Here is a 250,331-nt window from a genome sequence, read left to right on the forward strand (position 1 = left end):
CTGCTATGCCGGTTTAAAAAAAAAAAAAAAATGTAATTAGCTAGGGGTCAAAGGTCAAAGTTTACGGTTCAAAGTTCACCCAGGGGTCAAAGGTCGGTTCAAAGTTCACGGGGTCATGTGCACATTTTCGATTTTTAACTAGAGTTGAAAGTTCAGTTTTCAAAGGTCACCCAGGGGTCACCACGGGGTCACCACGGGGTCACCACGGGGTCACCGCGGGTCACCGCGGGTCACCACGGGTTCAAAGTTCAGGGTTCACTTTTTTTTTTTTTTTTTTTTTTTTTTTAGGTTAACCTTTATTTAACCCAGTGCTTCTCAATTATTTTCTGTTACGCCCCCCCCTAGCAAGAAGAAAACTATTCGCGCCCCCCCTCCCCACCGTGACTATCCTAACTTGTCTTGTAAGTCGTAAAATGTTGCACTGTCGCAAACGTGACAGAAGTAACAATGAGAGCGCCACTGCCCCCTGCTGTAGTAAACGCGAAATTACACTTTATTCTAGTACTGCCAAAAAAAAAGCCTGTTCCGCAGGGTCACACGCGCCCCCCCAGGAATAGGGGCGCGCCCCACTATTTGAGAAGCACTGACCTAATTACAGGCCAGTTCATTAGGGAAAAATCATGGCCAAAGCTTAACTGAAAGTGAAAAGTGCCACACCCGCCCTCACCCCCACTTTCTGATTGGGTGTTTGATCTGTGACGTCACACGGACACTCCTTTAGGTACACCGCCATTTTCAGGTGTACCTAATAACAGGCCACTTCATTAGGGAAAAATCATGGCCAAATCTGAACTGAAAGTAAAAAGTGCCCCACCCCCACCTCCTGATTGAAGGATCTGTGACGTCACACGGACACTCTATTAGGTACACCACCATTTTCATAACTTTATGCATTTTTTGTACGTGTCAAGAATGTGGATTTGACTACTTGCTCTTTATTTTGGGGGACACCAACACATATTGTACAACGTAAAACACATTTCCTTATTGTCATATAAAGCAGTTAGCCAAATGTCAGATTTTTATTCATGCCAAAAAAATAAACACAAGGAATAAAACACCAGACGAGTTTGAACAGGTTATTAACGTTTATTAAAATAATAATAATAAAAGTACATTTCAAACCAGCAATCTAATGTGAAATTGCAGTAGATACATTGGATAACAATATTTAGGCGAATATATGCATACACGTTATTTAGAAACTACTATAAGTGTTATAAAATCAAGATTACCCAAAGAGAAGCATAATCTCCCCGTTGTTGCATAACGGCGCATCCCTTCATGCAATAAAGTTAGCCGTTAGCTTGGAGAAAACGCGCATAAAAGAAGTGGTTTTCTTTCCTTGGCAAATCGTAAATTGACATTCTGGTTTACATAGTTCACGCCAGGAGGGAGACGCAACACGTCCGATGACTGATCCGTTGATGCACGGGGGGAAGGAAGGCAGTTTACTCGTTGACTCGTTCGCGAACGGGAAAGTCAGGATTCGTTCCCTCACTGGTCTGTTCTCGCGATGAACTGGAAATGCAAATCACTAACTCGGTCACTCACACATACGTTCAGTTGGGGAACAGGAAATGCAATTCATGACTAGTTCGTGTACCGGAAGGTACGTCATTTTCTTCCTCGTTTTGCTTTACGGCGAGGTGGCACCAGCTTCAATGGGCATTACCGACACCTACTGGTTGAAGTCATATGAACTGAAAAAAGAACGAAGCACTTTAGGGAGTGATTCGTTCACTCTCGTTCACTGAAAGGATTCGTTCTTTTGAACCCATCGTTCACTCACGAGCCAACACTAGTGAACTGCCTTCCTTTTTTGGGAGATTTTTTTTTTTTTTTTTAAGAAAAAACGCAGTTGTTGCATGCAACAAAAAGAAAAAAAAGAATGCCCAAAATGGTCAGTGGGATTTGCACGCCGAACCTCAAAACTGTATTTTGTCTTATAATACACGTATTTCATGTTATGGTTAAATAAAAATAAAAATAAAAACTCCATACGTGGCACTGAAAGCTTTTTCCACTTCCGCTGTTTGGTTGCCATGACAACAATCTTGCGAGTGAATTTAAATGGCTATGACGCTCTCCTCCTCCAAACTGCACAAAAAATCTTGGAAATGTACAGTGTCGTTGGACATTCACAAGGTACGTGTGCCGTTCCCAAATCTCAACAAAAATAAATCTATTTGCTATCAATAAGCTTTACTCTCAAATTAATTTGGCCTCTTTTTCCTTTACGCCAATGACGTATGTCCAGAACGTGACTATTTTCAGAAATGCTGCACGATCTACAGGCTGTGTTTCCACGATGAACAAACAAAATCGATATTTGTTTTAAATTTGAAGATTCATTGAGTTATCTGTTTCATTTTTTGCACTAGTTCCATTAAAAAAAATTACTTACTCTACTATCTAGATTTGTTAAACATCACATCATGTCCTATCTATATATATTTTTTTTAAATCACTTATTCTCATTTGAAAGTGGTGTTTCTGTTAGTCATAATAAAAAGAAAATATTTCAAATAATTTCACTGTCTAATAAATGTAAATAGGAAACAACTTGTATGCATACCTGCACCATTTTCTTCATTGGTAACAACATTACATGTTAAAACCACATTTGTACCAAAAGGTCACATGTCGCGGCATGCGCCTGCCCAAGACCGGAGACATCCACTTAAGTGTTTGCATCATGGGCCAGTGCAGGAAAACTAGCTGCTTGCCGCCACGCTTCCCATTACACTTTAACCAGCTGCTGGTTTTTGAAAAGGTAAGAATGATGACGGTGAATAAATAAAATTGCTGATCTAATAATGTAGTGTATCCGATGGGAGAGGCTGTCACATTAACCTCGTTAACCGTATTGATTGGCATTGTCTCCACGTCACGCGCTACACCAGACGTACACCGATGCCGTTGACCCCTCTGCAGTCGCTGACCTCCTAAAAGGTAAAAAGCCCTCTTGAGGTTTCTCCGCTCATCTCTTGAGTTCTACATCCTGTGCTGTGCAAGCATGCGAGCTATTAGCTTCTATCTCCACTGACTGCGCTTTTCTTCCTCTTAGCTGACACAACATCTTTTCAGCTGATTCAGGGTAAGCTTTTTGAGAGGGTAACATTCCCCTGTGCAAAAAAAAAAAAAAGCTTTGTGTTTACGTGTTGGCTTATTTTATTTGCCGGTGTCAGAGAGAAAGACCCTTGCCACAATGATGCAAAACAGCAAAGACTTCCTGAACCCTGGGCCCAATCTGAGCGGTGTTAAAGACCCCATGCAGAGAGACACACTGATGATGGAGACGTTGTCTGGCTTCCATGTAGGCTTAATTCCTTTATTGTTAAAAATATTTTGAGTTTAGTTTTTAGATGAGTGATAGCTAGTTTTAGCTTCTTCTTTTTTTTTTATATATGGAATATTTGTTCACTAAGCATTAAAGTAAACTAAACTACTATTCAATGGACTTTCCATTTTCTGTAGGCCAGACCAAAGTCAATTTAAAATGAAGCCTGAAATGCTGTTTATGAGGTGATAAAAATAAGACATTTTTGCTGTATTTATAGTTAGTTTTATAAACATAAGAGGAAGTTTCCGTTATTTTTTCTTGTATTTGTTTTATGAAAATGTTTTTAAAATTGTTGTTTTAATTCTAAGTTCCTACAATCACATACCAACAACTCGTCTTCCCAGAAGAGTACAAAGAGGAAGCTTATAATTTTCTTCCCTGTTGTTGTCCCAATACATTTGACCCAATATATCTGAACAGATCATTGTCAAAGATGACAAGAAATGTTCCACTCTTTTCATAGAAAACTGCTTAACTTTGACAAAAAGTCTTCCAACCTACTTTCATTTCATGCACATTTGTCTGGTGCGACTTCCTTGAGCGTTAGACCGTCTCCCTCCACAAAGCCATATTTTTCTTTTTTTCTTTGAAACATCACCGCGGTCTATTCTGCAATTTGTTTCACTCAAGACCGAGTCCAGACGGAACAACTACGATCGTAAATTGGCCTCCTGGGCTTTGCGCGCGTCTATTTTGTCTATTAGTCTTCCTATTGTCTCCCTCTCTCAAGATGTCACTCGTCTTGTGTCTCCAGGGTGCCTTTCCCACTGTAGACTTTTCAAAGACGTCGTTCATCCAGGAGAACGATTGGCCTGTAAGTCTCCTCGCGAGACACAAATGCAATGCAAGTTTTGATAAAATATTATTTGAGTGATTTTCATCCCGATGAAGTAATTAATATGTGTTGATCCCACACGATAGGTTGAAGACTCGACTGCCCCGCAGCAGAAAGAGGTGAGTACGTGTTTGTAGATGAAATAGGATAAGGCTATTTGCTTTGATTCAGTTCAATCAAGCTTTAATGAATTGGCAGCATCAGCGTCCAATCGTTCTCTTAGAAATAGTTTTAGTGTGATACAATTTCCCTGAATAGCAATTTGCCTGCCTAAATGCTTTTGTTTTATTGTATTAGACTAGAATGAATATTTAATCAAATCTTATTTATCCCAGATGCCATTACAGACAGGAAGTTGAAGTTAGAGGCCATTAGAGTTGTGATAATTCAGCGGTTGTTAGAAAGCTGAATGAATTGTATTTTTGTCCTCACAGATGGCCAGCCTCGTTCAATTGAGGCCATTTTCATCTATGGCAAGGAGGTCTCCAAATTATCTAGGATGGTCCACATGCAGACGCTCCCCCTCCCCACCCCCGTGCCGCCATATTTCCTGTGAAGAAAAACCACGAAAACACAGAGGTTGTCAAGAGCCAGGCTACCAGAGGCCCACTGTTGCCTCCACGACTCGGGCGCTGTCGCCTTACACCCATCGAAAAATGTGCCAGCTCTCCCTGGATGCTGAGCAAAGGCTGAGACACTTCCAGCTCGGACCGTTCTACTTCAAGAAGGAGACAGAGAGCCTCCCTCTATTCCTGGTCGGTAATAGCACAAATCCATTTATGCAATAATATACAAAGTATGTTATTTATCTTAAAAAAAAAAAAAAAATCTAGCCATGGTCATTTGTCATAAGGCTTCTCTTTGAAAACTGATATTGACTGCATCAGTCCCTAGGCATATTTGTTCTAAAAGCAGTACCGTAATTTGTTGCTTTATTCCCACACATCCAGGAGAAATGTCAACGTGATGATCTGTGATCCGTTCTCCTGCGTTGTGTCTCGACAGGTTCCGACGTGCAGTAGTCTGCCAAAAACCTACTCTCCTTTGAGTCACGTGCACTGCTGCCGCACAGTCAGCCTCTCCAATGATGATGATTCTGGTAGGCCACACTGAGCAGACCTGATTTCAAAGAAAATAAATTTACACTGAAAAAGTCCTCTTTTATTTCAATACTTACATACATATTGAATAAGGTCCAGTGTTCTTGTCGTTGCAGATTCTGAGCTGAGCCAAAGTCCTCTTCCAACCTCCTCTGCCTCTCCTGGTCCAAAAAGGAGAGACCATGGGACTACCAAACGCTCCCTAGGAGAAAGGTCAAACACTTGGCACACTCACAAAACTACAATTTCTCATCAAGACAATTGGACTTTGTTTGTCTGGAAGGCTGATAAAAAAAAATCCCGTCTAATTTTACAATCCTTGTCAAGTTTGCCATGATGAATTCCTCCCAATGCGTCTGTGTAAATAAATGCACGCTTTCTGTTTGCTCGTAAGATCTCCACAGAAAAGGAGGCACCTGCCTGTTGTCCCAATGATGGGATATAGAACAGCGACATGGCAATTCCACCAGCTGGAGGTCGCATGTGCGTGTGTGTGTGCGCTAAATTAGAGGCGCTGATGTCCCGTCATGTTTGTTCATTATCGGGCGTAGAGGAGGGAAAACAAAAAGGAAAGTGTATTGATTTGTTTCGCTGCCTCACTCTTGATAACTTTGACCTGACACTCACTTGTCATCCATCACGCCGGCTTGCCAGTCGATCCCACGGCCGACGTGGGCCCACGGTCGTCTTCTCCTCCGCCTCCGGAACAGCCCTGCAAACTCAGCTCATAAGCAAACATTAAAATCAATAGACAATCTCAGCACAGTCAATTGTGGGAAATGAACGATAGTTTTGCCGCAATTGAAAACGCCACAAGAGTTGCGATGCGTCAGATTAGAGCGGCGATGGAGAAGGGCACGCTTCGCTACTTGACTCGGGTTTCATCTTTGCACAGAAACTAAGCTACAACTTTGCAGTTTGTTCATGCTTCTCCTTTCTGACTTTGGGACTTGATTTTGACCACGTCAAATATTTGGCTGCACAGTGAGTTGTGCATAGTAGGCTCAAGAGCTCATCAAAAAGGATTGTTGTGTAGCTAATCGGGTAGTGAAGTTGTTGCGTTGCGACATAGTACACGCACTGTTTGTGTTCAAGGTGGAATGAAGAATTTAGGAGTAAATCAGTTTTCAAGTTAGTCATAGTTGTTTCACGTGGGGCTGTGGCGCTCTCTAGTGGACAATGGGAATATCGTCTGCACGTTGGACTTGGAAATACAAAAACATTTTTTTTTTTTTAAACAATAGAATGTGTTTCTTTGTCTGGCCTTCCCAGGTTGTACACCAGAGAACTCAGTCCATCCTACTGGGAGCAGATCCACAGCCGAGTCCAGAAGATTCTTCTGACGCACAGAGTACCCTGGGACATCGAGTAACTTTCTGATCTCAATGTTAGAGAACTGACCTGTTGTGAGTCTCGCACAAGCTATGCACATTTCAAATACCGGCTGAAACAAACAGACAAAGCCGCACAAAAATGCACCAGGAAGATGGTTGTGATATTCTTTTGCTTTAATGCAATATTAGTTGATAGCAATCATGCAAAGGAATATTTTTTATGGATTTCACAGAGCAAATCAAACAAATGAAAGGGTAAAATAATTCCAAAGATATAAATGGAAGCAATAGTTTAAAATGAGATGGTATTGATTATAGAAATAAGTAATCACACTTCTTGTACGTTTTTAAGTGAAAAATGCCACAGCATGTACACACGGATAATGATCTTGATCAGTCTTAAATATTTCAGTTTCAAAACAATTTGAGAAACTACAAAATTGTTAAACTTTTGCATGGGTTCAGTTTAAAGAGAAAGTCAACTCCCAAATTCTCTTTCCAATAATATGTTGCATGTCTAGTCCACTAGTCAAAAGACAACATCTTGGTTAATGTTGCGTTTGTGCAATACGAGAAAATGACATCTCAGGTCACAACCAATCACAGGCCAGCTGAAGAAAACTGGTGAGCCGTGATTGGTTGTGACCTACACATGGCAACCGCAAGTGGCAAAATGGCTGCCTTTTGGTTGATTAAAAACAGTTGGATTTTGCCTATTTAATAAACATTCCACAAATTAAACAATAATCAGAACACCGCGTTTCAACTCATTGTTAGGCAATTTGGGGGTTGACTTTAAACATCACGTCGCATTTCTACACGGGAAAAATACTGTTTACAAGTTTATCTTGATTTATAAGTTATTTTGTGTATAAACCCTTCAGACTCTTGTCTCACACACACGCTTACTTTGTGACTTTCTGTGATTTCTTGTGGAATGTATTCTTCTTGAATTTCTTGTTTTTGCCTGATGCCTGAGCTGCTTTCTCAGCCACAATACTCTGGTACCTTTTCTTGTTGTTGCTGAAAAAAAAATAATAATAACAGTACATAAATTAAGTCATATTTTCAATTTTAACTACTACTGTCAAAGTGACGCATAGAAATGCATATATCTTGTCTTTTCACATTCAACAACATTCTTGCATATACCACTCAATGGAGTATCAATTGTATTATATTTTTATTCCAGGGTTAAATTACACTGTTTACTATTTTCATGGTTAAAATAAAAATATTTTCTCAAACAAAAGCCTAGTTTCGGTTTTTAATTACTGATTTGAATTTTCCCATTGACTTACTAAAATCAATTAAACAAAACATTAGCCATTGAGCCGCAAGTCTGGTCATGTTACTAACCTCCGGAACTCGGCATCAGCCAGCAACTCCTCCACCATTGTCCTCTTCCGTTGCTTCTTGGGAATGCGGGAGTGATAGAAGTCGATGGCGCTGTCCTCCACAGTGGCCACCTGCACCCCAGCACAAAAAAGCACATAAAACATCACGCAAACCTCAAAATATACCCCGCCCCCCTCCTTTTTTTTTTTTTTTTGCCCTGACCTGGAAGTACTTGGGGAAGCCGTCTCTGTCGTTCTTCTTGTAGAACCTCTTGGGATCCATGGAGCCTCTCATCTTCAGCAGTTTCAAGTCTCCCTTCAGCTCTTGGGTCAGCTCAGGAGCTTTCATGTTGAACCAAGCATCGCCTGTGGTCTTCTCACGCTCCACCTGCACGAGTCATACGACTTGAAGTTATCAACTGATTTAAATGAATCAGTGTACCATTGCAACCAAAGTGAATAACCTTTCTTATATAATAATAACATAATATATTTTATGCATTAAGGAAATGACAAATTTATTGAAACGTCTCAGCATATACGTATATTGTGCTAATACTCGAGTAAAATATCTCCAAAAGAAAGTTCAACTTACCCTGCGCTTTAGTTTCAAGGCTTTTTTGGACTCTGTGTACGGTGGCACCGCCTCTTTCTTCTCAAAGTCTGATCCTATCACGCTCTTCTTTATCAGCTGTGGACAGAACCATCATTGTTTACTTGTTTATCTTTTTGGTCCATTCATTTATAATGCAGTCATATCACTTTACACGGGAAAAAGATGAAATTAGAATGAATACCACAGGGTGGGGCCAGAGCACTTCAACTTAGTATCTCGTTTCAATTGAATATAACTCCTTGGCACCACAATCTTGCATTACTTTTCTATCAGACGAAGCTTTGGCGCCATCTTGTGGCCAGTAAGTAAAAGCTCAGTAAAACATTTTTTTTTTTTTAATCTGTGATAGGCGACTTTGTAGGGCTGATTAATTATGGAATGATAGAAATCACACATCACAAAAGATTAGTTTTGGTATCAAACAAAATAAATCTTTGAAGCGCTAATTAAGTTGCTTCTGGACCAAACAAAATTCTTGATTTTAAAATGAAATAAAAAGGTACAACTTTATAAATTAAAGTATGTTTTTCCTGCATAAAGACCGGCTACCAATCCAGATTGATAATCATTATTTTTGACGATTATGCCAATTTTGCAATTGTGAAGTGTAATAATCATCACAATAATCAATCACAGCAATAAAACCAACTTTCACAAAGCCAGAAGAAGCAACGTGACAAAAACTATCAGGCTGTCATGGATTTCCTCAGCAGTGCAGAACCTTGATAATGCTTATTATTAATCACTGCCTGGAAAACACGTCCGCGTTTACCTCATCCTGGTCCTTCTTGTGTTGGCTCAGCAAAGTGGAGCTAGGTTTTGATTTGCTGCCGTCGAAAGTGATGTACAAACCCCCCAGCTGTTTCATGTTGACGCCCGGGTCGATGCGACTGGACATCTTTTTCCTGCAACAAAAAGGCGAGGCGACGTCACGGCTCATTTCCTTTGCGCGCTCCGAATCAAACTCAACGAAAAATAATGATGTGACAAATTTATACTGGATGGACACTTTGGAGACCTCTTGTTGACTTTGCCTCTAAAAATTGCTCAAGAAAGAGCGAGTGTGCTACAACTGTGGTGTGGGCTACGAGCCGTGGCCAACTGGACTTTGTTGGTGTTCGTGTGAGCGTCGGAGTGTGAACTGTGGTCTAAAGCAGCTCAATGCCAGTGTTCATTTTGTGGTTGTCTGTACCTCTTCTGCATTACGGCACCTTCAGAGCCACGGCAAGACGTAGCTATATGAATTACAAGGCATGCACTAACCTTTCTAGGTCAAACTACAACAGACGAGAAAAAAAAACGGTGACCTTTGGTGATCTTAGTTAAGTGTCTGCTCGTGTTGTACTCACAGTGAAGGATTCCTGCTGGACAAGAGAAGCGCTTCTTCCCCATAGTCGTCGTCATCCTCATCTGCCTCCTCATCTACAAATTCCTCGTCGTCCTCTTCCTCCCCTTTCTTGGTGCCCACCACCTCCTCTCTCGTAAGCCGCTCCGTGTAGTAATCTTCATCCACTTCCTGCCCAGGTCGCGTGTCCACCATAAACAGACCGTCGACCGACACGCCCGCCGTCTTCTTCTTCTTCTTTTTGGGTCTCCTGGAAGGGCCTTGTTGCTCTTCTGTGTCCTCGACTTGGTGGTCGAAGATGTCCTCGTCCTCACTGCTCTCCAAGAGACTGATTTTCTTTGTTTTCTGGGAAGCTTTCATGTCCTTGAGCGGTGATTTTTTACACGTCGTCTCCTTTTTGGGCCTCCTGGAAGGGCCTTGTGGCTCTTCTGTGTCCTCGACTTGGTGGGCGAAGATGTCCTCGTCCTCACTGCTCTCCAAGAGACTGATTTTCTTCGTTTTCATGTCCTTGAGCGGTGATTTCTTACACGTCATCTCCTTTTTGGGCTTCCTGGAAGGGCCTTGTTGCTTTTCTGCGTCCTCGACTTGGTGGTCGAAGATGTCCTCGTCCTCACTGCTCTCCAAGAGACTGATTTTCTTCGTTTTCTGGGAAGCTTTCATGTCCTTGAGCGGTGATTTCTTACACGTTGTCCCCTTTTGGGACCTCCTGGAAGGGCCTTGTTGCTTTTCTGCGTCCTCGACTTGGTGGTCGAAGATGTCCTCGTCCTCACGGCTCTCCAAGAGACTGATTTTCTTCGTTTTCTGGGAAGCTTTCATGTTTTTGAGCGGTGATTTCTTAAACTTCGTCTCCTCTTTGGGCCTCCTGGAGGGGCCTTGTTGCTTTTTTGTGTCCTCGACTTTGTGGTCGAAGATGTCCTCGTCCTTCTCGGTCTCCACGAGACTGATTTTCTTCTTTTTCTGGGAAGCTTTCATGTCCTTGAGCGGTGATTTCTTAAAAGTCGTCTCCTTTTTGGGCCTCCTGGAAGGGGCTTGTTGCTCTTCTGTGTCCTCGACTTGGTGGTCGAAGATGTCCTCGTCCTCACTGCTCTCCAAGAGACTGATTTTCTTCGTTTTCTGGGAAGCTTTCCTGTCCTTGAGCGGTGATTTCGGAAACGTCGTCTTCTTTTTGGGCTTCCTGGAAGGGGCTTGTTGCTCTTCTGTGTCCTCGACTTGATGGTCGAAGATGTCCTCGTCCTCCTCGTCCTCACTGCTCTCCAAGAGACTGATTTTCTTTGTTTTCTGGGAAGCTTTCATGTCCTTGAGTGGTGATTTCTTAAACGTCGTCTCGTCAACGACGGTCGCCGTTGTCTCCTTTTCGGGCTTCCTGGAAGGCCCTTGTTGCTCTTCTGTGTCCTCTACTTGGTGGTCGGAGATGTCTTCGTCCTCCTTGTCCTCACTGCTCTCCAATAGACTGATTGTCTTGGTTTTCTTGGAGGCTTTCCTGTCCTTGAGCGGTGATTTCTTAAACGTCGTCTCCTCAACAACGGTCGCCGTCATCTCCTTTTCTGGCTTCCTGGAAGGGCCTTGTTGCTCTTCTGTGTCCTCGACTTTGTGGTCGGAGATGTCCTCGGTCTCCAAGAGACTGATTTTCTTCGTTTTCTGAGAAGCTTTCATGTCCTTGAGTGGTGATTTCTTAGCCGTCGTCTCCTTTTCAAGCTTCCTAGAAGGGCCTTGTTGCTCTTCTGTGTCCTCTACTTGGTGGTCGGAGATGTCTTCGTCCTCCTTGTCTTCACTGCTCTCCAAGAGACTGATTGTCTTGGTTTTCTTGGAAGGCTTCAGGTCCTTGAGCGGTGATTTCTTAAACGTCGTTTCCTCAACGACGGTCGTCGTCGTCTCCTTTTCGGACTTCCTGGAAGGGCCTTGTTGCTCTTTTGTGTCCTCGACTTTCTGGTCGGAGATGTCCTCGGTCTCAAAGAGACTGATTTTCTTCATTTTCTGAGAAGCTTTCATGTCCTTGAGTGGTGATTTCTTAGCCGTCGTCTCCTTTTCGGACTTCCTGGAAGGGCCTTGTTGCTCTTCTGTGTCCTCGAATTGCTGGTCGAAGATGTCCTCGTCGTCCTTGTTCTCACCGCTCTCCAAGAGACTGATTTTCTTTGTTTTCTGGGAAGCTTTCATGTCCTTGAGCGGTGATTTTGTAAACGCCGTCTCCTTTTTGGGCCTCCTGGAAGGGCCCTGTTGCTCTTCTGTGTCCTCGACTTGGTGGTCGAAGATGTCCTCGTCCTCCTTGTTCTCACCGCTCTCCAAGAGACTGATTGTCTTGGTTTTCTTGGAAGCTTTCATGTCTTTGAGCGGTGATTTCTTAAACGTCGTCTCCTCAACGACGGTTGCCGCAATCTCCTCTGGCTTCCCGGAGTGGCCTTGTGTCTCCCCCATGTCCTCTTCTTCTAATTCCATCTCTTCATCATCTCTGCTCGCAACAGGATGGCTTGTTGATGTTTTCTCAGTGGCTTTTGCGTCCTCAAGTTGAGGTTCGTCAGGTGTCACTCGCTCATCGACCGACACCACAGCCTCTTCCGGCTTCCCCTCACAAACATCTTTATCTTCCGTGCTGATCTCCATGACTACCTCCTGACACGTCACCTGCTCTACCTCCATGTCGTCCTCTTGTTCCTGAGTTGTCGACACACTCCCGCACAAAACCCGGTCATCACCAGACATCTCTGTGCGCACGTCATCGTCCTTTTCATCGTCTCCTCCGACATCCTCGCATCTTGCTCCCGAGGGTGAAGACCCCGTTTCCTCTTCCATCTTATCCACCGCCGAGTCGTCTTCATCCTGCTTTTCAGCGGACCGCTCGTGCTGCTGATCTGGAGCCACCACTGCGGCCTCCACAAGAACCTCCTGTTCATTCGGATCTGCCAGTTTGACTTGGTTCACTGCTGCTTCGGTCGACGGCACGCTGACTTGCTTCTCTTCTTCCAGCAACGTACAGTCCGCGTCTTCGGCGACCACTGTGGTCTCCAGCATAGAGTCATGCAGTACGTTTCCCTCTGGGGAGGTCTCCAAGACAACCCACAGACCCTTCATCGGCACATGCTGCTGAGAGCTCACCGAGCCGGCCCTAACCAGAGTAGAATGACCGTCTGTCTGCTCGGAATCCGACTCTGCGTTCTTGGAACTAGAGGAGGGGGTCTTCGCCTGACGCTTAGCATTGATGGTGTAATCAGAGCCAGATTCAAAGCCCTCCGAGTCGCAAGACTTCTCGGCGGCAGTCCGTCTAGTTGTTCTCCGGCTCGGAGTCGACGAGCTTGTGGAGGTTTCGTCTAAGTTCAGGGGAATGGGACCCACCTTTCTTGTTCTTGCACTCCTGCGAATCGTGGATTGAGAAGCTGGAGAGGCTTCGGAAGTGAAGCTGCTCGCATCAGAGAGGTCGAACTCTTTCGCTTTGGCAGAAGATCTGGTGCTTCTCTTTTGACTTCGGGTGACTCTTTGCGACTCGGTCAGCAGTGAAGAGGAGGATTCCGCTTCTTTATCTCCGGTCTTGACTGGATCCACGTTGTGTGCTGCCCTACTTCTCTTGCTTCTGACCGTTTTCTCCACAGTCGGTAAAGAACAGCAAGAGTCCGCATCGGACAATTCATCTTCTGCAAAATTCAAGGTGATGGAAAGCCTTTTGCTCCTTCTGCTGCCCCTAGCCGGAGTTTCACTGTGGGACACAACAGAGCTAAGGGATTCCATCCTCTTGCTTGGACCGCTCCTTCTCGTACTTCGGACATTCTTTGGTGCGCAGGACCCCAGCTCGGATTCTTCTTGACTGGTTTCGCAGGCCGCCCTGTTGTGCGTCACTGGCTGGTCCGCATTGAATGTGACAGAGGAGCACGAGTCCAGGTCGGACACATCTGCTTCGTGGACTGAGCTCACGGGGGTGCAAGGCTGCTCGGGGCTGTGGAGTCTGAAGGCTCGGGAGCATCTTTTCAATGAGGACGTCGGAGAGTCGCTGCTGTCTTCTCTAAGGCGGCTGCTGGTTTTCACTGAGTTTGCCGCTTGTGACGCCCCACTCCTGGTTCTTCTCCCTGTTGATGGAGTCGCCTGTGAGGAAAGGAAGAAAACATCACAGACGGCTCAACCCAATGTGTTTGTATCAGTGTGTTTTAGTGCAGTTCTCGCTAGGCATTGGACAACATTGCAAATGCGTATATCAGCAAATCTCAACCAGTTGGTGAATTTTGTTTTTAAATTTAAATGATACTTTTGGTTGTTTCCTCGGTTATTTACCATTATTATTTCAGTCTTGATAGATCGATAGATCGATAGATCGAAAGATAGATCGATAGATAGTGCGTCAGATCGGTAGAAACTTTGGTTTATTTACTACTTAAAACACACACATGATTAATTTTTACGTTTGGACTGAACATCTGGAACTTTTTGTGCCCATTAGACGATTTGAAATTGTTGACGAGTGCCAGCGTGGGCCACGTGAGTTGGACACGCAGATGGTAGATGACCACAACGGAAATTTACAATTTCTCGCTTATGAATAAAATGTGTTGCGCTTTTGGGAGAAAGTTGCAAGTGTATTTACCTGGATGTGGGAGGCTTGCTCAAGATTTGTTTGATTTGGAGAAGACACGCGTACTCCTCTTCTGGTAACCACCATCTTGGACCGGCTTGTCACTTCCGCTTTGGAAATCAGACCAAAGCAATCGATAGACAGAAACGCCACTTGGAGCGCAGATGACCTCGATTTATTTATTTTTTTAATTTATTTTCAACCTCGACCAAGAAACTTGTTGGATAAATGGGTATATACGACCAAGAAGTATTCAAATGCTTAGAAGTTTAAATGATCAAAACCTGATACAATATATAAATTCAACTTCCAATTATCCTCACAATAGTAACATCTATATTTTTTTCAAATAAATTACTTAAATTAAAAATTGTAGAGAAGCATCCAATATCTAAAACAATTGAGATCAACGGCAACAATGTTTTATACAGTTTAATAAAGACCATTTTTGACAAACAAATGACAGTATATGGATGTTTCCAGTACAGCAGTGATATTTTCAAGTGATTTACTGGATCAAGCAAGTTTTAACTCATAAATAAAAATGCCTTAGAAAATATATTTCCCTACCTTTAAAGATATTAAAGGGGAAAAACAGATGACATCAATTGCAACCTAATCTCAAAATACAAATTTAATCTCTTAACAAATGAGGTGAATGTTATCCCTGGCAACAAATCAATAAATGTTGGAGTAAAAAATATCTAGCTGAGCTTCCAATGGTAAAATTGTATCAGAGTTAGTGCATTTTTCTTAAATGAGGAATGCAAATTAGTCTTTACAGAAAATCTTACAATTAAATCTAACCTTCATAATCCATTCCTCTAATAATACAAATTATCAGAAGAACAAAAATCAACAGGTTTTTTGTACAGACATTTGGTGACATTACGAAACGTTGATAAAAACATGTATGAACATGAGATCAGATGCAATGAGGCACTTCACATTTGAAGACGGTTGAGGAAATCACTACATAACCCAACAGTAAAGCCACAAGTTACAAGGTGACAATTAGTCACTCAAACTACCTTTTACGTCACAGAAATATTCACTGTACAGGATGAATTTTGATATCTGCCCACCTCATCTATTATCAAATCCGATGATGCGTTAAAAGTCTGAGAGGTATGCTTTGTTTTTTGGGGGTTTTTGTGTTGTTTACTTGCATGTAGTATATTGTGTACTATGTCTTGTCACCGTGGGATAGTGGGAACGTTATTTCGATCACTTTGTGTGTCTTGGCATGTGAAGAAATTGACTTTGTGTCCAGCCACATTGTTATGTGCACAATGCATATTGCTGGGAAAAGGCCCACTTTTGTACACTCCTCACAACAAGTTAGAGATATTGGGTCTTTTTTGGTAAACTTGTGTTTTGGTAAACTTATTGTGCAAAACTGAGCTTCTCTGGCAAGTAGCTGAACAGTAAAACTCACAAAGCCCAAAATCACTAAATCTTCGTAACGAGTGCTTCTTTTTTTAGACCCAAATGATTCAGCTAAAAAATGCAGACCTCATCCAAATCTCAAGAGAGTATGAGACAGTAAATGTATGATGGGCAGCGTTCCATGTTTGCAGAACTGTTACTTTGCATCTGGTCGTGAATGGAAAAGATGACAAATGGCTTCATCCCTCGCTTGCCTCCGCTAGAGTTCCGCCTTCCTGGCGCTGAACAGGTAGCCCATGGCCTTGATGATGCCGCGACTCTTGACGATGACGGAGTAGCGAAGGAGCCACTCTAGCCTCCAGTCGGCCGCGCTCGCGTGCTGCGTTCCCTCCTGCATCGCCTCCCGGAAGTTGGCCGCTGATATCAACTCTGCGTGGAAATGACAGCGTTAACTTCTCCAATCAAGTTCGGGGTTTCCTAATTTAACTCTGGTCACAATTCCTCAAGTGAGCCGTTTTGCCCCAAGGTAGATGACCATTGAGCAATGGAGAAATATATACATATACATACACACATACACACACACACACACACTATAAGAAACAAAACTAGAAAAGAGATGCTCACCCGCAGGATCGTTGTGTGTGAGAAGCTGGATGTCAAACTCTTTGGCGAAGGCCGTTAGCTCGGGGGGCATCACGCAGCAGGAGGCCAGGTTCACTTGGTTGCTGCTGGGCTTGACCTGGACAACAACGAGGCACACACACACACCAACAGTAAATTGCCTTCACATTTTTTTTTTGCACATGACATTTGCAACAGACCTGAGCCCAGATGTAAAGCTGCTCCAGGAGGTCCTTGTCCAGGTCGGAAGTTCCGATAGCGGCGATCCTCTGGCTACGTACGAGCGCCTCCAGCTCCTCCCACGCCGGCTGAAGGGGAGCCAGCGTTTGGACGTCGCCGCTAAGGAGCCTTCGCGGCGCGATGATAACAGAGTCCAGCTGGGACACAGCCAACGTCTGACAGGCTGGAAAGAAAAGATACAGTCGATGACTGTGTCATTTTATTTCTAAATATTACTCCTTCTTACCCATCTCCACTGCATCTCTGATGGACGACTGATCCGACTCGAAGAGGAACAGCTTGGCTGCCGAAACAAAGCCACACGTGGAAGCAATTAAGTGAACAGCCGCTTAAGCTCATATTTAAAAAAAAAAAAAAATTTACGTTAAATTGAACATATGCCATGCTAAATTTGCTTAAGGTACAGACCTGACACCTTAAGCTCCTCCCTCTCCTCAGGTATGATCGCATCTGTGGCCTGGGGGATGTTACAGTCCAATGTGTCGGGTAAATCCTACAAAAACAAAACAAAGTTGGTTTCACTCGCTGAGCAGCGCTTGGCCTTCGCAAGCTTTCTGACCAATGGGAAGCAGATTATTTGGGTTTCAGGTTGCATTGCTTTGTTGTTTTAGAAGCTGTGCAGAGTTACTCTGGCACAGCGTGTTGTAAAGAAGTCCAACTCTGAACGAGAGCCCTTATTTTTGTGGATATCAAAAGTCGAAACACCCCTGTTGAAATGCATCAAACTGAATGCATTCAATGGTACAGAATATTTGATGGCTTGGAAAATTATTTTGTACCCCTTTCCCGACTGATACTTTTAGACAACAAAACCCGCTCTGACGGTGCGGAAACTCACTTTTGACCACGGCTTGTGTTCTTATAAGTGACTACAAAGATCTTGGAAAAAGCAGACGAGGACATCTGAGTTTTAGTCAGGGTAAAAAAAGGCAATTTAAATGGTGGGAGGTTTGCTGACTCCCATTTAACTGTAATACATGTCTGAAAAATGTGCATGGTAGAATCTGACCGCAGCCACTTGGCCCAGTTATGAGGATTCTTTTTTTTTTTTCAGTCAAGTGGTGCAAGTCATACGAGTGTCGATTTAGAACTGATTTTTTTTTTCTTTTATCCTATTACAAAAACGTGGGGTATGTAGGCTTTTTGTATCTACTCTATTTTTCAAACCCCACTGGAGGGACAGCTGACTATATACCGTGACTACATACATCCGACTCTTATAACTTAACTCCACGTTGCCATTTGACTCCAGTGGATGATTAGCATAGCTGCAGTATGTGCCCACCCGACCAATCACGCACACAGACACACTAAATGAAGTATCACTCGCTTCTTTGTTGCTTATCTTGGGTTCCGTTATAATAAGACGGCAATGAACTGTTTCACCTCCCCCAATTCATTGTAACAAACAGATGAGACTTTTTGGAATGGCGCCTCAGACGACTGTCTAGTATTGCATGAACATTGGCCGTGACAGCTTCTTTTCAGGCATCCTTTGAAGTCCGTCACACCAGTTGTTATGTCGAAATCCTGCTGTCCGGCCGTGTGGAGCCTCGCCCGATAAGGCAAATACAACTAATCAGTTTGGTCTTCAAACATTATGCTTCGTTCCTAACAAGATACTTATGTTTCCATGGTTCTCGAGGACTAAAAAAAGCAACCCCAAACACCAATGTGAGTAATAATGGTCACCTCACCTCAGTAGGTCCTTCTATTGTGGAGAACCAGCTGCTCAGTGTAGCCTGAATGCATTCTTGAAGCTGAGAAAGACAAACAGAGCTTGCTCATTTCATACGTAGCCAAATTTCGACAAACCTGATGATTCCAATAATATTTCCTGACAAGTGATGAGGAGACATTTACAGTAGACTGCAAAATCAAGACCATGTTTCTCCACTTGACTTGTGCGGGCATGTATTATAAAGCATAGCAAGTGGATGACTTCCATCAATGTTACACCATCCAATTTACTATTTCGCTGAGGCTCAAAGGGCCAAAGGGCGTGGAGGCCAGACTATACGTATGAGTGCTTGGGTTTCGTACAGTTTACAGAGTTTGGCGGTGAGGTGAGAGTTTTGAGCCTGGGGCAGGGTTTCTAGTTAGTGTTTAAAGCAGGGGTGGGCAAACTACGGCCCGCGGGCCACATCCGGCCCACGGGACCGTTTAATCCGGCCCGCCGACCCTGAACAAATTGTATTATTAAACTTTTTTTTTTTTTGGTCATTTTGCCTGCAATGACTGCGTTTCCCCAGTAGATGGCGAAGCGCTCGCCTGCGCATTCACTACCGGAAGCCGTGTCAGAAAGCTTGGCGCACACTCACAAGTGCGTGTACGTACTCAGTAGTACGGACATGGCGCACTCTCGCTCTATTCGTATCAGTCCCGAATTTAGATCGTGGGCTGTGACATCTGCATTCTTGTAATTCGCGCGCTGAGCTTTCAGATGCAGTTTTGCGCTAAAGCCGCCCACAAACCTTCCCCTGGAATCCTTCCATTAAAATGAGTCGCCCAAGGAAAAGCAGTGCCGAGCGTTTAAAAGAGAGTGGCCAATTTGGCTCGACGTACGCGACGTGACGTTCAGCCACATCAACATCAACCCATCACAGATCGAGGTAAACGGACCAACACCTCGGATCTCTCCTAAGAATTGCCACAACAAATTTTACTCCAGACTATGACGCACTAGCAAAAAAGGGAGACCAACAACACTGTTCCCACTGAAAATGAACGGGAGGCTCTCAAGTTTATTGTAAAAAAATGCATTTTGAATATGATTTGTACACATAGCAGGGATTGAAACTAGCGACCATTCTCATTTTCAAACAATGCAGGATGCTCAAGGACATTGATGCACCACCTATTTGCGACTAATCTTAACCTGTAAAGTTCTTAAGGCTTACTTTAAGGAAGTGTTTCCCGTTTCCTCACCTCTGTTACCAAGTGTTTGTGAGTTAAAACTCTGCTCTGATTTTCAGATACCCCTCACCGTGTTGCTGTTTTGATGACTTTATTTGGATGTATGCTTTCACCGATTCTTCAAGATGATATATTTGGTCAGAATGTTTGCCGTTTGATGTGATCTCATAAGATAAACATCTTTCATTAATCTGACCTGCAGGCACTGAAGTGATGGAGACTGTTATTCATAATAACAGTGTCGTATTTTATGAGAATCAGCAGTTTTTTAGTGAATTATTATTAAAAAAAATTTAATGCTGTTAATAAATGCATTTGTTTTCAAAAAACTTGTTTGGAATATCCATGCTTTACTACCTACTAAAGGCCAAAATCTTTTATGCAATGACCTTTACAGGTCGCTTATATGACTTCACACAAAGCCTACGTCCATCTGCTCCTGGTTCGGCCCTCCGGTCCAAATTTAGAACCCAGTCCGGCCCGCGAGTCAAAAAGTTTGCCCACCCCTGGTTTAAAGATAGGCTTAGGTTTGCAACTGAAGGTGTAATGATATAGATTATGATGCATTCTAAAATGATATAATGGCAGACAGAGAGCTGGCTTGTGCTGTGAAGTTTTTCCACTCAACCAAACTAAGGAGCGGCTAGCGTTGACGCAAATGATAAAATAACATCCAGGACGGGATGTTAATTAAGTTACGTAACCTAACCTCATTCATAATCTATCAGTGGTTAGAAATCTGGTGCCCACGTGAGTAGTAAAGGTCAAAATAGCGAAATGATTAGGCCTTTTGATGTGGAAGGGAGCATTTGAAAAGGTACATACTTGCAGGGTTAGGGTTAGTATAGTTAAGTCAAACAGAGTCCTTCGCGTTCGACTTACAACCAGTGAATGGAGGAGGCGTCATGTTGAGAAGGACAATTTTCTTCCTCTTTAGGAAATGTTGACATAATAAGTCTCAACGTCAGGCATGTTTCCCCCTCTAAGGCTATTAGCACCTGCTCCGCTAGCTACTCGGACGCTCGGTCGCTCGAAGGATTTAAAGAGAAGTTTACCTCCTCGCTGGGGGAACATGGACATTTCTTCGTCAAGCGGGCTCTGTTGACTAAATTTCCCGTGTGGAGCCTGAGCGTCTTCGCGTGGCTCAGTAGACTCCCCTTCGCCTCCGCGTTAGTGTTGTGAGGATCCATGTGTGCCGTCTTTTGTCGGGAGGAAAAAGCGTCCGACGTGACGAAACGTGGCAACCAAGAGCAGGCGGGGGGGCTTGCCTTATACTATTTATATGACTGCACCTTCTTGAGAAGTGACCAATAGAATAGTGGCGCGAGAGATGCAATGGAAATAAAACGTAGTCACGATGACTTGCTGCTTCGGTTACTTGTTTACACAGCTAAGGGGGGCGGAGGTAAAAGCCGGCCGGGCTCCGCCCACCGGAGGTGTGGCCACCTAACGTCAGACAATTTGCATAGCTTTTGTTTTATTTGCGTTTTTATTTGACTTGATTTCCAGCCAACAAATTTGAAACGTTATTAAAGTTTTTTGGGTGTAACATTTTGGAAAAAATCTGTCAAATTCTTTAATACCCCGGACACACCGGAAAAGAAATGATTTGAAAAAAATATATAGCTTTATTGAACAAATGACATTTACAATGAGTATCCAAAAAGTACAAAAACTGCAACTGCCAGAGCTCGCTTTTTTACGCAAACAGTGAGGTCATGCGAGTAGACGTCCAGGCAGAATGATTCAAGACTACGTACCTGGCTGGAGGCCTCCACTGTGATGTCACTTGCGGTAGAGTCTGTGAGGCGATGGATGGAGTAACGCTGGGCACAGACATCAGCCAAGTCCCCAAATCTGCAAAGCCCCATCCCCAAAGACTACTACAGTTGTACCCTGAACGCAAGCCAGGGTCTCGTACCTCGTTGGTCCAAGGCGTAGGGAGATCTCTCCATCCACTCTGGAGCCCCTTGACCTTGAGAGGGAGGTGTCGAACGAACCGCTCTGGAAGTTGGAGAAGACTGAGACGGATGGCTTTGGACACGGGCGTCGACAAGGGACTCGAGTCGAGGCATTTGTGCACAAGTGCTGGGATCCGTGAGAACACTACGGCTTCATATTCGCGTTTAACACAACGCTGCACTTTGCATCCGGCCCGCGCGCTCACGAGTGGAGTGGGATAAGTAGAAGTACGGCTTTTAGTCTTTTGTTTTGTTGAAGACTGCAGTTTGCGCGGGTGGTGGTGGTGGGGGCTCATCTCAAAGGGTCTCAAAGTCTGCCTACAGCAGTGCTTCTCAAATAGTGGGGCTATTCCTGGGGGGGCGCGTGTGACCCTGGGGAACAGGCTTTTTTTTTGGCAGTACTAGAATAAAGTGTAATTGCGCGTTTACTACAGCAGGGGGCAGTGGGGCTCTCATTGTTACTTCTGTCACGTTTGCGACAGTGCAACATTTTACGACTTACAAGACAAGTTAGGATAGTCACGGTGGGGAGGGGGGGCGCGAATAGTTTTCTTCTTGCTAGGGGGGGGGCGTAACAGAAAATAATTGAGAAGCACTGCTCTAGCGGGTATGCAAAGAATCTAATTACGTGTCGTCTCTTCGACTGTATAGTCCAGCAGACTTTTAAAATAATTAAACGGTGCTGGCACAAAGTAGCCAGCAGGCGGTGCCAGAGTTCTTTGCAAAACTTTGACTTCATTTTCTAAGAAAGCTTTTTTATACATGCTTTTTTAAAAAAAAAAGGCCTTACTAGTGTATACATGGTCTGTCTTATTAATACAAAAAAAAAGCCTCACTTTACGTGATTAGAATTTTTTTTTTACTGAACTTAGAAGTCTTATTATACATGGTCCTCTTTTTAGTAAAGAAAAAACCTTACTTTACGCGGTAATTTCTTTTTTTAATAAAAAAAATTCCTTACTATACATGGTCATTTTTTTAGTAAGGAGAAAGCCTTACTTTACGTAGTCATTTTTTACCCCCCAAAAAAGTCCTTATTATACATGGTCATTTTTATAGGCAATCAGGAGTGCTCAATCTGACAAAGCGTGTTTGGGAATGTGGAAGGAAATCAGAGTACTCGGGGAACCCCCACTTAGGCACAGGGAGAACATGCAAACTCCAGGGCTGGAGGTAGAATCAAACTCATATCCCTTGAACCATGAGGCGGACGTGCTAACCCAGGTTTATTTCAATTTCCGTGTGTTCATTTTAAAACGAAAATCAACTATCTGTTTCCTAACAAAGTATTCAAAAGAGACACGGGCATCACAACGGTGATGGTAGGATTCTTTTTTTTTAAAATAACATTTATTCTTCCCAGCATATTCATACAACGTGACAGCACGTTTCAAGAGCAACAGACTTGATTTTGCACTTTAATGTCACCAAAAGATTAAATGAAAGAAGTCAAAGTAGCGCCGCGTGCCCTCACACTAGATGCAATACAAGCAGTTGAAAAGAAAGTAGATACAAAAACAAAAGTGAAACAGTAATTACATAGAAGACAAAATGTCCTTTCATGTAGTTTTTCTTTACATTACATCAATTTGTTTAACTTTTACAACATCTTAAAAAGGGTTAATATGCGCCAGTTAGAATAACTTAATGAGTCTCTGAAAACTGCAGTTTAATTTGGAAAACGTTTAATTGATTTCTCAATTCCTGTTTAAAACATTATTTAAACATGATTTACGGTTTTTCTTTTTTAATATCCTGCAGAATTGTCATGAAATTTAGAGAATTTAAGATCAAGTCAAATGAGTCTCTCGACTACAAGCCAGATTTATTTACAGTCGCCCGCAGCCAAAAACACAACACATTTTTTTTTTGCCAACATTCAAACACTTGTGGCCACAAATACAATGGAACATGTGTGTTTACTGTGTTTACTGTGCGTGTGTGTGTATGTGTGCGGTCACTGTTTGTCCGGCGTGTTGTTGACCAGAGGCCCGTACAGGCCTCCGGCGTAGCCCTGCTCCTTGTGCAACATCGTCCTGTCCCGGATGAGGTCGCTGAAGGCATAGTCCATCGGGGGTCTGAAGCCCAGGGTGGGCATGAGGCCCGTGGTAGAGTAGGGGGTCATGAAGGCCAGGCCCCGGCTATGCGCTGAGTAGGCCAGCCGCAACGGGTTGAGTCCCAGGTGGGTTCCTAGCGGGTAAGCGCTCGTCTCAGCGCCGAAGTGGGGGGCATTGGGCTGCAGGGGCGAGAAGGCCGAGCGGTTGCTGAGCGTCATGGCACCGGGGAGCATGGGTCGAATCGGGGCTGGGGCCGAGGAAGACGAGGACGAGGAGGTGGAAGGAGGTGGCTGCGAGCTTTGCAGCAGCCTCTCCGCGCTCCAAGTCTCCTCGGAGCCGGACTTGTGCTGGCTGCCCTGAGTCGGGTTGTTGAGGATCTGCTCGATGGCCTGCACCACGTCCTTGCCACAGCCCTGCAGGACAAGCTCTAGCACGCTGCGCTTGTGGCTGGGGAACACCCGGGTAAGGATGTCCAGGGCGTGCATTTGCCTGGAGCCCGCGGAGGACGGCGACGGGGACGGCGAAGGCTCCCGCTCGTCCTTGTCAGTCTCGGAACCGGAGTCCGAGCACAGGGAGCTGACGGACCTGCAGGGAGTCTCGCCGCCGTCTTTCGAAGGCTTGGTCACCGGCGAGTGGATGAACGACTCGCTGTCTCCGTTCTCGGAGCCGTAAGCTCCGCCTCCTCCGTGGCGAGCGTCTGGAGACGAGAGGCCCGGGGCGTCGCTCTCTGCGGGCGTCTGCGTGCCGCCAGCCTGCTGTGGCGTGGAAGGGCCAGATGCTTGGCCCTTTGGGAACAAGTCGAATTTCTGCACGCTCGAGTCAGCTGAAAAAAATCGGGGAAAATGTCGGTGCTGGCCATTTTTCATATTTCTAATGAAACTAAATTTTAAAGGGCTCCATAAAGTGTTTCCAGTGATAATAATGTTATTGTATTCGTTCACTCTGTCTGAGAGGTAGGTTATTAACTCAAGAGTTATTGTGCTTTAATTGGAGGTGTACTGCATGTGAGACAGATGTGCTTATGGGGAGAAAATATTAAAACGATTGTTTATTCACTGTGCTTGTGGCTTGCTTGCATCACAATGAGATGTTTCCTCATAAGGTCACCAAAATATTAGAACCAGCTCTCAGTGTGACCACAACATACTGTTAAATTAACACTTTTCAATATTGATAATTCAGATATGTGACGATTGTAATTTCTGTAAAGGCAGATTTTTTTTTTGTTAACGAGAGACTCAATATAAGATTAAAAATTAATCTTAAAAATAAAATTTAAAAAATATTTTGGGAAGACGCAAAATATTTACGTATTTTACATTGCAAAAATATACTTTCTCACCGACTTAATCTTCTAAGATTTTTTCTTTACAGCAAATTTTGTTTAATGAACTTGAAAGAATCCATCTTATCTCATTTTTCATTTTCGTTGCAAAAAAAAGAACGCTATAAAATTTCCTTTACTTCGCTTCAGGAAAGGAAAACGAAAATGCACATCCACGCAGTAATTTGGTTGAAATACAAGAAAATCTGTCAGAGGCTCATGATAAACACACAGAATGTAATTAAATGATATATTATATTACAGTTAACCCTAAAAACGAATTATGTTGGGTTCCTTTTAACTCGTCAGTTTTAAGAGAATATATTATTGATACATTACGGATTGCACTCTTGGATTTCCTGTAACGAAAGTTTTGTCATCCTCCTTTTTGGACTGGAAGCACATGTATTTTTCACTAGAGGATATTCATAATATCGATAACGGGGGTTGGGGGGCGCACATACACACACAATGCAAAAGTGCACGAAGCAATGAGGCATTATGGCAGGAAGCCTCACCGGAGTTGCTGTTGTCGCTGCCCACCGTGGCAAAGACCTCGTAGCCCGGCCTGGGTGGGATGATGCCGTTGGCAGCTGCAAGGGCGAGTCCCTCGGCGGTGCCGTAGAGCAGCTGCAGCTCCCGGGCTTCGTTCTCTTCCTGCGCTTGCTGCCTGCGCAGCGCCACCTGGGCCGCCATGACTCGCTGTCTCTCGGCGATCAACGTGCACTTGGCGCACATGCAGTCCTTCCAGCGGCAGTAGCGCTTGTGACCTTTCAGGGCCGACACCACGCCGTGGTTGCGGCACCGCGCGCACTTGGGCGTGCGCGGGTACTTGTCGGCGGCGCGCAACAGGAGCGGCGGCCCGCGCAGGAGGCTGCTCGCCATGGACACCGGGATGGAAGCCACCGCGGCCACTTGAGCGGCGGAGACCGAGGCCGATGAGGAGACGGCGGGCTGCATCTCCGCTCTGAGATCCATTGCTGGCTGAACGAATGAGCGCGAGCGATTCCGCGGAGCGCTTCTACCGCACCGACCGAGTGATAATCGTTGAAATCGCCCCCCGAAAAAGAGGAGCTCCGGGACCAGCGCGTGCGTGTACGTGCGTGTGAGACACTAACTTCCTCCAGAGAGCGTCAGTGGCTACAGAGCGCTCTCTCCCTTCACTATTGTTGCGCTCACGTTTTCATTAGAGCAATTTGACAACAATGTGGCGCCTGTCATTGGCCAAAAAGGGAGGCGGCGTTCTGATTGGCTGCCTTCCTTTTTCAACTGTGTCCACCTGAGTTCTTCTTCTTCCTCTTTTTATTTTTTTTATCCGCCCCCCCCCCCTCCCAAACTCCAAGATATCAAGTGTTAAGAATGTGAAGGGAGTTCCCACAAAGCTCAAGTTGGATGCAGACTGTTTTCCAAAAAAGACATCAAATCTTATATCACTCGAGTCACTTTTAGTGATAGTACTTATCACAAGTGTGGGTTGCTATTTATAGTTCTCCTAATTAATGATGACGCTTCCGTCATCCGTCAGGTGGTAAGTAGCATCTTTTTTTTTTTGATTAGTTAATCAACTAATACGTTATTAAATTGTGTCATTAATTCAAAATTATTTAGTGCGATAGAAGATTGAACATTCGTATGGATTTTTGGGACCGTACAGGCGTTACATAATTAATTTCGAATAAAGGCAAAATATTCGGAAAGTTATTGCAATTTGTTAAGGTTAGGGTTGTTTTTTTTCGAATCAATTCTGCATGTCTTTTTTGTATTGGGTGTTTTTACATGATCCTATATTATTTGTGTTATTATTATTTGGTGCATTCTTATTTATAGTCATTTAAAAAGTACTGACTATATTCCGCTTTTGTTCCGGCGAAATGTCACTCAATTTTATACTATTATCGTAATGTAAGTAGATGAATAAAAATGCGTCTATATATATATATATATGAGACTAGAAATAAGTTAATATTCATAATAATTTTTACAAGAATCCATATATATATATGTGTGTGTGTGTGTTTCATTCATGCAGTTAACATGCTTAATTTTTCAGAGGGGAAAAATAGCATGACTGATTGTTATAATAATGATTCTGATTTTTCTCAGTATTATTATTGGTATCGCTGTTGTATAAATACCCTCATGAATAACCATACATTTTAAGTGTTTCTTGGAGTCAGACAGGTATACAGTAAAATAGAATTAAAAAAAATATTAACACAAACACCTGCTCACTCCCTCACGCATTGACGCACCAAAATGAAGAAGCGTGTGTTGATGACTACAAGTGAACAACACCGAGGAGGTGCAGATGAAGAAGAAAACGGCCTCCCTCCCTCGATCCTCCCTCCCTCCCTCCTTCCATCCATCCATCCTCCTCTTTGTTTACTCCGTGAATCACTGTAAGCAAATGCCATCTGTTTCCTCATCTGCACCTTAATTACCCAGCCAACAGGCTAATGGAGACGATATTAAAACGACATCTTTTTGACATTCAAAGTAATTATGTGCCCGGACCGCTGCTGCATGACGGGAATGAGACGACTTGATGCCTTTGAAAATAAAAACAACCTGCATGTACTATTTTTTCCCCGTATAGACTTCATGGTGCTGTTACAATTTTTACGAGTGGAACGCAGGTCACATTATTAGGAACACCTGCGCACTTCATTAATAGGGGCCAATATTTGACAGAATTTTAGCGGTATAGGCAAATATTTTGTTCCTGTTATAAAAAAAGTCTAAAAAAAAAAAGTCAAATAACTTGTGCTTGCATTCACTCTACACACACTGGTCATATCATTAGGTACAGCAGCAGAAATTAGAGCCACGCTGCAAAAAATATAAATGCTAATGCGGGTTTGTCATTTTTATAAGCCACAACCACTGTCCAATCAATGTATGATTTTTTTTTGTTCAAAATGGCTACTTTAGAGTTTTTCTCACTTCAAATAGTAACATCTTGAGTTTAGAACAAGTGAACATGGTCGCGTTGTCCATGCATGCTACACCTGCTCTGACACTTTAAGACTTCAACCACTTTCCAATTACGCAACCCATAATTTATGTATCGTTTTGATTCATTTTTGCACATACACCTTCATAGAAAAAATAAACTTTAAAGTTCAAACATATGCATCAAGAAGAGGAAAAATTGTTCATTAATTAGCATGCGTTTAAATGCGCCTCCTGAAGAGGAAATTAACGACGATCAACTTGTGCAGCTTCCAAATTTTTTTTTATATCACAACGATACTTAGACCGGTAAGGAATATAATTCTAACACTGTAAAGGCATGCGTATGCAGCGGACCCCCGTACATTCACGGATACGCATTCGCGGACTACAAAAAAAAAAAAAAAAAAAAATGTGCGATCATAATTTCTGCAAATTGAAAATATGAGAAACAACACTTTTGGTGGAATTTTTTTCCTTAATGTTAAATAAATAAACAAATAAATACATAAAAGGAAAAAAGTGTTGGTAAACACCGCAATAGATGGTGCAGGTGTAGCACACGTTCGGCGGAACTCATCAGGGAGCGGTTCAAGACGTACAAGCTTTTGATGAGTATCTTTAAAAAAATGCATTATGATAGGGATTACGCCGTTCATTCTTCCAGCAGGCCAATTAAAAATGCCCCCCGCGCATTAAAAGTGACCGAGCACCACCAATGGTCTTTGAAGCGCTTCATTAGACCCATGCAGCCACCAAAGCGCGCCCGGGCTTTCATTTCATTGAGTGAGGCTCCAGATGAGTAGTTTTTAACACCTTTTTAAGGGGACAACAAAAGGCCCATGCTTGACCCGACATATGTAGCAGCATGTTTCCGCTGCCCCGCACCCCCGATGAGCGGCCGCGGTCTGTCCCGCTGACGCCAGCCCAGCTTGCCTGCACCCCGACCGGGCTGGCTTCCCCCTGTCACGCCGTGGCTGCCGGCCGCCCGACCGACCGACCGTCAGCCGCACGTTAAAGTAGCACTTGCAGAGAAAAGAAGCTTACTTTTGTGTTGTTACTTGAGGTGGTTAAAGTATTAGGTGCGCTTTGTACTTAACGTCTTTGTTTAAATCACCCGCAAAGGTCGAACAAAGTAACGAGCCTATATTCGACGAGGAATAAAAGAAAAAGGTTTCAGGGAAAAAAAAAAAAACAATGACGAAGTAGCCGTACTTTGTTAGCCATTAAAAAAAAAACAGCTTAATGAGAAAACTGTGGTTAATTTTCAAACTCTGAAATTCAATTCAATCTTCAATTAAATGTTGGGATATTTAAACATATAATCAAAATATTGAAGAAAGTAATAATGGAAAAAAGATACAGTGTGCGGATAAATTGATAGCAAGGGAAATTGTTTCACGCGGGGGAAAAATAGGGTAACAAATACAAGAAAATGCATAATTGGAAGAATTTATGGTAGAGTTAATTCGTGCCCATGCATGGCATATGAATATTTTAAATATTTTGAAAGCTCTACGAATTGCTGGTCGCGCACGCACGCACGCACACAAACACACAATGGCGTTTTTGTGCCTTGGAGCTATGGTTGGCAGGGATTATCTTTGTTTAATGAATGGGCTACAAGTATTCATCAACACGGCCAGATTATTGGACTCTGCAGCTCTGCCTTCAGTGAGGGTGCATAACTGCAGTGTGTGTGTAACCAATTAAAAGGCGCGGGCACAAAGACACGCGCGCGCACGCTCTCTCTGCAGCTTCTGTGTCCCTCCACATCTGCTTCCCTTTCTGCGGCAGAGCTGTGAATAGACGCTCATTGAGATCACAGATGGAGGATGGCTTTCTTTTTGCGGGAAATTTGAGAAACACTATTGTCCCCAATCCAAACTCTATGTGTTGTCGCACAATGGCGCCGCCTTTGAGTGGGCCCGCTTCAATTGGCCTTGTTTTTGAAACTTCAAGTGTTCTGCACAAAGATTTGGCCCTCCTAAATGTCCACTGCTGCCTCCCACTGCGTGCACGGTGTGTGTGTGTGTGTGCTAAATTAATATGAAGCTATAAATTACTCCCCTCCACGCCACTGCACACATTCACAACCCCAAGCGGCCCGTTTATTGCTTTATCAGACTTCTCCGTAAGAGGAACAGTGCAAATTGATGGGCGTATTTTTATTAGGAGAGGAATTTATTACACAAATTGTGCTTTAATAAGCACTTGAGGTGAAAGTTGTAAGGGGAGATTGTCGGAATTAGCTTTTAAATGTAGAAGTAAAACAATACTTCTTTTGGTATATGGAGGGATTACAATTAAAAAAAGATACAAGTGTTTTTTGTTTAAAGATGTAATAAAATTAGCACTCAATGGTAATTACATTATACAGTTAACTGGCATGGTCTAAATGAGGCAAAAATATATTTAATTCTTGTTTTGGTTGTTCTTTTTTTTGTTCTTTTAGATACTTTCAAACTATACAAACAAGGTGGGCGTTTGTAAGAATTAAATGGGTCTTCTCTGTATATATTTAGGAATCATATATTGTGGAAAGCCACAAGCATAAACAGAAAGATTAAAAGTCAAATAGCTCTACTACAGGTTCTATAAAATGAACATTATTGTTTTATAGTCTCTTGTAATTTATTATTATTATTTATTTATTGTTAAAAACATATTTATTTATTTCAAATATATTATAACAGAAAATATTTGCAATTTGGAGTGGGGATTAATGACATGGTAAAGCAGGAATCCAAAGATTGAGTTGTTCTAACAATGCCTCATCAAAACGGGACATTACTATGAATGTTGGAAATGATCATTTAAAAAGTAAATACTTGTAAGATTTATTGTAATGCTTTGTAATAATTGACCATGGCAATTATTTAACAAGGTTAAAAACAGACATTTGTATGATTTTAACTTTGTTGAATGATGACACTGATGACTGTGAGAACTAACTAAATCAGTGTCTTTACATAAGCATAATCAAAAATGAAATATTCCGAGTAAACTTCTTTTAAGTTCTGAACAAACTAATTTAATTTCACTCTAAAAAATAAAAATCAACAACTACTTTTATCAATTATGCAACTATAGACTAAGACAAGTGGGCTTGACTGTAAAACCAAAAAATTTGTTTGATTCCGCAATCTAGAAAAATTAATGTTAAGGCTCAAGTTAAATACTAAACTTGGAAAAGTTGAGTTATTGTAATCAGATTGGTTACAGGTCAACTATAGTAGTGTGTGTGTGTGTGTGTGTGTGTGTGTGTGTGTGTGTGTGCGCATTGTGTCATTAACAAACAGACACAGACAAGAGAGGGCTGACCCTCCTTTTGTGCCACCTCCCCAACAGTTTAAGCCTCACAGATTCAGTTGCTTTGGCCTGGGCCCGCCATCTCTGAGAAAGTAAACTGAGGGGCTGACCCTCCAGGTTTAGGCCAGTCTGGGACCCAAAGCGGCGATGCTGTGATTCTGACATCCCCACGCTTCCCACTTCAAAAGGAGGGAGGGGACGTCGCCTGTGTCAGGAATGTTGTTCCCTCGCCAGCCAGCTACATTCTTGACCCCGGCGGGGGCTGCTTAAACATGAGCGCCGCTTTTCCTCCTTTGTGAAGCCCGCGCAGCATCCCGATGTGGCCTTAAGCTCATTAGAGGCCGCGAATCCTCTCGCTGTAAATGTGCAAAGAGGAACCAACCCGCTGATGAAGACATCCAACTCAGATTTGACGCTTGTGTCAAAGAGCGGCTCTTGCCACTCGACCACTGGCACGGACTGACCTGTAACTTACAACGCTCAATTTGATTAGCAGCAAAACTCCGGCTGAAAAACATTGGACTCGAGATTGAAAGGGAAAAAAAACTTATTTTGTTTTATCAGTTGGCACCTGAAGTGACAATTGAACAGGGTGTGTAGACTTTTTATAACCATTGTATTTCTTATTTAGGGATCACCTGTAAAGATTACAATACAAAATACAGATTTCTCCGAAAAAACTCGATGACCTTGTGAACCACAAAGGGCTAACGGCAACGATTGACGGGAAATATCATTATGTTTCCAAGGCATTTCCGAGTTTGTCAACAGAGGAACATGCCCGAGCACATTGAACGCATCACGCTGCGTGTTAGCAACTGTAATCTTACACTTGACAGGAGATGCACTATGCACGCGCCATCCCCCGCAAGGAAGACTGACAGACAGACAGACAGACAGACAGCACATGCACCTGTCTGATGGTTGCGTAAACAAACTGCACCTTCGCCCTGAGCACGGCATGTCCAAGACGCACACATTCGACAAGCGTTTTCAGTAATGAAATATCCATTTGCCCCAAAATTGGAATTGCTCTGGAGCCTGGGAAAATAAAAGACAACTCTCACTGGACTTTCAATGTCAAAATTGAAAGGCAATTTTGAAAAATTGTATATAAAAAATAAAAAAAATAAAAAGCTGAGACCAATTACCAAAATATGGGATATACGGGTCTTTCTTTAAAGTTATTGGTCATGGGGGAAATTTTATGTATCAAAAGTACTAGTGTTACCCGTACTTGGTATTGTTGACTACTCGAGATTTAAGAACTAGTATCAGTCTGCTACAAATAATACCTTTGGGGAAAAATTCAAAATTCAAAAAGCACACCGAGCACTACAAAGAAAATAAGTAAAAATACGCAACACAAAATGCAATTATCTTCTCACGCGAACATGCTGCAAAGTGTTATTCATATTTATCGAATGCATCATTCACCAGTATCCTATCGCCCCTTCGTCACGCATGCTTACTCAGAGGTTATGAATCAATCAAGCGTCACACGCGTGCTGATAACCAGCCAGAAAGTCAGGATTTGCCCCGCGGCTCTTCCTCCAGCCTCGCCCTGCCTTCAGCCGAACATCTTGTTTGGCCCGAGCAAAGGATGTGAGCACGTTAACGCCACTCATTCCTCGCGTGAGAAAGCAGACAAGCGCAGATACGAAGCTGACAAAATGCGCACGTGGCAGCGAGGGAAAAAAACAGCCGTGACTGGAAGGATTGACCTTCTAAACATTCGAAGACACAACAGGATATGGATGACAGCGCTCAGTGAGATTTATCCGATAATTGTCTATTTCACCCGCTAGGATTAAGTGGAAGCCGCTAGAAATCATGTTTGAGACGCAACTAATTCTAAACAGCTTCCAGAATAATAACTGGTAGCTAAAATCATCGGGATTAATCGACAGTATTTTTGTATTTTATTAGAATATCTCCCTGTTTTTGAAAGATTATGGCTACTTTGGATTACATTGAAAGGTCGTTAGAAGTAAAAGAAATGATTCAGAAACTTGTCCATGAAGTAATATCAGCATTTTCTTGCCAGAATGATATTTTATAAAATGTATAAACTAGCATGTGTGTTGATCCGATACCTGCCTTATTTCAAAGTAGGTCAAAATATAAAATAAGATTAATCCTGATTGTGACAAATTTGTAAATTTCCAGAATCCTGCAGGAGACAAAATGCTCAAATTCATATTTTATATCATGTATAGCAAATTAAAACTAATACAGCAAATATGCAAGAGGGAAGCAATTGTGTTGGTTTATAGAGGAGTGGGTGTTAAAAGCAAATTGGGGGGGGGGGTGATGGGTGGATTCTGGGAAATATAGGCGAACATCTCTTCTCGCTGGCTTTTATTGAATCTTTCAAACGCAAAACCACGTGGTAACAAATGAAAAGCAGCCTTGGTTGTATTGAATGTGGGGAATGAGGCGCTCGGGGGGGGGGGGGGGTAAACAGTGTGTTTCCTGTGACAAAGGTCAAAGGTCTAGTCGGGATCGCCATGCCGTCACTGTGTTGTGTGTGTGTTTGAGTCAAGTGATGACACACACACACATTATGTGATGTGTGTGTGTGCGACTTGCGGAGGAAGAGCAAAAGACAGATTTTGTTTTTTCTTTTTAGGGGGGGGGGGGGGTTGTTTTTGGAGACGTTGTGTGCTTGTTATATTGTCTTTGCTCCTCTGTGCAACACTTGTACACCAGGCATTGATGTACTACGACCAGGCTGAGGGCAGAGAAGTTTACTTGCACTTGAGTGTCACTGCATGTGCATGCCAGTGTGTGTGCGTGTGTATGTGTGTGAGTGAGTACTGTGGAGACCCAGATGGTTTTGGGTCCATGCTCTTGGCCAGTTCAGTCAGTCACTTTCTACTCTTTGGCCTCCAGGAAGAGAGTCTCCTGTGGAAACAACTTGGCCTCCAGTAGAGTTGATCTCGGATCCAATTGGGTGATCTGTGGCGAGACGGAAAGATTGACACCGTTACCATATGTACAAAGTCCGAAAGCGCTTTTTCACGCGATTGGCTCGGCTCGACCAGCGGACAATTTGCAGTAAAGTCATCAGGATGCTTGCTGAAGAGAAACATGTTTTCTGTTCCGTGTTTCTGGGCTGAGTAATAATACAGCGCCACCCACCACGGAGCTGATTGAGTTAGCCGACATGAAGGGCGTCTGACCTAAAACAGTCCGACTCTCCCTGACACCCCGTGGGCCTCTTCGCTTATGTGAGCTAATCACTGGAGGGCTTGTGTTACATCGGGCCAATCTAACACCTGGGCTGAATGGCAGGGAGGTGCTGTGACAATGAGATGTGTCCAGGGCTTATCTGATGACTGCTGCGCCGGCCCCTCCGATTAGGAACCTTATTCTAACCGCATAGTGGGATAATTAGGCGATTCCATGTACCTGCTCTGGTGGGTCGGAGGGTAAGCCTAGCGCAGAAAAGGCTGAACTTACAACAAAAAGAGTGACAGGTCAGACACAGACTATTGTAGGCAATGAAACGTGAAATTTGACCATGAACGGGTCACACCTTTGTCCGTCATCGCCCTCCGTATAGAATATAAGACGATCAGTGTAGTAGTAACCTTGAGGTTAGGTGTTTTAAATCTGTCGGAACATAATGCCTTACACAAAAAAAATTAACTTTGAAAAGCTATCACTTGAAATTTAATTATAATTTCGATTTTGGCTTCTCATGATTATAAAAACATTCTAATCCAAGAAAAGCAAATTACACACATTGTATATTTAAATACGTTCGTACTAAATATTTACTGCTGAGGAGCTGAAATTCAGAGAATTTGGACAATTTATTAGTTGTTTCACCGATATAAGAAGAACATGTCCGTCTTATACACACACACACATGAGCAAGTGGCAGAGGGTAAGAAAAATGAAGTCATGTAAATGAGGTGAAAGTGATGAGGCCATATCGACATCAGGCAAACCTTGGCGTTCCCAAGGGTGTTTGGAAATGTCACACCAACGTGCACAGCGGGGCCTTTAACACATCATCTTTTGATCTCTCTGCCTTCATTTCAACGTGCCATTTAGACACTTGACTTCTCAGCGGGGGTGACAGGAATGTTGGTGCGAGCAGAGATGGGTTGCCATATCACCTCCAGCCCCTCACCTTGTGAGGGAGGGGGGAATCTTACAGCCTCCCCGACGGCAGGCTGAAGCACCAACTGGGCTGTTACGTTCCTTTTTCCCCTCTCGCCTCGGGAGCGGGGCGTCACAAATGGCTGGCATGCTAATAAGAGCGGCAGGCTGTTGTGACAACACAGCATCAGGTAGGAGTAAATGAGGCTTTGGGGTGGGGCAAGGTGCGTGTGCGTGTACATCTGTCCTTGAACTTCAGATAACTATGTGTGTGTGTGTGTGTGTGTGTTTGCAGGAAAATCTGGATGAGAGTTTTGCGCCAGGGAGCGATGACGAGGAGAAGCGCAGCATCTGACTCTGAAAAGGAAAAGTAGGGAAACAAGATGCCACACTGACACAGGAGACGGGCGCCATCGGTGATTGTTTACATTGTTATCCAATTAACAGACCATAAGCATGGAGGCATCTGTCAACAAACAAAGCTGTTGTTTTGCCGCCGCTCCGCCTAAGCCGTATTCTCTCCTCCTGTGCCGTCGCAGCCTCGCATGAATACGACAGACAAGCTCGGGCTTGCCGTTTGTTTCTCAACCTCGCGTCAATAAAGTTTTCAATATCCTCGACTGAATCCAGGACTGTCTGAATCAAGTGAAATATGAGACACTTCTAATCAGACAAACTATTTTTGCAGGGGCTGAAATATCTGAAAATATTTCAAAACAGCACAGCAAATAATTACAACAGTAGCTAAAATTTTGCAGCATTACTATTTTTTACACAAGTCTTGTATTGAATGTCATTTTTTGCAAGCAATGAAAACACTAATTATAAAATTGCGCCCCCCCAATTTGTCATTACACAGATTTCTATCACTGTTAAGTCAAATTTAATGTGAATCCTAAATACTTAATAATTGCTTTGATTGTAATGTAAAACATTGAGGTGGCATTCAGCAATGCTCAGCATGACAGGGGAAAAAAAAAAAGGCAAAATAAACACGGGCCCACAAAATGTCCGATCCCACCATAATTAAACGTGCAGCTGAAATAACGCATTTCTAAGAGGCCATTACAGGCCCACAGACGTTAATTAAAACCAAATAGCTTGTCCGTTTTTGAAACCAGTGTTGTGTAGTGTTTATTTGGCCAATTACAAAAGCAGTGGGAGATCATTATCGGCTGCCAGGAGCATTGACGGCACGCCGCGCCGGGGTGGGAACACAAAACAACAGGCGAGGATAGAGAACTTCAAAAGGAAGAGGCGCGCATCGCACTGACTGAACTGCGAAAAAAGCGGAAAAAATGCAATGTTTCGGTTATTAAATATCCAGTAAGCAAAATATAATAAAAAGAAGGGAAGTGTGGGACCGTGTGTCACGGATGGGGAAGATGAGAGCAAAGGAAGCTGAGACAAAGGGGGGGGGGGGGGACGCTGCAGGGATTGAGAGGTGAGGAAGCGGTCGAGGGTAAAACGCAAAGACTGCAGCTTTGAACAAGAAATGATCAGCGCAGACATTTCCAGTTTTCAGCTGTCATAAAACTCCTATTTTATTATTTAGATAAAACGCAGCAGAGGAAGCCACTTTGAGTGAATTCAACTACTGTGAAAATAAATTGCTGTCAATGTTTAACTGAAATGTCCAGATAGAAAAAAAAAAAACCATCCGTACAACAGATGTAAAATCTATTCCAGTATAGTACGCGGCTTCTTTTGTGCCGGCTGTTTATTGTTTTAGACTCTCAGGTTTTGTCTAGGAATCCTTCTGGAAGTCTGGGGAAGAGAGTACAGTATCAAGAGTGAGGAAAATAATACGTGTTTAGCTGTCTGATGGCTAGAGTAATGAAGGAAGACAACCTCAGGCCTCTTCGCGGAGGCTCGCCGGGCGTACCAAAAAAGCGGCAAAATTGTTGAATGGCGAGAAGTGAAACATTAAGTCCACCCCCGCTAACCACCACCCCCCCGCCTTCTTCAAACTTGCAGACAGTCGTAGAAAGGGTTAGTTTCCTGAGCACGGCTAAGCCGCGTACAAATGATGCCAGTGTAAGGCCTGCCGTAGTGCTGAGGAGATAAGCCACTGGGACCCGATCCTAACGAGGAGTCCAAAAAGTGGAGACGGATGGGCACTGATTGGCGCGGCTTTGGAGAGGCAGCTTAAGCAAAAATTCTACACATTGAATTTGCCTGATGGACATTATATAATGCATTTTACAGACCTCATGTAAAAAAAGAACAAAAAAAACAAATCCTATCTGACTAATTAATTTTCATTTATTTTTTATATATTACCAAAATACACAGATTGAGAACATACTTCTGTCTACTCTCGTTGTTTATTTGGAGTGTGTTTCATCTGTAAAGAAAGGGTAAGCAGGGGGGCAAGAGGAGCAGACCCAAACAAAATCATGCCACTCCACGAAGAGGAGGGAGAAGATGTCAACATTTGTGTGGCATTACAAAAGCAATAGTGCTCTATCCTCTGATCCTGCCAGAGCAACAGTGAGAGCGTCTGGACGGGATGGAGGCTTGCGAAGCGCTCGCTCATTTAATTACAACTCAGAGCTGCGGGATTAGAACAGGGCCTGTCTTCACAGCCTCATACTGGCGCTTCCATTCATCTGCCTATCACTATTCGCAATCATCATCTTTTCAATATCGACTCCATGTGTCTTCTTCAACCAGTTCCCCATCAGGCAGCTGAATGATTTTCTTTTCTAAAAAAAAAACACGGTTTTGCTGGAATCGGCGATCTCGGTCTATATAACGCGTTTTACTTCGACGGAGAGAAAATTGTAAGTGGCAAAGTTTGCGTTTGCTTGAAAACGCCCATGCATGTGAAGTGTGTGATTGTGGCAAAAAAACAAGTGCAAGCTGTGCGTTGTTAATGTGGCCGCTGACTTGTGATGTTTGTGCCGTACTTGTCTCTAAAGACTGCTGGTGCACGCTGCCTGGGCAAGCCTACACACACACAGACACAAAAACCTCAATCCCGCCACCCCATCCACTCTTGATTAATGGAAATCTCTGGCTAATTAAAGCAGCAGTTAAAACAGTGCTCATTAGCTCGTCACCATAGAGCGTGGCGACCAAGCTCTTGTTAATGATTCGGTTGATGCTTGCCGTCAGCAAAAGAACCACAACTACAACTATTGGTGCTGACAACTGTATCTTCACAGTCATCGTGAACTGTAGTCACAATCGGCACACTAATTGATATGCACGAAAGTGGCGGGATGGACAAATTAGCAGCTAAAAAGACAGTAACAAGAGTATTAACAGACGAGACCAAATTTGGAATTTTTACAGAATTTTACATACGCAAAACTAAGTAAGTATGCAAACTCCGCAACTCACATTTCTCCGCGGGAAGGTGGTGAGGAGCTTGAACTCGTCGAAGGGGTATCCCTTGGAGGCCACAAAGTCGAAGAGGACCTGGAGCTTACAGCTGCCCAGGAAGCGCCTTTCCAAAAACTCGCCACTGGGCGTGCGGATTCGCAGCTTGCTGACCTGCTCCGACGACTCCTCGCCAGGCTCCGGCGGTAAAGTCTGCTCAAGTGACAAACGTATGGCCTGGCAGAAAGAAAAATGAATGGTCAGCACGGCGCAGTTGTTAGCCGGGAGACGGCGGTACATTCGAAAGTTTGAGTTCCTTTCTTATAATAAAACATTGGACCAAAACAGTACAAATATGCTTTTGTGCCTCAACACACAGCAGATGTTAACTCTGTCAACTGTAACAGCTGCATGTAAACCTAAAATGTCATTTTGAAAATTCTGGGCGAGAGTATATGGTAGCGTACAGGTGCATGTTGACTTAAGACAGGGGGGTCTTTACATACAGGTGTTGATGAAATGAGGCTGCTGCTGCGCATGTGGTTTGTTTGATGTTTGTTTGCAGTAAAGCAAATAGTCTTCCGATTCAAAAGTAATTCACGATATCAAGGCCGTGTCGACATACGTCATTTTAAACATGTACTTCAAATCAGATTTTATGATGTGATATTATGCTCCATTACATTGACACAGTAAAACCGATGAGTACTTCCATTCAACTAAACCAAAAATTTCAACAGGTATAATAATTATATTATAATAATTGCTTGGTGTCTGATGAACCCAAAGTTGTTTCTCATCAGTGAAAGGTGTCACAGCCAGATTCTACAGATTCTACTTTTACTATGTACACTCAACAAAATGTGACTTTATTGGAACAAAAGGGAACTATCACGTCAGATTTTGCAGCAGCGGTGTGTTTTGGAGAAAGCGTTTCAGCTGCTCCCAAGAGCCTCCTCACTTCGTTGTGCCCCCCGCCCCCCCTCATTTGTTGTTCCTGTTTGGCCAGCCGGGGAGCATATGCTGTGACAACACGCCCCGGCTTTATTTACACACCATAATGCAATTATATTTCATAAGAGTGTACAACAGTAGCTCATTAGCAGCTTCTGGTGTTGGGTGGGCAGGGTAGCGCTCGGGCCGTCAGGAGCTCCCTCAGGTACACGAGATGATGCTGACTGAGTTAAAGGGGCCCCGGGGACAAGCTAACACACACACAAATAACAGACTGGGGGTGCGTATGAAGGTGGAGGTACAAAAGGAGACCGACCATCAAGCATAAACACCCACACATGCGAGTGGAAGCGTCCCTGAAGAAACCACAGAACACGCGTCTGGTCTGGTGCCGAACTCGGGCTGCTATGTACAAATAACCTGAGGCGTCTATCTATTTATTCACCAGGCGAACCACAAAAAGCAAATATGTGACAAGTGGCGGCGGTGCAACTGACAGCCACACATATTAAGACCTCTTCAAAATTTATAAAATAATTTCTTGTTAAGACGATAGAAAGTACACTATCAAAAGAATTAATTCCAGGGTCCAATTTAATCAAAACTCACTTAATTAAAAAAAAATAATAATAATCAAGTACATCAGGATTCACTTAATTAAAAAAAAGTAAACACTGATGGCAACACCACAGACAATGGACGCGGTGAAGCCGAGACACGGAAATGTGATCTACTCCCGTAAGTTAGGCCGTGTCGTAAAAAACACACCAGTTCGCACACACACACAGGTCTACAGTGATATAATCAAGGTGGCCAGCCGGAGACTCTTTTGTTCTTTTCTGTTTAACTTAAGTGACAAATCACCTGAGTGAGTCGGGTCACCCAATACAGCTCGATGCCCTGAGGCGCTATGTCGCTGAGCAAACAGCAATCAGCCGCCACGCCACTATATTACGACGCCGTGCATAACGGCATTGGTGGCGTCCTGGCAGAACTGTTTTTTCCCCCCCATATGCGTGACAGTGTCTGCCTGTGTATGTGTGTCTAAGCCCCCACTTGGCATACAATAATTGTTTTCAAGTGAATATATGTGTTTGCGCACACGCCTGCGAGTCTTTTGTTCACTTTGACTTCAATACGGGCTTGTGTGCTGTACCGATGCAAAGCGGCTAAACAGAACAACAACTGTGTGTAAAGTTGGGTGATATCTGCAGGGGAGAGGCCTCATGGTAATTAAACCACAATGTTCTTCTCAAAAGGTGGCATGCCTGACCACCTCTACTCATGGCCAGGCAACAAAACCGCAATTTAATCGAGTTATTGTTGAGAGCTGAGGGGGGAAAAAAAGCAGCACGGCAAAACATCCTGCATCTGCGAGGAGAACATGTGACCAAAACTGATAATTGTGTTTAGAGTGTGATGAAAATAACCTCCTTCTCTTCCTCCTGCTCCTTTCTCATCTGTTCCAAGCGAACTTGCTCAGCTTCTTCTCGCTCTTGAGCTTCCCTCTGTAAAGGAAACAAATCATTGCATGGAAATCAAAAATGGAGCCAAAATTGTAACCAAATCATTTACAGCAATTTAATCATTAAAATCCCAGTTTTCCGAGCTTTGGGGTTGCTAAAGAGACTTTTTAAATATAAATTTTGGATTTGACTTAAAAGCAGATTTGCCATACCAACATAATGAGTACATCCCCACAGAGTTATTTGATTGCAAATGAGATTTGTGAATAATGTTATTTTAGTCCCCTGATCATGTTGATTTTTTTTTCAAAGTGATTTTAGACGTATAATTTTAATACCTTCTTTCGGTCAGCCTCCAGAGACAGACGGTAGGCCTCGTCCTGTTCCCTCTTCACCATCTCTCTTGCTTCGCGCTCGTCCTACGTGAATGACACACACAAAAACAATTTGTGGGTGTGGAGCCCGAAAGAAGCAAGGCAAAAGAAAGCGCAGCATGTCAAGTGCGGTTAGCTACAAACACAAGGTATGAAAGAGTAGCAACAGAGGGCAATTCATTGTGACCAGAATGTCATTTATCAGACTCTGAAGCGCTTTTATGCGTCCTCATTGCCCTTTCTCTTCGGCTTCTCCCTCTTCCTGTTTGTACAGAGGGAAGGGGACAGGCGGCCTTTTCTCTGTGTACCTGCAGAGCGCTTTAAATATGAGAGGCTATTGTGTTAACGGCACACAGCCATTACTTTTCTCTTTTCGGAGGGGCCCCCGCTGTGTACCCGCCCGGATATGGCAAAGGAAGCTTATTGTGATGATGGAAGGGGGCCGCTGTGAAGCTAAACAGCGGGCAAGCAAAAGGACAGTGTGTATTGTTGCTTTGCAAAAGATACATTTGTGCTCTGGGCTCACAAAATGGACAAACAGTGAAAGGAAACTGTAAAAGAGTGAGCATCAAAAGACGACAACACTGGATATGACTCATACTAGCTTGCACATTCAAAAATCTATCTGCTCAATCAGCGCCGACTGTCGTAGCGCTTTGAAAGTGAAATAATTGATGAAATTATTATTTAATATGATTATTTTGAAGACATTATGACAGTTATGTTTTACATAAGTCACCTTCAAAATAAAATGGCAACATACTGTTGGTTATATTTTTTGCTCTTTCGCAGTATGTCAGCATAACTAATCCATCCTGACCTGACCCCAGCACCATCAAAACCCCTTTTTGGCATTGAACTAGAACAGAGACTGAGGATCCGAGAGCCCTCTCAGGTTCAACAATGGTGACCTCTTAGCTCAAAAATTGCTCTTCTGGATGAATGGACAAAAATTCAACACATATCTTATAGATGGTTTTCCCACAAGAGTGGAGGGGTGGACAATGAAAGACCCGTGACGCTGAAAAATGGAGACCGCAAAACCTACAGTGAGTCGGCGGTCAATGAGTAGATAGATACGAAGATAAAAACGCAGACAACCACTGGAATGACTTTGGAGACAGTCAGACCTACTTAAGACACAAAGTGGCTATTCCAGCTGCTCGATCGCTAGACACCGTCAACCTGGAATGTCTGACCAGAGTGGACGTCTGTGTTTGTGGTGTGTGTCGGGGGTCTAAAGCGTAGTGGAGAAGAAGGGAAAAAAAAAAAAAAGCTGACACTGACCAATACTTGGAACAAGATAAAATGAGGATTAGAATTAGAACAATGTCATGGCTGACTTCACCCATTCAGCCCTGGAGATGGGAATCGGTCCTGTCAGGAGGAGGATTGACACAATTCCTGTGGTTATTGGGCCTAATTGATAACCGCAAAGCCGCATTAGGCTTTCAAAACCATTCAAAATCCACGCTGTCTTCATGTGGCATTTTACAAGCTATTTCCTTCAGGCAACCTGCACCTGGCCTTCTTGCCTGCCTAAATACGTCCTCAGCACAACTTAACTGTACATATATGCCTGTTTCCTAATTGTCCGAAGGCGCTAGCGCCAGCATTCTTTCGAAAACAGAACTCCTTAGTGCAGTGCAATAAAAAAATTAGAGACATGTAACTATTAATAAAAATAATTTGGCTGTATTTAAGTATTGAAGAAGTGTTGGATAATATTGGAATATTAATGTAATATTATTAGTCCCAATAAAGGGGTTAAGAAAATATTAATTGAGCTATTTGATCATATCTGGGAATTAAAGTGGGAATTATGTTTTTTTTTTCCCTTGTATGTGGAAATCGGCTGAATAAAATATTATTCACACACATACAGTTGTCGGTCTCAAGTTACATTATCGACAGTTTTGAACTTTTCAAATACCAAAGAGAAGGCTTAAAAAAGAATACATGAATACAAGACTATCCAAAAACATTTACATTAATTACTTGTCACTTTGTATTGATCAAATGAGGTGTGGGAACCCCAAAAGAATGACGACAATGTTGCAATTAGGACTGCACAAAAAGTAGCTGTCAATCACTCCTGTGTGATTTGCATAACAAATGAGCATTGCTGCTCACTGACTAATTGTTAAAACTCCTAATGTAGAGTGACATCTGTCATTTAAAGATACAGTAGTCAAAATAGAGGCAAACTGGCAAGTGTGGGAAACCTGTCCCTAAATGTGAACAGGAATGAGGTGAAACAATGTCGTTGTGTCATTTCAGGTAGGAATGCATTGCGCTCTGCTCAAGCGTGTTGCTTTTTAAATTGCAGGCGTGACACAGGTACGTCTGTTGTTCGATGAATGCGTGCAAAGTCTTTACCTCGTCTTTTATGTCCTCTTGTTGCTGTGCTGTGAAGATTTCCATTGCTTCCATTAACCTCGTCATTAGCTCATCCACTGTCGTATTACCTGCGAGAGAGATAACATGCAGCCACAAATTGGACGTGTGATGAATCAAAAAAATACATTGTTGATGAATAGCTCAAATATTTACCGTGAATAACATTTAAAACTTCATTGGAGGTGCGTTTTCCCATAACTATAAGGAGTAAAGGGAACTGGTCTGTCTTGTATGTGCGTATAGTCTGTGTCACCACACTACCAAAATGTCTCGTGCACATGGTGAGTAGCCTGAAAGAGAAAAGAAAAATGATCAACAATCATTTGTTCTGATAATCAATATGTCAGGTAAATACATAAATAAAAGTGAATTGTATAAACAAGGACAGTCACCGAAAAAAAAAAAAAAGCTCAGTTCAACATTCTGACCCTCACATAATAAGAGAAATGCACACAAGTGGTGGCATTAAGGACTTTAAAACCAATTCTGCTTTTTCTTATTCCATCTGAGTGACACGCTACCTCAATTGGGTGAATTAGTATGCCTCGCCAGACGCCCGGAATTGATAGGGTAAGAGAGGATTTCTTATTCCATTACAAAGAGGGAAGTTTTTAAATTAACATTTCAAGCAGGGAAAAGGGTAGCGGGCTGCCTGAAGCCGGCCGGGCTCCCTCTAAATGTCATAATATTAATGAATTGCTATAGAGTGAATGCAAATATAGATTACTTTTTTCCTCCTGCCTTTTAATAAGATCTGCTTTAATAACGGGCTGGTAAAATAGAGGGAAGGAATGGAATGGAAGGAGAGACAATGGGTCAGATGAGGGTGATGAAGTTGAGGGATGCCCTGTGGGAGGGGCTGCAGCTCTTACTTGCACGATTGTCAAATAATGCCACAATGCAAGCTTATTAGTAAATATGGATTGGTGAAGAAAAAAAAAACAGGAAAGAGTACAAAAGATTGACTCAATGAAGCTTTTTTTTGTTTTAAAGAGAAATAAGGGCTGGGGTATAATTGCTGAACTCTAAGTGACCTACATTTAGCGATGAAGTTGGGTCCTCTAAATCCCACTGATCATTTTGCCCTGACACTTATCCCCCGTATTGACCACGGCCCGGGTAGATCAAAACAATAGCGTGTGAAGAAACTCTAACCTGTAATGAAAGACCAATGAACAATGGCCACTAACTTGAAGGGTAACTCGAGCTAAAATCTCCCAAACACAAACAAGGCTGCTTTAAGTCAGCCAAGTCAAGAAAGGGAAAAAATTCATGATGGAATTAACATCACTAAACTAATTGCTCTGTTGAGAAATATGATTGGCAGCTTCTCGCAGATGATCACGACAACTAAAATAGTTAATGTTTCCCTGCAATGTCTCATTGCATTTCTTGCCATCAACTTGATGACGGATCATTTGAGGAGACGGGTCATGTGCTTCGCTGAGCACTTGATGGCTCATACCAAGCAGGAAATATTTCTGACATGGAATTGGTATGAGAACTGGACGCTCTGACAGAGAGTTTATTCCTCGTCTAGACAAGTTATGCTTTCGGGTAGAGGGATGTCAAGAGGGGAAGTGGAGCAAGAGGAAGATGGATTGTCTTTATGAAGTTCTCGCAACAATTATCCTGCCATCCGATGGGCGAAACTACACTTGTACAATTTTTCCGGAAATGGCGCAAGTGGCATTCCAGTATCGGCAGGTTTGTCACACGCGTAAAAAACGAACGCCAGTCACTCCGGATCAAGCCGGGAGCGTGAGAATGGCGAGAAGGCGTGTTTGTGAGCGTGCATTTGTGCAAGCATGCGTTAGCGGCGAAGCTGTGACTAGCTGTGTGCCATGAAAAGCTCCAGATGTTGCCTGCCTTTAATGTGTAATAAAAAGACTCAGCTGGGGCAAAAAGCAAAAGAGGCCAATGGAAGAGAAAAGAGAGTGGAATGAAGGAAGGAGGGCATTTCCTTAAAAGAAATAATGGAGGGATGAGGTCAGGGTGCGAGTCTTTCTTAAACGGTTCCTACCAGAGGGCAGGCTTAACTCGAGGGGGTTCTCGGGAGTGGGGAAAACACTTGGCTAGTGGGACATTCAAAATGAAAATTAGGAAAGAGGGAAACATGAGGAATAGTGGGGGGGAATAATGCAGGTCCACCTGCCGCCGTGTTCTAATTGGAAATAAGTGGAATTACTTATTCTAGGTTTAAACTGTCAGCGTAATAAAATATTTGTTTAGCTATTTTTAAGTGGCATCTAGCCATTTTTAGCAGCAGAAACTCAGTATTTTTTTTTTCTATAATCAATTTGAAAAATATGTTTTTGTTTTTTACATTTAATACACTTAAGATTTGCTGTCTTCTGAAAATGACATCATCGCAGTTGTGCTGAGGATCTGCTAACAACCTATCACGGTTCAGCTTGTGAATGTCACATGACCCAAAATATAAACAATTATATATATATATATATATATATATATATATATATATATATATATATACATACATATACATATACATAAATAAAAGGCGTATATATAAATATAAAAATACAAGAACTATGATCTTCATGATACAAAGAAGGCAAACAATTCCATATTCATTATCTAGCCACTCCTGATCATCACCCAGCGGCAGTGCCTGACCAAGATGCGAAAAAAATCCCGCCGCCACCGAGGTGACGTTGCTACCTGGCTTTGTTGGCTTCTTTAGTGACGTCCCAGGCCCATGTGATGAAGTTCTGGCTCAGGTAGGAGACGATGGAGTCGGCACACATCATTTGGGAACAGAAGACATTGCTGAGGACACTGTCGTCGTTGTGGAGGTAGATGGCCAGCATCTTTCTCTGCAAAGGAGACCATTTGTTAAAGATCCTTTCCCCGTTTGAGTATTATCAATTGATCAGTGGTAAAATCTAACCAAAGATTGGCCAGCGGGTGAAGAAACTGCCTGACTTGGAAAAGGCCACCACTGGCAAATAGTACACGCAATCAAGTGGAGAGTGGTGTAAATAAAAGCTCTCTCAGAGGCATCAAAGATATGGAGAAAACAAAACAGACAGATCGCTTTATTTTACACCAAATGCCAACAGACTGCGCTCAGGTTAGTCGCGGCAGGGGCAGACAATATTGACGAAGCTCCAAATCCAAAGATATTGACACCACGCTATAAGCCCGCCATTCTCCCCGCTGACTATCTAATTAAAAAACAAACACAGCCACAAGTACAATAAGGTTCTAAAGGACAATGTTGGAAATAATGCGCTCAAAATTACATGTCAGTTCTCTTGCAATGAAAAGAACAAATAAAAAAAAAATAAAAGTCTCGCTTCAGTTTTGGTGACAGGGAGAGTCAGAAGGTCCTTTTCTCAGGAGTAGTCATCTAGGCTGCGCAAAAAAAAAAAAAAGAAATCTACACAGGGTGTTAAATGTGAGGGAGAGTGAAAGCCCAAGTTGTGCTATATTGTGGCCTCTGTCGAATAGGAATGGGCGAGCACTGCTGTGTTTGCTCAACGATTAGAGCTTTAGAATAATCTCCAGGGCTCCTAGAGAGAAGGGGCCGGGGACTCATTCATCGGGCCGATTCAACGGTCTGAAAAGATTAAACACTCATGCTGAGAAGACAAGCAAACTCAGTCTTGAGTGAGGAATGAGTGAGAGAGGAGGGTGGACTTTTACAACTTGAAGGGGGAAAAGAAAAAACAAAACCAAACAAAAAAAAAACAACAACCCGATACATGCTCAAACGCTGTCATCCCAACACATGCTCGAAACCAAAGCGTGTTGGTTGCGCCCATCGGCGAGGTACTTGTACATGCGTGCTCAATTAGCGCAAGTGCAAAGACTAATCAAAGTGGTTATTTGGGCCAACTGAACTCCTTCATCTTGGTTAAACTGTCCGTAGGTCCTCTGTTCTCCTGCCGCTTTCAAGTTGGCTCTTTTGTATTGCCTGTCTTAGCGGGGAGGAGCAAATCCCCGTTCAGCTAAATTACTAGGTCCAACCTGAGTTAGACAGTGACCCCATCGCCTTTCTTCACACCTGCTCACCTAAATCTGAGCCTGCTTTGTGTGTGCATGAGTGTGTGCGCATGTTGTCAGCAGTGTCCGTCTGTCCGTCCATGCATCCATCAAAATTTCATTTTTAACAACCCACCACTAAATTGACATATTCCAACTACGAATGGGAAACGACTGAACCAAATAGATTAAAAAATAAATAAATAAATAACTAAATGTTATATAAGAGAAAAAGGTGAACAATTGAGACTTTTCCCCACACTTGAATAGCAATCTTCGAAATTAAACTATAAATATCATTAAATAAACGTGAAGCCTTGTGACCTTCTGACCTGGAAAGTGGAAATTAAATCAATATTACAACTGTTGGACAAGCTATGACATGGCCACCAATTACTGACAAATAATGTGGGGACGGACGGTGATAACAGGTGGCCGTTCCATATCTAACAGCACAGGCTGCCTTGGATTATCTTGCTAATACCACTGACACTTGCCAGACACTAAAATACATATATGTAGAAATAAATCAGAATCTCCCATGTGGCAAGATCAGCAGCTTTTTTTAATTATTATTTTAAAAGTGGATGGTGTATAAATGGCAACAGATAAGAATCAGGTGTTGGGAATATATTTAGGGGTATTTAATCACTTTTTTTGAAGCAACCACCCAGCACTTGATGAGGGGAGTAAAATGGAGAAGCAGAGGAAAGAGCAGGTAGTGATTGCAATACAGATGGCAGGCAGCTCAGTGTGGAAAAGCAAACACTTGAAAATGAAGAGCTCAAATGACTGATCTAATGACCTTGCGGACACTGTGGGAAAACACTTTTGAGATCAATGAGCAGCCACACAGGCGGTTTGCTCATAACAGCTTAACGTCGTACAAACGGAAACATGGTCCACTTTTAATCTCCAAATCTCTGCGACTTTACTCATCTTACTGGTTTTGGATTTCATGCTTGTATAATTGACGTGGCTTCTTTAAAACCTCTTTGCGCCTAATCAAAATGCAGCTAGTGTGATCGTTATTTATTATCCGCTGTCCCGTGACTCCTTCGAGTTCACCTATCGCGTCAAGACAGAGTAGCTTGTAATTCCGAGCTCTTCATTTTATCCGAGCTTCAAAATGCCAGATGCCATCTTGGTTGTGCTCTTTCCTCTTGACTCTGAAGGGGCTATTGGCGGTTTCTAAAGCGGATACTTGGCAGGGGTAAATCCCCGAACTCCCCACTCTAGCGAGCTATGAATTTTGATGTGTCTTTGTGTGTGGCAGACAGCAGAGGAGTGGCCGGCAGAGGAGAGAGGGGTTAGAGTGATTAACCGCTGCGTTGATGTGGATTTAGCCGGGATCGTGGTTAGTGATGGGTGGCCTATCTCTCTGTTCGTTCCGACTAACCGCTGATCCCCAAGAGGGCTCGGCTCAGCTCAACTCGCCTCGGCGGCCCAAAGCATTTTCATTAAGGGCGGATTGAGTGCATCTCAACAGCCATTCGCCTCTGTCTTCAGAAACACTTCATCAAATGTAGTGTTTTGCTTAGTGATTAGCTTACACAGGCTTTGACAGAGAGCCACTGATTCATCTGTTTATAGATTCATTATGCCGTTCCACTTCAGTTCAATATGGCCTTAATGGAGGAGGTGGAGGCAAAGACTTTGGGTTGGTCAGACGGATGGCTAAAGTTTCGATGCAATCATCCGCATATGGAAGCAAAGTGCCAAACAAAGAGTTTTGTGGCCTGGCGTCTCGGATGGTTGCGACAAAACAGGACAAACAAAGAGCAGCTCAAAAAGCTTCTGTTTTCTTCCACAATTCTTTGTGCATATCCATTTTCGCTAAAGCCCGCAGCACAGTTGGCAGGCTAAATCAAGATTTCCCCGGACTAAAACAAAACAAAAAAACAACAGTGAAAATGGCCTCCCCCCCGTGTGGTGCTGAGTGGAGCACAGAAAGGGTGAACACCAGGGAGAAGGCGGCCATATTGCACCGGCTTAGGAGGTGGGATCAGCTAAGATTTTTTTCCCCCCACCATCTCAATCCTCCACTGTCACCATATTTACTTGTGTCCTCTGACTGATTCCTGCATGTCTAATTTTCTCGATCTGCCCATCTCAGATTTGTGTTCGCTCGCTGTGTGCCGGGTGATCTGAACTCCCCTAACATCTTGCTGTGTCCTCACCGTCTAATGAGAGTGTAATCCACACAAGCTGTCAGTTGATACGTGCTTCCTTAAAAGGACAAAAGGCGAAAAACACCAGGGTGGGGGGGGGGGGGGGGGCTTGTATCTATAAATAAACCTCTGCAGCCAGGGTGAACATTTGATGGCTTTGGGGAATAATTGTAATCAACTATTCCTATCAATTTTGCAAGTTGGCCAGATTGTGTGACTTTGCTCTACTATCATGTTGTTAATATAATTACTGTGCTGTATTGCAAATGTCCAAATATTGACTGACTTACTTCTCTGGCTTTTCCATAGAAGGACTCTTGAGACGCTGCCTCCAAAGACCCAATGAAGAACACTGGGTGGTTTTCTCCATACCTGCAGGATATAAAAGAGTACATATTGTTACATGCTAACAGACTGCAGCTTTTGGGTTCATAAGGCAAATTCCTGAGCTCACCTTGAAGAAAATTCAGCAGTAAAGTGCAGTAAGGCATCAGCTTCATTCTCACTATTCTCGGGCACTGCACAGGCAAAGTATGCATGGTCAGCGTTTCGATGTGCTAGCGAGGCTTCGGCATGAGAGAATGTGTGACGACGGCCCACTGTACATACTCATAGGCGTTTTCCGACAGGTGGAGGTGCCCGCTCCAAACATCTCCGAATCATCCACACCAAACTCTGTCGCGTACTCAAAATCATCCCCCTCGCTGTCGCTGATCATGTGGACATCTGCGCACTGTGAAATGGAAATGACTCTTTTTTTTTTTTACAAATGTCAGTAACAGACGCATCTCTTTCCCATGTTTTTTTTTTTAGTTTGTCTATAAACACACAATACAAAGGAGGAGAGTCATGCAAAGCAATTGTGTGTGTAAATCTAAATACCTCTTCTGTTGGTTCCTGGGCGTTGGCTGGTGAGGACCTTCGGCAAACAGTGAGATGATGGCAGGGATAGTTGATCCCAGAGGCAGCTAGCGTTATCTAAGACAGGGAATAAAAAAAGGACATTCAGAAAATTCAGACTAGAACTGGCACAGGCAACATCTGGCTGAAGTAAAAAAAAAAAAAAAAACTTTTACTGCAAAGTGGAGGGAAGAGGTGGATTTGGACAGACAATTATTTCCCAAACTTATAGTTAGTGCTCATAATGTCATCCAAACTTCAGTTATAGTATATATATTTTTAGTTGATTAAATAGTAATAATGAATGCTGGTAATTTTGTTTGGCCCAATTTAATATACCAAATAGCAGCTTTTGAAACAGGCCAATTTAGTATTTTATATGAATACATTAAAATTTATATAGAACACAAGTTGAAGTTTGCATGTTGGTGTGGCCTTTAAAAACTATTCTAATTCCTCAAATGGGACCTTTGGAAAATGAACTGCCCGCTTTTTTCTTCGACCATATGTATTTATTAATATGCTAAGTAATAATAAAAAAGAAAAAAAAAATTAAATGACTTTCACACTGAAAACGACAGACTAATGAGCTGTCAAATCCAAAGTCAGTCCTGAAAATGTCAGAATGCAGTAGGGACTCATTACAAACGCTATCTGCAGGCTTAGGCCCGCGGGGACATTGACAATATAAGCTGAACAAAGCAGAGTGAAACCAAAGACACCTGCCTTTTAAAAAGCGATACGATCGGAGATTAATTGCCATCATATAACAATGTGAGGACATAACAGAAAGAAAAAAAAATCGGAGTCAATATTTCCTCAACAAGATAACATCTTAATTGCCGTCCACAAAAGCCATCAAAGGCATGACTGGCAGTAGTATCTTGCCATCTCCGGCGACGTGAATGATAGCATTGTCCGAACGATACAACACTATATTCACTGACGTAGTAATTGTGAAAGAGAAAGTGAATGCAGAAGACTCCTTTTCTGGGAGAGTGAACTTCTAAAAAAAAAAAACAGGACTGAGTCAGGGCACGCAGGCTGGGATGGGAGGGGCGGCGTTGTTCGTCCCCTGCAGAGGTGCTCTGATCTGTTCGGACACACAAAGAGCAGCTGGACGTGGTTGAATCAGGACACGATTACATGCAACGCCAATTGAGTCTGAAAAGGCCTGCGCAGACCGCAGGGAGTTGTGTGTCCTTAAAAAAAAAAAGAGTGATTCTTCATGCAGGTCTACACTTCTATGGCGGAAAAGAACACAGTGACCGCTCGACCGTGTCAGCTACATTAAAACGTTTGGTGGTTAAGAAACGTATGTTGATACAATTCGAATGTCCACGACACCATCTGCAGACAATTCTCACACAAAAAGTTTGTAGTCCCCCAAAATTAGTCAAAAGAGAGCTGAGGGCTGTTTAAAAACAAAATGAGGCATGTTAGAAATAAATTGGGAATTTCCGCTTCCACGTCAAAAAAAGTATTCAATTAAATAGGGCTGCAACTAACGATTATTTAAATTAATTGACAATTATTTGGTCAATTAAATCGATAAATTAGATACAAAAAAGTTGTAATTTTTAAAAACATAACATTATTTCAATTGTTCCAAAAAATGCACAAACGAGAATTAATAATGATTCGGTTACTGATTTGGTTCGTAACATGCCAGAAAATTGGCAAAATTAATGACACAAAAATAATCGGTCCCGTTTCATGGAGCACTACATTAATTGGATCGTATTCACTATGGAGAATCTGAAATTCCAAGCATATGGACAAAGTTCAATTAAAAAAGGTATGTTGACTGTTCAACAATTATCAAAAAAAAAACTCCCATCGACTTGACTGTTGTGTAGTAGTAGATTGCGTTTCTTGCGTATTACCAATTTGTATCGGGTGTACTTGAGTGTAAGTGTCACACCCCAGGAACACCAACGAAGAACACTTAACTGGATTGGCTCATATTTACTCTTGTAACTCAACTCCACTTCAGTTAGCACTCTGGGCCAGGCATTGAATAAACGTACAATTCATATTTCTCAAAGCCAAGCGTGATGGAAAAGGGGACACAACGAATGGGGCCACGAGTCGGATTTGAGAGGTGAACTACAAGTGGGTGGAAAGAGATGTCGTAGGTGTTGAGATAGACAAACACATCAAGGGTGTGGGTCTTAAGGACTATGGCGACTATTCTGCCAAGTTTCCCCCATCGAGTGGCAATCAAACGTGAGAATCTTAACAGCGGCCGTCGAGAGGGGATCTCCATAAACCCTTTGCCCATACTGCTCACAATGAGGGGCTTTGGTCTGAGGGCCTCATAAGTGTATAAATAAAGTTGATCACTTCCCCTGTCAAAAACAGCCTGCGGGCTTTTGGGACTGAGAAGGATGCGAGGAGGAGAAAAAAAAAATTGGGAGTGGAGACTGGAGAGCCTCTCAATCCTCTTCCTGGCTTTGACCCCATGGCTTCTCCCCGATGTTGAGGTACACAAGTGCAGCTTGAAGGCTCAGTGGTGAAATGTGGAAACAAGGCTGAAGCACCGCAGGGCATGAGAGGATGGGGTGACGAGGTTAACTCCTCCCCATAGCCACCCCGCAAATTGGCCTCTCCCACATCTTCTCACAAAAGGACCTGGCTCCTCTTTTTTGGATTCTTTTAATTAACACTTGCATTGAGGGTCCGAGCATTCAGTGGCCGATACAGGAAAAGAATGTCGCCCCCAACTCCCTCCCCTCCCGCCACTACTCTGTTACCTCGCACTCTTTTCCCCTTCTCTACCTTCATTCTTTCCGTGTTTAATTTTTTTTTTCTTGTGTACACAATGTTTGGATTAGAGAGCATGGAAGTTGTGAGATAATGAAGGCTGACAACTGTGCGGATGGCAAACCTTATTCTGCTATTTCTTTGACGGGATGAATAAAGGACAGAGGCAAGCGTGACAAAATGTCTCAAGTGGATGAAACTGATGAGATTCGCTTCCCAAGATGCATCCTAAACTGTGACCTTACATCCACTACTAACATTATTTACGACTACAAAAAAATATACACGAGCAGGCCTGTTATGATGAAGAAAAATGGAAACTGCAACAGACGGAACACGAAGCTGAATGTCACCTGAAAGCAGACAATCGAACGAGAGCGGGGTCTCCTGAGCTTACGGCGCAGCTGTGTTGTTATGGAAACCAAAGCCCCCCCCCCACCCCTTCATCACCTCCAAACAATAAAACTATGATTTCATAGGCCACTGTCAGGTAGAGAAGGATTCCATTAATGCCGGCTGGGAAATGGAGAGGCGGCTGGCCTACAAGGCGAGGCATCTCCCGGGCTCTGCAGCATTAATACATTAGCAAACACCATGAAACACTACATAAATGTCAGCAATTACAGGCCTGCAGGATGGAGAGGGGGGTTGAGGGCTTGAGAGGATGAGGGGATGTAATAAAAGAATCCTGCCAATCACTCCTACAGGTAGAGAGAAAGCACTGCCAATCATATTGACTCATGAGGCCCGCATAAAAAGGTAAGTGAAGCCGAAAAGCGCATACAATAACACTGAATAAACTCTTGTGATACATGAGTATTATCCATCCTGATCTAATTTCAAGGACCTTGAATAACTTGGAGAACAATAAACAATGAAACACACTGAGTAGTACCAAGGTGACGCAACACTTATCAAAGTGAGTTTCTCCGAAATGTGAGAATTTCTTTCGGACAAACAAGTTTCGACACTTAACAATACATGACACAATTACGGGCACAATAGCGTGACTCCAAGGCCTCTTTCGTTCGCAAGAAGCACAAAACTCAGTTAATCTTCCAATGAACCAAGCAGTATTGAAATGACTGATTTGACAAAGGCAACTGCACTGCTGCTGGATGCGCTTAAAAAAAAATGGTACACTACAATTTAGGTTTCAACATTGCAAAGCGAAAATGTGCCCAAAAGAAAGGAAGAAAGAAAGAAAGAAGGGGGGAAAGAAAAAGAAAAATGAAGGAAAAAATAAAATGGGGAAAAAAGAAGGAAATAAAGGGAGTGAAAGAATGAAAAAAAAAAAGAAAAACGAAAGAAAGTTAATATATATAAACCGTCAGGAAGACTTGTGGAACTTTCACGCACACCGTTTGGCTTTTAATTAATCAACAAATAATTACCTAATTAATTAATTAAAACAAAGCACGCCTCATCTGTTAGTCAAAAATGGAGGATTTGTAAATAAACGCATGATAGTTGGGACTGTTAAAACACTGTTTGTACAATTACAGGTTTTATAAGTGCGTACAAATTTGAGTGCGGAGTAAATGAAGTGACTTTATTTCCTAAGCATATATTCTAAATTTCGAAGAAGACAACCAGACTCTCGAAAGTCTATTATATAAAACTTTCGACTTTCCCCCTGTTCTTGTCCGTTGATGTTACAGACACGTATCTGCTGTACAGATGGACCGGAGTTTGATTTTCAAGCCTAGACACAGTGAGTAATACGAATAATTGCAAAAACAAATACAGACCGATGTCGATTCAAGCAGACAAACACAGTAATATAACACAATTAAAGAGAAGGAAATCAACTTAAGCGGTAATCGATTCCAACGACGGCCAAGTGGTGTGTGGAACGAAACGTAATCTCGGGCCTCTGGGCTGCCATGTTTATTGGTCCAAACCCCGGGAGATGAGACTGGGCTAATGAGCTAGACACTAACACTGGCTTGCCTACCCACCTGCTTGGCCAGCCAAGTCCCAGGCTTTCTCTGTTAATACCGTCAGACGTTTCAATAAGGGGGCTGAGGCTGAGGCAGAGGCCATTATTACACTTCTGTCTCTCTGGCTTTTTAATATCGCCTCATCCAGGTGGTGAACAGGCCCGAAACGTCTCGATAGGTCATATCAAAATAACCACCAATGGGGAACTACTGTTGAGGACTATATAAAATTTAAACAAAAAAAAAATTGTGATTGTCTCAAAGGGTTATGCAACAACATCTTAAGTTAAGGCTATCATATTTTTCTCCGGGACTGTTTCTTTTTTAAATAAAATTCTGATAAGCCACAATTCAAAAGGAATGTCTGACTTTTGTTGGTTAATTTTATTATTTTTTGCAAAAATACGGGGCTCATCAAAATAGTAATATTTTTTAAGAAACACATCTAAACTGAAACTGTAATTAAGTTGCCTTCGTGAACGCAGCTTAAAAAAAAAAAAAAATAGAAGCCAATACGATTTCTTCAGACAAAACCACAATTGCATAGATCTAAAAGGAAAACGTTAGCTTAGGGGTGAACCTAAGAATATGTGCGCAGCGGCTTCACAGTGTAGCACGATAAAGCGTCCCTTACAATTAGCATGGGAACACATACGCTGTCAAAGCCAAGCTGAGACAAAAGGGGTCAGAGGTTCCTCCAGGTTCTACTTGTGATCGGCTTGACTGTGCCGAGGATGAATGGCCGGGACGAGCGACCTCGGGATGAGTGAGGTCAGTGGGACTCAATGATGTGAGCTATAATGTCCACAGAAAGAGGGCGCGGGATGGGAGTGGACTTTGACATCTTAATTTGCTTCTGACAGATGGCTTTGGCACGGCGCGGTTCCGATGCATTTCCAAATGCCCTTGGACTGCAATCTTAACGGTACTTAAGTGTTGGAATCAAGCACGAGAGATCGTCAATCTCTGACCGCATGAAGCCATTGGCAGGTAAACACAACACAAAGCGACAAGTGGCTCAACCCAACGCTATAAATAGCGCAAGGTCAAACTATTACACCAATCAATGTGATGTCCAAAAAGTCAATTTCAGGGGGTTCTTACAGAGTCGTCAGATGCTGATGCTGGCCATCCTTCCCACTGTTGATGCCGTACTGGGATGTTGGTTAGGTCTGACACGTTCCTCTTCACCTGTAATCATAAGGAACATTAGAAATCGACGTGGTTTTAGCAATGGCGAAATCTGCAATATGTTTTTTTTTTTTTTAAATAAACAAAGTGAATCAGATTACAAAAGAAGACAGAGGCTGAAGAAGAGCCACACCAAGACAAAAAAACATGGGGGCAGTGTTTTTAACATTCCTCAGATGCCATAGCTTATGCCCAGGATCAACAGCCCCCCGTTCTGAAATGAACAGTATTTCTCTTCCTCCATTCACGCGCGGCTGATGCTGTATCTGCGTCGATTAATAACATTCCTTGCTTTTAAACAGTTTGCAGCCGGCAGCGCCTGGCCCAAAGGGTGCCGCCGCTGTACCGTCCAGCGGCACTGTTGCTTTAAAGGCCTAACGCCAGCCTGATGTGCGCCGGCCGAAAGGTGATCAAAGCCCACCGGTGTCTGAGCGCTGGCGGACGTGGATTCGACTGCATTTGTTTAGCGAGATCCACAGTTTTCGGGGCCCGCGGGGCTGGACACCGATGCTGAGAAAACGGCCCATTGTAAGGCAAAGCCCACGGGTCAAATCCCGTCTTTGTAAAAAGTACTGAGGAGTGATGGATCCCCCGAGCGTACGAAAGGGGCTGCTTGCTCAGGCAGGTGGAAACTGCTACAAATACTGAAATACTGGACTGAAGACTACAAAAGACATATTTGTCCGAAGACAGGCGCTCACGCTAATATTGCGGCTAATTGAGTTTGCATCAGGCTAGGAACCACAGTGAATTACAGCGGGCCCCGAAAAAAAAAAAATGAGTGGCACAAGGCACCCTTTGTCCATCAGTTGTGAAGCCGTCACCATACCGAGCGAGCCGAGCTCCGAGCCGACCCTTCATGATGAGAAGTCATAGCCAGGATGGAGGGCTCGGGGTCAGAGCGGGTGGCCAGTGTTATTACAGAGTGTAATATCTATGTTTGACCAGCCGCACTACAGGGATTTGCCTGACCGCCTAGCCACTCGATGAGAAGAGGGCTAAAGGGAGGAAAGGAGAGGCATAAACACTAGTAATGAAGAGACTGCTGTCAGAGGTTAAAGCAGCTGGAGAGAAACAACAAACTAATGCCCACCGCGAAGAGAGTGAAGATGAGAGGTGGGGACTGAGGAAGAGTGGAGACAGAAATTGAACGTGGAGGACAAGCTGCTCCCTTTGTGGAAGGAAAACACGGCGTCACATGATTCGCACCTAAGAGCGGAATTACACGTGGCAACCTTATAAAACATAAATATGTTGTACTTGTAACATCTCCAAGTATTTAAATGTACGTTGCGGTACTTTACTGAGATTTAAGGACAGCATTGAGCCTGACCAATACAATATAGCGGCAATACTGTCTAATGCTGCCCCCTGTCTTCCATAAAAATAATCTAAATAGTGATGACTGATATTTTTTTTTCTTGGTGACAAATAAGGTTAAATATTGTGACAAAAGTTACCAAGAAAGAAATTCCTCGTTATTTTTGGGAGCTAGACAAGATGCATTTATTGAAGGATAGCTCATGACTCTAAAAAAGTGCTAAAGGTAGTGGTGTTAGGAAAAAGCCACCGGGAACACTGGCCTGCCCTGGTGCTGAGCGACAAGGCAACGCTTCTCACAGCAAAATTAATGATCCGATGATTGTAAATGCCAATTGCCTGTAATCCCCGCCTGGAAGCCAATCAAAGAGTTTCCATTAAACAGTCACAAGCTTTTTCCCTCGTGCCTCCCTTTCTTCATCTCCCCAAGGCACCAGATGTCTTTCATTCCTTTATTTTAGCCACCCTTCCTTTTCTCAACACGGCGGCCTTGTCATCTTTTGGTCCCTATATGACGCCCAGCTGCGAAACACGGATGGGCCCCGGGCCCAACCCCCGGGGGGGCAGCGTCGGCGGGAAATCCCCAGGACAACGGGTCTGGTCACGGACAACTCGGAGCTCGGCAGCCATCTCTATTCTCCCCGCAACTTCCCTGGCAAACATTTGCTCTACAGCTTAGCTCACATGCTAGCCAGCTACTTACCCCCACACTCTTGTCTAGTAATGCCAATCAGAGTGTACCCAGTCCTGTGCTCTGGACCCGGAGAAGAAAGAAGTTAGAGACGGGACACTGGGATACACATGGAGAATGAAGGCGCAGAAAAGGAGGGGCAAGGGTAGATCCCAAAGAGCCACAAGGCAAAGCCAGAGCCTTTTGCAAAGACAAATAAGAAGACAGGACTGCGCCTATTGATATGCACAAGCAAGACCATCAGCTAGTTTTCAGCGGGACAAAAGAGTGTGCAGCCAGAGAAGGGCGCTCTGTAGTGGAGTCCATATGTCTGTGACTAGACACAGTATGAACAGAAAAGGGGAGCCAGGCGGCTTGAATATGGTGTTACTTCTTTGTTGCATTCTCAAGTTCTAGTAGTAGCACAAATACACTTGGCTATCCTGCATGGCGGAGTCACTGATGGATGGTGCAGCAGGTTTACTCGGCTGACTTATGTGCAGGCAGAGCAGCGAATGTGTTTGTGTTCATCTCCGTCAGCGCACGGTGATTGACTGGTGACCCAGTAGTGGTTGAAATGTAAACTGACTTCTGCGCAAAGTCAGCAGGGACAAACTCCGGTGCCTGGCAACCCGGACATAGAAAATGGATTGATGGATGCTGCATTTGATCACATTCAGTTAATTAATCAATCAATCAAAAATGGCAATAATTGAAGAGACTCTTCTTTTTTTTTTATTTGTTGAAAAATTATTTTTGAGGATAGATTATGCACGACCTCAGAGCTACATTCAGAGCAAACGAAATTAATTTTGCCCTACTTGAGTTATGAAGAAATGAATCAACAACTATTTGCTTTTTTTTAAACCAAGCTTACCTAAGCATTTCAATTTCATTAACCACCCGTCTTCTATAGGAATTTCCAATTTAATTCACACCATGACGCAATTTCATTTGTGTATTGATAACTTGCAGAAGGACCTTGTCAATAACTACCTACGTAGTGTGACAACATTATTAATCATCACAGTTAAAAAAAAAAAAAAAGACCTCATGCTAAAGAGTAAATATGTAGAAGGGCATGGTCAACACGGGGTGAGCAGAATCCAAATCTATTCAGGTTAAAGTTCTGGGCCTCATTTTCTCTCCAGGGGTCCCCCGAGATGCCTAAAGACAAGCATGCGTAAGGAAAAGACCACAACATGGAGGCCCGTTAAAGCCCACATTGTCCTTTGGCGGCTCCCTACGGCCTCTTACGGCACCCCCGCTATGCCGACAGTCCTTAGCCTACTTTCTGGAACCGTGCTTTTCCTCCTCCCACACCTCGGGGAACCCTCCCCAGTGTTTGTAATCCCAGTAGAAACACTTAAGGTTCACAGTGGGTGCTCATCAAAAACCATCTGGCTGAGAAGAAGAGAAGAAGATGAGAAAGGAATGGGACAGCGCAAATAGGGAGAGAGGCAGGAAATCAGGGGAAGTTCGGATGCTGGTTTTCCTAATCTGGTCAATTACCACCATTAGAAAAACCCTGCTCGCCGCTTGATTATTATCAGTATGATCTTCACACTCATGGAGGCAGCAGTGAGCAAGTGCTAACGTCCCATTGCGGCTAGGGAAGGAATAATTAGTTTTAAAATTTAAAAAAAAAAAAAAAAGGGGGGGGGGGTAGAAATAGCATCCTCGTACCAAGTTTAATAACATTTACTTGCAGGCTTAAAAAAAAAACACTTAACGTTCTATCCAAATCAAACAATTCTTCTCAAGTGCTAAGACGAAAAGTCACTTGACTTGGATGGGGGGAGCGGGCCACAGCTGCGAGAGTAATTACCTACTTGGAAACGTGATCATTTCGGATGAATAATGAATGGACGGTTGAGATAGACTAGCAATGTTCAGCAAATGGAACGAAAGCTGCGTGATGGGAAACCAGAGCACGGGAATATTACGTATGCAAGCGTGCATATTTAAAAGGATCTGCGTGTAGCCTTCGTTTGCACTTGCCTCTTGTATGGTTCGAGAGCCCGGAAAGTTGAGGCTGTAGTCCCTCTGGGCCTCACGGTGACTGATGACCAGCAGGAAGTTCTGGTTAAGCGAGTCTGGGAGAGAACTTGACAAAAGAGGGAGACAGAGAGAGAAAGAAATGGTAACAGGAACATGGTGAAGGAAATTCTATGCACATCAAGAGAATGATGCCGAAAAAGTACTGGTATCGGTTTTGAAAAAATTGGTATCGAGCGTCTCTAATACTGATGACAAATCATTTTAAAGAAATACCTTACATACATTTAGATCTGACAAAAAGGTCAACTCGCTGAGTTTTAGTCGATTGTGTGACGTAGGTAAAACGAGGTGGTCAAAGATTAACAAACGTTAAAAGCAACGAGTAAAAGGCAAGCTAAAACACGTTCCTAAGTGATATAGCGCTGCTCTAGGGGGAGCAGGACGCCTCCTCCGGGGGCTTGTCACCTACTTCACAGGTTATGTCTAAACAAGCCTGGCCAGAGCTTCACTCAAACTGCACTGACTCAAAAACAGCTTGAGGTCCTTCCATCAGCTCATTTGATAATAACCCAGCGATAATGAAATGGATGAACCAAGGTCAGCAGCGCCCTCAAAAGATGACTTGAAATCATTTACAAAAAAAAAAAACACAGATGACTGCATGGAGATATTTGGTTCAATTTTCTCAGGAAATGTTTTTTGATGGATTTTAGGACCATATTCCGGTTTATGTAAGAAAGGTTGTCAATGAATTAGCAGCCAAAATGCTAAAGCAGTGCCTGGCGTGAAGGAGGAGGCAATAAGGAATCAACTTTTGGAAGCTTCATTTACAATAAGCTGCGAGGTTAAGTAGCGTTTTGAGCAAACGCCGGGGTCTACGCGGCGGAATATCAATGGGAGGCTTAAGAGCCGAAGCAGACACTTAATCGGGGCTCAAAAACCAAGGAGAGAGGAAGACTTGGGAGAAAGAGAAGGCTGGGGGAATTCATATGTAGCATACACATTAATTATGCAATCACACTCTTAATCTGAGCAGATCTGGACGAGCTTATGCTAACAGAAGCTCAAATTTACAGTAATGACAGCATATTTACACTGACTAAAACTACGGAATCAATATGTAAATGTAATGTTTGTTGTAGCTAACCGGGGAAGATTGGAAATCTGCGGAGTGGGAAGGATGGATGCATATGTAATTGGCTTGCGCAGAAGGACGAGCGAGAGAGAGGGAGAGCAGGGGTAGGGACACATAAATAAGCATCTCGCTAATATCGTGATTATGTTTGGACACAATCCTGAGATACGGCTGGCAGGCAAGAGACAGAGACAAGACAAGAGAGCGAGGGTAAACTGACTGCAAGTGTTACTCTGTCCTTCCAGCAAAAAAGGGAACATCTTATGGAGCCGCCGTGGCAGACTGACGAGCCATTTGGTGTTTGCCGATCAAGATTTAGCTCGCTCGTTGTGTCGACGGTACAAATATAGTGGCTTAAAATATCAAACGTGTAAATGTAAATGTTCACGGTCGTCTCTCGGCTGTTTCTCGCATCGGGTGTGAAACTATATTTTTATTTATTTATATTTTAACTTATTTTATCTTTTAATTTTATTAATATTTTTTATATATATATTGATGATTATGTTGAATTTGATTGAGACCGCTTTTGTTGTCATTACTTTTGAACAATTTAGAGTTCTCAAAAAAAAAAAATCAAAACGTTAAGTTATTTAGCTTTGTTAAAGCTGGCTTGGAGATTTCAGTGCCAGGAAGTTTAGCAGCCTCAGGCCCTTGTTGGAATATACTACATTCTTATGAATAAATCATTTAATTGCAGTGGAAAACCCTGCAAATATATAAGCTTTGACATCAAATTTACACAATAAGCCATTTATTTCAATCGCCCATTCCGAATCCCTGCTGCCTTCATCACAAGGGTTGTAACACGGACGCCTAAGTGTTTGCTTCTGTTTTTTTAAGAGGTCTCCTTTTTTACTGAACACATACACTCCGTGACATTCTCGGTTGACTGACGGCGTCTGGAGGTACCTGACATGGGCCTAAGGGTACCGAGGAGGAAAATGTCATTTAAATTTATAGACAGAGAAGGGAGAAGAGCGGGCTAAACAAATTGCTTTCATTCTGAAGTAAGCTGCCAGTCCCCGTGGCACAGAGCAGACTCGAGACCTTAATAAACTTGCACTGCCAAACACATGCAAGCACACAATGTGGCAAATGCATCCTTCCACGTGCAAACAAAGCATTGGGAGTTTTCAATTAAAAGCTCACCAAACTCAAATACGATTGGTTGGAGGTCAGGTAGACTACGCAAGGTCATCTTACCGCCTCCAATTTTTGCATCCGCAACAAAGCAGGAGTTTGCGAACCCATTCGGGTTCTGTTGCGTTTCGTTCGGCCATCGTATCCCAAAACAGCATGCTCACTCGCGTTCCGACAAACGAGCTGTCCCTCGAAAGCATCAAAACCGGGGATGAGGTGCAATAAAAGCCCACCGACTCCTAATGAAGCATTTTTGCAATTTCAAATTTCTTTGCCGGGTCAAATGAAAATAAACCATTTTTGGCCAAACAGCCTCCAGGTGAGTATGAGCTGAGAATAAACAGAGAGGAAAGCAAAGAGGCGCATTTGAAATATTCATCAGGCCTTCATCATTTATGCAAGAGATGAGCTCCTCCTCGACACCCGCTCTTATTCACCGACATAGCCGCCGCAGAGAGCGCGCCTCAACCGTGCCATGCCAACAGCTTATCATACCGCTAACTAAATAACTAGCGGAGATGAATATGTGCCCACAGAATCTCCCAAAAAGCCTGCAAATATATTTCTAATCAAACAAAAGAAAACTAAGAGGAGTTTACACAGCAGAGTCGTAATGACACCGCGGCGCTGTTTAATCAGCTCGTTTGGTTTTTGGACGTGTGCAAGCGCATGAGCCAAAGTCATTGCGTTGGGAGACGGTTGAATTTTAGTCAACGGAAAAAAGAAAAAGAAATAAATCACGCTACAATTTGGTGGGTACATTGTGGACCTGATTCAGTACAGTCACTGAGTACAGGACAAATATTTGAGCAGATAAAATTGGTTACGATTTTAGAAAACAGCAATCTTTCAGCGAGTGTGCCTTAAATACATACTCGGGCGCTGAATCCTATTGCGTCCACAATGTGCTTATTTACGTTGGCTAGTGAAAAAGTTGAATTGCATATTGTGGCTTATGTATTTGTGCAAAGTCTGCAATCGAAGTATATTACGCTGCCGAGTTGTTCAAGTGATGATGTAAACTTTCGGGTGAGGCGCTCTCCAGTACCAAACACAGATTGGGTGTACTGGATATATCAAATGTGTGAGTCGTTTATTTTTACGGCGAGCCGACAGCTTGTCTAGTCCCGCTGCAGGATACTCCCGCGCCTCTTCGCTTGTGATCAGTCACTTATCCCTCGCGCTGCGTGACAGAAGGCTCATTATAGGAGCACAAATTTATACACAAACACACATGTGGGCGCTCAGAGGGAGGGGTCGGCACCCTCTCCGATTCGACCCCGACTGTCCTGCACCAAAATAGCTTGACGGGATAATGAGCTTGCGACACCTAAAATGATATTGATGACACTTGGAGGAAAAGGCAAAAAGACAGCGGTTAGCAAAGGAGTGAGACGATGACAACCCGGGAGGGGTGCGGGACCACTGTGGCGATGCCGGCCGTCGGCTGCCACTTTACACTTAGCTTTAACGAGCAGTCAAAGCGCTAACTGCGAAATGACGCGGTGGTAGCTGTCAACGCAATGTTGAGCTTTAAGAGAACTTTCTTTTGCTTCTATAGTCAGAATTAGTGGTCAGTTTAGATGTGTGTATCTTCTTTATACAAAAAAGAAAATATTTTTGGATGAAGATAAATATACAAACCAAAACATTTCTACCATAATAAAGCTAATCTAATTAGTATGAGGTAGATATTTTGCATCGGGTGATGTTTACGTGACACTGATGAAAGGACGATTGTGCATTCAGCTGATTGTATTACTTGCTGTGGATTTACAGCAAGGTGCGTGACATTTTCCAGGGAAAGGTTGTTAATGCTGCCGGGGTGTTCAGTGAGATGAATGGGACGGGTGCTGGATTAATGGAACAATCCCGCAAAATCTCAAGTGCCAAAAGCGCTGCTAAAAAATGGGCCGAACTAGTTTACAAAAAAAAAAATGGTGAGATGACAATATAGCGTCAACAGCAAATACATATACATTTATAGACATAGGCTGGAAAAAGAGCAAGCAACAATGTCAGCTGGGAATATACAAAATCTATTATTTACACAAGATATTACAGCAGAAGGCATTCCTTTCAAAATGTCACAAGGAATGAGAGGAAATGGAAATAGACAAGCCATGTTTCGATCTGCAGGCTGGAAGTCGGCACTGGCAGTTACAGACTGCCGCCTGGTGGACTGTCTTTGCTATTACACTGCTGTGTGCTGCAAGGAAGGAGGATTTTAGGAATTGAAGCCACAAACCTGTTTTTGCTGGTGCTGGCGGTAGGGGTAATGTCGGGGGTCAGGACGTAGAGGCTGACGTTCCTTGGCAGGTGTAAACTTCGCAGCACCGTCTGAAGCAAAGAGACAATCTTTTGTGTAGAACAGGTTTGAGCTTGCTACAATACAAAATGGTCTGATTTGTCATAATGGAATTTGAGCCAGCTTGTTAGATGAACACTGGGAGGCAAGGAGTACAGTATACTCAGAAATGGTTATTTATTTATTAAACTAATCATTAAGAAAACAATGAACTGATTGGCAATATTTGTCTTTTTTTTTTTTAAGAGATATTTAATTTGTTTTTCGCCCTTTAATTGTAGTAAGAATGTAAAAAGATTCACTGAAAATGATAGTCTGTCAAAATACTGAGTCATCCTGAGTACAACACCGCAAGAATTTTGAACACTGAACAAATGGGTTCTGGTGAGATTGAGTTTTTGCAAAATGTTTTTGTATGATTTTGCCCACATAAAAACTAATCAAATAAAATTAGAATATAACAATGGAACTTAAATGTAATTATTCTACAAATCATTGCCAAGCCCTAGAAATAATTCTTCATCAAGAGTCTAAACTTACACTATCAGACACGTCGCCACTCTTCCATCCTTTCAGCTGCATTTTGGATACAGGAATTCCGAGCTCTGCCTCAAGAATTCGTTTGATTTCACCTACGGGTCGAACCAAAACAAAAAAATTGCACCAAAGTGATTGACAGACATCGACGTGCAGTCCAAGTGCTGCCGCTCACCGACTGTGCTGCCTTCCTCCAGTACCAGCTCCACGGTGCGTTGCCGGTACTCCACCCGAAAGTTGAGCATCCGAGGCAGACGCTCGATGATGTGCCGGGAGGCAGGTGCGCTGGGGCAAAACGTGGAAGCCAAGGAAGACAACGGCAAAGGGGACGAAGACAAAGAGGACTGCGAAGGAACGGCGCTTTCGCCGACGACGTCGGCTGCTTCGGGTTGGGTGTGAGGTCCGTACATGCTGGCCTGGCTGGCATCACTGGAAAAGTTGCTGTCAAACAGTTTGCAACAAGATGAGATATATAATACCTGACTCCATCGGGTTAACTTCTCTTTATATGTGAATGACAGTATGATTAAAATATCGCCTGATAAAATACATGTTTTCTATGATACTTGTACCAAAATCTGTGTTTTGAATTTAGAGCTGTGCTCTAGTCAAAAAAAATGATTGCCTCAACTCAGACCACCTTTCAAAATGCTTGAGCTACATTTTCTGATGCAAACTGTCAGCTCCTCCCCAACTATCCAACAGAAGAGGATACACGGGAAAGGAAGTGTATTGTGAAACAGGAGTGCTTGTGTAGCCACCAAGTGAACTGGCTCCACTTCAAGTTACTTGAGAATTTGTGAACCGGCTGACGGTTGCCAGCCACTTAAGTAAATGTGTTGCTTGCTGGTCACACTGCCAGTCAGCATCCTTTCACGCCAGTTGAGTCCCTTTTGAAAGCGCAGCAATAATCTCATGGCCCGAGGGCCCGAACCACGCTGCGGCACATGCATACACACACGGGCTGTGAATACGACACAATGCGATACGACAAGAGCGGGTTCAGAGAGGCTTTGTGCGTTGGTGAGTGGCAGCTACCCGTAGATGGTGTGGTGTGAAGGGTACAAAGGAATCTTTTCTGTTCACAAACTATGTGTAATGCCAAGCTCAGATGAATGTCCCCTTGAAAAGTGTATCTTGTAATTAGTGTTTTGTGTCATGTATTGCATTCATTTGTGTTGATAAATATCTTATAGATTTTGAATTTTGAATAAAGAGGTTAAGTTGTTGTCGTGGACACAAAAGAATGATACAAATCCATGTTCCTGATTTTGATCGTTAAAACATGTCACTAAATTGTACGAGAGAAGTTCTAATTCCATCCAGATTTTTTATTTGATGATCACAGTTACAGTTAGAGGCCGTGAAAAGGGGAGAAGCACAACAACAAACCTGCTTAACCCTTTTTCTGAAAGATGCTTTTGTTACCATTGTGTGATAGCCCCATGACCCGTATTCACTTCATGCCACTGATTATTCTTCGGTCCTCACGCGCCCACGCAGTGAGCGACTGTGCAAATATGTCCGGCGGATCTCTCCATGACGTCACAGGTTTCATGCTCAACTTAACAGCCTTTGAGACGACAACAACCGAACGTGCTCAAGTATGTCGTGCACGCCAGATGTTGTTGTGTTCGTGTCGCTTACCCTTGCAAGATGCCATTCTCTTGTGGTATCACCCCATTGATGGCAGCCTGTCATGATGGACGGAAAAAAAATTAGTTTGGGTTAATTCGATCATGTCAGAGGATAGTGTGACATTTTGTGCAATGTAATGTAATAGGGATCATCTGAGTAAACATGACGGATTTAGTCTGCTTCGATGAGCCTTTGTTTGAGGAACAATTGAATCGACGCGTCCCGAACGCACGCTGTAGTCCACCAGGCAACAACAGACAAACTAAAAGCCAGTCAGTGCTGATATCGAGCATCGTCTGCTCCGCTAAGAAACTTTCTTGTGAGTACAATAGCAAAAATACATTCAGCCCCACGCCCACCAAAACATGTTTTTCAAGTGTTCACAAAAAAGTGCAAGTCATCACATTCGCAGGTGCAGCGCGCATGCAAGTTGGACTCTGTGCCGTCACAATGTTGCCCATTTTCAATTCTTGCCAGCATTGGGCGGAGAGCTTCCAAAATGTTTTTTTCCACTACAGCTGCTTTTTATTACCGCCACCGATGAGGTCATGCTATAGGTCGTGAGTATTCATGGAGACTCTACATACTCTTGGAAGAAATGCCATCGTTATTCCCCTCTAGGCCACAAACTAGTCATGACCGAACCAAACGGTGCATCCAAAATCATAATAACCATCTTGTGTGACATCAGCATAATTAGAAGTCGAAAAGATTCATGCTAGTATGTTTGTTTTTCTTTGCCTGTTTTGCAGTCTGAAAGATTTACAACCAGGATTTGCCAATACTAATAATTTGGCGGGTAGCATATCTCCTCACATCAAGTGCCTTTGTCTGAAAACTAAACATGCAGATGATTTCAAAACACCTCAAACGCCTATACGTTTTACCGACTAAAATGATCATTGTACATCATGAACAAAAAGGCTGTGAGTGAAGTAGCGATTGAGTCAAACAGTCAAGCGTACGGATAATGAACTTACCACTAAGTCCCAGTTATTAAGCTCTAACAGGGTGATTGCCTCTGCAATGTTGTCGATTCCAGTGCATGCCTATGAGTAGGGGGGGGCAAAGAAATGAGGGTGATTGTGCATGAGTTAATAGTTCTATTATTCAAAGAATTAAAACAGTGTCACCTTACAGTGAAAAGGCAAAGGCTATCCCATGAGCATTCAACGACAGGCAGGTGGTTTGAATAAATATGACGCTTGGGACATCAATCAAAGTGCAGTTTAACGCGTTGAGACACTTGTGTCAACCCTTGTCTCCCTTCAAAGTGCACTACGAGCTATATTTTGTAAGAACATCTTCATCGTGATGTACGATGAGTGACGGGGGGTAAACAGTTAACAGCTATGAGAGGCAACGTATCTCCACTTTCAGGCCAAATGTTTTTTTTTGCCCAGGTTAGCAAGCAAAAAGAAACATTAAAGTAATTTGGTCCGAGTGCTTAGGCGAGCATAATTGGCTCGAGTGTTGACGAGGGACAGCGAAGGTTCAATGCTAATAACAGCCTTGGGTTAGCAAGCTGTCAGTTGGTTAGCTCAATGTATTAGCCGCAGAAAACAACCATCGCCGGCCCGGGTGAGCCGTCGAAGAAGTCGTTCGGGTCGACGGCACCGCGCACTGACATAAACACACTCCGACATGCGTCGTCCGGGTCAACAAACCTGAAAGTCAGCCAGAATCATCTCCCTGTCCAGGTTGCTATCGCCGCTGACGGAGGCCATGGCGATGACTGGCTAAAAGCAAGGCTTCTTCCACGGGCTCTCGTCACTTTCCCGCAGGGCAGGAGGATACTGATTGTGAATAAAATATTCGACTTAGACGTGATGACCCTTTTGGAGGCGTGCGAAAAGAAATGTTGTGCTTAACTGGGATGGAACTGCTTCAGGCAGTCATTCTACAAAGTAGCGTTAGAGTTCGACACTTTACGGCAGCTGACGTAAAGGACTGACAAATGCTGCAACGTAGTCGAGGACGTGGTAAGAGTTAAGAAATATATTGATGTAAGTTGTTGTTTTTGTGATCAGTGTTCTGAAATTGTTGTTCATTTTTGCCATTTCATTTGGCAAAAAAATGTGTGGTTTAATTCACAATAATATTAAAGAGATAATAACCAAGCCACTGTAACTTCATGCACGTATCACTAGAGGGAGCCCGCGTACATTTGTCTGAGGGCTGTATGATGGTTAGCATATCCACCTCACATTATTTTGGGAATCACTAGCATGTATTATGTAAAAATAATTTAGTTGAGTATGTTTGTGATTTTCCCCCATGATTCGAGTGTGCAATTTTGCCATTTTTCATATTCAAATTGGCAGAGAGTTGTTTCAGAACGACTGAAAGTCAGTACAGGTCAAAGCCAGAAGAGGGAGACAAACTGCAAGGAAAAATCAAGCAACGGCACCACACTTGTGACTTGCAGGGGGAAGTGACGCTCAAACACGGAGGAAAAAAGGAGCTTGTCCTCGGTTATGTTTGTTTGGCTTTTCAATAACTGAACCGGGAAGTGTCCTCTCTTTTTGCCTGCGCGCTAGTGTCGCGCTTTGTTTCTTTTACAGGAAGCTACCCGCCTGCTTTGTCAAATCTCATCCAATCTTGAGTTGTATATTTTGAGAGGTAAAAGTGCGTGCGTGTGCTCGCGCGCTTGTATTCGTGTCTGCGTGGAAATGTGTCATCCTATCGTAAAATGATTCTTTTTCTTATCCACAAGTGTTTGTGCGAGTCTTTATTCGGGCGTTCGCCATCGAATCAAACGGGCTTGATGTGGTCTGACTCCTTGTTCAACGCAGCAAATTTGAAAACGAGCGGGAAATGACCGTGAGTGGCGTCACTTTCTGTCTTGCTTCAAACTGTTCGCTGTTGTCGTCCGTTATTGGGCCTTCTTTTTCATATTTGCTTGTATGTATAGTCTTTGATTTTTCTCTGCCGTTGTTATACTGTCGCATGCCTCACAGAGGTTTGGACTTAGGTTACTATTAGTTGTTTTTTTTACTATTATTATTGATATTATTATTATTATCCATCCATTCATTTTCTATACCACTTGTCCCACAGGGATCGCGGGCGTGCTGGAGCCTATCCCAGCAGTCATTATTATTATCATTATTATTATTATTATAAATTACGTATATTATTATTAAAATTAAAAACAACAAAGTACATTTCGATTGTTTATTTATATATTGCAATAGACGCATTTTTGTCACCAAATGGAATTATTAATATATCATTATTCATTATTTTCTATCTATTCACTAGCTGAACCACTTATCACGTTCATTCTAGTTATTTTATTATTAGAAATAGTAGTTTCGTCATCATCACAGTTGAATGCATACTATTGCCGTAATAATTAAAACAACACAATGATGTGGTGCTGTTCCACTGAATATACAGTAGAATATACATATAGACTTATCCCTATGTAAAATGTTTAACCCATTACAGTGACTAACTTAATAAATTCAACCAAAATACACAAATATTAAAATAGTGTTATTTAATATGATTTAATATTCTTGTTAATTGCTGTTTAAATGTATTAATTTATTGTCCAGATTGTTGATTCTCACTAGTTCTGTCTGTGCTGCAGCCTATACGGAGCTGTTTTTGAATGAGAGGCAGGGTAGAGCTGGTCACCAGACAGTTGCAGAGTTACCATATAAGGATTCACGTCAGGTTAGACAATGATTTTCTAGGAATTTGTAAAATCTCAACCTTGACATGGAGGCCGATTGAAGTATTTCTTCTTTAATGTGATAGGACTTATGGGGAGGAGTCTCTCGCTCTCTCTTCCGCTTTCCCCCTCCCTCTTTTTTGCTTCTGCACATGCTTCAGATCAGACCATTTTCCATTTTGGCCTCCTGTAACCTGCTCCCCCAAGAATGGCAGACATTTTGCCACTAGCCGATCGGCTGTGTAGTGCTTCTGCTAATGGGAATTTACCAGAGGTTTTATTGTTGCTGCAAAATGGGGCTGCTGTCAATGGAAAGAATACTTTTCAAAGGACTGCATTACAGGTTGGTTCATCCTCTTCCATCACCTCAAAATTAATTTGGATATTTTACTTATAAATCTGTGATTTTAGACATTGCTGTGAAGGTTTATACACGTTTTGATAATTTTCCATTCTGGAAAGTAAAATCCAAAAAGGAGAAGTACTCGGTAACAATAACAGCACAGTGGAGGTCAAAAACTACACAATGGCTAATATTGCAGAATTAGATTAATATGGATCATAAGTGTATTGTTTTGTAGTAATTTCATTTAAGCAATTTAACATCAAAAAGTGTGTTTTTGTAGGCCACTCCCTATTGAATATTCACTGTTTAACTTGACCTACAAAGCTGCTTGAACAACTACAATCATTTTAGCATTGTTTTCCATACGTTTTGTGCATATATCAGAGTGAGAAATATAATAAAAGATTGTTGGTGAGAAATGTTTATATATATATATATATATATATATATATGATAGAAAAAAGACAAGGGACCAAAATGAAGAGCTTGCTAACAGAATTGTCTCAGTCTTCCTCTTAACCTGCCTGGGCTTTTTTTTTTTTTTTTAAATCACATTTATAAAGATTATTATTTTAAGACTTTATTTATAAAGTCACATTGTTTATAAATGTATATATATTATAAAGTTAATTTAGGACACTAAAAAGATTTATGGAATTTACTGACTGCTTGTGTACACGAAAAGTAGGCTACTTAACATTTGGTTGCACACGATTAGCTAAAATGTGGCCAATTAAAATATAAAACCAAATGATTTTTTTCTACAGTGTAGAAAATAATGTCATAATATTGTAAATATAAAATATTTTTATATAAATATATATATATATATATATTATTTTCTACACTGAAAAAAATCATATATATATTATAATATATATATATATATTATAATATATATATATGATTTTTTCAGTGTAGAAAATAATGTCTTAATATTGTAAATATAAAATATTTTTTATATAAATATATATCTATATATCTGTATAAAAACATCTATCTATATATATAAATTATATATATATAAAAACATCTATGTATATATATAAATTATATAGATAGATGTTTTTATATAGATATAGAAGAACACATACATATATATAATTTATATAAATATTTAATTTTCCTCATATGTTTATTTAATGATAAATGACTATTAAAATGCTTTTGTTCTTACCTCGCCACAGGTCGTCAAATTGAGCAGCACCGCAGTCGTCGAGGCCCTCCTGGAGGCCGGGGCTGACCCCAATCTCCGCGACCCGGTGCTCGGCCTCACGGTTACGCACGACGCCGCCCGCGAAGGCTTCGCGGACACCGTGCAGACGCTGCTGGCTCAAAAGGCAGACGCGAACCTCGCGGACGAACGTGGGAACTTCCCGCTGCATTTGGCCGCCAAGCGAGGTAGCGTCGAGGCAGTCCGGGTCCTCCTGGAAGCCACTGCGGCGCCCATCAAGGTGAACAATGACGGGCACACCGCGGAGCAGTTAGCGCTTCTCCACGGGTGGAATGACACGGCCGCCTGCATTTCCAGCTACCTGAAATCAGGTGAGTATATTGATTATTAATTTCATCATGACGCATGTTTGACTAGAATAAAAGTCCTTCTAGTTAATTGTATCAGTTGAGCAGAATTATTTCTTCTTTTTAGCGCTATTTAAAGTTGTGTTCATTTTTTTGTTCCATTCAATTTTCTTTTTGTGCCAAAACATCATCAAAGTTCATTCATGTTTTTTGGTACGCTTATTTGGACACATCAGAGCCATTACAGCTGATTCAGTTGAGATGAAGACCGGAGATAAAACCAACGACAGAAAGGGACAGGAAACTAAGAAAGGTTTCATTTTCAATGAGTCCAAAATCTATAAACCCAAGCCATACTTACAGGCGAAGGACATAAAAGGATGAGAGCTTCAAAAGAAAACCAAAGTGCCAAGTTGACTGGTGAAATCACACTGGTGGAATGTCTGGGACAGCAGACACAGGGACACGCCTAGATTCCTCCGAGACATCCAGGAGGTCAGACACAAGGAGATTATCTGGGCATAGTGCCATGGGAGAGAGGCTCACCTGGGACATGGGCAGAGCGTGGGATTCCAGCACATGATGAAGTTTTGCAAGCTCAGACAGGAAGAGCAAAAAAGGTTTAGTCAGAAAAGAGGGGAAAACCCGGTGGAGTCAATAAGCAGAGTATTCAGAGAGAGTTATGAAGACGTGGGCATCGTGGTTGGACGGGTTGTAAACACAAGAGGACTCATCAAATACGAACACAAAAAGAAGCAGTTGATTTACGCTACACTCTACCCGAAAGTCCCTGTAAAGTGAAACATGATGGCGTCTAGTTTGACAAACCACAGTTAACGCCAAACAAATTCAAAATCGTGAACAAACAAGCCATTGTTTTCGCTCTCAAATACCTGAAACCACATCCTGCTGAACTGTCAATCAAATACCACGCCATTTGGTGTAGTGCCCTTAAGGCCTCCTGTGACTGGAATATGGTGAAGAGAGGTGATAGTTAGCAGCTAGCCTGTGAGCTAACAGGATTGGGCCTCATATTATAGGCCTTATTTAAATCCTACCTTTTGGACATCTGCGGACAGAGTTGAAAGATATAATCTGGACGAAGCACCATACAAACCTGAGAAGACTGGAGCACTTTGCACTTCATGAGCGGATCCAAAATCCTGCTGAGAGGTGAAGTTGAGTGTACCATCTTGTTTCAAGAATTGTAAATAGTTTTGTTGAACCACAATCCAGAAGCTATGTCTGGCATTCAATTATTCATTTTCATTCAAAGTTCATCATTAAGAGAGGTACCGCCAATTTTGTTTATCTTTTGCTTTCTTGCTTTTTTTCCCCCTAAATACATTTTAAAACAATATCTTACAGTCATCATTTAACATAAAATATAAAATTCGCTTAAAGGAAAAATTTGGCATTGTAATAATAATAAAAAAAAGTCTGTTTCTAAGGCCTTCTTATAGCATGGACGGACACTTTTAAGAAAACACGCAGCAGTGTTGATAAAACAGAAATTGAGCGTATTTTCTTCAGAGAAATACTACAATAAGCGCTCGACCAACGAACCGAGTCCTCGTCCACCTGATGGCGCCCCACATAAGCGCGTCGTCAGCCTTCGTTCATACCGGAGTGTGTACAGTTTGGCTGATGAGTTTAAAAGAAAAGAGAAAAAAAAGGCCGTGAACTCACTCTTTATCACTCTATGTCACGTTAACGTGATTCTCCAAAAATAATTTCTAAAAGAGTTGGTAAGCGCTAACCGCTCAGATGTTACGATGAGGACGTGCATGTGCAGGCCGCTCAGTGCACCTCTGTCGAATTTTACATATACGCACATTATGCATTAACAATTTTTTTATGGTGAGCTCACATTTGAAAAGGTCGTTTGTATAGAAAGAAACTAATGTATAAATGTATTCTTTATGCAACTGCACCGGGGATAGAGAATAGAACAGAATAAAATACACTAGTGGGTGTAATTTGTTTTTTAAATTACATCCAAAAAGTGTATTTGCATAAAGTGCCGCGGGATATTTGAATAATTCATAAGTACACAACGTTGCAAACTAGTGTCTCAACCGTTGAGGCCTACTGCGCGAGTTATCTGCGCTCAATTATCATGAATATTTATGTCGATTATTTTGGGTCAATGAATCCTTAAAAATGATTCCACAACACGCACTCACTCGTTCAATGTTCACATCCAATCCTGAAATACAGTTTTGTTGCTTTTATGGAATTATATCGAGTACGTTACAGCATTTTCGTGGAAACATTCGTCCATGCGCGCGTCCTTGTCTCAATCTTATTGCCACCGCATCGCATCTTTTCGTTTAACGCCAGTCTAGCAACACAACGTTGACTTTAGATGTTAAATTTAGGCCTAAAAGGGGGCGTGGTTGTGACGTATAACTATCGCGTTTGGATTGGTTGAGAGTATCACGCTGAAACGAGGCCAGCGTGACGTGGTCAGATCACGATGCCCGCATTCTTTAGTCCAGTTTTCAAACGCGCACGGCAATGATGGTCACTTTTAAAGCACTATAATTTACAGAAGTAGGTTTTATTGCAAAGAACTCACCCTGTTTTTCTTCTTTCACACAGCTCAGAAGAATTGACGAAGATGCGCAGCTCTCTTCGTCTGCTTGTTTTTGCTCAACTGATGAGAACATTTAGAAATGTTAAAAATTCCATCAAGCTGATGAAATTAAGGAAAAACACAATGTAAACCTTTTCATTGTTCTAATCGATTTATTTGGATTGTGCCGCTACAAATAGACTTCCAAGTTGTTCGAATTCCATATCAGATAAGATATTATGTCAACAAGATCTGGGCTACAATTGCTGACTGCGGAAAGACAAAGCCCACGTGACGGAGATATTGAATGACTATAGGAATATAGGAAAGTTATACACCTTGATAGAAACGTGCATGATCAGAGTGTTAAGCTTACCTTGAAGTTACTGTAAAAAATCAGGGGTAAAGCAATCCAACACTGTGCATCGTTAGTGATAAATAAAACTAAAAATAATTGTCCCCCACCCCTTCTCAATATTGAAATTCGGATTTAATATGTAATCATTTTTCCAAGGTCATCTTCCCATGTATTCCACAACAAACAAATTGACATTACAATAAACAATACGGAGTTTACAATAAATTTGGTCTTCTATGTTAGCGCAGCCACATGTGAATACTACTTCTTACAAAATGTGCCCGGCCCTGGAAACTTGTCTGTACTGTCACAAGTGGTGATGGTAATATGACCCCCTCGGTTTGCCGAGCAGTTTATAAAGTCCTGCAATGAGAAACAATATTGAGTCACAATGCCTCCTAATCCAGATTCAAAAGGACTAACACTATTTTATAAAATATTACTGATCTCTTCTACAGCACAGACTGACGGGAAAACGGTTCAGCTTCAGGCAGTGATAAAGTGGAAACAAGTCTCACTACTCACACAAGGAAATGTTCAACAGGGATCCTTACACAAACATAAAACACACACACACACCCATGTAAATGAGCAAACACAACCCATTTAAATGAGCAGAGATGGACCGTTTGGTTCTTACAAAAATCCACCCACAATCAAACACGTGCCAGTGAGCTCGGCTTTTAAAAATAAATAAAACAGACAACGCCTGGCCGCTCCCAAGTGAGGCAACTTTACGTACAGCTGTTTCATTGTCAACGAACATCCGGCCAGCAGTGAGCGCCCGCCCGTGAGTCATCTTGGTGGAAATAAATAAGAGCAGCTCATTTGAATGAAGTTCCTATTTAAATGAGCTCCGAGTATTCAAATTGTTTGCAAGTATGGGCTTGTCGTTTGAGTTCCGCTGTTACATAGCTGATTCATAAAGCACTGTGCAAAAGGCGGTGTGTGGTTTTCACCACCCCATACAGTTTAACTTTGAGACTCATTGTGAATTGCTGGTCTCCTTTTTCTACTGCGCGGCATCGACGTACGACTCGGCTCGCTATTTCCATCGGCAAAAGCCGATAACGGCCCAACTGCTGTTCCCGAACTGCGAATATGCACGCGTTTACGGAACCTGCTTAGGACATGTGTCATTTTTGTGTTGATGGGAAAAGCTTTCACCCTGTGAATTTGTCGGCAGAGGCACAGCCGGTGTGAAGTTTAACACGTTTCCCGCTGCACTTTGTGTTGGAAGCCCTGTCATGAACATCTAATTATCCAAATACGTGAACCTTTCTACAGACAGCGCAAAATCCCGTTTTAGCCAGTTCTGTCTGAAAGGTACAGACCAGCTCTATTACCTTTTCCCCTTCGATGCGGCGATCCGCCATAAAGGCGACGTGAATGTTATGTAGGCCATGGCTTGACTTGTCAGCTCACATTTCCTTGTGCCATGTGGGGGGGAAATTAAACAAAGCCCTTTACAAAAAAAAAAAAAAACACACACATTCAAATTGACATTACTCACGGGGGATCAAGACTGAGAGCGTCTGTTGTAATCTAATCACGCATCGGTGCGGCTGGCAGCTTGGAGCCGGCGGCCATTTTGGAAGCTGCAAATCTCCTGGACTGCTACTTCTTCTATCTCCTCTTGACAAGGATCCAAGGCAAAGGGAAAAACAGCACGGCGGGCAGATGGGGCCATCTTGAGTGGCGTCACAGTCTACATCAAAGATACACAACTCCCAAAAAAGGTTTGGGATACTGGGCTTTGAATCAACCTAAAATACACTACAACCTTTGCAGGTGAACCTTCTTTGACCTTTGTGAGTAGTACAAGTATGTGACACTGTCTCAGTGACCTTTTCTTCTTTTTTTAAAATGTCCGCTGCTTCCTGGTATGCAGCTCCAATTCTTTCTCTTTCACAGACACAATCCTGACCAGCAGGCCCACTCGTGAACACTTGCCCCCATCTTTACTAATGCTGGATAGGTCTACAAGTGTGCAGTCCATGTGCCAGTTTGTGTCAAGCGTGGTCCATAGGAGTGTGTGTGCGTGTGAGTTTGCGTATGGGTGCGTGCACATGCGGATGTGTGTCAGTTGGTCTCGTAGGAGGAAAGCAAGGCGGCGTCCACCGGCTCCATGCAGGACGGGCAGGTGAAGGACCTCATGAGCCAGTCGTCGATACAGTCCATGTGGTAGATGTGCATGCAGGGCAGGAATCTGATGGGGTCCCCGTACACAAAGTCCATCATGCAGATGACGCACCTGCGGAACCAAACGCAGACATTTGACTAAATGTAGCGGCCTGTTTTCCCGGGAAGCGCCATCAGGAGTGAAGCAAAAACATACGTTTGGTCAGTTTCACCACTTACTCTCTGATCTTTTTCTCTGATTCATCCCGCCCGGGGTCAAAGACACCCCTCGGAAGGTGCTGGATCAGTCCGATGCGCTGGGCGATGCGCACTTGCTCCTCTTCTGTCAGTTGGGTGGCGAGTCGGGGCTGGCTAGGTGTCGGGTGGTAGGTTGGAACGTGAATCTGTTCCTGCGAAAAGAGAAAGAGACATTTTTTTTTTTTTATATATATCCACAAATGCCAAATCTAATATTTATTTCAACACAAATAAGTCAACTTTTGTTACGTGAACACAATAGAAGCAACGTCATTGTTGGTCATGTTCAAATCTAACAAAGGAACATTTGTGAGCAGTGACTGGACTTGGGAATGCAGCATGTTCCCTGGCAAGTAGATGGGGATGTTTCCCAACAAGAGCCAAAGGCAGCAGGACCCCCCACACACACGCAAGCGAAATTGGTTGGCCTCCCTTTATGAATGGAAACCCACATTGGTCACAGAATTAACTTCAATCGGACGAAAGTAATAATAAATTAAACAGAAAAAGAAATAGGATCGTGGCATTTTAGTGGCTTTCAAAGCTAGGAATAAGTGGCATTTTCTAAAGGATAACATTTATAAAATGACACAGGAAATCATTGCAGGAAATTACTCCCTTTGTGGTGGCACGGGTTGCCTTTCTGAAAACATTTGCAAGCAGCAAAAAGGCAAAACCCAAAAGATCAATGACTCATGAATGTGGCCTCTGTAAAAAAAAAAAAAAAAAAGGCTTGAAGTCACTCGGAGATTCCTTTTCTTTGCTATCTGAATAATACATTTGTGTGGGGCAGTAACACGAGCGAGCACCATGAGTCAGCAGAACTGGGCCAAACGGTTCCTCCTTTCACCCGTGCCAAACGGGGATAAAAGCGACATGCACGAATCCTGGGAGGGAGTAGCTGCTATTACCGTGCGTGCATGCGTGTTAGCTGTGCCAATGGTCAGCAGTCTAATTGTGATCCGAGGCCTCTCCTTTCTCTCAAATCCGGTGCGTCACCTGACTTGCAACAACTGTCCGTTACATAACCTCGGCTCGACCGGGAGGACACGGTCAGCGAGCGGGACGGGTGAGCGGGTTTAGCAAAAGGGGCATAGAAGGCGAGTTGAGCCAACACACAGACCTTGGCTCTTCTGATAAGTGTCAGCCTGCCAAGCCTCGGCTTTGAAAAGAAAATAGACAACATTAAGCGAGTCGAAGTGAAAAGAACTTATTCGGATGCAGTGAGCATGACGTCATCTTAAAGGCAGCCGTGGCAAGTAATGCCAGAAACCTGAACCGTTGAGAGGTTCTTCAATTTTGGTCTGCTGTCTCCGGGCTGCCGAGTAACCAAATCTCTGGACGGCACCTGAACATACGAAAGACGTCTGACAGCGTCACACTGCCAAACAACAATGGGGAGGGAGATAAGGGCCCTTCCAATCCGGGATGTTGTTTGGGGATAACAGCAGAGGCTGATGACTCATGCTTTGAGTGTATACGAATGACGCGATCGACCCTGGTCAAGCAGGAAAAAGGATGACCTAATGACTAAATAAACCCAGCCGCACACTGAGCAACACGGCGGCAAAATTGTAAATCAAATTACAAATGGCGACTGACCCTCGATTGTTGCATCATTAATATGATGCAACTTTCGAGGAAGAAGCTCGAAAATAATCGGGTAGTGGCAAAGTCTGTAAATAACCTTTGTACACAGACGTTTGCTTGTGCAAACAGTGCCCGGCAGTAGGTACACACATAGAATCATGGAAGGCATAAAAAAACAACAAATACAAACTGTTTCTATTTATCAATTTGTAGCTATAAACCATCCTGACTCGAGTATATTGATTCATTGCCCTTCCTTATTTACCGCAGACCATTTCAGCATCTATCGAAAGCATGAGGTAAAACTCATCCGTGAAAGTCACTTCAAGTATGCCTTTAATTCTGAAGCTATTGAGCTGAGTCATTGTATTTTCAGGCTGAATAAATTCTCATACGTAATCTTTGGCTGCCACCTTGGAAATGCCCTTTGCGATTTTTTATGACGATATAGGGAAGGGACGTTGTTGCTTTCAAAAGCATCTGTGGCCCAGAAACGAGGGAATTGCTTGGTTTTGTTACATATCGGGCTGTTGGGTCGGTGTTAACTTGTCATGAGCTAGCACGAGAAGCTAATGTAGCAGTCTAGCAGGCCTCCATCCACTCTGGCTTCGTACAAGGGGCATTGCAGGTCACACTCATGCAAACAGCTTTAAATCCCGCCGACTGCTCTCACACAAATGCGTCAGCGTTCTTCTCACGGGCTATCTTCCACACCACCAGAACTGTGAGTCAGTCAGTCAATGAACACTCGGGCAGATATTCTCTGACATGAACAGCACTGCACACTTGACATTATAGAGCGGGCACAACATATTTTTGCTTAGTTGCCTAAGTGGTCTGGTGTGCTCAGAAGGCCCATTCAATCCACTTAGCCCGGCTGGTTCCCACAAGAGGAAACAGCTCCTTGTACTGAAGCATTGGCAAATTCCAAAGAGCCTCCCTTTGTTCATTCAGGAAACCAGCACCATGTGCCTTTCGCTCAAACGCCTGCCTTGTGATTCATTGCTGACTGAGTGCATTCTTGTGAGACAAGTGTCATCATCATAGAGAACCACAACAGATGTTAAAAAGTGTACATTTACAAAGCCTCCTACGGACATTCCCTTTATTTTTAAAATTGCCAATATGAACCGTTTAAATCTGAAATGCACCATAAACTATGAACCCCAAACTCTTAATTTGACACAGGAAGGCAGACATCCTAACCACAAAATTCAGCTTCCTGCTTTCATCCATTTTCAGGTTATATATATTTTTTTCTATGTATTCTGACACACTCTTTCCATTTCCCGAGATCACAATGCTTTGAATGTCTGACATTCAGCTGACTAATGCCGATTGAGGGAATAAGCTAGCAAGAATTCAACAGTTTCAGCTTGAAGATGAGTCAATTTCAGATAACGTGGGGAAGAATCATCTGACTCACATCTCTCGGGTCCCCTTCATATGAGGAATCTGTGCAGACCGTTGTGGTTTTTGGCCTGGTTATAGATGGAATTACAAAAATTGACTCGGCGAAAAAGCGCATCATCCTGAACTGTGCGAACACGCCAAAAATGCGTGCCGTGTTCTCAGCTTGGAGAAAGTTGTGCTTACTGTGGTCTACTGAGGGGCACTATGGGGGAGTTGGATCAGGCTGCTATGAAAGAGCCCTTTATAAAGGTAGCTTTTAACTAGTTTGTTAAGCCTCTTGTGAAATTCTATCAGCGTAAACAAAAAGTGCACCACTGGCTTGAATATCTGGCCATATTTATATGCATTAATTAGCCATTTCATGAAGTCTTTATAAAACATTAGAAGGATGATTGACAGTGTTTTGCATTATTTTGTATCGTGATGGCGCCGAGCACAAGCTCACCTGTGACCCGAATGAAGAGAAGCTCAACAGAAAATGGACTGTTCTAAGTCCACCAGCTTTGCTGATGTCACGCAGGATGAAAGTTTAAATTCCAAGTTTGGTTTAACTTATCAACTTATCACTTTCTTTGGTGATGATACAAATTGTGGACATTTTGTTTAGCACTAAAAAATGAAAATATATTTTTTAAAATGCATAAATTAGGAGTTTCATATTGATTCATAGTTTGGCTATTATTATAGTCTGAGCCTAACCAAGAAGACCAAATCCGTAATGTTTATTTATAGCCTGTGTACGTTAATACATCATGGGAGAATGACCTAATAAAAAAAGCAGACATGTATAGTTTCACAATAGTCATTAGATTTTTGCAAATTTGCATTCATACATAAAATAGCAGAGACAGGACGCTGGCGTATTACAAAGCGGATTAGCAACAAAGGGACAGTGTCGAACCAGTCAACAGCTGATCTCGACGCCCCTTCTGTTTTTTTACTGGTGTCGTTTACCTCGCACAGAAAGTTACCTGGTAAGGGGGCGGTGGCTCTAGGTCAGGGTCGACGCCGTCTCCATAGCTGGCCCGGTCCGACTGGGATTCGTGGAGCAACGACATGTCGTCCGAAGTTGGGGACTTAAGGCAGTTGCCCATCTTCGGCCGAACTCCTTCCTTTCCTCTCTGTTTCTCTCGACGTCGATTCCCTTATGTAACAAAGCGAATGTTTCGCAGGCCACCTTTTCTAATTATTTTGTTATGAGTGACGACGACGTGGTTCCAACACGAACCGATGACGTCTGTCTGCCCACCTCTCCCAGACGACGGGAGGGCTACCTTGGGCTCAACAAGACAACATCCCTCAAGCTAGCCGCTAGCCACACAAAGAGCTACTCTAGCTCGCACAGATTAGCTAGCTGGAACACTCGCTTTTAGATTAAAAATACACGCCAAATTGGCTCTTAAAATCCATAAAGGGGAGTCAGGCGAAGGAAGGCCCGACAGTTCTCTTTTAATTCATATTAGTTCCTCCCGGAAACCCTCGCTTGACTGTCAGGGACTTTCCAGTTTTCAGTCGCTATCGACGTCGACGAAAGATGGGGTACTGTAGCAACACCAAGCCCCGCCCATAAGATTATCTGCCAATCGCTATTCGAGTATGTCCACGCAGCTTTTGTTGGCAGCCAATCGAATCGATCACATTGTAATTCTCAGTAAACATAAACAATAGCTAAGAATCGTTGTATGAGATGCAATGTGGGAGATTTTGGTGCTTTCCTGAGTGTTTTAGTCCTAAGTAAGATTTCTTTTAATGAGTATTCAGCACTTAAAAAAAAAAAACAGCTTGCACAAATACCACACAAGTGATAGCATGAAACATATTTAGGAGTCCGCAAACCTCCGGGTCAATAATTTATATCACATCCTTTTAAAAACTACATATATACAGACTGGCGCCAACAAAATAAAGCAATTATCAAGGGATGGCGCCACGCCGGGGCTAGGGGGTGCCATAGGCCGAATGTTATTTAATATTTGAAAGCATATGCAAAAGTATGTTATCAGCCTCCCTGGCTGATTTTTTTTGGGGGGGAAAAAGACTGCAAAACAAGATTGTTCTCATGATTCCATTTTAAATTACAATAACAAAAAAAAATCACTATATACAGCTAGGAATGCTCAGTGGTAGCCTTGCCATTCTCATTTGCTAAATGCAAACATCACAATGCCACAAAGTTTCATGTTAAAAATGTCCAGGTGGAAATTGAAAGGGATATGCAACATATTACAATAAAAAAAATTGTTTAAATGAAACCAAAATGGTGATTAGAATATTAAGACGTGTGAGAAAGAAGTTCCTCATCACCATCACCAAACCTCCCTCTAAAAATGAATAAAATGAGCAGTTCTTACATGAAACTCCATCTTGAGCTTCACAGTGTTCAACAGGTACTGGGGCCCTGCCCATTAGATCATTCAATATTTACACAATTTCTCCTCTTTCACTATCTGTATTTGTTCAGATCCATGAGTACAGTTGGACACCAGTGCTAAATACAACTCAAGCCCCTCAAGAGGAGGTTGTCATCAAGCATGGATGAAGGGCAGGAGCAGGTTGAGGTTCACACTGTCGCGCTTGTCCTTTCTTCGCTAAAGATGCAAGAGGCGGACAAACACGTGGTCCCCTCACTGCTCCGAGTGAATGGCCTGTTTGTTCAAGCTCGAGTGCTGCTGGAGTCTATCCCACTGATGTGGGGGACAGAAGAAGAGGAGAGTGCCTTTTCTAAAAGACACATGGTCAACTGTCTTTTTACAACAGGACAAGTTCAGTAAAGAGATGCCATTGACAGTATAAAAAAAGTCTACTATGGATTGTGGAGACAGAACTGATTATCTTACACATATTTTAAGGAAAAGTTGGCTAAATGCTAACTCTACTGTTAGCACATAAGGCATGAATTATTTTAATAAGGCCGAGTGTTTTTTGGATGACCCCTTAAATTTATTAAACTGATGTCTAAATGGTAGCTTTAGTCCTAAACTACAGGTGCATCTACATAAATTTAAACATTGTCAAGTTCAATTCAGCAGCTCAATTAAAAAAATGAAACCGATTATATAGATTCATAAAACATATACTTTCCTTAATTCGCTGCAGTGATCGCCCCTAATAATTTAAAAATCATGAAATATATTATTGTATGTAATGAATCTATATAATAAACAAGTTGCAGTTTTTTTTTAGTATTTTTTACCAAAATTACAGATAATATGCACCTCATGTTTTATTAAGACCACCACCTCAACCCTGCATAGACCAACTTTTTTGTAGTAGTAGTCGTAGTAGTAGTAGCAGCGGCCATTTTAACACAATCAAAAATAAATAAATAAAAGCTTTTCTAATTTAGTTCATTGTTATTTGAGGCACATGCCAAGACTTGCCTTGGCTTTCAGATGATTGAGGAAGTGAAGGTCAGGCAGTGCATGTGTCACACGCTTGATAATGGCCATCAGTGCCACATGGGCACGTCATCAGTAAGAAGACAAAAAAAAAAAATCACCCATTGCTTTTCCCCCAAACCCTCCTGAAGAAGAGACAGTTCCAACCGGGGCCAGCGAATGCCAAGTGGGAGAATTAAGGAAGAATACAGATGCAGAATCTCAGCTCATTCTCACTCCTATGGGCTTGAGGGCACGTAGACTCCATTTTGTCTCGCGCCCTTGGCTTTGTGCAGGGCGGCTTGAATACGGAATTGAGTCCGAGATTCCATGGAGTAGTTTTTGTAATTTTGCCTGGACAAAAACAATGTTGATCACATTATGGATTTTTTTTCTTTTAAATTACCTGTAGACGCCACAAGCGTGCAGCAAAACATTTTTTTCTATTTTTCTCTACCCTATGGGCATACTAAATATATATGAAAATGCAAATATACGATAGCGTAGCAACTATGACTAAATCAATAATAACTATTTAAGCAGTGACTTACTGAAACATATAAAAGTTTACTGTCACTTACTTTGCTGCTTCTAGTAGTTTTACAGCTTCATCATTCCGCCCTTGTTCCAGACATAACAAGCTGTGCTCTAGCAAGGCATTGGGAACTAGGTAGTGGTCGTACTTGATCTGGGTCTCACTGCAGAAGAGATGGGTGTGATTCATAGAGCATCTCTGTATATCAACGAGACATATGTATAATGCTTACTTGCAGAGGACAAGAGTAAAGTAGTGTTCGGCTTCATCGTGATGCCCCAGGTGCTTGAGACACAGGCCCTTCAGCAAGCTCAGCAGACACAGGTCGTCAAATGAAAACTCCGACCCTGATGGACCAAAATGATGACAACACTGAGAAGGAACGTCCGATTTTTTTCTAATGGAATCCCAAACACATCAAACAGTGGATTCGTCCTTTTATTATCTGGTTGACGATCCTTCATACTTTGCATGCTTTCGAGTTGTTCCTGCGCCTCGTCCAACGTCTTCAGCATGTTTTCAGTCAGCTCTTTGTGCTTGCCGATGATTGTATAGCCGTTCCAAATGTACATCATCTCCTGGATGAGAAATGAAACAAGTCACAAACAGGCAGTTCCACCTGACATGCATACTTGTGTGATCAGGAGGAAAAGAAAAATCACTTCATTATATTTAGAGGGAATATAAAAAGTTTACACACCCCAATGGCTGTCTTCAAAATTAATAAATCAAATTCGAATTTATGTTCCAGTGGGAGTCAATACATAACTGCGCTAATTTAAAGTGCATTTGATTAACCCCAAATCAAGTTCAGATGTTCTAATAAGCATGCATTGGATGTGTTACTATTTTATTTGAACTATGTTGCGTGCATGGAAGCAGCACTGACCAGAGGGGGGACAGGAAGAGGAACGGGGTTTTCTGTGAGGTAGCGACGAGCTTTCCTGATGGCAAACTTCTCCGTGGGTAAAGACTTGCCGGCAATTTTCTGTCTTAGCCCTTGAACCTGCCTGCAATATACATCATATTTAATTGAATATAATTCATTAAATATCAAACATAGTAGAACAGAACTTTTTCCCTTATGATTTAATATGCAAATAATTTTTCGAGGTCGTCTTCAAACATTTCAACATTTAAAACAATCGAATTTTTATATACTATCAAGTTGAGATCCTAAATTCTAGTAGCGGTGCCCCTCTACAAAGCACCTTGCTAAAGACATTATGATGGCAGCATTTTATAGCGATCACAGTTGAGTGCAGTTTTTACTTTGTTTGAGAGGAATGTAATAAAAAAAACGCTTTGACGACCTGAATAGAGTGACGGCAGTCTCCCCGAAGGTTAGACAATCTTCCTCCGTCAGCATGCTGAGGTAGGCCGCTTTCATATACACATAGGTTGCCTGAGGAATGAAAAGAATGATTACTACTGCAACCTCCCTTTTAGACAATAAAAAAGGAAGCAAAAGAGAAAGTTCAGGTGCTTCCTCAGCAATGCTGGCATTTCTACTTTTTATGTTTCATGCAGACAGCCTACCTTGGACCAGGAATTCTCCTTACTGAGCAGGTCGGCGTAGAAGTAGGCCATCTTCCAATGCCGCTGATAGGTGAAGCACCACATCAGCTCCCAGTAGCACATGTGATGGAACTGCTTCCACTGCTGCTGAGCCTCGCAGCACTCCTCAAACCGCTTGATAGCCTGAGAGAGACACGTACGTTCATGTCCATGTGCTTTGTGTTTAAAGTTCCAGTTTTTACTAGTTTCTGATTTGAAAAATAGTGATTCATCAATCGCTAACTATTTCACTTACAGCATCCAGATTGCCTTTGATCTCCTCGATTCGACCAGCGAAGAACAAGAAGATGGATCCCTGCGACATAAACAACTCAATATGACACACAAAAGAACGCAAGACTGAAAAAACACACACAGCTTGCACACCTTAGGGTATTTCTTGAGATACGGCTGCAGCAGTTTTTCCGCGTCTTCTACATCTCCTTCTCCAGTGCCTGCAGGTCACATAATGGTGCAACGCCCAAAAATGAATAAAAAAATAAATAATTGGGTTCCACATGTTTGTGTGTGTTTACTCGCCTAGTATAAAGCTCATGAAGGTGTGATAGCAGAGCAGCAGCATGTTACATAAGAATGACCTGAATGTGCTTCCCGTACAGCCCTCCTGAAGCTGCTGGAGACCAAACTCCTGCATGCAATTGAAAAGCACAAATACATTTGACTTGGTTGATTTAGAGTTATTAATAATGATTAGACATTTTATTTCAAAGTGCCAAAGTACACCTTGTACATCTTGAAATCTTTTGACGCATATCACAGGAACTCACCTTATTACCCGAGAAGCCTACAAACTCCAGCAGCTTGAGCATCCGTGTGGGCAACATGGAGATCATCTGCACGAAGGAGAGAAGCAAAGTTCATATTGTTGCTGTGTTTGAAATCGCTAGTATTTATCCAGTTTGGCTACATTGGAAACATTTTTAAACCTCTTACCATATTAAAGGCTCCAACTCCCAATTTGACTCCGCCCTCAAAATGAGCGTGATTGTTGCCGTGACAGTGGGCGGCGGATTCGAGCACTTTGTGGAGCTCTCTGAGGTTAAGATGAGACAGGGCAGGAAATTTGTGAAGAAAATGACTTTTTCACCGAGTGACAAAAAAGATCTAGACACTCACTTGTATGTCTGGTAGCTATTCCTCACTTTGATTCCTCCTTTGATGAAACTGATCATATTTTCATCCTGAGGATGACGCAACATTATGGGCCATCAGTGATGGTACAGCTGAAGGAAGCCTCTTTACTGACCTGAAGGAAGGTGAGTGCTGCCCTCTGCAGGAGGCATTCAGCATAGCAGACTTCAGCGTGAATCTCGTCTGTGGTGACAACGTGTTTTAGTCGCTCTTTCACTCGCGTGCGCGCTCTCGTTCTTGCGCTCTCTCACGCACGCGCGCGCACACATACGGACACACCTTCAGTATAGCCCTTGGAGAAGCTTGACTTCTTGCGATGTCTGAAGAGGAAAGCAAATATACAGTCATTAGTTTTCTGTCATGCACCTTTGTCCTAATCTGGTCCAAAAAAATTATTATTTGCAGCATGGATCAAAGGCTCATTAAATCATCCTATGATTAATGACCATAGAGGTCACAGAGGTCATATGTCTAGTGCCACAAAAAGTCACTTATTTTTTTTTGCCACTGCACTCTATATAAATACTCAAATACGGGCTATTATCAAAAGTCAAGGTCTCACCGCTGGCAAACAGCCTGGGCCTCTTTCATGGTATTTCCTGCCTCCATGATGTGTTGGGGTTCAAAGGTCATCATGGCCTGCATTTCGAGGAAGGTGGCGTAGGTCAGGGCATGATACATGCTGTCTTTGATTCTGTGGAAGTAAAATGAAAGGGAATGACCAGTGTCGTGTTTGCTGACATGGAATCAAAAGATAAAGGGAATTTTCAAGCCTTTAATTTGATGTGTGGGCATGTGTGAGATTGTTTAGCACCACACCCCCAACACAAACACACAAAAACTTGGACATCTATTTATACATGCGGCTGCTAGCCTGTCACGTCACACCTAGGAAACAAAAACCGAGGAGTGCTCGACGTCATCGCAGTTCTACTCGCTGTTCCAGTTGTAAACCATTAACAAATGCTGATCACGGTGAAAATAACTTAGCATAAAAGCAACCTAAGGACAATGTCATGTCAACACCAAATGATTTAAAGACATTGAGCTACAGAAATCTGTGCAGTTGTTTCTCACCGCCCCAAAAACAACTCGACTTGCATAGACATGTTTTGGATAAGCTACATCTGATATCATAAATTCCAAAGAGTGTGCTGAAGAAATTATTGTCACGCCTTTTGACTATAATTCAGTCCCATATTTATTGTCTTCTGCAACAGACTGTCAAAATATACAAATACTGGTATTAACCTGTCATACCTCTCAATAACAAGGTCAAACGTATCAAAGGAAACAAGAATCATCTCAGGACAAAGGGAAACATAACAACATGACAGGACTAACATGACTTGAATTGCTTCAATTCAGATTTGGAGGAACTCTGAGAAGAAGATTAGTGAGCTGGCACCTTCTCATTGTGACACCCACGGAAGACAGAAAGGAATTACAAATAGGGCCAGCAAGAAAGTTTTTAAGAAAGAGCTGTGAGACGAGTTGCTCTGCTGGTAAGAAAAGGGAATTCCAAACATTTCACAGCAACGCTTCCAAGTTCTTCAAGGCTGATTGACGCTTTACACGAGATGTAGCTACATCAAACAAGTTCTCAGCATGTCTTAAAGCTAAAAATATAAGCGTGCGGTCACTTGCGGCTGAACTTCAATTAAATGCTAAATGAAACGAGTGATGATGTCATCAGCTTATATAATGTACATAATAAGGCTTCGATACTTTTCACAACGTATCAGAATAATTCCTTCCTTCCTGACCTAGCCTTGAAAGAGATCAAAGATGAGACCGTGTAATTAAATCTGGTTTGAGGATTTAAGTTCATTGCATCACTCAAAACCTTTCACCGCAGTAAACTCAGTCAAACCAGCGCTGTGTAAAAGAAAATGAGCAGATTAGAGTATCTGGGTTGGCTAAAGATAAGACTGTCACAAAGGCTCTGATGACCGAGGAGAGAAGTAGTCAACAAAGAAGTAACTTAATAACACGGTGTTGGTTACCAGATCTGGACGCAACAGGTGTTAGTGACGACAGCTCCGAAAAACAAAGACCGATCTAAATGAACATAATATGTCTCCGGAAGGTCAAACAAATAATGACAATAATTGGAATTGCAGTACGGATTGTCTAAAATGTCTGGAATGGTGGCCCTGAGGAAAGAATAGAACGCCAACCTCCACAGTTAATGTGTCGGAATTGTGACATCTGTTTGTGCATTAGTGTGTGTACGGCATGGACGATTAATTGAATTTCCCCAGGGGGACGAATAAAGAATGTGTTCTTCCTCGGCGAAGAACACGTGCTGTGGAGCATGTGGCTTGTTACGTGTGCCGAAAAAAGCTGCTGTTGTGCTGCAGTGTGAGCTCATACCTGGGTCTCAAGCGAGCCTGTGCCTCCTCAAAGTCATTTTGGAGGAACAGATCCAGGGCGGCCATGCAGTCTGCCAGAAGCAGCGACAGGTCCGACGTTGGACACCTGGACAAACAAAAGAAAACATGGAGAAGTGGTGATTCACCAAGCTCTAGCCTCACATTACTCAAGTGATGCGGCTAATATAAATAATTACTTTTGAAAGCAAGAAAAAAAAAATCCAAAATGTTCTTCCGATACATGTGTTTGCATGTTCGGACTTTTTACCCTGGAGCCACAAACCACAGCTTTGTGTGTTTTTTTTTTTTCGTCCTCCAGACAACCGTACTGATCACATGAGCTTGGAAAATTGTCCAGAATTTAAGGAAAGTAGAAAACACTCCAGTCAGGGTTAACTATCTCACTCAAGAATTGTCATATCGGACCACGAGGAGAAGAATAGAAATAGCACAAACAACTAATCTGTGTAATAGCGGTGACTAATAAACAGCATTCACTTTACGTTCCTGTCTATTAAGAGACACAGGGTAATTCACACACATACACACATGCGCACACACACACACACACACACACACACACACACACACACACACACACACAAACACAAGAGGGACCACTTAATGATTAGATAAGTATGGTAATTACAGGAGTCATGTGCTGGCTAAATGCATTTTGGACAAAAAGGTTGGACAATGACTGTAGATGAAGGAAGGCATTGTCACTTTTCGATTGCGAAGAGTTAGAATATTTTAAGTAGTGCTATTTGTACATTATTTTTTAATCTATGACTATATTCTTCTAGTTTTTATATTATTTTTAGTGTCTTACCCCCAACAAATCCTTTGTACTTGTCACTGCTTGGGGAAAGATGGGTTGGGACCAACCATCTTTTTTCCCTCTGATTTGTCACACAGGCTGTGCTGACGCATCATCCATAATAAATATTTGCTCCGAGCCTAAGAGGCAAACACTCCACGGAGCAATTTAAACAAGGAGTTTCCGAGATGTTAAGCGAATGCACAAGATGATAACAAAGATGTGATTTCTGAAGTTGATGTTTGATAAGCTGGGCAGAAAAACACTACAGAGAAGGCTTAAATAATTACAAATATAAAAATGGCCAACATCTGGAAGAACACGTCTTCCTCTTACTGCATTGCGAGAAAGTACAAGGACAATGCTGACCTAAAGCCGAGTTGATCATTTCAAGCCATCACGTTTAATATTAATATTTATTTCCTAATTATCAATGCGCTTCAACACCACTCACACCTCTGCGCAACGTCTCCACACAATAGCATCCCGTTATCGACCCTGCCTTGCCGCTGTCGCTACGACTCTATTAAGTGTTCCGCGCTGCGACAAGGCAGCTGACAAAAAAAAACAATCCCAGCAAGTTTGTCCACATGCCTGAGCTGCGGCACACGCATTAGCCGTGTGATAGTAGAAAAGGAACAAAGCAAACTAACAGGCCATCTTAAGCCTCTTACCCGTTCGACAGTGGCTGTTCTCCTGACATTTTCATGTGTGTGAGGAAACTAAGGCGGATGAGCTCCAAACGGATGGTGTGTCTTTCGCTAAGACTAGCAAGAGAGCTGGCGAGTGAGCTGGAGGTGGATGAGGAGGGGGGGATGAGCGATGGGAGGAGGAAGCACTCAGCAAGCTTATAATAAGATTGGGATGACTATCACACATCACACAAGGGGACACGAATGCTATCTGTGCTAGCTTCAGTCAAACACACCCACACACTCTTCAACTTCCTGTTTGGGAAAAAAAAGTCAAATTAACACATCCAGTCATTATGAATGGCGCAAGTCCTCATTAGGGTTGCATGTGACTTGAAACTTAGCAGACTGGTTGCCGGCCAATTGCAATAAAAACTATTCACACTCCCATTGACGCTGAGAGAGTTGAAACGGCACAACGCTGAGGCAGACGTGCTAAAGAAAAGCAAGTTCCCACTGCTGCTTAGTTACAATACAGTGGAGACATAGAAGGTCAAACACAATCTGTTCCGGTTCGCCGGTCAACCAGCGATTCGTTCAAAATTTTGCCACCTACACGCATATATAGAATTTAGTCTATTTTCTTAACATGGTTGAATGAGTCAAGGTTATGTCTTTAACTTGGAAACACATGGTAATGTGTGTTAGTTAAAATACTTTTTGTGAAGGATGTTCAACATCTTTTTTCTTCAGACCGATACCAATTCATGTAGTCACAGGAAGTGATACTACCAGTACATTTGATACATGAAATTTCCCCCAAAAAACATTTGAAGATAATTTTAAAAACATGTCTATCTCAATATAACAAATTGACTCAAAAAATGGCTATTTTCCTTTATCCTAATTTCAAGAATCATGGCCACAAGAAGGCAGCCAATACTGAAGTTGCGATATCCTGTGATACTAAGGCCGGATACCGATACCCGATATCTTTCATTTACTGTATTTTACACATTGATTCTGGTAACGATTTCCTTATTAAACACTCTTATTTGAATTCGGAGAATACGCTGTACATAGTATAACCGTAAGAAAGCAAAAGGTAGTCTTTCTAAAGGTCAAGCTATACAGCTTAGCAAAAAACACGATCAAACAAAACCATTACTGCATCATGCCTTTCATTATTGACACAGCAGGGAGGAGCTACGGGAATACTGACTGACGACCTTCTGCTGACATCGACGTGTCACAAGTCACTTTGTTGTGAATGTGTCGCCATAGCGACGCAGTTAAGTCTACTGTCTGGTCTTACCCGTTGGAAGGACTTGCTTGTCCTGGGACATCTTTGTTGTTGTGTAACTCCAACCTAAAAAATGAACAACAGCAGAGGAAGAAGATCATCTCAAGGGATGAAATCCATCTGAGCAGTCAACAATTGTTCGAGGAATATGATCGTGGGACACCTTTCGAAGGTGGAACCTTACGTTTCTGCTGAAATGAATGCCTGTGTGTTTTGGGAAACTGTTGATGAATAAAATCTGCTCTAGATTGTAATGTTAGCGATAAACGCCCACCAACCTGAAGTCCCTGATGATAGGATCCAAAGCTGGAGAGTTTATGACTGACAGCCTATTGCAAAATAGAGAAGAATAACTTTGTTATGTGAGAACACATCCTTAAGTCCAATGGGTTTGCCCTCTAGGTCAAATGTCAAGCCCAAAAGACATTGAAGGTACCTGTTAGGGGAGTCCGGGCCATCAGGGACGTTTTGTGCCTTTGTGACATTCCTGTGAAGAGTTAAAAACTTTTATCTGATAGATCTCGTGACTGCGAGGGGACGAATGTGACGACGGGCCAGAAGCCATTTCAAGCATGGGAATAAACCAATGCTTTTGTCATATTAATGTCAAGACGAGTTAACAAAAAGCCATTGTTTTGTTGTGGTTTTTACCGGCTGTCTATTTTAAGAAAGAATTTGAACACTTACCACATTCAGGTGTTATTCAAATAAATGGTGTTGACTTTCCCCACTTTATCTCATGTCAAATCTGAGTGTTATTGATCTTTTTAGGAGAGGAAGTAAAAAACCCTGAGCTCATTTAATTGCGCGAACACCTTCTTATAAATGACACACTCAACCTCATTCATGTTAAATGGAGGTCTACTTATTGATCTTTGTAACATCATATAGTCCAAGCCATGTTTCGTAGTGAGGTCATAAAAGGATCGCCAAGGTAATGGACAGAACTCACAGCCATTGTCAAATGGAGATAAAATGGCAGTGGCATTACCAAGGAGCTGCAGAAACTTTCTGGCAAATAATGGCTGTTTTGCACAACAAATAATCTCCCATCGACTATGATGTAGGGTGGCAAAAGAGAAACCTTATCGTCAAACCAGAAGTGTATAGAGGAGGTGCTGATGTATTTACTTTTCACTTTAAGTACAATCAGTACTTCTCCTTTCACCATTTTTTTTTAATACTGGTGTCTGTCGTGTGAGAACTTTTGCCACTTTTAGGAGGATCTCTTTAGACTGGTGTGCCTAATATTTTGACTGCTGAGTAGTGAGATGAATTCCTTCTTGAGTGACACGTTTACTTCCTGAACGCAGGCTTGTATAAAGTACCACTAAAAATCATAAATAATAATTTTAAAAAAAAGACATTGTGATACTGTTGTGTTTATTAATATTGTGTAGATAACCAACAAGAATGGTTGACCACGTCAGACGATGCAATGTCGTCCAACAGGCTGGCAGGCGACACCCGCAACACGCACGACGAGTTTACGAGTCCATAAACACAACGTCATAACATAATTTATCATAATAAATCAATTCTAAGTGCAGGAAATACACACAAAAAAAACATGGAACCCATTATAAAGTGAGACCACCCCACCACCACCGCCCCGTCGACTCACTTGCTGCTGTCGTTTCCCTTTACACTCCGTCTCCACTTGAGAAAACTCATTCCACGGCGGGCAAGGGCAGCTTCTTGACGGGAGGCGACACTCGGGAAGCTCCCACGGACGTGCGGCAGAAAAGGACGAGAGGGTACCGGGAAGGAGGAGAGCCTGGCTGGTTCCCTACCCACGCCTCCTCCCGCGTGACGTGGGGAAAAAGGTGCGTCTGTGCAAATGCGGGAGTTATGGCCCGGCCTATGCGCTGCTCTATTTACAAAAATGACAAGTGAGCCGCGGCGTGGAATCACCGCATGTAAAGAGGAAATTATAGGCGTCATATCAGGCTACAAACAGCGAGAGGAGAAAGGCAAAAGAGGAAGTCACTGTATAAGAGGCTTCGTTTTGCTCCTGGACTGAAAATCATCCTCTTATCATACATTATTCAATTAATATCAATGAGTGGAGAGCATATTACGAGAGGGCTGTTCATTTCACATTTTTCAGACATAAAGAAGAGAACGGATTGTGTACATTTAATGATCTATGCATTTATTTGTTCCGTTTTGCTGTACAAAGTTAGGAAAGCAGTGTTCAAGTGGAGTCTGCAAATGCAGGCATGTAGAGGGGCTTGAGCACGACCCAACTGTGGCAACACCAACCTTGGGCCCTTAAAGGGGAAGTCAACCCCAAAATTTTCTTTCCATTAATATGTTGTATTTGCCTTCATTTATCTAAACAAAATATTCTGATCAATATTGCGTTTGTGGAATATGAGTAAAGCGTCCATTTTGCCATTTACTGTCAACTGATGACATCACAGTGAGGTCTCAAGTCACAACCAATCATGGCTCAGCTTCAGAAAAATGGTGAGCCATGATTGGTTATGACCTGACACCTGAAAACTGTGATGTCATTTTCAAACCACAGCAAGTGGCAAAATGGCCGCCCCTTGATGGATAAAACCAGTTGGATTTTGCCCGTTCACTTCATATTCCACCAACAAAACATTAATCACTGTGATTTGACTAGTTGAGCTGGACAGAACATATTACAAAGAAAATTCTGGGAATGACTTCCCGTTTAACTGACATCTTTGAAAACTAAATCAAAATTCAAGTTATTACAGTATTCAAAAAGCCCAAAAAAAATGATATAGTTTGTCAAATGTTACATTTAGTTTACATCTGGAAATATAAAGAGATTCATGTTGAATCTTAATGCTTATTAGGTACACAATCATTATCTGGATGCAGTTTGTTTCATGCTTTTCTCTGACAGACCATGCTGGGCTAACAGGCCGAACGTGGCTTGATAATTCTCTTTTTTAACAAGAGCCTGGCATGCACTTCACATCTGCTTGTCGTCGTCTAGTGTAGGTGCGGGGAAAAAAAAATAAAATCACATTCAGTCATAATGGCTGCTACGTTCCAATTGGATGACATTTGGACTGCGAATCTTCACATAACGAGCTGGTCAGAAATGGATTGTAGTGGGTTAGATTAGTGGATAAAGCTCTATAAGTGTAAGTGCAGGTTTAGAATAAGTTACATTCTGGAGTAGGTCATAAAAGGACATGACTCTCAAAATCACTGTTTTCCCTGTTCATCCTCACAACAGGATGGAAAAGAGTCTGGAGGACAACATTTGCTTTAGTCCAAGAACACGCTGAATTAGTCCTACAGGGTCCCCACGACGCTTTGGTGCTTCAAACAGGCCACGTGTGGCTGTGCCGGGCTAAGGAAAAAAAAATAGAGGCGGGGTTTTAGAGTGGAGTGCGATGGACGAGGGAGAAGAAGTCCCTCAGGAGAGTTCAGACTTGCTGAGAGCGATGGCCAACTCCAGGTCTTCTTGTTCCTGCTGGGTGAGCCTGGCCAGACGCTCTTTCTCCTCGCGCTCGCTCTCGCGCTTTGCCCACTCGATCATGTCCTCTTCCGTTGGGTACTGTCACAAAAAGACGAATAGTGCAGTTAGTAGGATTGTGCTGTGACTGAAATGATTTTTTTTCGTGTCAAGACATCACGGCTGCTTCAGATGAATTTTAAACTGTTAAATTAAAGGACACTGTTTGTATTGCTTGTTATTAGCGCACACATTCTGGAAAAAAATCTATTTCTTGTAATATTTGCAGGTGCATTATTCTTTGCGATCAAATTGGATTATATAGTTGTAACTAATTAAGTGTCCAGTGGGTGTATACTTAGCATGCGAGAACCCTTTCGATGGATAATGCATTAAAAAGTTCAAAAATGGAAACATGCATTGTCACGGTTGGCACGTGATGCAGATGGAGAATAAAAACAGTCATGCAAATCACCTTAAGTGAATTTAAGATGAAGAAGAGGACCCTACCGTTTTGTGACACTAGCGCAAAATAGATTTTTATAAAAGATTACAATACAAAAAAATAAACAAAGGATTTGTGTTTCTTTAAAAATAATTTCTAAAGACAGTCCTGTTGCTATATTATATTATTTGTATTCATGGTTGTCTGACTAGGGAAGTACAGATACCTAGAGGTGTCACAGTGTATTTGGAGTGAGGCGTTTATTTTAAACAGACATTAACTGAGGCACGGTGTTTATTACAATGTCTGTGTCATTTAGCGGTATAAAAAAATAAAAATATCAAATAATTTGGCCCACAATCAAATGATAAAAAGCTCATGCAGTTGCATGCATATGGAAGCACAAAAATCCAAAAGGGCGCCCTTGATTTAACTCTTTATTCAACGTCTTCGACAACATAGATTTAAGGACAGAGACAACGCACGCACACACACACGCGGGGGGAAAGCACTAGCTACACAATAAAGGGCGTGCAGGGGTCATGCGGGTATGATCATGTGATTTGAGAAGGGGTGGCAGAAACGTTATGAAAAAGTCATGCATCCCACATTGCACTGTTCCAATTTATAAAAAAAAAAATAAAGTTTTTAAAGCAGCGTCACCAAAAGTGTAAAATAATGTACAACTGACTGGGCGATTAGAAATATATGTACAGTATCTTTCACACAGGAGGAATTGAAAGTTGCATGAAATGACTCAGTTAGAGGAAAGCGATTAATGAAATTTGATTCTAACTGTCATGTGTAACAAAGCATGCAGTGTTGGGCCGTAATGTCATTATTATTGTGTCCAATCGTAGCTTGGTCGGAGAAAAAGTTGGTAGGACTAACTTTGATTAGCGAAACAGCAATTAGCACCTATTTATACATTTAATAAGTACGAGGCATTCATTTAAAAGTTTTATGCTTTTGTCAAGCTGTTAGATAAATGTGGATGGAGGGATTGAGAGTGGCGCTGCTCGCCTGAGTGAAAAGCAAGTAAAATAGTAAAATCTAGTGAGAGTCAGGTTGGGGGTGAGGAAGAGGGTGGCGGAGTTGTGCTCACTTTGTCAAAGCTGGCAAATCGGTCAGCTTCCGGTAAGTGTTGCCGAGGAGGGGAAGAAGGGGCGAAGGGATCGGCTATGGGATCCTTGGCAGGCAGGGAAGAGGAGGAGGAAGAGGAGGAGAATTCGCCCGAGGTCTGCGTAGGGAAGTGGCCGCGCCGGTGGAAGGAGTCAGACGACTCGGTTCTGGAGAGGGAGGCTCTCTTACCTGCCATGACAAAGAAAGTATGCGTTTCAATGGTGCAATCACATTATAGTTGCTTTTCCACAAGGAATGAAATATTTTGGCTAATAATGCAATTTAACAGGCATCTTTTTTTTTAATTTAAATAACAGCTTATGGAGTAATGTTGCTTTAAATTTCCCACGACAAATTGCCTCGTGAAGGTGTCTGTACTGACCTGGAGGTGGAGGTGGCGGTCTCGTCGGCGTACCCGTTTTGGGAGGCAGCGCCGGGGGAACGTCCGCGTTGGCAGGCTGGCTGTCGTCCTGGAACAGGTTCTTGTTGTTGATGCCAAATTGATCGACACCGTTTGACTGGAACATTAAAAATAACAAAAAAATAAAACACAGCAAGCGTAGGCGTTTTTAAATGGTTCATTTTCCGATTCACATTCTCAGTTTCACTCTGTTCAGACTTCCGCCGGCTCATTTCCCAAAACCGAGAGCGCAAGGTACTTTCATATCGTGTGTAATATGTTCACTATGAGTTGTCTCCAGACGCATCAAAGTACACACCGACAATACGGTTAAAAATATTTGAGCTATTTCTTTTCGCAACAGTACATGACATTTTAAACTTCATCCCCTTACCTTTGTTAGGGCACTGAAGTCAGCAAAGCCTCCTCCGAACGATTCATTGCCAAATACAGCAGCAAATGGATCTATAGTGACAAAGAGCACACTTCAATTAGCAACAATTTCGGTGTACCGTACCCGCCCATGCAGCATATGAAATGTCCTACCTGGGTCTGAGGTGGCGCTCACTGTGGTACCACCTGGAGCGAAAGGATCATTGGCTGCAGCCGTATCCTTCTAAAAACAGTAAATGTTAAATCAAGCTAACGTGAGCTAGCATCTGTAGGGGTCTCAGAGTGGACTCACCAATGCCAGACCGGCGTTGGGTGGAGAGGTACTAAACGGATCTGTCCCTGTGTACTGAGAACCAAACGGATCAGCTTCGCCGGTGGCGTTGATGGCCTGAGGGAACGCGTTGGATTCAGCTGCGTCTTTGCCTGCGGAGCTGAAGGGATCTGCGGCCGGTGCGGTTGGATTCGTTGGCTGTGAGGTGAAAGGGCCCGCTTCCGTCGCTGCTGCCGTCGGGGCGGGATCGTTGTGCTTGGCGGCAAACAAGTCGGGCTCTGGAGCAACCGTAGTGTGACCGAATGGGTCGGAAGAGCTTGAGAAAGGGTCGTCTGCGGAAAAATGGCTGCTGGCCGTCTGTGTGAAGAAATTATCTGCAGCGAAAGGGTCTGAGCCTTTGAAAGGATCGCCTCCAAATGGATCTGGGAGAAATAACAAAATATATTATTTCTGTGGAGTGTGATGCAAATTAGAACTGGGGGGAATAAAAGGTTTAAAAGACATTTTTTTTGGGGTGATTTTCTTTTTATTTTCAGACAATTATCACCCAGTCCTTATAAATGCTAATTACCATGTGGGGTTACTTCTCTGGTTCTTCTATATCAAACAAATTTGTTTTAGGTTCATTTACCTGACATGTTTCGGCGGAATCTTCCGCCTTCATCAGGACACTCTGATGAAGGCGGAAGATTCCGCCGAAACATGTCAGGTAAATGAACCTAAAACAAATTTGTTTGATATAGAAGAACCAGAGAAGTAATTGAAAAAGAAAAAACAAGATGAACCTAGTACAACTACCATGTGGGGTGTTTGCTTTCTCAAACCTACCAGCAGCAACCACTTTTCCAAACGGGTCATCTTTAAAAGGATCATCTACAACACAAAAGTCACATTTTCAAACCTGTGGCATCAAATGATACCTTGCCGTAGATCTGATTGGACTCACGCTCTGTAAACGGGTCCGAGTGGAAGAAGTCCATCTCGGGTAACGGTGGCTGGCCGGGAGCAGCCCGAGGAGGAAGCGCTTGGGCTGGTAGCAGAGACGGGATGACTTCTGATGAGGCGGCAGCTTCCTGTTTGACTTCCGGCTCTGGTGATGACGCCTGTTGAAAAGTGCTGGCTTTGGTTCACTCCGATTAAAAGAAAAATTCAGCATCAAACTTTGCTCTCTTCCTGTAACGTTCTCTCTCCAGGTCTATAGAACGTGAATGAATCAAGAGCGCCCTCTGTTGGTTAATGCAAAGACTGACGCCTTGCAGTATCTTTAAAATATTGAAAATGAAGCCTTTAAGACTCAATAAATGATTCAAAGTCTTTACCTTGGGTGAGCTTGTTTTAGGCGACTCTGCGGCATCGTCTCGGACCTCTGAGGAGACATCAGGTGAAGGGTTATGGTGTTCCTGGAGATGCCGCAAAAGAAGGTATGTTACGTAAACATTCAGAATGATTGACTGTCTCTTATTTCATACGTACATTTAGAGTTTTCTCCTGCGGCTTGGCAAGTGTGGGCAGATTTGTGTACTTCTCAGAAGCGGCTAAGCTCGTATAGAGATGATCCAAAGGATCAGGCTTCGCTTTTTCCTCTTCGGGAGTCTCGGGGCTCTCTTGCTCCTTCTCGTCCTCTTTTTCTTCCTTCACTCCTTTCTCTGTTTGTTCTGAGAGTTCTTTTGGCGAGTATGAGGCAGCGGATGGTTCTTCTTCCATTTGCTCTTTAGGTTGGTCCTCCTGGGAGAGGTCCTGCTGGAAGAGGTCCCTGCGAGGGAGCTCTGGCGTGGGCCCCGCCGATCCGTTGACCATGACGGGAGAGTCGTCTTCCAAAGCTCTCTTCCAGGTCAGCTGGGCTGCCATCGACCTCTCCTCCACCTGAAGGTCATTTAATCTGTGTTGGACCTGAACAGCGATAGAACATTAAGAGGGAAGCGCAATATCGGTTGTGTTGTTTCAATCTCACCTGTGCAACTTGTGTGAAGGAGTCCCGGACAGATTCCTGCAGAGGTGTGAGCTGTTCCTGTGCAGCTTGGACCTTCTCCTGCAGTTTCCTGCTCTCCTCCTGCAGAGCCAGAAGCTCCTCTCGAGCCTGGACCAGCTCCTCCTCGTACTGACATATCTTCTGCTCCTGATCCTCGTGCTCCGACTGCAGCGATGTAATCTGACGGACAGGAAAACACTAATCGGTAAACATTGTTGTTTTCAGGGAGGTGACTTCTGCCAAACCCACCAGATGGCTCTCTTGGCTGGTCTGCTGGCGAATGTGGGTCAGCTGCTCCTCCAGTGAGGCCTTCTGTTGGTCCAGCTCGTCCAAAACCTCCTGGATCTTCTGACGCTGAGTTTGAAGCTGCTGCAGTGCCTCGCTTTCTCTTGCCACCTCACCCTGCAAGTCCTGTAGAAAACATGTCATTATAGAACTAAATAGGCAACTCGAATATAACCACTCAAAAAGTTAAAAAATATATAAAAGTGAACGTGACAATGTAAGATATGGGGTACTTGTTACATTTGACCAGATAGAAAATGCTTTAGGAGGAGAAAAAAAAAAATGGTTTTACTGTTTGTGACCTCAATGCCACAGATTCTGGAAACATCTGCTGCCGTAGATTCTGCAAACCTCTGCCATACTACCAGCACAATAACAAAAACGCAAAACCGCTCATATTTTCAGTAAGAATTCAGTTGACACTTGATGTGACTCATCTGTAGAACGGAAATGGCAAAAGGGACTTTCACACAAACTGTCGTGGTTTTTTTTGTTGATTTTTTTTTTTAAACAGAAAAATATACAAGTCTAAAATAGACAGTTTTAGCTATATACAATTTTTAAAAAGCCAATTTAAACCTGCACTGCCTTGCCTAGAATGTTAAGCTAAACTAGCATGCAGCAGTACTGCATGTTCCAACAATTAGGATGTCAAAACAAACTTTCAACTAAACAGGTCAATAAATTGGTCTTACCTGGACCTCGTTGCTGCGCTCGCTGATGGCCGCCTCCTTCTCCTTAATCTCTTCTTCTACCGTCGTTTTCTCCCTGGGATTCCGGCACAACACATACGAACATTTAGCCGCCGAGGACAAAGAAGATATCATTCCTAGGCCGCAAGGCCACAGCCAGCCCTTGGCTGAGCCCGCTTCAGCTCGGTCCTCCGCCGCAACCTCTTGCTCTCCCTGGACCACCATGATCTTCGATTTAAAGGAAAATGCGGATGAAATAAGGCTGACACTCAGACGCCGCTGCGATAAAGCGATCTTGCGCTTGATCTGTCAAGTATGTGGGAGATGAGAGGTGAGAAGCAGATGGCTGCTGTGAGGGAGGAAGCGGGAAAGCAACAGCCTACATCCTTCTTCTTCTGCCTCAGCGCCTCCAACAGTGCTTCATTTATGCTACTTGTTTTTTTTTTCCTGCTTCTTCTTGCTATTCATGATTACAATATAGTTGGCCTTGTATGTATGACAACTAGTTTATACACGGCGGGATGTGGCGAGAGTGTATGTGACTGACTTTTAAGCTTTAAAGTAGCAAGGTCTAAAATTAAATTATCTTTCCCACGACGACAATCCCTGCGACTACTTATTACTAAGTCATTATTGTCAGTGAAGTTGTGCAGGGTAGTTTCACGGAAAACACTGCACTCTAGTGGTCAGAGGAGATCATGCAGTAGGTGAAACGCTACGTACTGTAACTCAGGAGGTGCCGAATTTGAATCTTTAAAAATCAAACAGTTTGACATGATGATTACTGAGCAACTTCGCACTCTCCAAAACGTAACCTGCATGCCTTTTACTTTACCTTTGTAGTTCGACAATTTCGTTACTAAGAGAGTCCAGCTCCTTGATGGCAGAGAAGTCAGCTGCCAGGTTGGCCATATTGTTCTGAAGCAAATGAAGCACAGAGATGAGTGAAATGGAGGCAAGGAGTCAACGGATGACAACACGGATACTGAGATTACATAGCGACGGACAAGTAAAGGAACGCTGATGAGCTCACTGATGAAAAGTTACACAAGACAAAAATGTAACCGGCATCTCAACAGATTAAAAAAAACAACAACAACAAAAAAACATCAATCTCCACATTTGCACTAAATTGATATCGATTTTCCGGAAACTATTATGTAGAGGATGGGAAAATGGAAGTGAGTTGGCACAGAGGAATGAAATGGACAGCGCAAACTCACTCAAGGGGGCGTTTCCGTCCGCATGAGAAGGGAAAATGTGCAGAAAGAGAAGGAGAAAGAAAACGCTTGCAATGACAGCAAAGGGGAAAAATAAGCATAAGCAAAATAAATGTGGAAAGCGAATACTCTAATGTTTATTGGCTTTTTTTTTTTTTTTTAATTTTTGGCAAATCCAACAAGCCGTGGGTGCAGTGTGCAATTCTCACCTGTTTGATGTTTAGTCTGTCAGTGGGAGGAATCATCTCTGGGGAAAGGCTTTGCGGAGGGTCCAGACCTCTCGTCAACTTCTGATTGATCAGATGAAGCGCCAGGGCGAACTGCTCTCGGGTCAGTTTTCCAATGTCGCCAATGTCACAAAGCTCCCTGAGGGAAGGAAGGGCAGGTTACGCAACAGACTTAACGATCGACGCCTCGGGCAATTGCGATGGTGTTCGCCGATTATGACGGGAGCCAACGGAGCAGACAGACGCTAATTAGGGAAAATCGATTAGCCCCGAATGTTTCCGGATCTCGACACACAACAGTGTCGCTAGCCCACCGAGCTTTAACATTTATTTTCACAAGTTAGTTAATTCAACTCTGAGACCCAAATTCAAAACCATTTTGTCTCTTACCAGATCCGTGCGAGCGTGGCAGAAGGCAGCCCCGTTTTGAGAAAGATATCTCTGACTTCAGGTCCGGACACCAAGCCGTCCATGTCTCCGTCTGTCTTGCTGAAGAGGTCGTCATATTTGGCTTTATCCGCCGGCGACACCACCCACTGCGCACAGGCCAAAAAAGTGAGGAGAAAACAACCACTCAACTGACAAAAGTCAAACTCAAACGACCGAATTGCAGACTCCAACTCTATCATTCATTTACCTTCACATTCCCTTTGATCTTGTTCTTTTGAAAAACGCACTGCACTATCCAGTTTGAAATCATTCTTAAAGCGCTTGATCGAAAACGAAGCTGTAACGGCCGGGATGGACCGGGAGCGTACTCACAGGGGCGGCTGCTGGCGTCGGGGCGAGAGCTGGGGCGGGTTTAGGGGGGAGGGGCATGGTCTTGGTGCCAGCGTGGGAGGCGCGACTGTCTTTGGCGGAGGGGGGCGAGGGTAACAAGGGCATCGCGGGAGGCACAGAGGGCTTTTTTCTCTTGGAGGGTGGAACCAGGGGAGCCGGGAGAGACATGGGAACAGTTTCTCCTTCCAGGGCTCGGTACACCAGATACATGGCCTGGCAATAAAATACATCAAAGATCGGGGGAAGAGGGGAAAAAAAAACATCGGACTAGGGCTCATTTCTTACCACAGAGAATTCATCTTTGTCCAACATGCCGTCTCTGTCGATATCACTGAGTTCCCACACCTTTAACACAAAGGGATGATTTCTTTAAAATGATACGTATGATTACAAATGTGCGGAGGATGCAACGTCTGACTCACATCCACTTCCTCAAAAACCTCATGTGTCACCAAACATTAACATCCTTTTTTTTTTTAACTCGCTGCAGCACTTGCTGATGTTTTGACTCGTCAAATGACTAAATTGGAAAGATTGCTCTATTTCAAAAAGCATATTTCCTAAGGGCCGTGAGTTGATTTACAATACATGGCAGGCAGCTCATACCCGGCCCAAAATGTCGACTGGCAGTTTGGAGTTGAGCAGGACGGGCTTGACTTTGTCTCCTGTTAGCAGCCCCCCGACTGGACTGAGGCTCTCAAAGATGGAGTCAAACTTCAACTTCTCTTCAGGCTGAAAGAACAATAAAACAGAAATTAATTTTTTAAAAAAAGATGACATACAAATTGTACGTTGTGTGTTTGCTATAAGCCCAAATCGTTATTGTTCATAAAACAATGTCTAAAGGCATCACCTTGACAACCCAGGGAAGATCAGTGGTTAAGCCCCCGACTGACAGTGGGCTGCTTGTGTCCTGCTGGGAACAAACACAACTTCCTTTTATCAAATAATAACGACTTCAATTTGAACATAGCGCTATCATATGGACATTCATCTGTGGGGGAAGCAAAGCAACTGACTTACAAATTTGGGGGGCGGAACAGCCACATTAAGGCTCTTGAGTGCCACCTCCAGGCCATTCTGAGCACAAGCCACCAAGCGCAGAGCGATGTAAAATTGCTGTGGAGGTTTTAACGGCAACATAAAGTCAATTATTTCGTAATGAACACATATTTTAATAACCCTCCGTTGGGCTACCTGTTTGTTGAGAGAGCCCTTCCGTTCAGAGTCCGACAGATCCCAAATCTGTCAAGGACAATTATCATCCACCGACATCACGCAGTGAAGCCAGATAGCATCGTCGCTTTCAGGCTTGCCTTACCTTGCCCAAAACCAGGTCAGCCAGGCCCGACCGCTTCAGGAACAGAGCTGCATCCGCTGCCGCCACTCTCCCGCTGCCTCGGGGATCCACCTGCAGCCAGTTATCATCCATTATGCATAAATCATCCTGGTCCACCACAGTCGTAAAAAAACCCCAATATTTAAAATTAAATGCAGTTGTGAAAAAAATATATACTTTGAGAAACCTGAAGCATTTCAATCAATAGTGACAATAAAACCAAATCCACATTCTCAGTAGCATCAGTTCATGATGACCGTGACTGGCCCATCATGACACGTCAGGCAGAGCGATGCATTATTAATTCATAGTCTGACTTCCTGTGCGGGAAAAGCTGGAGGTCATTGCAACATGATCAGAGTATAAATGAAGCTAGTGTACCTCTAGAACGTGCGCCCACCAGTCACAACAATAATTCTTTGTAACGATAGAATTTTGTACAGCTTCATAACAGATCAATAGATTTTTTTTTATTTTAATTACTTTTGCGGTCGTTATAAAACAGGACCTTAACACTGCCACATACCTGCCGATAGTATTTGTCGTAAATGGGATTTCCACTGGAGAGCTGTTGAAGAAAGAGAAGACAACCTTTATTCAGGACCACATCAATTCATATCCATTTCAAAAGCATTTAGAAAAGTACAAATTGACGTCATATCCTCCCTAAACGAGCCAATTTGCATTTTTAGTATAGCTGACCGTCCGCAACTGGGCCAAAGAGGAAGACAGTCAGCACTTCCTTCTTCATATAGCCCATGTGTTGATGTTCTCGAAAAAAGGAGCAGGTGCAGCGAGGAACAACATAACAGCTTGCGTAATGAGCGCCTTGCACAATTGGACCAAAATCGCTCGAGTCCGGCAAAAATCTGCTGGATCTCAAACTGCTGTTTGCTTGACCACTTTTAACGTTAGCAACTGTCAATTGACAGTTAGATAACTTGCCACACACACTTATCTCTTCAAGCCAAGCCTGTTTTTTTTTTTTCTTCACACAATTGTGTGCCTGGAACTAATTGTGGCTGCAAACAGTGTAGTCATTGTACCAGTGTGTCCACTTGATCTTGACTGAGTTATCAATGATGTCCACACCTCCAGTTTACTTCACTACATGATTTTCAGAAAATGGACATTTAGTCATTACAAACCACAATCCGATCTAAAGGAAATATGAGTGGCTGCACATTGTCAGATTGTTTTCTGGCTACAACATTGCTATGATTGTTGCAAAGAACCCACTCAAGTGGTCACGCACTCGGTTCGTGTGTTTTGTTAGAGGCAACAGAGGCTCGGGTAACACCTCGTCGTGACACCTGCAACAAGACTTTTTGACAGCTTTGAAGTAAGAACCTACTGAAGGTCTGGATGATGTTCACTCCAAATCGTATTAATAAACGATGTTGGGTTCAGAGAGGTTAAAAAGTAGATCTTTTAGTTCGTTATTGGCTGATATTGTCGTCTTTGGACTTCAATAACAGAAGATCGTCCAGAAAATGACAGTCCATAGCAGCCCCAGCACAGCCACACATGTCACGTTCTCGCCACTTGGAGGAAAATTAGTATGCAGGGAAAACAAGTGCTCTGTCACAACGGGTATTTTCGAACAAAACTAATGAGGAAGCAGAAAAAGATTACGTCGTTTTTGTCTTAAAGCGGATCCAAAACACTGAAAACTAGCTGTTAGCTAGCAGACTAGCTAGCTAGCCTCGCCCTTACGCAGTCCCCAAAGAGATTAGGCACAAACTTTTCCCACTCACGAGCAAAGCACCGTAAACTTCCCCCCGGAAAAAAAGAGCAATGGAATGGGAACGAGATTGCGATTTAGTCCGCGGGGGTATTGCATATCTAGCGGAAGCTTTCCGGGCGGAGAAGACGGCGGACACGAAGCGCTGGCTATCGTCACAGAAGAGTTCAGACGAGAGTGTTACCTGAGTCAGACTCAGAGTGGCGGCCATAGTCTTTTCCCACTGCTGCCTTCACGCCGCGCTGTTGCCCTTACGCACACACGAGTGGGCCGTCTGAAAACCTGGAAGTGGATTTTCATTACGACTAGGCAACCCGAATATCCGGAAAGATACTGAACAGCACACAGGCAAACAAACAAACAAATAAATAAATACGTTTAATACATAAAATATTGATGTGGCAAAAACTTCAACCGGATGAACGATGCAGTAAACGAAATTAATAAAAAACCAACGTGTTGTCTGAAAAAAATGTTTTTAAGAAAGGAAATATAGAAAAATGAGCCCAGCAATTATGCTACTGTGATCGACATTTAAACACTACTTTTCCTGTTATCGCTCTTATTTTGAAAATTACTGCTGTGCACGACTTCCTTGATTGCCGCAATTTTTACAATTGCCGCACAGCATCAAGCAGGCTTTGTGCTTGCAATTAACAAACGTGACCTTTATGCCACTTATTCTGTGCAAACAGGTTAATATATTAGTCGTGCGGCTTTTATTCATATATTAAATCGCTAGATTTATTATGAAATTATTGTGACTTGGTAACAATGACAGTAACCATGTCACATTCTAAGTTCATTCTAACGTTCCCTTTCAAAACATTACCATAAAACAGTTTCCTCTAGTATACATTATATTAATGGTGGAAAAGTTATGAAATGGAATGAGTTTTGCTATACAAATATTAAAATAATTGGAGTCATTTTCCTGTGGTTGTTTTTATTGGACACAACATTTTTTTCTTCTGCATTCAAACAAACCCCCTTCACTTAAATTACCAGCAGTATTAGTACAAAATGTTGTCTTTTACAAAAAGGTTCAGCGCTCAGCTTTAGTGGCTATCCGGGATGAGGACAATTGACTGCATACGCACCAAACGATGAACAAACTTAAAATGAACAGAAGCTTTCCTGCTGCTGGAGTGCTTCAAGACAATGATTCAGAAACTCATCTCATGTGCACAAAAGTGGAAATAAGTGTACAGTGCAAACATACTTAAAGGATTTGCTCACAAGTTTAACATCCCAACTGGACCTACAATTCAGACTTTGGAGACCGTATCTTCCCTTCTTTGATTAAATGAACCTTTGAGCAGGCGCTTGACATTTGGGATTGACAAAAATCAAAAATAAAATAAAAACAGCATTACGAGACAAACACATGAGGTAACAAACATTTTTACAAAAACTAAACAAGTAGATTTGTCGTGTCAACATTTCTTGGTAACCATGATTTTGGCAAATCAAATACCTCTTTTCATTTCCATATCATATAAACTACCAAATTAAAAAATTACAAATAAAATTAAAATGTGGTTTTCTAGTCTGGACATTCACTGCGACATCTTAATTTCTAATTGTGATTCCTATATAATATATCAGTTATAGTTGTCAATTTGTCTTATTGTTATTATGGTATAGTAGAGTATTTAATAATGATATCTTTAACTCTTTTTTGTAAACAAACAAGACTCCACCCACTGGGCGAGTCGTCTCTTGTGGTTTGACAGTCCGCTCCTTGCCTTTCAACTGTTTATAATTCATCCTTCATGGGGGACTCCGTGTCTTCATCCTCTTCCTCTTCGTCCTCCTCGTTCTCCTCCTCGCCATCTTCGTCCTCCTCATCCTTTTCTTCCTCCTCATCATCGTCCTTCGACTCGTCTTTCCTCTGCTTGTCCTCTTCCTCACGCAGCTTTCGCTCCTCCGCATCTTGCGTGTCCTTCATTTCCTTCTCGGCATCCTGATTGGGAATTTAGAAAAAATGAATATTTAGGGTGGGAAATGTGGGGGGAAGGCAAATAAAGTTTACATACCTTGGTTTTCCCCCACGTGTCATCTCCGACCTCCTCAGCCAGTTTTGGGTCATTGGTGATCAGGAAGTTGTCAAAGATGGTGCCAGATTTGACCTACAACAAACAAAAGGAATGTTAATGATATTTTTAAAAAGTCAAAATTTCAAATCAAATCTTCAAATATGAATGTCACTTTCTGCATCTTACGTTACCTGCCACAGGTCCAGTCCAATCACGCCAATGCTGTCATATTTGTAGATCTCGGAATCGGCGCTGTACTCCGGGTTGTCGATCTCGGGATGGATCCACTTTCCTTTGTAAGCGGTGTTGCTGATCTCTTTGGGCTTCCACTCGCCCTGTTTAACACAGCACACAGTTCATTAAACCACATTAAAACTAATTTCTTGGTCCACTGACACTTATTGCGTGTAGCTTTAAAAGGCGGGGCCTGCAGTGATGAGTGACATGGGAGTGAGCCAATGAGAATGTTAGTTACTTGATTTATTGTTTCAGTCTGTCAGGTACCTTGTATTCAGGGTTAGCGATCATAGGAGGCTCCCATTCTCCATCCATCTCCTCGTCCCAGTCGTCTGGTTTCTTGGCATCTGGGTCAGGAATGTTCTCAGCCTTGTCCCAGTCCTGTCAAACGAAACATGACATTAGTTAAATTCATCCTGGTGCTCTTCAAAATGGCGGTCCCGCACTTGCCTCTGGTTTGGTATCGGCGGGATCAGGAATGTTCTCCCGGTCGTCCCAGTCCTCTGGTTTCTTGGCTTCGGGGTCCTTGATTTTCTTTGGTGGCAGGAAGTCCCAGTCGTCCTCCAGGTTGCCAGACTCAACCTTCTTATTGTCGATTTTCACCTCGTACGTGTTGTCGGGGTTGACGATCAGCGTGTACAAGTGAGTAAATTCGTCATCCTGGCAGGTGGGAGGGGGGGGGGGGGGGTAATGTTAGACACGAAACCTCCCAGAGTGAAGGTTGAGGGTTGCGAATTTGGTTAGAGTTCCAAAACACAACCACTCGATGACTCACTTTGCATCTGATGTCTTTGTTAACCAAATGATTCTTGCCCTTGTAGTTAAAGATGACGTGCACTTTCTTTGTGCCCGGTCCGCAAATATCAGGACCTGCGCACAGAAGACGTCTGCAATTCAACACACAACTCCGCTATGCACCCAACCCGATGGGAGACCTGGATGAGCCCGCCGTACCAAACATGATGTTGTAGACCGAGTCCCCGTGCATGTCCTCCTGCTTAAGGTCGGAGGGGAAGACTTTGACGTAGCCGCCGCCGCAATCAATGCTCTGTTCGTGCTTGACGGTGAACTGGACGACGAGGGGTTGGCCTTTGTTGCTGAAGTCGTCGAAGCGGGACGACATCGCGTAGAAGCGGGCGTCCTGGCTCGTTTGCAAACCTGTTTCAATCGTATTGTGTCAAATGGCTTTGTGTGTCTTTATTCCAAGTTGAGATCCTTTGCTTTATATCATAATCATAAAGTTATTTTAAACAAAAAGAATGGATTAAGAGAGAATCTACAATTTACCAGGACATTTTTCTCAAGCAAGATTTAAAAATCCACTTCTATGAAAAAAAGGAATCAAAATTACAATACGTAATACAAGAAAAATATAGATGGGGAAATAAGTGGGTTGCTCTTGTAAAAATGCGCCTTTTCGTATTTTTCTTTATCCATTCGTCACCCAGCCCTAAATTGACATGACTAATCCACTCACCTTTATCCTTCTCTGCATCACCGTAGAACTTGCCTGCAGTCAGAACAAACTTGCCGTAGTCGGTCTTATGCTTGGATTCCTCCCAGCGACTCTTCCAAGCGTCTAAACATACAAAAAAGGCATTCAGATTTCCTACCAATGATTCTGATTTCCAACATTCCAAATATACAACAGTAATGTATTTAAATGTTGGTGGTACTTGGGAGAATTATGTAATTTTGTTTTAGATTTGGGGGGGTACAGTAATTACCAAGGGAGGGACATACATGAGGGGGAGGTGGCTTGATCATACGTGGGGGAGGGGGGTGTCAAATAAATTTGGTGCTGTTACACACTAAATGTTAAAAGTACAACTAAGCAAAACGTACAATTTTATGCAAAATTCCTCATTTGGAAACTAAAATCGTTGTATTATTTGCATTACAGGCTACTGGAGTTGCCATATGGTCATGCACCGATACAACCCAATCAACTTGCATATATTGTATTACGAACAACATATAATTAATGTTATTTGATAATAGTTAGAATAATCGGAAAACAAATCTCACCCCCATCTTCAAATTGCTCTCGGAAATAGACAGTGGACTCGGCCAGGACACAGGCGGTCGATACGGCCAAAAACAACAGCGACAAGGCGGTCATTGTGGGGACAAAACAAAAACACTCTGTCAAACTATCTCTAAAATGAACACAATAATATTAAATTTCTGCTGTCGCTCGACGATGTTTAGCGGCGATCAAGAATCCGTTAGTGCCGTTTTATTAGAATCATGCAGCCTCTTGCCTCTCGGCTGGGAACAGATGTCTTAACCTGATTGGCTGTCGGCACCGGAGCTCGGCCAGGAAGTCAAAGCCCTCTCAGCCAATCAAAGGAAAGGATTCACTGACGTGCTGGCGTTTAGCCAATGAGCGAAGACCACGCGTTCGCTTAACACACACCCAAAGGACGAGTGATGCGTTTGAGGTACATTAATGGAAGTGATGCGATTGATACGCATGAAGTCGCACAAAGAATATGCAGAATGTACTACGTAAAATGACGACAAAATCGTCTTTAATGTACTGTACAGTATGTTAGTCTTTATAGTCTGCACAGTTGATTGGAAGGCGAGTATTAATCGTCACTAATGTGCAGTAGAATACAATAATACACTACAATAATCTCACTCGAGTTAGTGATCACAATTATCACTTTATTTATGATGATGCACTGGGCAAGTATTTACTCATTTGATTTTGACATAACAGAAACAATTGGATTTTATTTTTCAATCTTTGTGTCATGTGATATTTAAAATTCAAGACAATAAAACCTATGACCTAAACATATTTCACACTTAAAAAAACAACATGGTAGCAAGTGCTTAAAAGTGCTTTGAAATAATCAAAACAATTTAGATACAATTATATTACAGTACGATAATCGCTTCCTTGATATTGCTCAATAACAATCCAGTTCCTTGTATGTTTACTTTAAACACCAAAGGTCATTTAACATTGCTTCACTTCACCAGCCACAATATGCATGATGTTAACTAAGTAGTCAAACGTACATAGTAACACTTAAATCCTGACCCTTTTTACAGGGTAATAAATAGTGCAACATAAAGATCAGTGGAGGGTTGTTAGACAATACGGTGCAAAAAGTCTTAACTCGAATGACCATTACTAACTCCCACCAAACTGCAAAATTGGTTTGGTATAGATTGTCAATTCTATTTACTTCAACAATGAAAAGGAGCAAAACAAATGGTGTCCCAATACTTCTGCAGTCTATACAGTGGGGGAAATCCCTTTTTGATCCCTGCTATATTTTAAGTTTGCTCTCTTAGAAAGAAACGAATGGACTATTTTTGTAGGATAGGATATGGCACATAATCAAATGCAGAAAATTACATTTTTGCAGCACCCCGTAAGGTCACATGTTGAGAACCGTATTTTCAAGTGCAATTACTGCTATGAAAAAAAAGATCACGTCCATCATTAATTTAAATAGTATCCTTTTGCCACCTATATGTGAATGTTTTTTTTTCACAAGTGAACACACTTCGAACAATATTGATTTCCCTCACTGTAGTCAGCCATGTGTTCATCTCGAGCAAGGAGGCATGTCCTCCTTCGCCGGCGCATGACTTATGCCCAACGGCACTTTGTCCATCCCGCTCACACGGGAAGTGCTCTGATCTTGCGTGGGTGACCTGGACAGACATGTTTGGCACCTCTCCCAGGCTCCTGTTTCTTCTAAGGAAGAAAGAAGTTGATCCGCTGGGGAATGGACTTGCATCCCTGGGCTGAGAACAGTCTCTCCTCCTTAGGGATGTACAGCATGGCCTTGGCCACCTCGTCCAGCGTGGCCTCGTCAGTCTCCAGGCCCCGTGCGGCGAAGGCGTCCTTCGCGCACAGCTTGATGTGACGGTACTCCAGAGGTAGGAATGGCACGAAGAAGTCGATTAGGTGGCCGGACATCAGTTCGCTTCTGGAAAACCCGCCTGGACGCAGATGGAAATGTTTGGAATATCCAACGACAACATGAATTAAAGCTTCAAACGTTTAGGTTGCTTTAGTGGTGGGGGAAATGTTTTTTAAATAATTATCTTGGGGTTTTTTTCTATATTGAAAAAAGGCATTTCAACAGAGGTGTGCAGATATATTTTTTTCCATCTACTGTAGACTTCATTATACCTTGGGCTTCCATTGTTTCAGATCGTAATCGATGTTCAAGATCCTCCATCCCAATATCTTCTCGGTTCTGACCCGAGTGCCAAAAGTCCAGCGTGACATCATTGATCGTTGCTCCTCCAATATTACTACACAAAATAGGCAAAAACTTGAATTATCTATGACAAAGATTACAAGGCAACATAAATACAACACACAGGCAATACTTAAAATGATGTAGCGGGAAGGCAACTCAACCTGAGGAAGAGGAAGATGGCCTTTCGGTAGTTGACCCCGTCCACGTTGTCGTAGTGGGCCATGTATGGCTTGATAGCGTCAATCAGGCCCGGGTGGAGTTTTTCTGCTTCGTCAAAGATGAACAGCGTCTGGGAACATCGCAGGACCGTGTCCCGGATTGCTTCTCTCAGCTGACCCTGTAAAGTAGGAGTACAACTTCAGATTTTTAAGAGTCTACTTCTGATTAATCAATGATTTCATTCATAATTATTTTTATCAACTCTACTAAATTGAAGTTCTTCATTTGGAATAAAAGCTACAGAATCATAACCTCCATGACTGCAACGTCATAAAAAAGCTCATCTGAATTTGGACTTTCCACTTCCCCTGTGTAGTAATAGCGACACGATATTCTGAAATGTAACACAATTGTGTAACATTTGTGCACACTGGACGCTGATGTGGTCAAGTTAAGCTGATGCCGGCTTCCAAAAAAAAACTCCCTGGTTTGATGTTGATGATTGCTGTCCATATCTTATCATTCAATGTAGATTAAAAAGCGAACTGGACAAGGACTTGACCGGCATGTTCTTGGCGGTGAGCCCTCACCTCTTTCGTCTCACCTTGTACGTGTCCACCATGCTGGCATGGTGAAAGTGGAACGGGGCGATGAACAGTCGGACGCACTCGCTATTCACCCCATCGCGATAAAGATTATCCGCCACCATCCGGGCCACAAAGTTCTTCCCAGTGCCCGACCAGCCGTGGAAGGAGAGAGTCAAGGGCTTGTTGGACTCAGGGTTGTTAATGAAACCCTGGATTGCTTTCAGAACCACGGACTGGGCCAGGTGCTGCCCGTGCAGCTTGCTCTGAAGATCATTAGCCAAACCTACAAAAAGGGACATGATTACATTTTCCTTCGCAAAAGATTAATATTTTTGCAGTTTACATTGTTGTGACAGTCTTCTTGGTTAGTTTTCATGACTATGTGGGCTGTATTATGCCGCTGGACGCAAACTAGTCCATTCTGTGTCAAACCATTTTGTGAACATTAAATAAGTAAACAAAAAATAAGCATTGCATGTGGCGAGTAGACAACTTAGCACCTTTAACATGGTTTGGTAATTATAGCGTTGTATTTACCAGTGATGTTGTTTGTCACCCTGCAGTCTCCGGACTCGCAGCACTGACCCAAGCTACAGTACCAGCGGTACAGCAGGCTCACGTAGTCCTGAGGAAAACTGGCCCAAAGATCCCTGATAGGAACTGTCCAAGCAAAGGGTCGAATCATTATAGAATAAAAAAAAAGAAAAAAACTTGCTTCTTCTCAAATCACTTACCTTGCTGCGTCGCATCGTCCTGGTGGGGCTGACAGTCTCCCTCCCAAATATTGCAGTAAATGTAGTTGAAATAGTACGAAGATGCGTTGGAGAGCGTGCCAAGCTGGAAGAAGTCTGTGTGTGCAGGTACGGCCAGCGCAAGAAGCGGCAGGAGCAACGAGACAAAGCGGGTAAACATGAGGGAATAGGTTGGTGAAGCCGATACAAGAGGTAGACGTCAATGAGAATGAGTTAGCTCGCCGCTAGGCTAATAGTACTGGAGTGGGCTCGTTTCACAAACCGGAAGTAGCAGTTACGACGAATCCCCGCCTACCAGTTATTACCATTCAACCCCCACCGGTAACGACGCATGCTCAGTTTGCCGCGATTGGACAGCAACCGTAGCACGTCAAAATAGCTAGGTGACTTATTGTGCCACACAATTGGTAAAAAAAAAAAAGCCAAACAAGCAGTTAAAGAAGTTTCTTTATTCATAGAACAAACAAATCAGGTTATCTTCATTCCATTCAGAATATCCTCATTTCCTCTTTGTACCTATGGGAATACATAAAAACTGTAGTTAGTACCATGCATGAACCTTCAACTATATATTAGTTATGGTTGGCCACAAAGTCAGGAAAAAAATGGGAACAGTGCCATTATAATCATAAATCATCTGGCAGAATTCTTCATCATCCATGTGGCCTGTATTTTTTTCCAATTTAGTGACCAATTTGAAACTAAACGTACCAACTTAAAGGCAACCATTTCCGCTATGCTGCAGACAAGGGGGTGGTGGTTGAAGGAATACCAATCAAGCATTGCGCATTCAGCAAGTGCACACTTCCTCTTTGTACCTATGGGAATACATAAAAACAATAGTTAGTACCATGCAAGAACCTTCAACTATATTGGTTATGGTTGGGCACAAAGTCAGGAAAAAAAAGGAACGGTGCCATTATAATCATAACTCATCTGGCAGAATTTTTCATCATCCATGTGGCCTGTATTTTTTTCCAATTTAGTGACCAATTTGAAACTAAACGTACCAACTTAAAGGCAACCATTTCCGCTATGCTGCAGACAAGGGGGTGGTGGTTGAAGGAATACCAATCAAGCGTTGCGCATTCAGCAAGTGCACACTTCCTCTTTGTACCTATGGGAATACATAAAAACAATAGTTAGTACCATGCAAGAACCTTCAACTATATATTAGTTATGGTTGGGCACAAAGTCAGGAAAAAATAGGAACAGTGCCATTATAATCATAACTCATCTGGCAGAATTTTTCATCATCCATGTGGCCTGTATTTTTTTTCCAATTTAGTGACCAATTTGAAACTAAACGTACCAACTTCAAGGCAACCATTTCCGCTATGCTGCAGACAAGGGGGTGGTGGTTCAAGGAATACCAGTCAAGCGTTGCACATTCAGCAAGTGCACACTTCCTCTTTGTACCTATGGGAATACATAAAAATAGTTAGTACCATGCAAGAACCTTCAACTATATATTAGTTATGGTTGGGCACAAAGTCAGGAAAAAAAATAGGAATCATAAATCATCTGGCAGAATTTTTCATCATCCATGCGGCCTGTATTTTTTTTCCAATTTAGTGACCAATTCGAAACTAAACTTACCAACTTAAAGGCAACCATTTTAGCCATGCTGCAGACAAGGGGGTGGTGGCTGAAGGTAAACCAATCAAGCGTTGCGCAATCAGCAAGTGCACACTTCCTCTTTGTACCTATGGGAATACATAATATTTATTACAATGCAAAAACACGCACAAAAAACAAGTTATGGTTGGCCACAAAGTCAGGAAAAAAAATAGGAATCATAAATCATTTGGCAGAATTATTCATCATCCATGTGGCCTGTATTTTTTTCCAATTTAGTGACCAATTCGAAACTAAACGTACCAACTTAAAGGCAACCATTTTAGCCATGCTGCAGACAAGGGGGTGGTGGCTGAAGGTAAACCAATCAAGTGTTGCGCAATCAGCAAGTGCACACTTCCTCTTTGTACCTATGGGAATACATAATATTTATTACAATGCAAAAACACCCACAAAAAACAAGTTATGGTTGGCCACAAAGTCAGGAAAAAAAATAGGAATCATAAATCATTTGGCAGAATTATTCATCATCCATGTGGCCTGTATTTTTTTTCCAATTTAGTGACCAATTCGAAACTAAACGTACCAACTTAAAGGCAACCATTTTAGCCATGCTGCAGACAAGGGGGTGGTGGCTGAAGGTAAACCAATCAAGTGTTGCGCAATCAGCAAGTGCACACTTCCTCTTTGTACCTATGGGAATACATAATATTTATTACAATGCAAAAACACGCACAAAAAACAAGTTATGGTTGGCCACAAAGTCAGAAAAAAAATAGGAATCATAAATCATTTGGCAGAATTATTCATCATCCACGTGGCCTGTATTTTCTTTTTCAATTTAGTGACCAATTTTGAAAAGTTACACACCAACTTCAAAATGCAACCCTTTTAGATATTCTGCAGACAGGAGGGACGGCTGAAGGAAAACCAAGTTTCTTTAGCCCATTCAGCAAGTGCCCACAGTTAACCTTCAGCCAAGCAGGAAAAAGAAAAGCATTATAAATACATGTTAGTCGTAGCCTTTCTTAGAGCATAAAAGAGGGGTCACTCAGCAAAACATGCTATCGACATTTTAATTCAGGTCAGACATTTGAGACATCACTGAACCCTTAACCGCCAGACAATTATATAAAGGAGAAGTTCCTTCCTCACCTTTGCCTCAATTGCTGCATGAGGGCATCTACTTGAGGGGTTAGTTCACCTCCTAAGAGAGAAAAACACAAGTCAGTCAAAATAAACAAATATTCCAAAATGCCATGAGTAAGATTGACCTTTCAGCTAGAGCTAACTACTCCATGACTTAATTGTCAGTAACTTTTTTTATCATCACAGGTCAGCTGAGAAGAAATACTAAACCACCTTTTAACTTGCCTCGTTTTCTGTTGCCTGCCGTCGACAAGCTGACTTCTCTCAGCAATCTGCATCACAAGAATGACTTAGAACTTTACATTTCTCTAAACCATGACATTACATGAATATTTTTTCCCATCCGGGTCAGAGATATGTTGAACTCCTCAACTGGATCAGAGACCTGATTCATACTCATCACACCCGTCTGGCTGCATTCACAACAAGGATTGTTCTTGGGTGACCAAAGTTTACTTTCAGTTTCAGAGGGAGAAGCAGCGCTACAGTAGTTATTTTATTTAATCAGTTGGTCCTAGATTTAGTCAAATATATATAATTGAAATAAGATTTAAATTTTATCTCCCATTTGTCATTTTGTAACCAATTTTTTTTAATTGTGTGATTTTAATTTACTTCTATTGAACATTGTTTTAAAAGCAGTGGTTTAATAAATCAACGTACCATGCAGCCGTTTTACCTAAAAAGGAAAAAAGAGAAAATAAAAATCTAGTCTTGGACATTTATGCTTTAGGCTGTGTGAGCCAACATCAGATAGGGGCGAAAGGTTTTTTCTTCACAGTGTATCCGCTGAACTATGCAATCATCACTTTAGTCAGCCACTTAAAAGGTCCATTAAAGGGGCCAAGAAGGTTACCTGCATACATGGCAAGAAGGAACCTGCAATCGAATAAAAAAAAACTTTCAGTATTGGGAAACAGATGACAGCAAAGGCAGTTGACTAACACTGCAGAGCAAATTGAGATGTTTCACTTTGATTCAAGTGTTCCCCATTTTAAACTCATCATTGGCTGTTCTTTACACAAAAAGAACAAGAATCAGTCTTACCTCGGTCAAGTGGCTGATTCCAGCATACAGTGGATCGGCATTTATCTATAATTCAAGAAATGAAAATACATTTGTTCCACATATCACTTTTATTCTTGGGAATTTAAGCTTGAGGCTGTGGGATTACGTCAGATAGGGGCGAAATATTTTTTCTTCACAGTGTATCTGCTGAACTATGCAATCATCACTTTAATCTCCCACTCGCAAAGTCAAATAAAAAATGTCAAAATATTACCTGCATACAAGCCAGGAAGGAAAATGCCTGCAATTAAATGAAAAATTTCAGAACTGGGAAGAAGATGACGGGGAAAAGTAGTTGACTAAAACACTGCATCAGATAAAATTGAACTCTTTCATTATTTTTCAGAGAGATTCCCATTGTTGTTTTTAAAGTCATCATTGACAGTTATTTTAACACACACACAAGAAGCCTAATTGGGTTTTACCTCTCAGTCAGGTAGCTGATCCCAGCACAAAATGGATCTGCAGGTTAAAAAAAACCATTAGCATACATAATTCTTTTTCACACCAACTTTAAAGGACTTTAGTTGGCAGTGCCTCAGATTACCAATTTGGTGGGTTGTTTTTATCGTCATTCATCTCGTCAAGAGTAGCAAATACATGTCATCATGGCATCAAAAATGTAATGCTTCTCTACGGTGTTGCTTATGTGCATCTGATTGAAAATCACAAGACATGACCCATTATAACAAATCAATATTTGCTGCATTTATGCATCTACGTAATATACGTTTTGCATGATTAATAATAGAAACAAATCTTGTAGTGCACAGCAATCTATTGTAATTTGATTCACATAGCCCACCCTAGAGAAGCGTAAAACTAAAAAAATGTATACGTACTGACCATCTTGAACGACTTGAGTCTTTGACATGGCCACCATAAACCTAGAAATAAACCAGACTTTAGTAAGGCAATTCACACTTATAATTCTGTAATTAAACATTTAAGTCTCAGATCAAAGATCGTCAGAAATCACTTCTGTCCACTACTCTTGGATCATCATAGGTTAAAGGCGGCCAAACGGGAGGTTAAGCAGGAAAAAGTCAACTTACGCTTTAAATTAGTAGCGTCCGGCATTTTGAGTCGTCAAACTGATAAAAAAAGAAAAGGGAATTAGATAGGAAATGGACTTTGAAGTAAAGTTAGCTTTAGCAAACAGGCTAAAACAAGCTAGCGTCGTATTGCACGTGTCCCCGACGCTGTCAGGATAGTTGGCGTTTCTTCACATTCATTCTGATGTCCCTACCAACAAGTTATCATCATACAGCATTGGGACGATGGAAAACGAAGTCATAATTAAGAGTTGATGGCTTGATGTACGATTAAAAAAAAAAAAAAAAAAAGAATGCGCAGGCAAGGTTACATTTTCTTAAGGCACGTGGTGCAGGCCTTGCTAAGTGTACCACTTAAAACCAACATTAGATAATTGTTCCGAATTTAATAGTTCTCTTAACGAAGTAAAGAAGCCTTAACAAAGATGAGAAGGATACTAAATTGAAGACACGAAAGCAGGTCAGTGAATCAACTTACCAGGTTGATGCAGCTCAACCAAGTGAAGCAGAAGAATGAGACCGTGTAGAGGGCGGAGGATTATTTTATACTCGCATTTCCCATGAGCCCTTGCGGCAGAACGCGGAGGCTGATGGGAAAATAACAGCGGCGTGACTAGCAACTTTTATTTCCCCACATGATCTAATTTGATGGCGGAAAGACTAACGGAAAAATTTGAACGGCATGATTGAATCGAATTTCCAAATTTTAGAGCTCAAATTAAGTTCATGCTATCGTGCCCCAAAATGTCAATAACCCTTAACTTTTAGGAGTTGCACATATCCACATTTGCTAAATTGTGGTGAATTAACCCGAATCACAAAGAAATAGTCTTGGACACAAAATTACTACATTTGATGTTCTTTAGTATTTTCAGGTGGAATTTATTATTATATCTCATCCATTGCATTTTGATCCATTGTCTACTTCACTGTAACTAAAATACTATCTCAGAAAAACTGACATGTAGAGTGGAATATGATCCCTGTGTTGATCACAACTTGGGTGGCAAAAAAAACAAAAAAGCTAAATGAACTCTAGCAGCACTATTAAAAAAAGCCACAATCATTTGTTCATAAATGCCTCCGGGTTACATAGAAACATATTCATAGGATTGCTCTATGCACGTTCATCTTCAGCAAACATGGCTGATACTTTAGATTGCATAAATATATTTATATCAGCGTGTTCAGATGCTATGGCTTGTGTGGATCTTAACTGTGTCCTACAATGAAAAAAAAAAAAAAAGGACCAAACTAATTTGAAATGAGAGCAGAACATCAAACGTGACCATTGGATACTTCCTTAAAAGTTTCATTATGATCAAATATTGTACACTATTGCCAGAAAGAAAAATAAAAAAGAATATATGCATCATATGTATATCTATATATAAACAGTTATAATGAGTTGCAGGCAAGCAGAGAAATATCATCTCCGCATAGTTAAGGTTCAACCATTCCATCATCATCATCATCATCATCATCATCATAAGGCTGCCAGACTCCTGGAGGGGACTTTCTTTCTTCGGTCACCGGATTCCCTGAGATGTCAAGCTCGGTTTTACATGAAAAGCTCGTTATTCGATTTCAACGCCCTCGATGAAGGGAGCGAGTGGCCTGGCTGTGAACCGGGGCCGCTCTATTAAGGAGTCAAGCGTTACAAATTGTCTCGATACATCTGAGGTGCTTTCCGTTTTAATTTCATACATTTCCATGGTTTTTACAAAGCTGCGTACACAATGCCATCGGCGGTCAGTCAGCCCTTGGCTCGGCGAGCAAGTGGTCTTTGCTAAAGAGTTCTTATGAAGACTCTGCAGTGTGCGTTCAATCTTAGAGCAAGTAGTGCGAGGGGGTCGGAGGGGGTGTACGCGCGTCGCTCCTCTCAGGGTCGAGGAGACGCTAGTCTCTTTAATAGCGGCTCGTCGTACACCCAGCACTCGCCGTCCTCGTGGAATAGCTGCAGACACACACACAAGGAAAGTCATTGTCATCAAAAGCTCATCGCTAAATGGTTGAAAGGTTAAAATGTCCGCCGGGCTCACCCTGGTCTCCCACTGTTGCTCGTTCTCTTTCCTCTCCCTGGCTTCCACTCTCTGCTTCTCCTCCAGCCGATGTTTGGCTTCCGTGGCGGCGTCGATGTCTTTGAGCTTCAGGTTGAGGGTCACGTCTCTCCAAAGTCTGTCGGGTGGGAGGAAGAAGGGGTGAGTCATTTTTTTTTGTCCCCCCCCCAAGTTCTGCAACGTACAAGACCGCCAAAAAAGGGTGAAACGTCTCACCTTCGAGACTCATATGGTAGCTGCTCTTCCAGCTTCCTGACTTTCTTCTTCATGATGCCCATTCTCTTAGTGTCAATGAATGGTGTGTTCTCCTGCAACACATTGCATGTAATCTTGCTTGTCATCCGGATAATAAATAAAAGTACAAAACCCATTTGCAATTTTTTTTTTTGGTAGCTTTGAGTTGAAAGATTTACAAACAAGAGTCTGAGGGAGAACTCACTCCTGTGGGCCACTTGGCAAACATCACTCCGTTCCATTCGCCTTCAATGGAGCAGAAAGATTTCTTATCATTCGGTGCACTGCAAACAACCATCGACAAAGTTATGAGGTTATGAAAGAGCCAGGAGGTAAAATCTTGAGGATTTTTGTTTTCTTACAAAATCTCTGCCGTGATTCGATGCTTCTTGCCGCCGTAGAAGGGTTTGGTGTGGAACACGATGTTGGCGCTGTAGCCTGATTTGGAGCACGAGATGTTGCACTCGCCGCCCAGCTCAACCCAGGGCACGGTCAAAATGGACCTGCGCAAAACAGCGGGGGTCGGTCAAACGTTGGCCGCCGAAGCGGGCCGACGCGGAGAGACGACGAAGCGCCCACCTGCCGTATCCGTTGGGGAAGTTGAGGATGTAATGTTCATCGTGTTCTAAACAGGAAACGCAGCCTGAAAGGAGAACGTCATCAATTCAACACTTGACGTGACATCATCAACGATCAATCAAGTGTATGGAAAGTACCTTGTCCAATATTATAAACCCCGATGGACATGCCGAGGAACTTAGACTTGGTCCAGATGTGAGCATTGAACTGGATCTTCTTACTTAAACATTCTGCGTAGAATGCAGAAACTGACAAAGGAAGAGACAAAGCACTTTAACAATTTGGGAACTCAGGATAAATAATTGTTTATACTATTTGGTTGATCATATTTTTCACAAATCCATGAACTTGGCCAATCCACATGTAGGTGTAATTTTTACAAAGTGTTGAAAATGATGATGGAAATAATTCTGTTATTTCCTATGTTGAAAATCATTAGATGATGTCCCACTGAAGACAATCACTCACTGGGTGGGTGATGAGAGACCTGCTCTGCCACAAAAGACACATTGTTGGGTGAAGACCATGGAACTGGACCATCTGATAGTGTGTCCTGCACAGGAGCAGGAGAAGGAGAAGATGTCTGAAAACAGAAGAAGCCACATGACACAGACTGTATACCAGCCTCAATCCGAGGGCGAGGGGGCGGCGCTAACCACAGGGGCGGAGGGCTCCTCAGTTTTGCAAGGCAGATCCCAGTGACAGAAGAAGACCTCTCCAAGGATGGGGTTGTAAGGCTTCTTGGCCACTGAGCCTTTCCTGCCCGCGTGGAAAGCGGACAGGTACCATTTGACCACGTGAACCATGCGCTCACGGGGATCCGCCTGCTCGGCGATACTGCGGGAAATCAGAGGATTACGTTAAATTGCATGCAGAAAAAAAAACAAAAACAAAACACAACTGCATTCACGATGGAAGACAATTTAAACGGCTCCATTCCGTCCTGTTTCGAGCAAACACAACAGCGATGGGAGAGTTAAAGGACTGTTACCTGACAAATAAGTCTGGATGTGCAAAGAAGTCAGCATACATTTCTAACAAAGATCTCCTTTCTAGGATGAAGGTAGGCAGGACCACCTGGGGGATTAGGATGGAAACAAACCACGACTCAGAACCAAACCCAAACAGCCCGCTGATGTTAGTGGTGAGTGAAAAAGCTCACAGCAAGGGATGGGCAAAGAAGAGTAAGCGGCAACGTTACCTTGGTGAGATCCATCCCTAGACGGACTTGTGAGAGCAGGTGCATGATGACGCTTTTGTGCTCCTCTACCGACTCGCCCTCCCCATCATCGTCGCGGTCGTCGTGGCTGTCGAACGGATCTGAGCGCAACAGTCTCTTTGTCAAGCGTCTGCCTAAAAATAATAAAACCCAAAGCGATTGTTTGCTTTTTCACCTGGTTCTGTGGTCCCGTTTGACATAGTCGAGTTGAGGGATTCTGTTGTGTCTGGTCTCTTCAATGCTGTTTCTTCATTATGAAGGGACGAGGCAGCCGGGGGTCCTGAGGGACTGAGGGCATCGGGACGCCAACGTTGGGAGAATCGAGGCGGAAGATAAGTAGACTGTCTCACATTGGCGTGACACAAATTAGTAGCAGCGACTCACTTCAAACAGTGTTTGGGGGAAGTGGTGCTCTGGTAGAACTCGTCCGCGTCGTAAAACTCATCCTCGCTGGAGGAATACGAGAAGTCCGGCACCGAGTGTGAGGGGAGGGGGATGAGCGATGGAGAGGTGACGCCGCTGTTGGGGCCTGAGGGGCCGCTCCCTGACGTAAAGGAGGTCAACTATTAGCATGCAGGTTACAGACAACAAAACGGCAACTAGGAGTTTCACCTGTGCTATTGGGTGTAGGGGTCTGCAAACTGCCCATCACAGTGACTACAGGACCAACAGGTAACGTAGAAGGTCGCTGGTCTGATTTACACACCTGAGAAGCATCTTTTGTACCAGAAGAAAAATAGATTGGAAGAGGAAAGTACACATTATAGCTTCCAATTAGCTGTTATGATGAATAGGTCACATATAAAGGCTTTGCAGTCTATTAGAGGACTGAATTAACAATGGTGCAATTTAAAGTTGACAGATTCACGGCATTATCGGATTAAAAGTTTCAATTTTAAAATGTAAACACCTATGGAGACGCAGACACTGCTTCCCATATTTGACCTTGTTTCAGGTGTCCATATAAACAGTGGTGTGGGAGAGAGAGCTGGTCAAACACAAGGGGGCGCTGTTGTCTCATCTCAAAATACACAACCTCCATTAGTTTGTTTCCACGCCCATTTCAGAGAACCGCAAAAAATACTTTGGTAAAAGCTCATTTAAGTTAACATGTTTTCTATTTGGATACATTTGACCGACGCGGTTGTTAATAGTTTGGCGGAATGACGCCAGACAAACAGCGTAGACTCAACGGGAGTTTCACTTCCAAACTCCCCCGGAAATGACGCGTGAAATAGAAAGCGGTTGAACGACCACTGTGTGACATGTTGCGGGTTGATTGAGATCCGACAAACGTCACCGGACGTAATCAAAACTGACGAAGCGCTGTAGCTTGCAATTTAACACGATATTATTATTGTTTAGTTGCTTTATTAATAAGGATAAGAGAAAACCTGTTGTTAATGATTCTTCACAATATTAAGCTCATTGCCATTTAAAGCAATGGTGGGAGACCAAAGCACTTAAAACGCATTTCATCATTTATTAATTTTTTTACGTCACTCTTATTTCTATTGTGCTGTATTTTTTTGTACAGAATCAGCATTATTGTGATGGCTCCTTGAGTCACCTTAAAAGCTCTTTTGCTGATTAATTTTATACAACTGCAAAGTGATTGGAGAGAATGCTATTTTTTTTTTCTAAAAACGTTTAGCATATTTATTTGGTTTGGCATACATAGACGTTTTTACGTCATCTTTAATCTTTCAAGAATAAATCAGAGGATTATGAGCATTGGGAGAAGTTGGGGAAGCAAACACGACCAGCTACCTGTGGGGAGAGTGGTCTGTGTTGGCATCGTGGTGTTGGCTACAGGAGTGTCCAGAGGCGGCTGGTAGATCCCATCCACGGGGTTGATGGTGCTCTAAGGGGAAATAGACGCGCACCACGTCAGCAACAATCGCTAATGGTACCGTTGTTCCTCACTCAAAATGTTTATGAACATATACATAATCGATACACCGCATATTCTGGTGTACTCCTAACGGGTCGATAATATCTATGACCACACATGCCTGCATTCTAATTTTGCTGAAACAATCTCTTTCACCCTTGATGATCGGTAGACCCAAGTACCCCCCTTCAGCCCACCCGCAAGTGTGGCTATCAATTTCCTCACGCTCTACTTCTCAGAATGACAGACATGAACAGATTTCATGAGTCTGATCAATATGCAAACAGCAGGAGCTTTAGAAGAATAATTGACAGTGCCTTTTGAACTTGAAACAAACGTACAGGAAATGATATCATTTTGAGCCAATCTGCTAATAATAGGACAAGTGAAACATAGTGCATTTATAATGGGTGTCTATTATCAACCTTTTTCACCATTTGTTTCACAGTTGTCTGCTATACTGTAATTTGGCTGTGACGTCATGATATATAAGTACTTGCTAAAAACGGCAATAAATCAAGATGATGTTCCATAATACGCTCAGACTATTAAGAGCCAATAAAAGCCGTGATGGCGAGGTTGAAACGATTTCGTCTACTCCTCTAACCTTCCTGTTGTGCAACGCCTCTATAAAAGCCAAGCCATGACAACTAATAACAGCCAATTACAGAAAAAAAAAAGTCTGGCACCACAAAGCAGGACTGAGGAGCCATGACCAAAGTGGCCGGCCGTAGAGAGCAAATTATATCGAAGGGCAAAGTAATGCCAACGCAGCAGGTAGTTAGCTTGACAAACAGTCACACATATACATGGATATGAAAGATAAACATTGGGAGAAGATCAATGAACTCCCATGGGGGCGTTTCTAGTATTTTAAAGATAGGGTGTAAAGAAATGTAATCGACCATATGTGCACATGCGATGCAGATGTCACAGACGGCGAAATGCTTTTAAAGCCGTAGAAATATATTCAGCACTAGCTTATGCAGAAAAAAAAAAACCATGCTCATCTAGGTTTATCTGTAATACTGTACTGTGCGTAATGTCTTGGAGATTAACTGCAGCTATAAGAGCAATGCGGGGGCCTGTGTACTGTCGGCCCAAGATACAGGCAGAATTTATTGGGCAGTACGCAATCGTTATTGGGAGCGGCGAATGCTTCGTAAAAATGTTTCGGGCTTGTGTTACGGGGGGGGATTGCACATCCATAAACTTTATTTGATATGAATCGGGGGTGGGTGGATAAAGTTAAACTAAAAATAAAGGTTTACCTTGCTGCTAATGTTTCAGAGTTAGAAAATGCTAATTATTTAATACATCAAGAGTGGAGGGGGGAATAAAATCAGATATTAAAGTTTCACCTCCCTGAGATGCTAATTATAGAATACACGAAGTATGGACGACACCTGCATTTGCGCAAACTCCGAGGATGGCCGCCTAGCTATTAGTGCCCGGGTGGGTCAATATGGGTCGATGGTGCATTTGTTGACCCAAGTGCAGTGCAGCATTCTCGCACACAATGCATGAAAACATGTTCTGAGCATACGACACACTTTTTTCTGACAAACAAAACACACTAGGAAATAGTTCCCAACCAGTAATTATAAAGACTGCATCAAAGATAAAAATCAGGAAATTGTTCCAAAAGATCAAGAGGAAATAGTGGCAGATGAGAGGAAAGAAATTGAGATAGAAACAAATCTCCGTAATGACGACGACATGCATTAAGAGATTCCATTGTATCACTCTCCTCTCCTACAGTGTGGTGAATGAAGTGAGAGGGGAAAAGAAAGTTAGCAGTTGATTTGATTTCAATCCTTGTCATGGACAGAGAATGTCAAAACTTACTATTAGTCCGTTTGCGTGTTGCTGTTCGTTACTTTGGTCCTTAAAATTTTAAGAAGACAATGTTAGACTACTGATGTAGATGTCATGTCATTTCGCAACTTGCCACATGTAGTAGGAATCCTTTCATCACATCAGCGTTCATAATAAGTAGATGGAATTATTATTTTGATGGTTTTTTTTTTTTTTTTGCCCCTCGTGTTTAAAAAGCAGACGTGATGAAATGATTACATCCTCGTTGACCGCTGACCCAAGCAGCAACCTAAGCTGGGAACTACCCCAGAAATATAAACAGACGTGGTCACATGATGATTCCGGGCAAATGTCACACCCAAGCAGCAACACAAAAAGCACGCGGGCAAAAATATCACGCTTACCTTGGCAATTTGCAGTAGAACAATACAGTGCTTGATGGACTCTACCATACTCTGAAAGGAAAAAAAAAAGCCAGCATAGCAAGTCAATCAGTAAGCAGGAACTGAAAAGCAGGAAGGAAAGTGTGTTAAGGTTGGACTTACACAAGTAGTCTCCTTCAAACTTTCAATTTTCTGAAAAACCAAAAAAAGTGTAACGCTGTAAAATCCGACATTAGGAAACTACAGGGAAACAAATATGACATTAGGCTTTCTCAAATGAACATTTTCTTTTCTTTATATTATCGGTGAAATTGTTTCCTGTGTCATTTTCGCCAGGTCTCTGACGGCCAGGAAAAAAAAAAACAGTTGCTCGTACTCACCCTGCGAGATTCATCCTCTTTGCAGTCCTTGATCTTCTCATCAAAAAGCTGCGGGAAAGGGAGAAATCACAATGAGAAAAGGCTACTTTTTGTGGTACTGCAACAAACCGTGCGGTCCGCGACACCCACATGTTTTCAATTTAAATGCCTATACTATTCCAGACTTTGAAGCCTGTAAAATGCAAACAACTTTATCTTGATCGAGATTATGAGCCGCGGTCATAATTAAACTCAGGACACTGTGTCAGTTATCTTTATTTTTGTTTTTTATAGTTCATAAATGTCTCATTTCTCTCTTTTTTATGTAGTTTAGACGTTAAAAACACTTTTTGTCACTTTCATTAGTCATTTGTATTTTCAAACAGTGTTTTCTGTAAGTTAAACTATAGTTGGGCACTACAAAAATGTCAATTTTGTTAAGTTTTTTGTTTGTCTGGATGGATTAATTGAATTCATTGATTTCTCATGGGGAATATCGCTTTGGTTTTCGAACGATTTGACTCCAGACAAAACGGTTGAGTCAACACGGCTTATATATAAAACCGCAAACAAGTGTGATATACTACACGCGAGTGAGGTCAACGCTCTCCGTCCCCGAGACGATATCAGCTGCTCTACCTTTAACTGGTCGATCAGAATCTGTAGATAGGCATCAGCTTCAGCAAGTTTTCTGTCAAAGTCTTGGACGCTTGGTACAAATTCTGTCTGTGCCTCCTGTGATTGGGGATAAAAAGAACGGAAATAAAGATCATTAGTACAACCCGACCAAAAGTCTACCATGATGTTGTATTTGCACAGTAAAACAAACACTGTGTCATACGTCCTGACCATGAAGGCTTTTGTAAATTCACTTCATGGCAGACGGAAACATCGGAAAATGGTCCACTATTGTTTTCAGCCTTGCTTGTACAAAAGGCCAACAGTCTGTCTGGGATCAGTGCATTCATTAAACAAATCAACGCAACCAAGACAGGAAAGCTGATAGTGTGTGCGTAAATCACCCACGCATAATTGTAGCTTGATTAAAAATGGACTTAATCCAGGCACAGAGCAATCCAGTTAGGGACAATTTAATTACATGATGCACATTATAAGGTCATTACTAGAGTAATGGTAGAGGGGGATGTACTGGGTCATCTGTCTGGTGACAGCAGAACTTCCAATGCCAACGTGGCAAAGATTTGGAGAGCAAGCAAAGTGTTCTGGGAAAATATGCCGAAAAAACTAAAGGAGATTAATCCATCATCACGCGTGACATCACGCAAGATGTTAGCATATCACCAGGGACGTCAAGCTTAGCCGCAACCACCAGAAAGGAAACGTGATGATAACCACAGAGCAGGAAACTTACTGCCTGGCTGCTCGGTCGTCCGAATAAATTAATTCAACAGCAATTATATGCACAAATTAATTTTACTAAACATGTAGCTAATGTTTTACTTTATTTCGGTTTCACTATGCCGTTCCCTTTTTTGCCGTTATCTAGTTAAGCATATTTAAATGTTAGGAAAAAATAAGATGACACCTTTGAGCTGTGATAAATAAATACAGTTTTACATTATTTTTTACCCTTGACAACAATTTATATGTTAACCAGCTTCACTAAACAGATTGTGCTGGTCTTTGGAAGTTATACTATAACCAGAAAACACGGCTGACGCAAAAAGTGCAGTTGAATATGCACAGACTTCCCTAAAAAAAAAAGGAAAAAAAAAGTCAACAGAGAAAATATATTAACAGACGGGCAGGCTGTTTGGCAAGAAGAATAACAGCAGCCACAATGCAGAGCGGCACTCGGATACAATCCAGTCACGTAATCAAACCTTTGCGGACGATACGCGTGCTCTGATTTTGTTGTGAGGTTCAGTGCTGGTGTGTCGTGGAGCTGCACGGCTTTTTCCTCCTGCTAAAGTGCATCTTAAGGGGACGTGTAGAAAAGCCATGAGCAGCCAAACGCCGCCCTTGTAATCTATTTAAAAATGAAAAGTGCACTCTCTGTATAGAGAACAATGTTTGTGCTAGCTCAGCTTCCATCAAGCCTGCTGCTAACTGACCAAACTTCCTCAAAGGGGTCAAAGGTGCTTTCACTGTCCTCATGACAGGACAATGTAGGTGGCTGCCCGGGAGCCTGAACAAAAATAAAGGTAAATAATCACTATGGGGGTCATTTTAGGTGATTAAATGCATCAATCACAGATATTATATAAAGTGTTGTACTTCATCCACATTCGCAATAATTTTGATGCGCAATTGCGATTGATTCCTTGACCATTTAAGATTCTTATTTTTCAGAGTATCTAGAAAAATTACAAAGCTGCTGTTTTTACATTGCAAACAAGATTTTGCAGACACGTCACATGCTTCCCATCAGTTTCTTAAAATAACCCCCCACTCCACCGTGCCCCTACACTCCCACTTCTTCCGGATTGGAAATATTTTAAAGGAGTTTAAAAAGTGTCACCACACAGTCAAAGTCTCACAACAGCAAACTAAACAAACAACACTACTTTTAGACCCTCCCCCTTTTTGTATTTGTCTTTCCACGTTGTTTGTCTCAACAGCGCACTGCAGCTGTTGACATTTTTCCGTGATGCAGCGCTGTCGTTGCGTTTTACTTACAGTATTCCGCCCTCCAATAGACATGCTGAATTAAACTACGCACATCTTGTCCATCAGGCCATTAAAACCCGAAACAGACTCCTTCCTCTGCCTCTTCGTCATTTCCTTCTTCCGAGCTCTGGTCCAAGTTAGCCTTCTGTCTCACTCTTGCCTCCTCTTCCTCTTTTTTTCTAAAAGGAACAGCAAACACTATTCTTGGGCTCCACCGCAGTATGACAACATCCCGCTCAGCAACCTTTGGAGCAAGTTAGCCGGAGTTGATCCCGTCTTATCTCCGATGGAAAGGGCGTTTCGTATGAGGCAGACAGCCGAGTTAATCCAGGACCCCTCCCCTGGCAGGAAAGGCAAACTTCCTTTCTCGTGGGCAGTGGAGAAAACACAGCAAAGCAGCAGCAAAAGCTGACAGGGTCAAGTATCGGCAAATGGCTGCTCTCATTGGCCGAGGCAGCTGGGGAAGATGTTTGGTTGAGCCGGCAAGCAAATCTCAGATTGGAAAGAGAGGGTCACGTGATACGACCACAGCAGCGTGTTAAGTCTGTGCGCGCGCGTGTGTGTGTGTGTGTGTGTGTGTGTGTGTGTGTGTGTGTCTATACTGAGTAATGCACTGAGCTCATCAGCAGGATTTGCCTCAGAGTGGTGGTGGCCGTGAGCAAATCAAGTGAAATAAATAAAAGGGATACATTAATATTGAAGCTTTTAAACAATTATGATAGAACGAAAAAAACCACAATTTAGTTAAAAAAAAAAACAAAAAAAAAACATAATACGATTGCTTAAAATTCCAAAGTGTCGCGAGCGATAAACCGCAATGTTGTGCGAACAAAGCTAATCAATTCATTTCCAAATGCAAACAGGGTGAAGTCAATTTGAATTCACGTGAACTAAAACAGAAAGATGCCCCACAGCTAAATGTGTTTTATTTACACAGAGCTGAAAAGATTAAAAACATGCAGTCACAGACAAATGCAAACACGCACAAACGGTTTCCTACCCGGAGTTGGGTGTGCCGCAAGATCGTTCCCTCTAAGGCGTGGATCCACTTCTCTCGCTCGTCCGCATCTCGGGCTGAGGGCGCAAGCATACAGACACACCCAGTGAGCCATATTTCTTACATGGACACATCAGCAGCATACACACTTGAGAAGATAAAACAATTCAATGTTTTATAGGGCGGCGTTTTGTTTCTGTGATGTCACCTGTTTGAAATGGGTGAAATAGAGCAAGACACAAACACCGCCCTCAAACAGACCGACATTGAACAGTGACCCAAAACAGACCATAACATGCGTGACTTGTGGCGTCAGAGACACGTGCAGTGCTTAACACATCATTTTAAATTCATCAGATGAGCACGCTTTTGTTTTGCCACTTGTTGTAAACTGAAAATGACATCACAGTTGCGTAGCTCAGCTTGCCTGGCAGCAAAAGTTTTCTTATGAATAAAGTCATCAATTTGCAATGCGATGCAATCGACTAAGATGATTGTTTTGAATAAATGAGTTTTAGTGGTTGGATTAATACAGAGTTTTGAAATCAATGAATAATGCAAAAATAATGGTGATTGTATGTTTTCATTTTCTCTCTATTTCTATGAGAAAATTAATACTAATTTGAAAAAAAATAATAATACTCATTTTAGCATTAATTATATCCATAACCTAAAAAAATATATCGGTCACTACTAAAGCTATTAATTTAGAAATGTGTCCTGTAGCTGACCTAGGGTGGTGGTAATGACTAAATTTGACATAAACAGCAATAACATGAAGACAGCCGAGCAGCAACAAATAGATGGATGAGTTAAGACAAACTGAGCAGCTCTGAGACAGCCCAGGCTCACTTTGCCCTCAAGCCTAATAGACTCTCCAGACGAAGAGGTGACCGAGGGCCAATGTTATTTAGCTCCTCTCGTGATGGAGCTAGCGCCACGGCAATTTTTGACGCAATGAAAAGAGACAAGAATCAAACCAGTGTATAAATTGTGTTACTTTAACTTTTACGAGCAAAATAAATCCTGCCTTAATAGCAAGGGAGGGATTTCGAAGTAAAGAGGTCAAAGTATTGAGGAGAAACATTTGCGTTTCAAATGCTTAGCATCTGCTGTCCTCTGTCTGTCCAAAATGCATCTGAATTATTCATGCCGCCGTTTCCTCACACCTCCATCTTTCTACCGGCTGATGTTTGCGTGCATACTCCAGAGGGGGGGACGGCAAACCAAGTGTGGTGCAATGACATTGCAGCATTTTAAGGGGAATGAATACAAATGTGTCCCTTTAGGTTGAATTGCTCTTGGGTAATCGGCCAAGTACCAGACAAAATGCTTTGGGGGGGGGGGGGGGGGGGGGATTGAAAATGGAGCCTATGTGGGTCAAGGCAAGGAATGGAGCAGCCACGAGGGCTTTTCTTGCTGCTGACAAAAGTGCAAGACAGGAAGGATCGTGACGGGAGATAAGAGGAGGTGAATGAGAGTGGAGGAAAAAGGGGATGCTAAAAGGCTCTCAGGTAACTCAGACACCGCCAGTAGAGAGCGTCTGATTAATAATGGATGCTCGTCTAAATAAAAGCACAGTAGAGACGGAGACACAATCGAAGCTGCCACAGCGGCCGAATAACAACTACACTTCTGCTTATGAGCTGGACCGTCCCGTCGGAGGCATCGTGTTTTAATCCCGGACAAACATCGTAAGAGCAACACAGAAATTCATAAATATGAGGAAAACCACTTGCAGACGTATAGTTATAGTAGCGGCGATCCAAAGAGACTGACAATCCATCCTCCTCAGACCCAGATCATTTTACCGCGACAGAGGAATCTCCTCGGCACAACATCCTGTGCATCATTGCATCACCGAGCTAAAAGCCTGTCTAATGTTCAGCACATATCTTGTGCTCATCTTCCACTTATTCCTCCAGCAGGACAAGGGATGGCTTAGTCTCAGGTTGGACAACACATCAGCCGTCATCGTAACCGGATGTTGGACGAGGTAGAAGAGGTCAAGTAAAATAAAAATATGTTCTACGCATGGCATTCTGATTAAGATTGCATTGGTGGGATATTTATATCACAGGAAAATCCACTTGTTTTTATTCCAATTTGCTTAACTTGCAAACATCACATGACTTGTTATCTGAGCCCTGAGGAACTGTGATGTCATTTTCATCCGACAGCAAGTGGCAAAATGGCCTTTCCCTGAAGTGGATTTAAAAAATAAAAAAAACAGATGGATTTTTCTACTTAATCTATGTTCCACTAATGTAACATTAAACAAAATACCGTGTTTCGACTAGTGGGACAACATGGAAGATGTCAAAAAAAAAAAAAAAAAAAAGTGACTTGACTTCCCCTTTAAGATTCTGTCAGGAGTTAACCTTCAATGACTTTAAATGTAGTTGTGCACGATTATGTCAGTCTTGAAAAATGTCTCAACCTAATAAAGCAAAATTGATAGCATAGTCATACTTTCACAATGAGTCAACAGTAGGTCAACGTGTAAGACTGCACATAGCCCTTTCTCAAACACCTGACTAAACAATCTACCTTGAACCGCAGTCGCAAAACCAATACGCCCAAGCGACACAGGGCACACGGCTCCACCTGAACTGTAAATCCTTGGCGAGAATTCATCAACCCCCTCTCCTCTCCGTCTTTTTGCCTGGAGTTGTTGACATGCATGTGGACCGAGCCAGGTGTGGGGTTTTCTCCTTACCCTTCCGTTTGTAGAACCACAGCATACAGCTTCGGAACACAGACATGGGAGAGGGCATGGAGGAGGTGAGAGGGGCGGGGGGCCCATGGACGTGGCTGCCGGTGATGAAATGGGAGGGTGGGGTGCGGCTAATTTAGGCGGTGAGATGACAAATGGACACCAGAACAGATGCAACGGAAACGGGGACTGCTGCTAGCTCAAAACCTGGCGGGGTGATGTAAGACAAAAGTCCCTGCGGGTGTGCTGGCTCGAGAAATGCTGGCGCGGCGGCGGCGTGATGATGCCGTTGCTGGGAGCCAATCCCGTCGCTATGGTCGGACGGAGCGGTCGTTAGGGCTTCGAGTGAAGGACGGTGCGTGGCGGCAGCCAACAGAGACCTGAGCTCAGCTTCCAGCTCAGCAGTATTCCATTATTATCCCCAGAGGCGCAGCTGCAAGGCAGGCAGGCAGCAATCTTCGTGGCAGTCAGGAGTGCTGAGGAAAACAGATTCCTTGTTTGCTCTTCCCGGAATCTATGCGGCGGGGCAGCGGAACCAATCTCGGTCATCCAACTTGGTGAGGCGATGCTCCGTCCGACGGGCGGGAGAAAAGCTTCAAAATTGCTCACAGCACACTTTGGCTGCGCACGTTTCCTGGCATTCGACGAGACTGACCCAAGTCTTTAATGGGGGGAGGGGGTGGGGGAGAAGAGTTGGGGGGGGGGCTGATGGGGCAAGCGAGCAAATGAACAGCAGCTCCGGGAGGAAGAGAGACCACAGAGATAGCCAGCCGGGGATGGAAAAAGACGAAAAGAAAGACAAGGCAAATGAAAATCGAGTCGGCTCACCTTGGAAATGGAAAGTCTTCTGGTCCACTGTGATGGTGAAAGTGCTGTCGTCCTCGTCATCAATGCCGATCACAGCGCCCTGGCGAGAGGGAAGCGAGCGTCAGTGTGAGCGAGCGGGAGGTGGGAGAGAGAGAGAAAGACACACACAGACACTTCCGTTCCCTCTCCTTTACCTTTTCTCCAATCTCAACACCTTCAAATGGCTCATCTCCTTCTGCCGTATCTTTCTCCCTCACAAACACATGAGCATAGCACTTTGGAGGAAAGGAGAGAGGGGGAAAAGGTATGAAGAGGAGGAGGTGGGGTTTTGGAAAGAAGAGGAGGAGGAGGAGGAGGAGAAAGGCGGGGAAGGGGAGGAGAGGAACCGACACACAAGGGACAGGCGGCCAACAGATTAAAAGGACTGCAGAGGAACAAGACTGCTGGCAAGCTAACTGGGCGTGTGACTCACAGCTGCCTACTGCACAAACCGAGGAAGGGGCCACACATGGATAACTTTGGAGGGGCGGATATGACGTTTTATATTTGTCTGAGTAGGTTTGCTACCAAGCAAATAACTACTACAGATGTCCACCATAAAACTTGGTAGCAGGCGTGGCCTTAAGAACCCGTTAGACTCTCGCACAGCTTTCAGGAAACTTAATTGCATCACTGTCAAGTTGTTCGCTTTCAAGTCAGAATCGGCATTTGTGAGATTAAACAATTCACATATTATGTAAAATGATAACAGGTGAGTGAAGTCAAGCTCAATATTGTCAAATTGGAGATAATATGACCTCATGGGTGTTGTGACTTTAGAAAAATATTGCATATTTTTTGGAGTCAATAAAACCTTTTGATTTAAAACATTTTTTGGGGTGCCAAATCACTTTAATTGTTCTGAGTAGTCAAAATTGTGATATTTATTTTTACCATAATCATCCAGGCCTAGTCTGCACTCTGCAGTTATAGAAATGACCAAAACATAGCTTTAAACGCACATTAACCTAGGTATAATTTTTATATAAAAGGTAATAGCATTTATAGAAGAGGTAAACAAATAACAATATGGTAAGAAAACCCTGAACACCGTCAGAAATAAAGCAAAACGTGAACTACTTCATAATCGTAAAAATTGTTGCCTCACGTATAGGAATGGAATAATATTGACTTACTAAAATCCGGAATGTTCCGAACTATGAAGGACCAAATCATAAATTCTAATCAATAAATGACTCAAGTGTTTGTCTTGGTTAATTATTTATTGAAGGGCAATAATGTAGTACTTTGAACCGTGACCTCTTTCACAGAGGATTTGTTTATGTTGTTGGATGTGCGTGTGACTTGTGAGACAGTGCGGCAGACAGAAATAGCTCATCGAAGTCTTCAGTCTAGCGAATAAAAGCGATAACTGTATAAAGTCGTGACTGTCTTCTCTAAATTGGCACGAAATGTGCAGAGAAGCGTAGATTATTATTATTATAAAATGTTCTATTCTGGTCTGATATGTGACAGGCTCACTCCTGTCAAGCAAGGCGACATCCGTGTTTTGCAATGACAGAACTGTTGGAAATTTGTATAAACTATGCGAGTGTCAGAGTGCATATCTCAACATGCTGGAATGCATGTTGAATCACTCCCTCAATGGCCTCAATGGAACAGACTGCTTTGGGAGTTGGCAAACTCTACTGCCACCTGGTGGTGAATTATCATAAAGCACAATATAATCTTAGTGACAGTTTAGAAAGTTTAGATTTGTCAATATTCACTTTAAAAATATGACAATAATTAATTTATTATTAATCATATTAATCTCAATAATAGGCCCAAATATTTTTCTATCTTATCAATGTAGATTTTTGATATAATCATAATCTTTAATTATATTACATGGGTACGCAAGGTACACACACCATATTGATGGCTTGGTGCTATTTTTCTGCTACGGAGACCCAAAGGAGACAAATTTGCTTTAATCAGAAAATGATTAAACATTTATTATGCCTGTGACTGCCTCGTGATAACCTTACCCTTGCTTGACTGATGTCATATCCATAAGTATAACATTCTTTTAACACTTTAGCTCAGGTAATGTGTCTAAAATGTTTTACCCAAAAATTTTAAGGGCACTTATTTGACTGAAACTGTGATGTCATCATTCATTGATGCCAATCACTTGGAAAAACCTACCCGAAGTCGCACACAGCCTCTTCTGGATCCTCGCATCATCTTGTCCTTTGACTGAAAACAAACAGAACAAGCCTTTATTTACAAGACAGGGCAACCATAATCCATGCATAACAATTCCTCGAGGCTGAATTCCAAGCTAAACTGGATTTTAAACAGGGGTGGTGCGTGCAGAACTGCAACCGCAAAGAAACACCGGACTCCTCTGTGAACAATTAGAGCTCTTCATGAATTCCGCATGATTGTTGGCATGACAGAGCTTGTAGGAGGGGAAAAGTTAAGTATTTCCTGATGGGATTAGCTGCATCATGCACCACAGCAGACACAAATAACAGGGTTAATTTACATTGTATAATTTCTCAACGTAAGAATTCCAGCTCTTCTAACAAGCATGCTCCTAAGTGATTAATACTTTAGAAGAACATTTACATACCACACATAAGCATAATTGGAGCTTGTTATGAAGTGGCAGCTGGTAATGTTTGCCATTGTCATGCTATTTCATCTAAACTAACTAAAGTAACGTTAGCTACCGACTCCTTCCACTCTCTCTCATCTACAGTCAAACAACTAGTAATAATAGTACTGTCACATATCAACTAAAGGTTCATGACAATTAACACAATTGTACCTCGCTGAAAACCAAAACACCCGATTATCCGATACTACGTCGCGTAGGTGTTGAAGATGTTTTCGATTTATGCTTTTGCTAACAATGTAGCTAAACGGAAATAGGGATGAAATACTGCCATCGGATTGGTCGGTTGGATTTCATAGAGCCTCGTGATTGGTCCATGTGACAATTCGTCACCGAGCAGACTCGCCTGTTGGTCCCTGAGACTCCCCAACTCCTGACAAACACCAAAGGCCGTCATCTCAGCCAGCGATAACTTCTACCACCCCAGCTGAACGCTTCAGGGTTACAAACCGGAGAGAACAGACGTACCGTGTAGTAAGACAGTAGGCCAGCATTGTAGTCCAACACAAACCAGCGGTACTGCCAGCCTTTCATGACGTTAGTCCACTTGCTCAGTGGCCCCTCCATGATAGACGCCATCTTTACAATACCGACGATTGGGAGGAGTCGGATATGCTGTGCAGTGACGTCACGATAAACCGCTGTTCGGAGCAATAAAGTTAATCTAATTTTAATTTTGTGCGAAGGTACTTTTATTGAAACACGGGTTCCTAAAGTATATTTGTAAAATAGGTGTTTTATTAAAATAATATAAAAATAAGGTCATAATAAATATTGATGTCTTACGACAGTTTAATCAATATTAAGCAACTGGCATGAAAAGACCAATGAAACAGTGATACAATATTAATCAATATCTTTATTATTTACAATAGACTTAACACTGATAAGCAAACTTCACAGTAATATATGTGAGCTTTAAATAATAAAAAAACAAATATATAATTTGTACATTTAAACAAATGTGTTAACATATATTTTTTTTAATGCATGTGTAGTTTCACACACTCCATGATGGCGTTTCTGACTGTGAGCGTTGGCTTTCATTGCACTTGAAACACTTTGGTATAAAGATGAGCTGCAGAGCACTTTCCAAGATAGGGAGTAAAGGCGTGAAAGAAAACAAACATGAGGACAATGAAGGCAAGTGCATCAACAAAAAAGAATGAAAAGTGAACATTATGTCAGCATGAGATATGAAGACAAAGCTCAATTTATTAATAGACCCTGTTACTTCAATGTAGGGGAGGGTGACAATTTTATTTCCATCTTTGATGACACTCCATCACTAAACATGAGAGAATAGATCAATAGAAGAAAATGATGGAAAAATGAAGTAGCTCAGGATAAGTAATAAATGTGTAAAGCAAGTCATATTTCTATGACACATGCATGTTTTTATGAGGCTGTAGATTCTTGAAAGAAATTTGCTCACATAAAAGGCACCAAGAATCACAGAAAAACGACATTTTGCTTGTAATTTGAGACTCACAATATACGTAAATGTATGTGTTATGGACCTGCAGTGTTTCACATGCAAATGTACGAGGCCTTATCCAGTGTACATTAAGCTGTGAGCCCAAATAGACAACATGCTCTCTGCGTACTTGTGCATACATGTACAATTCTTGCAGCTTGTGCTCAATAAGTAGCCAAGCAGCTTGGACTACAAATTGTGAAGAAAAAAAATAAAATAATGTAACGGCACCTTAAGAGATGAGATATTCATGCTGATGAACATTTGATGACTTCAGAATACATTCAGAAAGCAGATGAATAGGCCTCAGGGTTGGGGACCCTTTGTCCTATCAGGGTGCCCGTGTGTGTTTTAAATTCAAAGTACTAGTAGTAGAAATTTTGTTTTTAGAAATGCAAAATTTGCCACCCTTGCTGTGACGACAACATAAACTGTTTTCCGGATTTGAAAAAAACAAAACAAATATTAAGTCCCCGCCCACTCCCGCCTAAAATAGCGCTGTGCTTTTAATAATAATAAAAACAAAAATAAATTAAAATTCAAGTTCATACATAGACATTCTAGAAATCATTCTTTAACCCAAATAATGTACAAATTGCTCATGTGCTCGAGACAGACTGTGGATTAGCCTAGAAAGAGTTCCAACTGTGTGATTAGTGTGATGAGCACTCAGTGTGTTTGATCTGTGTTTCATAAATTGCAGACGTGAGGCACTGAGACCACAAAGGCTACACGGAGTCCTGCACTGACCCAGAAGATGCAAGTACACTTGGAGAAAAAAAAAAAAGAAGCTGTCCCAATTGGCCTAGTGGTGTGCTACCCTGTGCTCCTCTCAAGAATGAAATGCGGTGCGGAAGGACATCCAGAGATCAACATTGAAATGCTTTTAAGGACGTGGCAGGGGTGAAATTCATTCATGCTGTAGGCCGAAAAACAAACATTCATTTTCTCTGAATACTGAGGAGAAATGACATTTTTTCATAATTCAGCACTGAAAAAGGCCAATGGTGTACACCGCCATAATGTATAGTTTACCAATTTTTTTCCCCCATATCTTGTGATTAAGTTGATAAATTTACTTGATTTGTGCGTATTAAGATTCGATAATATTCATGACCCATTCGTAAATCCCAAGTACTGTACTGTTTTAAAATAGGGATAGACAATCATTAAAAGTGAATGTAAATTGAAAATGTCTTTAAAATTTGACACACCAGAGAACGGTGTTGTTAGCAATCCTGCCAAATGTGAATGATTAAAAAGAAATAAATCGCCATGTATATAAATGAAGGTTCAAAATGGAGAAAACCAATCAACCGGTAATCTCCTTTTAAAACACCCAGCAGTCAATTAGTTAATTGATACCATAGTCAATCAAGGAAATTAGGTCAAACCCATATCCCTATTATAAAACATAGAGCCCATGTTGTAAATCAAACCAACAAAATGCTGAGGCTCTAGTTAAAATGGCTTCCAATAATTAGTCATGGTCCCTCAGTTGCTAGACACGATGCAAAACGCTCCAACACAATTCACCCGAGCGATGAGTCTCACATTCATGAAACATTAAGCTGGACAGGAGCAAACCACCGTCTGCCAGTCAGTAAGGCTGAACACAATCGACAGACGGACACACAAGCAGAGCGACAATCTGTGCTGGCGACGCACGCTCGACATTCATTTCACGATTATGGCCGACGCGAGGCAAACATTTCACCTTTTGGACTTGAACCGTGTTTGTTTTGGCCGACGCGGTTGTCAGAATATGTACAGGTCAGACGGAGCCGAAAAAGAAGTGTCCACACTGGCGTTTTATGAAACAACTGTAAACAATAAAAAAAGCTGACAGTTTGTCGTGATTTCTCTGAGGTACTTTACACATTGTTGTCATGTCCCGAAACGGTTAAAGATGGCGGTTAGCGTCGGCTACCTCTGGACTACATGGCTGATCTCTTTAATGCAGCTGTGCAGGTTGTCCAGTACGCTGTTGGAGCCCAAGCAGTTCAGTCCTCCGCCACCTGAGGACGAGGCTCTCAGCTCCTGCAGGCTGAGCTCCAGTTTTCCCACCGCCTCTCGGAAGGCAAACTTGTTCCTCGTCTGGGGGATGCAGTCCACGTAACCTGAGCAGTAGTCCAGCAGCTGGTGGCCGGCGTCCAGGACTTGGCTGCTGGAGGGGCTTTCCGAGCTGGTATGGAGGACGCTGCTCAGGCACTCGGCGCACTCCAGGAGGGCCTCGCGGTTGATCCGCTCCAGCGGGACCCTCTCCGACGGTTGTCTGGTTCGCCGCAGGGCCACTTTGGAGTGTGACGCCCCGTTGGCCATTTTAGTGGACGTAGCAGGAGGCACTTGCGGCGGTGGCACTGACGGTCTGCTCGTGGTCGTTCCACCCGGCAAGCGGCCCGACCTGTGACTTTTTAAAGTATCTCCGTTTACTTCCACCGCTCCTGCTGCTACTTGCTCTTCTCCCTCGCTGCTGTAGGAGTGTTGTATGCCGCGGAAGGTCGGCGGAGGAGGCGGGGCGCATTTGGGTTTGACCAGTCGCGGCCTGTCCCGGTCGGCTTGGTGCTCTGACAGCAGTTTGAAGCGGTTCCCCTGAGAGTCCAATCCCACGAGGTGCACGTCGCCCGGGCTGTTCTTCAACGTGGGGGAGATGAGAACTGGAACTTTGTGGTTGTGCGTTTGTGCGCACGTTGACGCCGCTGAAATCTTTGAGGGGGACGACCAGCTTTGCTGCCTTTCCAGTCCTGCCCCGCCGTCATCTCTACCCTCCCTCACCCGAGACGTACTGTCCGATTCACCGACTTCCCCCCCGACTCCGGGCGCCCTCCCTCCTGCGGCAGCGCTCCGGGGTAGCAGCTTGGCTTTGGGTCTTTCCCTGATCTGTGCGGTCCCCTCATCCATCCTCCTGAGCAGAGTTTCGGGGGCACGTGTAGTAGCCCCGTTCTCTGGCTGGGAGGTGGTTGAAGCAGTCCTCTCCAGAGGAGTCTTAGCACTGCGGTTCCTGGGTAAAGTCAAAGCAATACGTTCCAGATCCGGCAACCCGGCTGACATTGAGGAGGTAGAATTGGACCTGGGTAAGGGCTTAGGCCCCCCAACCATGTTTCCACCATCCCCTGAGCAGACTGCCTTCCCTGTCCGCAGCCCGAGGGTCTTTTTGATAAGCCTGGGGGTAAAAAATCCGGCAAGTCCTCCCCAGCCGCTACCGCTTGTTACCTGCGAGACAATTCCCCCGCTGGAGGGCTTCTGTCCAAATGCGGCCCCGCAGCAGCGCGATTGAGTCTGGGCGGGTTCGCCGTGGGAATGAGAGGGGGAAGCGGAGAAGCCACCTAAACTGTCCGACTGCGGTAGCGGAGGCGGGGGGCTGAAATCAGCAGTGGGCTCATATTTCTTGTGCGGTTGCGTTTCCATCTCCCGAAAGGAACTGCTCCTTTTGGGAGGCGTCGGGAGGTTCTGTTGGTGTTGGGAAGACGGCGAGGAGGAGGAGGAAGACGATGACGACGACTTCTTCTTGATGAAGGAGCTGAAGAAGCTAGTCTTGCGATCTCGGGTGAACGTGCCTGTGTCCAGAGCGTCTTCTAAAAGACTCCCGGGAGACTTATCACGGGGTTGCTGTTTTCTGGGCAGCGCTGGGGAACTGCCTGAGCGTCCTTCGCTTCCTAATAAAGAAGTCCAACCTAAAGACGAAGAGAAAAAATAAACTTTTTAGATTCTTCCAGGTAATGATTTCTTTTCTATAGCACTTGTCCTCATTGGGGTCAGAGGTGAAGCCTAATTTACATTTAGGGACAATTCAGTCTTTAACCAAACATGCGTGTTATTAGTTTAGGGAGAACATGTTAACTCCACCTACTATAGGAAGGTCGAAGCAAACATGCTAACCACTCAAAATTCCAAGCTCGATGGGTAAAATTACGCATGTGCAAGAAAACCTACTCACATGTTATAAATGCAGTCAGTGTCAAATTTTTATGCAGCATTTAATGTTACGTCAAGATAGTTTTGTGGCTTTGTAAACTGTTCCGCATGCTTACAGACAGAGCAGTTTTGTTTATTCTTTTAATATGATTAATGCTTAGTGCTTTGATGAACTTGAGGGTGGGTCAATAAAGTTTTTAGGAACAATGACAGAAAGACAATCATGCGTCACAGACAAGCACACGGGACCAACATTTTATTATCAACATAGCGATGGAACATTTTTGAAATTTGTGCTCAGCAACATGCCTTAACTCATAACTAAATTACTAATTGCCTAAAATGCACACTTGGGAATGGACAGAAAGGTGATCGATCAATCGGGGAGAAAAATGACCGCCCTTCTCCTCAGTCGGCGGGCTTGGCGACGCTGCAGTTGGCTTTTGGCGTCAAGGTGACCCGGAACCGTTGCGGGCCTGTAATGTGGTGAACCTGATTGCTTGGTGGCGAGGTAAGCGTGTCTAGCTGTACCTGAGGGAGCGTGCGTGCCGTGGTCTGGCCTCCCGTCGAGCCCGCCCTCGATGTTTTCCTTGTTTTCCGTGTGCTTGAAGATAGTGCGGGATTTGGAGGGCAATAAGGGAGTGTCGAAAGAGTGCAGAGGACTGCCGTGACCGGAGGATGCTGTCTTACAGAGCTCCTCCGCTACCTCTGAAGAAAAAAAAAAAAAAGATAGAAAAAAAAATAAGGTCAAGTATATCAACCAATCTGAAGTCAGAATTTTCAGTTTAAAAAAACAACAACTTTGTTTTAAAAGACGAGACGCTACCTTCTGAGATGCTGGAGTCATGGAACATGGTTTCAAAGGCTTGGTGGATTTCTGCAAACGATGGCCGGTCAAGTGGATTCCACTGCCAGCCTAGCAGAAACGAAAATCACGAAAGTGAGTTCAAGTCATAATCACAATGACTTGAAAAAAATAAAATCTACTTACATGCCCTCATGAGTTCATAGACCTTTGGCGGGCATCCCTCAGGCTGTTCCATTCGGTAGCCCTTCTCTAGAAGATCATAAACCTGAGACAGATCGATGCCTGGGTATGGAGACATGCCATAGGTGGCTATTTCCCATAGCAGGACTCCGAACGCTGTAACACAAAGTGGATCATCGGCCATGTGAGCAGGAGTACGATGAGATGAATTATTGACGTGAACGAGTGCATGTTACTCACCCCACACGTCGGACTTGATGGAGAAGGTGTTGTAAGCGAGGCTTTCTGGCGCAGTCCACTTGATGGGGAACTTGGCCCCAGCGTGTGCAGTGTAGGTGTCACCGGTCATCAACCTGCTCAGACCAAAGTCTGCTACCTTCACCACGTGATTCTCACCGACCAAGCAGTTCCTCGCCGCGAGATCCCTGATAGCAGAAACCCCAAATATTTCATTTGAATTCACACAGAATAGCATCTGGTGCTTTCTTCTCACCTGTGGATGAAGTTCTTTTTCTCCAAATATTCCATTGCCGAGGAGATCTGCGTGGCCATGTAGAGAAGGACCACTGCGTTCACTTCTTCCTTATCGCAGTCTCTCAAGTAGTCCAGAAGGTTGCCGTGCGGCATGTACTCCGTCACTATGTAAAACGGGGGCTCCAACGTACACACACCTGTGGGAGAGGTAACTTTAATATTTTTCAGGGAATGGAAATTGGTAGAGAGAGACAAGATACTGACCAAGAAGCTGAACTAGGTTTGGATGTTTAACCTCCTTCATGACAGCAGCCTCTTTCAAAAATTCCTCAACTTCCATGGTGTCCTCCTGTCATTAAAGAAGCAGGAGAGAAATGTTAGAATAATTTTAAGAGGAGTGAATATTTTCAGTTAGACCGGTTGAGCAAAGTGAGACAGCATTACCATAGTCTACCAGCAGGTGGCGACTTACAACCATAATTCTGCTCATTGGCAGATAATGAAATGGAAATCAAGGGACAAAATCTTCTCACCTTGAGTGTTTTGACAGCGACAGTGAGGTTGTACTTCTTCCACACGCCCACGTACACCTCGCCGTACTGGCCGCCACCTAACTTGTGCTTCATGGTGATATCGGTGCGCTCCATCTCCCACTTGTCGTGGATGGGGGACACGCCGTACACGGTGGGCTTGTTGCACTTGGGTGCCGGGTAATGCAGTGTGGTGACCAGGCCGTCGGCTACAGTGGAGTGGTGGTGGACCAGCTCAGCCAAGGTGGCGAAGCGGCTCTCGGATGTCACATACACCTTGAATGGCGGAGGAAGGGAAATCAGAATCACCCAAACTATTAACCACCAGCTAGCTAATGCTACCTTTCCATCCGAGGAAGTGTTGATCCGGTAGTGGTAGACTCTCCCCTCGTAGCGAAGGGAAATGGACAACTGCCCGGGACTGCTTTCGCTTTCTCGGACCAGGAAGCTGCCGTTGATGAGGGATGAGAGCAGGTACTCGGCGGCGCTGCGTGACACGGGCCCGTGGTACCAGCTGTGCTTCTCCAGGCTGTTGACGGGTGTGATGTAGTTGGAAGGGACCCAACCCTGGCCGTTCTTGGAACGGACTTCGCTCCACTCTCCATTTTGGTTGTAGCCCAACACACGCAGCTTCTCCCCTGGGCATACAGAAGATGAAATGTTCTTCCTGTGTGACAAATAATTCTATAAATTGTGAATATTTTCACATCACGAGCTCTTAAAGAAAAAAACTAATCAAAAAAAAAAAGGCTTTGCTCTAGAAGAAGCTTGGGATGGGAGGGGAACAAAATAATTAAATAAATGCAGACTAAATGAAAACATCAGCCTCTGATTAAAGTAATATTGGTGGGGGGAAAAAAATGGGTCAAAATGACCGAGACCACCAGCCTAATCCTATATGCGCCCCGAAGATAGTCAAGATGCGGAATCAAAATTAGAAAGCCATAAGACTGAATCTAATTACAAAAAAAAAAAAAATCAAATCAAAAGGAGAAACTCAACATGGAGTCTTGTCATCAGGCAAGAATGTTGGATGAGGATGCTTTGATGGACACGACTACAACACAAACAAACCGGGAGCGGTCTGAACAGATTGCGAGTGTGACTGAACGACATCAAAAGCTGCGCAACAATAATAAGCGCCAAGATGCCATGCGAGCGCCGGGCAGAAGCAGACATGTAGTGACTTGGCGTCTCGTCTCCGTCTGTCTCTTGACGTCAGAGCGCGGAGACGTGAGGGAGCGGAAAGGCACGCGCTCCTCGAAACCAAGGAAGGGCGTGATTCAATCATGGCTAGTTACCTATTCACTGGACAGAAAATAAACAACCCCAACTTGCATATGCAAAAAGAAATATATATATTTTACTCAGAGCCAGGGCGTAAAAAAAAAAATATATATATATTTTTTCTTTTTGACTAAAGTAAAGCCACATGATGATGCAGTGCAGCAGGAAGTCGTCGAGTTCATCGCCATTATTATTCCAAGAGCTCCATGCCCTATGAGAGTTCCTCCGATTATTAAACAGAAGCTCAACGTCCGGACCGGTGAGTCACAGTGAACATGACGCATCATTTACACACACACCAAAACCAGCTGTCCGGGAAACGGTCGTTGCAACCAATAAACAATTGCGATTATGATGAGCGTTGGAAATAAATACGACTAAGCCCGCTGTTACGTTACCGACTAAACTACTTTGAATATCCACTCCGCCATTCTTTAATTTCCTTTGCAGGACTGGAAATACTGAGTGGCGCCTTGGACTTTCGAGCTGATGACTCCGAGCAGCTAATTCGTGCTTGTGGTCAAATACTCCCTGCTCAAAGTAACCCACCTGTGGATGTCAAATTTCAAATCATCTCTATATTTTCTTTTCCATGTCACGGCCAGGTGTCCCAACATTTCTTATTAACCTATAGCTTTATTGACACACAACATTCCAATGGTGTAACTGTAAAGCTTTTCATGAAACCGTTTCTCAGGGTTTGAATGACCTGTCAATCATCGGCATGGCCTCAAGTGTTTACTTGTTAAGTTACCAGGTAAGGAAATCACTATGCACTTGTGTTGCAACACGTGCTCCCATGGAAAGGTGTGGGAGGCGTGTGTTGGTATAACATCACGTCACGTAGCAACAATCCTTTTTGATGATCCAGATTATTCTATCGAACAGGATTAAGCACGTCATGGCGAAACGTCATCACCGTAATTCGTTAAATTTGGAACGCCTCACCTCAAAACTGTGAAGCTGTGATTTTACAAAGTCTATTGTCGTTTTAAATATTTTAAATGATGCCAATCTTTTGGGATTAAAGTGAACTTCTTTGAAAATGTAAACTGAGCACTCTAAATCCTTTTATTTTTTATTTTACGTGACCGTGCAACTGCATCTAATGAAATATGCAAATTTAATTTTCCTAGATTTACCCAATATACAGGACTGTCTCCGAAAATTAGAATGTTGTGATAAAGTTTTTTTATTTTCTGTAATGCAATTTAAAAAATAAAATAAATGTAATACATTCTGGATTCATTACAAATCAACTGAAATATTGGAAGATTTTAATCATTTAATTTTTGTTTTTTTTAATTGCATTACAGAAAATAAAGAACTTCATCACAATATCCTCATTTTCGGAGACAGTCCTGTACATTTCATTGAAATACATTTGTGTGTTTACCTTTAGTGATGCTGAGTGTGTTGTCCCCACTGGCCACAAAGTCATAAAGTGCAACAAACAGGTTGGGGTCGCTCTCGGCCGCCCCCAGGAGGTTCTCTTTGGAGCTCCAGCGTACCGCTTCTGTCAGGGCTGCAGAATCCAGCCCAAATGGCCTGTGGAGAGCTTCTGGAGAAAAAGCATAACCAAAAAAAAAGACAAACAAGAAGGGAAATAATTAGTCAAAAGAAATAAACATCAAATGTGACAGCTGACGTTGCAAATATGGGATGACTCTAAATCTTCCTGATCAAGCTGGTGTGTACCTGCTTCTCCAGGCCTAGGACTCTCTCTAAAGCCAGTGCGAAGTTTCTGGCCACTAAGGGCCACCCAGTCTTCCTCAAAACTGTTTGCCTGCAGGCACCTTAAAACCATTACTCGTGACAAAACGACTCTTGAAGCAATCACCCCCCTAAGGTCAGGTATGATCTGAGCTAGCACCGTCTGCGTATTTAAAGAAACCAAAAAAGGGAGGGGCTGGGATGAGAGTGACGCTACCTGACCGGAGCGCGGTGATAATGTACGTAGGTAAGAAAACCTCACACCCACAAAGATTGACTTGCGGAACATGAGTAGCGGAGATGAACAACTGCTGCTAAAGCCGCTGCGTGTCAGGACAGCTGCAGCGGGAGTGGGAGAGGAGGGTGATGAAATTAGCTGACGCATGACAGAACACCTATCTACTGTATTTCACCACATTTTTTTGCTATTGTCAGCTATCAACATCCAAACAAAGCCCAGTTTTCATTGTCCATCCAGAATTGCTGGAGGGGAAATAATAATAGTTGATAGACAAATCACCCCAAAACAATTTTTCTCGCCTACACATCGCAATGAATTCAAAACACGCACAAGATGCCCCACCTTTGTTCTGGACCAGCATGCGCTGCAGTTCTGCACTAGCCGCGATCTGGCTCAGCCACAGTTCCCAGTACATCCTTGAGCTTTATGATCTGGCTCAAAGTAGGTAATCCAAGTATTGATGGAAGAAATGCGAAGGGTTTGAAAAAGCTAGTTCACCCTTACCCATGAAGTTTATCCACCAAAACATTGCGCAAGAATCCAATTCACGTTTTGATACACGTGGAAAGCAGAGAGAGAGCCATGACTGATGCCCCCGTGTGATGCGAGGGATGACACATGGGATTGTGGGAGGATCCAAGACATATGTTTCGGTGGAAGTCTGGGGACTAAGGCGGAGTAGATCGTGACGTTGGAAAGATGGGAGCTGGGCTATGTGCGTGTGGAGTTGGAGGCTCGGACTACAGCTGCAGTCAACAGCAGATGGCTGGTCTTGTCCCACTGGGAATGAATGAGTGTGTGTGTGTGTTTGCACACACAACTGCAAGTGACGTGAAGCCAACTGTCATAGCTGCTCTTCTTACATAGCTGAATATCCAACTCACTTCGAGGAATGTTTTTTTAATGAGATTAATACTACTCAATTATGTGAAATCGTCAAAATCGCTTCAATGCTTCATGTGACAGATATACGATAGAGCAGGTTGCTTTTTTCCCATTTGGCCCAAACTCAAGCCGCTAACACCGTAACATCTACTTGATTGAGCAGTTGGTTGTCACCTTGCATGTGTGTGTGTGTGTGTGTTGTTAGCGTAGCATATGCGTCCTCTTGAAGAAACTGCTTTGTGTGGAGTTTACCAGAAGGCGACTTAGCAGCCGGGAGAGAGGTGACCCTGATATTTTGTGACACCATTGACTTGGACCTATCCGGCAGCTGCTCATATGACCGATTAACAGAGGTGTCGAATCCAGGTCCAGAAATTAGAAAGCGTGCCACAATTCGGACACCCTTAAATAACAAAACTAATGTATCTACAGCTCATGACTATGTAGGTAAGTGATTATTTTAGCTGCTAGTCAACAAAACAAAGCAGCATGACACCAGGAATAACTCTACAGTGCATGTTGGTGTAGACAAAAGATGGCTGCCTGCCTGCAGGAAGCCGATCGTCAAACCTGATACAATGATCGCCACATGCACAAAAGATTACATAAGCGAGATTTGGCTCGAGGCGCTCCTGCGGCTGACAAAGACAGAAAGGAGTTTGATTGTTACAAGCAAGAGAGGATAAAGCTGAAGTAAGATTAAAAGAAATACTTTTAGGCATGGAGGTCAGAGATACTTCAAAAACCTCAACATTTGAACGCTTTGAAACAGTTAAAGAACCACGCTGAGAAAGTGGAGGTAAAAGAAAAACGTGGGAGTCAGCCAGCGTCATGGAACACATTATGCTGGACTGTGGAGGTTCTGACAAAGATGACCCTGCAACATTTAGGTCCTACCACAGCCTCAGAGCGTGATTATAGATGCCATGCTAATTGCTAACATGAGTAATGAGTCGCGGGACATGTAACCTTCATCACGAAGCGTGTTCAAATGACAATTATCGTTGTACACCTCAACAGATGTGTTCGAAAACCTCGAGTTTCATTCCAGAATATTTTTTATGGCAGAAGTTCATTTTCTATTTATTTATCTTACACCTGTACCAATCCCCCAAAAATATTTGGCTCTCCAAATACCACCATAATGACCAACGTAAAATTGCAGTAGTAAAGTATTCATTAGAAACAAGGCAAAGGTTCTCTTCCTAAAAAGAGTATGTAACATTATCGTAAAATGATGTACAGTTTGAATGTTAAATTCATATGAGCCTAAGATCTCGCCAAAATCAGTCCAGCAAAGCTAATGTCCTTGCTAATGGCTCGCTAATCCAAAGATAGCGCAGAGACCTTAAGTAAAAGTCAGGACGCTTGTCTATCCGTCACTGGGTAAGCATGTGACAAGATATCCAAAGTGTGCCACAGGGCAGCGGTGAAAAAAGATGGCTTGACATCAACATTCAGAATTGTCTGACTTCCACACTACTGTAATTTTCGGACTATAAGTCGCACCGGAGTATAAGTCGCACCAGCCATAAAATGCTCAAAAAAGTGAAAAAACCCATATATATGTATATAAGTCGCTCCTGAGTATAAGTCGCCCCCCCCCCCCAAACTATGAAAAAAAACGCGACTTATAGTCCGAAAATTACGGTAACACCGGTAGAAATACTTTTAGATCACAGTACTCCATTTTCCACGCCGATGCAACTGAACTCAAAAGAACACATTACATGCCAAGGGGGTTACTGGAAATCTGCCAGAAACACACACACATGGACACACACAACTTGAATATCTCCTATGTGTGTACTATACATGGAAATTCCAAGCCAACTCTCCAGCCTGCAACCCAGAAGATAAACAGCAAGGATAATGCCAGCAACAGAGGACTGATCCTGGAAGCCAATCAATGTTTAACAGGCTTGGCAGCGGGACTTGCCCTCTCCGACACTATCTATTTTTTTCTCCCCCTCCGCAGCACCATCACAGCTAAGCCTTGTAGCGAAGCCGCTACTTAAACACGAGCCACTCCAGCAATTTGGCTGTGGAGCTCGCTCTAAAGTTGAAAACATTTTGTGTTCTTAGGATGACAGATGCATGGAATGGTTTCACCATCTGTACAGCCAACCACGCGCTGTTCTAATTAATCCCGCCTCTTTAATGATATAAGCTGCGAGAGAGTCCGAGCCAAGGACTAAAAGACTGCGGTTTTTGGGGAACTAAAGAAGCTTGGCTGGTAGCCGACGCTAAAGCTCAAGGCAGCGATGCAGTAAAGCGGCATGCTGTGACAAGAACGTTCCATTAAAAAAATAAAAAAAAATAAACTGATGGCTTTTTAATATTCTGCAAATTATCATTTATATGCAAAATAGGAGTAATTTCAAATGGGTGTAAAGTCTGCTAATTTTCAAACATGAACCCATCAAAACCTTTTTACCTCTAACAATCACACTCACCTACATTCTTACTTGGTGAGAAAGCCTTTTTTTTTATCCACCAAGAGAAGGTGCGGCCATGGCTCCTCCTGGTGGATATTGGCCTCACTGACCAACACGTTTTGGACAAATTTGGTTTATTGAGGCCTAATCAAGTTGCAGTAGCTAAATATAGGATTTCTCACACATTATGTTATGGCTGCTGTGCGGCTTGCTCTGGTTATTAAGGCTTTACTAGCACACAGTCAAAGCAAAAGTGGATTTGTCTCTAATCCTATTTCACCCTTGATGCAAATCAGCTTAAATCCATGGATCCTGGATCCAGGCATTGTCGTCTAGCCAGGACATAAAAGTGCTTCAACATATGCATTTATTACGAGTCTAAGATCAGGTCAGAGTGAACAAAAGACAAGAAGTTATTTTTACAGATTCAAGTGAATTAAATAAAATCCAAAAATATGTATTCAGAATTTGGCTTGCCTATGACGTCACAGGTCACATGACTCTTTCTGGTGAGGTAGAGGAAGTCAGAGCTGTTGAATAAATAATGTCTCGAGAGAGAGAGTCTGCTTTCGGCACACCTGAGTTCGAGACAGGAAGTGACTCACCTTGTCATGAATGAATTCCGAGGGGGGGGGGGGGGGGGGGGGGGGAACACGACCGCAGCAGCGCATGAGGGGATTCATAGCAAAGCTTTCCTGTTTCTTATCTGTCCATTGGACTGTTTTGAAGCGTCGGCATGCAAGATGGACCCTCGACATTCACAAAAGGGACAGGGCAGCGACATACGGGCGTGACCTCAACAGACGTGTTCCTTAAAGACTGGCACGAAAAATAAATTATGAGAAATATTCCACATTCATGTTTACTATAACTTATACATATTGCTTATGCTAACAATGAAGGGTCATCATCATAATACTGTAAGACTATCAGGCCGTGCACTCATTATAACAACTCTAAACAACAAAAAGAAGATGGAAGAAATTCTGGAGCAAATTTGACAAATCACCAAAGGGATCAAATAAGACCTACATAATTTTAGTTGAATCGACATAAGCACAGACTTGACACTTCAGGCAGTGAATTAAAACAAATAGCTCCTTTCACAAAGAATAACAATTCTTCATCACTGTCACCGCATTTCAATGACAAAGCCCTTTAATAGACAGTGAAAGACTTTGGTCCTTATTCTCTCCTTGTTCTATTATTATAGACTTTGAAGACAAAAATCTTCCCTTGCAGAGTGGCAGGCAGTATGACTTCTATAAAAACGACACTCTTGTTTCCCGGCATGAGAAAGCAGAATACTCCTCCTGCACTCAGTAAGTCTGTGCTTCTTGGGCTTAGTTTTGATACGGCCAGGGACGGGAAATCCTATCCATTCCCAAAAGTCCCCATTGTCTGTGTGTCCTTGTCCACAACACTATTGATAACAAGTTGAATTTAGAAATGCAGGATGCCTTGCCTGTATTGTCACAGCAAAAGTAAAAGCGTCAAAAGACTAAGATGACAACATCCAAACTAGCTAGCAGGCATCCTGTCATCTCCATGACGTGAGTTGTTATTCTGATGATTAATAACTAGAATAGCTGCCCAAGGTACCATTGTCATTACTCGACACATTCCAAATTCATTGAAAAAAGCTGTCCTTGTTCGAGATGAGATAACAGAAATTGCTATTCAACAAAAAATGTCACTTGCTGACAATTACGCCAAACTTGATCTCGGAATGAATTAAATTGCTAATTTGAAAGTAGTACAGAACACTCAAACCCGGTCACCAAGTTAATCGGAGTAAATCCAGCCCTCGGTTTATTCTTTAAAAAAAACTCATCTAATTCATGACATCCAAGAAAGCGGTGATCCCACTAATCTCCCTCAATAGGAGGACAGACGTTGGGATATTGCAAAAAAACAATTACTTGGGAATAATCTCGAGTGAATGAGCGTAATCTTGTCACGACAGAAGGTGACCTAAATTATTCAACAGTGAATCAAACGATGCATTCATCTTGCTGAGTGTGCTGTAACAGTAGACGAAAAGAGACAGGATGCAAGTGAGCATGACAAAAACACCCGTTGATTGTAGCGCCACCCATCCTTATATGAAGTTAATGGGGTGGAATCGCTACCAAACCTCCGGAGGCGAGGGATCACTGTTTACCGAAGCGACTATCAGATGATGGCATCCAAGAGGGAAATCAAAACAATCGACGCCGGAGGCAACGAAAATTAGCCATCGCCAGGTCACATCATGATCGAATTTACGGTGTTGTTAAAATCACATACCCGTGAAGGTCATCTATAACAATAATGTAAAATTTGAGCAAACAATAGGAAGGAAGATGAAAAAGAGAGTGAAAATTTCCTTAAGATTATTTCCGCTAACGTCAAACTAGCACGACCCTGCTTAGCCAATGCTAATAAGTTGCAACAAATATTAAGCCAACTTCCAACAAACACTTGTTAAGGTATTTACCTGAATGCTTGGTGAATATATTGATCGACGGGTCAGGCACGTTGATCGCAGCGGACCTGCCCGGTGGTGTGCCGCTGTTACAGCCGGGTTCTCGGGGTCTCCTCCCGGCGACGTTCCCCCGGTTCCCCTTCACTTGGGACGCGTGGGGCTGTGGCGGCTGCAGTCCGGTCGATGTGCCCTCACCGACGCGGCCTACCTGCTGTCCCATCCCGGTAGTTTGTCGTAAGGACGTTCGGGACAAAGCGAGCAAACCCCCAGTGCGCCTCCGGCTCACATTCCCGTGCGCTGGAGGAGCGTGCGTGCAGAATAGTGTTCCTCAATCCCCCTCCTCCTTCTCACCGCTAACTATCGCGTATTAGCTGCCTTGGCTAAACAGCTAGCTGCTCTTAGCGGCAATCACAGAAATCCAGAACTCCCCCGGGTTTTAAACCTTAAAAAAAACACCCCCGCTGCGTGACAGCGACCGTCTTTACTCCAGGGGAACACACGTCGTCCAGGAAGAAGATGAACGAGAAGGTGTTGCTGAAATGTGGAGCTTTTTTCAAAATGCTGTTCCCGTGGTCCGGCTACTGCGCGCCCCCTCTGACGCCGCCATCTTTACCGCAGAACAGAAGATGTGTTGCACAAGGCGGCGGGGGGTTGGATGGGTTGGCTCTTCCCCCCGGCCGTCGGCGTCCAACGCATCTTCTCGTGCGGACTGACAGGCCCAAACACCTCCCCGGGGGTTCTGACAGTCGGTGAAAGTCTGATTGTCAACCCCAGACCTCAAAACCCATAAAAGAATTGTGACAGTGTTCAATTACATTTCTCCAACTTTTCACTCTAAATATTCGGGTCCAAATAATGCATAAGAAATGCTAATTTGTGTGCACAACTTTTTTTTTTTGCATGCCATATTTGTGGCTAATAAGAGATCAATATCTATGCATAAATCGAATAGGCTCCACGACATCATTGGGCAAACGTGGTTAAAAAGCAAACTATATTTTTGTTGAAGGTTTTATGTATGATTTCCTCTGAGTGAAACTCCCATTTTAGAAAAAAATGTCAGAGCCAGGCTTTCTCATCCAGTATCAGGGTGTGACTTCACAAAAGTGCATTTACAAGCATGCCCAAAAAATCCAATAAACACACGCCTAAACCTTGAAGGAAGCCTTCCCAGAAAACTTGGCATCGTTACAGCTACCAAGGACGAACATTATAAATCAAGAATGAGAGGTCATGCGAGTCAAGGCAAGTGAGCGAATACTTTGTAATTGAGTGTATTCTGAAACAATGTGACAAATTATTTCTGTAATAATAAATGTATAAATGTAATAATGTTGCTTCTATTAAAAATGTATGCATATTGTCTGTCCTAAAATAGTTAAAATGAAATAAAAAGTGTTTTGTTACATATACGGTACATTCAATAGTTTCCATGAACAAACGCCCCAGCTGATACAAAGGTAAATCTTTAATACAGTGCCATCTTGTGGACAAATAATGCTCTGCAAGCCTCGCATCCTGTGTTGAAATATTACAATACAAAAAAATACAATCAGCGACATCAAGCGTGCAAGGAATAATTTTATCAACAGAAATGTCAACGCTGATGGTAAATTCTAGCCCTTAATACTGAGAAACGAGTCATATTATTCAAGTGCTTAAACATCCTGACAGAATGCAGATACAAATGCATATTATTAGACAATGATCACATTAAGGATAAAGTCTCATTTTGGTCCCCAAAAAATCTTAATGATACAGAATGTCTGGCCAAACCAGTACAAATTACATAGAAAACATAGTTGATACAAATTACATTAAATTGATATTTTCTTTTTATATTATACTATGCGAGTGTCTCGGAATGTGGCTTGCCAAACGAAATGGCTTTTATGATCAGGATACAATCGCTGGCTTTGTTAAATATTAACCATAACTGCATGTGTGGATTATTTATGCATAATGACAGCTGCCACACCAATGAATGGTCCTCTCTTATTGGCACAAGGAGTGGATCAAGTCAAGGGGATTTGGAAATTCATGTGTAAAATATTATGTAGGCACACAGAAAATATAATAAAAGGCATCAGCAGTTTGAGTTGGGAATAAAGACGCTTTGGCTTATTAAATCTCTTCCATACATTCTTATGACAAATTGATTGTAGTGCAATAAACGAAGAAAAGCAGCAGATGGCACGTGTCGGGATATTAACAGAAAGGCTGGCCAATGTGATTGTGCGTCAGAGCCGCAGTCCGGGTCACAGCCTGTTAATTGCTCATCACACTTCTCTTACAAGTCCACGACCGAGGCTGCAGTAAGTCTAGGAAGGAGGGCTGAAGTGAAAATATAACATTAAAATTTACACAATCAATGGAGAAAAAAACATTACTAGTCAGGTAATACCTCGTTCAGGGGGCAGTAGCGCTGAGCATACCACTCCTGAGAGTACAAACAGATGATGACACCGTGGCCCAAGAAGAGGGAAGTCCACATGATTATATTCCAGATGGGACCTTTCCTTTGGTCATGGAGGATGAAGTTAAACATCACTGTCAAAAAGTAAAGAGAAGTCATCTTTTTTTAAGTTCTTCCAGAAGAAAACAGGAAGCTTCAATGTTTGTTGACGTCTTACTTCCAAAGCACATAAACAGACAGAAGAGGACTGGATAGAAGAAGCCGAAGCAGATCGCAAGGATGTACTCGTGGACGACAGCAGATACTGTAAACACAAACAGCATGCCCGCTGTTCGGAAGCGCTTCTGGGAGATCTGAAATCACAAGGGCCAAGTTGACATTAGTGACAAGCTGGTTTAACCTCAAATACATTTAAGATGTTCCAGAATTATTTATGTCTACATAAATTAATTTGAGGGAAATTGTAGATTGATAATATAAGGATGGTTAAAAAAAAAAAAAAAAGTTCAGACACACTCACCCAAAGGAAGTCCCGATACACATAGTAAAACAGCCAGTCATGAACGACTACATTCCAAGTACGGTAATAGTTGGCAAAAGACGTTGAGTTCCACCAATCCTATGGGGTGAAATTAAAAAGAATTACTTTGACCACATACAGGAAGTTCATTTCAAGAGTGAGCAGAAGGCACCTTATAGAACATCCTATCACCAAAACGAAGCATCTCAGCAAATGCATTCAGCCAACAGTGGAGGAAGGCAAAAAAACCCAGGAAAAGAACCAACACTCCTGAAAAACAATCAACAACTTCAATGTGGCTCAGAAAACATACGCTGAATAACGAGTGGCTGATCATACCAGGCAGGATGGAGGTAAAGACTCCTAGGACCATGGCCCTCAGGTCAAAAAACTGAAGACTGATATAGCGGAACTGAGGGATGCAGAGCCGCACAAATACATAGTAGGTATAAAACAGACAGCCAAGTACCTGTGAGGAAAAAACAAATTTGAATTGGTGAGCCAAATGGTCACGTATTATTTGAGCTTGACTTCAAAGTGGGATTGGTACCTGCAATAACTTTGTTGCCACATAGCCCCATCTAATTGTTGGGCTCCTGCGTTAAAAATATGACAGTTAATTCAGGTGCTCAATCTTTAGTTGTGCTGATAATTGTCAATAATTGATACCTTGGATATTTATCTCTGTAGATAAGGGTAGGTGCAAACAAAAAGTAGACGTACTGAGAAACACGGGGGACCACTGGGCCTGGGCCTATATATATATGACAGAAGAGTCTAATTAAAAAATAAATAAATAGCAGTTATGTGGTATATTAAACAACTAATAAATACTTGACATTAGAAAAAATAAATAAATAGATACACTAACGAGACTTTTATCCATCTCAAGGGCGGCCATGTTGCCACTTACTGGCGACTAAAAATGACATCACGCTTACTCACAGGGAACGACCAATCATTGCTCTGCTCTTACTTGACTTGTCTGCTGCCCAGGCCAGAACTCTTGGTACATTCTCTCGTATAAAGGAGTGAGCTTTCATCATGAGTCTCACCTGGGATGCAGAATGGACACAACAATTTCTGTAATTCTCTTCCAACTACCATTAGAACACCAAAAAATACCTGCTCCAGGATGACGATGAAGCACGAGGCCGGGGGCAAACTGTTGACCACAACCACATAAGTGGGTAAAAAACCAAGGCCAAAAAACTGGTAGAGAAGGAACACGGAGCCAAACAGAAAGCTGTAAAGCCGATGGTGACCGGAAGAGCCGGACTGGGTCTGTGTCCAAAGCTTGAACAGGGGATAGGGCACGGCTAAAACTGAAAGGAACATAAAGATCCACGTATACACCACCAGTGGGAACTGTCCAAATGCGTAGACCATCAGGTCAAAATCTAGCACCAGTCTGAAAAGACGAAGCAGACGGGTTAATATCCCAAAAGTAAAAAATAAATAAATAAATGAGGAAACCACTCTTGCGTATTACCTGCCTTCATCTAGGAAATCAACCACCAGTGTACTGAGGATGAAGAGAATGAGCAAGGCAATAAACATGTGGTAGATGGTCCGGATGTGGTTCACCTCAAAGAGCTCGCTGTAAAAAAGGAGGAGGCATGAATAACAAGTTGGAAGCACTTGATAGCGAAGCACAAGTGTCAGGCGGTGAACATTTCTCCGCTTACTCAAGGAGGGACCTGCGGCTGACAAACTGTTTGCCCTGGCCATGGGGAGGTCGGAAATCCCTGCAATGGCCAAAATATATTTCAAGAGGCAGAAGCGATAACGTCACGCTATAAGGCACAATAATTCATATATCATTAATCAATCGAAAGGGATCATTCGGATCGGCCCTAATCTTCCTTCAGATTATGAGTTGGTGTACCTAATGAAGTGGCCAGTGAGTGACACTCTACCACTAGGCCACTGAGCTGTGTGCTGTGATCTTTGCACATACCCGAGTCTACTCTTGTCCTTGTCCGGGGGTGAGAAGCCAGCAGGCAGGGGTGCAGGCTCCAGTCCAGCCGACTCCTCGATAAGGCTGTCCATGAAGTCGTTGACACGGTTGTCAAACTCACGCATCAAGTCCTTCTTCAGGCACTGTGAAGAGTGAAAAACAACAACAACAACAACAACACAATTCCCACCAAATTAAACAGGTTATGAAAAAACATAACAAATGTAGATAAATTCAAATTGAGTGTTCATCAACTGTAAAAATAAAATGTGTTGAAAGACATGAAGTTGCACAACAAGGACACAAGCATGATTCACATTGAAGGAAACTTGACGTCACTTTCGAATGAGCATGATGAACCTTCCCCCCCCAAACAAATGATTGAACTGCTGACCTCTGCTTTTTTTTGCAGTTGTAGCTTCTTGCTGATCATGTGCTCCACCTCAAATTTCCCTGAAATTTTAATAGACACACACACACACAAACATTGTGTGAATATGCAGCGTGGTGAAATACACACTAGAAATGTGTTCATTTACAGATTCAACACAATTAAAATTCCCTGTCTATTTGATCCCCTGCTAAATTTTACAAATTGACCAAAATTCAAATAATGATTGTCTCCAGTGTAAACAATTCCTACCAATGCTGTTAACATGACTGTCTCCAATGGACTGATTGTGTTCCCCTCCTGGGCCACACTCGCCATTCCCTGGGCTATCCTGGTCCGAGGTGGGCATTTGGGCAATGTTTCGGTGACGGAACCGGACACCGTTGTCATCCCCGTTCTCCATCCTGGAAAGCAAAACAACACATACAAAGCTTTTGACTCACATCTTCACTATGGACTAGAATTTGAAGGATTTTCAGTGGCACACAAAACGACCTCAGTAAGTCAAGTGAATTAGTTTCACATGACTCTGTACCGCCAGCTAACAGTTAGCACATATAAAAGCCATTGAGCTGCTATTTATTTCACAAACATTTAAACACATATTTCCAATGTTGTGTGTAGCACCACAAGTGAGAGCTAGTCAACTTAGCCAAACTATGGTAGCCCAACAGGTTCGAACTCGATATTGGTAAAATAAATAAAAATAAAAATAGAATACTTACGTGAGAACCTCTCGAGATAATTACACTCCAACGTCTCCACGGAGCATCCACTTTGCAGCAGCCTTTATGAATGACATCAAAGTGAGCACTGAGCGACACTGCACACATGCTCCATTGCGTCAACAGTGTGGAGATGATGACCGGCCTGCTCGACGCTCATTGGCTGAACGCCTCTCCTCCTTTAACGTCATCAGGAACCGGTGCATTTCCGCTACAAAGACACACGGGTGTGTTTATGAAAACTATGAGCATCTGTTTTAGTTATTTTGTGACATTTTTATTCCCCCCGTGGTGTTTTTGTGGTCGGTGATGCCAAATTATATAATGAGCATATCCCGTTATGCATTTTTACCTCATAGTGGTCAACTATCAACTTAATTGTAAATGCTTGGGACCCCATGTGAATGACGGCTTGTACATCTGCCCGATTGTAACCATTTTATTCCACAACCATGTGTATATTTTTATAAATTATATTTTATACATGTACGGTTACTACATATTATTATCTAAACATCATGTACTTCTGGCCACCTGTAAGAAACTGCCAAACATAACTTAAAAATATGATATATTAATTTTCTGCCCTTTTACAAAAGAGTTTGTCAATTTGTGACTTGTGTTTTATATATGTTGAAAACTCATCATGCTTCAATAATAATCATAAAATATGTTTTGGTGACTTGATTTTATTCTGGTGTTTCAAGTAATCAATTCATTACGATATTCTGTAGAAAAAATACATACACGCAAACGAACTTACTGAACATGCAATATGCGAACATATTGTAAGACCGCCAATGTATCCACTTCTATCAATTAATATTATTTCAATAAATATAAACAAAAAGCAGCGCAAATGTACATTGTCAAGACTCTATACATCCCTACTATCGCTATTTACATGCGTTTTATTCAACACACACATGTACAGTCACAATCATTCATCACAAGAAGCAGATGGGCCCCAAATCAGCATTGATCTCAATCTCGTGTGCCCAATGTGATGCCATCTCGATCCCAAGATCTCTGATAGGGAGCAACTCCATATCACCTCGATGTAGCTCCGTGTTGCCCCAAACCTTCGCAACCACCTCCACCTGCAAGCCGACACACGAAAGAGCCCAAAACTTGAATACAGTTTGTTATAGTGAGAATAAAGGTGTGGAAATTAATCAATAAATCAACTGTCGAGAAAGTAATCCATACCTCACGTCCTTGTGTGGACACTGTGGTGTGGTTTGAATGTATGTCTTGGCTGGAGTCTCCCAATAAGTGGACAAAGTCGCTTGTGCCATCCATAGAAGAGTTGTTGGACGTCCATCTGAGTGTCAAACGCTGGAAAGATGTGTGGCTGTGTAATCGTAGAAACCGCAGCTGAACGACATTCATGCCGACGTAGCCAAACTAAATGACACAAAACATTCATATTAGCAGTGTGGTAAATATACAAATCGATTTAACAATCCACAAAAGTCAGCCATACCTTGTCGCCACCAAGTTGCTGGCTAAACCACTGAATTGTTCTTGATTGGTGCTTTTCCAAATTCCACTTGAATGTTATCTACATAGCAAAACATTGAAGTCATTCAGATGTGAGAAGCATCCCGAGAGATAATCATCATTTTCAGGAGTTGATGATCTTACCCGCGACTGCGATGGGTCGATGCAGGTGCTCCCCCCCGCTGTGAAGTTACAAAACACTCTCAAAGCATCAGAGGGACAACCTTGGTTGGGGTCCATGTAAAAGTAACCTGAAAGAAAATGGCCGCCTGTTTACCAGCAGTCCAACAAGCAGGCATGCAGAATTATTTCAAGTATTCTTGAGCTCTCACCATCATTGAAATATGGCCGTATGAGACTAAGCTCATAGCAAGAGGTGGCAGGGTTATATTTTGTGCCTTGGGGCCAGTTTGAAGATTCATCATCTGCCTCATCGAGCTTCAATAGACTTGACTCCTACATCGGAATCCGTTATTTCGTCAAGACAGATGATGGGTAAAAATGTATATAAAATATATATGAGGGGAAAAATAATTATACCTACTTTTGGTTGTTCTTTCCGTATCTTCAGGAGTGTTGAAGACTCAGAATATTTGCTGGAGGCTTCTTCTCTGTCAACTGGTCTTCTCTCAGATTTTGAATGAGATCTGCTTTTTCCTGGTAAACCTGCTTTTCCCTGAGGAAGGAATGTCAGTAAAAGCCCTAAAACTGAAATGTATCATTTACAACTCGTCGTATTTAAATCGTTGTATCTTACCGGGGGTCCTTGCTTGCCCTTAACTCCCTTAGTTCCGCTGCTACCTTGGATACCTTTCATTCCCTGGAAAGGGCCAAAAGACAAATACCATATAAACATAATTAAATTGTAAAACATAAAAATCCCTCACCTTCATTCCAGTCTGGCCCTGTAGAAAAGCAGAACACGGATAAACACCTATTCTATATTTTGAGTTGCTATTTCCAAGAGAAAAAAATATCACTAAAACCTACAGCGTATCCAGGCTGGCCTTTTTGTCCAGGTGAGCCACGAGGTCCGGTATCCCCCTGCAAAAATCAACCGGCTCATGAACCATTAATACTAACTAAAACTAACGTGAAATTGAATAAAATCGTACCTGCTTTCCTTCATGCCCTGTTACACCTTTTCCACCTTGCAGACCAGACTTCCCCTAAAATGATGACACATCAGGTCAACATAATTATGCTATTTTATGTAAATGTATGTATTTGGACCACCTTTATCCCTGCTGGACCAACTGGACCTTGCAACCCCTTTTCACCCTGGTGACCCTGTAAGTGAGCATAAAATGGATAAAACCAGCTCTTTTTGATGACCCATTCTCGCTTAACTAAATCTACCTTGGGACCTCTTATTCCTTTATCACCCTTCTCTCTTGACAGTCCGGGGATACCCTGGATCAAAAAAAGTTTTTGTAGTATTGACATCAAAATTACAATTTCAAATCACTCTTGTTACCTTTGGCCCAATTGGTCCAGGAGGTCCTGTCTCTCCTCCAGGTCCAGTTTGACCCTAAAAGAGTCAATTAAACATATTATACAATACATAATAGGGGGATATCTATTCTGTTGATCAAAATTGCTGTGTCTGCCAAACATAATTTTATTATGTTTTAAGTTATTTGCGTGATTCTTAACAGTGAATGAGACGAATTGTCTCAATTACCTTAATGCCCTGTTTTCCGGTGTTTCCTCTAAGACCAGGTGGTCCAGGTGACCCCTAAGATATTAAAAATGCAATTTATATTTTTCACAAAAACACTGTTAGCCCTGCCACTAAAAAAACCTTCTATCTTACCTGTTTACCAGGCCTGCCCGGGGTTCCAGGTTCTCCTGTGCGGCCAACATTTCCCTATGGAGATAGATTCAGTTTTAGTAAAAATGACTGAACATTATACTTTAGATATTTCTCTTACCGGATACCCTTCAGTACCCTGAAGCCCATGTAATCCATCCAAACCATCCAAACCCTAAATATAAGACAGTCACCATTCAGCAAAAGCGCACATTTGTTGATTTGTACGTAATATTTGTGTGTATTGTAATGTATCAATGAGGATACTTGCAGCTATCCCACGTTCCCCCTTAGGTCCTCGCTTGCCTGGTGGGCCTTCAGCTCCCTGATAAAAACACCTCATTAGATGACATTTTCGAATAGTAGTTAGGATTGTTAGCTTGCAATAAAATACAATTGTACAGAGAAAATATATTACAGGATTTTATTTTTACAATTTCTATTATTATTAATTTATTTCTTGATTAGTATGCTGTCTGACTCACGGTTTTTCCCGGCGCTCCTTTGTTCCCCTTTCTACCAGGTTGACCTTCCAATCCCTTTATAAAGACATCAAGGGATTTATAAAGGCAACATCTACATTAAGTCACATTTAAATAGTAACAATAGCATTTGTCATTTTTCTTACAGTTGCCCCATGAATTCCTTTACGTCCAGGAAGACCAGGAGGACCAAGCGGTCCAGGCCGACCTTTTGACCCAGAAGGGCCAATAAAGCCAATCCTTCCAAGTTTACCCTGAAAAAACTTGTGCTCTTTATATGTAAGTATAGTATGAATCTTAATTTATAGTTCGGGATTTATTAAGTGAAAAACCCAAACATGAATCTTTTGATACATCAAATATCTCACCATTGTGCCTTGAGTTCCTGCCTCTCCTTTTGCTCCCTTTTCACCCTTCATTCCCTGTGTAAGGTTATTTACAAAAAATATTATATAAGTATTCTTGTCCAGAGTGTTGTGTGTCATATAATGAGACCTCACCATTTTTCCTTTAACGCCCGAAGGACCAAGGTCACCCTTCTTTCCACTAGCGCCCTGATTAGCATGAAACAGATGGAATCAGTTGATCATACTCACTGCATATTGAAACAAATTTTTGAATTTCACCTTTGGTCCAGCATTCCCAAGTTTGCCATCAGGGCCCCTCTTGCCTACAAAACCCTAACAAACAATAATTAAAAAGAAAAAAAAAAGGTCTAAAACATGAATAATCAATCAATCAGCAACCGTTCAATTCTGGCCATTCAAACAGACTGAAACATTCAAACTTACTGTTGTTGATGGACCTATTCGGCCCGGGGGTCCGATGCGGCCAGGGGAGCCCTGAAATGAGAGAATTATGTACAGTTGAAAACGTAAAGGTCACGTAAGGTTTACGTCATTTCTTATATGAGTTTTGAATATTTGTACACTTGCAGTAATCCTAATTTATTACACCTGGCTAAAAACAAAGATTTTTACCAACTTCGCTCCCTGTTTTTAACAAATATTCTAAAACGGTATGGGAAATAACACCACAATACTAACTGTGTGTCCTTGAAAACCTTTGTGCCCTTTGCTTCCCGGTTCTCCAGTGTCTCCCCCTTTTCCAAACGGTCCTGGCATGCCTTGGGGACCTCTTTGGCCTGGCGAACCCTGAAAAAAAAAATGTAAACATCATAGTCTCAACCAAAAATTCAGACTGTGCAAACCTTAATTCCAAGAGGTCCCGGGTTGCCTCTGTCCCCCTGTGCTCCAGTATGTCCCTGTGAGATGGCGGAAAAAAGCGAGAACAAGTTGCAATGCTCCATTAGGGGCAGATGGGGCACTGCCCCTTGGGACAGCGGTTGGTGGTAAAATTTTAATAACCTGCTTTCCTGGACGACCCTTTACTCCTTGGGGACCTCTAACACCTTGGTCACCAGCAGTTCCCTTTGGACCTAGCTGACCAGGGGGGCCTTGGCTTCCTTTATCACCCTAAAATAAATGTTATTAGCATATTTATAAATATTAATCTTCACACATCTGTTTAGATCAACTCACAGATGTTCCGTTTTGTCCAGGGGATCCCTCAGTCCCTCTACGCCCAGGTGGACCCTAAGAGGAAAGTTCGGAATGAAGACGACTTTGTTTAACAAAGGTGCAGGCATTGCAAATGTAAATATTATGGATCAACAAATTTAGTAGCCTAATTGGGCTGATTATTCTCACGATTGAAAACAACACAGTCTTAATCTATCTACCTCCTCACCATCGAGACCTGCAGGTCCCTCCTCTCCGACAACGCCTTTAGGTCCCTAAAGAAAATAAATAATAGCACAGTTAACCCCATATTTACTGTAATCATAAATATATAAGCAGACATTTTTCACCTTTGCACCTTTGACTCCAGGTAGGCCAATTGATCCTTGAGGTCCGTCTTTACCCTAAACATAAAAGAATAGAGTATTACGTTTTTTTTTTTACAATGTTTAGCGAGATTTTAATGAAATGGGTATAAAAACAGACTTACAGGATAACCTATGACCCCAGTAGGGCCAACAACTCCTTGCGACCCCTGTTCACCTGGATGACCTCGTGGTCCAACCTCGCCCCATGCTCCAATGTTGCCCTGGGTGCCCTACAATGAGTAAAATCCAAGAGATTAATGATAGTTATTATTAGTGTTATACAGAATATGATTTTCTATATAGAAGTGGAAATTACATTTTATTTTTTAAATCCCAATCATAGTCACAGTCATTGAGGGTCAAGCATAACATTTTGGATCACTCTACCGCAAAATGGAGATAGTCCACTAATTCTCAGTAGCTCAAATGGATTTTTCATCACTCAAGACTTCATTCATAATTATTTCTGTCGAAAATAAAACACACGAGGCAGTAATATCAGATGAATAATTCATTGAAATGCTCCTACTGGAGGTCCTGTGTGTCCTCGTGGTCCAGCCATGCCCATCTTGCCCTGAAGGAAAGTTAGATGTGATGTTGGTGAAGATGCAGCAAAAACAAGGACGTATTTAGAAAATATTTTTCAAAAATAAAGTTGGGAGATTTAAAATAGAAAATTTACAAACCGCATTGGTAATACATTTAAAAATAAAAGCATATACGGAAATGCTTACTGAGGGACCTGGTTTGCCTCTTGGCCCCTTTTCACCTCTTTTGCCCTTTGCAACAAGCAAAAAAAAAAAAAAAGGGCATTAGGCATATCAAAACATACTCATGATAAAATCTAAGGAACCGAAGCATTTACCTTGTCTCCTTCCATCCCTACTCGTCCCATAGATCCTTGTTTTCCTTTTGCCCCCTAGAACAATATTTTTGCTTGAACATTACATTGTCTCCCCTCCAAACCAATTTGCAATCAATTTTCTCACACTCTTTCCCATTTTTCCAGGTATTCCACTCATTCCTATACTTCCAGCTTCTCCCTGGAAATAAACAAGTATCACACGCTTAAATACTCAAGAGTGAAAAGTCAAAGTGAAAATTGGATTTTATTGCGTAACACTCACACTCGCCCCGACAGGTCCCTGCTGGCCGCTTGCGCCCATCTTCCCTGAAAATCCCTGTTAGCATGGATTAACACTATTTTCACTACAACATTCATTATATGTGTTAATTTCAGATGAATAAACTCACTTTTGGACCTGGAGGTCCAGTGTCTCCAGTTATTCCATTTGCACCAACAGGTCCCTAATGGAAATATTGTTGCTATTGTTTTGTTCATTATCAAAAAATAAATAAAAAATCTGCAACTAGTCTCACCATGGCTCCATCGATTCCATCTTGTCCTCCAGTTCCTGAATGACCCCGTAAACCCTAAAATAGGAAACAGGTCAATTATTTAAGAACTTGGAAGCACTTGATGAGAAGAACTTGATGAGAAGACTTCAATCGAATCAGATACTCTTTTTTTAATAGTTGACAGAATTACCTTAAAGCCTTTTGGTCCACTTGTGGCTGGGACACCTGGCCTTCCCTTTACAAAAAGGTTACACATGTGCATAAATAACAACAACAACAACAAAAACACGTTCATAATTTATGCCATATTATATCGGTGATTTGCGTGTGTGTCATATAATAATGTAAACATTATTAGCGTTACAGAGATGTTAGCTAGCACAAATAGACAAAGAACAATTCAGATTCACACCAATGGACAATTTAAGGTCTTGAACTTAGCGTACATATTTTCCTTTTGTTTGATTCATTAAATTAGGTTTTAGGTGTGTCAAAAGGGATCAAAATAAGAAGTTTATACACATAAGAACCTTTATACCAGGTTCTCCGTCGTGCCCTCGCTCTCCACTTTTTCCCATCTGTCCCTGCAGGAAGCAAACAGAACTGATAACAATTTATATTTGACAATAACAAAATGGGTTATGAAAAATAAATTCCTGCAGTGTCACTATTGTACTCACAAAAGGACCTGGCATTCCGGAAAATCCAGCGCGACCCTCTCGACCCTTTGTGAGACATTGACATGAGTTTACAACGTCCATATATGTTTTTGTGAGCAGAAATGGTCAGAATGCAAAGTATAAAAAACTATTTTTCATAAGAACATGATTAAAATTTCAGTTCATTGTCCAACCTTGTCTCCTCGGGTTCCAGGACTTCCTTGAATGCCTGTAGGCCCCCTATCTCCCTAAAAACACAACAATATCTAAAGTCATTCACCACCATTGACGCATATTGACGTCAAAGCCCCATTTTAACTGAGCCAGCAGTGAATGATAACAGCCATGCAAATCATGTCCATGAAGTCATGAGCTGTTGAATTTCCTTCAACAGACCTTTAATCCATCTTTGCCTTGCTTGCCTTGCTCTCCCATGATGCCGTCCATTCCCTGGAGGTAAAACCTGGTTGTTTTGAGAGTTATCAACTCAAGCATGCAAGCTTTAATATGTCAATTTATACTCACGTCGGGTCCAGGAAGTCCTACGGGTCCCGTTGGCCCTGCAAGTCCCTCGAGTCCCATTGGGCCCCGACGGCCCTTATATCCTGGCTTACCTGGAGGCCCCGGGAGCCCCTGCGCAAAAGATAAACAAGGTATTCAACGGTATTCAAGATTCTAAAAAAAAAATAAAAAAATAAACCTACTATGTCTCCCTTAAATCCTGGAGCACCTCTTTGACCACGCATAGCTTTCACCCCCTGCGGTATTTCCCAACACACGAGACCAAAAAAAAAAAAAAAAAAGCAAAACACATAAACATTATAATTGAACATGAACATGATTGTAAACATTCTAGCTAATAGTGAAACTGCTTTAAATAATCTTACGGGATCACCTGAGGGTCCAAGCAATCCTGGATTCCCATTGGCTCCCTGAAATAAATAAAAAAAACACATTGAAGGATCTCAAAATGAACAGTTGAATGTTTATGCATCTGTTTTGTTATCTTACGTAAAGACCCTCGGGTCCAGGTTCCCCTATGTCTCCTTCATCTCCTGGACCACCCTAATGAAGGCATCGTATTGTAGATGGTGGCTGGAAATTAATAGTCACTTTTTGGATTGCGATACTCACCGTATCTCCCTTTGGACCTGGGGGTCCAACAGGTCCCGGGTTCCCCTTGAAAAAAAAAAAGGTTATAATTGCTAAACAAATACAAAGGCTGTATTTAAAATAATGACGCATCACATAGATCCTCTAAATTTCAAAATACCTATGTTACAAAGATTGCTTCTGCCGTAAATCCAAATGAGTATACTGAATAAGTTTCTGCAGCTAAATTTTACCTGAGGACCGCGTATTCCCGGGAAACCAACGATTCCAACAGGACCAGGCTCTCCCTAAAAACAAAATATTGATTTCTAGGTTGCTATCATTTCTTGTCATCATTTATTGATCATTTATTAAGATAATTGTGGTTCATCACCTGAGGTCCAACCGCTCCTCTAAGACCGATGTCACCTTGTTGACCCTGATGACAGTCAACTCATGATTATCATATTAATCATTTAGGATTATGACTAATATTAAAAGTTCTGGTAATTAACTTACAGGAGGTCCCTTTACTCCCGGGACGCCTTTTCCTCCTCTTGGGCCCATTTTGCCCTAAGAAGTCACATAAGCTAATAGTTGTTAGCACATAAAGTGGTTCCTTGTAACGCCAATCAAAATAAATCATGACCAATTACATACATACATGTGGGCCTGGTGGTCCGCTAAATCCTGTCGCACCAGTTGGCCCCTGAAAACATTCAACAGAATATCAAATAAAAAGTTCATTTCGAGTAAATATATATAACTGTTATTATACTGTTGAGAAAAGAAAAAAACACACAAAACAAAACATTGAATGAAAGCAACAAAAGAGTAAATAAAAACACTCAACACAATAATTGGTCATTTATCTGCTTATACATAAAGTAAAAAAAAAGTGAATTTGTTATATGTTCATTGAGCAGCACTAACCCGTGTTCCTGATCTTCCGGGGAAACCTGTTGGACCCCTGGCTCCTGCTATTCCCTTTAAACAAAACGTATATGCCTCAGACATCTTATTGAGACAGCTAGGAGGTCTTTTAAATGAAAAAATATATATATATATTATTTTAATTTTAGTCGTAATATTATCTTACCAAGTAGCCAGGAATCCCGATGATGCCTCTGACACCTTTATTCCCCTGTAGACAAAAATTTAAAGATTATAAAAATAAATCAAATCACTGCAGAACAAAAGTGTGTAGTGGATATAATTCTTCAACCTTGTCTCCTTTTCTACCTCTATTGCCTGGTGGTCCAGGCTCCCCCTCATAACCCTGAAGGCCATGAAAGCACATCATTAGTCAGCGAAACACTGATGTATCATCATCATATGAAGATCTCAGGTTTCCCCCTTATTGTAAGGACTCGTTGAACACTGGAAGTTCTAGACATTCTTACCCACTCACCCGGCTCCCCTTTGTTGCCTTTATCTCCATTGTAGCCTTGTGGTCCCTAAAGTACCAAGCATAAAAAACATTTAAAACAAAAATCTCAAATTCAACTTGAGAAAGGAAATAACTAGTAAAATAATACGGAGTTGACTATTTTGAAAAAAATAATCTCATTTAAAAGATCAGGAGAGGTACCTGTTCTCCAGGCAAGCCAGGGGGTCCTGGCTCTCCATTCTCCCCAGGAGTCCCATCATTGCCTGGTCGGCCTTGTGGCCCTGGCATACCTTGTGGACCAGGTACACCCTGTGGTACAACGTAAAAAATATGACAGAAGTTGTCAATTGAAAAGATTGATTATTTTTATCTAAGTAAAGCAGTACGTACAATTTTTCCACAAATTCCTTTCCGGCCTTGCTTCCCGGGATTTCCAGACAACCCCTTGGAAACAAAATTACGCACATTTTGAATTTTGGTAGCTCTGTTCTATGATTATTTGGTTTACTGGCATTGAAAAAACAGAATTGAATTAGACCGTGTTTAAAACAACACAACTTTATCTTAGGAATGTCTGTTAGCTTAATGCTAATACGCGTTTTTGTGGATGAGTAGATAGATACAACTATTTAACCAAAAATCCCAACTGACTGACAAACTACCTAACTAAATAACAATAATAATAATAATAATAAGACTATATAAGAAAACCTACTTCTTATATGGCCACTTACAATTGGTCCCACATTTCCACGAGGTCCAGGAGGTCCTGGAGGCCCCTTCAGTTTCTGACGTTTAAAAACAAAAAAACATATATAATTAAAATAAACATATTATTATTAACATCTTGTTTTAGTTTCTCAAATCAAACACACACTGGGCATGAAAAGATCATCTTAATGTAGATTTTTTTTAAACTATGAGGAAATGAGACAAGAAAACTGTTATTCTTCCAGCCGGGATTTAAATAAGTAGGTCATCCAGAGCAAGCTCAACAAAGACAGTTTTAATACCTCCCACTCCTCCTCAGATGTCTCAACTAGAACAATAGTGGACAAGCCAGGTGGACCAATGGGCCCCATAACTCCAGTCTGTCCAGTTCCTCCCACCATGCCTAAATTACCCTAAAACGAAAAAAAAACATAAGTGATATTGAAAATCTACTTTTTCAATTTCCATAACATTTGTACTGTGTTAAGTGTTGCAATGAGCTGGAGCCATTCATCATCTTAGTGGGGGAGAAAGTACTTCATGGTCTCCAGTCCAATAAAATGGCAGTAGGGCACATATGATAATCCAACCCATCACATACTTTGTCTCCTTTTGGGCCTGGAAGTCCGGTCAGACCTGGTGGACCAGGCAGGCCCTGGGGGGGGAAAACATTACAGTTAATATATGAGTGATAATTATTATTTATAATTGCAATAAAACATATTAACATTATCAGTGTTATTATTATTATTATGATATATAAAATACATAAACATAATATACTTATAAAATATTCAATTACTATTCAAGGTTTATAAATAGTTTTTATGTACGTTAAAAAATGTACATTATTGTATTATACTGTATTATTTGAACTGATTTTATATTCAGTTCTTACACTAAGGTAAAATACCATATTTAGCCACGAGAGGGAGCTATCTACCACCTCTCCCTGTCTCTGTCTCTCCCAAGCATTCAGAATTCAAATCAAAGGATAAAATATATTTAATTACCATTTGACCTTGAGTCCCTGGTCTTACGTGTTGAGGACGATTGCTAATTGTTGTAGGAGCATTCCATGGTAATTCACGCTCTAATTGGAAGGATTCTGCAGGGCTAAACGTAGTAAAATTGCCAGTTGATAGTGGCTCATGTTCCTCAGGGAGTTGAAGGTTATTTGGCCCTTCTTCCTCCTGCTTCTCCACTCTCAAGTCTTCATCATTTTCATCGCTGTCAGTTCCAGGAAGCTCTTTGGATATTTGTTCTGTTTCCAGCTTGCTTCTACTTCCTGCTTCTTTGCTGGGAGTCTGAGTAGACTCATTTGGATTTGGCACTTGTACATGAAAATGCTCCTCCATTTTGTTTTCAGAAGATATTTCTCCTCCTTCTGCTCTGAAGACCAAAACAGTGGAGACTGGCGGTTCCTCTGTTGAAGGTGCTGATTCTCCAGGTTCAGTTGATAAATGGCTGCTGGTAACCACGTTCCAAAAGTTCACGGTGGTGTCTTTAACTTGCGTATAGCTCTCTGAACTTGTCCATTCCGAAGCGGGACCTGAAACTGTAGGCTGCTCAGGCTGAACGTGAGGACTTGAAATAGTAGTTTCAACATTTCCCAAAAGTAATGTGTCCTTCTCAAGTGCAGCTGAAGGAAAATGAGCTTGAGTTAAATCCTGATTGGGTGAAAGTGTTGGTGTCCATAGGGGTTGCATGAATAAAGCATCTGGTTCATTATCGCCATCTTGCTTTTGCAGAAGTTTCAGTTTGCTGGTTCCTGGATTTGCTGGAGTCATCTCAGTGGATTTAACATGTTCATACACGCCTTCAGAATTTTGAGATGATAGCTGGTTGATGTGAGATGATAGAGTCGTCACCTCCTGAGGAAAAATTGACACGAAAAGAAATAAAACAGTGAGGACAATTTATATAGGCTCAAAATCATCCCACTAATGTGAAATTAGGTTTTTGATGTTGCAATTAGTACAACACAAAAATATATATCTTTTTGATATTACCAAACATCTTTTCATGTACCGTGAGGAAAAAAAGAATAAAAAATGCTGTGATGGGCTTGCATGCACATACAGTCCAAAACATTTTTTTCTTTCCCAGAATGTCAAATTTGCCAGAGATAAACAACTTTACAGACAGACAGACAGACAGGCGCTCTGCCATCTCAAACATTTCCAGACACACATAGATGATGATTATGAAGTAATGTCGCTCTGCACTAACATGTCATATCTCATATCTATAACATATCTCTGTGCCTTCTAATAGACGTTGTATTGGCCAATAAATGGCGGATTAAATTTTACGGCTCACCTGTGTGCCTGTCAAAGCAGAGCAACTGCGGTCGTCATGGAGACAGTCCCCTTTGACCACTGTAGGAACTTCCAGTGTGTGAATTATCTGCTGAATGCTCCCCTGAACGCGCTATAAAATACAGCAGGACTCAAGTGAACTAAAATCCCCTTTTTGAGTTAGTTTCAAGTCACACTCACCATATATAGGGTTTTGTCAAATTATCTTCCTCTGTATGTTAGTCGCTAAGTAATTTTTGTCTCCATGCATAGTTGTCAATGGAATTATTCAGTCTATTTTCATTTTTATTAATTATTTCTCTCTATCTCATTTTATTGTTTGTATACAGGAACTGCATACAAAGATGAGTGGTAGACAAAAGTCAACGTAAGACTATGAATTAGGTTCCATATGAGGAAAAAAAAATAGCATATTCTCTTTATATCATTACAACAAATAAAGTTCTAATAAATACGGAAAATGCTGTAATAGAAAGAGGATTGACTTACAAAGGTCAGCAACAGTAGCATCAACGCCTGCATGGCTTCTGATGGAGGCTCCCTCAGGAGCTGGTCCGACTTATACCTTGGCTCACTAGCGCCCCTGTGGAAGCCCTCGGTATGACACAAACACAGATACACAAGTTACCAAACAATCCAAATTTGGAACACCACAGAAGTACACACTGTTGCTTATTCTTAAAAGCTCATAATTATTCATGTCACAACCAGGTTCACTCAAGTGGGAAAACAGCAACTGGACTTGAGTGGTTTATTTATCATCTGCCTGAGCTTTATAGTTTTAGTAGTGCAAAACATCCTTGAGGTGTGTGCCAATTTTTGATGAGAGGAGTAGTCAGACTTAAGTCACAATCTATAATGAGATGGTCCAGTCACATCTTATTTTCCTTGGCTCCGTATGTCTCTCCTAGGCAGAAGTAACACAAAATAGAAGAAAGTAGACGTTCAACTCAATCTCTTCCAATGCCAGGTTTCATTAGATGCCCATCAGAGTCTCCCTTTCTAACATAGTGAACTTTTATTCATCAATGTGCCCGAGCTGAGACCTCTCTTCTTTACCACATCCATGTTTTTGGCTTTGCTTGGCATTAAACTTAACCTTGAGCCTTCCCGCATTCATCTTTTGGCTTGACAGGAAGGTCGGAGGGCGTGGACTGTGACCCAGGTGAGGAATGTTGCATGGGAATCTAAAGACTGTTGCCTCACTGTTGGCTTTAGATGGATTCAATTTACGGTAAAAGATGAATGGGTGGGGTCAATTTGAGGTCTCACCCTTCCATGAGCTTTGACACCAGGGGGCCTCATATCATTATACACATTTAGATGTTCTAAAGTATAAATATTGAGTAAATATAGAAAGAAAAGCTCTATTTTTTATCACCTAGTAGTGTTTATTTTTCATACTTGAGACCCTCCTGTGAGCAAAACAATTCTACTTAACAATCCATAGCGAGACTGTTACTGGGTCAGTAGGTCAGAGATCACTCCTGGTAGGGCAATTTGGAACTCGTTTTTAGAGCAGTTAGCATATTGTTGACAATTTATCGCTTGTAAGAAGCGAGACTGCGCAAAACTGCTGCATTGGTTGCCATGACGACAACAGATGCCCGTCCTCTTCGCTAAACTGTTAATCTGAGGTAACAATTATGAAATATAGTGACTTTAATCATTTGCGAGTATAGCGAGTGCCGATTTGACTTTCCCCATGCAGAACTGTTTCGCACATCAATGCAAGCTTCATCACTAAGCTAACACATTCTAACAGCATTAGCACAGCGCTTGGAAACATTCAAGGTCAAAGATCACAGGAGAATCTCGAGGTAAGGCCTTTCGACTTGCACATCGTGGAAAGAAATGGCGGCCTGTTTGAACCCAAGTTTGAATCCACGTGTCAGTGATGACATGACAAGCAGAAGTAGACAGTAGCTAAAAAAATAAATAAATACAACTGTACACAACTGCTTTTACTCTAGTCAGATCATTCATCCATGAGGTATTTTTGTAAAATAGTTCATTTTAATAATAAAATGATTCATTCTTGTGATTTACCGTAATTTTCGGACTATAAGTCGCACCGGAGTATAAATTGCACCAGCCATAAAATGCCCAGAAAAGTGGAAAAAAAACATATATATGTATATAAGTCGCTCCTGAGTATAAGTCGCCCCCCCACCCAAACTATGAAAAAAAACGCGACTTATAGTCCGAAAATTACGGTAATTGTATTATTTATAATAGCCATTATAATAAAAAACAAAATGTTTAGAAAAATAAATAAAAGAAAATAATGATCATTTAAACACACTTTAGTCAAAGTAAGACGAGCGTCGTGGCTGAACTCAAATATGAACAAGTATTTTATTTTGTACACTCTATACAACAAATTCAAGAGAAAAGAAATTCTGGCTTGAGAGGCAACTGTTTTAGGGTGAATGTTCTCAGGCACAAATGAGGCTGTTATGTATACATGTGCACACATACCCGGGTATTTCTTTATCGTTTTTTTTCCCACACAAAAGATTCAAATAAAAAACAAATAGTAATTATAATGCAACTGCTCATATAAGCTTTCAACCTGTGTAACCCCGAAGACCATTTTGGGCAATTAAAACCTCACATAAAGAATTTTCACGCAAAACAAAATGCTTTCTTGGGCTGTCATGAGCGTGCCAAAAGCAGCAGGTGGCACATTAACCATAAACTAGGAGGCCACTGAAGATGAGTCATTCCCGAAGAAGGCGCCGTAACAACAGCAAATCATGCGATCGGCGTGCTAAAGCAACAGATGGCGCCAATAATCCGTAAGGGGATTTTCGCCAATTGTATCGTAAAAACCAGAAAACTGACAAATATTGACAAATAATGTATTAAAAAAAATACCCGCAGTCTGTGTGGACATGGCCTAAGGTTAAGTGGTCAGCTGTTTCCTGTGCTAGTTGAAAATGTACCCTACCACGTGTGCGGCACAAAATTTACAATTACTTTTCAATTCAAGACATTAAGTTTGGGGACTCTCCTTCTGGCAAAGTCCCATGTTCACATTTCAGATACAAATTCAAGTTATAGTGACCACTAGAGAACGTGATAATAAATACACAAACAACCCAAATGTTTTTGCCAGCATGAATACATAAGTGATACTATCTTCACCATGGACGTACAAATAAACGACAAAACACATTTGCATGACCGGCTGGGATTCCTCTCAAATGGTTTTGCAACAGATATAAGATGTTGTCATCTTAATGATGGAAGAAGGCAGCGAGTGCATCCTTGAAATAAGAAAGAAAACACCCCGGGCTCTATGTACAAGATTAAGATGACTTTACGGATTGATATGGTTGAATACATCAGATTCCAGAAAAAAACAAACATTCTGCACATTCTATCACTTCACGCCTCATTCATTCCTGGCTCGAAAATGCACAAACATGAACCTTGTTTGTGTGAATAGCACATTTGTCATAATCCAGCCACATATTTCTGATGTCCTTATTCATGTTGCGGCTGAGCCAAATGATGAGACAGAAGAAAAAGAGCTTGGTTACATTTCCATCTACAAGAGTGTCATGGTTAATTGTATTTTTAATTCTTTTTCTTTCTGCACCCAAACATTGCTTCACGTGAAACTCGTCTATGTCGCTAAAAAGGTGGACTGCTGCTCGAAACGCTAAAAGTGACTTGCCTCATTAACCTTAACAGTACATGAATATTCACCAGTAGAACATACAGTTGACCATCTAACAATCTCTGTACCAGCTGGCCGTGGTGTCCTTGAGCGAGACACCGATATCATGTTCTGCTCCTCGGGTGTTCACTAAAGTAACGGACTAAATGCTACAGTGGACACTTTGATTTACAAATATTAAAACCTCGATTCAACTAATTGTGGGAAAGGCTCGTTCTCACTTTACTTGTTCCAGTATAAACAACTGGTCAATACGATATGCTCCTTTTGAGCTAGCTAGTGGATGCTAAGCTAACTTGTATGCCCCATTATTTTTGAAGAGACTAACATGGCCGCCATGTCTGTCCATTTATTGTTTTGATAGAAAAGTCGCCTCTGCCAACATGACTGTCCATTCCATAATACAGTGTATCAAATGTACAGGTCGCCAATGGTTTCCACCATTAAATCCAGCTCTGTGATTTAAACTAGCTTAACTTGCCCGCTATAGGCACAACAAGAAAAGACAGACGGCAAACGATGCTGATAAATGGCAGTGGTGTTTCGTTCCGCCTGTAATGCTACAGGTAGTGACAAAAGTTGTCACAAAGCAGTTCAAGGCGAGTGGTGGTGCCGCTACGTGGTACACCTGTACATGGACTTCCTGTTTATTTTAGCAGCGGTCGTCATCGTCCGTGTCGCTCAGCAGCTCGCTGTCCGGGCTGGTCTGCGTCAAGTTCTTCCGAAAATGTCCGTTCGGGACCTGCCAGGAGTGTCTGAGCTGAGGGGCGGAGTTAATGGCGTTGGCACGTCCCAAGCTGGTTGCAACGGCGCTCTCAAAAGTCAGATGTTCTTGCCTTTCGCCCGTCTGACTTGCCCTGGAGTCCGCGTGAAACGGGAGGTAAGGCTCTGAGATGTAACGGTGGGGAGACGGATGGCTCGGGCCGGACGCCTGACACGAGGAAGACTGAGCCTTCTTGGAAGAGGCCGGGTTGTCTGAATGCTGGGCGCGTCCCGTGGAGGAGGCCGCCAGCGAGTTGGGGGGTTGCTCTCGGCACACCAGGGGGGAGTACGAAATGTGAGGACGAGGGCGGGAAGGTGTCTGTGGGAGCTGGCGACGATTACGAGGGGTGCCGGACTCGGGGGCCAAATGGGCGGGACTACTTGTTGTGTTGACCTGTACACAAAAACTCAAGTTGATTTAAAACCCTTTAAGACTCAAATAAATATCGTATTTTCCGGACTATAAGGCGCAGCTTCAATGAATGGCCCATTTTAAAACTTTGTCCTTATATAAGGCGCACCGGACTATAAGGCATCATGTCAGATTTTTAATCCAAATCCAAATCAAATCATTCTCCATTTTATCTTTTTTATTTCAACTTTTTTATAATCTTTTAATAATTAATAATTCTTTATAATTTACTTTATAATCACAAAATAATGATCCATAGTCTTTTTGATTCATGATTCATAGTCTACGGCGGGCCACTTACGATTGATTTCATGACACAATGCTTCGGGCCAGTTTAAATTTAGGAATTTGGTCCATATATAAGGCGCACCGGACTATAAGGCGCACTGTCGGCTTTTGAGAAAACTTTAGGTTTTTAGGTGCGCCTTATAGTCCGGAAAACACGGTACTTTACCTGTCTCTGCAAGGAGTGCGGGCGTCCTTCTTTAGGCGAGAGGGATCGTCGCCTCTCGTACGACGGGTCTCGGCTTCGCTCTTCCGAGTTACAGCGGGACACGTCTGGAGACAGTAGGTGGCGTCGTTCTTTAGACCGCCCCCGCTCATGACTACTTTGATTGATTCTAGGGCCTGCCAGTGGAGTCATATTGGGACGTTGATACAAGTTATTGATTACAAAATGATACAGTAGCTTTATACATTTTGAAAATATGACCTCGATAACTCTTTTGTCGAAGTCGGAGCGTGTTTTCGGGGCTGACTCTCTCTAGGGAATGTTGTTCTTGCCACAGGCGATTCACACATTGGTCTCCGATGGTGGAAAAGGAGCGCTTCATTAGCTTTCTATCTGCTGACATTCCAGGCTGAAATGATATGGAAAAAGATAGCATCATCATCTCTGTGTGGCTAGCATGCACATATTGACTTTTCTAATAAATCTGCCAACTGAATTCCAAATTTTTGAATGAGCCCTGTTGAAAATGCTGCAATATAACAGAGACGTGAAAATACATGATTCTGAATCTCATCTTTCCTACCTGCGGCTCCACAGCTAGTCTGGGCATGGAGGACGCCCTGATGGATGATGTTCGCTGAGGCGACCTGACAACTGTCAGCCTTTGCCTTGACTGTTGTGCCACTTGATTATACTCCACCACGTCGGGCACCTACACCAATGTCACAGAAAGGACAATTTTATTTTTAAATATTTTTTCATCACAGAATTTCTAACCGTATATAAATATATTTAGTCGTCACCAGAGTGTCTAAATGGTGATGGTGGTGGTGAGGCAAATGATAAGGAGGATAGGGTGGGTAGTAATCATTCTCCTCGTCCTCTCTGGAGCGAGGCCGCGGCTGAAGGAACATATCTTGCGGGGAGATAGGGCTGAGGGCCACAAAGCCTCCTTTCGTGCTGGAAGGACACATAGAGATGATATGACTGCTGGCGCCAGGCAAAAGAAGAGATTGCAGCTGGATTGAATGGAACATATTTACAGAGCTGATCCTGCAGTGTGGCCCAGGAAGGACAGTGATTTGGCGTTGCATATGATCTCCTGGGGCAAGGAGGAAGCGTCCATACGCTGGAACATTGGAGCGTGTTTCTGTGTGGAGGAGAACAGGAAAGTGAAAGATTGACTCTGTAACCAAATAAAAAGGAGGATTAAAACAACACTAAAGAAAAATGTACTTGTTCCTCCAATTGCTGTCGGAGCTTCTTAGCCTTGCTCTGCTTGTAGTAGTCCATGATCATCATGGCCGCGTAGATCTTTCCTATGGTCATGTCACTAGCTGAGAAAATAGGATGGCTAACTCTTAGCCCACTCATTTTCATAACACACCTAATTGTATTAAAAAGTTACCTTTGTTAATAGGAACCAGAAGATCCAGCATTTTCTGAGAGAGGTGAGGCCAGATGACACTGATTTCCTTCTGAAGGTCCAAATCCATCTGATTTCGATCTTCTCCTCCTGTGCATACAAGCAGCGATGAGACTGCATATTTAATACAGAGCAACAATTCAATTGCAAAAAAAAAAAAGAATGCAACACTTCTCCTGACCTCCAGCTAGCTTGACTTCCAGAGCGGTGCGGATGAGAGCCATGAGGGTGGAGGTGAAGTGGACAGACATGTCCTCATCCACAGGCATGTTCATCAAGACGAGTCTCTGGGGGTTAGAGAGACATGCTGCATCATAATCAGCAAAGCTCACTCACAAAAACAACATTCAATGTATTTATTTGAAAAAGCCCGTAAGCCTGGAATGAATGAATTTACAAGTGTCCAGAACTGCTGTGGTGGCAAAGGACCGAGTGTAATAAAGTCATAGGATGTGAAATTTACATTTACAAAATGAAACTTAAAATGAGATTTTTTTATTATTATTATTATTATCTGAAAAAAAGTCACCACAGCATTCCAGGATTTCAAAAAGCATCAAGTACGAGTCCGCTCACCAGCCACAATACTAGCTCCACTTTTCAGATTCAATTGATCAACAGCAAGTTCTGACGTATTCATTTATTTTTGTGATTGGTGTGTAATTTATTATTATTATTATTGTGCACTCACTTGTTGGATTGGGAAGGGCAAAATTCAAAACAACTTTCAGTTGAATGTAACAACCAACATTGTTGAATTAATATCTTTGACTGTGCCAATCAAAATGGAATATTATTACATAATTTAATAAATGACTACGTTATACTTGATAAAATTTGATTATCAAGGTGCAACTAATGTTGTGGCAACGTCACGTACACATGCACACTGACGCAATGCACACTGTGGCGGGAGGCACATCACATAGGATATGGAAGAAAAAAGACGGATGATGAGAAGATCTAGCATGTGGATGTTTGGCAACTCCCTTGGAAAAAAAATCTTCTTAAAACAGCCACTGACAGCAAATTAAAAAAATATGGTACACACATCCCGATAGGACGGAAGATGATTAGGACCAGTGAAGAAAAATAAAAAGGGGGGTGACAGCATTCTGACTTTAAAGTTAGAATTCCTACTTTAAAGTCAGAATTCTGACTTTACGTAAAGTCATGTCTCACAAAAAATGTAAAAAAAATCAGAATGCGTGTATTTTGCTGTATTTGTCAGCCAAAAAGCAACAAAAAAAAAAAAAGCCGTCAACGAACAAACATGACTGCTTCAAATGGTACAGCGTCATAAATGCTTCGCAAGCAAATTAAAAAATAATTTGATGTTGAACAGCGCTACCCCTTCAGATACATGAACAGCCTCTTTCTTGTCTACCTTATAAGCCACCTTGGATGGGCATTTCTTGCCAAGGCCAAGGGGTGGCGACATGTTGGTCAACATCTCATACATGTCAGTGTAATGGATGCGGCCACTGTGGGCGCCGGGTAGTCGAGACGATGGGAAGGATGTGATGGAGGGAGAGGAAATGGGGGGGGGGGGGTAAATAAAAATAATGGGAAATAACAGAATGGTGGAGAAAGAGGAGAGAAGATTATTCCAGTGCATCACATAAGAGTAAAAATAGGTTGCATTATTTCTATGCTGATATGATGAGGGCATAGAAATTTCAAAAGGAAGGGGGGGGGGGACATCTTAGAATGAGCAAAGAAACGACAGCCTGGGTCTGGCGCAAACGACATACGGTGCATGCGAGAGCTTTCTATCAGACCCCCAAGGCAGAAAGAGACGGACCTCCCATAATTGGCGTCACATTTGAGTTAACTTTCCAGTATTAGAAATTTCATGTAAATGCTGAGAGATGATCTCTAGTTATATGAAGACTTCACGAGTTTTATCCATAGTTATGTAGTATGTATTTCAAATCAACTTCCTTCATTGAAATGAATTAAAATGATATTAATCCATTCCATTGGATGTTTTGTAAGTTTTTGGCTTACCTGTGTGTTTCTTTGTCAATTTTTACAACTTGTCTTAAAACACATTTCCATTCTTTAGCTTTTGACTCAGAACGAGACTCTGCATTTCTTTTAGTATTTTATTGCGTTTACCATTTTCTTTTAACTGTTTTTACAGGTCACATTTATAAATTACCGTATTTTCCGCACTATAAGGCGCACCTAAAAACCTCTAATTTTCTCAAAAGCCGACAGTGCGCCTTATAATCAGGTGCGCCTTATATATGGACCAATATTGAGCCACTACAGCAGGCATGTCCAAAGTCCGGCCCGTGGGCCAAATATATATATCTTACATATGGACAAAGTTTTAAAATGGGCCATTCATTGAAGGTGCGCCTTATAATCCGGTGCAGCTTATAGTGAGGAAAATACGGTAAGCTTTCCCAAATATTCAAATTTATGGTGATGCCCTGTATGAAATGAGTCATCTCTCCGTATTCACACATACTATGTCCATGTAAGGATGGGAAGTCCCGCCCCTTAGTGCCTTGACACTGTACTATCATCCTCCTTTGCTCATTACATCAGAAAAACGCACTCTAAAAGAGTCAAGCAAGGTGGTGACATCCAATAAAAACAAAAGAAGAAGAGGGACAGGAAGAAGTCAGCAAGGGTCCCACGCGGCGGAGGCTGAGTGGGTTTTTGCTTTGTTTGGGGGGAGAGCAAACCTTGCATGCCACCCTGTGGGGGCAGTTCTTCCCAAATCCCAGGGGAGGTGAGATAGAGTGCACAACTTTGTACATCTCCTTATAGTGGATCCTACCACTGGAAAGAACATAGGAGTTTTTAGTTTGGGGTCACAGGCCACAGGAAGGGTGACGGACCTTTCGTGGAGTGTTGAAACACATTTTCAAACGCTCACTGGACACTTCATTAGGTACACAGCAACCAACCAGAATACAGGTCCGTTTTCAGAGAATTAAGGAAAATAGGTTTCTTCCCAAAAACTATGAATAGGTTCACTGTACCTAATGAATTGACCCGGCAGGGTCTTCCATTGCCGAAATGTCCCTTCATGATATTTTATACAGTACTTAAAATTTGATAAAGTATACGTTAGAACAATAAAACGACACGGTTGAACAAAGACCGAGCGATACTGACCAGGCAGCCCGATCGTACTCCCCCCAGATTCGGACAAACTCGTCCAAGTGGTGAGGACCCAGGATGGATGAGTCTCGAGTCAGGTACTCAAAGTTATCCATGATCACAGCTACAAACAAGTTCAGCATCTGGACAAATAATTTTTTTAATACTGTTGCATGTGGGTACTGAAGACATTTTTGTTTTCTATTCTCACCAGGAAGGAGCTGAAGAAGATGAAGGACACAAAGTAGAAGTAAGCAAAATCGGAGCCGCAGCCTCCCTCCTGCTTCGCGTTTAGTACAGGTAAGAGATTGGAGGGGTCCGTTTCACACTGCTGCCCGCCAAGACAGGACAACATGATCTCCTGCCATGACTCCCCTGTGGCACTCCTGCAAAAACAAATATTCATTTCTTTAAAATACATTTGTTGCACCACTTTCTTCCCTCGGTCTCACACACAACACTTAAGGAGTTAAGTGTTTCACAGCAGCTTCCATCAGCTTCTGACAACAAATGGCCCTTGGGGTACTTTAAGAAGCTTAGCATTACCATTGTAACCTAGCAACATCATCCCAACAACATTGAAGCATCACAGTGGAGCAGTAAATGGAAACCAGAGGGTGAAGCACAACGTTGAATGTCATTTCGGATCTTGGACCTGTTCCCGGATTGTGTGGCAGTCACAATCTAAATGGTGTGTAATATCAAGAATGTTTAAAAAATAAAATATATATATATATAAAACATTCTAAAACCCTCCCTTAAAAAAAATTACATGCATATATTTCACCTTTCTGCCCCATATTTAAAAGCATGATTTGAGAAGTAGTCTGGTGAAAATAAAACCAATGTTTACATTTCCAGGACGACTTTGTGCCATTTACCTGAAGAGCAGCATCAGAGCGCCAGAGAAGCTCTTGAAGTTGTTGTGCTGGTTGATGTGGGTCTCCTCGTTCAGCTTAATGTTGCCAAAAACCTGATTCAAATGGTGACGGGCGTTAATAAGGGACAATTAGTCCTTCTGTGTTTGCAAAATTCTTCTTGAATGCTATTTATTCTATTTTATTTATTTATTTATGGGTATAAATATTGTAGCTCAGCACTGGCTCAGTCCACTTTGGATCCAATGCTGGGTTGGTTATATCATCCAATTTGGGTTCCATTTCGGGTAGAAGTGTAATCTAATACAAGACGTGACATGTGTGTGTGTCTGACCTGCATGCCAATGATGGCGTAGATGAAGAAGAGCATAGCGATGAGCAGGCAAACATAAGGTAGAGCTTTGAAGGACTGCACAAATGTCCACAGAAGGATGCGGATGGTGTAGCCTTGTCTCAGCAGCTTGATCAGACGCGCTGCTCTGAACAACTTCAGGAAACTCATGTTGAATGTATCCACAAACTGAAAGAGGGAAGTGTGCAGTCAGAAGCAGAAGACTCCACCATCCACCCAATTTGGCACTCACCTGCAAGTCTACTATTATCTCGGTGATGCTGCCCAGTACGGTGATGAAGTCAAAAATGTTCCACGTGTCTCGAAAGTAATTCTGTGACGACACAAAAAGACGGTTGGGCTCCTTTCCAGATCACCACACAAGTGTGTTCCTCCTCACCAGAAAGCCAAATGCCATTATCTTGAGGACGCACTCAATGGAGAAGAGAACTGTGAAGGCTGTGTTCAGATGTTTGAGGACAGCCTCATAAGCGGGCGGGGCTGAATAATACTAAACACACACAGCAAGTTTTTAAAAACACAAGCACATGAATCTTTCGACAGCTACAGGTCGATGGAAGATTCCTCCAGAGCCCGAAATAGCCACCGAGTCTTCTTCACCCCTCATCTGTCGCACTATAAAAAGCAGTCATTCCTCCGCCGCCAGCGGCGGCAGCCACCGTTAATGAGGTCATGCTAAATAGCCACCCCTGGACGTTAGCGATCAATATGTAATACAGGCTGAGTCACCCCGCGTCGCTCTGTCTGAGCAGTCCGGGGGGAAAAAAAAAAGAGAAGACAATTTGAGGAAATAAATAGCAGTAAGAGAGCTCGGGAGGAAGAAGAAGGCAAAACAATGAAAGCATCACTGTCAGGATGAGTACCTTCATCATGAGGACGATGGTGTTGAGAGCGATCATGGCCAGGACGGTGTACTCGAAAGAGGGCGAGACCACAAAATGCCACAGGCGGTACTGAAAGGTGTGCCGGTTCTGAGGCATGTAACGGGTCAGCGGCTTGGCGCTGATGGTAAAGTCGATGCACGCCCTCTAAAGTGGAAAGGACAGGTGGGAGAAATTGATGTTGATTTCCAAAAGCATGTATGGTGAGCAGAAAAAGTCTACACACCCCTGCTGTATTGATGGGTTTTTGTGATATAGAAAAAATAATAATTTCTAAACTGCAACCTGGACAACTCAATAGAAAGAAACTGAAGAGAAGTAAAAAATAAACAACTGAAATAATGTGGTTGCACAAATGTACACACCCTCAAAACTCAGATGTAGCTGTATTCAGAATTAACCACATTCCAACTCATGTTAATTTTTTTTAAATTAAATATCTGATTTAAATTAAACTTTCTAAATTAGTATTTATTACTATTAGTTATGTTTTTATTTATTAAAAAAAAATCGACCAATTATGAGTGCACTAGTAAAGGACCACTATTGCTATTTCATTTTTGCTACATTTTCCAAAGGTCTGGCATTCGCTGCTGTCAAAATTGCCCACACCCACCTTGTTTTTGTCTGCTGCTGTGGCAAATTACTTCTTTTCTCGCACCCCATGATGGATAAATAAAATATGTCAGCTTTCCCTCACCTCATTCTTTTCCAGGCTGCACTCCTCCATCATCTTATCTCCCTGCTCCTGGAAGGTGATAATGATGAGGGCCACAAAGATGTTGACAAAGAAGAAAGGAAAGACCACAAAGTAGATGACATAGAAGATGGACATCTCCATCCTGTTGCCGTGGCTCGGGCCTCTATCCTCCTCAGTCACGTCCACCGAGTGCTGTAGGACCCTGCAGGATCACAATACGGCCCTTGTTATCATCAATTATCAAATACAGACATGATTAGTAAATCTTTCCATTTGTGAGTAAGATTAGTCATTCTTCACAGTGGATAAAGAATATACGCCTTTGAATATTGCAGTTTTGTCTGTCCGGATGTGTCGCTCCACCGTTTGTCTTCAAATTCACTAGCTGTCGTTGGTGTTGAGTTCACTGCCACCATATCAGAGCTCAAAAAAATCAAATCAAATATCATAATTGGCACAAGTTGTATCTAAAAAGACTCAAGAATTCTGGTCATTCGTATCTCAACATCCCACTGTAATAAATGTTGCATAGTTTGCCAAAATGCCACGAGGTACTAATCTTCTCGTCAAAGTCGTTCACCATTTAAATATCCCCGTGGCATTTGAAGAATATAATTTTAAATTATGAAACAAAACCATTAAATGACTATGGTTAATTTATAATCCCTGTCAGTATAATATAGTTCAACGTTATAGCCAGTTAAAATCTTTCTTAAGTGACTTTAGTTCACCAAAATGTCTGGGACAGGCAGATACTTACTGCGGCCAGCCTTCTCCGGTGGAGACGGTGAAGAGAGTCAACAGAGCCCAGATGATGTTGTCATAGTGGAACTCGTGCCTTTTCCAGTCTCGTTTCTTCACCTCTTTCTTGTCTTTCCCGTAGTCGATATAGTAACCTCTGAATGAGGATAGAAGAATGAGAAAAGTACGGGGCGTTTGTATTGACAAATGAAAATCAGGAATGTTTATGTTTGCATGGGGATGCTAAGATGGATCACAAATAGTTGTCAAACTCAAGGCCTGGGGGCCAAATGGGGCCCGCCACATCATTTTATGTGGCCCGCGAGACAAATTTTGCATCGACTTTGTATCATCACTAAAATTACAAATTGTCTTTACTTTTTTAAAAAATAGATATCGCTTGCTATTTTTATTACCATTTGTCTTTTAAAAATATTAGAACAGTTTATCAGTGCAGAGTGACATTTTCTGAAGAGATATTACTTGCTTTACCGAAGCCTTAACAAGAACACAAAGCTGTTGGAAATATGCAACATAATGAAGCGAGCAAGAGATATTACTGGCAGTCCTTCTCCGTGTCCTTGGAGCTGTCATTGCAGTAGAAAAACTTCCCCTTGAAGAGCTGCACAGCAATGACGGCGAAGATGAACATGAACAGCTTGTACACAATCAGGATGTTGAAGACGTTTTTCAGGGACGTCACCACGCAGTCGAAAACGGCCTGCGGAAAGAATTCGAACCGTTCTTTGACTCATTCAAAAATATCTGTAGAAAAACATCCTTCAGACCTTCAGTTTCGGAAGTCTCTTAATGGTCTTCAAGGGTCTGAGCACACGTAATACTCGGAGCGATTTGATGGTTTTGATGTCCCTTCCTTTGTTATTTCTGTTTCAAAAGACACAGCATCACATTTGATACAACTCATTCCTCCATAATGGCTACGTTCTCAACCTGACATGACGATTTCTTACCCCATCACATTGCTGCAGGCGGTCCCACAAGGTCACCATCCAGAGACAGAAGAGACAAGGAGAAGGTCACGCATATAAACAGTTAAAATATGCTCATGCCGCATCCGAGCACAGCAAAACGCAGCAGACGAGCACTTTTGACATGAATACGTTTTGACGCTCCGGCCGGAATTAATCATGCGACTGACGTGAGGGCGAAGGCCACCAGAGCTCCCACCACCACTATGAAGTCCAGGATGTTCCACAGGTCTCGGAAGTAGGAGCCGTCGTGGAGGAGCAGACCCTGGTCGATCATCTGGGGGACCAACAAGATGTGACATTGCTCAAACGTAATTTTAACGTGCCCCTCATACCAAAGGCATCTTTTTTCATTTGCTTGGTGACTTACCTTAATAATCATTTCAAAGGTGAAGACGCCCGTGAACACGTAATCAAAATAGCGCAGAACCTAAAACACACCGATCAAATAAATTGCCATTAAAAAATAAAAACTTGTGTTACTTCATTATTAAGGTGAAGCTCATTTCAAAACTCAGACTCTCATCTTCTGCTTTGATATGAAACAATCTCTTGCCAACCTAATCATCATCTAATCGTCTTTCCATTAGTTCTCAGTAGCCCCATTTTGTGAAACAACTTGAGAAAATGTACTTTTTCCTCGTTTTTTAGGCTATCTGAACTGCTGTGCAGATCACAAGTACCCTCGGGATTATTAAATTGTACCTCAAGATAATGACTTAGATGACAAGGCATCGTAAAATTGAATTGCCATGTATGACTTCACCAACCTTGTTCCAGTCCGACGTGGCGGACACGGGGTCCTCGGCGGCGAGCGCGATGCTACTTGCGGCGATGACCAGCAAGATGGACATTTCAAAGTACCTGAGGTTCACCACGTAGTGACACGCTCGACGCACCCTGGACCAAGTTTTATTTTCTTATTGATTCCCAACAGGGTTCTGATAATTGTGTGCAATGAAAAAAAAAAATAGTTGAGCACGAGAGCTTACGGGTTGTCTGGTTTGAAGATGAACATGCTGTCAGGCGTCACATTGTTGACTGGTTTGACGTCTTCAGCTGCCTCCTTCTCAGACTTGGAGGCTTCGGGCTCTTTGCTGTTAACTACAAAAGAGGGGAAAGACGTGCGTCAAATCAGTCAAACCAAAAACTGTTTAGATCATCTACCGGTTACCAGTGATCGTGGAGAGCTCCATAGATGCCTCCATGTCAGGCATTTCTACGATCACACTGGAGCTGAGTTGAGATTTATCCAAGTCTTCTTGGTTGCTTTCTTCTAAAGCAAGTGGACACACTTCTCCCTGAGGGAGATCAGCTTGCTTTTGGACACCTGGTTTGTTGTCCTGCTGGTCGATGTCCACTCGCTCACTTTCGTCACCACGCCCACAGAAACACCCCCAAAAAAATAACAAATGAAACCTCTATTGGGTTTATTTGGTGAGAACTAAATAGACAGAATATTCACAAGACCATCTGTTCTCACCTCTCCTCAGGAGTGGACTCCCCTCCCTTCTCACTCTCCACTTCCTTCTCCTCGACTTTGGTTGGAAGCCTGCTCCTCTCTCTGCTGACCGAACGACTTCCTTTCCGGGGAGAAGATCCCTGACTCCTGGCCCCGTTCTGCTGACTACGCAAAGCCTTGCCGCTCCTGATCCCGCCACCGTCGCCGTTGTCCGGCGGTCTGAACTTCTTCACGGCTCTGTGCTGATGATCACCGTTCAACCTGGGGCTCCTTCGCTTGTGAGTCTCGTCGACGTCGAGGTTGAGCGCTGGTATGGAATCGGGAGGATTCTCCGGAGTGATACTCAAGGGGTCCGATATCTCGGGAGGCGGCGCTGAGACAGGGGATTCTGAAGAAACAGCTTCGGAAGGCTTCTCTGTGGAAGTCTGGTTCTGGGGATTTGCAAGGGGGTCCTCCAGGCACCCCACTCCCCCTGGTGGAGTACTCTGTATCGCCTTGCGGTGCAAGGACTGCGGCCGCTCGTGTTGGGACTGGCCCGGGGAGGCGGCCGGTCCGTCTTTCTCCTCACTGGGGCCGCTGAACAAAATCTCCCGGCTGGACATCTGGCGGTGTCTCCGCAGCTGGCTGGTCCTCTGCTCCCACACGGACATGGTCATCCTCTTTCTCCTCTCTCGCCTGGACATGAAAGAGTTAGACGAGTTGAGTGGCGGGAGAGGCCGGCCGTCCCTGAGGCTGCCCTGCGCCTCCTCCAGGGAGCGGGAGTAGATGGCCCGGCTGCGGTGGATGGCTCTTTTTCTGTACAGGTACGGCCGCCTCCTACGGCTTCCTCTGTGGACAGAAGGAGAACACATGAATTTATCACATGTTTTAGAAAAGAGGCAAAATTCAAAATGGCTAATTTAAGTTTTCACAGTTTTTGTTCCTGATCCAGTAATTTTGTTTGCGTTTACAGTGTCTAAAGTCGGACAGTTTTGGAGTCGTACAAATCCCAATTCGGAATGATGTCACAAGAAATAGATGAGGATTTTTTTTTTCCGATCTGGGCTGCGAATAGCTCAATTCCACAAAACAGACATTATAAGTGCAGCAAAAAAAAGAACAGTAAAAAAAAAATTCTTTGGAAATAATAAAAACAAGAATTGCACATTAGTGAGTCTGCCTGTGCTAAATTGAAAAAAAACAGTTGTCCACTGTATTAAAATTTCGATATTTTCGTCAGATATAATTCATAATCACCCATAAAAAAAAAAAGCATCCAATATTTTATTGTTTTTAGTGCATTCACACATTTTGAGCAGCATTCCAGAATGGGTCATGTTCGACTTCAAGAATTTCCTCTGAATTTTATCAATATGACAAATGATGAAAACTGACGTGCATAGCAGATGCTGTAATCGAATGCCTAAAGTTGTAATAGCAAGCCATTTAATTCCAAAATAAGATCCATTTTTCAAGTGAGAATTGCTGTGTGTGCTTTCAACAGAAAGCGTGAAATGTAGAAGTGAGTCAGAGGCACGAAAAGAACAAAATATGTCATCCGGAGCATGACGACAATGAGGCCGGTGCGAAATTCGAGCAAGTGTGAGTGAGACATTCAGAGAGCAGTACGTGTTACTTACTGGAGCGTGGACTCTTGTGCGGTCCGTGTTATCAATGGTTGAAAACAAGACATTAGTGCTTTGGTGAGAAGAGACAAAACAGGCTCGTGGGAGACACACAGCAAAAAAAAAAAAAAATAAATTCTCATCCTCCGAAAATGAAGAATTTGGAGTCAATAACACTTCCGGAAACCGCATGTTCCAATATAAAATGTCTGCTACGTGTGTTAATAAAATAAAATAATGTCCTTGTGTGTTGGCGAAGCAGCATGTGGTTTAAAAAAAATAAATAAAATTGTGATCATGAGGCGACATTGTTCGGTGTAATTATGACAGCAGCTGCTGTGTTAATCAAAATAATTGCTCCTATTTCTAGCAGTAATGAATGAGACTTAATTAGAGTAAAATATTGCCACAATAGCTGCTAATAAAATGCTTTTTCTGATTGAGCATTTGCAAAGGAAGAATATATTTCACTATTTTCAGGGCTGGTTGGTAATGTCACTTCATACAACCTGGAGAAATTCACCTCAAAATCAAATATTTTTGATGTGTGTCTCCACTAGAGCCAGGAGACAAACAAGATGGCCGTCGTATCTGGTCAATTAGAAAACATTCAGAAACATTGAGAGCAAAACAATGATCATTTTTACACAAAAAAACGACAAGAACAACACAGAGATGGGTTCGTGCAGCAAACACAGCAAACGTGTATTGTGTTTGAAAGGTTTTGCCACAAAGCATCTGGATGCAGCTGTCGTCGTGACCACCACCTCCAAGCATGGACGACGAGGTCATGCTTGGCCAACCTATTGCGTAAATTAAGGCAGAAACACGAAATTCCCCAGAAGGTGGCGCAATTCAAAACATCTCAGCAAGAGTGTCGTAATTTACGATCTTCTTCCAATCATCATGCCAACCAAACACATGCAGAGAATGTATCTTCAGCCTCCATCCGACATGCCGCCATTTTTTTTAATCGCTTGCCCGCCATGCAAGTTGCTTCAAGGTCAGCAGTGCAGCGGCTACTGAAATGAGATAAAGTTCAGAGCCTCCTGCTTGCATACAGATATCGGCGTATTGCCGTGTTCTCTCTCTCTCTCCGGGTTGTGACGAGCATCTGTCACGCTAGCTCAGCTCAAACTAACACGCATTTCTTCTTTTACAGCCTGTGCCATTTGCTTTTGAGTGAAAATAAAAGCGAAATGGAAAACAAGTCTTTCACATGCCCGTTCCACAAATGTGTTTCTCGTGCATATGGTGTAAAAAAATAAATAAATTCAGGCTCAATTCTCCCATGCACATGCACATTCACAACTGCACAATCTGAAAATCTGCAGAACAGAGTTAGGCCTTTATAAAAACTCTACACACCCTTGTTCCAACATGAGAATTTTTGGGATATCCACAAAGAAGACCAAGATAAATCATTAAAAACCTATTTCCACTATCAATATGCCCTATAAACTGTGGTTGCAAAATTGTACACACCCTCTTATAGTTGGGATGTTTCTATATTCAGAAATAAGCATTTAAAGTGCCCTAAAATGAACCCAATTAAATTACCGTAATTTTCGGACTATAAGTCGCGTTTTTTTTTCATAGTTTGGGGGGGGGGGGGGGGGCGATATATGTTTTTTTTTCACTTTTTTGGGCATTTTATGGCTGGTGCGACTTATACTCCGGTGCGACTTATAGTCCGAAAATTACGGTACATAATATTCTTTTGGTGATGGGCAGCGGCCAAAAGGTTCAACCTTATCGGCCGTGACACATTCTCCCATTTGTATTTGGATGATGTTGTTATAGTCCAATTAAACTCAGATTGAACCAAACTCAAAAGATTTATACCACCATAATGAATTAAAAACAAATCAACTCAAGTGTGATTAAATTGTAAATTTTCAACTTTAATTTATTATACAAATGAAACGGGGTCCAGTTTGACGGTAGATCATTTTTCACGCAAAATTAAGCCTTCATCTCTAGCAAAAATATCGCTGACTAAACACTTTCCGCTGAACACAACAAGCGCACTTTTTTATGACTATTAAGAATATCCAAGTGACATCCAATGCCAACAAGTCTATACGAGACCTTCGAGGCTCAACCCTCCATCCACTCGTCAAACTAGTCACTTGTGTGTGTTAAGTTCAATGCAGACGCTTACTGCAGCGGGGGAGGCGGTGGAGAAGAAGATGAAGAGAGAGACAGAAGGGAAGCGATGTGGAGGTCAGGCAGAAGGAGGACTTACTCTGAAGACATGAAGGAAGAGAGTGGGCCGACCTCCTTTGCCTTCTGGAGGGCATGCTTCTGGTTGAAAGCAGCTACGGCTTCTTCCTCATCCTAAAAGCGAATACAATTATTTTTTAGTTTCCAGCTGCAAAGCCAAGTGATGACATTTGATATGCAAATGATCTTGCGGCCTTTTTTTTTTTTTAATCTGGCTGTACCTTCGTGAGCTCTTGCGCGTTAGCCAAGTTGTCCACAGCAATGGCCAAGAAAACATTCAGCAGAGTGTCTGGTCAAACTTAAATAAAGGACAACAACAACAACACAAACACTTTTTTGTTGGATTTTCATTCCAGTCCCATAGTAGCGGAGAAGTGAGTGAATTGGCACTGAGATAACAAAAACATGGAACCACAAACTGCTTCAATAATCAAACACTGTTGGAAACCTGAGCTCGATGGAGGAAGAATAATAAAGGAGGAGGATACAATTCCCAAACAAGGTGAGGACGATGAAGTATATTGAAGACCACATGCCGGACTTGACTCCCCCCTGAGAGCGAATACCGTCGTACATCACCTCATTCCAGTCCTCGCCAGTCAGGATCTAACACAAACATTTACTGATGGTAACAGGTCTTTATAAATTTAGCATGGCGTTGACGAGCAGACCTGAAAGACGGTCATGATGGCGGCGGGAAAGGTATCAAAGTTTGTGGGGGTTTGGTCTTCAAAGATGAACCTGTGGGGACCCAGAACATTTCGACGAAGTTAGTTTTTAAAGAGCAGATTGGAGAATTTATTGACATATTGAGAATAACTTTGGAGGCTATAAAATATAACTATGCTAGTCCAAAGGGAGATATTGAGCCTGTTCTAAATAAAGAATTTTACACGAAACTATTAAAGCACCATTAGACTGTTGTTTACCTTATTACATTAAAACTCAAATCACTAACTTTGACCCAGGAAACAAAATTGTTACCTGCCGCCGAAGAGTTGCATGCCCAGAAGAGCAAAAACGACAATGAAGAGGAAAAGGAGGAAAATGAGGGAGATGATAGACTTCATGGAATTCATCAGTGACACCACCAGGTTCCTCAGAGATGCCCAGTACCTTCATAAAATGAAGTAGGAATGATTTTATTTTTGGCAACAGCCTATTAAAAAAAAAAAAAAAAGGACAAACTTTGTGATTTTAAAGATCCTTAGTAGACGAAGAGCACGCAGGACGCTGATCCCAAAAGAAGTGCCAGGTCTGAAGACACCCCAAAGCACTTCAAAAATGCTGCCAACAATCACCTGTGGATGTAGAAGGACAGGAAATGAAGATTTTTGTAGAAGAAGAGTTGGAATTGAGAAGAAGGAGACGGCGTGCTCACGCTGCAGTCGAAGCGGTTGAAAGAAGAGTGGAAGTAGAGGCGGGGGCCCAGGCTGTACATCTTCAGGAACATCTCAGTCAGGAACAGAGCAAGGAACAAGAACTCGGCATAGTCTAGACCAGCGACAGACAGACCCAAATTAGCAGAATGAACGAAAACAATAAAAATAAAATAAGAACAATAAAATAATGAAAATAATAAAATAGAAATAATAAAAATAATAAAATAATAATGTGCGGCCCACCCCACAGAAAGCCTGACTCACACAGAAAATTGGACAGCCAGAGAGGTTGGTTGTGGTGAACGATAGCTACACATAACGTGTTGAGCGCCACCAGGCCCAGCACCGTCCAGTAGAAGGTCTGCGTCTTCACCACATGGCGGATGGAGATACGTAGGAGGCGTTCCTTGCGACGGAAATAAACGGCGGGACCTCGCCTGCCGCTCCGGAAACTCTCTCTGCTCATGGGGATGCCTTTAGTGGTAAGGAGAAAGAAGCGGAGGTGTCCTGCTGCTTGGCTGAAGATGGTCACCTGACAAAAGCGGCAAGACGTCCACTCACCTGCTGAGGGAACGTCGCCATATTGTTCCTCCCCTGGACCCCGATGGGGCGACTCCATGCCTCTCTTTTTAATAGTGGTGGCTCTCTTTAGCACTTCACAAAGAGCAGTATCAACACAACAAACAGATCAGTATGTGCAGGTATTCGATACTACTAGTAGTCACCGATACTAACCACCGATACCACTAGGACTTTTGATACATAAAATTTCCCCCGAAAATATTTTTAAAAAGACCTTGTATCCCAATATAGAAAAAAACTCATTTTCTATTCCAATTAATAACTTAAAGGCCCTCTTTACTTGAATAGATGTAGCTACCTAATAATTATAATGATAATCATATTGGTCATATAATTATCAATAGGCAAAAAAACACAATGCGACATTAAGGAACGCTATAACACGCGACACGCTAATGTCACGTCGTTTTAGCAGAACGACAAACGTTTATTGAAGCTCATTTGCGTTGCACTCGGAGGAGAGCAAAACATCCTTTAATGTTCACTTAATGAGCCAAATGCCATTTGATCGCTCTCATAGCAAACCATGCTCAAAGGCAGTTTGGCGGGGCATGCAAATACATATTTCAGTCATTGCATTTATAATTGGCAATCGGAAAAAAAAAAAAATAATGAAAAGGTGACTGATTATTTTTTTATTTATTTTCCAAATGAACGTAAAAAAAAGAAGAAAAATTGGTTGGTTTTTCACATTTTCTGTATACCGTTTCGACGTTAAAGGCCTTCTAAGAAAAAATAAATAAAATTATAAAATGCACTTGAAAGCCATGTTCCAAACACTACCAGATCCTCCTTGTTATTGTTGCTAAATTTGAACATACAAGTCAGTCTTTCATTTTCCCATTGTCAACCAAAAATATCAAGAACGAATGATACCCAAACTCATGCACTTCACCAAAAGTCGACGAGTTTTCCCGAGTGAGTGTGATATGACCTTTATCCTTATTTCAATCTGTCCTGATGCCCCCCCCCCCCATTCCTTCCTTTATGCTCAATATTTGCTTAGGGACTTTTTTTAATAAGCCGCTAATCAAACGCAGGAACACACTGTTTGCTAAAGGTGTGAAACACACACACACAAACAATCGCCATGCAGCGGCTTCTGCATTCCGCCTATGTGTTCCAGACTGTTAGTTGTCAAGGCAACAGCAGAGCACCGCCTAAGCTTTACAATCAGAGCAATTGCATTCATTGTCATGATAGCAGCTGGTCCCAGCATCTAACAACGCTACAAAAGTTCATCCCATGAGTGTGTGCGCGCGCATGTGGCAAATGGCGTGGTGAAGTTGAAGAGGCAGCGAGCAGATGAGAAGAGGGGTGCTCACCATAGGCGCCGCCTGTGCTCCACTCAGGGAGCCTCCTGAGAGCTGCCAATCAATCAACATTTAATAAAAGTCCTGCTGCTTCAGTGAAGAGGAAAGGTCACAGTCATGAGAGCGGGAACTCGACTACTCAATGGCTAATGTGTCATGATGAGAGTTCATTTGGTGGTCTTGGGGTTTAGGTTAAATAAATTAAATAATAAAAATGAAATGTTATTATGTGCGGAGTCACTGTAGTGTTCCGTTTTTTTTTACTTCTACCGGAAAAATAATAGCGCGACTGGATAATTTGACACCTTTCGATTAAAAAGCCCGCAGTGTCAGCAAAGACAGATCGTAAAGAAAAAATGAAAGGGCAAAAATGCTGACTCACCATCAAGGGCGGAGGGTCCCGGATTTTTATTTTCCTCGGCAAGCATGACCTCCTCTGCAAAACAAGAAGCACAAATGAACATCAGATAACCTGGTACCTGCTGCTTTCTAATCTTGTTTGAATGGGTTCATTTGGCTCTAGTGCAGCAATAAACCCCCGTCAAACTTCTTTATCTTTGCGATATGAAGCCGAGAGCAACGCCACCTGCTCTGTCGATCCAGGCCCGGTAACCGTTGAGCTCCCGTTCGATTTGCTGCTGGCGTCTCAATTTCATGAAGGCCCTGCGGTTCTCCACCCGCTCTCTCTCTTTGGCAAACTCGCTGCCAGGGGTCAAAGCACACAATTTGGCTCGGGGAGAACATTTTTCGACCACCTAATTCCTACTGACTATTCTTGCTGCTGATCACATTTACTTCTTCATTTATTCCATGTACAGTTTACCATTAACGTCTACGTGTACACTACCGTTCAAAAGTTTGGGGTCACAAAATTGTTTGGGTGACCCCAAACTTTTGAACGGTAGTGTAAATATTATTATCATAAAATATTATGAATTAAATATTATAAATTATATCTTATATTTGTATAAGATTATATATAATCTATGAATATAAGTATACATATATATTATAGGATTTTTTACACAGAAGATTATATATATAATCTATAAATAATTATCTAAATAAATATATACACTACCGTTCAAAAGTTTGGGGTCACCCAAACAATTTTGTGACCCCAAACCTTTGAACGGTAGTGTATTTATCATTCATGTACGATTCCCTTTGAGATCAGTTCCATTGCCTGGGATTGTAAATATTTGCATGAAGGAATATACCACCTATAATGAAATGTAAACATACCCAGAGAGGACTCCAAGCACCAAGTTCAAGACAAAGAAGGAGCCGATGATTATGAGCGGGATGAAGTAGAGCCAGTTCCAATTGGGACCCAAGGCATCGTCGGCCTGAGGCGTAAACACACGTCAGACCGCAAACATCGTTTAAATTCAGACGGCTGCTTTCTCTCTTTTATTGATGTATACTGTCTAATCAGCAAAACATCAGCAGGTTTTATTGAGGGATCCCAGATGAAAAATATGATTACATTATAATGATATAATAATTATACAATATTGTGATATAATAAATAAATATTTATTTTGAGTATTGTTGATGTCTAATTGGAAAAAATAGGAAATCATTTTCTTATTTAATCGCCCTAAAAAAATGCATTCTGGGATACTGAATAGTGTCATAACCAGTGATGTGATTAATTACAGCATCCTGCAGGAGGTTTCGCTCAGGTCAGGGAATCAATAAAAATGTCAAACTGGAGTTGACGTGACACTTTGCAGATTTAACTGCCCGGATAGAGGCATAGAGATGTGAGGTGAGCGCTAGCACGCAACGTCGCTTCCTGTCAAACTTTTTAAGTGGGGAAATAACTTCTGGCAGACGCTTCAATCCCGTGGAGTCAAAGAATAATCTGGAATCAGTCTTACATTGTAGAGCACAGTGGTCCATCCCTCCATGGTGATGCACTGGAAGACGGTGAGAACAGCAAACAGGATGTTGTCAAACTGCGTAATGCCGTCGTTGGGGCCAATCCATGTATCGCTGCAGGTGTATTTGGCCGGACAGTGCCGCACGCCGCACGGGAAGTCAAACTCAGAGGAGTCCACCGTCTCGTTTTCTGCAAGGGTTCAAGGTGCAGAGACCATAAATGAATAACTAAATAAATTTAAATAAATAAATAAAAATCACCCAATGTGGACATGACACCTGTTCATTTATCTTGGTATACTGTAGTGGATTTAAAAAGTCTACACACCCCTGTTGAAATGCCATGTCAACAAAATGAGACAAAGAGGCAACCTTTTTTTTTTTCCCCCCCTTTGGAACTATTTGTAATTCCCTCCACAGGTAGGTCGAGGTAAATTTCGATCACAAAAGAGATCATATGTAGTGCATTGTATTGTTAGGTTTAACTGTAGTGCATCATGTCCACGTGTGTGTACAAACATGCAAAATTAGAATAATAGTGCTTCAACCTAAAGGGTTATGTAAGTAAGAAGGATACGGCTTCTCATGCACAAAACAAACCATTATGGCAGCCAAACAGAGCTCAGTCGTATCTCTTTGGATTTGAATTGCGCAATGTTGTTTACAGCTCCAAATTCTAAGATGACTTTTTTTTTGTTTTTTATCTCTCCACACTGATGCATTATTCATGACTTTTCCAACTACAAATTGCTCTCCTTTGTTTCATTCATTCCATCAGGGAGAGAAAGGCAGAGGATGATTTTTTTTTTTTTTCCTCCCAGAGCAACTCAAATTAGTGCTTGGCAGAGGAAGAATCTTAAATAACAGTAATATCCGGATGCCACTGATGGGTTCGCTCACAAAATTGCAGCGAGTGATTTATCGTGTCATTGTTCGCATCTAAAATCGAGACGTTATGACTCGAGTGCGTATCGTTACTACTCGTTTGGAACTGCCTCTTGGAATTTTTTTGTGCAGCTAACATGAAGTTGTGTTTCCACCTGTAGATTCATTGGCCACTTCAAACATATTAGCTTGTGCGTTTGTGTGAAAAGCTAACCGAGTATTCCAGGCTGCGGCGTACAAGTGTGGTGCAGTTTGCCGCTGTAAAACTCCAAGCCGATGATGGCGAACATGAGGATTGCGAAAAAGAGCAGCAGGCCAATTTGGAGCAGGGGTACCATGGCCTTCATGATGGACTTCAAGACTATCTGTAGACCTGAGAAGAAAGTGCAATTCAGTCATTTCAATTTGAATCTATTATGCATTCTTTTGAAGAATGCTCTGTTTTGATTAGCAAAGTCAGAGAGCGGAACATGAGTGGTTTATAAACGGATTGGTTGTCTTCTATTAGGAGAGGAGGAATCAAGCTTTGTCTCGCATAATGGCAAAGCAGCAAGAAAACGATGGCTAATCTTTAACACATTTTCAGATAAGTTCAGTTTTGAAATGCTAGTTTCACAGTGTGGGCTAGATGGCAATTTAAATGAATATTCTTGATAATTTGACGTAATGAATTCAAACTAGAGCTGTCAAAGTAAATCGATTAATCGACAAGTAATCGATTATCAAATTAATTGATAACTATTTTGATAATCAAATAATCATCTAGAGCATTTTTTTTTACCTCAGAATTCTCCAAATCCCTCTCAACACTATTTACTAATTAATTTAGTCATTTAATTTATTTAATTTGTCATTATTATTATTATTATTATTATTATTATTATTATTATTATTATTATTATTATTATTGTGTGAAGGCGAAGGCCTTCACACATATGTTATTCTACTCCATTTACTTTATTATTGTGTGAAGGCGAAGGCCTTCACACATATGTTATTCTACTCCATTTACTTTATTATTATTATTGTGTGAAGGCGAAGGCCTTCACACATATGTTATTCTACTCCATTTACTTTATTATTATTGTGTGAAGGCGATGGCCTTCACACATATGTTATTCTACTCCATTTACTTTATTATTATTGTGTGAAGGCGAAGGCCTTCACACATATGTTATTCTACTCCATTTACTTTATTATTGTGTGAAGGCGAAGGCCTTCACACTTATGTTATTCTACTCCATTCACTTTATTGTGTGAAGGCGAAGGCCTTCACACATATGTTATTCTACACCATTCTCTATTATTATTGTGTGAAGGCGAAGGCCTTCACACATTGATATTGTACTTTATTATTAAACAACTTATTCCTCCCATTTTTTTGACATCTAACTACTCCCACATGCTTCAACCGATTCACCTCGTTCAACCTTTCACACGTTCCAAAAATTCATGGCACGCTTGCCAGTATTTTTCGCGTTCATAACATTTACCGTTTTTAAGTAATTAGCAAATTTGTGCCTTTTATTTCCCCATTCATTCTTAATGGCAATGTCAACCCGAGCCAGTTTCCTGTAGTGGGTTCGATTCCCACATTGGGCGTCATTAATTATTTTACTCTTTATTCTTCCCGCTTATCATTTTCAACGCTTATCATTTGTAACTAACATTCGCATTCAACATTCATTACATTAAGCAATTTCCACCACTTTGATTACGTATTCGCATTCAACAAACACATTCATTACATTAACCAATTGCAACCACGACATAGTAAGGGACTCAATTAGCTCGTGGGAAACACAAGTGATTCCAGTACACGAGCATCATTCCCGAGTGGTATCAAAACCCGCGTCAGTTCGATTCCCACATTGGGCGTCATTATTTATTTTACTCTTTATCCTTCCCGGTTATCATTTTCAACGGTTATCATTTGTAACTTTTGTCATTCGCATTCAACATTCATTACATTAAGCAATTTCCACCACTTTGATTACGCATTCGCATTCAACAAACACATTCATTACATTAACCAAATTCAACCAGCAAGAAGGAAGGATCCTCATTAGCTCAGTCGGAAACACAATGGAAATGTCAACCCGAGCCAGTTTCCTGTAGTGGGTTCGATTCCCACATTGGGAGTCATAAATTATTTTACTCTTTATTCTTCCCCCTTATCATTTTCAACGCTTATCATTTGTACCTTTTTTGTAACATTTGTAACGTTTCATTTTTAACGCTTATCATTTGTACCTTTTTGTAACATGTATTTGTAACATTTTCCCATTTATTTCACAATTATCTATTTTCCCTTTGTATTCTTCCCGCTCATCATTTTTAACGCTTAACGTTTGTAACTTAACATCTGCCTTCGCCTTCACACGCAATTTCTTCCGAAATTGCAATTCTAGTTGTGTGAAGGCGAAGGCCTTCACACATATGTTATTCTACACCATTCTCTATTATTATTATTATTATTATTATTATTCTCTTTTATTCTCCACACTTTTTTGACACGTTTCATCTTCCACATAATTCATCCGATTCACTCCATTCCACTTTTCACGTATTCCAAATATTCACGACATGAGCGCTTATATTTTTCTCGTTCCGAAAATTTTCCGATTCCGCAAAATTCCCAAAATTCCGACAAATTTTTCCCCATTCATTCTTAATGGCACATTCGACATTTCACATTTACGTCGTTCCAATTTGAAATTCACATCATTCAGCACATTCTAATCACATTCGGAAGGATTCTCGACATTCCCAAAATTCCCAAATTCGAAAATTTCTCGTTTTCACGTTAAAAATTCCGACAAATTTTCACAAAATTTCGTTTTTCACCTCTAACTTCTACATTTTTCAACCGATTCAACTCGTTCCAACTTTCAACTGTTCATCTTTTGCCTACCTATTCCACAACGTCCCACTTACCAAAAACTTCACATCTTTTATTTTGAAATTCAACCAAAATTCTCTAAAATTTCGTTTTTCTACTCTAATTTCTACATTTTTCAACCGATTCAACCCATTCCAACTTTCAACTGTTCATTATTTTTCTACTGATTCCACAACTTCCCACTTACCAAAAGCTTCACATCTTTTATTTTGAAATTCACACCCAATTCCTTTTCCCTTCTCATTTCTACATTTTTCAACCGATTCAACCCATTCCAACTTTCAACTGTTCATCATTTTTCTACCTATTCCACAACTTCCCACTTACCAAAAACTTCACATCTTTTATTTTGAAATTCACACCCAATTCTCCAATATTTCCTTTTCTCCTTGTCATTTCTACATTTTTCAACCGATTCAACCCATTCCAACTTTCAACTGTTCATCATTTTTCTACCTATTCCACAACTTCCCACGTCCCAAAAACTTCACATCTTTTATTTTGAAATTCCCACCCAATTCCTTTTTCCCTTCTCATTTCTACATTTTTCAACCGATTCAACCCATTCCAACTTTCAACTGTTCATCATTTTTCTACCTATTCCACAACTTCCCACTTACCAAAAACTTCACATCTTTTATTTTGAAATTCACACCCAATTCCTTTTTCCCTTCTCATTTCTACATTTTTCAACCGATTCTTCTCATTTCTACATTTTTCAACCGATTCAACCCATTCCAACTTTCAACTGTTCATCATTTTTCTACCTATTCCACAACTTCCCACGTCCCAAAAACTTCACATCTTTTATTTTGAAATTCCCACCCAATTCCTTTTTCCCTTCTCATTTCTACATTTTTCAACCGATTCAACCCATTCCAACTTTCAACTGTTCATCATTTTTCTACCTATTCCACAACTTCCCACTTACCAAAAACTTCACATCTTTTATTTTGAAATTCACACCCAATTCCTTTTTCCCTTCTCATTTCTACATTTTTCAACCGATTCAACCCATTCCAAATTTATTCACTTAATTCACCTTATTCTTCCCACATTCACTCCCATTCACCCCCACTTCCACTACGCTTACACAATTCAACCCTTGACCCCCAATTCCAGTGTGGCGGCCATCTTGGATGACCCTGAAGTGCCACCAATGAACCCAGAATGAACCGGAAGTGGCCCAAATCAAACCGAAAGTGACCCCAAATAGACCGGAAGTGACCTCAGGTAAACCGGAAGTGACCCCAAATCAAACCGGAAGTGACCCCAAATGTACCGGAAGTGACCTTTTTAGACCGGAAATGACCCCTTATAAACCGGAAGTGACCTCAGACGAACCGGAAGTGACCCAAATTAAACCGGAAGTGACCCAAATAAACCGGAAGTGACCCCAAATAGACCGTAAGTGACCTCTGGTAAACCGGAAGTGACCCCAAATCAAACCGGAAGTGACCCCAAATGAACCGGAAGTGACCTTTTTAGACCGGAAGTGACCCCAAATAAACCGGAAGTGACCTCCGCTAAACCGGAAGTGACCTGTATTAAACCGGAAGTGTCCCAAATAAACCGGAAGTGACCCAAATTAGACCGGAAATGACCCGAATCAAGCCGGAAGTGACCTTATTTCAACACTAAGTTCCCCAAATAGCTACATTTGCGCTAACGTCTTCGTTTTTTGTCCGATTTAACCCGTTTCAACATTTTTACCCCAAAAGTGAACCTCCTGAGGCCGTTTTTTTTGTTTTGTTCCAAATTTAGAAAGATTTTGGCGCAATTGCTTTTTTTTATTTTCCCATTCATTCTCTCTATGGTGATTCAACATTTGCTCTAACTTCTACATTTTTTAACTGATTCAACCCGTTCCAACTTTCAACTGTACATCTTTTGCCTACCTATTCCACAACTTCCCACTTACCAAAAATTCCAAATTCGAAATTCAACCAAATTCTCCAAAATTTCGTTTTTCTACTCTAATTTCTGCATTTTTCAACAGATTCAACCCATTTCAACTTTCAACTGTTCATATTTTGCCTACCTATTCCACAACTTCCCACTTACCAAATATTCCAAACTTCCAATTTTGAAATTCACCACAAATTCTCCAAATATTCTACATTTCTCAAGTAATTCAACACGTTTCAACATCGTTCGGCAGCATTCCCCGAAAAAGTTATTCATACATTTCGCCTTCACACGCAATTTCTCCAGAAATTGCAAAATTCTAGTTATTATTATTCTCTTTTATTCTCCACACTTTTTTGACACGTTTCATCTTCCACATAATTCATCCGATTCACTCCATTCCACTTTTCACGTATTCCAAATATTCACGCGACGAGCGCTTGTATTTTTCTCGTTCCGAAAATTTTCCGATTCCGCAAAATTCCCAAAATTCCGACAAATTTTTCCCCATTCATTCTTAATGGCACATTCGACATTTCACATTTACGTCGTTCCAATTTGAAATTCACATCATTCAGCACATTCTAATCACATTCGGAAGGATTCTCGACATTCCCAAAATTCCCAAATTCGAAAATTTCACGTTTTCACGTTAAAAATTCCGACAAATTTTCACAAAATTTCGTTTTTCACCTCTAACTTCTACATTTTTCAACCGATTCAACTCGTTCCAACTTTCAACTGTTCATCTTTTGCCTACCTATTCCACAACGTCCCACTTACCAAAAGCTTCACATCTTTTATTTTGAAATTCAACCAAAATTCTCTAAAATTTCGTTTTTCTACTCTAATTTCTACATTTTTCAACCGATTCAACCCATTCCAACTTTCAACTGTTCATTATTTTTCTACTGATTCCACAACTTCCCACTTACCAAAAGCTTCACATCTTTTATTTTGAAATTCCCACCCAATTCCTTTTCCCTTCTCATTTCTACATTTTTCAACCGATTCAACCCATTCCAACTTTCAACTGTTCATCATTTTTCTACCTATTCCACAACTTCCCACTTACCAAAAACTTCACATCTTTTATTTTGAAATTCACACCCAATTTCCTTTTCCCTTCTCATTTCTACATTTTTCAACCGATTCAACCCATTCCAACTTTCAACTGTTCACTATTTTTCTACCGATTCCACAACTTCCCACTTACCAAAAGCTTCACGTCTTTTATTTTGAAATTCACACCCAATTCCTTTTCCCTTCTCATTTCTACATTTTTCAACCGATTCAACCCATTCCAACTTTCAACTGTTCATCATTTTTCTACCTATTCCACAACTTCCCACTTACCAAAAACTTCACATCTTTTATTTTGAAATTCACACCCAATTTCCTTTCCCCTTCTCATTTCTACATTTTTCAACCGATTCAACCCATTCCAACTTTCAACTGTTCATTATTTTTCTACCGATTCCACAACTTCCCACTTACCAAAAGCTTCACGTCTTTTATTTTGAAATTCACACCCAATTCCTTTTCCCTTCTCATTTCTACATTTTTCAACCGATTCAACCCATTCGAACTTTCAACTGTTCATCATTTTTCTACCTATTCCACAACTTCCCACTTACCAAAAACTTCACATCTTTTATTTTGAAATTCACACCCAATTTCCTTTTCCCTTCTCATTTCTACATTTTTCAACCGATTCAACCCATTCCAACTTTCAACTGTTCATCATTTTTCTACCTATTCCACAACTTCCCACTTACCAAAAACTTCACATCTTTTATTTTGAAATTCAACCAAAATTCTCTCAAATTCCGTTTTTGTACTCTAATTTCTACATTTTTCAACCGATTCAACCCATTCCAACTTTCAACTGTTCATCATTTTTCTACCTATTCCACAACTTCCCAAATACTTCACATCTTTTATTTTGAAATTCACACCCAATTCCCTTTTCCCTTCTCATTTCTACATTTTTCAACCGATTCAACCCATTCCAACTTTCAACTGTTCATCATTTTTCTACCTATTCCACAACTTCCCACTTACCAAAAACTTCACATCTTTTATTTTGAAATTCACACTCAATTCCCTTTTCCCTTCTCCTTTCTACATTTTTCAACCGATTCAACCCATTCCAACTTTCAACTGTTCATCATTTTTCTACCTATTCCACAACTTCCCACTTACCAAAAACTTCACATCTTTTATTTTGAAATTCACACCCAATTCTCCAATATTTCCTTTTCTCCTTCTCATTTCTACATTTTTCAACCGATTCAACCCATTCCAACTTTCAACTGTTCATCATTTTTCTACCTATTCCACAACTTCCCACGTCCCAAAAACTTCACATCTTTTATTTTGAAATTCCCACCCAATTCCTTTTTCCCTTCTCATTTCTACATTTTTCAACCGATTCAACCCATTCCAACTTTCAACTGTTCATCATTTTTCTACCTATTCCACAACTTCCCACTTACCAAAAACTTCACATCTTTTATTTTGAAATTCACACCCAATTCCTTTCTCCCTTCTCATTTCTACATTTTTCAACAGATTCAACCCATTCCAAATTTATTCACTTAATTCACCTTATTCTTCCCACATTCACTCCCATTCACCCCCACTTCCACTACGCTTACACAATTCAACCCTTGACCCCCAATTCCAGTGTGGCGGCCATCTTGGATGACCCTGAAGTGCCACCAATGAACCCAGAATGAACCGGAAGTGGCCCAAATCAAACCGAAAGTGACCCCAAATAGACCGGAAGTGACCTCAGGTAAACCGGAAGTGACCCCAAATCAAACCGGAAGTGACCCCAAATGTACCGGAAGTGACCTTTTTAGACCGGAAATGACCCCTAATAAACCGGAAGTGACCTCAGACGAACCGGAAGTGACCCAAATTAAACCGGAAGTGACCCAAATAAACCGGAAGTGACCCCAAATAGACCGGAAGTGACCCCAAATAGACCGGAAGTGACCTCTGGTAAACCGGAAGTGACCCCAAATCAAACCGGAAGTGACCCCAAATGAACCGGAAGTGACCCTTTTAGACCGGAAATGACCCCAAATAAACCGGAAGTGACCTCAGCTAAACCGGAAGTGACCTGTTTTAAACCGGAAGTGACCCAAATAAACCGGAAGTGACCCAAACTAGACCGGAAGTGACCCGAATCAAACCGGAAGTGACCTTATTTCAACACTGAGTGGCCCAAATAGCTACATTTGCGCTAACTTTTTCGTTTTTTGTCTGATTTAACCCGTTTCAACTTTCAACTGTACATCTTTTGCCTACCTATTCCACAACTTCCCACTTACCAAAAATTCCAAATTCGAAATTCAACCAAATTCTCCAAAATTTCGTTTTTCTACTCTAATTTCTACATTTTTCAACCGATTCAACCCATTCCAACTTTCAACTGTTCATCTTTTGCCTACCTATTCCACAACTTCCCACTTACCAAATATTCCAAACTTTCAATTTTGAAATTCACCACAAATTCTCCAAATATTCTACATTTCTCAAGTAATTCAACACGTTTCAACATCGTTCGGCAGCATTCCCCGAAAAAGTTATTCATACATTTCGCCTTCACACGCAATTTCTCCAGAAATTGCAAAATTCTAGTTATTATTATTCTCTTTTATTCTCCACACTTTTTTGACACGTTTCATCTTCCACATAATTCATCCGATTCACTCCATTCCACTTTTCACGTATTCCAAATATTCACGCGACGAGCGCTTGTATTTTTCTCGTTCCGAAAATTTTCCGATTCCGCAAAATTCCCAAAATTCCGACGAATTTTTCCCCATTCATTCTTAATGGCACATTCGACATTTCACATTTACGTCGTTCCAATTTGAAATTCACATCATTCAGCACATTCTAATCACATTCGGAAGGATTCTCGACATTCCCAAAATTCCCAAATTCGAAAATTTCACGTTTTCACGTTAAAAATTCCGACAAATTTTCACAAAATTTCGTTTTTCACCTCTAACTTCTACATTTTTCAACCGATTCAACTCGTTCCAACTTTCAACTGTTCATCTTTTGCCTACCTATTCCACAACGTCCCACTTACCAAAAACTTCACATCTTTTATTTTGAAATTCAACCAAAATTCTCTAAAATTTCGTTTTTCTACTCTAATTTCTACATTTTTCAACCGATTCAACCCATTCCAACTTTCAACTGTTCATTATTTTTCTACTGATTCCACAACTTCCCACTTACCAAAAGCTTCAAATCTTTTATTTTGAAATTCACACCCAATTCCTTTTCCCTTCTCATTTCTACATTTTTCAACCGATTCAACCCATTCCAACTTTCAACTGTTCATCATTTTTCTACCTATTCCACAACTTCCCACTTACCAAAAACTTCACATCTTTTATTTTGAAATTCACACCCAATTCCTTTTTCCCTTCTCATTTCTACATTTTTCAACCGATTCAACCCATTCCAACTTTCAACTGTTCATCATTTTTCTACCTATTCCACAACTTCCCACTTACCAAAAACTTCACATCTTTTATTTTGAAATTCACACCCAATTTCCTTTTCCCTTCTCATTTCTACATTTTTCAACCGATTCAACCCATTCCAACTTTCAACTGTTCATCATTTTTCTACCTATTCCACAACTTCCCACTTACCAAAAACTTCACATCTTTTATTTTGAAATTCACACCCAATTCACTTTTCCCTTCTCATTTCTACATTTTTCAACCGATTCAACCCATTCCAACTTTCAACTGTTCATCATTTTTCTACCTATTCCACAACTTCCCACTTACCAAAAACTTCACATCTTTTATTTTGAAATTCACACCCAATTCCCTTTTCCCTTCTCATTTCTACATTTTTCAACCGATTCAACCCATTCCAACTTTCAACTGTTCATCATTTTTCGACCTATTCCACAACTTCCCAAAACCTTCACATCTTTTATTTTGAAATTCACACCCAATTCCTTTTTCCCTTCTCATTTCTACATTTTTCAACCGATTCAACCCATTCCAACTTTCAACTGTTCATCATTTTTCGACCTATTCCACAACTTCCCACTTACCAAAAACTTCACATCTTTTATTTTGAAATTCGCCACAAATTCTCCAAATATTCTACATTTCTCAAGTAATTCAACACGTTTCAACATCGTTCGGCAGCATTCCCCGAAGAAGTTATTCATACATTTCGCCTTCACACGCAATTTCTCCAGAAATTGCAAAATTCTAGTTATTATTATTATGCTGATGATGCTTGCATCACAGATAACAAATAAAAATCTCCAGACAAAAAAAAAAACCTCAATACTTGATACTCACTGGGAATGCCCGAAACCAGTTTAAGTGGTCGCAACACCCGCACTGCCCGTAGAGTTCTCAGATCCACAGAGATGTTCATATGAGAGCCTGCTGCAGCCAAAATCCTGAGAAAGAAATATGAAAACAAGAACAAAAGGGCATGAATTTTGGGATTTAATGCAAAAAAAAAAAGGCTCTCCTCAAATGCACACAGCATTTCAGAGGAGGGCTGCGGTGTTCTGATATGGACCGAGAAGATGTGAGGCTCTTTGGGGGTTGTTTTGGGCTCTTTCCACATGTGTAGGAGGATACACAGTGGCAAAAGACAGTTTAGGGCACAACAAAGAAAGCAGCTCTGCCTCGGTATGGGATGGATGCCTGCGGCCTGAAGCCGCATGAACCTCTTGGACAGAAAGTCACACACACACAGGAGTATGGCTTTTAAGGCTTTTTACCAACACAAGACCTCCAAACGGACATTTACACCTCACAATGGCATCCCCTGAACTCTCAAAAAACAGTTGGGGTCATTTTATTAAACCGGCGAGAAGTTTAGAGTGTACCCCGCCGACCGCCCAAAGTCAGATGGGAATTTGAGTTACAAGAGGTTGAGCACATACGTCAGATGGGGTGTGAAGGACTAAAATAGCTTAACATCATCATTATCACCATAAATATAGAAGGGGAATTATCCTCATGAGCTTCACACCTCCAACTATACCCCCGTGGAGCCCCCCCCCCCTCAAAAGCGTCATTTGTTCCCAAGCTCTTTATCTCCTTTCTTCTTCTTGGTCTTACTTTTCCACAGCTCCGGGCTATTCTCATGTCATGTGGTACTTCCTGCACATTGCTCTTCTCACGCCTTTCTTCACATCATTAGTCGGTCGTGTCTGGTGGTTAGTTGTTATGGCGACAAACGGAGCGGAGTTCTAAAAATGTCACCCTCGTTTAGTTCAGTCAGTCAGATGGATGGATTTTACTCGCTGCATCTACCTGCTAATAAATTATTTTATTAAGCTAGTGTTTGTGTACAAGTGTTGGCTAGCTGGTAATTACAAAAAAAAAAAAGAATAACCTTACCATGACTTTTGTGCAGTCATTAACTACGACAGCTTTGCTGTCTGGATCTGCAAGTCTGGCGGCATGTAAATAAGCCAAGGGAGTAAAACCACACGCTTGGATTGGCACAAAACAATTTGGCTCACATTTTGGTGTCCTCGCTCCTTTGCTCACTCGCAGGCTGTTCATTTATTTGTGCTCGTTTGTGTTTGGTTAAATAGAAAGATCCAGCAATGTTTTATCTCCAATGAGGTGATTATAATAAAATCAATTTGCTGTCTTGTTGTGGTCCCGACTCGCCAACCAACTATCAGTTTGTATTTTCCCTCGCAGGCCATCAAACTAAAATCCCACACACACTTCAGACAGCCTAAACAGCATCTACAACCGAAATTCCCCTTTCTCAATTTTGGGTTTGCGGCAGGCAATCGGGTAAAATTTGAGTTTGAAGCACAACATCATGCTGAGAAATGTTTGGCTAGCTCATTAGTTCATTTTTCTCATGTCAAAATGTACGTGTTAAGTTTAATGAACACTTAATGAAAGCAATTAAGTGCAGACATAAATGGTAGTTGCATTGACCTTTAAAATGATAAGGTCATTCTTTGATTAGCGGACCCTCACAGATATGTGTGTGAAAAGTTGTACTAATCAAGCGGCGGCCATTTGCTTTGTGAGGTACACGTAGCTGTCCACTGATTAGGTCATTCTGGGGTCAGAGTGGATATGTAGGTCAAACACAAATTAATTTCCTCTCAGCCTCCTCCTCCCAAGCACATAATCAAAAAATAATATAATAAAGCTGATTAATTTGTTCCAGGCCAACCTGTCACCATCATAAAAGTTTGAGAACAGTACAGGTTTGTTATATAGTCTATTGTACTTATTAAGCTATAAAGAAATGCGAAAAAACTATCTGTCACTTCAGCAGTGTTGGAAAGTAAATTTACAGTTCTGGTGTTCCCCAGGGCTCAATCATTGAACCCATTCTGTTTATAATTTGCCTGCACACACATGGCTATATATTCCGCAAATACAATATCTATATTTCTACTGTTATTCGTGAAAATAAATTGTCATTATTTCATCATACTGTTTTGTAATACTTTTCGTGTTTATTCTGTTTGGTAATGCTGTAAGCTTTTTCCAATAAAAAAGGCTGGCTCAATAAAGGATGAGAAATACTATTCCGAGGCAGTCGTAAAGAGAGATGCACACACACAATGGTAAGACGGTCACACCTGTCAGCCGTGACACGAAGAGTCATGACGTCTTCACGTAGCGTGAGAAATCTATTGGGACATAGATAGTGACAACATTGTGACTTGGGCACCATGTCACTGTCAAGCCCGTATCGCGAGATCCTCCATAACAGCTGTTCCGAATATTCTGACTTTACCGACAGTTTTTAGTGACACTGTTAGAAATATTTGCAGTCTTGCAGAATTGTAATGCATCATGCAGACATGCATTTAGAGATGTGCGCCATAATCACCAACTCTAGTGAGTGTGATATTTAGTTTTCTATTGAAACACTATTAAATTCTGTCATTTTCTTTTTTTTTTTGGTGATTATTACGACATGTTAGGGGTGGAAGTATGTCCCTAAACAAATACTCAGTCCACCACTGAGAAACTGAATAAAAATTAAACACTTTTATGTGCTTTTATGTGTGTACAATCTAAATACCCATTGCAGACGGCTTACTCCAGTGTGTCATAAAACAATTTCCTGTGGGCAATTATTCTGGGCACCTAACATAACCCTGATGAGTTAAGCAGCTTAAAATGTGCTTCTAAACTCACCCCAAAAAATTAAACTGCCATTATGTACAAGACGTCACAAGACCACAGTTTTGGAGCTGTGTGACATTAGAAAAGGCTGTTTGCGCTGTTGAGGGTGTGAACACAGTCAACTAAAACTCTTGAGAGAGCCTTAAGCAAGAAAGAGCCATCTATACTGTACATTTGTCTTTTTGCCTCTAATTTATTATGATTTGACCCCATATTGCAATTATTGGGATTTATAACAACCTAAACTGACACTTTAGCATTTGCTGCAAACTCATTTTCTCCACAGGTTAGTATTTCATCAAACATGGCTTACAATTTTACAACAGTTACATACTGTTGTTTTAATGCCGCGAAAAATGGATGCAAATTCAAACAGCAATTTCATTCAAATTGAGTTGGACGATGGCCGCTTTCATCTCGCAGCAGCACTTCATCCTCGCCGATCACATCCAGACGAGACCGTGAATGGCCTCGGTGGGCTTTGTTTTAAGGCCCACTCAGCTTCTTTATGTCGGCATGAAAAAGAAGTGGCAAACAGGGACAGCGAGCTTGTTACCCTATCAATATCCTCAACGCCAGTGCCATCGACGTGATTCTCTTCAACATGATGCAATCATGTCGCCAAGCGTGTACCGATGCTGCGTAATATCGAGGAGGGAAGGCAGTGACAGCCTGACCTAGGGCGGGGTCCTGTGTCACCACGGCAACGGCTCTCGGGGACATATGGATCCCTGCTGCAGGCCGCCTATGTCATCAATTGATTGGATGACAAAGGGGGAATACGATTGGTGGAGACAGCGCTCCCTCTCTCTTTTCAATGTGCCTGCACGCGAGGGTTACAGGTGTACGACTGCCAAGCCGACAGAAGGCGATGCTGGCTCAAAGTCGTAGAGTAGTGCTCCATTTGGCACACACTTTGTATTTTTAACATGCTGTATAGTCATGGCTTAAAAATTCGACAATAATATGCAGCAAATTTTTCTTGCAGGCATCAGGCGTCTCCTACTGCCAACTGTTATCGTCTTAATGGGGGCACTTAGATTGTAAAGTGCCAATTAGCACGTAAGTTCACGCATGGACACATTTTTTAGCATTTCCTCTGGCTTAACCTTTTTTTTCCGTGTTACATATATCTCTTTATTAGTCTGTCTTAGTTTCCCGCTGTCATTCTCTCTCTGGGTATCTTCTAATTTTTTTCTGTCAACACAAAATATTGTAGTGTGAGTCAGGGGTTTCCGCTGAGAGAAGGTTTTTTTATTTCTTACTCACACAGGAATATAAAAATATACTACTCTGTTTAATCAGGCAGGGAGTCTGACTGCGTGGGATATATATATATATAAAACCTTCAAGAGGAGATTTAGTTCAGATGAGTCAACGCTAGCCATTTTGCATTTCCTGTAAAAGCTGACAATTCTTTTTTAGCCTTTCACAATTTTTTTTTTTTTTAATATATCTTTCTTTACACCGTCGGTATGGCATTACAAGATGATGGTGAGGGGCAAAATACCGCATGGGTTTATCACCTTTGTTTGATTTTTAATTCATTGTATATTGCCCAAGAATAAAACTTCAAACCAATTACAATGAGTTCTAGTCATTGCCCAAAAAAATAAAACCTCAAACCAAAATCATTGAATTCTAGTAACACCTCATCCTGGATAAGTCATGCTTAGCATCGCAGTAGTGCCTAAGGTAATAAATATGTCAAATATGTGAAATAATTTACCACAACATATCCAATGATCTCTCAAGACACAATAATAAGCCGCGGCAAAGTAAAAAAGCTAAAAAATATTATATCGAAGGGGATATCCATTTCATAACACTCGTGAAAAATCCACCATTTTCTAAGTAACCACCAAATAAATCACATTTCCACTAATTACAACTTTTCTGTCCGAATCCTATTAAATTCTTATATGAACAGGCTCTCGAAAAATAGCAGTCAATTAAAATGCGTGTGCCCGCCCACTTGTTTGAGAGACTCACCACCTAATTACTAGCTCACTAGCCGCGCTGTCTGCTCACCTAATATCATCAGCGTATCTCAAAAGCTTCATTGCTTCTGTAATGAGGCTGGCCACTTCTTGTGACATGCAGACGTGTGCTGGAATGGAAGACAAGACATTTTGTGCCTACAATGAAGATTTGCACAAAGATCAGTGTTTTTTTTTTCTCTATCATGCCAAAGTCATGAATAGTTGATGAACTTAAACATCATTTTAGTGTGCAACTGAACCCACCATGTGAGCATCTGGTTGCGAGCTGTGGCTAACAGCAGGTTCTGCGTCGTTGTGTTTTCAATGAAAGGATGAAAATCAACAAAAGTGGCTCTTCTTCCCCACTTGTGCGGTTATTTTAGGAGGTATAAATAAAATTGAATAAATAACAAAATAAAATGCTACAAACCAAAAGGCAAATATTTATCCCGAGTAAAATAACGACAATATTTGCACATACACGGTAAATATTTTGGCATTTCCTAATGTGCTCAAGAAGATTCGACTGATTCATATGCATGTAGAGCAAGTCTGATGACAACACACTTGGGAGAGCCTCTGTGGTCTTCCTCTTTTCCCCATTTGTGCCCGTGCAGGCGGAGCCCATTAGAATAATCCATTAACAACTGCTTGTCTCACCGTGTTTTAATTAAGCTTCTATTTCGGGACCAACAGTAACTTCTATTCAAGCCATGTCAATTGATCAGCGAGCCTCGACACGTCCTCATTGTCATCTCTCCTCCGACCTCGCATCCTTCCTCTCTCCCGCGGCGAGAAGAGCATCCGTGAGCCGGAGCCTCAATTGGACTCATCAATAATGGAAGACGGCGGAGTCATATAGAATTCTCTAAGAACGCCATCAGATTCCAATCACACTTTATTCCAATTTAATATTTCATTTGCGTGTGTGTGAGCACGCGTGAGGATTATGTGCTTCCTCTCGAAGCACCTTCTTTGATATCTAGCTTGCTCTTCAGATAAGTGTGAAGACTTTTAACCACCTCACAGCTTTATGCAACTCTGTGTGAATTACAAGAAGGCCAGAGCCAAGATTCAAACGCCAAAGCTTAGAAATATGAAGCAGATGTGCACAGAGCTGCCCGATCAAACTTTGACTTACCCACTGAGCACCACGATGAAATCCATGACGTTCCAACCGTTCCTGAGGTAAGAGCCTTTATGGAATACGAAGCCCAAGGCGATGATCTTTATCCCCGCCTCCAAACAGAACATCCCGATGAAGTAGGGCTCGGTCTTCTCCTATTGATGCAAAGCAAGTGAGGGGATTGAATTTTAAAAAGTGTGGTTGAATGTTTGTGATATGCCTCACCAGTCTCTTTGACATTGGCGTTTTGTCTTCTGCGGGTAGGTGCTGCTCTAGAGCCAGGACGATACAGTTGGCGATGATGGTGGCGAGGATCATGTACTCAAACGGAGTGACGGGAGGAAGTTATGGAACCATGTTGTGGAAAATCAGCAACAAAACAATCAATCATCAAATGACAATTCAAGAGCCAAGATGTGCCTAATTTTATGGCCATTGAGTGTATGCGATCTGGTCAATCCATCAGAATCAGAATTGCAACTAAAATCAATGTAAAATTGTGTAGCACATTAAATATGTACACAATATAAATAAGACAAATATAATACAATTTAATATATAATATAATAAAATATAGTAAAATATAATAAAATATAATACAATATAATATAAAAAAATATAATAAAATATAATCTGATATAATATGAAATATATAATACAAGTCCACTCAGCTGTGTAACTGGTACCACACGCTCATATTTCCCACCCCAATTATTCTTTGCTCCCTCCAGAACCCGACTTCTAATGTAGTCAATCAAATTGACACTGCTATTACAAAGTCATTCTTGTAAGCTCGAGACAGTCCCGCCATTACTGTTCCTCTGTATAACATAAGAAAAGAAAATGAAGCAGCCTTGTTATAAAACCAGTCACACTGTCGCCTTGTCTCGTCTGCACCGTGTCCCTCAAACTGTGTACAAGAGGCAGAAGGCAGGGATGAAGAAAGGCGGCGTCCCAGATAATAGGGAAGGAGATGGGCTGATGCTTGCGAAACAAGTGGCTGAGGAGGAGGAGGAGGAGGAGGAGAAGAAGTGGGAGGCAATGAGACCAAATTAGGCTGACATTGGACAGATCGATATATCGCGCGGCTGGTGATACCCAGCGGGGTTACTCGGGGGCATGTGAGTTATGAGAGCTTGAATAAAAAGAGCAAATATAAATGTTAACACCCACCAGCTCAAACTTGAACACTGGCCACACTGTGCATTACCTTCAGGGGAACTACAACACATTTGTGAGGCCATCAGCAAGTAGCAGACACCAAAAAAAAAAAAGTCTTAATGAGATAATATCTGCATCAGCATGAGGTGCCGTCTTTGTTCTTATTGTGTTTTTCCATCTCACGCTGATAAGATAAATGCTACGTTCATGTCCTTAAACAGCAGTCAACAGGAGGGAGCGATGGAAGGGGATGTAATGGGGAGAGGAAGGAGGTATCCACGGCAACAGGTTTCACTTGAAGCCTAAAGTCAATACTGCAGAGTGGTTACTGGAGCAGAGGAGTGGCTATTTTCTTGATTATTCTTTTATTCATTAATTGCAAGAAACTGGGATTTCAATCAATCAATCAATAACCCACCAAATGAGGAATTAAAGCAGACAGTAAAGATTTCCATGAATGGACAGGGCAGCTAATTTACTAATGAGCCACCACCTCAATGAATTTCTCCACTCACGACCTGATAACTCAAATGGGTGAACATCCTAAGTCCCTTTCGAGTGATGACAGGACTATAACGTATGAAACATCGTCAGATTCAAATGGCAAGCAGAGCTGCATTGAGTTTTGTTGGATGCGCCACATACACTCACCCTCACGTGAGATGTATAATTCAGCGGCATGACAATGAAGTGCTGCCTTCATGAGGGAAAATAGAATCCATGCTGATTTTGTGGGAGCTAAAGTATGCTTGCCGGTTGCATCTACTTTTTTTTTTTTTCCTAGAGTTGAAAAATCCGTTCTCAGTATTATATTTGCAACAAAAAGTGAACATGCGTTTCAGCCAGACAAAAAAATATGGGCTGTATAGTGTGCTATATTTCTTGATCCTTGAGAAAAACGAAATCCTTTAAATTACGTGGAAAAAAAAATATATTTTTTTATTTTCTTTTTAAATTTTTGGATTGATAACAGAATAAAAACATTTAAGTTAAAAATTAAAGCGACTCAACAAGTGACTATAACGTAAGCACTCCACTCATGATTCATCAGTCACGCACTGTGTAAACGACCCTGTGAGTCACATTGACGCTCGCACAATCCTTCAAAACACGTATGTAAAAATAGACACAGTGCCCGGCCATGGGGACCGGTCGTGATGCCGTGCACAACCCCCAATATGCTCCGACTCCACTTAGCATCCACACCTTTTGATTCTTAAGGTGAATTGCAGTCTCCTGACACTCACCTAATAGAAACATTGAACCCCAAAAGGCGAGTACGAGACCTTTCAGAGACTGAGCTATTGAAAAAGAGTGTGACATTAAGATTGCAACTTAAACGACGTAGCGTTAACTATAATCATCCATCCCCCTTGCGACACGTCACCTTCACACATCAGCAGGTTGCTTCTGAGAATCAATTTTGAAGATTAATGCAGTCACCCATCAGTCAGACGGCTCTTTAAGTCAAAGTTAAATTTGGCTATTTTGAGATAGGAAAAATGGAAATTGTTTGGTGGATAATTCATTATTTATACTTAGAGTTATTAAAGGCTGTTGAATAAACAATCATTAACAATTGGAACATTATAAAAGAGAGCCAATTGTGGAAAATAATGAAATAAATCATTCCATAAATCAATTATTTAAAGATGTACTTTCTCCATGGGGCATTTCCCGCTTCAGGGAGATCAAAAAGGGGGAGCAGCTGTCAGTCTTCCCTCGGCAGTCAACGCTAAATTCGTCCCGGGTGTTTGGTTAGAGCTACTTCCTCTCGGCATTACCGCCAACCTCAGACTGTTGATAGAAATGTTCTCTTAAGACTTTTTATGTTGAAGTGATGGAATTATTTTCATTGAGCGCTCATAAAAAAATCCACTCACGGAGAGGCGAGTGATGCTCACACACATTTGACCTTTTGGAGATTTCCCACGGTAACTGCACATGTGCGTCCCCAGTTTTAACTACATTCTGACAGGTAATTTCAACTTCCAATCCAACAAATTATAATATGCAATAAATCTCCTTCTGATATATTGTATATGAATGAGGAAGATATTTGAATATTACTCGTCAATTTAAAGGAACAATATTAACATTGAAAGCAAGCTAACATGCGCTGATCCCATAGGGGCTAACATTTCGCAAAGCTAATATTGGCTTTTCATCATTGTTATAGTGGACAGATCTGAGCTTCAGGTGTGGACAAGATGGGGCCTTAGAAAAATGAGTGCAAATAGAATCTTGGCAATACCATACTGCAAAAGGTCTAATGTCTACAATGATTGGTTAAAAAAGCAAAGTGTACAGAGTCTCTGTTGCCAAAATGCATGAATGCAAAATCCACACTCTCCTTTTCCCTACATCCATTTTTTCCCCACATTGTGTTATTGCAATATAGCTACGATCTCGCCATGTTGTTTTAAGTTAAAAAAAAATCAAAATCAAAACACAACTGTGTTTTCAATACTTGTGTCAACCGATACACGATGGCCGCTTCACCTCGACAATTTCTCTGCCTTCTCGTTGATTCACCGACCAGAGCACAGCCTCATTCAAGCATGTCTCCTCCATAAAGTATATTAGTTAACCAATAATACAGTGAGTGACGACTTGTTGCGATGGTATATGACACAGCGATCAGATATGCTCCCATATAATTCTTCGGAATATATGTTCACCATGCACAAGAAAGCTCATTAGATGTAATAAGACACTCCCTCCCAGACAGCACATTAACCTGCACGTTAGTCAGTCTGCTTGCTCCCCTTCCTGCTACATAACACTTTGATTTAAAGCTGATTGCACAGTGATGATGATTCAAATACTGTCATTGGGTCATAAAACAACAGCAAGAACCCCAAAACTGCTTGGTGATTTCATTCTAGCTCTATTTTTAATCATGCCTTTGAAAGGGCAAATGCAGAGGAAACAATGGATGACAGCTCACATTTTTTTTTTTTTTTAAGCCAGTAGCAGCCCATCCAGTTATTCACAAGGCTGCTGTATTATGCACAACAATAGCAGGCCACACCTGGCCTGGCCACCTGGTTGCACCCAAACATGCCAACTTGCTTGTGATCACAGATGGAATAATGTAGTTGCTTCATGAATTGTAAAAACTATCTCTCAACAGGGCTAGATAATATCATATTTTCAAAAGGAATGGTTGTGTGAGGAATTGTACACTATGCTGAAAATAAATAATTATAAAAATAAATAATAAAATAAAAAATAATAATTTCATCTCCAAAAAAAAAAAGGGGGGGGGGGTGCTACAAAAAAAAGTTTGGGAATACCACAACATTGACACATAAATATATATTCCCAAAGCCTATCCAATCTTTAAAATTGCATTATTGTCTAATAAGTGAGATTGTTTGGTTCCACCAACTACAGCGTCCAAGTGTACGTAATAGAGTGTCTAATGTGCATGCGCTGTCCACGGTGCTGAATTTTACGCGTTTGCGTAGCGTCATCTCTTGGTAACACTTTGCATTAGGACATATTGTTGTTTTAATATCTCGCTAAACTCGGGCAGTTTTGATCAGCTATTTGGTTCAAGTGGCTGTGCGGGGGTACCTAATAAATTGGTCGGTGTAATCCCGGTGCTGAATTTTACGCATTCTTGGATCAGTTTGTGAGATGATATTTGGACACTCTTTAAAAGCAACTTGGACATGTTCAAGAAAAAGGATATGGCCACTCTGTAATTTTCTTGGCGTACTTGCGGACCTCGTTGTCCTCCCCAAAGATGAAGAGAGACCTGTTGACGGTGAAGCAGTTCTCCCGGACGGGGATTCGGTTATACAAGGCCATGGCGCGGGCACGCTGCGCTTTGGTCATCTTGAAGGCTGCGGGGGACGCGCCGCCTGTGGACGCGGCAGCTCCATCGCGGCTCCTGTTGCGCTCTGAGCCGCCGTCGCCGCTGCTTAACAAGACCGGAACGTCGTCACCGAAGCGGGCCATTCTGTCCAGGCAAACCAAAAAAAACAAAAAGAAAAGAAGCAATAGGGCGGGATGAGATGAATTGAGGTTATTAAAAGGGGCGCGGTGCTGCGCTCGATTGCTTCCTGTGACCAATTAGTCCATCATTAGTTTTCGTTTGGAAAAACACAAAAAAGGATCTTCAGCTTTTCGTGTGGTCTACCCACAAAAAAATAAAAAACACAGCGAGTTGACCACCACTGCTGTGCGTAAAATGTATCCTAAGCACACGGGTTCGGAATCCACGAACACCTCAAAAATCCGAAAGAAACTGCAACAGGTCACATCCAGTGGACGAGTTTTGAAATAATCCATCAATTACACTTAAGAGCGCTTCATTCCTCGTGCACAAAACGCGCTGGAAGAAACTTTGCCATCACCCCCCCCAAAAAAAGGAAAAGCGAAATGGAGCGGGACGGAGGGAAGCCACCGCTCCTTCATTCTTTCCACGCACTCAAAATTCAGAAGCCCGGACGTGCACGACGCGTCTTCATGAAAATACATCACGCCCCCTTTTCCCGAGTCCAAATGCAGTTTGGTTTCGTAATACGCAAACAACTACATCGAGAGAAAATAAACCACTCGGTGTTGCATAAAGACGTGAGGAGGTTGTTTAATTTTTTTATTGCGCATCAAAACAGGAGAACACAATAATGCAAATGTCAAGATCCGAATATATTTTGAAAAACGATTCACTAAACCCATGATGGTAGCAAATACTATATTTAGCAAATGAATGCAACTCACACAGCAGAGAATGAATGCTCTGTTATTATTTACACAACAATGTGAAGAACATATTCAAATGTGTCTAATTATATTGGCATTATAAGGTGAGGGTTGTTTTTTCCTATAAAATGATTATGTAGTGGTGACTGGAGACAAATTTCTTGAGTGACCACGTTGATATGTTAAAAAAAAAAACTTCTCAAATCGCACTTCTCCATTGAAAATAATGGGAATGCAATTAATTCGTTCCAGGCCCTTCCAAAAAAAGAGAAAAAAATGTGTCACTTGTCTCAGATGGTTGTGAAATCCTTAATTAATCCTGCAGCTAAAAATAATACAAAAGTAGAATTCTCATGTGGCGCCTTATTAAAATCTGACTCTTATCTCTAAAGATGAATGATGTCAGTAATTACCAAGAAGACACTTGTGAATAATTGCAGCGTTGTGTTGGTACTGCATAATAAAGTTTTCATGACATAGACACCAATCAATAATTTCTGCGTGGCACATCAACATTCAAAACAAGATTTTTTTTCTCTGCAGTCAAACGAGTGGCTCACAGGTCCCCCAGATTACAAGTGTAATTGAAATGAGTAAATAATTGCAGTTCATTGTCCTCAAGTCAGCCTGAGAGAGCGCATCACGCACAGCTTTTTTGGTTGAAAGGTGAAGAGGTTATTATGGTAATTAAGTGATGCCGGCGGGAATGATTAGGGAGTAAGTATGATGTCGACGTCCTGGGGAAAAAGGCAATGAGCCAAGCATTTGCAGCCTCTTCCATGGAGTCTAATTTTTTCCTCTTGCACCAAGACTGTTTTTTTTTGGTTTGTTTTTTAGAGTGACTTTGGTGTGTTGAATCCATTCTGCCATATGATACAGACTTTTGGAGGCAATCAAATTAGGTTAATTTCAGCGGATAATCTTAGTCATTTTTTAAGGAATAAAGAATATATAAGTATAAAATAAATAAATAAAACACGATGAGGGTGATCAGGGTGGTGTATGTATGGGGTCTGTTCTGGTAACATGACTTAGTGGCACATAACAGTGAGATGCAAAGATTTGGATCTAAAAATAGAACACGGCAACACAGTCACGTATACCTGGCAGGCTCTTGTCTGAAATCTGGTCGTTATCGTTGTTTCCACCGAGAAGGCTTCCCGATTGAAAACAGCCTTTGTCTCATGAGGGCAACAGTCAGGAGACAAGTGACAAGTGAAAAGGAGGAATAGTCAAAGTTTCAATGAAAGTCAAGACACATTACTTTTCCCCTACCTGTTTTTAGCAGGCTTTCATTGACATAATTCACAACAAAATAAGTTTGTAATGTTTTATTTGCAATCAGTCAGCTCAAGTTGCTACAACCCAGAAAGGTGGGAAAAACAGATGGATGGAAAAACAGACTACGGAACAAAAAGTGGAGGTCTTTTTGCTTGTATAGTTGAACAGCTAGGATGTTGATTTCGCACTAAGCTGTGACGTCAAACAAGGAATGTATCTGTGCGCATTCATGCGGTGTCATCACTTGTCAACACATTTTCATCTGCGTGTCAGACACAATGGAAAGCGGGAGATAAGCAGTGTATTCATTTTCGGATTTTTTTCTAATTGATTTATTGTCACTAAAGTAACGAGGAAGTAATTGTTTGCATTTTTGAAATTTGATTATGTAATGATTTAAAGCATAATATATATAAATAGTATTCCACAATTTTGAAAAAGAATGCAGCTTTGTCTTAAATATAAGTTGTTTGGTTTTGTTTACAGTTGACCAGAATTTAATGACTACTCTGTATCGAATAAAACTGTATTTAAAAAAACAAAACAAAAGGTCATTTTGCCAGCATATTATATTTCAAAATGTATCCCTCCCAAAAACTCATAACATAATATCTTGAAAATGTCAGCATCTGTCATTTGGCTGAATTATTAGGCAGCCTTGATAAGTTTGCCCAAAACTTGGTCAAAATTGGACAGAGACGTGGCAAAGCTTGGCACAGCCGGACCACAAAGGCGGACCTATTGATGTGGCCACATGAAGGGGCTGAGGGGAGGAATGGGGGCTGGACTAAATTTAGCTTCATTGAGATGGTAATGGTTGGAACATAAGAGAGGACCTTGCATGTGCAACTTTGCATGAAAAAAAAAAAAAAAAATAGCTGCAGCACAGTTATAGCAATTATATGTTTGGCTTCATATTTCCACAACAACTATTATTTCCTTGTTTCTCAACCTCTTTGACAGTTACCCTTTTTATTTTCTATCCACCCAAGAATCCCGCTTCCTTCTGTTGTCTTCCTCCTCGGCGTTACCTAGCAACACAACTGACATACCCTCTATTCCCAGCCCCGTGAATCTGCTGCAGTAAAACTACATCATAATGAAACAACCTATATATATATATATGATGCCCATGGGAGGCAGAGGAACAGCTTTTGTCCAAGTATGATGTTCAACCCTGTTTCCTCCATATTGCATGCTCAGAGGAGGAGCTGCAACAGATTGTTGGTGAACGCAATCAAATTGCGTCTGATGCTCAATTTATTGAAGGAACTTCTGTACTTAAATAAAGTAGGCAAGTGTGTGTGCCCAATCATGAGACTATCACTGGAGGACAATTAGTCTGTAGAAACATCTTAAGTATGATGAGTGGAAACAGAATGTCCATGTGATTTCTTTGTTTGACCCTTTGAATAGATTTACAAAAAAATAATAATCAACAATTGTTCTTTTTTTTTTTTTTCAACAAAGTCCATTGATACCCGGCTTTAATTTGGATATTGAAAAATGTCAGCTGAGGCAACAGGCAAAGGTAATGAAATGACTCCCTCTAGCGGCAGAAATCAATACCACATTGACAGAATTTAATTATTCCAGTCAACGTCAATAATAATAATAATAATAATAATAATAATAATAATAATAATAATAATAATAATAATAATAAGCAATTTATCTTTTTCTTTAATGGAGACACAGATTTTAAAACAGCAGTGAAAATGTTACTAAAGCACATCTTTCATAACAAACACGTTTGGGAAATATTGTTGTCTTCCTGCTTTGAGTAGCTTTAAGACAAATGCACCAAAGGTTTCTCGCAAACATTGCAACAGCAAACGCAGGCCAAAACAAAATGAAACAATTCTAATCTTGTCCAACAGCGCCTATAAGCCAAATCAATAGATTTTTGTGCAATATAAAACCTTTAGTAAAGGAAAAATGTGTTGATGGTTACACAGACAGCAGGAGATCGATGTTCTCATATCAATTCAGCGGGCAAGGTTGGTGAAGATAATTCTGAGCAGGCGGCAGCTGGACAACTTTGTTAAAAATGACCAGACTCTCCATTTTAAAACGTCGATTATATTTACTGACTTCACCTTTGAAAAAAATAGGAATTATATTATTGCAGTGGGTGTCAATGCTGGGTGTGATGATGACATGACGTCATAAATCCGCAAGAGCATCATTTTTTAATTGATCCCACTCTGTTATCAGTGCCTAGCTGTGATTTCACATTAAACATTAACATTCAAATTCCATAATCAGGGATGACTGATCATGAATGGGCCTGCGCAGTTTATCAACAGTTCCATTTGGCTCCAGTAGGGGTCAGCTAGGTCAATAAAGTCCAGTTTTTGCTGCTATGGTGGATATTTATGAGCAGGGATTTTGCTTACCACGCACCTCCTTGTCGTTTGTCAAAACTGCCCCCTTCTAAAAGGAACATAAGTCAAGGCTTGCTGCAATATTTGGGCTTCTGGTTTGGAAGTAGTGGAGACGGCAAGTGATGAATAGCACACACACACTTTGGCTTTCTGTGTATTAGCCTGGAGGAACGTTCCATACTGATGTGGATCTTGATGCTGACCACACATACAAACAAAGTGAAATAAGATGTGAGATATGTTCTGGTTTAAGTTTCATATCACATGAGGGAGTTCGGCTGCACAGAGAAATTAATTCCACCAGGAAGCTCATCGTGACAAAGCGCATATCACCCTTATTACACATATTGTAAAATTCATCTACAATGGGCATGACAAGTTTCTCTGCTACAAATGTGCTTTTCTAGTCAAAGCTGCTTGTTTTGCTCTGGCTAAAAAATGAGAGGACAGAAATTTGGAATTGTTTAGCTATAGAAGCAGTTGGTAATATCATTAAAGTTACCAAGGCCCTGGGCAGATTAAATTGACATGGCAGCAGCACAGAGGGACAGAAATATGATTAGAGAAATGTAAAACATCCAAGCACACACACACACATACTGGAAGCAGTGCAGCTAATATTATGTGTTAATCACTTTCCCGTGTATTTGTGTTTCGCAAGTGAATTAGCAGCCGATCCATTGAGTTGAATAATTAAACATCTGATCAACACTGATCTATGCAAGTATTGAAACAATCATACATCTTTAGCTTATCTGAATGTGCAAAGCAGATGAGGGCGTGTGCTGCGAGAAGCAGCGAACATTTTTCACAAAAGCGCTAAGTGTTGTCTGGAAAGCGGGGCACCGACCCAAGATGCATGGCTCCGACATACCGAGGGATGTAATTCTAAAATGGGTGGGGATTAAAGGGAACGAGGACACCCTGGTGAGGCGAAATCTAGGCCAGCGAGTAGTGTTGGCGCTCTGATTTACAAATGCATAAACATGGAGAAGCCATTGACAATATTGGCTTCTTTTTTTTTGTTGTTGTTGTTGTTGTACAGGGTTTGGATCTCCTTCATGTATGCCGATTTTCCTAGGCTTACTTAAATAGCTCATGAATGACATTACAAAAAATAGGAACGTGCTCATTTAAATATTGCCCAAGAAAATGATTGTGTGTATGTTTTGTTTTTTTCTAACAAAAATACAGTACAAGTAAAAACATGTTGAATGAAAATTACTTTCCTGATATGTGACATATTTGCAGCACAGCAACACTAACGTTATTAATTTTTACACAGCTGGCCACTTTGGAAAGAAAAATTACACATTACAAGATTAAAGTTCTAAAATTGCATCAGAGAAAAGATCTTGTGAAAAAAAATCATATTTGTCGACAAGGCCAGGGAATGTTGCAAATCAACTTACACAGCGTCAATATTTTTTTTCCCACCAAGGTCTTCTGTTAGTCATACCGGCCGCATTATAAAAGCTAGCGACTTCAAATAAATTGTCTTGTCACAAACTGAGTGGACAACCCACAGTTCATTTTGCAACCCGAGGCAACATTGAACTGAACATTCAGACGTGGTCTTTTGATTTCTTTCTGCTTCTATTAAAATCACAAAAACATTCGATCTTGCAAACAAAATCTGATCAAACGAGAACGGTAAAACCAAATTAAAGCACCTCCTCTATCCCGGAAATTATTTAACTATTATGTCATTTTGTGGCATGGAAAATGGCTTTTCAGCGTGTCATCATTAATAATTCACCCGTGTCAAACAGGTCTGACATTTACACCGCACGGTGTGTCTGTGTGACGCTTACTGGAAGACGATATTGGAGGATCATCTACTCTCTGAGTTTGTCAGCAAAGTTGAATGAAAGTAATATAATCAAAAAAGAATTTGGCATTGGAGGTATAAAAAAAAAATTATTGGTACAAATGGGTAACCGTTGCTATGGTAGCTGGTATGCCTTCGGTGCAATTAAGACCTGGGAAGCAATTTCATAACACACGTCCTTGCTTCTCAAATGTAAATAGGCAATTGAAGAACTTTGTGCAAAGCTCTGCATTGTCCCCGCTGAATATGTCAACTTTGATTGACTCAGTGCAGATGCTAATAACAAACAGACTGAACCCACTGAACTCTGTTTTCCCAAAACACAGAACATAAAGTTAAGCTTTTTCAAAGTCACTTTTTTACCATAAATCCAGCACAACCCTTCTAATCATTTCGAGAACAGACCAACGAGGCATACGCTGGCGTCGAAAAGACGGTAATGCCAAGCAGAAATGAGATATTAATAGAAGCACCACACAAACTTTAACCTATCCCTCAAATTGCCACACCCTCAAGGTTGGTGGCCAGATAATGAGGCTTGTGGCAATTTTCCAACCGTTAGCTGCTTGCAGTGCTTTTACGGATGACCAACAGGCACAGCCAGAGTGTTCCAATCGCATTGTGATCACAAGACATGAAGATCATAGTCGCACACAAAGCCAGTCCAAGAATGTGAACACCCCTACCGAGAAAAGCTGATACAAGGGACACCGAGTCGGAAAAGAATACTAATGAACAGCCAACACACACAAATACGGTATCGTATATTGGTAGAAACAGTTGGAACGTGCTGCCGCCTTCACCTTTCAACTATAACTACCGAGGCTTTTCCACTATATATATATCATGATTTGACCAGTGTTAGTGTGTTTACAATCTGAATGTGTATACAAACAGTACACAAGATTTAATGTACCCAATTTTATGTAGGTTCAAAATTGCACAAATGACCTAAAAGTGAAAATTTTAAATGGAAATGACGTGTATTTGTCAGGAATTTCATTTTGAGAAAGAAAATCAGATTAACATCACTGAAAAGTAAAATGTTGTATACATTTTGTTCCATTGGATGTGGGGGAAAAATGCTGCACCTTTGTATGAAAAAATAAAAAAAAGAGTCAAACATTATTAATAGAGATGCGAGCAAAAAAAACAATAATAAAATGTTAAATATTTTTGACCATGTGTGAATCAACTAAAGTAACAAACTGTTGCCAGACGGACGACTTAATAAATCACCTGGGGATAGTAGAACCTCTGACATGGATTCTGCTAAGACGTCTGCTCTCCGCATTTTCAAATTTGGCACAATGACTCAAGTTGTGCTCAAGCTGCCGGGTTTAACAAATCCAACTGTCTCGGTCTTGCAGTCTTTTAATTTAGCAGCGCTCCCATGCAACATGTTGCGCTTCACTGCTTTCACTTTTAATCCTCTTTGTTTACTTTATTTACCTCACTGGTGCCACAACATAAGCTCACTGTTTTCCTGCCCAATTCAGGCCTCAGTCTAAATCTGAACATGTGTGGGCTTTCATATTTTCAAGCGGCTTACAAAAAAAAAAATTTAAAAGGCATTTTTTTGGTGCCGTTGTGGGTGTGAACACAGCCAAATTGCTTCGTAGCCAATCGACGCTTCGATTAAACAATAGACAGACATACAGAGCCATCGTAAACACGTAGGTCAAAGGTCAAACAGAGTCCAAAATAGTTCTTTCTCCCAGCTGTTGGTCCAGTCTAATCACTGACATTAAACGAGGGCAGCAATAAGTACTGTTATTATCCGGAGCAATGAAAAGATGTCATTAACATCTGCAATGCTACACATGCAGGGTAATAACCTCCAACTACACACAAAAAGAAAATGTATGTCACTCTCGGAGTATTTTAGTTTATTTATATATATATATATATATATATATATATATATATATATATATATATATATATATATATATATATATATATATATATATATATATATATATATATATATATATATATATATATATATATATATGAGGATTTAAATAGACAACACTCTCGCAGTATTTTAGTTTTTTTATGGATTTTTGATATTTTATTCATGATTTTTATTATTTCACTAGTCTCTAGTGTTTCTCCACTGGTGACTGATGTCATTTAATAATATTCCTCAGCTCTAAAGTCTTGTGGACATGCTCGTGAGACATACTGTAAATATCCCCACATTGTTTCCACATTTATTCTAGAAAGTTTGGAAAGCAAAGTGGGTAAATCAAATTGATTCTTTTTAAGTGCTGGCAGGGAGCCCTAAATAAATCAAATTAAATCTTCGGTTGGGCAAGGATACACATCACGTTACGTTATTAGAAACTATTTGTTAGTCTGAAATCATCCTGAAAAGAAAACAGATGCACATGTTGGCTCAGGTGCAACCATTTTAACCCAAGCCGCTATGAGAATGTAAACTTGAGAGTTGGATGTTCACGGTCATAACACGTTGTGACTCACTCGGGTCTTCAGCTGCGGCGGCGGCGGCGAACATCTGACATGAACGTATCATTTTAATTATAGCAGGCAGACCAGGGGACTGTTACCTGCTCCGTGACCGAACATCTCTACAGGCCTCGTAATCATGCCATCGCCTCAATAAACCATTTGTCACATGGACTTATGTATTAAAAACTGGTGGAAAGTCTGGATAATGATTTATAATTAATACAGATAGATTTTTATCGTGGCTTTTTTATCCTTGCCAAATTACTGATCCCACCTAATAAAAGCTGTTAAATCAATAGAAGGGTTCTTTCAAGTCCAGTCAATACTTGGTAATCTCATGTATCACCATCTTCATTCATTTTGCATTAAGACCTCCCATTAAAGCTTCTGTGGACTGTGGCATCCTGAGCCTGTGGCGAGGAAGGTGGGACGGGCACCGTGGGGGTCGGGCCCACCAGAGCGAAAGCTTCAGCTTCAGTAGGGAAACGGACTGGAGGGGGGGGGGGGGGTCAATCTCTACTATTCACGTTGCGCTTTCACAGCTCCACAGGGCAGGAATACATACATACTATACGTGTGGATGTAAAGTAGATCCAATTAAGCGTACACAAAGACGGTATTGATTGAAAATAGAACATCTGCATGAGAAACTGAAACGCTAGCGACATGCTAACCTAAAAATTGTCTATAGTATTGCGCCACACACATAGGTGAGTCACTTTAGCATAGATAAAATGACACATGATAAAGAAGGTAGCAAGAAGGTTTCATACTTACTCCCATTCCTTGCGACGTGCCTGTGGAGTGCTTTGGATTTTATGAGCCTGGTGGGCCTTCACTATGTCTTTCTGCTCAATAATGCCCCCCCGGCGTCTCTTGATCACATTGGGGCTAATGGGCAGATCTCCATCAATCGCCAGCATGCTACCACCAACGTCAAGTGATGACGTCACATCCAGGGTGAGGCCAGTTCGGTTTCGGTGCTGAGGCGGGCTGTGGCCCGGCATGTGGGTGAGGTAGAGGGTGTCACGGCTGCTCGAGAGACTGTGGGGCTCAAGGAGAGAAGGGGAGCCAGAACGTAGGCTGGAACCTCCGGTTCGATGCTTCTGCCAGCTCTCATAGTCCGAGTGGTGTCTATGGTGTCTGGGCGTGCTATTGCCATACATGGGCTCCAGAGCAAGACCCAAAGTATCCTCTGGACAATGCCATCCTCTTGTGGGTCTGGGTAGGCCCAATGTATTATGGTCCCCTGTCATATTGCTGCAGGAACGAGGAGAAAAGAGGAAGAGGGGAGAGTAAATGAGCAAATACATTTTGTAGAAATACAATTGTCGTTCAAAAGCAATTTGTCGTTTTATTGTGTGTAATAGAGTCTCATATATAAAGTGTGAATTATTTAGGATCAACACCGAGCTGTGTGCCAGGAAAAGAGAACAACACAAAGCTTGCTAATAGATATAGCAATCCCTTGGTGTGGCACAAATACTGTAGCGCATGTAAGCAGTAAGCAATGAAATGAACTCAGACTGGTGCATTTTGTGTGTTCTTTATTTTATTATTATTATTATTATTTCGTGCCTTTTATGCTACATTACATTTTTCCCCATTGCAAAGGGCTCTCTTACATAAAAAATTGCATATTTCGTTTCACAAAAATCAACTCAGAAAATGTTTTAATATTGAAGTAGTATGTTGTCCTGCATATCATTAAAAATTCAGAAAAAAAAATATTAGCCCTACTCATGATGAAGTATATAACACCCGGTGTATATGCAACTAAGACATCTAGTGGTGATTGGTGATATTACAACACAAATATTGTATAGTCACAGTTTAACATCCTCAGATTCACATTTGCTGATCTATTCACCCATTTGACCCGATTTTGGGGAAATTTTCATTTCTATTTTTTAATTAACCAAGGAGTCACTCAGAGTGTGGCTGTAAGGCGCACACAGCCCACTCGCTGCCAGTTGCCCGACCCAGTGTTAGAGGTTCAGCACCCAACCATAAACATTGGAATCTCATCTGCTGATCTGAATCAAGAGGGTTCAACTGCAATTTCCTGTCACCATGGTAACACAAACTTAGTATCTAGAGTGATTGCAACATATTTAAAGCTGCCATCGCAGCCAGTTCTGTTGGGAATGGCTCACCCAGCATTTAAATCAATAGTATCATAAACCAATCTGTGAAATTTGCTATTCCAGCCACACAATCTGCTGCTGTAGTTTCTGACTGATGAAGTTCGTTACTTCTTAGGGATTCAATTTCTTGCTCTCTGATTGCAGCTAAGGACTGGATAAAATCATAACATGCACAAGGATGAATGGGATTTTTTTTTTTTTTCTTAGCCAGTGGCTCTCTCTTGGAGCAAAAAGTTTCAGACGTTGATCTTGTGAAGCCATTTTCTAAATTGTGTTTTCAAACTTGCTGGACAGTTGTGCCAACATAATCAGCTAACATGTCAGGATGCTGCATTTCAAAGCGTTTGATCACACTAAGATCTGAATTATTTCCAGTAATGCATCACTTTGCTGACAACACATATATTCAGCTTTTGTTTCCCTCTCTTCGCATAAACAATGAAAGCAATACAGTGAGCCAAGATTTTGAAATGTAATAAATATAAGAAAAATTGTGCATTTGATAGTTACGTCTGTCACACTCGAGTGTGAATGTTTATCTATATGTGCCCTGTGATTGATTGACATCCAGTCCGGACTCCAGAGTGTACCCCGCCAATTGCTCAGTCAGCAGGGACAGAGTCCAGCTCACGTGCAACCCTAATGAGGACTAGCGCTACAGAACATTGATGGAAGGATTTTCTTATTTTAATGTATTATTATTTTTGTTATTACCACTACAACCTTGAACTGAATCGCAATAGATGTACACATGCACCTAAAAAAAAAAGTGAGTAAGTAGATATCGTACTTTCTATTGAAAACTTACGTGAATTAGTATATGTCGAAGTATGATGGTTGTTGAGCGAGGACAAACATTAGATAACATCAACATTCATATCCACTCCGTTGTCATCCTTTTTTCAGCAGGCCATTAGCAGAACCGAGCCGTTACTATGATGTGCAGGATAAACATCCCCTGGTTGCCTCTGACTGCATTGTGGTTACTCTTCTTCTAACCAGAACTCAATCTCAAGTTGACAGTGGTTTGAAATAATTTCCCCTAATTAGCTTTTTATGAAGCTGGCTGCTCATTATTCACTGAGCTTTCTGCCAGCCATTACATCAAAAAATCCATTCAACAAGGCTCAATGTGTTGTCCAGTTGACAACATGACCACAACCGATTTTTTTTCTTATGGCCAGGTGGTGTCTTGCATGGTCTCTAATATGGAGTGAGGAAGATTATGTGACAGAAGAGGGACCTTTGTGCACCTGTTGTCCACAGTAGTCAACATCGGAGCCTGGTTACGCATCACATCTCATCAAATTCAAAAGCAAACCAACATGGAACCTGTTCAACCTGAAAAACGTTATGGTTTTATTTTATTCAATAAGACTGCTAAGCGACAGGTTAGCAAATATGACACAATAAAACAAAAGCGACCTCACTTGTCGACAAAGAGTGTTTTTTCAGGATGAAGAATTACGGTATGTCTCATTACTTTTGCACATAGAGTGATTTCTTTTTTTTATTCCATACAATTCTTTGTGGTAGCGTCCATTTTCTTCACGTTCCATCAACAACAACCAACTGCCGCTGAGGCTTATTAAAATTTCATGTGGCTGTTGCCGATTGCATTATAAACACCGAACGGCTTCAGATTTGATGGATCAATTGGTTTGAAGCCTGAATAACAAACCTTTGATGGGGTGCATTCAGTGCAAGTGATGCCAGACTCAAAGTTAATAATTTATTGACAATTTAAAAGATCTGTCAGTATTTATTTAAAAATGTACCTGTCAGTCGATTCATTTGTTTTGTCAACAGATGATGAAAATCGCTCTCGCTCTTGAATGGACATTGAATCAAAATCTAGCCATGAGCCTTTGCTGCTCCGGTTGAATATAAATTGTCATGAAATGTGCTAACTACGATGCTAAGTGAATTCACATGTCATAGCCGATGGTGATGATTTTCTATGGGCTACACCCATCTTATGATGAAAAGACATTTCTCAAAGAAACCCTACTGTGGCGTTGACCTTTCTGGAAAAGAAGCCGTTATGTAACACTAAGGACATGTCGTTTTGCTAATGATCAACACGACTAATAAAAGCATCACACCCGTAAAGCTCAATCACTGGAAGCCATGCTGAGGAGGGATGAAATTATTTGTTAAACTGAGCTGTTCGCTTAAATATTGGATTGATTTGACAGATTGTTGCATTTGGGTTTTAAAATATAAACAAATGGTTCACACAAAATTATGGGTGGAATATGCTAATGCTATATTTAACAGCATTGTGGAAAATTACATTAAAAGGAATTATAGCATCTCAAATTAAACATGATGGGCATAATACATTGTGCCCAAAATAATCTACACAATTCCTTTTATCAGGTTTTGTTCATCAACATTAGCTGAAATTGGAGCAGCGTTGCAAATTTGCCACCTGACGGGTCCAATGCAGCCTGCCGGATTTATTGACTCATTCATTGATTAATTTGCCCGCCCATAGCAAGCACTAATATAGCAAAGGCATACGGCATTTTTGTGGGCAGTCTAAGGCACACCTCAGATAATAAAAATGAGAGTTAAAAACAAAAGTGTAGCATTTTAATGTTAAGTAGTCCATATTCTTTGAGATAATGTTCTGTCTGACTCAGCAGTAAAAATAAAACCTTTTTGGAGTTTGCAATATCCATTTTCTATTTTTTAAAACTGACAGATGTGTGAACCATCAATTAACACAGAAAATGTGTTTTTCATTTTACCATCATTGCACTGAAATCAATTTTGCATGTCAATTAGTAGGCAGTATTAACAAGCAAGTCTATAAATTAAACGTTGCTGTTTAAAAGCATTTTTCACTTTTGTTGTTAGTATTTTTGAATTACATTTTATTTGATCTATTGTAAAGAACTTTGGGTACCAGTTGGCTATTGTAAATAAAATGTGATTGAAAAGATGAAAAAGTTTGACTTGATAATTGTAAACAAAGTCTCACTGGTGATCAATGCTGGGTGTACCCATCAACTCCATTTTCCATAATCTCTCTCACAGGTTCTTTTTTTTCTTGCTGAATAAACACTTTTACATAGCTTCATTTTTTTCCAATGAAAGTGTTAACACCCAAAGCGCAATGAAAGTGAAGATAAAAAGAGACGAATCACCCAACTAGATTGGACTGGAAAGTACTAAGCGCTAATGTGATGTATCATGTCGTCATTAAGCAGTATTGACCCAAGCAGTGGTCAGTGCACCTTCAAGTGCATAACACCAATAGATCAATTCTGGTACTCATGGTACTGCACAGTATATGTGGAGAATCTAATAGAATCAGCCAGGAATTCACCAAAAGATTGAAAAGGTTGTGCAGTGATGGAGGTGTCTTGTACTGTTGCCTCAAGCAGTCTGCCAACTTCTGCACTGATTATTCAAACTGCCTCTCCCTTTATTGCGCAGCTCCCATGGCATGAGAATATAAACTGTGCTCGCTCTAATTGAATACTGGAGCTACTAAAATACTATAATCGGAAGCAAGTTAATGAGTGTGTGGGAAGAAATACTAGAATTATGTATGCTGACAAACACATTTAGATTGTTTTTGTTTGATTTTTTTTTAGCTCTGTGCCAAATGATGTCTGCATTTTTTAATTTCTGTCCTCTAACTGGGTGTGTTTTATTCCAAAGTCACTAGTGCAATTTAATTCAAGTATTTTCCCATCATTTGGAAAAATAAATGTCAACAGTTTACCTAAACCAGATAAGGCAACATTAAAGAAGCCTGTTCGTGTTTAATAATTTACTGTTTAACAATTCAGTGTTAAAATAAATTAAAGTGACTTAATCCACCATCTCTTGCTTGGTAATAAAGCCGGTTAAAGGAATATGTTTTAATTCAAAACTCAACATTCCTCCACATATTTCCCTAATTTACATGACAATAAAGAGTATCCATATGAGGGGACGTATTTCTGCACCTTGAAGTTCTTGAATGCAACTCAACCAGCCCAATTTTGACCTCGACGTACACGAAACTTTTAACTAAAACGTCACTTAAAAATGCAACATGCACAAGATTTCTTACCTCGTCTTGTTCTTCTCCGTAAATGAATGGAAATTGTGGCAGCGGTTTGAACTGCGTCTGTCCGCCTGTAAACCAGAATGCGAAGGGGTTTGATGCGGGGGCGTAGTAGGAGGTGGCGGAGTTCAATAATGAAGCCCCTTTTATTCATTTAAAAGAAGAATCCCTGCAAAAAATATATTAAAATTTCACACATTCGTAATTCTTCTTCAAGGTCACTTGGTCAGCGATGAGCCACCTGTAAGCGCTTCCTGCCTAAATTCAGGTTTTACCTTGGGTATATTTATGGGGGTGTAGGTGGGAATCTTGTACGCACGGTGGCAGTAAACGCACGTAAATTGCTTAACTCGACTAAACTCGTTGAATATTTTTGTTTTTGTTTTAATTGACCTCAACTCAAGCTCTGTATTATTCTTGATATATCATATAAACAATCAATAATAATATTATTATTATGAGTATTACGATGATGATGATGATTGTTGTTGTTGTTATTATTATTATTATTGTGTGAAGGCGAAGGCCTTCACACATATGTTATTCTACACCATTCTCTATTATTATTATTGTGTGAAGGCGAAGGCCTTCACACTTATGTTATTCTACTCCATTCACTTTATTGTGTGAAGGCGAAGGCCTTCACACTTATGTTATTCTACTCCATTCACTTTATTATTATTATTATTATATTTTATTCTCCTCACTTTTTTGTCCCGCTTCTTCTTTCACAAAATTCACCCGATTCACTCCATTCCACTTTTCACGTATTCCAAATATTCAGGAAAGGGTGGCTTGTATTTTTCTCATTCCGAACATTTTCCGATTCCGCAAAATTCCCCAAATTCCGACAAATTTTTCCCCATTCATTCTTAATGGCACATTCGACATTTCACGTTTACGTCGTTCCAATTTGAAATTCACATCATTCAGCACATTCTAATCACATTCGGAAGGATTCTCGACATTCCCAAAATTCCCAAATTCAAAAATTTCACGTTTTCACGTTAAAAATTCCGACAAATTTTCACAAAATTTCGTTTTTCAGCTCTAACTTCTACATTTTTCAACCGATTCAACTCGTTCCAACTTTCAACTGTTCATCTTTTGCCTACCTATTCCACAACGTCCCACTTCCCAAAAACTTCACATCTTTTATTTTGAAATTCAACCAAAATTCTCTAAAATTTCGTTTTTCCACTCTAATTTCTACATTTTTCAACCGATTCAACCCATTCCAACTTTCAACTGTTCATTACTTTTCTACCGATTCCACAACTTCCCACTTACCAAAAGCTTCACATCTTTTATTTTGAAATTCACACCCAATTCCTTTTCCCTTCTCATTTCTACATTTTTCAACCGATTCAACCCATTCTAACTTTCAACTGTTCATCATTTTTCTACCTATTCCACAACTTCCCACTAACCAAAAACTTCACATCTTTTATTTTGAAATTCACACCCAATTTCCTTTTCCCTTCTCATTTCTACATTTTTCAACCGATTCAACCCATTCCAACTTTCAACTGTTCATCATTTTTCTACCTATTCCACAACTTCCCACTTACCAAAAACTTCACATCTTTTATTTTGAAATTCACACCCAATTTCCTTTTCCCTTCTCATTTCTACATTTTTCAACCGATTCAACCCATTCCAACTTTCAACTGTTCACTATTTTTCTACCGATTCCACAACTTCCCACTTACCAAAAGCTTCACGTCTTTTATTTTGAAATTCACACCCAATTCCTTTTCCCTTCTCATTTCTACATTTTTCAACCGATTCAACCCATTCCAACTTTCAACTGTTCATCATTTTTCTACCTATTCCACAACTTCCCACTTACCAAAAACTTCACATCTTTTATTTTGAAATTCACACCCAATTTCCTTTCCCCTTCTCATTTCTACATTTTTCAACCGATTCAACCCATTCCAACTTTCAACTGTTCATTATTTTTCTACCGATTCCACAACTTCCCACTTACCAAAAGCTTCACGTCTTTTATTTTGAAATTCACACCCAATTCCTTTTCCCTTCTCATTTCTACATTTTTCAACCGATTCAACCCATTCCAACTTTCAACTGTTCATCATTTTTCTACCTATTCCACAACTTCCCACTTACCAAAAACTTCACATCTTTTATTTTGAAATTCACACCCAATTTCCTTTTCCCTTCTCATTTCTACATTTTTCAACCGATTCAACCCATTCCAACTTTCAACTGTTCATCATTTTTCTACCTATTCCACAACTTCCCACTTACCAAAAACTTCACATCTTTTATTTTGAAATTCAACCAAAATTCTCTCAAATTCCGTTTTTGTACTCTAATTTCTACATTTTTCAACCGATTCAACCCATTCCAACTTTCAACTGTTCATCATTTTTCTACCTATTCCACAACTTCCCAAATACTTCACATCTTTTATTTTGAAATTCACACCCAATTCCCTTTTCCCTTCTCATTTCTACATTTTTCAACCGATTCAACCCATTCCAACTTTCAACTGTTCATCATTTTTCTACCTATTCCACAACTTCCCACTTACCAAAAACTTCACATCTTTTATTTTGAAATTCACACTCAATTCCCTTTTCCCTTCTCCTTTCTACATTTTTCAACCGATTCAACCCATTCCAACTTTCAACTGTTCATCATTTTTCTACCTATTCCACAACTTCCCACTTACCAAAAACTTCACATCTTTTATTTTGAAATTCACACCCAATTCCCTTTTCCCTTCTCATTTCTACATTTTTCAACCGATTCAACCCATTCCAACTTTCAACTGTTCATCATTTTTCGACCTATTCCACAACTTCCCAAAACCTTCACATCTTTTATTTTGAAATTCACACCCAATTCCTTTTTCCCTTCTCATTTCTACATTTTTCAACCGATTCAACCCATTCCAACTTTCAACTGTTCATCATTTTTCAACCTATTCCACAACTTCCCACTTACCAAAAACTTCACATCTTTTATTTTGAAATTCGCCACAAATTCTCCAAATATTCTACATTTCTCAAGTAATTCAACACGTTTCAACATCGTTCGGCAGCATTCCCCGAAAAAGTTATTCATACATTTCGCCTTCACACGCAATTTCTCCAGAAATTGCAAAATTCTAGTTATTATTATTGTGTGAAGGCGAAGGCCTTCACACATATGTTATTCTACTCCATTTACTTTATTATTATTATTATTCTATTTTATTCCCGCCACTTTTTTGTCCCGCTTCTTCTTCCACAAAATTCATCCGATTCACTCCATTCCACTTTTCACGTATTCCAAATATTCACGACATGAGCGCTTGTATTTTTCTCATTCCGAAAATTTTCCGATTCCGCAAAATTCCCCAAATTCCGACAAATTTTTCCCCATCCATTCTTAATGGCACATTCGACATTTCACAAAATTTCGTGTTTCACCTCTAACTTCTACATTTTTCAACCGATTCAACCCATTCCAACTTTCAACTGTTCATCTTTTGCCTACCTATTCCACAACTTCCCACTTACCAAAAATTCCAAATTTTCAAATTTGAAATTCAACCAAAATTCTCTCAAATTCCGTTATTCCGCTCTAATTTCTACATTTTTCAACCGATTCAACCCATTCCAAATGCATTCACCTTATGCTTCCCACATTCACTCCCATTCACCCCCACTTCCACTACGCTTACACATTCAACCCTTGACCCCCAATTCCAGTGTGGCGGCCATCTTGGATTGACCCTCAAGTGCCCCCAATGAACCCAAAATGAACCGGAAGTGCCCCAAATCAAACCGAAAGTGACCCCAAATAGACCGGAAGTGACCTCAGGTAAACCGGAAGTGACCCCAAATCAAACCGGAAGTGACCCCAAATGTACCGGAAGTGACCTTTTTAGACCGGAAATGACCCCTAATAAACCGGAAGTGACCTCAGACGAACCGGAAGTGACCCAAATTAAACCGGAAGTGACCCATATAAACCGGAAGTGACCCCAAATAGACCGGAAGTGACCCCAAATAGACCGGAAGTGACCTCTGGTAAACCGGAAGTGACCCCAAATCAAACCGGAAGTGACCCCAAATGTACCGGAAGTGACCTTTTTAGACCGGAAATGACCCCTGATAAACCGGAAGTGACCTCAGACGAACCGGAAGTGACCCAAATTAAACCGGAAGTGACCCAAATAAACCGGAAGTGACCCCAAGTAGACCGGAAGTGACCCAAATCAAGCCGGAAGTGACCTTATTTCAACACTAAGTGCCCCAAATAGCTACATTTGCGCTAACGTCTTCGTTTTTTGTCCGATTTAACCCGTTTCAACATTTTTACCCCAAAAGTGAACCTCCTGAGGCCGTTTTTTTTGGTTTTGTTCCAAATTTAGAAAGATTTTGGCGCAATTGCTTTTTTTTATTTTCCCATTCATTCTCTATGGGGATTCAACATTTGCTCTAACTTCTACATTTTTTAACTGATTCAACCCGTTCCAACTTTCAACTGTTCATCTTTTGCCTACCTATTCCACAACTTCCCACTTACCAACAATTCCAAATTTAAAATTCAACCAAATTCTCCAAAATTTCGTTTTTCTACTCTAACTTCTACATTTTTCTACCGATTCAACCCATTCCAACTTTCAACTGTTCATCTTTTGCCTACCTATTCCACAACTTCCCACTTACCAAATATTCCAAACTTTCAATTTTGAAATTCACCACAAATTCTCCAAATATTCTACATCTCTCAAGTAATTCAACACGTTTCAACATCGTTCGGCAGCATTCCCCGAAAAAGTTATTCATACATTTCGCCTTCACACGCAATTTCTCCAGAAATTGCAAAATTCTAGTTATTATATTTTATTCTCCTCACTTTTTTGTCCCGCTTCTTCTTTCACAAAATTCACCCGATTCACTCCATTCCACTTTTCACGTATTCCAAATATTCAGGAAAGGGTGGCTTGTATTTTTCTCATTCCGAACATTTTCCGATTCCGCAAAATTCCCCAAATTCCGACAAATTTTTCCCCATTCATTCTTAATGGCACATTCGACATTTCACGTTTACGTCGTTCCAATTTGAAATTCACATCATTCAGCACATTCTAATCACATTCGGAAGGATTCTCGACATTCCCAAAATTCCCAAATTCAAAAATTTCACGTTTTCACGTTAAAAATTCCGACAAATTTTCACAAAATTTCGTTTTTCAGCTCTAACTTCTACATTTTTCAACCGATTCAACTCGTTCCAACTTTCAACTGTTCATCTTTTGCCTACCTATTCCACAACGTCCCACTTCCCAAAAACTTCACATCTTTTATTTTGAAATTCAACCAAAATTCTCTAAAATTTCGTTTTTCCACTCTAATTTCTACATTTTTCAACCGATTCAACCCATTCCAACTTTCAACTGTTCATTACTTTTCTACCGATTCCACAACTTCCCACTTACCAAAAGCTTCACATCTTTTATTTTGAAATTCACACCCAATTCCTTTTCCCTTCTCATTTCTACATTTTTCAACCGATTCAACCCATTCTAACTTTCAACTGTTCATCATTTTTCTACCTATTCCACAACTTCCCACTAACCAAAAACTTCACATCTTTTATTTTGAAATTCACACCCAATTTCCTTTTCCCTTCTCATTTCTACATTTTTCAACCGATTCAACCCATTCCAACTTTCAACTGTTCATCATTTTTCTACCTATTCCACAACTTCCCACTTACCAAAAACTTCACATCTTTTATTTTGAAATTCAACCAAAATTCTCTCAAATTCCGTTTTTGTACTCTAATTTCTACATTTTTCAACCGATTCAACCCATTCCAACTTTCTACTGTTCATCATTTTTCTACCTATTCCACAACTTCCCAAATACTTCACATCTTTTATTTTGAAATTCACACCCAATTCCTTTTTCCCTTCTCATTTCTACATTTTTCAACCGATTCAACCCATTCCAACTTTCAACTGTTCATCATTTTTCTACCTATTCCACAACTTCCCACTTACCAAAAACTTCACATCTTTTATTTTGAAATTCACACCCAATTCCCTTTTCCCTTCTCATTTCTACATTTTTCAACCGATTCAACCCATTCCAACTTTCAACTGTTCATCATTTTTCTACCTATTCCACAACTTCCCACTTACCAAAAACTTCACATCTTTTATTTTGAAATTCACACTCAATTCCCTTTTCCCTTCTCATTTCTACATTTTTCAACCGATTCAACCCATTCCAACTTTCAACTGTTCATCATTTTTCTACCTATTCCACAACTTCCCACTTACCAAAAACTTCACATCTTTTATTTTGAAATTCACACCCAATTCCCTTTTCCCTTCTCATTTCTACATTTTTCAACCGATTCAACCCATTCCAACTTTCAACTGTTCATCATTTTTCTACCTATTCCACAACTTCCCACTTACCAAAAATTTTCACATCTTTTATTTTGAAATTCACACCCAATTCCCTTTTCCCTTCTCATTTCTACATTTTTCAACCGATTCAACCCATTCCAACTTTCAACTGTTCATCATTTTTCTACCTATTCCACAACTTCCCACTTACCAAAAACTTCACATCTTTTATTTTGAAATTCACACTCAATTCCCTTTTCCCTTCTCATTTCTACATTTTTCAACCGATTCAACCCATTCCAACTTTCAACTGTTCATCATTTTTCTACCTATTCCACAACTTCCCACTTACCAAAAACTTCACATCTTTTATTTTGAAATTCACACCCAATTCCCTTTTCCCTTCTCATTTCTACATTTTTCAACCGATTCAACCCATTCCAACTTTCAACTGTTCATCATTTTTCTACCTATTCCACAACTTCCCACTTACCAAAAACTTCACATCTTTTAGTTTGAAATTCACACCCAATTCCCTTTTCCCTTCTCATTTCTACATTTTTCAACCGATTCAACCCATTCCAACTTTCAACTGTTCATCATTTTTCGACCTATTCCACAACTTCCCAAAACCTTCACATCTTTTATTTTGAAATTCACACCCAATTCCTTTTTCCCTTCTCATTTCTACATTTTTCAACCGATTCAACCCATTCCAACTTTCAACTGTTCATCATTTTTCTACCTATTCCACAACTTACCAAAAACTTCACATCTTTTATTTTGAAATTCACCACAAATTCTCCAAATATTCTACATTTCTCAAGTAATTCAACACGTTTCAACATCGTTCGGCAGCATTCCCCGAAAAAGTTATTCATACATTTCGCCTTCACACGCAATTTCTCCAGAAATTGCAAAATTCTAGTTGTGTGAAGGCGAAGGCCTTCACACATATGTTATTCTACACCATTCTCTATTATTATTATTATTATTATTCTTCTATTTTATTCTCCACACTTTTTTGACACGTTTCAGCTTCCACATAATTCATCCGATTCACTCCATTCCACTTTTCACGTATTCCAAATATTCACGCGACGAGCGCTTCCATTTTTCTCGTTCCGAAAATTTTCCGTTTCCGCAAAATTCCCCAAATTCCGACAAATTTTTCCCCATTCATTCTTAATGGCACATTCGACATTTCACATTTACGTCGTTCCAATTTGAAATTCACATCATTCAGCACATTCTAATCACATTCGGAAGGATTCTCGACATTCCCAAAATTCCCAAATTCGAAAATTTCACGTTTTCACGTTAAAAATTCCGACAAATTTCCACAAAATTTCGTTTTTCAGCTCTAACTTCTACATTTTTCAACCGATTCAACTCGTTCCAACTTTCAACTGTTCATCTTTTGCCTACCTATTCCACAACGTCCCACTTACCAAAAACTTCACATCTTTTATTTTGAAATTCAACCAAAATTCTCTAAAATTTCGTTTTTCTACTCTAATTTCTACATTTTTCAACCGATTCAACCCATTCCAACTTTCAACTGTTCATTATTTTTCTACCGATTCCACAACTTCCCACTTACCAAAAGCTTCACATCTTTTATTTTGAAATTCACACCCAATTCCTTTTCCCTTCTCATTTCTACATTTTTCAACCGATTCAACCCATTCCAACTTTCAACTGTTCATAATTTTTCTACCTATTCCACAACTTCCCACTTACCAAAAACTTCACATCTTTTATTTTGAAATTCACACCCAATTTCCTTTTCCCTTCTCATTTCTACATTTTTCAACCGATTCAACCCATTCCAACTTTCAACTGTTCATCATTTTTCTACCTATTCCACAACTTCCCACTTACCAAAAACTTCACATCTTTTATTTTGAAATTCAACCAAAATTCTTTCAAATTCCGTTTTTGTACTCTAATTTCTACATTTTTCAACCGATTCAACCCATTCCAACTTTCAACTGTTCATCATTTTTCTACCTATTCCACAACTTCCCAAAAACATCACATCTTTTATTTTGAAATTCACACCCAATTCCTTTTTCCCTTCTCATTTCTACATTTTTCAACCGATTCAACCCATTCCAACTTTCAACTGTTCATCATTTTTCTACCTATTCCACAACTTCCCACTTACCAAAAACTTCACATCTTTTATTTTGAAATTCACACCCAATTCCCTTTTCCCTTCTCATTTCTACATTTTTCAACCGATTCAATCCATTCCAACTTTCAACTGTTCATCATTTTTCTACCTATTCCACAACTTCCCACTTACCAAAAACTTCACATCTTTTATTTTGAAATTCACACTCAATTCCCTTTTCCCTTCTCATTTCTACATTTTTCAACCGATTCAACCCATTCCAACTTTCAACTGTTCATCATTTTTCTACCTATTCCACAACTTCCCACTTACAGAAAACTTCACATCTTTTATTTTGAAATTCACACCCAATTCCCTTTTCCCTTCTCATTTCTACATTTTTCAACCGATTCAACCCATTCCAACTTTCAACTGTTCATCATTTTTCGACCTATTCCACAACTTCCCAAAACCTTCACATCTTTTATTTTGAAATTCACACCCAATTCCTTTTTCCCTTCTCATTTCTACATTTTTCAACCGATTCAACCCATTCCAACTTTCAACTGTTCATCATTTTTCGACCTATTCCACAACTTCCCACTTACCAAAAACTTGACATCTTTTATTTTGAAATTCGCCACAAATTCTCCAAATATTCTACATTTCTCAAGTAATTCAACACGTTTCAACATCGTTCGGCAGCATTCCCTGAAGAAGTTATTCATACATTTCGCCTTCACACGCAATTTCTCCAGAAATTGCAAAATTCTAGTTATTATTATTATTCTCTTTTATTCTCCACACTTTTTTGTCCACTTTCATCTTCCACATAATTCATCCGATTCACTCCATTCCACTTTCCACGTATTCCAAATATTCACGCGATGAGCGCTTCCATTTTTCTCGTTCCGAAAATTTTCCGATTCCGCAAAATTCCCAAAATTCCGACAAATTTTTCCCCATCCATTCTTAATGGCACATTCGACATTTCACAAAATTTCGTTTTTCACCTCTAACTTCTACATTTTTCAACCGATTCAACCCATTCCAACTTTCAACTGTTCATCTTTTGCCTACCTATTCCACAACTGCCCACTTACCAAAAATTCCAAATTTTCAAATTTGAAATTCAACCAAAATTCTCTCAAATTCTGTTTTTCTACTCTAATTTCTACATTTTTCAACCGATTCAACCCATTCCAACTTTCAACTGTTCATCTTTTGCCTACCTATTCCACAACTTCCCACTTACCAAAAATTCCAAATTTTCAAATTTGAAATTCAACCAAAATTCTCCAAAATTCAGTTTTTCCACTCTAATTTCTACATTTTTCAACCGATTCAACCCATTCCAACTTTCAACTGTTCATCTTTTGCCTACCTATTCCACAACTTCCCACTTACCAAAAATTCCGAACTTTCACATTTGAAATTCAACCAAATTCTCCAAAATTTCGTTTTTCCACTCTAATTTCTACATTTTTCGACCGATTCAACCCATTCCACATTTATTCTCTTTACTCATCTTATGCTTACCACATTCACTCCCATTCACCCCCACTTCCACTATGCTCACACAATTCAACCCTTGACCCCCAATTCCAGTGTGGCGGCCATCTTGGATGACCCTGAAGTGCCACCAATGAACCCAGAATGAACCGGAAGTGCCCCAAATCAAACCGAAAGTGACCCCAAATAGACTGGAAGTGACCTCAGGTAAACCGGAAGTGACCCCAAATCAAACCGGAAGTGACCCCAAATGTACCGGAAGTGACCTTTTTAGACCGGAAATGACCCCTAATAAACCGGAAGTGACCTCAGACGAACCGGAAGTGACCCAAATTAAACCGGAAGTGACCCAAATAAACCGGAAGTGACCCCAAATAGACCGGAAGTGACCCCAAATAGACCGGAAGTGACCTCTGGTAAACCGGAAGTGACCCCAAATCAAACCGGAAGTGACCCCAAATGAACCGGAAGTGACCTTTTTAGACCAGAAATGACCCCAAATAAACCGGAAGTGACCTCAGCTAAACCGGAAGTGACCTGTTTTAAACCGGAAGTGACCCAAATAAACCGGAAGTGACCCAAACTAGACCGGAAGTGACCCGAATCAAACCGGAAGTGACCTTATTTCAACACTGAGTGGCCCAAATAGCTACATTTGCGCTAACTTTTTCGTTTTTTGTCTGATTTAACCCGTTTCAACATTTTTACCCCAAAAGTGAATCTCCTGAGGCCGTTTTTTTTGTTTTGTTCCAAATTTAGAAAGATTTTGGCGCAATTGCTTTTTTTTATTTTCCCATTCATTCTCTATGGGGATTCAACATTTGCTCTAACTTCTACATTTTTTAACTGATTCAACCCGTTCCAACTTTCAACTGTACATCTTTTGCCTACCTATTCCACAACTTCCCACTTACCAAAAATTCCAAATTCGAAATTCAACCAAATTCTCCAAAATTTCGTTTTTCTACTCTAATTTCTACATTTTTCAACCGATTCAACCCATTCCAACTTTCAACTGTTCATCTTTTGCCTACCTATTCCACAACTTCCCACTTACCAAATATTCCAAACTTTCAATTTTGAAATTCACCACAAATTCTCCAAATATTCTACATTTCTCAAGTAATTCAACACGTTTCAACATCGTTCGGCAGCATTCCCCGAAAAAGTTATTCATACATTTCGCCTTCACACGCAATTTCTCCAGAAATTGCAAAATTCTAGTTATTATTATTATTATTATTATTATTATTATTATTATTATTATTATTATTATTATTATTATTATTATTATTATAAAACAACTCAGTTAAGTCTATGTCCAAAACCTTTTTATATGTGGTTTATTCGTGAATAAAACAAATACTAATAAATGCATTCAGTTAAAGAAATACCGGCACAAGCGACCTCACTTGTCGACAAAGAGTGTTTTTTCAGGATGAAGAATTACGGTATGTCTCATTACTTTTGCACATAGAGTGATTTCTTTTTTTTATTCCATACAATTCTTTGTGGTAGCGTCCATTTTCTTCACGTTCCATCAACAACAACCAACTGCCGCTGAGGCTTATTAAAATTTCATGTGGCTGTTGCCGATTGCATTATAAACACCGAACGGCTTCAGATTTGATGGATCAATTGGTTTGAAGCCTGAATAACAAACCTTTGATGGGGTGCATTCAGTGCAAGTGATGCCAGACTCAAAGTTAATAATTTATTGACAATTTAAAAGATCTGTCAGTATTTATTTAAAAATGTACCTGTCAGTCGATTCATTTGTTTTGTCAACAGATGATGAAAATCGCTCTCGCTCTTGAATGGACATTGAATCAAAATTTAGCCATGAGCCTTTGCTGCTCCGGTTGAATATAAATTGTCATGAAATGTGCTAACTACGATGCTAAGTGAATTCACATGTCATAGCCGATGGTGATGATTTTCTATGGGCTACACCCATCTTATGATGAAAAGACATTTCTCAAAGAAACCCTACTGTGGCGTTGACCTTTCTGGAAAAGAAGCCGTTATGTAACACTAAGGACATGTCGTTTTGCTAATGATCAACACGACTAATAAAAGCATCACACCCGTAAAGCTCAATCACTGGAAGCCATGCTGAGGAGGGATGAAATTATTTGTTAAACTGAGCTGTTCGCTTAAATATTGGATTGATTTGACAGATTGTTGCATTTGGGTTTTAAAATATAAACAAATGGTTCACACAAAATTATGGGTGGAATATGCTAATGCTATATTTAACAGCATTGTGGAAAATTACATTAAAAGGAATTATAGCATCTCAAATTAAACATGATGGGCATAATACATTGTGCCCAAAATAATCTACACAATTCCTTTTATCAGGTTTTGTTCATCAACATTAGCTGAAATTGGAGCAGCGTTGCAAATTTGCCACCTGACGGGTCCAATGCAGCCTGCCGGATTTATTGACTCATTCATTGATTAATTTGCCCGCCCATAGCAAGCACTAATATAGCAAAGGCATACGGCATTTTTGTGGGCAGTCTAAGGCACACCTCAGATAATAAAAATGAGAGTTAAAAACAAAAGTGTAGCATTTTAATGTTAAGTAGTCCATATTCTTTGAGATAATGTTCTGTCTGACTCAGCAGTAAAAATAAAACCTTTTTGGAGTTTGCAATATCCATTTTCTATTTTTTAAAACTGACAGATGTGTGAACCATCAATTAACACAGAAAATGTGTTTTTCATTTTACCATCATTGCACTGAAATCAATTTTGCATGTCAATTAGTAGGCAGTATTAACAAGCAAGTCTATAAATTAAACGTTGCTGTTTAAAAGCATTTTTCACTTTTGTTGTTAGTATTTTTGAATTACATTTTATTTGATCTATTGTAAAGAACTTTGGGTACCAGTTGGCTATTGTAAATAAAATGTGATTGAAAAGATGAAAAAGTTTGACTTGATAATTGTAAACAAAGTCTCACTGGTGATCAATGCTGGGTGTACCCATCAACTCCATTTTCCATAATCTCTCTCACAGGTTCTTTTTTTTCTTGCTGAATAAACACTTTTACATAGCTTCATTTTTTTCCAATGAAAGTGTTAACACCCAAAGCGCAATGAAAGTGAAGATAAAAAGAGACGAATCACCCAACTAGATTGGACTGGAAAGTACTAAGCGCTAATGTGATGTATCATGTCGTCATTAAGCAGTATTGACCCAAGCAGTGGTCAGTGCACCTTCAAGTGCATAACACCAATAGATCAATTCTGGTACTCATGGTACTGCACAGTATATGTGGAGAATCTAATAGAATCAGCCAGGAATTCACCAAAAGATTGAAAAGGTTGTGCAGTGATGGAGGTGTCTTGTACTGTTGCCTCAAGCAGTCTGCCAACTTCTGCACTGATTATTCAAACTGCCTCTCCCTTTATTGCGCAGCTCCCATGGCATGAGAATATAAACTGTGCTCGCTCTAATTGAATACTGGAGCTACTAAAATACTATAATCGGAAGCAAGTTAATGAGTGTGTGGGAAGAAATACTAGAATTATGTATGCTGACAAACACATTTAGATTGTTTTTGTTTGATTTTTTTTTAGCTCTGTGCCAAATGATGTCTGCATTTTTTAATTTCTGTCCTCTAACTGGGTGTGTTTTATTCCAAAGTCACTAGTGCAATTTAATTCAAGTATTTTCCCATCATTTGGAAAAATAAATGTCAACAGTTTACCTAAACCAGATAAGGCAACATTAAAGAAGCCTGTTCGTGTTTAATAATTTACTGTTTAACAATTCAGTGTTAAAATAAATTAAAGTGACTTAATCCACCATCTCTTGCTTGGTAATAAAGCCGGTTAAAGGAATATGTTTTAATTCAAAACTCAACATTCCTCCACATATTTCCCTAATTTACATGACAATAAAGAGTATCCATATGAGGGGACGTATTTCTGCACCTTGAAGTTCTTGAATGCAACTCAACCAGCCC

At 41.5% G+C, this 250,331-nt stretch overlaps 18 protein-coding genes, 3 long non-coding RNA genes and 4 other non-coding genes across 52 annotated transcripts; 4 read left to right on the top strand and 21 right to left on the bottom strand.

Moving 5' to 3' along the window:
* Window positions 1-2,044: 2,044 nt before the first annotated feature.
* spata6 (spermatogenesis associated 6) lies at window positions 2,045-7,513 on the top strand. The gene is made up of 10 exons (XM_061297321.1): window positions 2,045-2,148; window positions 2,639-2,776; window positions 2,907-2,955; window positions 3,071-3,100; window positions 3,192-3,319; window positions 4,101-4,160; window positions 4,616-4,936; window positions 5,187-5,280; window positions 5,398-5,494; window positions 6,554-7,513. Exons 1-10 carry the CDS (start codon window positions 2,074-2,076, stop codon window positions 6,651-6,653), a joined length of 1,092 nt encoding a protein of 363 aa, XP_061153305.1. The 5' UTR covers window positions 2,045-2,073; the 3' UTR covers window positions 6,654-7,513.
* On the bottom strand, window positions 6,768-14,582 carry dnttip2 (deoxynucleotidyltransferase, terminal, interacting protein 2). Its single transcript, XM_061297320.1, has 7 exons — window positions 14,478-14,582; window positions 9,918-13,981; window positions 9,341-9,473; window positions 8,548-8,643; window positions 8,176-8,340; window positions 7,975-8,084; window positions 6,768-7,638 (listed from the first exon to the last, which is right to left on the bottom strand). The coding sequence occupies exons 1-7, from the start codon at window positions 14,550-14,552 to the stop codon at window positions 7,521-7,523; spliced, it is 4,761 nt and encodes a 1,586-aa protein (XP_061153304.1). The 5' UTR covers window positions 14,553-14,582; the 3' UTR covers window positions 6,768-7,520.
* A 300-nt stretch (window positions 14,583-14,882) lies between these two features.
* gclm (glutamate-cysteine ligase, modifier subunit) lies at window positions 14,883-21,035 on the bottom strand. The gene is made up of 7 exons (XM_061297836.1): window positions 20,690-21,035; window positions 18,416-18,478; window positions 17,127-17,211; window positions 16,945-17,001; window positions 16,679-16,881; window positions 16,482-16,596; window positions 14,883-16,283 (listed from the first exon to the last, which is right to left on the bottom strand). The coding sequence occupies exons 1-7, from the start codon at window positions 20,822-20,824 to the stop codon at window positions 16,114-16,116; spliced, it is 828 nt and encodes a 275-aa protein (XP_061153820.1). The 5' UTR covers window positions 20,825-21,035; the 3' UTR covers window positions 14,883-16,113.
* A 2,360-nt stretch (window positions 21,036-23,395) lies between these two features.
* dmrta2 (DMRT-like family A2) lies at window positions 23,396-33,732 on the bottom strand. Its single transcript, XM_061296741.1, has 2 exons — window positions 25,495-33,732; window positions 23,396-24,475 (listed from the first exon to the last, which is right to left on the bottom strand). Exons 1-2 carry the CDS (start codon window positions 25,952-25,954, stop codon window positions 23,553-23,555), a joined length of 1,383 nt encoding a protein of 460 aa, XP_061152725.1. The 5' UTR covers window positions 25,955-33,732; the 3' UTR covers window positions 23,396-23,552.
* Window positions 33,733-33,878: 146 nt separating this feature from the next.
* On the bottom strand, window positions 33,879-69,559 carry faf1 (Fas (TNFRSF6) associated factor 1). The gene is made up of 19 exons (XM_061296740.1): window positions 69,276-69,559; window positions 68,589-68,657; window positions 67,618-67,664; window positions 66,146-66,411; window positions 65,974-66,065; window positions 65,374-65,465; window positions 60,848-60,953; window positions 56,770-56,856; window positions 50,939-51,034; window positions 50,666-50,789; window positions 50,511-50,574; window positions 50,347-50,428; window positions 46,560-46,714; window positions 44,028-44,164; window positions 43,854-43,942; window positions 41,439-41,519; window positions 41,065-41,142; window positions 38,702-38,917; window positions 33,879-34,201 (listed from the first exon to the last, which is right to left on the bottom strand). The coding sequence occupies exons 1-19, from the start codon at window positions 69,333-69,335 to the stop codon at window positions 34,118-34,120; spliced, it is 2,025 nt and encodes a 674-aa protein (XP_061152724.1). The 5' UTR covers window positions 69,336-69,559; the 3' UTR covers window positions 33,879-34,117.
* Window positions 69,560-70,012: 453 nt separating this feature from the next.
* On the top strand, window positions 70,013-76,723 carry cdkn2c (cyclin-dependent kinase inhibitor 2C (p18, inhibits CDK4)). 4 transcript variants are annotated; one of them, XM_061298039.1, is made up of 6 exons: window positions 70,019-70,230; window positions 70,325-70,431; window positions 71,207-71,292; window positions 71,452-71,633; window positions 72,824-73,181; window positions 75,762-76,723. In XM_061298039.1, exons 4-6 carry the CDS (start codon window positions 71,499-71,501, stop codon window positions 75,773-75,775), a joined length of 507 nt encoding a protein of 168 aa, XP_061154023.1. In that variant the 5' UTR covers window positions 70,019-70,230; window positions 70,325-70,431; window positions 71,207-71,292; window positions 71,452-71,498; the 3' UTR covers window positions 75,776-76,723. The 4 variants fall into 4 exon arrangements, with proteins under 4 accessions (XP_061154025.1, XP_061154023.1, XP_061154024.1 ...); XM_061298038.1 differs by having other exon boundaries at window positions 70,020-70,230; window positions 71,377-71,633; XM_061298040.1 differs by lacking the exon at window positions 71,207-71,292.
* Window positions 75,889-83,022, bottom strand: rnf11b (ring finger protein 11b). 5 transcript variants are annotated; one of them, XR_009717947.1, is made up of 5 exons: window positions 82,447-83,022; window positions 78,455-78,624; window positions 77,607-78,347; window positions 77,440-77,523; window positions 75,889-76,456 (listed from the first exon to the last, which is right to left on the bottom strand). XR_009717947.1 is itself a non-coding variant. In XM_061298042.1 (3 exons), the coding sequence occupies exons 1-3, from the start codon at window positions 82,567-82,569 to the stop codon at window positions 78,176-78,178; spliced, it is 465 nt and encodes a 154-aa protein (XP_061154026.1). In that variant the 5' UTR covers window positions 82,570-83,022; the 3' UTR covers window positions 75,889-78,175. The 5 variants fall into 5 exon arrangements, 1 of the variants encoding a protein (XP_061154026.1); XR_009717948.1 differs by lacking the exon at window positions 77,440-77,523; XR_009717945.1 differs by having other exon boundaries at window positions 75,889-77,523.
* A 256-nt stretch (window positions 83,023-83,278) lies between these two features.
* On the bottom strand, window positions 83,279-95,100 carry ttc39a (tetratricopeptide repeat domain 39A). Of its 2 annotated transcripts, XM_061298036.1 has the most exons (22): window positions 94,851-95,100; window positions 93,663-93,713; window positions 93,505-93,555; window positions 93,239-93,292; window positions 91,966-92,082; window positions 90,473-90,577; window positions 88,659-88,790; window positions 88,376-88,416; window positions 88,212-88,279; window positions 88,082-88,146; window positions 87,899-87,998; window positions 87,733-87,798; window positions 87,485-87,593; window positions 87,332-87,399; window positions 87,201-87,260; window positions 86,927-87,088; window positions 86,701-86,792; window positions 86,277-86,397; window positions 85,854-85,965; window positions 85,620-85,734; window positions 85,434-85,550; window positions 83,279-85,206 (listed from the first exon to the last, which is right to left on the bottom strand). In XM_061298036.1, the coding sequence occupies exons 1-22, from the start codon at window positions 94,898-94,900 to the stop codon at window positions 85,092-85,094; spliced, it is 1,971 nt and encodes a 656-aa protein (XP_061154020.1). In that variant the 5' UTR covers window positions 94,901-95,100; the 3' UTR covers window positions 83,279-85,091. The 2 variants fall into 2 exon arrangements, with proteins under 2 accessions (XP_061154020.1, XP_061154021.1); XM_061298037.1 differs by lacking the exon at window positions 91,966-92,082.
* A 255-nt stretch (window positions 95,101-95,355) lies between these two features.
* Window positions 95,356-107,884, bottom strand: eps15 (epidermal growth factor receptor pathway substrate 15). 7 transcript variants are annotated; one of them, XM_061298030.1, is made up of 25 exons: window positions 107,743-107,884; window positions 106,341-106,382; window positions 105,797-105,886; window positions 105,673-105,720; window positions 105,499-105,594; window positions 105,329-105,388; window positions 105,082-105,207; window positions 104,761-104,820; window positions 104,458-104,688; window positions 104,086-104,231; window positions 103,678-103,834; window positions 103,084-103,166; window positions 102,252-102,324; window positions 101,521-101,682; window positions 101,254-101,469; window positions 100,776-101,192; window positions 100,622-100,702; window positions 100,249-100,405; window positions 100,101-100,175; window positions 99,324-99,724; window positions 99,185-99,254; window positions 99,033-99,103; window positions 98,621-98,756; window positions 98,222-98,427; window positions 95,356-96,773 (listed from the first exon to the last, which is right to left on the bottom strand). In XM_061298030.1, the coding sequence occupies exons 1-25, from the start codon at window positions 107,767-107,769 to the stop codon at window positions 96,633-96,635; spliced, it is 3,372 nt and encodes a 1,123-aa protein (XP_061154014.1). In that variant the 5' UTR covers window positions 107,770-107,884; the 3' UTR covers window positions 95,356-96,632. The 7 variants fall into 7 exon arrangements, with proteins under 7 accessions (XP_061154014.1, XP_061154015.1, XP_061154017.1 ...); XM_061298031.1 differs by having other exon boundaries at window positions 99,185-99,251; window positions 105,329-105,391; XM_061298033.1 differs by having other exon boundaries at window positions 100,776-101,165; window positions 105,329-105,391; window positions 107,743-107,879.
* Window positions 107,885-108,487: 603 nt separating this feature from the next.
* Window positions 108,488-112,126, bottom strand: calr (calreticulin). Its single transcript, XM_061297787.1, has 9 exons — window positions 111,863-112,126; window positions 111,312-111,413; window positions 110,789-110,992; window positions 110,610-110,704; window positions 110,285-110,494; window positions 110,102-110,215; window positions 109,789-109,932; window positions 109,598-109,690; window positions 108,488-109,524 (listed from the first exon to the last, which is right to left on the bottom strand). Exons 1-9 carry the CDS (start codon window positions 111,954-111,956, stop codon window positions 109,318-109,320), a joined length of 1,263 nt encoding a protein of 420 aa, XP_061153771.1. The 5' UTR covers window positions 111,957-112,126; the 3' UTR covers window positions 108,488-109,317.
* Window positions 112,127-112,486: 360 nt separating this feature from the next.
* Window positions 112,487-115,871, bottom strand: tor3a (torsin family 3, member A). Its single transcript, XM_061297380.1, has 6 exons — window positions 115,550-115,871; window positions 115,353-115,475; window positions 114,833-115,098; window positions 114,231-114,406; window positions 113,997-114,121; window positions 112,487-113,803 (listed from the first exon to the last, which is right to left on the bottom strand). The coding sequence occupies exons 1-6, from the start codon at window positions 115,725-115,727 to the stop codon at window positions 113,556-113,558; spliced, it is 1,116 nt and encodes a 371-aa protein (XP_061153364.1). The 5' UTR covers window positions 115,728-115,871; the 3' UTR covers window positions 112,487-113,555.
* A 130-nt stretch (window positions 115,872-116,001) lies between these two features.
* LOC133166963 (uncharacterized) lies at window positions 116,002-120,946 on the bottom strand. Its single transcript, XR_009717884.1, has 17 exons — window positions 120,896-120,946; window positions 120,418-120,456; window positions 120,209-120,249; window positions 119,788-119,824; window positions 119,577-119,603; window positions 119,342-119,386; window positions 119,151-119,173; window positions 118,958-118,973; window positions 118,508-118,566; window positions 118,301-118,352; window positions 118,016-118,116; window positions 117,732-117,838; window positions 117,449-117,555; window positions 117,167-117,273; window positions 116,880-116,986; window positions 116,578-116,684; window positions 116,002-116,385 (listed from the first exon to the last, which is right to left on the bottom strand). It is a non-coding gene; the product is annotated as an uncharacterized LOC133166963 (long non-coding RNA).
* LOC133167563 (small nucleolar RNA snR60/Z15/Z230/Z193/J17) lies at window positions 119,034-119,112 on the bottom strand. Its single transcript, XR_009718027.1, has one exon. It is a non-coding gene; the product is annotated as a small nucleolar RNA snR60/Z15/Z230/Z193/J17 (small nucleolar RNA).
* LOC133167562 (small nucleolar RNA snR60/Z15/Z230/Z193/J17) lies at window positions 119,460-119,539 on the bottom strand. The gene has a single exon (XR_009718026.1). It is a non-coding gene; the product is annotated as a small nucleolar RNA snR60/Z15/Z230/Z193/J17 (small nucleolar RNA).
* LOC133167559 (small nucleolar RNA SNORD79) lies at window positions 119,668-119,749 on the bottom strand. Its single transcript, XR_009718023.1, has one exon. It is a non-coding gene; the product is annotated as a small nucleolar RNA SNORD79 (small nucleolar RNA).
* LOC133167564 (small nucleolar RNA SNORD75) lies at window positions 120,312-120,373 on the bottom strand. Its single transcript, XR_009718028.1, has one exon. It is a non-coding gene; the product is annotated as a small nucleolar RNA SNORD75 (small nucleolar RNA).
* Window positions 120,947-121,260: 314 nt separating the features above from the next.
* osbpl9 (oxysterol binding protein-like 9) lies at window positions 121,261-139,384 on the bottom strand. 10 transcript variants are annotated; one of them, XM_061297384.1, is made up of 25 exons: window positions 139,248-139,384; window positions 138,305-138,355; window positions 136,309-136,389; window positions 136,136-136,214; window positions 132,595-132,668; window positions 129,603-129,698; window positions 128,985-129,032; window positions 128,767-128,796; window positions 128,626-128,676; window positions 128,252-128,290; window positions 126,280-126,373; window positions 125,122-125,226; window positions 124,894-125,053; window positions 124,685-124,797; window positions 124,492-124,610; window positions 124,282-124,367; window positions 123,947-124,127; window positions 123,759-123,873; window positions 123,428-123,538; window positions 123,291-123,354; window positions 123,074-123,214; window positions 122,917-122,995; window positions 122,694-122,785; window positions 122,460-122,595; window positions 121,261-122,374 (listed from the first exon to the last, which is right to left on the bottom strand). In XM_061297384.1, the coding sequence occupies exons 1-25, from the start codon at window positions 139,356-139,358 to the stop codon at window positions 122,300-122,302; spliced, it is 2,331 nt and encodes a 776-aa protein (XP_061153368.1). In that variant the 5' UTR covers window positions 139,359-139,384; the 3' UTR covers window positions 121,261-122,299. The 10 variants fall into 10 exon arrangements, with proteins under 10 accessions (XP_061153368.1, XP_061153367.1, XP_061153372.1 ...); XM_061297383.1 differs by having other exon boundaries at window positions 124,685-124,814; window positions 124,893-125,053; XM_061297388.1 differs by lacking the exon at window positions 136,309-136,389.
* Window positions 139,385-139,618: 234 nt separating this feature from the next.
* On the bottom strand, window positions 139,619-155,818 carry abl2 (c-abl oncogene 2, non-receptor tyrosine kinase). Of its 5 annotated transcripts, none has more exons than XM_061297245.1 (11): window positions 155,207-155,818; window positions 148,847-149,008; window positions 146,506-146,801; window positions 146,167-146,439; window positions 145,898-145,982; window positions 145,653-145,830; window positions 145,400-145,584; window positions 145,163-145,315; window positions 144,998-145,087; window positions 144,703-144,879; window positions 139,619-143,930 (listed from the first exon to the last, which is right to left on the bottom strand). In XM_061297245.1, exons 1-11 carry the CDS (start codon window positions 155,412-155,414, stop codon window positions 142,183-142,185), a joined length of 3,555 nt encoding a protein of 1,184 aa, XP_061153229.1. In that variant the 5' UTR covers window positions 155,415-155,818; the 3' UTR covers window positions 139,619-142,182. The 5 variants fall into 5 exon arrangements, with proteins under 5 accessions (XP_061153229.1, XP_061153230.1, XP_061153228.1 ...); XM_061297246.1 differs by having other exon boundaries at window positions 139,619-143,890; window positions 144,672-144,879; XM_061297244.1 differs by having other exon boundaries at window positions 148,847-149,011.
* LOC133166882 (uncharacterized) lies at window positions 147,411-148,496 on the top strand. Its single transcript, XR_009717870.1, has 2 exons — window positions 147,411-147,709; window positions 147,901-148,496. It is a non-coding gene; the product is annotated as an uncharacterized LOC133166882 (long non-coding RNA).
* A 787-nt stretch (window positions 155,819-156,605) lies between the features above and the next one.
* On the bottom strand, window positions 156,606-161,339 carry soat1 (sterol O-acyltransferase 1). The gene is made up of 16 exons (XM_061298230.1): window positions 161,207-161,339; window positions 160,734-160,885; window positions 160,485-160,543; window positions 160,091-160,233; window positions 159,819-159,878; window positions 159,623-159,730; window positions 159,256-159,541; window positions 159,107-159,185; window positions 158,800-158,884; window positions 158,681-158,726; window positions 158,470-158,599; window positions 158,303-158,400; window positions 158,131-158,229; window positions 157,828-157,963; window positions 157,599-157,744; window positions 156,606-157,528 (listed from the first exon to the last, which is right to left on the bottom strand). The coding sequence occupies exons 2-16, from the start codon at window positions 160,882-160,884 to the stop codon at window positions 157,463-157,465; spliced, it is 1,692 nt and encodes a 563-aa protein (XP_061154214.1). The 5' UTR covers window position 160,885; window positions 161,207-161,339; the 3' UTR covers window positions 156,606-157,462.
* Window positions 161,340-161,889: 550 nt separating this feature from the next.
* On the bottom strand, window positions 161,890-168,816 carry si:dkey-21p1.3 (collagen alpha-3(V) chain). The gene is made up of 39 exons (XM_061298229.1): window positions 168,790-168,816; window positions 168,442-168,486; window positions 168,273-168,326; window positions 168,147-168,200; window positions 168,020-168,073; window positions 167,882-167,935; window positions 167,758-167,811; window positions 167,627-167,671; window positions 167,422-167,466; window positions 167,015-167,122; window positions 166,875-166,928; window positions 166,746-166,799; window positions 166,546-166,599; window positions 166,372-166,479; window positions 166,215-166,268; window positions 166,051-166,158; window positions 165,796-165,846; window positions 165,631-165,684; window positions 165,505-165,558; window positions 165,373-165,426; window positions 165,151-165,258; window positions 165,008-165,061; window positions 164,794-164,847; window positions 164,644-164,697; window positions 164,526-164,579; window positions 164,394-164,447; window positions 164,187-164,240; window positions 164,069-164,122; window positions 163,946-163,999; window positions 163,825-163,878; window positions 163,700-163,753; window positions 163,597-163,614; window positions 163,467-163,529; window positions 163,254-163,385; window positions 163,042-163,165; window positions 162,854-162,960; window positions 162,693-162,770; window positions 162,416-162,613; window positions 161,890-162,306 (listed from the first exon to the last, which is right to left on the bottom strand). Exons 3-39 carry the CDS (start codon window positions 168,273-168,275, stop codon window positions 162,154-162,156), a joined length of 2,583 nt encoding a protein of 860 aa, XP_061154213.1. The 5' UTR covers window positions 168,276-168,326; window positions 168,442-168,486; window positions 168,790-168,816; the 3' UTR covers window positions 161,890-162,153.
* Window positions 168,817-169,336: 520 nt separating this feature from the next.
* On the bottom strand, window positions 169,337-171,282 carry LOC133167430 (collagen alpha-1(IX) chain-like). Its single transcript, XM_061298231.1, has 13 exons — window positions 171,228-171,282; window positions 171,102-171,146; window positions 170,936-170,989; window positions 170,663-170,711; window positions 170,522-170,575; window positions 170,397-170,441; window positions 170,257-170,310; window positions 170,045-170,089; window positions 169,922-169,975; window positions 169,806-169,842; window positions 169,615-169,668; window positions 169,436-169,543; window positions 169,337-169,360 (listed from the first exon to the last, which is right to left on the bottom strand). Exons 4-11 carry the CDS (start codon window positions 170,666-170,668, stop codon window positions 169,625-169,627), a joined length of 339 nt encoding a protein of 112 aa, XP_061154215.1. The 5' UTR covers window positions 170,669-170,711; window positions 170,936-170,989; window positions 171,102-171,146; window positions 171,228-171,282; the 3' UTR covers window positions 169,337-169,360; window positions 169,436-169,543; window positions 169,615-169,624.
* On the bottom strand, window positions 170,918-175,729 carry LOC133167228 (collagen alpha-1(XXVII) chain-like). The gene is made up of 13 exons (XM_061297852.1): window positions 175,697-175,729; window positions 174,914-175,018; window positions 174,426-174,536; window positions 173,117-173,977; window positions 172,705-172,758; window positions 172,406-172,516; window positions 172,127-172,180; window positions 171,783-171,836; window positions 171,594-171,701; window positions 171,406-171,459; window positions 171,228-171,281; window positions 171,102-171,146; window positions 170,918-170,989 (listed from the first exon to the last, which is right to left on the bottom strand). Exons 1-13 carry the CDS (start codon window positions 175,727-175,729, stop codon window positions 170,918-170,920), a joined length of 1,716 nt encoding a protein of 571 aa, XP_061153836.1.
* Window positions 175,730-176,763: 1,034 nt separating this feature from the next.
* On the bottom strand, window positions 176,764-236,599 carry LOC133167148 (voltage-dependent R-type calcium channel subunit alpha-1E). Its single transcript, XM_061297735.1, has 48 exons — window positions 236,346-236,599; window positions 230,904-231,386; window positions 221,134-221,403; window positions 216,498-216,603; window positions 216,288-216,427; window positions 210,333-210,436; window positions 200,380-200,538; window positions 199,280-199,470; window positions 198,639-198,742; window positions 197,980-198,095; window positions 197,776-197,829; window positions 196,060-196,152; window positions 195,763-195,972; window positions 195,498-195,610; window positions 195,305-195,417; window positions 195,101-195,232; window positions 194,788-194,857; window positions 194,605-194,722; window positions 194,338-194,405; window positions 194,139-194,230; window positions 190,308-191,114; window positions 189,999-190,192; window positions 189,817-189,928; window positions 189,595-189,724; window positions 189,195-189,254; window positions 188,995-189,101; window positions 188,807-188,818; window positions 188,624-188,720; window positions 188,396-188,556; window positions 187,855-187,992; window positions 187,095-187,296; window positions 186,377-186,541; window positions 185,893-186,003; window positions 185,746-185,826; window positions 185,496-185,681; window positions 185,165-185,256; window positions 184,495-184,669; window positions 184,299-184,426; window positions 183,863-183,959; window positions 181,345-181,450; window positions 181,146-181,253; window positions 180,974-181,074; window positions 180,781-180,887; window positions 180,541-180,697; window positions 180,321-180,449; window positions 179,999-180,146; window positions 179,741-179,913; window positions 176,764-179,268 (listed from the first exon to the last, which is right to left on the bottom strand). Exons 2-48 carry the CDS (start codon window positions 231,380-231,382, stop codon window positions 178,765-178,767), a joined length of 7,320 nt encoding a protein of 2,439 aa, XP_061153719.1. The 5' UTR covers window positions 231,383-231,386; window positions 236,346-236,599; the 3' UTR covers window positions 176,764-178,764.
* Window positions 232,610-233,702, top strand: LOC133167149 (uncharacterized). The gene is made up of 2 exons (XR_009717917.1): window positions 232,610-233,298; window positions 233,458-233,702. It is a non-coding gene; the product is annotated as an uncharacterized LOC133167149 (long non-coding RNA).
* Window positions 236,600-250,331: the final 13,732 nt, after the last annotated feature.

Source organism: Syngnathus typhle, linkage group LG14 (genome assembly GCF_033458585.1).
Source record: "Syngnathus typhle isolate RoL2023-S1 ecotype Sweden linkage group LG14, RoL_Styp_1.0, whole genome shotgun sequence".
NCBI lineage: Eukaryota > Metazoa > Chordata > Actinopteri > Syngnathiformes > Syngnathidae > Syngnathus > Syngnathus typhle.

Coding starts and splice junctions, on each gene's coding strand:
- spata6 (XM_061297321.1), top strand. CDS start 2,074: ATGGCTATGACGCTCTCCTCCTCCAAACTGCACAAAAAATCTTGGAAA. Junction 2,777..2,906: donor AGCTGCTGGTTTTTGAAAAG/GTAAGAATGATG, acceptor GCGCTACACCAG/ACGTACACCGATGCCGTTGA. Junction 3,101..3,191: donor ATCTTTTCAGCTGATTCAGG/GTAAGCTTTTTG, acceptor TGCCGGTGTCAG/AGAGAAAGACCCTTGCCACA.
- dnttip2 (XM_061297320.1), bottom strand. CDS start 14,552: ATGGTGGTTACCAGAAGAGGAGTACGCGTGTCTTCTCCAAATCAAACA. Junction 9,474..9,917: donor TCCAGCAGGAATCCTTCACT/GTGAGTACAACA, acceptor TTTTTGTTGCAG/GAAAAAGATGTCCAGTCGCA. Junction 8,085..8,175: donor GCTTCCCCAAGTACTTCCAG/GTCAGGGCAAAA, acceptor GCTGGGGTGCAG/GTGGCCACTGTGGAGGACAG.
- gclm (XM_061297836.1), bottom strand. CDS start 20,824: ATGGATCCTCACAACACTAACGCGGAGGCGAAGGGGAGTCTACTGAGC. Junction 16,882..16,944: donor CAGAGATGCAGTGGAGATGG/GTAAGAAGGAGT, acceptor TTTTCTTTCCAG/CCTGTCAGACGTTGGCTGTG. Junction 16,597..16,678: donor AGCTTTACATCTGGGCTCAG/GTCTGTTGCAAA, acceptor GTTGTTGTCCAG/GTCAAGCCCAGCAGCAACCA.
- dmrta2 (XM_061296741.1), bottom strand. CDS start 25,954: ATGGATCTCAGAGCGGAGATGCAGCCCGCCGTCTCCTCATCGGCCTCG. Junction 24,476..25,494: donor CAGCGACAACAGCAACTCCG/GTGAGGCTTCCT, acceptor GATTTTTTTCAG/CTGACTCGAGCGTGCAGAAA.
- faf1 (XM_061296740.1), bottom strand. CDS start 69,335: ATGGCCTCCGTCAGCGGCGATAGCAACCTGGACAGGGAGATGATTCTG. Junction 65,466..65,973: donor GTGGCGACGTGTCTGATAGT/GTAAGTTTAGAC, acceptor TCTTTGCTTCAG/ACGGTGCTGCGAAGTTTACA. Junction 34,202..38,701: donor CCACCTTCCCGCGGAGAAAT/GTGAGTTGCGGA, acceptor GTCTCGCCACAG/ATCACCCAATTGGATCCGAG.
- cdkn2c (XM_061298039.1), top strand. CDS start 71,499: ATGGCAGACATTTTGCCACTAGCCGATCGGCTGTGTAGTGCTTCTGCT. Junction 71,634..72,823: donor TTCAAAGGACTGCATTACAG/GTTGGTTCATCC, acceptor ACCTCGCCACAG/GTCGTCAAATTGAGCAGCAC.
- rnf11b (XM_061298042.1), bottom strand. CDS start 82,569: ATGGGCAACTGCCTTAAGTCCCCAACTTCGGACGACATGTCGTTGCTC. Junction 78,625..82,446: donor AGCCACCGCCCCCTTACCAG/GTAACTTTCTGT, acceptor CTCTTTTCGCAG/GAACAGATTCACGTTCCAAC. Junction 78,348..78,454: donor TCAGAGAAAAAGATCAGAGA/GTAAGTGGTGAA, acceptor TTGGTTCCGCAG/GTGCGTCATCTGCATGATGG.
- ttc39a (XM_061298036.1), bottom strand. CDS start 94,900: ATGAGTTTTCTCAAGTGGAGACGGAGTGTAAAGGGAAACGACAGCAGC. Junction 88,280..88,375: donor CTCCAAGGGCTATACTGAAG/GTGTGTCCGTAT, acceptor TTGTCACCACAG/ACGAGATTCACGCTGAAGTC. Junction 87,999..88,081: donor AATAGCTACCAGACATACAA/GTGAGTGTCTAG, acceptor TCTTAACCTCAG/AGAGCTCCACAAAGTGCTCG.
- eps15 (XM_061298029.1), bottom strand. CDS start 107,769: ATGGCCGCCACTCTGAGTCTGACTCAG. Junction 100,703..100,775: donor CGCAGGAGAAAACTCTAAAT/GTACGTATGAAA, acceptor CGGCATCTCCAG/GAACACCATAACCCTTCACC. Junction 98,428..98,620: donor ACCGCCACCTCCACCTCCAG/GTCAGTACAGAC, acceptor TTGTCATGGCAG/GTAAGAGAGCCTCCCTCTCC.
- calr (XM_061297787.1), bottom strand. CDS start 111,956: ATGACCGCCTTGTCGCTGTTGTTTTTGGCCGTATCGACCGCCTGTGTC. Junction 110,993..111,311: donor TGATGCAGAGAAGGATAAAG/GTGAGTGGATTA, acceptor CGATTGAAACAG/GTTTGCAAACGAGCCAGGAC. Junction 109,691..109,788: donor TTGGACTGGACCTGTGGCAG/GTAACGTAAGAT, acceptor TGTTTGTTGTAG/GTCAAATCTGGCACCATCTT.
- tor3a (XM_061297380.1), bottom strand. CDS start 115,727: ATGTTTACCCGCTTTGTCTCGTTGCTCCTGCCGCTTCTTGCGCTGGCC. Junction 115,099..115,352: donor GGTGACAAACAACATCACTG/GTAAATACAACG, acceptor CCCTTTTTGTAG/GTTTGGCTAATGATCTTCAG. Junction 114,407..114,832: donor GCATGGTGGACACGTACAAG/GTGAGACGAAAG, acceptor CCTACTTTACAG/GGTCAGCTGAGAGAAGCAAT.
- osbpl9 (XM_061297383.1), bottom strand. CDS start 139,358: ATGGCGTCTATCATGGAGGGGCCACTGAGCAAGTGGACTAACGTCATG. Junction 129,699..132,594: donor TGCGGCACACCCAACTCCGG/GTAGGAAACCGT, acceptor CCCCAATCACAG/GAGGCACAGACAGAATTTGT. Junction 124,128..124,281: donor CATCCAGACTTATTTGTCAG/GTAACAGTCCTT, acceptor GATTTCCCGCAG/TATCGCCGAGCAGGCGGATC.
- abl2 (XM_061297244.1), bottom strand. CDS start 155,414: ATGGGACAGCAGGTAGGCCGCGTCGGTGAGGGCACATCGACCGGACTG. Junction 145,831..145,897: donor AAACCTAGTTCAGCTTCTTG/GTCAGTATCTTG, acceptor CCTCTCCCACAG/GTGTGTGTACGTTGGAGCCC. Junction 145,088..145,162: donor CTATGAACTCATGAGGGCAT/GTAAGTAGATTT, acceptor CGTTTCTGCTAG/GCTGGCAGTGGAATCCACTT.
- soat1 (XM_061298230.1), bottom strand. CDS start 160,884: ATGGAGAACGGGGATGACAACGGTGTCCGGTTCCGTCACCGAAACATT. Junction 158,727..158,799: donor TACAGAGATAAATATCCAAG/GTATCAATTATT, acceptor TTTTTAACGCAG/GAGCCCAACAATTAGATGGG. Junction 158,230..158,302: donor GTGATAGGATGTTCTATAAG/GTGCCTTCTGCT, acceptor TTCACCCCATAG/GATTGGTGGAACTCAACGTC.
- si:dkey-21p1.3 (XM_061298229.1), bottom strand. Junction 165,559..165,630: donor TTGGGAATGCTGGACCAAAG/GTGAAATTCAAA, acceptor CATGCTAATCAG/GGCGCTAGTGGAAAGAAGGG. Junction 162,307..162,415: donor TGTCCACACAAGGACGTGAG/GTATGGATTACT, acceptor GTCGGCTTGCAG/GTGGAGGTGGTTGCGAAGGT.
- LOC133167430 (XM_061298231.1), bottom strand. Junction 170,442..170,521: donor CGGGAGTAAAGGGACCTCCT/GTAAGTTAATTA, acceptor GACTGTCATCAG/GGTCAACAAGGTGACATCGG. Junction 169,976..170,044: donor CAGGTCCAAAGGGAGATACG/GTGAGTATCGCA, acceptor TGCCTTCATTAG/GGTGGTCCAGGAGATGAAGG.
- LOC133167228 (XM_061297852.1), bottom strand. CDS start 175,729: ATGAGGCCCCCTGGTGTCAAAGCTCATGGAAGG. Junction 175,019..175,696: donor GTGTCAAAGCTCATGGAAGG/GTGAGACCTCAA, acceptor TGTCATACCGAG/GGCTTCCACAGGGGCGCTAG. Junction 172,181..172,405: donor CATCTGAGGAGGAGTGGGAG/GTATTAAAACTG, acceptor TTTAAACGTCAG/AAACTGAAGGGGCCTCCAGG.
- LOC133167148 (XM_061297735.1), bottom strand. CDS start 231,382: ATGACAGGGGACCATAATACATTGGGCCTACCCAGACCCACAAGAGGA. Junction 185,827..185,892: donor TAATGGCATTTGGCTTTCTG/GTGAGGAGGAAC, acceptor GTGTCGTCACAG/AATTACTTTCGAGACACGTG. Junction 180,147..180,320: donor GACTAGCTGTGGAGCCGCAG/GTAGGAAAGATG, acceptor ATATCATTTCAG/CCTGGAATGTCAGCAGATAG.